This window comes from Eschrichtius robustus, chromosome 9 (assembly GCF_028021215.1).
Source record: "Eschrichtius robustus isolate mEscRob2 chromosome 9, mEscRob2.pri, whole genome shotgun sequence".
Lineage (NCBI taxonomy): Eukaryota > Metazoa > Chordata > Mammalia > Artiodactyla > Eschrichtiidae > Eschrichtius > Eschrichtius robustus.
Genome location: NC_090832.1, coordinates 5,106,197 through 5,394,554, shown reverse-complemented (window position 1 = coordinate 5,394,554; position 288,358 = coordinate 5,106,197). Strand labels below are relative to the sequence as shown.

General features: G+C 40.3%; 2 protein-coding genes and 1 long non-coding RNA gene across 10 annotated transcripts in view; 2 read left to right on the top strand and 1 right to left on the bottom strand.

Moving 5' to 3' along the window:
* PACRG (parkin coregulated) overlaps positions 1 to 20,549 on the top strand; it is a 514,981-nt gene extending 494,432 nt beyond the window's left edge. Inside the window, exon 5 of the mRNA XM_068551104.1 lies at positions 20,096 to 20,549. Coding sequence (XP_068407205.1) covers positions 20,096 to 20,256 — 161 coding nt within the window. The 3' untranslated portion in view covers positions 20,257 to 20,549. The remainder of the gene's footprint in view (positions 1 to 20,095) is intronic.
* Positions 20,550 to 91,149: 70,600 nt separating this feature from the next.
* On the bottom strand, positions 91,150 to 118,571 carry LOC137769412 (uncharacterized). The gene is made up of 2 exons (XR_011074968.1): positions 118,470 to 118,571; positions 91,150 to 91,663 (listed from the first exon to the last, which is right to left on the bottom strand). It is a non-coding gene; the product is annotated as an uncharacterized lncRNA (long non-coding RNA).
* On the top strand, positions 117,953 to 258,023 carry QKI (QKI, KH domain containing RNA binding). 8 transcript variants are annotated; one of them, XM_068551262.1, is made up of 8 exons: positions 117,954 to 118,560; positions 152,227 to 152,369; positions 168,079 to 168,195; positions 216,850 to 216,993; positions 243,483 to 243,570; positions 244,931 to 245,230; positions 248,007 to 248,081; positions 252,033 to 258,023. In XM_068551262.1, exons 1-8 carry the CDS (start codon positions 118,419 to 118,421, stop codon positions 252,047 to 252,049), a joined length of 1,026 nt encoding a protein of 341 aa, XP_068407363.1. In that variant the 5' UTR covers positions 117,954 to 118,418; the 3' UTR covers positions 252,050 to 258,023. The 8 variants fall into 8 exon arrangements, 7 of the variants coding, with proteins under 7 accessions (XP_068407366.1, XP_068407363.1, XP_068407367.1 ...); XR_011074967.1 differs by having other exon boundaries at positions 118,302 to 118,560; positions 247,222 to 248,081; XM_068551260.1 differs by having other exon boundaries at positions 118,302 to 118,560; positions 244,955 to 245,230.
* The last annotated feature ends 30,335 nt before the right edge of the window (positions 258,024 to 288,358 follow it).

The window sequence follows — 288,358 nt, the reverse complement described above, 5'->3', positions numbered from 1 at the left end:
ATTGGGCCAGTGTTTGTTTTAAATAGTGCATAATTCAGATGACGTGTCTACTCCCTAGTTGGCTCTCTTAATGTTCTTGAATAGTATTGAACAATCTCAACCAGATTAATTCAAAGTTCTGTTTCTTCCGATTCCTTTAAAAAGTTTTCATTCCTTTTGAGTTCACTGTTATAGAAGATGAATATTACCTTCTGACCAGGGCTCATTGAAATGAGTAAGCAATCACATTCTTGCAAGGATTTTTTCAAGGATAGAAAGAGATATAGATTGATCCTGAATGTCAAATCAAACATAATGCTAATATTTAGACATCTTCCTGGTGTATCAGTGAATTACTCAGGTTACTGGAAAAGATTTTGCATGACTTCCATTTGTGCTTGATGTGAAAGGCTTAACAGCAAGTGAAGTTCCTAGGAAACCCTTTACAGCATGCTGCTCTTTGGGGAGTTTAATGACACTGAGGTCATGAACAAGAGTCAACAGTGAACTACTGATTTCAGCTTCAATGATAGAATGGAAGTGCCTTAAATCCTTCCTACCGGGGATCACTGTACACTTAAGTGTACCTGTGTGTAGGCACACCATGCAAGCGCCAGCCACTGTGTGGGCACCAAAGTTACCTCTGTGGTTTGGAACATCTAGGGGCCCAAACCCAGACCTTGTCTCCCTCCTAGTAATCAAACAGGCTTTACAAGAGGCAACAATTACATACAACAATGAAATTAAATATTTTATGCTCATTTCTGGGTGATCCGAATCAATGCGGCCTTCTCAGCCAGATTGCTGTGTAGTTGACTGTTACACCAGGAATTACAGAAATAGAATGTTTTGAAATTTCAGTGGTTCCATATATACATGGTCAATTGAGATCAAAAATATAAAATATTTGTAACTAAAGTGTTTATCATCCACAACACGGGAATTAAGAAGGCGATATAATAAGACAAACACACATAATGACAGTCCGCACGACTTGGAGAAAGTCAACACAAATACTCAAAAGTGTGACACGTTAATGTATGTTTGCTCTAAATACATAAAGAATATAGGCTTACCGTGTTGTGAGATTTTTAATGGACGTTTTAATCATTTTTGAAAGTTAATAAGGATCTAGAAAATCAGCTTTTTCAACATCAATGAAGAATATAAAAGAGATAACCATGAAAAGAAAGCAATAGTACTAACCACATTTTGATATATCCTCATAAGGTCTAGTAATAATATCTTCTTGTACTTTCCTATTTTCCAATTCCAACCTAGATTCTATTTTTGCCAAAACACTATCTAGCCTGATAACAATAACCTCCAATAGCAATTACAATTGCTATGACCCAATTATTTCTTTAAGAAAAAAAAAGTGAACTTTACTTTGGTTAGGAAACAACTTTTTTAATGAAAATGATCTAAAACAAAAAAACCCTGCAACTGTAGTAAAATAGATGAGGAAATTGTACTTCTTTGTATTAAAATATTTTTCATAAAACATTAGAATATATTAATGAGAATTTAATCTCATATAAGAAAGTTAATCTGCTATAATACTGCTTTATGTATGTTTATATGAAATTGCATGGGAGTAAAACAAATTATGTCATCATAATATTGTTTTGCATCCCCTACAGAAATATTTTTATAAAACAGTTTAAAAACCATACTACAGAGGGAAAAAAATCTTAAACTTAGTGAGGATGGTAACTTTAAACAAGTTATTTTCATGGAGAATCAAGGAAAATTGCCAAAAACAAAATTTACATTTAAAATTAGTCAATAAAAGTCAGGTTGTCAGTGTTGATCTCAGTTTTCCCAAATGTAAAATGGCAGCTCAAGGAAAAGAAAACACTGGAGAAAACTTGGAAAGAAAAGAAATATTTTTAAGGATCAGATATAATCTTTTTATTTTACAGTAAATTTTCTGACAACCATATCTATCCTTGCATTTAATTTTGGCCAATCACAGTGGTGCAAAATTATTATTAACTTTACATTATTAATTTCACAGATAATTCCAAAGCTATGAAGCTATATAGAGGGAAAACAGTTTTCATTTAGTTGAATAATATGTCCATTGTTAAAGAAATTACTTCATATGACATTTTTTATTTCATCTTGTTTTCATATGTATCAGAATCGAATTTCTTGGTCAAAATATTCGTAAAGACATTTGGTTATTTTTCATATCGTGGTTAAATTTTATACTTGGAAGTCAGATCTAACCTTTCTGTACTGCAGGCTCCTCACCTGTAAAACTGTGGGTAATAGCATTACCAACTTCACAAGGTTGTTGAGAATTAAAGTTAAATAAGCTAAATATACAAAAGATGCTTTCACATCTAGTGCCTACAGTAAGAATTACATGGTAATTCTTTTTACGTAGTGAGAATTAAAATATGAGATACAATCTTCCAGTTATAAAATAAGTCATGGAGAGGTAAGGTACAGCATGGTGACTACAGTTAATAATATTGTATTGAGTAAGAGTAGGTCTTAAAAGTTCTCATCACAAGAAAAATAATTTGTAACTGTAAATGGTAATGGACGTTAACTAGACTTATTGTGGTGATCACTTCACAATATATACAAACATTGAATCATTATGCTGTACACCTGAAACTAATATAATGTTTTAGGTCAATTATGCCTCAATTAAAAAAATTAAAATTTAGATTAAACCATGAAACTGACATTTTTGTAAGTCAGAAATGGTTGAACATTGGTAATGTCATGTGGTTAAATATAAAACAATGTTTTATTATTATTGTAGGCACATGCACATTTTAAAATCTTAAATGCATTCCAGTTTCATCCAAAACCTTTTTTTCTCTGATATTTTAATTCTTCTGGATACAGAGACAAGAATGACATAAACCAAAATATATTTAACACCCAATAATCCACAGAGATTAGGAGGTACACTCTTTCTAAAGTTATTACAGGGTCAACCATCAGAAATTTCTGAGTCAACTAGATTTGACTATACTGCCCTGAGCTCCCTGAGAGAGGAAGCAAGTTGTAATGGAAATAACTGAGACTTTGGCTTTATATAGATCTGAGATCAAATCCCATCTCTGACAATTTACTCATGTGTACAATGGGTAGATTTGGGATGTTAATGAACACGTCACGAGCTCCTTGAATCGACCCTATTAAGGAAGTGAAAGAAACAAACTCTCGTCTAGTGCCCAATAACTGTCAAGCTTTGGGCCAGGTGCTTTACATAGGTTAGTTCGTTTAATTCTCACCACCTCCCTCTGACGAGGCATTGACACTGATATTATAATGATGATTATACTAATAAAGAATATTAGAAACACTGGTATCATGCTTACGCGTATGGAACAGGAATTTTACTTACGTAACCTTACTTAATCCTCACGGTAAAGCTCACCCAGGTACCTGGGAAGAGTAATCGTTATGTGTCTTTGCTATCATCTTCATCATCATCACCAACCTCACAGAATTCTTTAAGGATTAAGTGAAGGAACATAAATAAGGCTCCGGGCCTGATGCTGACACCTTGCTCTCCCCAGAGGGTCAGTTCAGGGCCCTGCTGTGCCCAGAGGCCCCAAACGTGTTTCCAGGACCATGTAGCGCTTTCCCTGTGCTCAGTCAGAAGTTTGCTTAACAAGCCACAGGCAGGACATGGTCGTCTGCTACCTCCGAGCAGCAGGAGGCCCCTCTGGGAGTCTGAGCCTCGCAGCCAAGGCCGTTTTCTCTGGAACACCTTCCTTTAACACCACCGTCCCTTGGGTTATTGGTAGACTTTTGAGAGCTCATTTTTGGTAGAATTTCAACTTCATTCTGCAGGAAATAGAGACCCCCAAAGTCTATTCCTTTTCCCAAATTCTGATTTGTCATATTAGAGCCGCAAGGTTTTTTTTTAAGGGAAATAGCAGAATAAATAAAAAGTGAGTCAGTTTAGTTCCTTCAAGCTAAAAACAATTTTAACAGAACTTAAAGGAATTTAGAATTTTGAGTAGTTTTATTTATCACCTGGCTTTTTAGATTGGTAATGTTTGGGGTCCTAGTTACGTAGTTTTTTATAGGATTAATCATTGGTTTCCGGACAGACTCAACAGTGAGTAAGGACTGTAGCAGCGTGCTAACACGTGCAGCCCTGCAATGTTTTTCTTGTGTTTTATTTTACCTTGGTCTTTGAGAGAGGGCAATGATTAGACCTGCCAGGGTCTGGTCAATATGAGAAAAACAACTTTAAATGCTTCACACTGATCTCTGTAAACAGCTTGCTTTTTCTTAATCTATAACATTATAACAGGCTGTAACTACATAACAGGAGGTGAAAAAAGTAAAAGAAATACCCAGATAATTCAGAACTAAAGGTCATATGTACTGAAATATCTATCCAAATAATTATATTTACCTTAATTAATTGAATGGCATGTCAGTTATTAATCTGACCTTGCAATAGCTCAGTGCCAATCAGGTTCAAAGTCCTTTTGTAATGTTTATTTTTACCTTAAAATCTGCTCTCGATGTAATATGCAACTTTCTTCCCACTAGAAAGCTTTGTTTTGTTTGTTAAGCTGAAATAAGATGTAAAGACATTTTTTTCCCTATTATTCACTAAAAAGGGCCCTCAGGTTAATCATCTGACCTCAAAACAAAATTGACACAACTGTGCTTATTTGTGCCTAAAAGAGATATCAGTGCACCCACTGAAATGCGTCTCCAGCCGGAGGTCACGGTTAAGGTTATTGGCATGGCTTTATGAGGAGGCTCGCCTTGCAGCTGTCTGCACTGTCCCTAGCCTGAAGATAAATAGCAGACTTCAGTTTCCACTGCTACTGGTCTTTTAACCTTCAGTAAGAACAAATGCTCTGGCTTAGCTCCGTCTGCATCCTCCAAGTCTGCCTCCCGAGACCTACCCAGCCTCCAGCTTGGGCTTCCTGGTGCCACTTTCATCCTTTGGGGGCTCCCCATATAGTAAAAAATGTAGAAATGCCAACACAAGTTTAAATCAATTGTAGTATATCACAAATTTAACATTTAACAAATTAACACTTTTCACACACAAACCAAAATAACAATGATTTTCTCATTTGTAAATAATCCAATTTGAAGTTAACCCCCAAAGCCTTGATTTAAGGCACATTGTCAGTGAGGGCTGACCAAACGGCCCTCGAGGTCGTGTCTGTGACTAGCCTGGTGGGTAACTGAGCCTGGTCCTTCATAGGATGACCTAGGAAGCAAGCCCTGGGTGGGTGGGCAGATGGATGGGCGATCACAAGGAAAGGGTGCAAAGAAGCTCTTCAGAAATCTAATCTTTATAAATGTCCCTCCTTCTGGAGGTGGCAATCAATTAAATCACTCAAAGTAATTTGTTGATGATGCGATTTCCCCTACATTTCTTAACACAATCCCTCAGATTCTTTCAATTCCCAGGGTACTACCGCCCTTGGACACCTCTAGAAGTTACAGTAACTCTTTTCAGGCCACCCTTTGCCCTCTGAAATAGTGCTGACTGAGTCAGGCAAAAGGAAATGAATGCCCGAGATTGAACTCCAGAGATCTGTCCACCCCCTAGCTTCCCAGGATGTTAGGAGACTTTGTCTTGTAAAAACTACCCGAAAAATAAATAGGCTAAAGAGAAGAACAAATCACTCTCATAAGGGGAAAAAAAACAATGTAGCAAAAAAAAAAAAAAAAAAAAAAAATGCATTGGAAAATATTAGCACTCCTTGGTAATTAGAAAAATACTAACGAAAGTAATCTTAAAGTAACATTTTATAGGTACTGAATTAACAAACAAAATTTAATTACATCCAGTGCTGTGATAAACAGGTAAGCTCCTGTGTTGCTGGTAACATTATAAGTTGGCATAACCTTTCTGAAAATCAATATGGAGATATATATATACACCAGTATATACCAATGACTACAAAACGTTCATATTCTTTGAAGCAGTAACCTCACTTCTGAGAACTGTTTCAGGGAAATAATAGAACTAAAAAAAAAAAAAAAAAGACTGAACGCACAAAGATGTTTATTGCATTGCTGTCTAAAGTTGTGAAAATCTGGAAGGAGACAATGTCCCTAACTAGAGGAGGATGGCTGCATACTTTACACTCCTTCAACCCCAGAGCTGTCGAGCAGTCATTAGAAATTACAGTTACGTGTAGTATCATCAGTGTTGAAAAGAATGACCGCGATAACCGGGTGAAACTGTGCTCTCTGATGACAACTTGTTCCAACCTCAAGGCCTTTCTTGCATTTTCTGTTCAGTGCGGCACGTCCTCCCCAGGCTGCTTGTTGCAAAGCTGCCGCCTTCTCAGCCTTTGGGGCTCAGTTTAGTTTTAATTTTCTCATCGAGACTGTCCTGTTCACCTGCCCAGGTGGTCCCTCCCAGCCCCTCTCTGCCACATCTCTTATTTTCGCTCCTTGCTAGAACCTCTCACTCTCTCAAGCACTCTTATTCCGTCGTTGGCTCATTGGGGTGTTAATATCTGCCTCTTCCTCCAGAACGTGAACACCCCGTTTACCCCTCTAGTTCTCCACTCTCTACCCTCAGCTACCAGAGCCCCACCCGGCTGATCTTCCTGAAATCATAGAACTTGGACAACTACATCCGAGTTCAAATTAGAACCCCGTTCCCGATTTCCTCCTTGGATTTACATTCCTCTTATCCTCAAGCTGGGAAGCAGTTTACAAACAACCGCTGCTCTGGGCCCATGGAAGTGGTGTGTGAGCCCCCGGCGGGCGGGCGGCCGTGGGGGGCAAGGAGCCTCTGCTCTGCCTCTGGTCCACCAGCTGCCCTCTCCCTTGCTGAGGGGCCCCGTCCACAGCCCGCACCCACGGACATACCCTGACCCGCAGCTGCGGCCGGCCCACAAGGAGGGAGAGAAGAGGACAGATTTGCTGTCATCCCAGGGCCCAGGAAGTTTGTCTGTCCACAAGCACCTTGAAGCCACACTCCCTTGGCTCCTGAAATCCCCACCATTAGAGCTGCTTCTGTGAGCCAAAGGTCTCTGTAAAAATATGAACAGCCAAGACACACGGAAGACCTTCAAATGCAAGAATGTAGGTCTTGTCCATAGAGGCATGTGGAGGGGCAGTGTTCCTCAGCGGATGGCATTCCCCGAGGCTGGAGCTAAAGGGGGTGATTTGTGTCGAGGCCGTGGCTGGTTGAAAGATGAGAACTCCCTAGGCCAGGTCTCTCCATCCACCTAGAGGTTTTTCCAGACTTAATACATCAGGTGCCAGGCTGACAGAAGGCAGCGAGTGTGCCTGCTTGCCAGGACATTTGTCCAGTTCACTCAGAGCTCTGAGTCTACTGTGCAAATGTCAGATTTGGGAGCCTGGCTAGGGGCAGGAGCTGAGGTCCACCAGCATCCCAAGGGGCCGAGGGTCATGATTTAAAGAGTCTAGGAGAGAGCTTGGGGGGGAGCTCAGAGGCCAAAGTAGCAACCTATGTGGTGAAGGAGGTGGATGGGGTGATTTTAGCTGCAATAGAAGAAGCAGGAGAACAAGGTTTCTAAACGTCCCCACCTCAGTTCTCTTCCTACAGGGACCAGACACGAGCTGGAACACTGCTCCCATTCTTCCTTCTGTTCTACTGTCACTTCTCCAGCTCAGCTCTTACCTTGTGATCAGAAATAGGCAAGGACACCTCCTCTCTCTTTCTCTCCTTCTCAATTCAGCTACTTGCTCAATATAAAATGGGAATTATAGGAATTATATGAATTACCTGAAGCAAAAGAGAGAGAAACAGGGCCGCCAGGGCTCAGATAGCCAAGGCTGAGTGCCATTTGCAGGAAGACAAGAACTGGTCTTTCCCCCGTTCATTTAGGCACCAATATATTAAACTCTACCCGGGGAGAAAGGGGACTGAGGGCAACTAGTGAGTGTAAGCTTATGCCATAAATCATTTGCTTCTAAAGCCCTGCAACCAAGAACCTTGATCATGTTGCAGACAGGGTCCAAGGAACCCATCTAGACCGGAGCAAACTACGCCCGTGTAACAAGTATCCCCAACAGGGCAGCTCTGTGTTCATGGTGAGTCCAGACAACTGACAGTAAACTCACTCTCCTGCAGGACTTGAAGCTAAAGCAGTTCCCCGCTGCTCCTTTTCTGGGGCTGTAGAGTGAACCCATTTTATAAAAGCAAAACCCTTACTCCATGGTATTCTGTGGGCTAGTCTTCCTGTCCTACCCAGAGGAGAGTTAAATCATAGGCAATCCACTGTTACCTGGAAGATGGGATACTGACATCACAGAAACTACAGTAATACTAATTGCTTGTTACATTCCTAAAGACATAACATATATTCTTTTATTTTATCCTTGCACCTCTCCTTCCAGGAAGGTATTATTACACCTGTTTCAGCCAGAGATTCAGTAAGAGGCTGAGGGCATATCCTTGTGCACATGGCCTCAACCCCTTGGGGAGGCTCTTGTTTGTTTCCAGTTGGCTTTGTTTGGACTCACCTACTCCCAAAAGCCTGATTAAGAGGAAAGTAATTGTGTGCACTAAACTGAGGAATTTTAAGAGATAAAAATGTAACACAGGCAAATAAACAGTCTTTATTCAAAAGTATCAAAAGTCAGCATATTTCACCTATCAGCATTTCCGACAAGCTTTAGTTTCAATTCATGTGCAAACCCGATTTTGCTGACGTGGCAAATTAAATGGCCACATTTTCATTGTGTCCCCATGATTTAGATACCTCTCTTTTTCTTAACACACAGCCAAAACTCTGATTGGACTTTAACAAAGCCCTGAACATTTGGAAAAATGGAGTCAGGCAAGCTCAGTATTTGCAGGTTGTGCTCTGCATTAACGTGCCTGGTGGCAGAGTGGATGTCTCCTGCCACATTGAACTAACCAACGTAGACACTGATGAAAGTTGGTAGTCAGAGCTTTGACAGATACTGCGAGGTTCTTTTAAACTGAGACAATTGTAAAAGGCTTTAACTCTGTCACTTATACAGCCGTTAACTCAGTTCAGCCCAGCAGATTGCTTTGATTTGTTCATTAAATATACTATTTTTGCGTTAATTGAGCTCATTTGATGAGAAAGATTTTCACTCGGTAAAATTTACAGCTAATGGCTTGGAAATCTATTAGATTTTGCACCCAATAATTCATCTTAGAATTTTCAAAGAGTAGCTAGTTTAAGCAAGCTGAGATAAATCGTAGATAATCGAGGAATCATCTGATATGCAGAAACGGGGTGATGTGTTTTTTCATTGTGAGCACCGTTAGTGACTTTATTTAATTATTTTCTGCAGTAGAACAAAGGGTACATCAAGGCCATGAAGGTCTTTTGTTTTGTGGCTCTGTGCCCCGCTGTGCAGGTTTTCATCTAAAATGATTTAACCAAACTTTGCTGTGATGGCGATCACCAGTGTGGACACACACAGGCTTCTGAGTTCTGAGTTCACTATAAAGATGAAAGTTCTAACAGAGATAATTTGAGAAGTACATCTCCCCATAGTTTACTGCATTTGCTGATAAAACTTGCTAGAAATCTGAGATTTCTTTTTTCGTTTTTGTACCTCAAATACAAAAAAGAATTTAGAATTTAAAATGGGTTGTATCATTAATATTTCTTGGAAATGAAAAGCCATGATAACAGCTGTCATTCTGGTCCATTTCTGAAAGTTTCCAGCATCAGTCTAAAAGCAGTAAAAGTATCTCCGATAGGTTTGCATCACCCCTGAAAGCAGCCATCAGTATTTCCTTTCCAACTGAAAACATTTCTTTGCCTGACTGAAAATTATCATGTAGCTGGGAAAGAAACGATATTAAGCAAAATTTAGATATTCAATGAAATAGGATAATCTGATTTTTTTTCATTCTGGAGAAGGAAAGCTTTCTCTTCTCAAATTTAAGGGTGATCCAAGTAAACTCCACTTTAAATCAAGGAGGATTTTGGAAAAGAGATGAGGCTATCTAACTACACCAACCCTCTATGTACGTATACTCAGCCTTTCTGAATCCACATAAATACTATCTACATGGATAAGAACTCACAAGTTTGTAAATAGTAAATAAAGAATAAGAATTGGGCAGACTGTGGGCACTACTTTTAACATACAATTTACTTAGAACTGAATTTGCTTATAACATATCTGGATTCAGCAAACACACAAAGCAGTAATTTATTCTTTCATTCATCCCTTTCACAAAGATTCGATTTGTATTTGATGCCAATGAACAAAGTTTATAGCATAAACCTATCCTTCAAGAGGTGGTAAAATGTAGGAAAACTAAGCAACATAAAGCACTTCTAAGGGTTCTAGAGTGACACGTACTTAAGGGAGGTGGAGATATTACTGACCATAGCTCTAGGAATTCAAAAGAAAGAAAGAAGATTGTGGAGTCAACTTCACAGAGGAAGTAAATCCCAAACTGGCCTTGAAAAGAAGTAAGGTGGGACTTATCAGAAGGGAGAGGGGAGCATAGTCCTATGGGGGTGTTTAAAGACATGAATGAAAATCGCACACATTGGGGCTAGGAAGAAATCCACGTCTGATTGGAGCAGAATGTCTCGTTGGGAAGGAGCAAAATATAAGATTGACTTCATAAGGGAGAGCAGAGAGAGAGGGTCCGGGTGTCAGGAACTTGAATTTGATCCATCATACAACGTGGAAATGTTGGTTATTAATCAGGAGAGAAGGTGACTAGGAAAATTAATCTGCAGGGTGAACCAGCAGGAGGAGAGTTTGAAAGACCAAACAGACTCTTAGCTACCACCCAGGGTGGGCCAGAGTAGCTCAGGAACTGGGTGTATTAAGCAGACCCACCGTGCACTGCATAACAGCAAGCTGGATACAGGGAAGGAGGAGCCGAAGATGGCGCTGATCTTCTGAGTCCAGACGCAGGGCTCCCGCTACCAGTAGAGTCAGCGCTTACCTCCGGGCGGGGGCGGGGCTGGGGCGGGGCGGGGGGGGGCGGCGCGGAGGAGTCACCTGAAGGCCTCCACACAGGCATTTGATTCCACTAAGTACTACTCAAGAATCCCAAGATACAGTTCCCTAAAGGAACACTAGAGACTTCCCTAGTCCTCATGGACCATGGGAACCTTGAACTTTGATTCATAAACTCCCCCGACATCTGTAGCTGGAATCTGGCTTTTTTCAAAGGATATAGAAAGACCATCCAGATACTTACAAGGTTCCTCCTTTTTACCTTCTCACCTTCTTCCTACTAGTCTGTAGTTACAGGTTTTCCCAACACCTCTGGTCTGACTCTACCAGGCATCCTTCTGCAAGTAACATAGGCATCCCTCAGGCTGCTTTTCTGTCTCGAGCACATAAAGCCTTATGATTTCCTCCTCTAGTAAGACTATATAACTAACACCTACAGATCTAGAAATAAGTCGTAAGTGCTCATAAAGAGTGGGAGGGATGGAATGTGAAGTTAATCCTAGAATTTCCCCATAGTCCTCCTGTATCATACGGCACTGAAAAAAAAGTCCTTGAAAGCAGCCAGCCTTGAGTTTGTCTTCCTGAACATATTTTGGTAAAGGATGTCATTATTTCAAGGACTTATAAAGAAGGAAAGATAGCATAATAGTCTGTATCATAAAAATGAAGCCAAGATGAACAGTTTGCTGCCCTGTGAAACACAAATTGATTGCTTGCAGTGAGTAGAATATCTCCCCCGACATTTATTCACCTAGACCCTCTCTCCTGATGCCATTCCTTCTCTACAGGGTTAAAGTTCTTCTAGAGTTAGAAAGGCCAAGTTCCTGCTCCCTGCGCACTGCCCATGTTGGCATAGGACGCTTAGACCTCTCTTCTGGATCTTCCTATCACCCTCCTCATTGTACTCCAGCATATGCCACCCACCATTTCTTTCTCAGCATCCCAGAATCATGTAGTGCTTGTGTCACTTTACTAAGTGATTCCACCTCCTAAACCTCAGTGTGCTCCCTGTGCTGAGACGGTAATAGTATCTAGCTCATAGGGCTATTCTTAGCTTTAAATGGCATTATGCTAGTATTATTGTTGTTATTATTACTCCACCATGAGATAAGCCAGCAGGAAATAGATTTAGGACAAGAGCTGGACTTAGAACTCTCTGCTCCTTTTCTGCTGAATGTTCACTGAATGTGCATTGAATCACGTGGACCAACAAGAAAAGAGATACACTTCTACTTCACAACACGGAATACAGTTTAATTCAATGGCAACTGAATCTATAGTTGTAATTATCCTGTAGAGGGATAAATTGGTGAACCCACCTATTTTTCTCAGTATAACTTCCAAGTCAAATTGTCAATAATCAGAGATGAACCTAACTTGCTTTTTTGTAGTCTTGACCAAATCACTGTCAACTGAATATATTTAGAAAACCAACCCATACATTTGGTCTTTATTCTAGTAAATCAAAATCTACATAGACTTATTGAAGTAGCAGAATGGAATAAATTTTGGTAGTGTGTCAACAAATAATTTGAGTTTTTGACAGTGTTCTCTTTCTAAACTAGAACTAACTATATAAACCTTGGTCCTTTGGGTTTTTTTAGAACTTGATTTGAAAGCTGAATTTGATGCTTATGAGATCTGTGACTTACTTTGAAGAATTACACAGATGCTTTGTGATTATCTTTTCAGTTGAAATACTGTGCATCCATCCTTTCCAAAAGCTTATTCCAAAGTTGTGTTGTGATATTATATAATGTAATGTTAGGATGAGCAGAGATCACCCAAAGTTCAGTCCCTTCTTTCTACAGGGAAGGTAACTGAGATTCAGAGAAATTAAGTAACCTGTCCATAGTTAACCATCTAGTAAGTTACGGAACATTGCAGCTACTAAGGTTTGAAAAATTATATGGCAAGTTATTTGCCTTTAAAGTTCAATGTTACTTCCACTATATCACTACACCCCGCTGTTATCCTTGTTCATTTCCTACAGAACAAGTCTACTTTGGCATTGCAAAACGGCAGTTGTTTGTTTAGAAATCTTCATTGTCTGTCTCAAGGAACATTTAAATATCTAATTGACAATTGGGCCAAGATCCATGATATCTTTAGTTTCACAAGTGATCAGCGCCCCCATTCAGAGATGAAAACCTTTCCTTGAGCTTTCTAAACTATGATGGCTTAGGAACCTCTTGCTTTAGTCACCCAGCTCCAGCGTCAAAAGGTGAGGGAGAGAGACAGACATCCAGCTGGGAATCGAGGTCTTGCTGCAAAGCTTTTATCTTCAGAGGAAAGAAATCTTATGAATTTCATTAATGTCAACAAGATCTGAGGAGATTTGGAGTGTTTAAGCCTTTGGGCATCTCTAGCATGACATATGCTCTGGTTATTATAAGTTTTTGGTTGCAAAACCATTGCAACTTTGATTCACACCCGCCATGAACCAACAACACTCTAGAAATATCCATTGTACAGTCAGACTTAAGGGTATGTTGAAAACAATCACTTTCCAAGAGAATATGAAGTTAGCCAAGGAAGCCGTGGCTAAGCTTGGGCCAAACAGGGAAACACCCAGAATTCTGAATAGGGTGACACATGTTATCACTAAGGAAAAAAAAAAAAAAGATGAGTGTCTTCAAAGTAACATAGCAAAGCTAAAAAAAGAAAGTGAAAGAAACATTTCTTTAGGATTCTAAAAGCAGATAACCTCAAAACATCTTCCCAAAAGGCTTCTTCTCTTATTCAGTGTAGAAAAATGAAATTTCTCCTAGTTTGTCTTCCCCTCTTCCCTTCCTCTTCCATTCCCTCATCTCCAGAAAGGATCAGACTGGAATTTACAATTGTTTCCACTGTAATTTTCCAAACTTTATGGGAGAAAGCCCTTTTATTCCAAAACAGGTAACACTATTTCTATAAATTGGGTTCAAGCTAACCCCAAATAAACAAGATATTTCTGGCAAAACAAATGTTGACAATATAATCTAGGTCTTGAAATGAAAAACTCCTTAAAAGACAAAATAGATGTCTCTTCTCTCCCTTTCTTAATTCAAATTAAAAAGCAAAAACCTCAAAACAACCATTTATAAACTCATATGAGTTATCTTTTTAATGAAATCTTTTTCGATGATAAGAGTCATCTTTTTAATAAATATCTGTTGGAAAATATTAGTTTTATTCCACTACAACTAACGTTTCTGCTTAAATACCAATTAGTGCGAACAGGGAATTACTGTTTGAGGTCATCTCCAGCTTGTAACTGTTAAATCCACTGAGCCCAAAATTGAAATTTTGTTCAGAATCATCCAACAGAACATCTGTGCTGGTTTAATGTCATCAAGAAACATCTTATCACAATAATATTTGCAGTAGGTTCCACACACACACCCTGCTGAGACCTGAGCCCAGGCCCCAAGGGCTCACTCTCTCTCCAGAGCAGATGACGTCATTGAGACCCAGGCAGAAGGAAAGCAGCTTTAGCTGTGGCTGAAGCCGGCACTGGTTACAGGTCTTGACAGGTAAAATTCCTTTCAGTTGAGCTTTAAAGCTTTTGAAATGTTTTAGTTGAACATTTGAGCAACCAAAAAAAAAAAAAGTCTTCTCTGATCCAGAAGGAATTGGTTTAGTTTCTTCTGTTAGTACTTTTTAAAATTCCACTCAGCATTGCTTCAGGGAGGTTGTCCAGCCCCCCACCCCCCACCCCGGGCACACAAGGAAGGGCCAGAGTTCTTGCCTTGTGCTGAGCTCGCCAGCATCTCACCTGGGGAAATGGTAGACAGGCGTGTTGTCTGCAAGTCGCGTTATATCCGTGGATGCTTTCATACTGAGAAAAGCTTCAGGCTGGACTTGGCCTGGATTCACGTTCACATACCGTGTATGCAAAGTGGCCACGCACACATGGCCAGAGAAGGAAGCGGTAGACCAAAGGAGGGCGCAGCCAAACCACGGCCAGTCGGCAGCCATTTATTTCAAAGCCTTGTTTTACGACTGTAATTTAGCCTTTGGTGCGCTGAGAGAATCACTCTGCCCGGCTCACTGTCTGGTGCTGTCAAAGGCTGAGGTGAATGTTGTTCCATCGTTTTAATCATCTTTTTATTTGTCTGAGGTCTTTGCTACTTTCCACAGTTATTTCAAGTGCTCTTGTACACTTAAGAGGTGACACAAACCGTTGCTGTCACTGAGCGTGGCAAGTTACATCATAAATTAGAGCTTCCAAAAGTTAGTAGTGTGAAGAAAGATTGGTAATGGTAGTCTGGACATCATTTGAGTCATTGCTTATCATTTCCTGATTCACTCTGGTGGTTTTTAATTGAGTTTCCCAAGCTAGTGTTTTCTTTAGGAGTGTTTGGTTCATGGCTCTGCAAAGCAGCCAAGTCATGAGCAATTTCAGGATGACAGGTGGCAGTGGGCACGATGCCTTCCTTCCTGCCGACCCACTGCCTCTCCATCGTGTGGTCGTGCTTAGCCTGTCCTGCTGCTGCTTCAGCCAGGAGCCTGCAAAACTAATGGAAGTTTTCCCCAAGTTGTGCCTGCTGCTTTTCTTAGTCATGACCAGAAAGCATAGGTAGAGTCTATAAATTATTTCATTCATCGGTACCAAATGAGTAATACTTCAGGTATGTTGAATAAGCAACCCGAGGTAAGCATTTATGTGTTTTCTATTTCCGATGCCTTAAATAATGCTTTCATTTCCCAATAACTTCTTTGTGTATTACTGTTCATATAACAATATCTATACACTTAACATTGAAGAGTATTGACCAAAAAAACACTAGAGTCAGAAAAATCCAAATGTGAATGTAACTCTCCTTGAGCCTCTTATGGCCGTCCATACATCCTTTCACTGCTCTTCCTGTTTTCAGATAAGGGGACTCAAGTGTCTGACTAAAACACACAGATAAGCCTTCTCTCAGGACACAGTTTCCAGTGGGAACCCAAGGAACAGGAGAGAGGCCTATGGCGCCGGGGCTCTGCAGTCAGGGTGCGCGGCCCACACTGACTCTCATAGGGCGTGCACGGGACCTACAGGGACTGTGGCCAGCTAGGCTCCCCCAGGTAGATGAGAAGCTCCCCAAAGGCAAGAGCTTTTTTTTTTTCCATCTTGCATCACCCTGCAGGGCCTAGTCTTCCGCTGTCTACAGAGAGAACATCACTCTTTGGTATGGCCAAAGGTGCCATTGACACCGACCTCAGCACTAACTTGGGAAGACCTTGCTCTGGCCACCAAAAGTTTCCTTTTCCCCACTTTGCTTTTTTTTTTTTTCATTTTTTCCTGTAATAGTGGTAACTGAAGAAAGGAAAAGAATAAAGCTTCTACACAGTCTAGAAACTGTAAAAATGCTAAGAGACTCTTCCATCGAAATCCCACAAGACACGTGTCTGCAGCTGGTCCATGTCCGCTGCCTCGTAGATACGTATCTGTGTGAAATGTCAGTGCATCTGATGCAGCCTCCCTTTGGATGGCCTTGGTGGTGAGGTGTCACGATCGTCACTTCCCAGTCACGAGCTGAGTTCATTCACTGAGAGCACGCCATTGACCGACGCCAAGACTGGGATACGCACGTCCCAATTCTGACCAAAGCGGCATCTAGAAAGAGAAAGCAACCAGGTTAGGACTGTCTAAAGGGGGCTAGATAGAAAAGGAGGCTGTGTGTGCTTAAACGTATTACCTACATAATCAAAAACAACTTCAACATTCAGAATAACAAGTATACTTAAAATAATCCCTAACCAAGAAGGACTTTCAAACAGTAGTTGCCCACCTCCTGCACACAAGGACCTCTAAGAAGAGAAACCAGATCCCTTGTTCTAGTCTATTTGCGTGTTATCCCTTTAGAAATGCAAAGTCTGGTTTAAACCGTTGTTATACTCCTATTTGTTTGGTTATAAATAAAACATATCTTTTCCATCCTCAATGTATCTTTCCAGCTGCTGGACATAAAATAGACTCCTAGCTTCCTGAATTGAAATGTCATCTTCCTAATCAGAATTGACAATTGTACATAACCATCTGGGTTTTTTTTTTTTTTTTTAAAGCATCCTATTCTCACAAGTTTGTTTTCCAACCGTGTCATATGTATCTTAAATGGTGAGCTCAAGCTAATCACCTCAAGCTCAGATTCTAAAAAAACCTGACAATATAGCAGTTTTGAAATGGAGACCACACCGCTCACCTGCCCCCCAACATGGCTTGACACTAAACTGTGCCCGGTCATCGTTTCAGCACCCAAAAGAAGGGATGTGCGCCTTTGTTGGGCTTTTTTTCTACCCCAGTGATACACATTCTGCAACCACAAAATATTCCAACTCCAACTCCCTTTTTGAATAAGCAACTGTTATTCTGTTCTGTTCTTTTTATCATTTGCTTTATACACTGTTGGGAAACAAAAAAGCTACATAGTTTACTTACTCCTACAGTTAAATACTTTTAAAAAGTAAGAATAGGTTATTATTGAAATAAAGTGTTGCTTGTCATTATAGCATTCTGGAAGGCAGTGGGGAAAACAGGGTGTGTTAAGCTTTCCATTGTGTGCAGACTTTCCACCCCCCTCTGCCCCCATCAGGAAAATATGTCTGTCCCGTGATCTATTCAGTTCTTGACCTTTTGACTAGTATGCCAACAAAAGGCACCATTTATTAGTGATTAATTTACGTATCTTTGTCCATCAGTAACTGGATCAAGGCTGTCACAACTGGGCACCATCACCAATTACATTTTCCACGTGCCCCCAGGGTGTTTGCGCCATGGGCTCGGCTGGCCATGCAAACCTGGGTCCTGCCGGCTCCTCCCTAAGTGCACCTCTTTCTTGAGCAGGAGGAATTTATCAGGAATGTCCTCTGGAGGGAAGAAGCCCTCAAAGGCCCGCCAGACCCTCTCACTGGACCTCCTTCACGGTTCCGATCGGAATCCTGGGATGTTGTTCCTCACATGTACCTTCCTTACGGGTCTCCCTTGTCACACGCGCTATCTGTCTCTGTCCCTGCTGCACCTGTTTTGGACTGTGTTGCTTTGGCCCTCCCCTCTTTGGGACCTTCTTCCTTAGCATCTTTTCTTTACACCTGTAACACGCCTGACCGACCCTCCCCCCCCCCCCACACACACGTATACACACACACACACACGTATATACACACACACACACACACACACACACACAAGCTTCCTCCCCCTTCTCTCTTAATTTGACCCAAGACCTTCTCCTGTTGGAAAGCCCTCCACGTGGATGGATGCTACGTTGTCCTCCCTGGTGGGTGACCCCAACTGCACTGACTCTCTTCTCAGACCACCCTGTAAATCTTTAAAAAAAAAAAACAAAACAACCTATTTCATTTGTGTGTATTTGTCTCTCTCTCTATATTTTTAAGTTTACCTTTAGCTCAAAAACAACAGGGCAAGAACCCTTTTGGTCAAATGTCTTATCTCTTATTTGTCCTGTACAAGTATCATGTATGAATATTTTAGATGATCAGCTACTCTGTAAATCAAGCTTTGACTTCAATCCAGCTTTCCCCATCATAGCAGAAAGGCTTCCACCATGAGAAAGGAAAAGTCCACCTAATTGCAATGGCTTTGCATTGTAAGTTCATTGGTTATGAAAAACTGATACGCACTGTGGCTGTGTGACTCATAGTCTTTCTCTTTCTGAAAATTAGTAATATTTCTGCCTGCCTTCACCCCCCACCAGAAGAAACCAGTCAGGAGAGCCATGTCTTTTCTCTGTGCTACAGAAGACAGTGATATTTCTTTAACAAGCCTCTGGGAAAATCAAGCAAAAAACCTGCTTATCTATGCTGTGTGCGATTGTAATTGTTACCTTTATTACTGGTCTGAACCATTACTCCATCTTTTTTAAAATGTTCAAAACAACTGGGGAAAAAAACTTTGAAATACCGTTTTTCCCTCTATTATTTTCACATTCAAGCAAGATAAGCATATGGAGCTATATTGAAATCTGAATAAAGTAAACACTTTGATCTGGTAAAGTGCGCATTTTCAAGCTGCAGCTGCTCGCCCTGTAGCATCGCATGGCCTGAGCCTTCAGGCCGTTTATCCTGAGGCCTCCCGGGCCTCTCAGCCCACCCTGTGGCCCTTTCCTTTCATCGCAGGTCAGGTGGGGTAACGTCAGCAGAGGCACAGACGTGACTCGCTTACTGGGAGAATAAACGGTGTTGAAACCCTTAGAAGTCTGGGCGGGAAATGCAACTTACATGCATGTAATGACTATTATTCGAGAAAATTGTGGAATTTTTATATTCTGGATTGAAGTAGAGGGTCTCCCATTTTGGGCTGACCCCACGCACTTGGGTAACCTCACAGGTGGAGTGGAATCAGATACTTCTTATCCAAATGGTTTGAGACCGGGCTGTGTACGGTGAAGCACGTCAGACCCAGGTTCCCCCAACCAGGCCGTCGAAGGCCAAGCCTAGGAACCCCTCCCCTCAGAGTCTGAGAGGCAGCTGAGGGGTCACTCAAGGCTCTGGGAGACGAGGCCTCGGGAGAGGCTCTGGGAGAGGTGCCCCCCTGGGTGGACCGCCTGCCTGGACTTAGACTCTAAAACTATCAGTGGCACCAACCTCTATGAAGCCGTAACGATGACTGTCATCCAAGCATTCAGGGACGGGTCAGCAGCAGCCACGGCAGGAAAGGCTGTTTCCTCCTCCCCACCTGCATCCGGAGTGATGGGGGTGCCGTCAGAGGGCTGCACACCTGGGCTAGTGATACCTGGAGGAGAAGGAGCTCATCCCACGTACAGAAGCCACGGACATGGGCAGGGGCTAAGCCCCTCACTCCAAAGTATGTCCATTTGAAGTCACACAGAGCCAGCACCCTAACCTGATGATGGACGGTTCCCTCTAAATATGCCATCTTGGGATTCTGAAGAAGTCAAGGTCCAAGAGAACACTCTCGATGTAATTGCCAGATTTAAGAAAGAGATTCCCTGACTTGTGGACTGTTGTGTAACCATGATCACCTCACTTTCATTTACTCTCTGATTTCTTTAGTTTAGATGAATTTTCATCAGCTCCATTCTAGGACTTTGTATTTTTGTATATCTGTCACCAGTCCTAAAACTCTACAGGATCGTGTAAAAATGTTAATTGCTTGCGTCTCATGACAAGCATTCAGAGAAAAATGCCTAGACACGTGTGTAGGACTTTTTGGGGAAATGCAGTGAAATAACGGGCCTCTTTGTGTGTTTGCATGACCCAGTAAACTCCGGGGACGGCATCGACTACAGCCAGCAGAAGCGGGAGAACATCGGTGACCTGATCCAGGAGACGCTGGAGGCCTTCGAGCGCTCCGGAGGAGAAGATGCCTTCATCAACATCAAGTACATGGTCCCTACCTATGAGTCGTGCTTGCTAAATTAGCAGTGGGAACAGCTGGGATTCGAGGAAGGCTTCTCCTAGCCTTCTGATCATCTGTCTCTGCTGCTGTTAGTATCTCATTATCTGTGACTTCTACGGCTTACTTTTCTACAGCTGCTAAAATAGTGGCTCATGGGCCATTGGACTTGTAGCCCTATTGAGAGCAAGGCTTTCCAATACACAAATAGTGCCTGTTTCTTAGATTACAATAGTGTACTGTGCTTATTTGTTCTAGGAGAAGAATTGCTTCTTTATACAGTTAGGAAAGAAGCAGGAGTCCGAGTTAAACCTTCAGCTGTATAGACAATAAAACTGCAATTTTCATACGCAATTCAGCAGTTGTGTCTGCCTGCCCTGAGGGTGGTGTCAAAGGTTGGAAGGGAAGCGTTGGTGCTGACTGCTTAACAGGTGTTGGTCGTGGACGACAAGCACCCGTTCAGCAGCAGCTGTGCAGAACAGTGTGCTTTGACAGCCAACTAAACTGTGGAATCGATATTCCCATTACAGCAGGACAGTTTTGCCACCCGTTATGAACCTCAGCTGTAAAAATAATTGATGCTTCTAGCCCACTGGTGATCTGGGTTTGCAGGGGCTTTCCAGTTTATATTGGGAGGGGACAGGGAGGGAGGGAGGGGGAAGGTTAGGTGTGAAATGCAACATGGCAAACGTGATTGTTTTTAAAAAAGCTAGTTTGCATCTTTGTCCCTCTGTATTATGACATCCTGCATCTCAGGACCCCGGTGTTACTGACAAAATGCTACCCAGCAGTTTGTTGAGGGCTTTCAATCATTTTTGAAAATGACTTATAAGCACCTTAATGATCGCCCCTTGAAACAAATCATATTCTTTTCTTGGCAATTCTCCTCTCCTTGGCCCCCTCCCACGGGCGTGCTGGATGGGTTCTCATTGCACCTCTGGGTGGGTCTGATGGCACTGTTTTGGAATTTTATTGAAACCAAAAGAAAAAAGACAAAAGACATGCACTTTTTCATTCAACTGGGAAAGAAAAAAGGTGTCCGAAGAGAAGAGCAAGTGTAAGGTGCCAGCCCTGACAAGGGCCCTGCAGGCGTGTGGGGCGGTGAGCTCGGGGCATTTGAAAATCAGCCCCGAAATCTTCAGAACGATGGACCCCTGGCTCTGCACACCTGAGAAATGCTGTAACTGCCCAGAAATGCATAGCCTCAAGTGTCTCATTCTGTAGCAAAGTGCAGCTTCTGCACAAAAGTGAAGAAATGAAATGTGTTCCCCTGGGAAACGGACCCTTTGCCTCGAGATTGTTGTCACTAATTATTTAAGACACAAGTTTCCAAAGGCAAACACCGAGTTTGAAAACTGGTTCATTATTCATCTTCCCTGATGACGGGCTCAGCATATGAAACCTAGCAACCAGGAGCTACCTCCTAGTTTCCGGAAGCAGTTTTTAGGATAAACGGAGATGCGTAACCGGGTAAGAAAAATTGGCTTTCGTGTATAATACTTTGAAAAGACAGAGCTAGAAGCAGACATGGACAGGTTAAGACAGGTTTTTTTCTCCAAACTCTGATGTTCAATTGTACCCATCAGCTGCCGTCCTGGCATCAGTGATGTGTTCGAAGTGACCCCGAAGTCCATGATACTATTTGTTAGAAAGACACTGGCTGTTAGTGCCTTTGAATGTTCCTACCAGAATTTCCTCCACTGCTCTGTTGGGACTCAGAAGCAAGCCTGGCCTCTTACTTTCTGTCCTGCTTGTGAAAATCATCTGGTGTAGTAACAAGGAGACCCACCTGCCACTGAGCCAAGAGCCCTAACTCTGGCGTGGAATTAAAACATTGGGGTTCCTTTCCCGGCCCTGTCACTTATCAGCTGTCCTGCCTTTGGGCAAGTTATTTAACCTCTCTGAGCCTCTGGTTTCCTCAGCTGTAAAGTGGAGATTCTAACCTGTAGGAATATTCTAAGGACTAGAGGTGATTTTTGTGAAGTACCTAGCATAGTTTCTTATATCTGTTGGCCTTTTATTTCAAAGAAACAACGTTTGAATAATGACTAACTTCTACCCCAGCAAAGCAATATATATGTGGAAGGTCCTCAGACAATATGGGGCTTCCTACCTGGCAATGGTGAGTTCTTCGTAATAAGAAAATAATTTTGCCGAAAACCGAAATAACTATAAAGATCGCACAATGTTCTCTGGAGATTTTTTTTTAATGCATTGTCTTTTTAGTATAGAAATGGGAGTGACTGCTTTTTCTGACTGTCACCTCTGCCCCATGTTTAACCAAAGGAGGTGATTTCCCTGTTCCTAGGGACACACAGAAAACAGAGAAAAAGTCACCCGGGAGCAGGAGAGTGGATGGTGGTGAAGGGGTAGAGGGTCCCAGCTACCCCGGGAAGTGTTCCCTCCCCTCCGTGGCCGGCACAGGTCAGCGGGTGGGCGAAGGCATCTCATACAACGCGAGCTGGTGGCAGAGCTCAGAGCTCGGGAAATCCCTGAGCAAATGCCCTCGATGGTGGAAAGTCATCACCAGACTGCAAAACAGAGGGATCACGGAAAAAGCCAATCAGGAAAAGGAAATCAAACACAGCCGAAGAAGAAGTGTTCATGAATGAAGAGATTGAGGAGGCGTATAATGGGAACTTCAGAAGTGTGCAAAAATGTAAAAGGCTGTGAAAAGTAGGAAGCTGAAAGCCCCCAGCAGCTTCTCAAGGGGGGAGACAGTCTATCTGTTGAAGAAAAACAATTGCCTAGAACACTGTGCCTCCTGAGGATTCAGGAGACGGTGAGCTGAACGAGGAAGCTGAAGGTGAAATGTGCGAGGTAGGATGCGCCTCTCGGAAGAAGTTAGTCCACGGGGCCCGCTGACACCTTCCAAAGGGAGGTTTTCTCGAGAGGCTGGCAGGATAATCAGGCTGCCCCCTGAGAGCTCTCGCCCTCCCCAGCTTATTGTCTGGCCCATCGGAAATAAGCACAAGTTAAAGCATGGTGAACATGAGAGCGTCCCTTTGGTTTACAATGTAGAGGGCAGATGGCTCTGAGGTCACTTACGGCAGGTCCCGAGGGTAACCTGGCCAAGCAGGAGGGACTAGCGTCCAAGAGAGCCTCTCACGAACATTGGAATGTGACTGTGGGAGATCGAAAACCAAGGTACCTTACAAAGTAACAGGTAAACACAGATTTGAGCAGATGCTGCAAAGTTTAGGTAATACCCAGCAGATGTAGAGGAAACAAAGTATTGAGTTCCAGCTACAAATAAGAGCTAAATATTGCATCGTCATGATAGGTGAGAACATGTGATCTCTCTCTTGATTTGAACTAATAAAGCTATTATGCCAACAAACAGGTTAAGAAAATGTGACATAGTAAAGACTTTGGAATTGTAAGTTGTAAGACAGTAAATAAACTGAATTGCATTTTTAAAAAGGTCTTCTCCTTTCCCAGTTTAACCAAGGAGGTGAAATACTTGTATACTGAAAACTACAAGACATTAATAAAAGACATTGAGGAAGACACAAAAATATTGGGAAAGATATTTCATGTTCATGGATTGGAAGAACCAATATTGTTAAAATACCCACACTACTCAAAGCAATCGACAGATTCAGTGCAATCCCTATCAAAATTCCAGTGGCATTTTTCATAGAAATAGGACAAATAATCCTAAAATTTGTATGGAACCGCAAACGACCCCAAATAGCCAAAGCAATCTTGAGAAAGAAGAACAAAGCTGGAGGCATCATGCTCCCTGATTTCAGACTATATTGCAAAGCTATAGTAATTAAAATAGTTGCTTGGCAGAAAAAACAGACACAGAGATCAGCGGAAGAGAATAGAGAGCCCAGAAATAAACCCACACATAAGTTATATATATATATATATATATATATATATATATATATATATATATATATATATATATACTCGTACATATACACAAATATAAATGTGTGTGTGTGTATATATATATATATATATATATACACACACACACACACACACACACAAAATTCAGCCGTAAGAAATAATGAAATCCTGCCATTTGTGACAACATGCATGGACCTCAGGGACACTGTGCTCAGTGAAATAAGTCAGACAGAGAAAGACAAATACCACATGATCTCTCTTGCACGTGGAATCTAAAAACCAAAAAAACAAACAAACAACAAAAAAACCAAGCTCATAGATACAAAGAGCCAGAGTTGGGGGGTGGGGTGGGAGAAATGGGTAAAGGGGGTCAAAAGGTAAAAAGAAAAAGAAAAGGTCAACTATCACTACTATCACCACACTGCTACACCACCACCATCACTAAACCCTGCCAGCACCACTACGGAGGCTTTTGGGGCTGGTTTAATATCTACAATAACAATTACGAGATTTTTAAAACTACATTGTTTTACTAGCATGAAAATAGGAATGGCCTGCTTTTTCTAACTGTCATCTCTACCCTGGGTTTGTCTTTACTTCTCCCAAATAATTTCTGATTAACTAAAAGAGAAAGGAGAATCTTCCCAGGTTTCGGAACTCTGAGTGAGACATTGGCTTCTTTCACCTGCTACATTTTTACCTTGAAACTCCCTTCCTAAGGTATCCAAGGGAACGCAACGATGCCAAGTGGGAAACATCAAGCACTGGTGTAGGAAGCAAGGGTTTTTGTCTGTCTGTCTGTCTGTTTATGACTGCGTTCAATTTCTTGAAGACACCGTCCAGGGGGCGAGTTAGCCCAGGGAAGAAATAGAGGGGCTCTGGATGTGAGGGTGGATCCCAGGAGGGTCTGGGTCGGAGCACTGAACCTGTTACTCAAGAGCTTTAGGGTCCAGAGCCGGTCACGTAAACTCAGCTTCCTCCCTGGAACAGTCCCTGCTTCCCAGGGTGGCTGCAAGGACCGCGTGACGGATGTTGGGGGACACAGCAGCTGGAGCGCAGGAGTGGGAAGCTGGCAGAACTGGGGCGAAGTCTCCTTCCACTGAGCGGCGGCCTTGTGACCTCGGGCAAGTTATCAAAACTCTCTCGGCCTCAAATCCCGCATCGCAAAACGGTCTCAGGAATGTCGGCCTTGCAGGTTTGCTGCAAGCATCACAGGACAAATGCCTGTGAGGAGAGGGCTCAGCAGGGAGCCTCGCGGGACAAATGGGAGCCTGGGAGGAGTCCCCTGGGAGAACAGCTAGCCTGGCGCCTGGAGCGGGGCAAGTGCTTGATCCACGCGGGCTGCAGGGGAGGCCCAGTCCTGTGGGTCTTGCTTATCCCACTGGACCTGATGAGAAAGATAGCAGAGTTCTCACAAGCCCAACTGCCCCCCTGGAAGTCGCCTGGGTGGGCACACCCTCATCTTCGAGAGAGGCCTCTCCCCCCAGCCCCCCGGTACTGCAAGAGCAGCACATAATTTTTATGGCCGAACTACATCTGGAAACATCAGACAGAATACAAAGTTCGAAAGTTCTGTGAAAAGGTTGCATGCTTGGAGAATATGATCTTCCAACCTGAAGCTTTTTTACACAAACAAAACTTAAGTCCTTTCAGGGTTTACTTACATGCGATCTAGAAGCGAGAGACGTTTGGTACAGGTGGGGGGACATCTAGAACAGTCATTTAGAGAGGCTGAAACGAAGTAATTATTTTTCAAGACACACCGCGTCTCTTACTTGTTTGGGCTCTTCTGAGATGTTCATGACTAGCCGTTTGTAAGCAGAGGCTGGGAAGCTTGAAGACTGATTTTAAAGAAGTAATATACCTGGGAAAATATTCCGTGAACATTTTTCTAATCATAGATTTCTACTCTCTGATGGGATTTTAAATGGAGTCAGAAAACCTCAAATGCTTTTTAAACAATTCTACCCACGAAGGCTTCCCTTTTCTAGAAATGTACCAGTTGACCAAAATATTTCCGAAGTGGGACCCTTCCAGATCTAAACTAAAAATGACCAAGCTCCCAGTCACACCAGGACAATCCGTGTCTCCGATTTGAATATTCAGGGCCCGGAAGGCTGTCGGCCCTCACACGGCCTGCAGGCCAGCAGTGCCCCAGCCGGGCAGAGCCACTCAGGCGGTGACCGACCCCGGGCCACTCCTTCCCCGCTTGGTCTCCTTCGGGCCCTGCGGGAAACTCACACACCACCGTCCTCTTTATAAGACCCAGGAAGAAGGGCTTTCCCAAGCTCCACCAACCTCATTTCCTTTAAAATAAGATATTGGAAGTGAATTAAACGTTCTGGTTACTCTGTGCACTGGACTTAGCATCTCTGCTCTGATAATGAGCGGAGAGGGAAAGGCCATTTTGAAATGGGCACTGCCACCCACTCTACTAGGATTATTTGTAATCAGGGCGTTTTAGTGCCAAAGAAACTCTGTGTCCTCTCTGCTCTGCAGTGAGAAAAAAGAAAATAACAGCACTTAGCTTAATCAAGAACACTTTCCAGCAGGAAAATATGTATTGGTGTTGAATCTGATTCTAAAAATATCTCCAATCGTCTTTGTCTCTTTTGCCATCTTCAGAGTGTGAGTGCGTCGAAGCTGGATGGAGATCCAAAACACAAGTGGGCCTTTGTTTCTGGGAAACCCTAACTAGCAATACTTTGCGCTGACGACAACATTAAAGGGGAACGTAGGAGCCGTAAGGGCCATAGCACGGCTCGGCGTGGTCTCCTCAGGAAGGAATGAGTCTATTACTTTTGCTCACACAGTGCTGTCCAAGTTTAGATCTCACCACTGGTGTAGTTTGCTTCTTCCGACGCATTCTTTGGCAATTAGCCGATTCTCCCGTCACTGGTTACGGATGTAGACAGACGTGTGGTGGAAGGGGCGCTTTGCCCATTGGTTCACTAGCATTTCTCTGTTTCAGGAGTTGATCTTTGCCTCCCCCGGTGGGAATATTTTTAAGGTCCTTGGATACTTTATTTGTTTTTACTTTGCCAAATTTCTGTAAGTTTCAATCTGGGTAAAAGGATGTGTTCTCTTCCTGTGCTTGATAAGCCTAAAAATTTATTACTTCAGTTTCTTTTTTATTTAGAAAGTATTGAGAACTATCCCCTAGTCTTGCCTTCAGAACCTGTTGCAAGCTCTGCGCCCTCCACTCAGGTAAACGTGTGCTGCCCACAGCGTTTTGACGGCTATTTCAGGGCAACTTCAGATGTTCTGATCCCCATCGATGCACCAGGGACACTGGCTTAGGCACTGCTACGTTCGAAGGTAAACCCAGCTCCACCCACTAAGAAATGGCAGCGCCCCCATTAAGAGAAGGAGAAGAGGGTGTGTGCTCTGTGCCCGCCGAGCGACAGTGGCCCTGGGGAGACTGGGGCTAGTTCCTGTCAAGGGTGGGAGGCCTGTAGATGCCAGACCCTCGCTCCTCGTCATCTCCTTCCTCTCTTCCTAACCTGTGACCATAGGAGGGCCCCGGGCTCGGGCCTCCGTCTTCTCCAGCCCCAGGGCTTCGGCTGCCATCTGTACACCCCGATTCTCCAATTTAGTCTCTACTTCCCTAAATTCCCTCGGAGCATTCCACTCGGATGTCTAGAGGCTTCTGAAACCAAACGTGTGAAAGCAACCCCGGATTCCCTGCCCTCTCCAGTCTGCCTCTTCCCGGCCCCGCTGCGTGCTCCAGCTCAGCTGGCAGGAACTCACTTCACCCCTTCCTCAGCTCGAACCCCAGAGTCGTTCCTGACTGCTCGACCCCACGTCCCAGCCCTTACAAATCCTGTCTGCGAGAGAGCCCCCGAGTCTGACCACGGCCTGACCCCTCCTCCCGCCCCAGTCCAAGCTGCCCTCATGCCCGGCTGAGACCCCTCCCCAGGGGACATGCTGCCTGGAGCCAGCGCCCTTCAGGCACAAATGCCGTCAGACCACTGAGCTGCTCCCAACCCTACGACTTCCTGCCTCCCCTGCTGAGGGCAATTTAGTGCCAAATCCCACTGTGGCCGTGTGCTGCGAGCACCTCATGGCCTCTGGCTCCCCTGACTTGTCTCCTCCACTCCCTCCCTTCCTCCCCACGTTCCAGAACCCCTGCATCAGCCCTACTGACCTCAACCATGGCTCACAAATGGTCAAGAACATTCTGGCCCCAGAGCTTGGCAGGCACGTCCCCTCAGCCTGACATGCCTTCCCAAGTACCCACTTCCCAGGTACTAAACACCTTCCTGACTCCATCCCAGTCCCTGCCAACACTGCTTCCTCAGAAAGCCCAGATCAACCCTGTCTCATGCTCTCTAGCCCCTCCTTTTCTTTACTTGCCTCCAAACACTCCGAGTATCTGACACCATGGTACATGTCTGCTTGCCTGCCTGTGCAACGTGGTCTCCGTGAGAAGAGGGCGTTTGCTCTGTCACCCCCGTGTCCCCCGTGCCGGGGGGCCTGCCTGGTGCAGGGGCAGCACCCAGTGACCGCTGGTGGGATCAGTGAGCCGAGTGGCCTTCTAAAGCTGGCCGCTCCACGGTCCTGCCAGCCCATCGGAGACGTGGGCCTCCTCCCACCCCACCCCCCTCCGCCCCCCGGCAGACAGGACACTGAACTCCTCAGGTGTCAGCCACGCTGCACCTGGGGAAGAAGAATCTTAGCAATCCAGTGTAAGACCCACTGCAGACGCTCGGACTCTGGAAAATGCAAGAAGACTCTGCTGTCGTGGGGAGAGGCATTCATTCTTCTGTTTAAACCAAGTCAGAGGAAAGTATTTTAAATATCCTCCAAAGCTCCCGGAAACACAGGGCCCATCCGGCTGTTCGAAGACAGACAAATGGCCTCAGTGTGGGCTGTGGCGTCAGCACCGCTCGGGCTCCACGGCGGCCTCGTCGAGGGCTCCCCGGCTCCTCCTCCCTCGCCTCCCACTGGGTCCCCCCAGGGGAGCCATGCGGGTCACTGCCAAACGCCCCAGTCACACGGATGTTCCCTCCAGGGGGCACTGAGCACAGACAGACCCAGACGTCTGTCTAAATCTATGTCCGCCACGAGGCTAAATAGAAGCAGCCCAGGTGTCCCGAGCCCGCTGACCCCAGAGTCACCCACCACAGCCTAGCACGGCGGATCTCAAAGCGGGGCCCCCGGCCCAGCTTCAGCGGCTTCACCTGGGGGCTGGAGAGGAATTCACATCCTCAGGCCCCTGCGCAGACCTGCTGAACCGAAGCTCCAGGGTGGCGCCCAGCTTGTGTGTTTGAACAAGTCCTGCAGGGGACCCGAGGTTTGGGAACCAGTGTTCCAAACCGAGGTTTCTGCTGGAACTTTGATTCCCGCCCTTCCGAAGGCTAAGCTGAAAGTCTGGTCCATGAACGGGGTTTCCATGGCCCTGCTTTCAAGCCCGGCCACTCTTGCTATTTTACACGGAGCAATAGGGCTCTTCAGGGAAATTAACTTAATGTAACCTTTAAGAGTAATAGGAAAGCTTCGACTTCCCTAGTCAGGAAGATAACTAAATCGTCCTCAGTCTAGAGAATGAGTAATAGGTGTACCTTAGAAAAATATGGCTTAAATCAATCAGTAAAAAGCCCATAGCAAAAACCTATCATTTTGCTTCAAGTATCATCAGGCAAAAAAATAAAAAATAAAAGCTTACAAGTCTCACTGTTCAAAAAAGCATTTCCAAATATTCAATGTAGTGTCATCTCTATACTTGAAACTTTAAAAAATGGAATCATTTATACTAATACAGAAAAGGAGCCTTCTAATGAACTGCTCAAAATTCAAAGAATTAGGATCAGCTGTTATAAAACAGCACACGTATAACTTTCTTTACCAGGCGCCCTTACTGAAGTAAGATATCTGAATTAACATTGTCTCCATTGCCCCAGGTTTAAGTCTCTGTGGGCTGGTGACAGCCACCTACAACTAAAACTATGTCCACATACAGTATGGCCCACGTGTGTCACTTGATTCAATTAACTGCACACTAGGAGCATTCTAGAACCAGAGCTTTAAATGGCCTTTTTGTCTCCTCCCTCATCCATCTGGGCAGTGAACTTTACATTAAAATGCAGCAAGAAAAATGTCCCTTAAAGAACTTTATTGACAAAAAGGTAAATTTTTAATAACTCTTCAGTAGACTCCACTCAAGACGGGGAAACATGTCATGTGAGTAGGATTTTTTACAGTCCTCATAGGAATTCTCCATATTAAAAGAATGTTTTCAGTTTAGAAAGAACCCGACTGCAAAACATTCCTGAACGGTGACAATCTCTGCCTTAACTGTATTATATTTGGTGGATCTTTGTTTGCTGAGCGGGGAGTAAACCACATCCTGCTGAAGCGATTTTCCCCTTCATTCAGAGCACAACAAAAATGACCCAAACACTGAAATTGATCAAGAGGTTTTATTGGGAGGGCACAGAGTCTCGTGGGCTGGCTGGAATAGCTAATAACGTCACCACCAAGCAAAGGCCACATAGCTGACAAATACCACAGCGTCTCACAAGAGGTCAGAGTCCCAGCTGAATAAAACCTTTCTCTGGGAAATCTATCAGAATCTACAAAGCGGTTACAAGGCAGAGAGGGCCTCCATCTCAGCAGCGAGAGGGGCCCCCGTAAGGCTCTCCCTACCTCGAGGGGGTGTCGTGGGCCTGTGAAAACGGGGGAATTACACGCCCCGCTCTCACGAAAGATCAAATATTGCACTTTTTCCAAAAAGGAGGTAAAATCTGAATCCCAACAAGCAGGACAGGATCTCAGGGGTTCTGCGATACCTCTAGGCTATGGTTAAAAAAGGAAGGTGTCATGTGCGGATGTACAATCATTCTAGACTGGCTTGAAAAGAAAGAGATCTAATTCCAACCTAACAGGTAAAACTAAGTCCAGGGAGGGGGTGTGGGGTGGGAGAGGGTGAGACATGGTGAGTTTGGATTCGACTGGGATTCAGGTCAAGGCCAAGGTTTAATTTGCAGGTCCACCACCTCCCTCTAGATGGTGTTGACCTTCCAATACAATCTTCTGAGCCTCAGTTTCCCCACTTGAAAGACTGCTTCAGAGGGCGCTAGGAGGATTAAATGAGGTATCTTGTGACAGTCCCTTAAAACTGTGCCTGAGACTTAATCTTTCAACAGAAGACTTCCAGAACATATGAGGATAAATATATAAATATAGAACAAATAATGTGAGTACAAATCTATGCACTGAAATCCCAGACACACTCATCTCAGAGTAAGTGTCCTCTCAGAGCATGACGATCAGCCGTGTGTTCCTGGGACATCGTGTCGTTTTCGACGTTTTTTTGGGAATCACATCCCTGACCACAGAGGACGCCACTCAGGGAGAAGCCAGTTTGCTTCTGGCTGAAAAGACGGAGGCGTAAAACTCATTTCCCCCCATGTTTCACACCTGTGAAGTGATTTTTGGTGTTACTGCAGGATTCCAGGAAGCATTTATCTCCAGCCACAGTGAACGTGGACTCTAGGGCACTAAAGCATTTCCTCGGCATCTTATTAGTGAAAATGTCAGCTCTGCTCGGCTCACCCCGCAAAGACGCGTGGCCTCCTTTTCCGCACGCACACGCACGCCTCCCCACCCTCCCCCCTGCCACGTCACGTCGGTGTCTCCACGTCCTGAAGTCACACGCTTCTCCAGGGAACTTCCAGCCCCTCTGGTCTTCGAGACCCGATGGACAGTCAGTGGCCGGCCCAGCGCTTTGCAATTTCCCGAGGACCACAGACGTCAGGCAGGGCCGGGGGTGGCTGGACTTCATCACAGAGGAGATTGACTCTGTGTGTTTGGAGCTCCGTGTGAGAGCTGTAACCTTCCTTCAGAGCCACACGCTTGATGCTCCTGCCTTACTCAAGCGTTCCGGGAGCGTCGTCTGTCCTTGGATGAAGGCGCCGGGAGGTTCCTTCACTTTCCTCCCGCCAGACGCAGGACGGGGCCCACAGCCCAGCCTGACGTCCCCGCCCCCTCCTCCGGAAGGGAGAGTTCCAGGTGTGGTGGACTCCCCCGCACACGCGCGCGCACACACACACACACACACACACACACACACACACCTGGCCCCTTCGCGGGGAGAGGCACTGGCGGCCGGGCTTCCACGTGGCCACGGCCATGACGGCTCTCCATCCCTCCCGGCTCCCTGCACCTCGGCGCCCTCCCGTGTCCGCTGTGGCTGGGTTTGTGCCCCTGCTGCTCCCGGCGCCTCGCCCGGTTCAGGGGGGAGGGGGAGGAGCCATGGGTGACGTCAGATGTGGGGCGGGGCAAGGCGACTGGAGGACCAGGCGAGGCGGGGTCACCGAGCAGCGCATGGCCTGCAGAGGTTGCAGCTAAGCCACGGCCAGCCTGTCCTGGGTGCTGCCTCTTCTCACAGATGAGAAAACGCATTCGGAGAAGTTAGTTGGTCCAAGTCACGCAGCCGCTAACTGCGAAGCCCAGAGAGGGGCCCCAGGCTGTGTGACCCCAGTGGCCCGTTCCTTCCCCAAACACGCCACCTGAGCACAGCTGAGGGGAGCGTGTGGGGAGGCCAGGCCTGCTCTGCACAGCTGGTGCCAGAGAACAAGATCCGGCCCTCCAGCCGAAGGTTTGGGTCAACACCCATGGTCCCTGTGTATTTAAACCTGACTCAGAGCTGACTCTGCCTCAGGAGCTAGGAACTTCCTTCCTCTTTGGAACCTTTGAGAATAGCCAAGATTTGGAAGCAACCTAAGTGTCCATGGATCAATGAATGGATAAAGAAGATGTGGTTTATACACACAATGGAATATTACTCAGCTATCAAAAAGAATGAAACCTTATCATTTGTGGCAACGTGGATGGACCTTGAGGGTATTACACTAAGTGAAAAAAAAATCAGACAGAGAAAAACAAGTACCACATGATTTCACGTATATGTGGAATCTAAAAAAGAAAACAAACAAACAAAACAAAACAGAAAGACTCGCAGATACAGAGTACAACCAGGTGGTCGCCAGAGGGAGGAGGTGAGGGGACAGACAAAATAGGTGACGGCGATTTAGATGTACAAACTTCCAGCTATAAAATAAATGTCACCCAGATGTAAAGTACGGCATAGGGAATAGAGTCAATAATATTGTAACAACTTGGTATGGTGATGGATGGTAAGTGGTCTTATTGTGGTGACCATTTCACAATGTATAAGAATATCAAATCACTATGTCGTATGCCTGAAGCTAATATACTGTTGTGTGCTGATTACAACGCAATTAAAGTGAAAAAAAGGAAGGGTCAGTGACTATAAGGGCCGGTCCAGAGGGGGTTCCCACACTGGGCCGGAAGTTGGCCCACAGAAACCCCCAAGTCCCTGGCAACCCTAGCATTCTATGAGTCCATACAATACAATCACATCCTTCGAGAAGCTGGGAAAACTGTAAAGAGCGGTTTATCCGAAGGTCAAAGCACAGAGGTGGAAGGACGTCTCCACGGCCCCGATGCTGGCATTTTGCATCAGGTCCTAGCACCGTCCCCCCCTGTTCCCAGATGCCAGTCTCTCCAGGACCCCCTGTGGGGCTCAGGCCAGGACCCACCCCTAACTGGTTCAGAAACTTCCCTCTGTTCCCATCTCTGTGTCTTTCCCCTTCCAGGTGGCACACGGGCCTGCTCTGAGCCCGGATCCAGGAGGCCAGAGTTTCAGATTGGTCTCCGCCACGACAGCCGAGAACTCTCAGCCACGAAACTGAAGCCCCCTGCACCCCAGTTTCCTCTTCTGTGAAGTGAGGTCATAGGGCTTGATATTGACCTTAAAGTTCCTTCCAGGGCTTCCCTGGTGGCGCAGTGGTTGAGAGTCTGCCTGCCAATGCAGGGGACACGGGTTCGAGCCCTGGTCTGGGAAGATCCCACATGCCGCGGAGCAACTAGGCCCGTGAGCCACAACTGCTGAGCCTGCGCGTCTGGAGCCTGTGCTCCGCAACAAGAGAGGCCGCGACAGAGAGAGGCCCGCGCACCGCGATGAAGAGTGGCCCCCGCTCGCCGCAACTGGAGAAAGCCCTCGCACAGAAACGAAGACCCAACACAGCCAAAAATAATAAATAAATAAATAAATAAATTTATTAAAAAAAAAAAAAAAAAAAGTTCCTTCCAAATGCCAGACTCTGGGATTTTAACCCCTGATAACGGGCTAGTGAATAACGTGCCACAAGCATCTCCCCACGGCCCAGTGCGCCCCATCTGGGCCACTCTACAAGGGTGGGGGGGGAGCTTGTCCCCCAGTGATGCCGCGGTCCCTGCCCCCCTCCCTCAAGCTCTGCTCGGGGAGGAAATGGGACTCGGCCCAAGGTTGTGTGCCGGGGCCTGGGAACGCACCGCCGCACAGCGCGCCGAGGCCGACGCATCCCTGCCAGCCCCCGGCCTCTCAGCCCTGGCAGCGCTGCCAAGGCTGCTTTCACTGCGGCCGAAAGGGGCCAGGGCTCCGACACTTTCTCACAGTGTCTCTCTGCTGGAGGGGAGCTTGCCATGGCAGGAGCGCAAAGGGGCTTTGTCTCTGCCGGAGCCCCGCTTTCTTATCCCTCAGCCTTCCTCCTCGCCCCTCTAATCCTTTTTGGCCCGAGGCGGGCATACCCCAGGGCAGTACCCATCCTCAGCCATCTCTCGGGGTGGACCCCCGCCAGGCCTGTCCACCCAGTGGCCTTCCATCCTCCTCGTTGTGGTCCCTGGATTTTCTGACCTATTTTCTCTCATAAATCTTAGAAGATTGGAACTCCTGCTTTTGGGGGGCAGTTTCTAGCTCAGGTGAGTTGGGATGACAGCACCTTGTTCTAAGGGACAAGGAGAACAGCCTGATCCCATCACGGGAAAGGGGAGCATATTTTTATAATGTGGATCCCCACCATTTAAGACAAGGCTTTGTTGCAGGAGAAATCTGTGGATTATAAATTCTTATTTTCATGGTATCCGTCCATTCATTGATCATTTGCTTTTCACCAGATGTGTTTTAAACCTGAACTTAGAGGTAAAGTGGAGTCTCCAGAGGATGGAGGGTCTTTGGTCTCCCTTTTCTCACGACCCTCAAGGAGCTTCTCTCTGGAGGCAAGAGCAGACAGCTCAGGGCTGCAGCAACTGTCAGTTCCTTCCCCTCCCTTCCCCCGACCCCTTTCCCATCCCAGCTTCTTTTTCTCTTTTTTTTCCCTCCTTTTCCTTCCCTGTGGCCTAGTCTAAGGTCTTCCAGTGACATTCCTGGGTGGCTCAGTAAAGTCCTCCCACAATGAGTCACTGTAAATGAAGGGGCAGTGGCAGCACCTGCAGAAGGATGAGAATGAGATTGGTTTGCGTCTCCATCACCAGCTGGGCAGGGAGGACACGGGCCCTGCTATGCTGGACCAGGGCACGAGCTCCTGGTGGTTCCCCGGGGGCTCTGAGCAGTTCTCTGGCTCCAAGGAACCTCTGCCGAGGAGGGTAACAAATGGTGCTCTCCACTTAAAGAACAAGATTCTACCTGAAACTCAAAGAAAGCTCTTTGGCACCATGATCCTCCGATGGGCAAAAATCCAAGCCTAGAGGCTGCATGTCATTTCCTTCCTCTTCTCAGCTGCAATCTCTGTACTTTCATTCCCTTCGTCAACACACCCCATAAGGTGAACCCTTTAGGGCAAAGGGGTCTTCTCTGTCCTTTTCTCATCTCCAACCCTGCCTCCCCGGATGTGTCAGAAGCCTCTTCAAGAACACCATACACACAGCGCTGGTCAGCCAGCCAACCTCCAATACCTGCTAATGACGGACTCACCAGAGACCCAGAGAATGGGAGTTAGGAGTAATCAGCTAAAAGCACATGACTTTGCTTCTTCTCAAAGATCACTTCCCATCCACCTTTCTTTGACAATCTCCACTGAAGGATGAGCAAGAAATTCAATTCAGGCAGTGAATGCCTGTTTGAATAAGTGTAACAAGTTATAGTGCTTATTAAGGAAGAGAAATAAATATTAATGTTTAAAAGACTTACAGTCAAAAAAGAGTACATACGAACGGCCGATAAGCAGGCAAAAAAAAAGTTCTCATTATCATAAATCACTGAGGAGACACAAATTAGATCCACATCGAGATACCACCACATAGCCACCAGAATGGCAAAAAATAAAGAGGCAGCTGATGACCCCAGAATGCCCTTCCACTACCGAGATGGGGGTAAATGCTACAACCACTTGAACTATGACCCATTGATTTCACTCCTGGATATTTACCCAAGAGAAATGAAAACACATGTGCACACAATTACTTGTACATGAATGTTCATGGAGCTTTATTTATAATAACAGAGAACTGGAAACATCCACAGGAGAACGAATGAACACACTGCAGCATGTGCAACACAGCACTGCTCAGGAGGAGGGAGGGGAGGGCTGACACCTGCACCGCTGCGGATGAAGCCAACGCCGTGCTGACCAGAACACGCTGTCAATTCCATGTACATGAAGGTCTAGAACAGGCAAAATAATCTACAGTGGGAAAAGCTGAAACAGTGGTTACCTGTGCCTGGGCCAGGATTAACTGGGAAGGGGCACACGGGAACTTTATGGGCGATGGGAATGCTCTATATCTCGACAGAGGTTTGGGTTACACAAGTGTACGAGATTTGTCAAAAGATGAGCAAATACACACATAAAATCTGTGTTTCACTGTAAATTGCTTCTCTTTAAAAAACAAAAATAAAAACACTGTAAAATGCTGGAGAGAAAGGGCTAAGGTCCTTCCTGGAAACGGTCTCGGGGGGGGAGACGGGGATCCAGCCAGGCCCCACCTCACCACGGTGTGGGGTGCGGACCATCACGAGGTCCAGGTCTGGTGGGGAAGCACACCCCCATCACCCCACGTTAGTGGGCTCAGTGTCGGAATCCAAGGGCAGGACTTCTTAGAACTGGAAGTCTTGAGACTGGTGAGGTTCCCCAAAGGGCAGCGATGAGGGTGGCTCAGCGGGCCCTGCCACACTTCCTCTCCCAGTGCCAGCTGCCACCAGAAAGGGAGGGCTCCTGTCTCAACGATCAGAAACTTTCAAGTTGCAAAAACCTCACTGTTGCAAGGAGCACTCAAGGTCATAAGGTGTCACCTCCCACCCAAGGCAGGAACCCCCAGGCACCATCCCCATGCCTGGCAAGGCCTGACCTGGGTCGGCCATACGTTCTGCGTCTTCTGATGGAAGGCACTTAGAAGTGCCTGTAATGCTTTCCATCCAAACATGCTTGGCTTGAGTCCATCAGAGGTCTAACAGCCCCAGTTTATAAGCAACAGGAGACAGAGGAACGAGCTAAGCAACGTCACAAGGAAGCAACCGAACAAATCCAGGAGGCGAGGTATTATGCAGCATAATTGGCCCCAAATAAGTTGACGTCATAAAAAAGGGACAGTTATGGATTAAAGAGACTTAAGGAACATAACAACCAGTGAAAACAAACTGCAATGGATTGGTTATTGGTTTGAACAAAATTACTGTTCACAATTTGAACACAGACTAGGTATTAGATGAGAAGAAATTCAGTGAACTAGAAAGGAAGAGATCATTGACTAAAGATACAGAACAGTATATTCATTTTGTCTAACTTTAAGATTTTTTTTCAGAAGGATATACTCTAAGATATTCACAGCAGTGATCTCTGAGTGGTTGAAATGTGACGGTTTTACTTCTTTCTTTTTATCTCTATTTTCTAAATTTCCACAATGCGTATGTACCACATCAGTTGTAGGTTGAATTGTGTTCCCCCCAAAATTCATAAGCTGAAGTCCTGGCCTTCGGTATCTCAGAACGTGACCTTACTGGGAAATAGGGTAGCTGCCGATGTAATCAGTTAAGTTAGGATGAGGTTATGCTGGAGCAGGAAATCACAGGTGTCCTCATAAAAGTGGGAAACTTGGACGCAGAGACACACACACACACACACACACAGGGAGAATGCCATGTGAAGATGCAGGCAGAAATCGGAGTCGTGCTCCCACAAGCCAAGGGAGGCCATAGATCGCCAGCGAACCACGGAAGACGGAGGAGCGGCCTCAGCAGGAACCAGCCCTGCCCACACCTGGATCTCAGCCTGCTGGCCCCCAGCCCCCGGAGAAAGTAAATTGTGTTGTTTAAGCCCCGGTTTGTGGCATGTGCTTTGGTGCTGCAGCCAGTGGTGCAACCTCTGAAATAAGAAGAAATTGCTGAAAATCAAAGTTAAAATAGAAAACCCAGGGCCCGCGGGGGGGGTCGCCGGCCCTCACCGTGTCAGGCGCTTCTGTTTCGAGGGCAACAGGTTCCATTTTATAAATGATGAGAACATTCTTCCTTACATTGAGCTGAAAGCTGCCTGCCGGGCTCTGCCGCCCATGGAGCTCATGAGTCAGTCTCCCCGCGCGTGAGTCACTTCTGCTCCCCAGGGCAGCGCAGAGGAGGAGGCTGCGCTCGCGGGGGCCTCCCGAGGCCGCCCAGCTCTGCGCTCTCCCCGCCCGCCCGCCGCCCGCGCCCCCGCGCCCCCGCGCGCCCGGGCCCGGCGCCGCCCCGAGGGCACCGGGAGGGATGCTGAGCCAGCGCGGTCCGTGCCCTCAAAGAGCCGCCCGCCTGGTGAGCGCGGAGTCTATTATTATAAGGAACTGCCTCATGCCCCCGTCACGTGGCCCTGAGGCCCGGCCAGAAACCTGAGCCGACGGCCCAGCCGCTCGAAATAACTCCCGAGAATAACCGGCCTGCGCTGCTCCCCGCGCGCCCCGCTTCCTCCCCGGGCTCCCCAGGAATGAGGCTATCATGGCTCACACACTGAAATACAATAAACTGGAACAATCGGAGGAAGCGTGGCGCTTTCTCCACATTCGGAGCGAAAGGGGACCCTGCTTATCAAAGTGACAAGATTGATGCAGTTGCTACAGACTTCCAAAGACTTCCTTTCCCAAAAGAAAGGCCGGGAGGAAGGTCATGTCCTTCGGCCACCTCCACCGAGCCAGGAGCGCCATCTGCTTCACGTCGGGCAGGTCCGTCAGCTCGTCCATCCGGGCCCTGGAGACTGCGACACAGCACCCGAGGGGGCGGGCGGAGGGAGGCGCAGGTCCCCTAACGCCAGCACGTCCCTGTCATCTACCCCCCAGGAAAGGGCAGGGGAGGAAGGGCCGGGGAGGGAGGAAAGGAAGGGGGAGGGGAGGAGAAGAGGGGGAGGGGAGAAGGGGGAGGGGAGGAGAAGGGGGGGAGGGGAGAAAGGGGAGGAGAGGAGAAAAGGGGGAGGGGAGGAGAAGGGGGGGAGGGGAGGAGGAGAGGGGGGAGGGGCAAGGGCTCGCACCAGCGCCGGGGGCACCACCTCTGCAGGGACCGGCCCTCCAGCCCAAGCCCCACACTTTCCGATGGCTCCCCTCCCCACCCTCCCGGCCCTCAGCGGCCAGAGAGGTCTCCCACAGCCTTGCTTCCGTCATGTCCTTTCCCTACTCTAAAGCCTTCCCTTTCGCTCCCCTGCCCGGAGTGTAGAGCACATCCTGAGCTGGGTGGCGAGGCTCTTGGTCCCCTGGACCAAGCAGGCCCCACGTCCTGTCCGGGTCCTTGTCCGGGCTGCCCCCGCGTGGAGCGCCCTGTCCTGTCCTTCCCCAGGTTGGCCGGGCGGAGCCTCCCAGCGACCCCGCTGAGCCCAGGCTGAGCCCCCCAGACCCTGCGCCCCTCCCCTTGGATGCGGCCACAGCTCGCGTCCCAGGCGCTTCCGACGGCGCCCTGGTGAGCAAAGGGCGCGCCCCAGCGGGCTGGGCCGGAGGGGGCCGCAGCCCAAGCAGAACCACGGATTGTGACAACATTAGAGCAGGCGTCCCTTCATCCTGCGACAGGGCGACAGGGCCCCGCTGGAGACTTACCAGGGGCCCCAGACAGCCGGGCGCCGTCGGGATGAAAGCCGGGCTCTCCCCGCACCAGTCTGAGCAAAGGCATATGAGCCGGGGGTCTCTCTCGTCTCCACGGGCTCTGAAAAGAGGGGACCCGTCTGAGTTTGACGCCACCATCTGCGGAGGTGGCTGCTCCAGGGACGGAGGGACGTACGGAAACCGGAGGCCAGTTTACTGGTTTCGCCTGGAGGTGGCTTACGACAGCACCTCCGGCTGCTGTTTGCAGAGCACGGGGCCTCAGAGTCCAGTTTTTGAACAAAGAAATATATCAGAGGGACGAGGGCCTTTGTCAGGAGCTCTGCGAACCCACTCTTGAGAGCCCTGCTCTGGGGGAACTCCCTGAGTTTCCTGATCCAAAAAGCCAAGAACCAGGCCGCAGACAGGGAAGATTAACTGCAGGAAGGCACTGACTGCCTACGTTTATGTCCTTGGGAGACTTAAGGGACAATCAACGCTAAATTTAGACACAGCTTCGGAATCCTTCTCAACACTACCCATCAACCAGGCTTGTAAGTTGAAACCGATTTGCCCTACACGCTTAGTGAGGAGGGCCCTATGGTGTCCACCTCCCAGTGACGCAGTGCCCGAGCCAGCGGCCGGCTGGGTCCTCCCTGGGCGTTTCTCAGGGCCACATCCCAGGCCCCTAGCTTGCCTCCACACTAGGGCCTCCCACAGTCTCTCTACATGGCCTGGAGGCGCTGAGCCGCGGGCTTGCCCATGGGAACTGCACACTCCAGTTATTAATGCAACTTCCTACAGACTGGCCCTGGAGAATTTCCATGGCACCGGGGCTACTCAGAGGAATTTCAGTCTGTCAGCCAATGAATCAGTCAACACCTACTGAACACCTTCTACAGAGACCCTGGACCTTGGGAGAGGAAGGGACGTGGATCCTTTTCTTCATCTAATGAAAACTGCTGCATCCTGGCAGGTGTATCAGCTACAAAAATAGAGGAGATTCAGTTAAAAGTGCCTCAAGAAACAGGACATGTATTGTATCACATAACAAGTTCAGAGTCAACTACTCAGGGCTGGGGAAGGCTGTGCGCGCGGTCACACCTGAGGGCGCCAGGCACCCCCGACTCCCTGCTCTGCCTCTGTCACGTCAGCGGCCTGTGGTCCCCGAAGGACTGGATCCGCTCCGGACACCGTGTGGGTCCCAGGACTGCATGAAGAGGCAGTGCGGCCGCCTCTTGCCTCCCCGCACGAGAGGGAAAGCTCTTTCCCAGACATCCCCTGCCAGCTTCCCCTCGGACCCCATCGGTCTGAGAGGTCACCTGCTGGAGCCTAAACCAATGGCCATCAAGGGGAAAGGGCCTCCAGGACTGGCTCAAACCCCAGGGGCCTTAAAAGGACAAAAAGCGAGGGACCCCTGTTGCGAGGCTTCCACCTGTCTGCCCCTGACATGCACACAGGCTGCCCACGATTTCAGGGACCTCCTAGATGCCCCCAAGTCTCTCCGTAGACCACACATTAAGATTCCCCGAGGGCCTGTGGGCCAGACACCATGTCACCGTGAGGAAGACACAGTTCTCCACTGGAGAAGCACAAATTCAGTTAAGAGGGGGCACACAGGACCTGGCCACACGAAGATCACCATAGTAAGTGTAAAAACAGCTGCAGCGGAGGCCACAGGGAGGGGGGTGGTCAGGGACCATGCGGGGAACGAAGAGGATGGTAAGAATGGACCAGATTCCAGGGGCAGGACAGGCAGGCAGAAGGCGTGGCCAACAGGCGTTCCAGACCCAGAAAAAGCCCGGAGTTTTCACATGACGAAGAGTTTGCAGCTGTGGTTACAGCTTAGCCACTGCGGACCTACTGCTGTATTTGTATTGAGTCCTTTTGATGACAGCATGAGTTCTGAGAACAAAGCTTCCAGCTAGGCCTGTGTAACTGGAGCCCAGAGCCAAAAATAGCTGCTCTTCGCATGCACACATAGGGCCTGATCTGAAGCTTTGACAGCGTGTTGTTGTCATTTGTAAAACTCAGAGGGGTCCTCCAAAACCACAGAACAGGTGAATGACCAAACATTTCTATTTGGCTAGTTCCGTCATGTATAATAGTCTTTTAGTTATTTGCTACTTTCCTAAGTGACTTTTCCAGTGACTTTTGAAGCTGTTTTGAGGTATAAGTATAATAGAGAGTGATTTAGCAGTTTAAGAGGTTGGAGTTCTTATAATAACATGAAAGAGAGTGTCAGGAAACCACGTGCCAATCTTGAGTAAAGTTTTCTTTAGAGAGACATATACATGTGCTCAGCCGATAGTTCTCAACTGAGTCAGGAGATGCCCCAGAGAGCACATAGCTTGCTTGTGTCTTAACTGAATCCCTGAATTGGATTTTTATACCCTAATATTGGTCAATACAAAATGAATCATGAGGAGTTAATAGGTAACATGGAGAAATTAAGACAGTTATATATATTTCACTATATATTTATTAATAAAACAATACACAGATAATTATATCCAAATCCCTTTACCAGTATAAAATGAACTGCATTTCTTTATAGCTACCTTTCATCTGTATCCATATATATTTATGTTATTTTTAAAATATTTTCAGTTACTTCAATATATTGCATCCTACTTGACATAATTTTATATGCACTCTATTTTGTAGACCCTCTGTCGTTTTTTAATCACCACATAATATGTTATGAAGTTACTATTCTATGACAAAGTAACCTTTGCTGTATTATTGGATTTTTTAATTTTTATAATCTTACCTACATGTCTCATTATAAGTATAACTTTCTCTTAATTTGAATAATTTCATTCTCAGGAACAGAATTATGGGATCAAACTGTAGAATATTATGGCTCTTGATAACAATTACTAAATTGCCTTCCTAAATAATAAACAAATTTGTACTTAGAAATTTCTGGATATTCTTAGTTAACGGTAGTTTCACCAGCATCTCTGTTATAATGGTATTTGATGTTTGCATTACTTTCTTATTTACTAGTGAGTTTAATGTGTAAAGTTTCGTTTGTTTTTTTTTTAAATCTCTAGTATTCATTGAATTCATTCATTAACTTTTATTTCCACTTCCGTAAACTGTGAACTCTTTCGACCATTTTTTAAGGATCCTTATGTGCTTGGAGATTTAAGGGCCCTTTATGTATCTGTCACCTTGAATCTCTGTATTTGTTACAAGTAGACTTACTGTGACCACATTATTATTAGTCACCATCATTGTTATTACTATGTGCCGAGCTCCATGCTGAATGACTTCATTACCACAACCTTATAAGGTAGCATTACCCCCATTTTATAGTTGGGAAAATAGTGCCTCTAACACGCACGTATTTTAGCCAACCTCACAAAGCTAGAAAATGCCAGCCCTGACTCCAGACAGTCCCCACTGCCCCGCCATCCTCCCGATATTGTTTGTACAACTTCTTTCCATCTTGTGTATTCTGGTTACTTGGGTTTTATAACATTGTGGTTTTTAATTCCGTATAATCATATACGTCCATATCGTCTTAAAAGTTTTGTTTCCCTGTTGTCATAATTACCACTAAGTACACATGTCTTGATTTTACTTGATACAGGGATTTAATAAACCCCGGTGAAAAGTTCTCATTCTTATTTTATAGCGGGATTTTGACATCCCAGGAATCACTTGAAATAGACCTTTTTGTTACATGGAAAGTTTTGATGTAGAAGGATTTTTTCCGTAACTCAAATTTATCCATCTTCATTTTAAATTAATATGCAGTAATACCACTTTCCAAATGAGAGAAGGAAAATGAAGCCTTCAGCAGTTGTACTTTGGTCAAAGGGTGGAAGTGAGATACATTTGAAGAGTCGGGGGTGCTTCTCCCTTTGTATCCTGCTAAGTCGCCGCCGTTGCCAAAGCCAGACTTAGAAAGCCGTGCCCCTGAGATGGCGGTGAGTCTCTGCTCCCAGGGCGGACCCTCCGGTCGCTGGAGTTCAGAGGACCCTCCTGGGCTGCTGAGTGTCGTCTGCTGTTTAACCTTTCATCAGGTTCTGACACAAACCCTGAGGCCTGGGAACGGTCCCATCTGCTCCTCTCGGGCCACGGGCTCCATGCGGCCACGTGAACCGTCCTGGTGTGCTGCCCCCACGTCAGCCGCCAGCCTAGCTCTCCTTTCAGCTCTCCTGCAGCCCCAGAGCCGGCAGCTCACACCAACCCCAAGTTATGAGAACCACGGCTCCACTGCCATGTCTCCGAGGTGACAGAGGGATTCCTGAGCCACACATACTGTTGCTTTGGGATACAGACCCTTTGATTTCCAGATTTCCTGCTGCTGCTGTTGCTGTCATTCTGAGCAATTCTAAAGAATCAGTTCCTACAATTGTCCTCAACCCAGACGCCGAATTCCTGACAGGTGGTTCATTCTGTCCCTGCTGCTGGAGCACGCGACAGGGGACCCCGACATTTCCCTCAGGTCTGCCCGGTCCCACAGCTCTTCCTCTGCCATGTGTGGTCAAGCTTTGATTTCAGCTGTAACTTCTTGGAACACAAACTGGAGCCTGCTTTTTATTTCCGCCTTGCCCGCTTTTCCAGAGCTCTCGCATCTGCTGAGTTACAGGCCTCACACACGCGTCTCTTTTCTTTTATTGCTGCTGCGTCTCCCTGGCCATCCAGGTCGGTCGTTTCCACACAAGTTTGGTCCTTTCTCGGTGGTGCTGGCCTCCAGGCAGCTCGGCTCTGTCCCCCACCTGGTCCCGCAGGACCTGCGCGCACAGCTAGCCCCTGCTGCGGACGGACCACAGGCCAACGTTCTTTTTTTCTGGCCCATAGTTTATTCTGTGGCTAAGATACCCATACCTCCCATATATGATCATGGTAATCTCTGGGATTTATCATAATGATGAACCAGTTTTTAGGAATGGGTGAAACAGGCTGTATCAACTCCCTAGGGCCACGGTTACAAAGTACCCTAAACTGGGGGTCTGAAACCAACAGAAATCTATTCTCCCACAGTTCTGGAGGCCACAAGTCTGAAGTCAAGGTATTGACAGGGCCATGCTCTGTCCGAAGCCTCTGGGGAGGATCGTTCCTTGACTCTTCCAGTTTCTGGTGGCCCCAGGTGTCCCTTGGCTTGTGGCAGCACCACTGCAGCTTCTGCCTCTGTGGTCACACTGCATTCTGTGTGTTTCTGTCTTCTCTTCTTATAAGGACCCCACTCATATTGGGTTAGGGCCACCCTAATGACCTCATCTTAACTTGATGACATCTGCAAAGACCCTATTCTGAAATAAAGTCACATTCACAATACTGGTGGTTAGGACTTCAACCTAACTTTTGGGGATACAACTGAACCCCTAACGAGCAAAGTTTGCCTTTGGCCCCTTCCCCATCATCCCCTTCTGCATTTCCATCCCCAGCCTCACCGGAACCCTCCTTTCCCTATCTCCATTCCCTGCTCCCCAGCCCCGTTCAAAATCGACACCAGCATGAGGTAGGAGGGAAGATCAGTCCGTGTTGGGGTGGGATTAGGGTTAGGTCTTATGACAAAAAAATGACACACTCATGATGGAGCTTTCTGCATCCGTGAAGGAAGATTGGGGGGTGGGGTGGATGCTTGGGGCCCTCGAAATCGTTTCAGAAGCCGTTCACCTGCTTTGCTGACACTGAAGCCACCACTTGCACTTGGACCCCGATGTCCCCCGGGGGTCTGAGCAAGTCCGCCTCTCCCCACCCAGTTCAGCACTTCACGGTGGGATGAATCATCTGGAATTGCAGATCTGTGGACACAAAATGCACAAGCTCGTGAAGACAGAGAGGGTGACTGTAAGGAAACAGGGTGAGTCCCAAGGGGATCGCTCGACTTTCCCACTTGAGTGGAGGAACTTCTGTGCAGATAGGAAACCAGTGATGCCTGCCAGGAAGACAGATACAAGAGACACATGTTCTTGGACTGCTTTCCCTCACCCGCAGCTGGCACGCTCAATCAGTTAGAGGGGGCTGGTCCCTACGGGCCTGGAGGTGTCCTTGAAATCCCCTCCGTCAGCGCCGCAGGCAGCACCTGGGGTCATCAGGGGTTGACACAGAAATGAAACCTGTCTGCCATGCTTGGTCTGGATCTGGAAGGTTAAGCATCCTTCACGTTCTGAACGGAGCTGCCTTTGACCACTGCTGCCCGTCTGCCCATTTGCCCATCTGACTGACAGATCTGCCCTCCTCCCCAGCTTCTAGTGAGTAGGGCAGGGAATGAGGAGGAGAGAGGAGCCCACGGAGAGCCTGGAGGCCACACTCCTTAAGGGAATAGGGACCTCTTCCCTGTGCCCACCTGTAGACGGTGACACTGAAGGCAGGGCCAGGCCACCTGAACTGCATTGTTCCTTAACCTTTGTCGCCTGCTCGGGGTTCAAGTCAAACCTGCTAGTTCTAGCTCTTGGCTTGAAAGGCTGGTGGTTCATGGGGAAGCTGGGCTCGCTCACAAATACACTATTTGGAAAGTATTTACAGTTGGAGGATGTAACATCTGGGATATTTCAGAGTCGGCCATCTCTTCTAAAATTACGTCTCTGCTGTTCTTATCAACAGAAATATGCTGCATCCAAATTTAAATTCAAACAATAGATAAAGCAGCTATTCACTTAACCGGTAGGTTTTTGGTGCCTGTTTCAGAAGTTTCCTTTCTAAAACGATCCATCGTATACCTTTTATTTATTTAAAAAAATTTTTTATTGGGATATGATTGATTTACAATGTTGTGTTAATTTCAGGTGTACAGCAAAGTGAATCTGTTATACAAATACATATATACACTCTTTTTTAGATTATTTTCCCATGTAGGCCATTACAGAGTATTGAGTAGAGTTCCCTGTGCTATATAGTAGGTCCTTATAAGTAATCTCTCTTATACATAGCAGTGTGTATATGTCAATCCCAGTCTCCCCACCCTGCTTTGGTTTTGTAGATAAGTTCATTTGTAGCCTTTTTTAAGATTCCACATATAAGTGATATCATATGATTTTGTCTTTCTCTGTCTGACTTACTTCACTCAGTATGAGAATCTCTAGGTCCATCCATCATATATTCTTTAAGTCCCAACTCTTCTGGCGTATCTTTAAAGCTATTTTATTCATAACAACTCACAATGACACAAGCTACACAGAGTAAGTGACACCCATACATGAGGCTCTCAGGTATAAACTGAAATACACTGGTTTGCCATGTAGAAGAAATTCTCCACTTTATTAATCACCCACCGTCTATCGGATGTAGAAAGAAACATCAGATTCCTAAAAGCACATCTGTCCCCTGTCATTAAACTCTCTGTGCGACCTCCTGGTCCTGCCACCAACCAGCCCCACCCACTTGGGAGAGCGGGGCCCATCCTCCAGGGCCGAGCTCCCAGCAAACTCCCCAGCTGCAGATGCCAACCAACTTCCCCAGACCAATCGGGAAGCTCCCCAGTGTGTGTTCAGATCCCGACCCGAGCACTGCAGGATGGAAACAGGAGGAGAGGGGCTCCTCACAGGCCCGAGCTCACACTCAGCCGTTCCTTCCAGGCTCACTCACCCGTCCGAGCCCGGTCTCCTCCTCCGTGACCTCAGGTGCTCCTCTGCAGGCCTGTCTCTTCTGCATCCCCACCCCGTCCTTTTAGTCTTCGCAGCCCACCTCCCACCCCAAGGCCATGCTTGGGGTCCCGTAAAGAATTCAGATAACTTCTCAATCTGCAGTACATCGGGGGCTGGGAATAACTTTGGTCAGTTCCGACTTCCAAACCCATTCCCATCTGGGCTCCTGGCCAGGGGGATCCTTTAGCCTCCCAGAGAAGGGGAGCAAGAGATTTACTGGGGGAAAGGCTTGTAAGAGAGGAGAGGGAAGGAAGCGGGGCTGGGCCAGGAGAGCTCAGACTGCAGATCTGGCAAAGTCTCAGGCAGCCCCAGGGCAGCACCACCCGTCAGAGGGTGTGGAGCTGAGCTGAAGCGCCCAGGCCCTCAGACCTCCTACCGGCACCGCGTCGGTCACTGATCGGGGCGCTCAGGAGGAACAGCGTGGCCTTGACTTGAAAGCTGAGTCCAGTCATGAAGGAGCTAGGAGCTTCCCGAAGGAAAAAGAGGAGATCCCAGGGGTACGCCTCACCGTGCTTGCCTCAGCCGAGATGTGTCCTAGTGTGTGTGTGTGTGTGTGTGTGTGTGTGGTGTGTTTGCTGCTTTGTTGAGGTTCTTCCTAAAAAAGAACCATTTCTTCTCTCTCCTGCCCTTGACCATTAAAAGGGGCCACCAGCAGCCAAGGTCACTCTGCTCCTTGGTGCCCATTTATAGGGTATGCGTGACATCACTGCAGGTAAGATCCAGGCAGCGCCACTTCCGACTCACGAGTACAGAGGCTGTCACAACCTTGAGTACTAAGCTCGAGGTACCGCAAACGTGCCTTTCGAACCTTTCCTCGGACTGTTTTTAAAGTGCAGTTGTGGCCAGCAGCGCGCTGGGCCCCTCCACGTGATGCAGGCGTGCAGGGCCCTGGGGGGCCAGCAAAGCCTTGGCCGACGGGGGACCCGAGAGGCCTGGCCCCTGCAGGCGGGGCCGGGGGAGGGGGCACTGAATCGGCCTCAGGCCCACCCCGCCCCCTCCCCATCCTCCAGGAGTCCAGCAGCCGCGGCCCAGGCCTCCCTCTGTCCCGCCCCAAGGAGAGGCGGAGAGGACGGTGAGTCAGCCCGAGCTCCCCGCAGGCGGGCTGTCCCAACGCCTGCGTCTCAGCCGCGTGCTGCACATGTCACATCAAAACCTCCCTACAAATAAGAGCTGATGTCGTGAAGCTGGCGGATGGAAAGCTCGAGGTGGAAGGGCAGAAAGAAAGAGCAAAGCCCTGCGAGTGGTTTTCACCCCTAACCACTCGGGGGGGGACACGGAAGAACCAAGTCCACGGCAACAGTGCCTTCAACTTTAGAGATACCCTGAAATGCCTACTTTCCAGTGACAATTATCCAGCAGGAGACTTGTTCAGAATACGTTTCTTCCGGCTTGAAGTCCAGCATAAGCAGGTCCCTTCTCCCGGCCACACACCTTCCCTCCTCCTGCTGGGGCTCCCCCCTCCCCCGCGCCCAGGGCTTTGGACTTTGGGACAGTCGGACAGTCAGTCCCCAGAGCTGCTCCCGAACCCCCTTCCTCCTGGCGAGCCAGCTGGGCTGTCACCATCCACACGGTTCTCACAGACGCTGCCCAGTGAGTACAGAGGAAAGGGCCCCAGGTGACGGTGACGGAGGCCTGTCCCCCAGCGGGACGCGCACCCAGGGAGAAGCTTCTGGTGGGCAAAGGCCTGGAACGCCAGCACTCGGAATATTTTCATTTTCCGAAAGTTAACACGCTGGCAGCTCGTAACACGGCCAAGTGGTTATGAGCTCAAAAGCTTTGCGAGAGCTTTCTGCTGAGGGCTTGTTAATGTGGTCTTTTAGCGGCGCACTCCCGAAGCTGAATCCCTAACCGGAGCTATAAATGGGCCTGATAAGTACCTGACAGGAAAGCAGCTCCAGCAAAAGGGCCCTCCTTGCCCAGGGGCTCTGCCTGCAAAGCCCATCGAAGGGGATGGGGCAGGGGAGGAGGGTGACAATAGAACAGGTTTGGGAAATGCGTTGCTCGGCATTAGAAGCGCAGGGGCGCAGGGCAGGGATGGCACCATATCCCGAGGGAGCTCCGTGGGGTGGTTCCGGGCTCATGCCGATGAACAGGCACCACGGAGCTGCCTCCCTGGCCACCCTTAACTTGCAAAAATCCCATAAATTAACCCAACCGGGGAGAGAAGTGCCTCTCACACCACCGCCACCCAAACCCAAGGCCCGAGGCTCTCAGGCACGCTTGCCTGGTGACTCACAGTGGCCTCCCTGGCCTCCGCCCTCCTGCCTATAGCCCTGCTTTGGGCGGCCTTCCTGAATGATATATATATAGTTGAGGCAACTTGTAGGGATATTTTGGGGAGACAGCTGCTGGCGATTCTGGCTGAGAGTTATGGGTGGCACTGGCGGAGAGGGCTGGGCCGGGGAGCTGGAGCTAGGGAATGTGGGCCGGGGAGCGGGAGATGTGGCGTCCCCAGCAGGACGCTGCCTAGCAACCACTGAGTGGAGGGATGCGTGAGCGAGTGAAGGATGGAGTCTCTACTGCCTTGGAGGGTGGGGCTGAGGTCAAGCGGATCCTAGTCAGATATTTCCTGGAGGAAATTTCAGATGCTAAACGAGGGATTCCTCTTCCCAGTGTTCAGTTATTCGCACAGCAGCACGCGGGAGCTGCAGAGAGGTTGCCCAATGCAGGAACCACTGTTCTCATCTGTAAGATCTTGAAGCATCACCTGGAACCTTTGTCAGACGTGAACCTTCTTCCCAGTTTGGCTAAAGCATGTTTCCCACTTTATCCTGAAATGTTAATCAGTTTTACACACACACACACACACACACACACACACACACACACACAAACCCCAATGGGTAGGATCTTTGGTCAAACAAGATTGGGAAATACTATGTACTAAATTTCTCTCTTGGGCTCTATAATGTACGTTAGGACATTAAACACTCCAAAAATCCTGCAATAAAGAAACTTATTTAACTTTATTTAACCCAACATTTCCTAAATTTATTTGTTAAGAAAGAACATTTTTCATAGTGTGGACAGAACAATACCCTCTCAAGGATGTCCACATCCTAATTCCCAGAACCTGTGAAAATATGTGACCTCACGTGGAAAAAGGGATTTTGCTGATACGATAAAGTTAAGGGTCTTGAGATGGGAAGATTTTCCTGGACTATCCTGGTGGGCCTAATCTGATCACAAGGGTTTTTATGAGAGAGAGGAAGAAGGTCAAAGCCAAAAGGAGAAGGACCCTGGAAGCAGAAGCTGGGGTGATGCATTTGGAGATGAAGGAAGGGTACAAGTCAAGGAGTGTGGGCACCTCTGGAGGCTGGAAAAATCAGGCAAATGAATCTCCCCAGAACCTCCAGAGAGGACACAGCCCTGCCCATACTTTGATTTTAGGACCCACATTAGGGTTCTGACCTCCAGAACTGTAGGCAAATAAATTTGTGTTAAGCCACTGATTCTGTGGCAACTTGTTACAGCAGCAATAGGAAACTGATACACAGAGTATTAATATCTCACAGTCGACTCTCAGAATTCGGGAAGCTGAGGACATCAGCTTGATTGTCAAGCACATCAGACCTCCCACCACATGCCCCCCAGGCCCTCCCTCTGGCACTAAGCTTCGGGTCCTCCTCAGTCTTGGTCTTGCAGATGTAGTAGCAGCTGTTGAAGGATCACATCCTCTGGTAAATCAGTACCTGGGATTATCCACTTTTTCCAAACAGTGACGATAGAACAGGTCCGAAGGGGTTGAGGTCTTGTTTCAGGGACTGGTCCAACACCGAGCTGCGAGAGGTCTGTCCGCCGGGAGCACATGCGAATGTCCTGCACACGGGCGATGACTATTCACAGCCAAGGGTGCTGACATCCTTGCACTTCTTTCTGTTTCTCCAGCAGATCTCATTAAAGAGACCCTGTTAAACTTCTCAGGCTCCTCCATGAATACACTGGGAAAGGGCCCGGCAAAGAAACCTTCAAGGTTTCCTTCCAGAACCAGTTCTAAGTCAGTGTTTGTTTGGGGCTAAGAGTCCAAGCGCCTGAGATGCTGTGTAACGCGGCGCTACCGGATGTTTCGGTGTAAAGACAGGTCAGAGGGCTGGAAACAAAGTAAAAAAGCGTAAAACCGCCCTGCTGAAAGTTTTGCAAAGGAGAACCGGATCAAAAATGAAACTACTGAAATAGAAGAATGCCTCCAATGCTTTGGTTTTCACACGGTGGGGCTTCAGGGCAGGAATTCAGTAGCGTGGCGGAAGCCTGGAGTTCATTCACCGCCCATCCCATCACAATGCGTCGCTGTTCCCGGGGCGACCCGCCCGGCAGCCACGGGAAAGCGTCTGCAGTCCGCCGGGGCCCCAGGTGCGCCCGCCGCCATCCAGGCCCCCGCACTCCCGGTGCCTCTGGAAGGCTCTCCCCGGATCCGTGCAACCAAGTCCTAGTCTTCAAGGCGCCTCCAACCGGCCTTCCCAACCCACCAGCCAGAAACAACCTTTCAGTCCCTGGGACAAGCAGTGTCACTGCCTACCTGCAGCTTTCTGATGGCCCTTCACCTCGTCCCGTGCCAGAAGCTCATGCACGTCTCCTTCGTGGGACCATAAGTTAGTTCATTGAGGGTCTGTCCTCGCCAGGGCTCTTTGCATGGAGGATGTCAGACACCGCCCCCCCCCCCTCCCCGCCATGGCTCAGTCAGAAAAGGAAATGAATTATGAGAATGTTGCTGCATCTCGTGGAATGAGTCATCTGCCCCGTGTCCCTCGGCCTTATCTTGCTGGGGGATTAGTGCCCTAGGGCTGCTGTAGCAACGTGCACAGACGGGGCGAGGGGGGAGGTCGAGGCGTCGGCAGGGCTGCTTCCCGCTGAGAGGGGGGCGGAGCATGTGTTCCAGGCCCTCACCGGCTCCAGTGGTGTGCCGGCCGTCTTTGTGCTGGCGCATAGCAGCGTCACCGGGGTCCCTGCCTCTGTCCTCACGTGGCTTCTCCCCCAGCGTATCTGTGTCCAAACACCTTTTTTGTTTTTTTTTTTTTTTAAGATTTTTATGATGTGGACCATTTTTAAAGTCTTTATTGAATTTGTTACAATATTGCTTCCGTTTTATGTTTTGGTTTTTTGGCCACGAGGCATGTGGGATCTTAGCTCCCCGACCAGGGATCGAACCCACACCCCCTGCATTGGAAGGCGAAGTCTTAACCACTGGACCACCAGGGAAGTCCCCAAACGTTCTTTTTTATAAGGACACTGGCTATATCACATTAAGGGCCCACCCAAGGACCTCATTTTAGCTGAGTACACCTGCAACGGCTCTATTTCCAATAAGGTCACATTGGGAGGTGCTAGGGGTTAGGGCTTAACATATGAACTGGGACTGGGGCGACTCAACTCAACCCCTAACCCTTAGCGGCAGAATCCTTGTTTTGACTGACATGGCAACGTGGCCAGTGAAAAATACTTCTCTCTCCACAAGTCCCTTTATCTGGAGGTGGCCACGACACCCAGCTCTGGCAAATGTCATGCAAATACAATTCTTTGGGGAGGGCTTCCGGAAAAGCCAGAGTGGTTCTTCACCCTGTCCCCTCCTTCCTTCCTGAGCACGAGGTGACACAGCCATCCTGCTGCAGCCACGATAAAAGCCACGTACGGAAACTGTGTCCCAGGGCGGAGATTTGAGAAAGCCGATTCAAGTCACCTGGCAGGTTTTTGTTAGGCCTCGTTTAGGACACGGTAGGAGAGACAGGAAGAAGTTTCCCTAAAAAAACACAAAAAACGGGGCCACTAATTGGGAAGACTCATCGGGTGTCCCCTTGGAAGGGGCGACACATTTTTCTCAGTTTTGCGTCTTTCCTACCACCCAGCACAGTGTCTTGCTTGCAGAAGATGCTCGATGGTCACATAAGGAACGCTTACCATTACCCAGAAACAGCAAGGTGCTCTGTGACTAAGCACCCTTGTCACTATACTGTGTGTTTAGGAGTCTCAGCGCGCAGCTGGGTGTTTAGGAAAGAACCTCTTCCCATCGATACACAAAAGATTAAAAGTAAGCGCCCTCCATCCACACTACCCCAGATATATTTACTAAACTTTGTTTTTCCGGGTTTCCAGAATCCTTTGACACCGGTAGTATGTATATTGTACTTTTTTTCAGGTTAACATTTGGACCCATCGCTTTAAATTTAAAGGTTCTTCACCTGGAGAAGTATCGAGGTTTGAATAACAATATAGTGAGCATATCATTTGAAAACAACCAATATACCGTTTAAAAATAAATGCGTCCTAACTAAGCCTCACAACCATTTGGACGCTTCGTAATGCGTTCTTTAGGCCCCTCCCCCAGCCGCCGTCTTCCAACTCAGCTCCTTTCTTCCTTCCCTTACCCTGAACCGTTGGCTCAGCTGTCCCCCTCCAGGGTCAGGACTCTTCCCTGCTCATTAACTGACTGGTTAACCTAATGATCTCAGTTCAAACAAAGGTGTTTCCAGCTGCGAATGGGCTCCCTTCCCAGCCCCCTCTCCCCAGCCCCTGGAGTACGGTTTGTGTTTAAACAGGAGCCTTCAAAGGACACAATCTCTCCCCGCAGTGGTGGCAGGAGTTTCATTCAGTGACACAGGTCAGTGAGGAAGATAATTTTGATTGAGGGGCCTTTTCCAGGACCCACCAAACCTTAACGACATCCCCACGTGTTGAGCACCTCAAAGTGCCAGACCCCAGGCCAGGCATTTCCGTGTAATATCGCATCCTCACAAAGACCAGGAAGGGAGGACGTGCGTGTCTGCATTTTGCAAATTTGGGGAAGAAGGTCACAGGGATTAACCCATTTTCTTTCCCAACAAACTCAGGTCTGTCTTTTACCCCGTGTGACCCCTCCACCCTGCCCTGTGTACAGTTGGCTTCTTGGTGGGTTCTACAACAGCCCCTTTGGAAGTAAATAGGTATGTCCACATCCAGCCATCCAGCTGTCCAGCCATCCAGCCCAGGCGGGGGTCACAGCATCTACTTCCAAGTTACAGAGGAGGCCTTGCTCAGTGGTGAGCCTTCTGTAGCGTCTCCCTGCTTGTGCCCCTCTGACCTGACCTCCGCTGCCGTCCTTCCCAGCTCTGCAGCTACTAAGTGAAGACTTGTCAGATATTCAGGGGAGAAAGGAACAGATTCACCAGGGCCACGTCTCTTCTCCTAGGTCTACATCCTCATGTCCAAATATGAACCTGCTTCTGAGCTCTGCAGCCCAGAAAATACTCCACAAAGCCGGGGGCCACTGGGCCTGCAGGTTCCTGTTCTGTCACCACCACTCAGCCCTTCTAAGGAATTCCACACCGAGGGCATCCTCCAGCGTTTGCATCAGCTAGCCTTGCCCCCAGGGGGACCATCAGAATCAAAACCCATGGTCAGGCTGAAATCCTGCACTTCACTTTCTCCAGAAATACCTACCTTGAAAGAATTTTTATGAATCAAATCATAAGCGCATTAGAGTTAATTATATACTATTAAATTCACTGCTGTGGCAAAGCCTTGGAAAATGAAGACTCCTTTTCCAATTAAACAAATTTCAGTTCACCTCTTTGCTTTACTTTTCTGTAACACGCTCTGAGTGAAAATGAGGCATATTCACATACCAAAACATGTTGCCAAAACAAAAGTAATAAATCTAAGAAACATTTGGAAAGCCAGAATTCCTGACCCCTTCTAAACATCTTCAATAATGAATTTCAGCCTGTACTTTTCTTGTGGAAGAGCACAGGGTTTGGGGAGCAGGGAGCGGGGAGGACACAGAAAAGAGCTAACAACACACTCTCAGTCCTGGGGTTGGAGCCATGGCAATAGTCAGAATATCTGAAGCGAGAATGAACCAAAGTCTTCACTGAGTCCAGTGGTGACAAGCTTGATAATAAAGCCTGCACATTCAATTCTGCAACCGCGCAAGCTTTTTACGTAATTTGCATAGGAATTTCGAGAATGTGAGAGTGTGAACTATTAGCAACTCTATATAATTATTGAGGGATTTTTTTTTTTCCAGAGTAAAAAATTGTTATGGAGCTTAAATACAAGCTGAGAGGAACATTTCATTAGCTTTTCTTTAAGTTTCTTTCAGACCAGTGGGAATCAAAATTTATAATGATGGAGCTCTCTTTGGTAAAGAATGATAAGGCTGAGGTTTCTGATTATAGCTGCAAATGCTTTAAATAGCTATCAAAATTAATTATTAAGAGAAGTAACCCTCTTTTACTCGTAGAAGACTAAACCTGTGAGAAAGGGGAAACTAGAAGATGTCAGTACAGGATCTTTTAGGGCAGCAGGAGCTTTAAACGGGATTCACATCGGTCAGCATTTCAGGACTGGAGATGTTACTTATGAGGAAGTGTCTCCAGGAGACATTTTTGGCCTCAAAAAGTCGTGAGAGAGAAAATGCTGTTCTTTCTTTCAACTGGGGCTGTTCAGCTCTGGAGGACAGGAGGGAAATCAGACCCTCGCTCTTGTGTTTCCTCCCTGTGGTTCTGAGACAACGATCTGCCTTACAGAAAACACATGCCAGACGCAGGACCACTTGTCTCTCAGCCGCATGGAAGGGTCTAGACGGTGCCCGGGGAAGGGGGTGGCACTCCAATGTGTGAAGGGGAGAAGAAAGCAACACAGCTAGCTAGATTCATTTCCTTTTTTGATTCTTGGAGGCCAGCTTTCAATTCCCCAAAGTACATGCCGAGTTGGCATGAAGCTCCCAGCCTGGCCACCCCTGGCAGAAGCTGTGGACAAACCCCCAAGATTTGGGACTAAGCCTTCAGAAGCACAAAATTCTGCAAACTCCTGCAGACATGATGGCATTGCTGCCTTGTGGCCACACTTCCGGAAACGTGGCCGGACAGCGGATTGTGGGTGGGGCAGAGCTAGGGAAGCAGGTGTCCCAGGGCTTGGGTGTGTGCACGCACGTGTGCTGCTCTGCACTTCCGTGTGTGGCACATGTGGTCTGGGCTTTGTTAGCAACAATAAAAATCATGAAGGTATTCAGGGGCCCTTAGGCTTGAAGTGCAGCTCTTTTTTTTTTTTTTCCTGCTTGGCTACAGATGTGCAGAGGAAGTGAATCTCCACTACCAATGACCTCATTTCCACTGTTTCTCAACGAGGCGCTGGGCTGTCAGGAGGATGCTTGCTCAGCCGGTCACTGGGCCGAGGGGAGCGGAGGGGCCGCAGGCACAGACGGTGGTGACGCCGCCCCCGCGGGCCCTCCCCCCATGAGGGCAGTTGGCGGTCACTCCTGAGATGAAGAGTTGAGGGCCTAGCCACTGCCAAATATAAAGAGCCCAGGTGGACGGGACCCAGCGGCCGGGGAGGGAGCATTAGTTCTATGCAGAGAGACCAGAGCTGTGACAGTAACAGAGGTTTCCTGTGATTACGCCATGGAAATTAATCACCCAACAGAATCAGCAAAACATCCATTATTGATGACGTTGGCCAAACTGGAAATACATTGAGTGCTTTATCCCGACCCAGTGACGATGATAAATGACTTTTATTAAATCAATAGATCAATTCAAAGCCAATAAATCAAGACATCCAGAGGTCGATCAAAGCAAGGTTCTAGCACAGGGAGCCCAGAGGTCAGCTCTGCACGAAACTGGAACTTTCCAACACACCAGGACAGCCTACAGGCGAGCAGAAAGTTAAAAACAACACGCTTTTAAATCAACTATATTCCAATAAAGATTTTTTAAATCAACTATATTTCAATAAAAACTTTTTTTAAAAAAGCACTTTTTGCTTCTCTGCTTATTTCTTCAATTTTGAAGAAAAATAGAAACAGGCACTATTTTGCAGTTATAGACGTTGTATACACGATGCAAAGAGGTGATATACACCGCAGAGTCCCAGGGAGAGAAATTCCCCATGATATTAAAGTGCTTTTCACCAGCAAAGCCCCTTCCCTCACACTCTGCATCTCATCCATCCAGTCCTCACGTAGCTTGTGCTCAGTTTGCAGTTGGTATTGTTGCCATTTCACATGTGAGAAAGTCAAGGCTCCTGGTGGGCTTAGGAGGCCCTGCCAGAAACAGGAGGGAGGGGGCGAGGCTCAGAATGTGGATGTGGAGGCCAGATTCCCAGGCCGGAGGCCTCCGAGTGCAGAGCTGCCCCTGCTGCGGCCCAAGTGGGAGGAGGTCTGGACTCAGGACGGCTCCCCCTGCCTCGCCACCTCCCTGCCACGTGCCTCTGGTCCCAGTGCGCTGGGCGCGGGGCCGCCACAAAGCCGGTGGATGAGTCTCTACACACACACACACACGGTCTCACACACCTATACACACACACAGCCTCACAGACATATACACACACCCACGGACAGGCACACACACCCACACGGCCTCACACACATACACACACACACACTCACACGGCCTCACACACATATACACACACGGACAGGCGCGCACACACTCACATGGTCTCACACACATATATACACCCAGACAGGCACACAGACACACACACACTCACACAGCCTCACACACATATACACACACACGGACAGGCATGCACACACTCACACGGTCTCACACACATATACACACACATGGACAGGCACGCACACACTCACACGGTCTCACACACCTATACACACACACACACAGCCTCACAGACATATACACACACCCACAGACAGGCACACACACCCACACGGCCTCACACACATATATACACCCAGACAGGCACGCAGACACACACACACTCACACAGCCTCACACACATATACACACACACGGACAGGTGTGCACACACTCACACGGTCTCACACACATATACACACACATGGACAGGCACGCACACACTCACATGGTCTCACACACATACACACACACACTCACACGGCCTCACACACATATACACACACGGACAGGTGTGCACACACTCACACGGTCTCACACACATATACACGGACAGGCACACACACACTCACATGGCCTCACAAACATACACACACACACACTCACTCAAACACATATACACGCACACACACACAGCCTCACAGACATATACACACACACATGGACAGGTACACACACCCACACGGCCTCACACACATACACACACACATACACGCACACACTCACACGGCCTCACACACATATACACACACGGACAGGCGTGCACACACTCACACGGTCTCACACACATATATACACCCAGACAGGCACACAGACACACACACACTCACACAGCCTCACACACATATACACACACATGGACAGGCACACAGACACACACACACACTCACACGGTCTCATACACATACACACACACACTCACTCACACACATATACACACACACGGACAGGCACACAGACACACACACACTCACAGGGCCTCACACACATACACACACACTCACTCACACACATATACACACACACGGACAGGTACACACACCCACACGGCCTCACACACATACACACACACACTCACATGGTCTCACACACATATATACACCCAGACAGGCACACAGACACACACACACTCACACGGTCTCATACACATACACACACACACTCACTCACACACATATACACACACACGGACAGGTACACACATGGTCTCACACACATATACACACACATGGACAGGCACACAGACACACACTCACACGGCCTCACACACATATACACACACAGGGACAGGCACACAGATGCACACACACTCACACGGTCTCACACACATACACACACACTCACACACATATACACACACACACACGGACAGGTACACACACACATGGTCTCACACACATATACACACACATGGACAGGCGTGCACACACTCACACGGCCTCACACACATATATACACCCAGACAGGCACATATACACACACACACTCACTCACTCACACACATATACACACACACACGGACAGGTACACACACATATACACACACACTCACACGGCCTTACACACATATACACACAGACAGGCACACACACACACTCACACGGTCTCACACACATGCTCACATACTTACAAATGTGGACACACACACAAGCACATATACACCATTAAAACACACACTGTCACACCCCACACACACAAACACGTCCACACTCTCTCACACAAACCAGGACACCAGGGCCATCCAGGGAGGCCGGGAGGTGCTTTCCTCCTTTCTTCCCTCTCCCCCAACCCTGACCTGCATTGTAGGCTCAGATGACAGGCAGAAGATTGAGAAATACCATTACTTTCTCACACAAACACTCAGAAAGAAAGAGATAATGCTGGCAGAGGCTCTACAGGGGCAATATTGAAATAAGAAGAAGGGACCGGATCCTGAGAACGGCCCTTCGGTAAATTAAAGGGAGACAGATGTGTGTTGCAGATTGGTGGAGCTTGGTGGGCATGGTGACGGGCTGATCAAGAAAATACTATGACAATTTCCTTTAAAGCTTCCATCTGAGAAGAGCAGGCTTTTGAAGCAGGGGTTGGGTTTTCCAAGTACAAACTGTGCTCGGGAAACTTCAAAGCTTTTCTGAGAACGGTAAAGAGCTCCCAGATCAGGCAGCAGTGTCTGTGCGATGCTGTATTTTATATAGCAAAGCCTCTCATGAGGGGCTTTATGGATCTCTATTTGCACACTTGATTCAAACCCTCCTGGGTAAGCCTCAGGCTGATGGATTAGGCCTTGGACGAGGCAGTGAGACGGAAGCCACGCGGTAAAGGAGAAGCCTCAATGAAGATTAGAGCAAAGGGGTCCTGTTGCAGGGAAAGGGCGGCGGGGGAGGCTTGAAACTGTTACCCATGTAAAGACAAACTGAAGAAACTAACGTTGTTCTTTATTGAACACTCATATGTTCAATCAATACTTCACCAAGCTACACATACAGGGAAAAAGTTGCCCAAATAACACTTTACCAAACCCTTGTATGTAAGTAAAATAAGAAGTCCTTAAAGGACACAGAGCCTGAACCCAAAAAGCTTACATTCAAATAAAGTCCAGAAAACAAGAATTACAGAAACAGAAGAATACATATGTTCTTTATAGCTGTTCATAAATGTCAAGGACTTGTTGAAATAGCTGGAGTGTCTTGGAGTCCTGAGTCCCCTGAAGGGAATTTGGTTCCAAAGCTTCTCCAGGGAGTGTGATGAGATGTGAGATGAATGCGGGTTGGTGTCAGGGCGATGGGGAGGGGCAGGCACGCCCAGGAGAGCACGCGGCACGGCATGAGGCAAGCCGGGAGGGAAGAGCGGCTGAATCCCAGGGATGGGCGAACCTGGGGAGGATGTAGAAGAGCTGGGTGGAGCCTCCTGTGTATCTCAGGTAGAAGGGAACACCTGTGAAGATCATAATTAAGGAAAGAATAATGGCTGGTCTTGGTCTGGATAAACACAGTGGAATGCAACAACCTTGGAAGTATAAGGTCCTGGAACTAGATACACCCAAAAACTGTGGGGAAAAAGACCCAGCTTCAGTGACTGAAGGAAGTCCAGTTGGGCAACCATCAAACCCACGAGGAGGGAGATTTGTGGCCATCCTGATGCAGTAGAAGAATGCTGATTACCAAACCGATACCAACCAGCAAGAGGTCACTGATAGAATATCACAGATTCCTTGTTCTTCCTATTGAACATCATTTCAAAGTTCTGTATTTTCCTTTATTTTTATTTTTAATAATTTGGAGGAGAAACCTTTTTAGATACAGAAACGTTGCATAGACGGTACATTTTGTTGTTGTGTTTCCTTAGCCTCCTCTGCTCCGTGACAGTTTCCCAGTCTTTCCTTGTTTTTGATGGCCTGACAATTTTGAAGTCATCTATTTTGTAGACTGTCCCTCAAGTTTGTTTTTTTCTGATGTTTTCCTCATGGATAGACTGCAGTTAATGGATCTGGGGGGGAAGACCGCAGAGGTGAAGTGCCATTCTCATCACATCATGTCAAGAGTGCCCGCTTCCTACCTCACGCATAAATGATGACAGTAACGCGGCCACCTAACCACAGGAGCGTTTGTCAGGCCTGTCCAGTGGGGAGTGACTTCGCCCCCTCTTCCAGACTCTGCTCTTTGGAAGTCCTGCCATATTCAGGGGCAGAGGGCTGGGGAAGGGAAGCATCTGCGTAAATTATTTGGAGTTCTTCTGAAAGGATATTTGTCCCTTCCCTCCCATTTGCATATTTATTCAGTCATTTATTTATGTCAGCACAGACTCGTGTAGATTTCTTTTGGACTTGGAGTTATAATACAGTACTGTGTTATTTACTTTTGCACCAATCATGACAGCTTTGGCCCTTCAAATCTCTTCAGGTTGGCGCTTGTATCCCTCTGACATGCCCCAATCCTGGGGTTATTTGAGCACTTCCTCACTTTTTTGCTACGACAGGATGCTCAGGCTCGTCTTATATTTTCCCTGACCCAGTCTTGGAATGTGCCATGTCTCCAAGAAGCCCTGGTGCCTTTTATTGGAGAACTGAGTTTAGAAACCAAGACACGGACTCTGCAATTGCTTCACGCTCCTGGAATGTTCCTGCTTCTAGGCCCCCTCAGCTGACAGAGCTAGGAAATGTGTGTATGGATGTTAATTCGCGTGTACACACAAATCTGTCATTCCTCTGGTATCCATCCATCGGCATCTATACGAAGCTAAACCTGAGTTCCCCCGGACGTCTCTGACCCTAGTCTAGCCTATCCCCTCGTGTATCCAATAACCTCCCCCTCCAGCAGGGGAAACACGCCTCCCATCATCCCCCACCCATTACTTACTTACTTGATACAAGTGCACATGTGAAACTGCTTCAGAGCTGTGAACGTGTGCCCCTACTGAACACTTTCATCTATGCTTTTGAAGCAAAGAATATTCACATTTTAAACTCGCGCACAATGAAAGCTTGGAAATGTAAAAGCACATGAAAGAATCAGGATTCAAAAAGATATCAGGCGGCTAGAATAAGGAATCCAAGTAAAATATGAATTCACAGAATGCACAAGGGTTTGAAAATAGATAAGTGAGGTAAGTAGAGAATAACAGGGACCAAGCTTACTGGCAATTCGGATGAGACGGGAAGGGGTGGAAGTATTTGGTTGACTGCAAGCTCAGGGTGTGACGGTGCAGCTAAACAAAAGTCATGGCAAGAGTCGGCACTGGATGAAAACAGCCTGTTCCAGCCAAGGCAGGAAAGCGCCCCTGGTCTCAGCTCAGGTCAGACGCCATCTCTACACATGCAGGCGTTTATATCCACCCTTTAAAGAGTGCACAGGAGAGCGAGCAGAGCCACGCAAGGGGGGATGGGATCACGCTCCTAAAATACTAGCAGGGATTAGATGTACCCGGTGCCACTCCAGAGGACAGAACTGAGACCCGCGGGCCTGAGGATCGCTCCCAAACCAATGGCGCCCAGCAGTGGTGGGGGGAGCCGTCCACCGCATGCGCTCCTGACCTGGAGGGCAGCAAACTCAGCACCCTCGAGATCCAGGAGGCTGGAGGGCAAGGCTAGAGGACATGTCCTAGAGAAAGGGTCAAGAAAAAGCTAGAAGGACAGTCCAACTGGGTTGTTGGCGACAAAGCTTCAGTGAAAAATGAAAATGGAACGAGGAATCAAAAGGAGGGAGGTCGGGGGACGGGACAGCCAAGATCAAGGGGCAGGAGGAAGAGGGGCTGGGAAAGACCCCCAGGGGTCAAATCCCACCTTCGATTCAGTCCCAGCCTACTGCCAGCTAGCAAAGTCTGCTCGGAGGGTGCGGAGCAAGATGGACCCAGTGAGGACGGCAGGAGGAAGACAGAGCGTGTGTGATTACAAAGACACCTTTCTAACAATTAGAGCTGTCCAAAAATAAAACATAATCCCCATCAAGAGAGCAATTCAAACAGACTCAAGTCAGGCAACATTAGCGAGCACGGCTGCCGACGACAAACCACTGCAGACGCTCCGTGATCGCGAGAGCTTAACAGATGCTGGGAAGAGAGACCCGGGTTCTATGGGGCTTGGAGGGCAACTGAACCAGGGTGAGCTGGTGGGATCCCCAGGAATCAAGCAATGCTCCTCAGAGGTCCAAGGTGCCTGGGATGGATAGCACATTAGGGGGCCGCAGGGCACTGGAAATGCGTTTGATTGGTGTGGTCTTGTGGGTGGCTTCTGTTCCTTCTTTTACATATATATCTTTGATTTTAAAAAGACAGTATTTAAAAAGGAACCCCGCACACCCTGAAATGAGTCAGGAGGCCAGGACTCTAATCCTGACTCAGCACACACACCCCCTAAGGGTGCTTGGGGTTGCAGGAGATTTCTCAGACCTCACCCAGCTCTGAATTTTTTACAAAAGAGATTCTGTCATTTAAGACAAGACTATCTAAATTGTTACTTCCCTAGAATGTAATTGAGCCTCTTTTCCAAGCCTGGGTATTGTTTCTTTAACATCTTTGTTAGCAGAAGGAAAATGGATTGAAAAACAAGCATCTGACTTCCTACCAGGGAAAAAATTCAAATCGTGGTGAGGAGAAAACATGTGAATGGATTCAAAGCTTACAAATAAAGAAGCCAAAAAAATCAAACTTAGATCTATAACAGGACCTCACGATGTGTGCCAGAAAGTGACCAAAATGTGCAAGAGGTGAGACCAGACAGTATGTCAGGACAAGTTTAGAAAGGAATACAGCCACACAAAAGCCAGTGCTATTTTGGTTTGCATATGGAAAGACATCCTGTCATGGGGTATTATATTCTCTGTGGGCACCTCAGAGCGCAGTAGCAAGAAGGACTCCTGAGAGATGAAAAGGAAGCCGGAAAGCTGAGAATTAGCACACGCACTAAGAGGCCTGTGGGGTTTAGCCCAGAGCCTGGCGCCTTGGAGGAGCTCAGCAAATGTTAGTTGAATGAATAACTCAAAACTAATGGTAGAATGGAGGGGTGGGCACGGGAGGAGATATTTACTTTGTAAAATGTGAATAAATAAGCACATGTCCAGGGTGAGACTAACCCAGTCTGATATTGATATTTACATCCGTATGTGTTTGCAAGTCATTTGGGCAAAGGTCAGCACCTGAACCATGATTCTAAGCAAAAAAATGTGGATAAAAGTAAGTGTAGGCAGAATCACAAACAGGAAATACACACTGGTTCCCAGAGAACAGAGAAGCTATTTCCCAAAAGGATTAGGGGCAGCCCAGAGCACAACGGAAAACCATCCTGGGGAAATCAGCAGATCCACATGGTGGGCATCTGTCCTCACAGGAGGGTGCCCACGAGTCAGGCAGAGCGACTTCCTGGGTCATGTCTGCATCTCCATCCGTCAACATTTTTCTCTAGCCTTGATCATCCCTGTGGCCCTCCCAGACCTCGGAGGTCTCACCTGACCCTGCAGTTCTGGGGTTTGGGGAAGACAGCGTGAGTAATTTAAGATGAAAGCGAAAGCTAGGACTTGGGACGTTATGATCATTCTGTTAGTCTGTCAGCAAGCTTCCTGAGCTTTTAAGGTGGATGAAATACGGAACTGATAAGAGAGCTTGAAAAAGAAATACATGTCCTTTGGAAACTCAAATCACAATATAAGTGGAAAAAAAACAGTACAAGCAGAAAATTGATTATAAAAATTGGCAGCTTTAATAATTGTTTAAATAACAAGACAAAACAATAAAATGTTAAAAGAAAACAATAGAGAGATACACAAAATGCTTTGTGAATAAGATAAATGATTATTGGGCATTTGGGGATGACCAAGATGAGATCAAACACAACTTGGGAGGAAGTTTGGAAGGCTGAGGGTGGAGGTGGCCTTGGGTGAACACCTCCCAGGACCCAACGCTCTGTGCTCGATCACCTGTAACCCCAGTCTCCTGGGATCTGAGGCGGGGAGGCCACCTCTAGGGTGCCCCTGAGGAAACTGAGCCTCACAGATATGAGGTCACTTGCCCAAGTTGCCATGGTTACTAAGTGGAGGAGAGAGATTCAGCCCTAGGTTGCCTTCACAATGCACACCCTTCCCTCTCATCTCCAGGGTCGTGTGATGGGCAAAATGATGGGGTAGAACAGAAATCGTTTTTAACAAGTGTCAGCTTTGGTAACAACAAACGAGAGTGTGGGAGAGCCAGCCTTGGAGAGCACTCTAGGGGAGATTACAAAGGCCATGCTTCCTCCGGGAATTCTGTTGATAGAGCCTGGATCCCTGTCAGTTCAGGGCCGATTTTTATTTTTATTTTTTATTTATTTATTTTTGAAGTAGTTAGTTTACAATGTTGTGTTAGCTTCTGGTGTAGTGATTCAGTTATACATACATACATACATATTCTTTTTCATATTCTTTTCCATTAGGGTTTATTACAAGACGTTGAATATAGTTCCCCATGCTATACAGTAGGTCCTTGTTTTTTATCTATTTTATGTCAGGGTGTGTATCTGTTAATCCCCAACCCCTCTTTTATTCCCCCACCCCCTTCCACCTTTGGTAACCATAAATTTGTTTTCTATGCCTACGTGTCTGTTTCTGTTTTGTAAATAAGTTCATTTGTATCATTTTTTTAGATTCCACATATAAGTGATATCATATGATATTTGTCTTTGACTTACTTCACTTAGTATAATCTCTAGGTCCATCCATATTGCTGCAAATGGCATCATGTCTTCCTTCTTTATGGCTGAGTAATGTTCCACTGTATATATGTACCACATCTTCTTTATCCATTCATCTGAGGATGGACATTTAGGTTGCTTCCGTGTCTTGGGCATCGTAAATAGTGCTACTATGAACACTGGGGAGCATGTATCTTTTTTTTTTAATTTTCAATAATTTTATTTTTTGTTTTTTCTCTTAAGTTTTTATTTACAAATGTTAACATTTTACCATGTGTGTTTTATCATATTCTGTTTGAGAGCAAGTTTTACACAAGATGTCCCTTTGTCCCTAAATTCTTTAGTGCATATTTTCTAAGAAACAAGGGCATTCTCTTACATAATCACAGAATATCAAAACTCAGGCATTAGGTTTTTAAAAAATATTTATTTTGGCTGCTCCGGGTCTTAGTTGCGGCATGCAGACTCTTAGTTGTGGCATGCATGTGGGATCTAGTTCCCTGATCAGGGATGGAACCCATTTCCCCTGCATTGGGAGCTTGGAGTCTTACCTGCTGGACCACCAGGGAAGTCCTGAGGCATTAGTATTGATACAACACTGTTATCTAATTCACAGACCTTAGATAATTTTGCCAATTTTTTTTTTTTTTCTTTTTTGGCCACACTGCGGGGCATGCAGGAACTTAGTTCCCTGACCAGAGATCGAACCCAGGGCCCCTGCAGTGGAAGCGTGGAGTCTTAACCACTGGACTGCCAGGGAAGTCCCACATGTATCATTTTGAATTAGATTTTTCTGCAGATATATGTCAAGGCTAATTTTTAAAGAGCTTGCCTCTATCTTTCACACACTTCTCTTTCACTATAACATCATGCTTAAGCAAGATCAGCCTTAGGATTCAGGGAAAGTCTAGTGTGAAATACCATAGGTGCTTCTGTCAGGCCGTGAATCAGTACATGGCGGAGAGCATGCCTGTCACCCTAGATTCTACCTGCTGTGCTTTCCAAAGATTTGGCCTATAAATCAGAGACTGGGAGCCCACGAGTAAAAATTTAAGAAAGGATTGTTTTTGTAAATTGTATGTAAATTGCTTTTTCTTTGTTGATTTGGGATGAAAAAAGTCATCAGACCCCATGGACTACTTGAGCAGTATTCCCACTCACAGAGAGAGAAAAAACGAGGCTGCTGGTAGGAGCTGTTTCCTCTCTCCGACTCCGTTGCCTTTTCTCTGTTCCCCATGGAGAACAGGGCCGCAGGGATGATTAATCCTAAAGATGGAAGTTTTATCTTCTCCAAGTGGGAATTTGCTGCACGCCTAGGGTTGAGCTGAAGTCAGTTCTGAATGGGAATATCATGTTGAAGAGCCTCTCTGGTTCTGATAATATTATATACAATTTCTCCCTTGAAATACCAAGTTCTGGAAGTCAGAAGTAGGTCAAAATGCAGGTCTTCGTTACCAGGGTTCCCAGGGTGATTCTACACTTTAGGCCCTCAAACCTTCCAGACTCACTGGTCAGAGGCCTGGCCTAGGAGTCAGATCCTATTTCCAGTCTTGACCACAGGAGGCAGTGTCCCAGGGGACAAGTCACAGCTTCCCTCTGTCTCAGTTTCAGCTCTAAAACCTAGAAATTCCGTGACTCAACCTCCAGAGGACTGACTACAGTACTCTAAATATTGCCCTTCTGCAGGAAACTTGGACACCAGCAATTAACTATCTCCTGAAATATCTGTCAAATGAATGAATGATTGGACAAAACGAGTGCCACTCAGGGCTCTGAAACCATTTTCTTGAAAACTTTGAAGGAACAATCAAAGGCAAAGTTCAGCAACCAAAAACTGGAGACTTTGATTTATTGTCACCAAACAAGTTGAAAAATCTTAGTAAGAGACACTTGAACCTTTTAAGTATCATCTTATGGTAATAATGACCTCTCATGCATATTTATGCACTTAGCTCTATAATAACCACTTCAAAGTCTAGGTTATTTTTCCCCTGGGGAATGAAGCTATGTGAAACGTGACAAAATATTCCAAGTTCAAAGGTCCAAATATGTAACATACAAAAATGTTGGAATTTCTCCCACAGGTAGAAAACACCTGAGTGTTTATTGACTCAGGGAGCATTTGAACACTCAGCCCATCCTTGAAAATCCTCAGAAGCTTGCCTCTCCCTGCTCGGCATTCTTCCTGAGGAACACAGGCTGGCATCACTGAAGTGTAGGTAGGTTAGTCTGGGTCGAGACAGGTAAAGTTTGGAGATGGAGAAAACTGGTCAGCTGTCAGGTATTTAACAAAAATTCCAAAAGATCTCCGCAGCCAGAGTTGCTTTGCAAAGCCTTGTTACCGTTACTCAATGTCATTCATTACCCTCGGAAAGTAAAATCATATGACTCCGTTTCCTCAGTAAGTTAATTATTCTATTTCTTTGTACGAGGCAAAACACTACTTTTATTGTTAATTAATATGCTAAAATTAGGTTATACCATTCTGGACATGTGAAATTGAATTTAGTACTTTCAAATATGTTTTTTAAAAGCCGGTCAAAAATAAATGCCTTCAACGTCTTTTCTTTTTCCAACTGAGCATAAATTTCCTTCTTATGAAATTTCATTTCTTCCTGCTATTCTAAGTGACATAATGCCACTTATTTTCCAAAGGGAGGGAAAAAGAATAATAATGAGACATTCAGTTAGCATTTCGAAATTCAGATATTTAATAATAGAGCAAAAAAAAAAAACGAAAGAAAGAGAAGAAAAGCAAAAATACAACAAAAGAGATACAGTCATCCATGAGTTTCAGGACCAAAATAATTAAATGGAAAAATGAGAAGAATTATTTATTTTTGGACTAATTTTGGGCACTTAAGATTTTTCTTTTCCCCATTGATTAAAGTGAAGGTAGGAAATTCAGAAATTTCTTTTCTTGCAGAGGAGCAGAAGTAACACGTCCACCCCAGAGAAAGGCAGCATGAAAGCTCCACCGGATGCTGGGACACAAAGTGACTTCTTGGTTACCTTCGTTCTTCTGCTTTAATGAAATTGCCTCTGATATATCTGCCATCATGCACTGTTCATTACTTTTCTATTTATTTAGTAGACTTACAAGTGGAAAGCAATCTATTGCCAGGGAATTGCTTGACTCCTATTCTAAGTAGACAGCATTCCGATCCAGTGAGGTTGACAGCAGCCAGAGCAGACTTTTATCTCATCGCCATGTTAAATGAGCACCCAGCAGGCCCTAGATACAAGAAGAGGTTTTTTGTTTTTTTTTTTCTTTCTCTGCAAAAGGTTAATAGTTCTTAGAAGTCAATACACGGATCCTGGGCATTCTCTGTGGTCAGACCCTGCTTCCTTTTCCCTGGAAATGATAGAATGGATTAAACAGAGAGTTTACATGGCTGGGGGTGGGGTGTTCACGTGAAGGGTCTAACTGAGCACGTAGCCCGTTACACCCATCAGCTGAAATGACTCCGAGAGATGAACGGAAGAGCGAGTTCACGTCTAAAGAACAACAATGCTTACAAGTCCACGATGTGGCTTTGTTCCTTTGCACCAGGTTTCACCAAGCAGATGTGTGAATTATGGCCGCATTAATACGGGCCTGACCTTCCTTCTTCACACCATGGTCATCTGGCGGTCCGTTAAGGGGAAACAAGAGGCAGAGATAAGACTAAGAGAGGAGCACAAACCCCATGAACAAATGGTCCCTCCCGACTTCTCTCAAACAGCCGAGAGAGGTCCTCTCCATCCGCGAGCAGGAAATAAAGCCTCTCTCCAATTCAGTCTCCTCTCACTGTGTTCTCTGCTTGGCTTGTTTTGCTTTGTTTTGTTCGGTCTCAGTAAGACTGCAAGGGGCCTGGCCTCCGTCTGGAACATTAAAATAGCCAAGGAAGAGGCACAGTGGGAGAGAGAAGCAGGAGGATGAGCTAGCAGTTAGAGTTCCACTTCCTGTTGCCATCTTTGAGCGAGACTTCCTTCCTTCACTCAAGTCACCACTAAGTAGCTGACTGTTCTATTCCAATGACCGCCTAGGCTTGAGGGACTGCATCACTTGGAGTCTAGACCTTGGAGTGTGTGACCTGAGAGGCTGACCCCATCCTGGCTGCCCCCAGGCTGCCTGGTCCAGGCACATCTCCTTCCAGGCAGGCGCGTCAGCTCTCCAGCCCCTGAGGCTGGCTCCAGCCTCCCCTCCGTGTCACGGCAGCTTCCTCCCCAGTCGCTCACCCAAGGCCTTCGTTTCCTTCGACCTTCAACTCCAAGAAGCACTTCCTGACTCTGCGGGGCCCACACTGGTGACATCCTGGCTCTGAGACTTGGGAAGACTTGCCTTGCCATCCTCACCAACTTGTATTTGCCTTGAAAGCAGGATCCCCGTGTCCTACAGGAAGGGTCCTTCTACAGGTCCTGGGACCCCAGAAAGGAGCAAGGAGCTGCAGGCATCCTTCTCCCTTAGGGCTCCACTGGCACCAGACTGGAAGCCCCAGGCGGTCCCCTGTGGATAGACCGCCCTTTCCTTCCACGGCCTTCCTTGTTGGGACCCATCCTCCTTGTTGCCGCTTCCCAGCCCAGGCTGGGCCCCCTGCTGCAGCGCTGGCTCCGTTCCATGGGCTCTGCGATGAAGTCTATTTTCCACGATGTCCAGCCAAGCCTCTGTGAATGGGGAGCACCTGTGGACTCTCCCAGACCACCCTCCCCAGAGCAACCCCTCCCTCTGGCATCCTTCCCCACCCCGGCCATCGTGGGTACAGACACTACCTCCTGATGGGAGGGCTACTTTCGTGAGGGTAGGATTAGATGCTCTCTCTTTTCGTCTCTGGTGGGAAAGTCAGTTATGCCTCAGAGTCTATTAATCTTATAAAGAGTTATGGAGCTGAAGAGGCTGAATCGAACAGCTGAGGTTTTCAAGAAGTTGGAGCACCGTAGCCATTATTATAATGAAGTTCTGTGATGTATAATCATGTCTCTGGGTGACCAGGCACGATTCTGTAAGTCTGAGAAATTGTAAATGATGTGTAAGGGGTTTTTTATGTATACCAAGCTGCCTCCCCAAAGCTTGTGCTCACAACCAACCGTCCTCAGGTCTCCTGTCTGGGGGGGACACCTACTCTTAGCCCGATCATCGGGTCTTCAGCACCTCCTTCTCAAAGCTGGCAAACCCCACAGGCAAGAAGGGACCTTCTCCTCCCCCTGTCCTCTGTGCACAGGGCCCAGGGAAGTGGACAGCTGGAAAGAAGAAGAGGGATGTGCAGCTGTCCCCTTCTATCGAGACCTGTTTGTCTGTCTGTCTCTTAAATTTGGTTCAGTGGCATTAAAAAAAAAAAGGAATTTATCTTTCTCCCCAGATGCAACAAACAGATGCTGGGGACCAGAGACCTTGCAGAGTCAATAAAAGATAAGTTATAAAATCCATAAAAGTGCTAAAAGAAACCAGAATTTCAGCAAATTCCAGGGTTTTTTTCAGACTGCTCCCTTTGATCAACTATGGGGAGGGCGGGGGAAAGCCAGCCGTGCATAAATTCCATCTGTTATTTCGCATGGGGTGCATGTGGCTGGAAGAGGAGCAGGGGACAGAGTGATACTGGAGCTGTGAAACTGACAAAGTGGGAATGGAGAATGGTGCCAGTGATAAAGACAAAGCTGTCATAATCAATTAGCATTTAACTTCTGTAAAGATCTTGGAGGAGATGGATTCTTTAGATTTTAATGTGCGTCTTCAAAGTAATTTTGTAAGCTATTTAAATGATGCTCCCTTTTTACAGCTCTACATAATTTGATTAAACAAACCATCCTCCAATCCTTGGATGTGCAAATGCAGCATCAAAATGATTTTTTCCATATTTTGATAGAATTTGATGTTGGTTGCAGTGATAAGAAGTGACAGAGACTGCAGCAGGGCGTGGGTAATCTGCTCATCTGGCACACTGAGGCCATTCAGATTTTAAGCAACCACTTCTTGAGAAGCAGCCTTAAGAATAAAACTTTGAAAACCAAACACAGGACAGTGATTGGGGTTTGGAGTCAAACTGCCTTATATCTAATCCCAGAGCCACCAGGATGCTGAATTTGTGAATTCAACTCTCAGGGCCTCAGTTTTCCCACCTATAACTTGGGAATAATAAGATGTAGCTCACAGAAGTGTTATAAGGATGAGCAATTAGAGTGAAAACACCTAGCAGAACACAGAGAAGACACTCATGACACAGCTGCTGTCATTACTCTATTATTACTATGACTAGGAATATGGGTTATTCCTTCAGCAAAGTTATTTTTCAAGCAGGCATCAAGTGGCATAGTGCTGCTGAGATTACGTCCATGGCTGAGCTACGCAGTGATCCTAGAGGAGAGGATAATTGTGATGCTTCTTGGAGGGGTCCTCACCAAGAAGCACTAGCCTAGAATGGCAGATCACCCATTCTCTCAGCATTTCTTCAATTCCTTCTGTGGATCAGATTTTGTGCTAAGTGCTGAGGATGGAAGAATATAGATTTGGAGCCATAATCCTCGAGCTTTAGGAGTTCATAATCATTGTGCGGGTTAGAGGAGGATAAACAAACAATTACACTGTGATGGAATCAGCACCCAGAGGGGGTGCCGATCTATCAATATAAGGCTGAGTAATCAGCAGAGAGAGGACGTCTAGCCCTGCTCCTCCAGCAGGTAGAGGCCAGCTAGGTATGCTGCTGCGCTGTAGGGACAGCCCCCTGCAGCAAAGAATCATCTAGCCCCAAACATCAAGAGTGCCCGGGGTGAGGCACCCGGAGCTGAGGGCACCACGTGAGCACGCATTCGGGGCTGCAAGAGACACAGAGCATCTGGGGAGGCCAAGCGATTCAGCGTAGCCGCCCGTGGGGTGGAGGAGAGCAGTCGGGATGTGCAGGCCGGGCTCCAGTCAGGAAGGACCTTGCAGCCATCGTGAGCTAAGGTTTGCTCCTGTTTTTGCGCTCCTTGAACTTCCCCTGAAGTAGCTCCCGCATTAGAGGAAAGTAAACTCAGTCCATCATGTTGGAAAGCAATGGCCCAAAAGAGCCAGAGTTCCTGTATTATCCTGCAAAGTCGAGGAGAGTTTGCTTCTTTTCACAATTAACATAAAAATGAATGACATGGTCTTTTTCTCTTACAAGTTTAAAATCAGTGCTTCAGGAAGCCCAGCGCTGATGTGTAATCCAGGATGAGAAGTTTGAATGGGCAGGGCAGGCCCTGGAGAATTTTGAACAAGGGAGTGACATGAGCAGATGTGTGGGTTTGGGTCCTTCCCTCACACAGGGCTGCACCAGAGCAGGCCAATTCAGCAGTGCTGACAAAACCCACCTCCCCAAAGGACCGATTCATGATCGGATGCCACTGAGATCCGAGGTCACAGCTTGTTTTGAGCTATCTGCCAGCAGCAGTGGGCTCAGAGTCACAGGGTCCATTAGTAGAAAGAACACTGGGCTGAGACCCTAGGAGCTCTGGCTCTGCCACTCATTAGCTGTGTGACCTGAAGAAAACCACTTCCCCTCTCTGGCCACAGGTGACAAGAGGTGAGAAGAGCTTGCAGGCTCCCAGCCCTCACATTCTGGGCCTCTTGGCTGTGAGATGCGCCTTTCTGCCAGGTGCCCCCAGCATGGTGCAGTCTGGGAGGTCGGCTGAGACCTGGCTGACCCTTGCACGCCACCAGCACCATTACAGGCTTGGGGAAGGCCCCGTGGCATTTAGCAGCAGAGAGTTTAATTTTCCACTTTCATAACTTCATTCCTTTGAGTCTTGAGAACTCTTTGGCCTTCAAGAGTCCCTTATTATTATACAAATCTCCCGAATCCCTTATCAGCTGACTTCTTAGGCTGCAGAGAACCCTTCAGCAAGTATTAACAGGAACGAAACTTAGGAGAACGAGAGGGAGAAGCCAGCTTGCGTTACAAGAGTATAAATACCGTTAATGTTTTTTCAAACGCATTTCCTTCCCTGTTCATTTAGGTAAGGGTCTTTCTCTCTGGAGTCGCGAAGCATTTCACAAAACCAGAGATGGATGCTTTCCACCTGCCCAGCGGGCCATATTTGGACCGAAGGCACGTGGAGAGAGAGAGGAGAGTCGTGGAACCGGGGACCTTTGTCCTCACGTCCAGGCAGGTGGTCACGGGCTCGGAAATACATCCTTAACTCCTCCGATTCATCGCCTCATCTGTAAAATGAGTCAAAAGAGATGGTCTCTGCAACTCTGTCGGCTCTGCACTCTTACGGCCGTGAGTGGGAAGCCCGTGGCTCGGAGCTGGTTCTATGGGGAAAACTGGAAATGTAACCCTGCTGACAGAGGACAGCCCGGAGAGGCAGGGACGTGAAAGCGGGGCCGCTCCGTGGGCATCTCTGGGCTGAAGTCACTGCTTCTGCTCAATAAATATCGATAAGGAAGAAGAATGGCCCCCAATTAAAAGTTTCCCCATTGAAGGGAGGAAACCAGAGAGCGGGAGTGGGCATGACGGGGTCCCAGGAAGGGAGGAGGGGAGGAGGGGGCTGAAATGGGGGGTGGGGGGGTGTCACTGGGACCCCAGGCAGTGCATCCCCGTGTGGTCTGGGAAAACAAACTAATAACGGAGGGACTGCCCCTGGCCTCACACGCACGAGTGAAACGCATGCGTCCCTCTCATCCTCACTCGCACTCTAAAAGCAAAGATCACACAGTCACAGCGCCGGGCAGTTTTCAAGGACAGTCCAGGAGCCTGAGCCAGCAGCTTTCGTGCCATTTGTGTGCGCGTCTCCTCCCGGCATCACCTCCTAGCCCCCTTCTTCCATGGGATCCGTCCCCTGGTTTGTCCTGCATCCCCCTCTCAGAGTCGCCCTCGCTGGATGATCCAGGAGCCTGGCTCTCGCTGGAAAGAAGCTGGAGTCCTGTATCCGGGGTGAGCAGGTCTGGAGGTGATGCAGGCACAGCCCATGGCAGAAGCTGCCTCCAAGGCTGGGCTCCAGCTGAGCTGACGCCCTGAGAAGGACTCGGGAGGTTGGAGGCGTGTTGACAGACTTCTTATCATTTTGAGGATTAAAAACCTAGATTTGTTATATACAAAATATTCATAAATGGGCCCAATTTCGCATTTTATTGATTGACGCAGAGAAATGCGTGTCTCAGCAACACAAGTCATGGGAACCATAAGAAAGATATTTTTTGAGAATTGCCTTTGCTGGGGTATCAGGGCACACCCAGCCAGGGCTGAGCCTCCTCCCGGGGTGGGAGCCTGGCACCAGAACCCCTCACAAAGCAGTCGCCCCAAGGCCAGTCCTCAGACCTGGGATCTGCTGCCCCATCAGAGCCGCTGGCTGAGCCCACGTGCTGGCGCTGTGGATGCCCCCGAGAGCCCTGGGCGGGAGGCCCTGTGGTTCCCCAGCTTCAGAAGCGGACCTGGAGCCCTGAGTGGGTGAGAAACTTGCCGAATCAGCCACGGCAGAGCCAAGATCCAAACTCGGGCAGCCTTGCTCTGGGACCCACGTTCTGAACCCCTAGGCCAGCCGTTCCCCAAGCGCGGAGGGGACTGAGCAGACTCCGGGGCCCTTTCAGAGCATCCCTGAGGTCAGAGCTAATTTCATAATAACACTAGGATGTCACTGACCGTCTCCCCTCTTACTCTCAGGAGCAGATGCTCAAGCCTTCCAGAGGCTGCCTGAGACGTGGTGATACCATCGCTCTGACAAGTAACGTCCCGCGAGCTTTTGTCCTTGTGTCTGAAAAACGTTTAATTTCTAATAAGGTCAATGTTGATAGATATTATAGCCCCACTACGTCCCTTTGGGATTCTCAATAATTTGTAAGAGTGTAAAAGGGTCCTGAGACAGAACGGTTTGAGATCCGCTGCTCCTAAAGGGCACCCCCCCGGCTCCTTCACTCCTGCCCCGGGCCCCGCCCAGCCCACCCAGGCCCTGCACCCTTCGGCCATCGGCTGCCCACCTGTCCCAGACCCCAGCTGCGGTGACCTCCCCAGCTCACAGCCACCGTGCTTACACCACGGCTGGTTGTTCTCACGCTTCATTGGGGCCACATTGTCCTTGGCGAAACTGAAACTTGAAAGTGGAGCAATCCTGGACGTTATCAGAGCAGCGGCAATGACAGGTTCAAGAAAACGGCAGCTTGGTGATACCACCTGTGCTGGATTCTGTGTAGGTTCCTGAAGGGGATTGCTGGGCTGCTGTGTTCATTCTCCAAGCTACCCCAGGAGCTGTCAAATATCTTTTTCTCGCTTAAGATTGCTTGAAAAGAACAGAAGCTTAACTAATAGGAAAAATTTACTACACCCTTCCTGGACTCCCCAGCCCCCCTGATTATTATAATCTACTAGTTTACCTTTGGGCTCAGTCAACTGGCAGGTCACTCATCTCCTGCCTGAAACTGCAGTGGGCTTTCCTCGCTGCGGACCACCCCCGGCCAGCCTCAGCACCACGCTCCTTGTCTGCCTCACAGCCCCTTGAAGGAAACATCATGCCTCCAGCTTCTGTGCTCAGATGGGACAAATGAGACCTGGGGTCTGACTGGCCTAGGCACGCTTTACGAGAATAAGACAATAAGACCGTATCTTATTCTCTGGGCTCAAAGCCCCACTGAGAAACTGGGTACCTTTTTCCCCTGAGCAACCCAATTGATGGGCGTAAAATCTTCCCCTAAATATAAACTGGCCACTAGGTAGCAAGAGAAAATTTAACTAAAAGAAAATGAACAAACATTAACTATGATCTAACAGGAAAGATCTGTGAATTCCCTGTTCCACAGTGAGTTTTCCCTCTCTGCTCTTCACCATCGGTGGTTTGTTGAATAGCTCCCCCACAAAAGACACGTCCACGCCCTAATCCCAGGAACCTGTGCGTGTGACCTTATTGGGAAAAAGGGTCTTTCCAGATGCAATTAAATTAGGGATCTTGAGATGAGAGCATCCTGGAATACCCAGGTGGGTCCTAAATCCAATGACAAGTGTTCTTATAAGAGACACACAGAGGAGAGACAGAGAGAAGAGGGAAAGGCCATGTAAAGACGGAGGCAGAGATTGGAGTGATGTGGCCATAAGCCAAGGACTGCCTGCAGCCCCCAGAAGCTGGAAGAGGCAAAGGACAGAATCTCTTTAGAGCCTCTGGAGGGAGTGCAGCCCCGTCGATGCCTTGACTTTGGACTTCTGCCCTCCAGATCTGTGAGAGACTAGATTCCTGTTGTTTTAAGCCACCAAGATGTGGTAATTTGTTACAGCAGCCCCAGAAAACGAATCCATCACCTTAGATGAACAGCCTCATGGTTTCAGGGACTCCCACCTCTGATTCTAGGAGGTGCCCCCAAGTGCTCCTGGCAGCCCTGGCTGTCCCATCCTTGTACTCGTTCTCACCCTGTTCCCTACCTTCCCCCCAGCTTCTAGGTGGAGAAATGTCCTATGTGGTAGAGTCATCTTGTGCTGATGAACTTACATTCTGGAGTTGCCAGTGATGTCCACAGCTCTCCTTGGTCATTATGACTAGTTAACGTGTTTTATTGGTACATAGATCTTGACCCATATGAGTTTCAGCATAAAACAAAGAGGAGTTTCTTCTTTAGATAAACAGTGCCCAAGGGCCAGAAGCACAGTCAAGCCTTGCAAAGACCAAGAGCAGATGCTGATAAGCCTTGAGACCCCAGGCAGTCACTGGACCACTTAAGTTTTTCCATCCTCTTCATTTTTCTCCCAGCAACCCAGCTCTCCTTGCCTTGGTCAGCTAACGATGGCTACCCACCCGAGTAACATCCATTCCAACTTCCTGATTTCCCTCACCTGAGTCCAAGTAAGCAGCAGAGAGATGACTCCACTAAATGCCAATTCCAAATGCTTGGGAGAAAGAAGCTGAATGGGAGAGACCCTTGGCTGAGACCAAGTGGGCAGAATCACGTAGTATAAGCATGGCTACTGGGGCCCATTGCGGGGAGAGAGGGGTTCTCGGAGAAGGGGCCCATAGGTTTGTTCAACATAGCAAAGAAGCCCGAGAGGGACTGGCCAGCGATGGCCCCTCCTGGCAGAAGGCGTAGCCCTTGAAACAAGGGGCCACCTCAAGGGGGCAGCCTTGCCCGGCCCCTCTGCCCACACAGAAGGTTACCGTGCAGCTCTTCAACTTTCTTCCTACTTGTCCCCTAAATGGATTTATACGTTAGAAGGTACTGTTAAAGGAACGACCTTGGCTTACTCGGCTCCCTCTGTCCCTGTGTGCTTCCAGCACCCCCGGTTGGATGGAGCACCTTTTAGGAAAAGCGTCCACTTGGTATTTGCCACACACCCTCCCTCCTGCCCCCCTGCCTTCTTCCCCACTTTGTCCCATCAGACACAGGGACAAATGGGGACAATGCCAGTTGCTGAGCCTACCCCCGCACGCCTCTCTCACTGGGGTGCGGGGGTCATTCTAGGGTGACGTCCCGGTATACATGCTTGGACGCTCACTTTCATATTTCCTCCATGTGCCACGAAGGAGGTCAGAACTCAGGTCTGTGCCCTAGCTGACCAGACGGGACATTCCATGATGCCTGGGGACCCTTAAGAGAAACCATATCCGGTTTTGTGTATGGGCACATGTGTGGGGCTAAACGTGCAGCACGAAAATGAAATTCCAAGTTTCCAAGGAAGTGAGAGAAGCAAAAATAGTAAACGGGGAAAATGGGAAATATTGCACCCGTGGCAGCTCAGGTGGGCCTTTGATTTCCTCTCTGCCCTCGCTGGCTTCATGGTCGGTTGCCCCTGGATAATAGAATTTGAAAGTGCCTACCAAGCAAAGGGCAGAGGACCCTGTTAGGTCTGAAAATGAATAATGATGAACCCCAGGCTTAGTCCTGGTTGGATAAGGATAAATAAAATTTAAAATCGGAAATTTGTCTTAAATGGGTTGTTAATTGCCATTGAGCTTCAAATATTTGAGTTTATTAATTTCTCCCTCACCCCCTGAATTGTATTTCAGCAACATTCTCCTGTTATTAGGGTATTAAATCAGACATATCAAAAAGGAAGCATTTATTTATATCTTCAGAGACATGTACATCTAATAGTGTTACTGTGCATATTTTATATTAGGCAAATGCCGCCTGTGATTTGTCTCATCAGCTCTGAAGGGCCTTATTTTAATAAGTGTTTGGAAGATTTGACTTGAGCCAAAGGAGATAGATGCCCTATATCTGTTTGAGCAGCGATTTCTTAAGAACCTTCACCCTGAAAGAACTAGCTGTTCCTAGACGTTGTAAAAGCCCTTCTTAAAGAACCCAAACTGGATAAATTAGGAGCTTGGAATTAACATATACACGGACCTACTGTACAGCACAGGGAACTATACTCAATGTCTTGTAATAACCTATAATGGAAAAGAATCTGGAAAAGAATATATATATGTATATATATACATATATACATAACTGAATCACTTTGCTGTACACTTGAAGCTTACACAACATTGTAAATTAACTAAACTTCAATTTTTAAAAAATGGTTATTGAAAAAAAAAAAGAATCCAAAATGGTAACCTCTAGAGAACAAGAGATTTGAAAATTGGCTGCAATGCCAAAATATCTCCACGTTAATAAATGTAATAAAACCAGTCAACAGCCCACCTCCTTGCCCAGAACAGAGCCCACGTTTCCACAGAGCTGGAACTCCCGGCTCGGGGTCTCTTCCCTCCGCTGTCACTGAAGTGCCTTGGAGCCCGAGGGGAGGGCGGCCTCACTGAGGCTGCCGGCTCTGGAGGGGCCCCAGCGGCCGAAGCCGCGACAGTCCTGGGGACCGCGGGCCAGTTGGTTCAGCAAGTAACTTAAAGACAAAATGGAAAAACAAGGAGGTTTGTGCCTGGGATCATGTTGATGTGAAACCAGGGATGGCCACCTTGTGCCAGTGAGCTGTGTGGGATGTCGTGGGAGTTGCCTCTAACCAGGACCAGATACCCAATGCCCTGACGACGCTGCCTTGTCAAAGCTTGAACTGCGGCTCTTCACTTGGCTCCACAGGCCCAGGGCAACTTGAACACCTGGCAAGACAATACATTAGAAATACATCTACACGTGGAACTGCTCCTACAGAACACCCACTGAACGCTGGCAGAAGATGTCAGACCTCCCAAAAGATGCCCTCAGGCGACCTACACGCAGAGGCGGGTCCAAATCCAAGGCTGAAACCCGGGAGCTGTGCGAACAAAGAAGAGAAAGGGAAATTTCTCCCAGCAGCCTCAAACAACTTGAGCTTTATTTTATTTTATTTTATCCTCTTGCTTTCTTTCTTTCTATTTTTTCTCCCTTTTATTCTGAGCCGAGTGGATGAAAGGCTCTTGGTGCTCCAGCCAGGCATCAGGGCTGTACTTCTGAGGTGGCAGAGCCAACTTCAAGACACTGGTCCACAAGAGACCTCCCAGCTCCACGTAATACCAAACGGTGAAAATCTCTCAGAGATCTCCATCTCACCATCAAGACCCAGCTTCACTCAATGACCAGCCAGCTACAGTGCTGGACACCCTATGCCAAACAACTAGCAAGACAGGAACACAGCCCCATCCATTAGCAGAGAGGCTGCCTAAAATCATAATAAGGCCACAGACACCCCAAAACACACCACCAGACATGGACGTGCCCACCAGAAGGACAAGATCCAGCCTCATCCACCAGAACACAGGCACTAGTCCCCTCCACCAGGAAGCCTACACAACCCACTGAACCAACCTTAGCCACTGGGGACAGATACCAAAAACAACAGGAACTATGAACCTGCAGCCTGTGAAAAGGAGACCCCAAACACAGTAAGATAAGCAAAATGAGAAGACAGAAAAACACACAGCAGATGAAGGAACAGGGTCAAAACACACCAGGCCTAACAAATGAAGAGGTAATAGGCAGTCTACCTGAAAAAGAATTCAGAATAATGATAGAAAAGATGATCAAAAATCTTGGAAATAGAATAGACAAAATGCAAGAAACATTTAACAAGGATGTAGAAGAACTAAAGAGGAACCAAGCAATGATGAAAAACACAATAAATGAAATTAAAAATACTCTAGAAGGGATCAATAGCAGAATAACTGAGGCAGAAGAACGGGTAAGTGACCTGGAAGATAAAATAGTGGAAATAACTACTGCAGAGCAGAATAAAGAAAAAAGAATGAAAAGAACTGAGGACAGTCTCAGAGACTTCTGGGACAACATTAAACGCACCAACATTCGAATTATAGGGGTCCCAGAAGAAGAAGAGAAAAAGAAAGGGACTGAGAAAATATTTGAAGAGATTATAGTTGAAAACTTCCCTAATATGGGAAAGGAAATAGTCAATGAAGTTCAGGAAGCGCAGAGAGTCCCACACAGGATAAATCCAAGGAGAAACACGCCAAGACACGTATTAATCAAACTATCAAAAATTAAATATAAAGAAAACATATTAAAAGCAGCAAGGGAAAAACAACAAATAACACACAAGGGAATCCCCATAAGGTTAACAGCTGATCTTTCAGCAGAAACTCTGCAAGCCAGAAGCAAGTGGCAGGATATACTTAAAGTGATGAAGGAGAAAAACCTACAACCAAGATTACTCTACCCAGCAAGGACCTCATTCAGATTTGATGGAGAAATTAAAACCTTTACAGACAAGCAAAAGCTGAGAGAGTTCAGCACCACCAAACCAGCTTTACAACAAATACTAAAGGAACTTCTCTAGGCAAGAAACACAAGAGAAGGAAAACACCTACAATAACAAACTCAAAACATTTAAGAAAATGGGAATAGGAACATACATATCAATAATTACCTTAAATGTAAATGGATTAAATGCTCCTACCAAAAGACACAGACTGGCTGAATGGATACAAAAACAAGACCCATATATATGCTGTCTACAAGAGACCCACTTCAGACCTAGGGACACATACAGACTGAAAGTGAGGGGATGGAAAAAGATATTCCATGCAAATGGAAATCAAAAGAAAGCTGGAGTAGCAATTCTCATATCAGACAAAATAGACTTTAAAATAAAGACTATTACAAGAGACAAAGAAGGACACTACATAATGATCAAGGGATCGATCCAAGAGGAAGGTATAACAATTGTAAATATTTATGCACCCAACATAGGAGCACCTCAATACATAAGGCAAATACTAACAGCCATAAAAGGGGAAATCGACAGTAACACAATCATAGTAGGGGACTTTAACACCCCACTTTCACCAATGGATAGATCATCCAAAATGAAAATAAATAAGGAAACACAAGCTTTAAATGATACATTAAACAAAATGGACTTAACTGATATTTATAGGACATTCCACCCAAAAACAACAGAATACACATTTTTCTCAAGTGCTGATGGAACATTCTCCAGGATAGATCATATCTTGGGTCACAAATCAAGCCTTGGTAAATTTAAGAAAATTGAAATCGTATCAAGTATCTTTTCTGACCACAACACTATGAGACTAGATATCAATTACAGGAAAAGATCTGTAAAAAATACAAACACATGGAGGCTACACAATACACTACTTAATAACGAAGTGATCACTGAAGAAATCAAAGGGGAAATCAAAAAATACCTAGAAACAAATGACAATGGAGACACGATGACCCAAAACCTATGGGATGCAGCAAAAGCAGTTCTAAGAGGGAAGTTTATAGCAATACAAGCCTACCTCAAGAAACAGGAAACATCTCGAATAAACAACCTAACCTTGCACCTAAAGCAATTAGAGAAAGAAGAACAAAAAAATCCCAAAGCTAGCAGAAGGAAAGAAATCATAAAGATCAGATCAGAAATAAATGAAAAAGAAATGAAGGAGACAATAGCAAAGATCAATAAAACTAAAAGCTGGTTCTTTGAGAAGATAAACAAAATTGATAAACCATTAGCCAGACTCATCAAGAGAAAAAGGGAGAAGACTCAAATCAATAGAATTAGAAATGAAAAAGGAGAAGTAACCACTGACACTGCAGAAATACAAACGATCGTGAGAGATTACTACAAGCAACTCTATGCCAATAAAATGGACAACCTGGAAGAAATGGACAAATTCTTAGAAATGCACAACCTGCCGAGACTGAACCAGGAAGAAATAGAAAATATGAACAGACCAGTCACAAGCACTGAAATTGAAACTGTGATTAAAAATCTTCCAACAAACAAAAGCCCAGGACCAGATGGCTTCACAGGCGAATTCTATCAAACATTTAGAGAAGAGCTAACACCTATTCTTCTCAAACTCTTCCAAAATATTGCAGAGGGAGGAACACTCCCAAACTCATTCTATGAGGCCACCATCACCCTGATACCAAAACCAGATAAAGATGTCACAAAGAAAGAAAACTACAGGCCAATATCACTGATGAACATAGATGCAAAAATCCTCAACAAAATACTAGCAAACAGAATCCAACAGCACATTAAAAGGATCATACACCATGATCAAGTGGGGTTTATCCCAGGAAGGCAAGGATTCTTCAACATACGCAAATCAATCAACGTGATACACCATATTAACAAATTGAAGGAGAAAAACCATATGATCATCTCAACAGATGCAGAGAAAGCTTTCGACAAAATTCAACACCCATTTATGATCAAAGCCCTGCAGAAAGTAGGCATAGAGGGAACTTTCCTCAACATAATAAAGGCCATATATGACAAACCCACAGCCAACGTTGTCCTCAATGGTGAAAAACTGAAACCATTTCCACTAAGATCAGGAACAAGACAAGGTTGCCCACTCTCACCACTATTATTCAACATAGTTTTGGAAGTGTTAGCCACAGCAATCAGAGAAGAAAAAGAAATAAAAGGAATCTAAATCGGAAAAGAAGAAGTAAAGCTGTCACTGTTTGCAGATGACATGATACTATACATAGAGAATCCTAAAGATGCTACCAGAAAACTACTAGAGCTAATCAATGAATTTGGTAAAGTAGCAGGATACAAAATTAATGCACAGAAATCTATTGCATTCCTATACACTAATGATGAAAAATCTGAAAGTGAAATTAAGAAAACACTCCCGTTTACCATTGCAACAAAAAGAATAAAACATCTAGGAATAAACCTACCTAAGGAGACAAAAGACCTGTATGCAGAAAATTATAAGACACTGATGAAAGAAATTAAGGATGATACAAATAGATGGAGAGATATACCATGTTCTTGGATTGGAAGAATCAACATTGTGAAAATGACTCTACTACCCAAAGCAATCTACAGATTCAATGCAATCCCTATCAAACTACCACTGGCATTTTTCACAGAACTAGAACAAAAAATTTCACAATTTGTATGGAAACACAAAAGACCCCGAATAGCCAAAGCAATCTTGAGAACGAAAAGTGGAGCTGGAGGAATCAGGCTCCCTGACTTCAGACTATATTACAAAGCTACAGTAATCAAGACAGTTTGGTACTGGCACAAAAACAGAAACATAGATCAATGGAACAGGATAGAAAGCCCAGAGATAAACCCACGCACATATGGTCACATTATCTTTGATAAAGGAGGCAAGCATATACAGTGGAGAAAAGACAGCCTCTTCAATAAGTGGTGCTGGGAAAACTGGACAGGTACATGTAAAAGCATGAAATTAGAACACTCCCTAACACCATACAAAAAAATAAACTCAAAATGGAACAAAGACCTAAATGTAAGGCCAGACACTATCAAAGTCTTAGAGGAAAACATAGGCAGAACACTCTATGACATAAATCACAGCAAGATCCTTTTTGACCCAACTCCTAGAGGAATGAAAATAAAAACACAAATAAACAAATGGGACCTAATGAAACTTAAAAGCTTTTGCACAGCAAAGGAAACCATAAACAAGACCAAAAGACAACCCTCAGAATGGGAGAAAATATTTGCAAATGAAGCAACTGACAAAGGATTAATCTCCAAAATTTACAACCAGCTCATGCAGCTCAATAACAAAATAACAAACAACCCAATCCAAAAATGGGCAGAAGACCTAAATAGACATTTCTCCAAAGAAGATATACAGATTGCCAACAGAGACATGAAGGAATGCTCAACGTCATTAATCATTAGAGAAATGCAAATCAAAACTACAATGAGATATCATCTCACACCAGTCAGAATGGCCATCATCAAAAAATCTAGAAACAATAAATGCTGGAGAGGGTGTGGAGAAAAGGGAACACTCTTGCACTGTTGGTGGGAGTGTAAATTGATACAGCCACTATGGAGAACAGTATGGAGGTTCCTGAAAAAACTACAAATAGAACTACCATACGACCCAGCAATCCCACTACTGGGCATATATCCTGAGAAAACCATAATTCAAAAAGAGTCATGTACCACAATGTTCATTGCAGTTCTATGTACAATAGCCAGGACATGGAAGCAACCGAAGTGTCCATCATCGGATGAAGGGATAAAGAAGATGTGGCACATATATACAATGGAATATTACTCAGCCATAAAAAGAAACGAAATGGAGGTATCTGTAGTGAGGTGGATGGAGTTAGAGTCTATCATACAGAGTGAAGTAAGGCAGAAAGAGAAAAACAAATACAGTATGCTAACACATATATATGGAATCTAAGGAAAAAAAAAAAAAAAGTTCATGAAGAACCTAGTGGCAAGACGGGAATAAAGACACAGACTTACTGGAGAATGGAGTTGAGGATATGGGGAGGGGGAGGGGTAAGATGTGACAGGGTGAGAGAGTGGCATGGACATATATACACTACCAAATGTAAAATAGATAGCTAGTGGGAAGCAGCCGCATAGCACAGGGAGACCAGCTTGGTGCTTTATGACCACCTAGAGGGGTGGGATAGGCAGGGTGGGAGGGAGGGTGACGCAAGAGGGAAGAGATATGGGAACATATGTATATGTATAACTGATTCACTTTGTTATAAAGCAGAAACTAACACACCATTGTAAAGCAATTATACTCCAATAAAGATGGTAAAAAAAAAAAAAAAACAGTCAGCATCTGGAGAGCATCTAGTGCATGCCATAAGCTCTTTCTGAATGCTTATCACCTCGTGAAACCCTCACAACAACCCGAAGGGATGGAATATTTTTATCCCCATTTTACAGATGAGCAAAACAGAGGCTTAATGAGATGAAGTAATTTGCCCGAGAGGCAGAGCCAGGTCTAAAACTAAAGCCGACCTGACTGGAGCCCATTCCTCTTCCACTTCGCCTCTCTTTGTTGCCAAGAAGAGTTAGTCCACTCTAGAACACCCTCAACCAAGGTGATATCACCTCTTCCCCCTACAAGAGGATGGAAATTGACTCTTGGGGTGCAAGAAATCACATTCTTTTTACAGAAAAGCACAGATGTCCATACAGCACATCATCAGGTAAACAGTACACCTGTGGTACTAAAACTTCACAGGAGAGGGCAAATAGGAAAAGATATCTGAAAAAGCACCTTGGAGAGATGAAGATGGAAAAGGTAGAGAAAAGGCTATTTTCAAGCATCTGCAGTAATTCACTGCCCCACGCAAATCACCCACTTGTCCCTGTGCACAGCGATGGCTTGTCACTGCCCTGCATTCTGATTACTCCTGCTGTTTTGTTTTTACAGCTCAGATAAACCGGACATAAGCTAACTGTTAGCTCACTGTAATAGGAGGGCCCAAGCACCAGTGTTGCACTGCAAATTCCCTTTGGCTCTGATAACCTTCTTACCTGATGAACTTTTGTTAAAAGACCACGGATTCCGATTTCTAAAGGAGGATCGTGTTTTCATGTGAAGTCCTCCCAAATCGCAGGAACGATACTTTGATGTTCCCATTTGTTTATGTTTTGGGGCTTCTTTAGCCCACGACTTCTGATTCTTTTTTCTATAATGTACAGGAAGGTGGTGGAGAAAATATGAGTTTGGACTATATCAGAAAAACTCAGAATTGAATCATGGTCTACTCCTTCCAATTCCTGAGTCCTTGGGCAAGATATGTAATCTCAAAGAGTCTCCCTTTTCTCATTAGTCGTGTGTGGTTATTTAAAATTAAATTCATTAAAATTAAATAAAATTTAATATTTGGCTCTTCAGTCACACTGGCCACATTTCAAGGGCTCAATAGCCACAGGTGGTTACCAACTGGACAATGCAGATAAAGAACATTTCTATCCAACAGAAGGTTCTACGGGACAGCCTTGCCCTAAAGACAGGAAACAGGTCGTTTCAGGCAACAAATTTTCATTGAGAACCAACTTTGTGCTGGCCCTGTTCTAATCACAAGAGATGATCAACCCAAAGTTCCTACACTTAAGGAAGTGCTGCTATTATTCTTATTACAGGTTTCTGTGGTTTCCTAAGGAGTGGGCAGTGGAGGTGTTTAAGAATACTAGTATATCAGGGCAACATGGCCTTGAGTCTGAGCCGAGTGATATGGATAAATTTACTAATTCTCTCAGTTTCATCATCCATAAAATGGGTCTACTAGTAACTCAAAGGATTGCTGCGAAGATTAAATGAGGAAATGGATGTCTGGCACAGCCGATGCTCACTACGTTACTGCTCCCCTAATTAAGATAAAAATCAGTCGGTTCCCCTAATGGCTAATTGGTTCATATAACAGGATATTTCTCCTGCTGTCTGGGATTTATTGGTTTGTTATTAAGGCCCTATCTCAGTATATTCCTAGAGGTTACTTGATAAAATAATACTACAGTCATGCTTAAGTTGCCATAGGAATCCATCCTTTGATTCACATTCGAGAATTCATTACTTACATAATAATCTTAACAACGTTCTTGCTGGTATTGGTTGCTGTAATTACAGAAGGTTGGAACTTGAAGAGATAGCAGAAAAAATAGCACTGAATTCACCTGTTGTAAAGGCAAGTGAAACCCAGGGGAAGGAGTGAGGTGCCCAAAGTCACAGCTATTTAGTGGCAAAACAAGGATAAGAAGGTGGGCGTCTTATCTTCCAAGACAGTGTGCTTAGCATTTCAACACATTCCTTCGCTCCCTATCGTTTTGGTAGGGCTCCACTCCTCAAAGAAAATTACAATAACCTCTTGATCATCTGTCAGGTGAATAAGTCCTCCTCAGCTCCGGACACAGAAGTGGGTGTCCTTTCAAAATAACGCGGCCTTCGAAGCTGAGAGTACCGGGGTGTCCGTGGTGATCGGGGTAGCACGGCCCACGACAGCCAGGGTGGCCGGTGGCCGAGGGACCGTTTACCTCCCCTGTCTTAGGCGCTGCTGTGTGCATTTTGTCACCTCTGCACCACCTCACGATTCTCTCCCGCTGACGACCAGCCTGGGAGGGGCGTTGTTTTTCCCCCTTGACGATTATTTTGTTCAGAGAGCGCTAGTTATCACCTAAAAGAAGACGTGCCAGCGTCACTCCTCTTTGCTGGTCACTGGATAGAAAAGAATCATTTTTTGTGACACACTCAAATTTTGATAGAAAGAGAATTAAATGTTAAGAGAAACTGCACATATAAATCCGTGGGCACAAAGAAGGGGCTATAATCCTCAGCCAGGTTTGAACTTTCCTACCAGAAAATGAAATGTTTTACAAAAGTGATCAGTTTCACTCCATGGGCAGTGAGGTTGTGAATAAAGAAGGCTTTTTTTTTTTTTTTTTTAATAAAAACAGCGTTTTCTTGTTTTCTTGTCCTCCAGAGTCGAGAACGTTTTTATATTCCCATCAGAAAACCCCGAGAATGAACACTACAGTCGACTCTGGATTATTCATGGGCCACCTGGATTGTTTCCATCTCCTACCGCCGAGGTGGGTCTCCATCCAATTACACAGTCCGGGCAGTGAGGGAGGTGGGCTCCCCCTTCTCTTTCCTTCCTTCCCCTCCGGCAGTGAGAGGAAAGGAGGAAGAAAGAGCAGAGCAGAGAGGGACACATTTTCCCCTCAACTGGTGAAGAAGGGGATGCATCAGCATTTCAAAGCAGAATAACATAGGAAGAATAATTCAATCACCAAACAATTGGAATTGCTAATGCCTGCAAACTTCAGATAGCTATATATATTGTTTGCTTTTTTTTGTTGTTGTTGTCAGAAATGTTTTTTAAAGAATTAAGCAATTTAATGTCTAAATAATAGGGACCAACATAATTTTGCCTTTGTATGAGAAAAGTATGTAGTTATAACTCAATGGCAATGTAGAAGCAATTAGATTAGTCTTGGGGTTTGAAAAGCTTTCTTTTTTTAAGGCCTGTGGTTAGTTTTTATGATATGATTGAATTTGTAACAGAAAGCCTGGCCTTGCCATTGGACTCTGATTTAGACTATCATAAAGTGCTTGTTTTTCCTTTGGAATCTTATGGCATTGGGCATGTATGAACATGTCCCAACAGGAAGAGGAGGGAAGGGGAGGAAGTGTATGGATAGTTAGATAAAGCGTGGAAACTGTCACAAAACAGCATCCGTCCTGTCCCCTCCATACAGGCATGGAGCAAGCAAGCAATCACAGACTCAGCTGTACCATGAGGTATTGGCTGTAGAGCTGCCCGAGCTCCTTTGCACTAAAGGCCCCAGCATTCTGGATGTTCTGCAGGGCTACACAACAATGGGGATTGATTTCTATTTGGATAAAGGTAACACGATTAAACCTGAAATTGGCTCTGCGTGTATCATGGCTTGTTTGGGATTAGAATAACGGGAGAGTAGAATTTCCCACCCATCTGTGAAGAGCTTTAAATTAGAGATCAGAATTAACTTGGGGTCCCCGGGAGCACACGGAATGATCCAGTAACTGAGTAAGCAGGCCCTTGCTTACCATGTCTGGGGGCCTGGAACCCTCCTGGACCCAGTGGGCCAGGGCAGAGACCCCTAACTGACCTTCCCCAGCGGGGCATGTCACCTTCTTCCCTCTCTTCATTCCTGGCTGCTCTGTGGCTCCGCACGACTCATTTTGGCTCCGTTAATTCAGCCCCAGTTTTCCAACAGTTACTTTAATTTATGATATGGTTTGGACATACTCGCTGGTCATGACCTTGGCCCTCACCCCAGAATATTATTTTCAGCATTTGCCCTCTGGCTCTCCCACGGCAACCACGGGCAGGAGGTGCTCCATCCTGTCTGGTCCCACATCCCAGGCCCAGAGGGACAAAGGCCCAGGCAAAGGAGTCCAGTTCCCACCCTCAGCTCCCAGTCAGGTGGGGGGCCCACGCGGGGATGGGGCAGAGAGATGAAGTTGGCTACGCTTGTCTGCTGTGCTCCCACTTTGAGGACGACATGCAGAACGCTTTTTTTCTGGCAGCACCAACGGTCGTTGCACTTCTCCTGCGAACCTGGCATTCACTCGGGTCTCACCTTTGGAGGGACAAAACCCGCACACGTAGCCACTTGAGAAGATGCACGAAGCTCTGCCTGAGAAGTCCCGATGGATATGCTCAGATCACACATTCACCCAAAGTAAAGCAGAGCTCGTAAAGAGAGAGGGTCAACGGAACAGGTGTCCACCCTGGAGCATGAAGTTTGCCCCAATCTTAAAGGATATGGTGGACATAGCCCATGACGGGCAGTGGGAAATAAACAGATGCACAACCCAGGTAGACAGCACCTACATGAGCCAACGCAGAGAAGCTGGGTCCAGCTGACACACCAAGTAACTGAGTATGGGATGGAAGTCCCCCGTGACAGGGCCACAAATAACTTCATACAATGGGCACAGCTATTGCCAATCAGAACGGATTCCAGGGAATTCCCTGGTGGTACAGTGGTTAGGGCTCTGCGCTTCCACTGCAGGGGGCTCGGGTTTGATTCCTGGTTGGGGAACTATTGATAAAATCCCTCATGCCATGCATCGCGGCCAAAAAAAAAAAAAAGAGAGAGAACAGGTTCCACGGTAGACCAGAGTCACCAGAGAAAAACTGCTCAGGAATGGAAAAGCTCTACCGATAGATCTAAAAGGAACAGGTAGATCATTTAAACCAGTGTGATATCAAAGAATCTATATTTGTGTTGTCATCCTACTGTTGTTTTCTCAGGTGATTCTCTAAAACATAGTCAACTACGTATAACATCATAAATAATGTATTTGTAATTTACATTTTTCTAATTGAAAAAATTTCAGCCATAGCCCCAAGTTACATGCATGATTTAACAGATGATGAATAACATTTTAACTGTGAAGAAAACCTCTGAAATAGTGCTGTTTCCTAACAAAATAGTGGTTTTAATCCTTGGTCTTGTACTTTCACATGATTACAAACTGGCATGGTTTCGGTTACAGGCACCAGAATAAGTTAGTTTACCTTTTATTGCTATAGCACTTTCAACTTGGAAGGCACCTTTCAGTCTATTCTGGAATTTGTTCCTCGCGTCAGCCACAGAAGGCAGGCGTGGGTTTGACCGAGAGTTTCATCCTTTAGCCTAAGGTCCCCCTCACTGGGGAGTTGAGAAAGAAGGCTGACCCTCCGTGCTTTGGTGTGAGCACTTATTGCTTTGACTGCCTCTGGCCCTCCCTCATTTCCGGGGACACCCCTCTCTTCTTGGAGAAAACTGCTTCTCTCTCACTGCAACCATCTGCTTCCAGTAGGGACGAGACAATCAAGGACTTGCCCCCATCCAGGGCCCCTCACCCAACCTGAGCGCATGAGAGGCTTTTCCTGGGACTTTTCAACTGGCATCAGGCTTGGGGTGAGGAGGTGGGCAACTTTAGTCACGTTTTGTTTTTCTTCTTGTAGCAAAATTGTGAGATGTGGGATGCAGGAGTTGCTGGTGGCAGTGTGTCCAACCACGTGTAGGAAGTCTGTCTGAGAAAAGAAAAACAATATTCAGTGAGAAAAGAGAGAGTCTTGTTAGCATTCAGATTTCTGGTTCCAGTGGTTTTTGAGGCTCAGTGGCTTCTTTTCCATGGTTACTTGAGACTGTCAATAAACACTTTTTTTTTTTTCTTAAACTATTTCCAGTTGAATTTATGTTCCTTAAAAGACCAAAGGAGTCATAACTAATGTATCTGTCCACAGCATTACACTGCATGAGTTTGTTATAATCCACTCTCATATCTGAAGGAATAAGACTCAGTGAAGTTAAATAACTTATCCCAAATCTTACATTGAGGTGTTGACATAATTATGTCACTCCCCAGTATATGCTGTTAGGACCCTATACGTGTAATTAATAAAGTTTCACGTCCACCATCGCCTTTGTCTTCTATAACAAGCCCTTGAAATGGGTTGGACTTGGATAAGCATGGTGAGCCTTAATTGTGGATGAGAAAACTGAGGCTCGGAGACAGCAGGTGATTTCTCTCCTGTCAAGCGATCAGCAAGTGGTGGACCCGCGTCTTCTGACCTGACGTCCAGTGTTCCCTCCGACCACACCTCACGGCACATCCGCACATACATACAAACACACATGGACATGCATGCACACCCAGGCTCATTTCAATCAAAAATGAAAATCGAATTCAGCAAAATAACTGTTCTTCTTAGGAATATTTTTAAGTGTTTTAAGATATTGCTGCTCATAATTATTTGTACTTTTATTTCCTGCCAAAACGTTGGTTTAGGAACCACCTAACTCTTCTGCACATCTAACTGTGATAAAATATTTTCCATTATCTTGAGACTTGATAACATATAAATAGCTTGTACTTTGTCTCTTTTGGTTTTGATACCTAATGAAATGTGAAAAAGCAAGATGGCACATAACAGAAAAGCAGGGACTTCCCTGGTGGCGCAGTGGTTAAGAATCCGCCTGCCAAGGCAGGGGACACGGGTTTGATCCCTGGTCCAGGAGGATCCCACGTGCCGCGGAGCAACTAAGCCCGTGCGCCACAACTTCTGAGCCTGTGCTCTAGAGCTCGCGAGCCACAACTACGGAAGCCCGTGCACCACAACTACTGAAGCCTTTGTGCCTAGAGCTGGTGCTCCGCAACAAGAGAAGCCACTGCAGTGAGAAGCCCACGGACCGCAACGAAGAGTGGCTCCTGCTCGCCACAACTAGAGAAAGCCTGCACGCAGCAACAAAGACCCATCGCAGCCAAAAAATAAATAAATAAAAATAAATAAATTTATAAAAAAAAAAGAAAAGAAAAGCAAAAGATAACTAATTCAGAGATTAACTTTGGAAAAGCTCCAAAATTAGATCATGTAATTAGTTCACAGTTTAGAAGCCTTTGGTGGAATTAGATTTATTCAAAGAAATTCCATTCACATAGTTTAGGAAGACTGAATGATTTGGTAGGTGAATTCTGCTTAAAATTAAGGATTCATACGTCTTATTCCTCATTTTCTCTATATATCAACTGGTTTTAACAATCAAGAAAACCCAAGAACTGGCACTAAATTTTTCACTGGAAAAACTGATGGTGGACACAAAAACGGTAGAAAAAAGGCCACAACAAAGCTAAATCACAGCCACTCTTCAAAAGACATGAACATTCCATGAAGGCAAGTAGCCAAGGTTGGTAGGCTCCAAACTTGATCGCTTTGGTTGTCACATCTTTGTGCAACACTGTACAGGGGTGAAATGAGCAAAAGGCTAGATAGGACCACTGGTTTTTACGTTGTAGTTTTTTGTTGTTGCAGGAAATCTAACATACAGAACCGTCGAAGGTGAGATTGCCGTCATTGTAGGGGCCAGGGAAGGAGACACAGACGCCCAGGGCTCTGTCAGCCATTGGGCAAGACAAACTCTATGGGGCTTTCCCACTTGACGCATTTATTACTCAATATTAGCTGCATTTAACCATATGTTTAAATGTTGATTACAGTAATTTGATCATATCTTAAGACATTACTCAATGGAAATTCTTCCTTATATGATGAAAATTCAGACCTAAGATTCAACAATGTAGATAACAACTAATCAATATAAACAAACCATCCAATTGGGTAAGTCACCTAACCAAATGTTAAAAAGAAAATGTTTGGGTTTGTTTTTTTTTTCCCACTGAATTGACTGGTGTCTGTCTATATGGACAAAATAAAATGATTGTTTCATTGTGCAAATATTTCTCGGACAGTTTCCCCCCTGTTTACAAACCAGCTATTTTCAGACTAGTCAGTACATGTACACACTTTCAGAGAACAGAGGAAGACAGGTCAGGGAAGTTTTGAATTTGGCATTTAGCCAGAACACTTTTAAATTCAATTTGGATTTAGGCTCAGCTGTGAAGTGTGTGCCTCGGTGTAGGGCAGTAACAGTTTTAGATTGGAAAAATATCATGATGTGTAACAGCTGCCACTCCCAGCGCTTCCATGAAAACAGACTGGGCTGGTCTGCCAGTTCACATAATGTTTGAGAACTGTGTGCAAACATTCTGAAACGGGCAGTGTCTTTAAACTTTGCAATGAGTTGGGTGAAGGTTTCAAGGATCAAATATTTGAGAAACAAAAATCATATCATGAGATAAACCCTTGTGAAAAATGAGACTGAATGCAAAATTGTTGTTTTTAATATTTCAGCTCTGAGTTAAGACTTCATAGAGATATTTTCATTTATTCCTTGCTGTTTTAATACAAATTCAGATCAGTTCTGGTTTGAGAAAAGATGATGTTCTGCTATGCTTTTCTATTTGCATGAAACTCCATGGTAATGAAGTTGAACTAGAGAAAAACAGAGGTTGGATGAAAGAGGAGGTCTCCAAGGTTTTGAGAGTGTAAATGCTGAGTTGCCTATATTTTGTGCGTATTTAGTTGTGCTTTAAAAAAACAAATTAAAAATTATAAACTGTTTTCAAAATATATATATGTATATATGTGAATTAATAAAAAATTCAAATTTTGTCTATATTTCTCCAAACATGACCATTTCTCTGACATTTTGCATGTTTTACTCTGATGTCAGGAGAGGTAGTGTCTCAAGACTATTTGCACACAGGTTTTCCATCCTTCCTTGGGCCTGAGCATTTCTGTGACCTTGGAGTAGTTTCCATGAAGTTCCTGTCAATCAACAGACACCAAAGGACCTCCCTGACCAGGGACAAACTATTTTTCTTAACAGATTTTATTGCTGATTTCTTATTACATAATTCATTAATTTTATCATAGAAAATATAGCTCAGCAAAAATAATAAAGAAATTAATAATAACAAAATAAAAATTCTTTCTTCTTAATCTTCCACACTAGAAATAATATTACTTTATCTTTGCCCATTTACGATTATTTATACAAAATAAATTCCCAGAAATTATAGCCCAAAGGCAAACAAAATTCTAAATCTCTCGAATATCTATTATTAAATGGCCTTGCAGAAATCTTCTATCAATTTATAGTATTATCATTAGATTATGAGACTGTTTCCTCACTTTGATAACAGTGGCTTATATCATTAAGACATAGTTTTCAATTTTATAGCCAAAAAATAGTTTTTCTTTTCCTGGACAAACTTCTACACAGTACAGAGTTTGTCTTTGGCTTCCTCTACCCTGTTAGATGTTTCCTTTATGTGTTAGTGTCTCTGCCACTGCAAAAATGTATCTCTGTTTCCCAGGGAACCCTGTTCTAGAACATTCTAGTGTATTCTAGTGTGTTCCTCTACAGGACACTGTTGCAAGGGCCTGAACAATAATTTCAGTCAGGACTTAACAACTGATAGCATCCTGCCATAATACATACGTGTTTTTTAAAGGCTATAACCAATAGGAATTTTAAGAAGTAAAGTAGACTTGTGAGGAATGTATTTTTAGTCAAGGGAATCTTTCTTGGAGACCCTCAACTTACTGCAAGCAGCACATGGCCTTCTATGGTGGTTATATAAATGGCTGGCTCTCCTGTTTCCTGTCAAAGTGTTACTTAGATGCCAGTCTCAGCCTAGACCAGGTGCTGAGTGCCGGCGGGCTCCTTACACGAGGCCTCCCCAGAGCCTCCAGCAGCTTGAAGTATGGGCATTAGTTGGGCTTGAGCCACATACCATCAATAGGGGTAATAGTTCTGTATTTATTTATGCATAAATTGATGATGAAATTGATGTGTATGTTTAACTTTTTTGATCAAAGCCATGCAGCATTCATTTTAAAGCACTTACTGAATACTTACACTGCTTTCCTGAGCTTTATACAAAATGTCCTTCTGAAATACTTTCCAAGCAATGCTTTTTTTCCCCCAGGGGGAATTTGGAACAATTTTGTGAACTTTTCACTAAATTTTTCTTTAAAACCTAGATACAGTTTCTTTAAACTTAGATATTGCCAAGTGCCTATTCATTCAGACAAGTAAGTAATAAATGACTATGAAATAATGCTGAGCTAATGCAATTCCCTGTCTTTGCATCAGGTGAAAGACAGTTAACAATTTCTGTGTGAACATTTTGTCTTCGTTTATATGGATGAAACTGATTTAAAGACACTCTGGTTGTAAGTTAAGAATATGTAATGCTTAGATCATAACAATAGTTACATAAATAGACTACAGTCAATTATTATCTCGGCTTCTAATAACTAAGAATCAAGTAACTGGAGTTTTTTTTTTTTTTTTTTTTTTTGTATGGGAAATAGGAGACTATGTTCTGTAATTTACTCTAATGTGAAATAAACAGATAAATATTAACAATGAACAACTTATGTTCAGTGTCACAGAAAGGTGTAGGGAAGTCTCCTCTGTGTCGAAAGGGAAGTTGGAGATTCACGCTCCGCTCTCTGTCCCTTCGGCTAGAGCCGCAGTGAGGGCTGTGAGGGGCCTGAGGTGGGATTTCTCAACCTTTTTTATACCCTATGAACATAGGTGACAAGAGCCAGGCCAAGTATTTCTTGAATTTATCAAGAATTTTCAAAAATAGCAAACATGATCTGAATCTTTATGTATATTATGACTTACAAAGGAAAATAAATACCAGGTGAGGGGTAATATTCTTTAAAAAAGAAAAAAGTACACTTTTAAGCCTAATACCCTGATGTCGTGAGCAGGGCTTTGACCCACTGCTCTGGCATCCTGTGTTCACAGGAGAACAGAAAAGAAGAGGAGTAAAGGTTGGAAAGATGACCGTTTCTGGCAGTGTGATATTAAGGCCATTAATATGTCTGCATTTCAGTTCCAGTGTGCCCATATATTATCCTATCTATTAAAATATCATAAAGATTACCTATAATTAAAGATGATTTAGAGTCTAAGCCATAACTAGATATAATTTCATGCAAACACATTTAAGGTGAATTCCCTTTAAAGCGGACTTTAGCTAGCCTAATGAAAACATTATCTACCAGGCACTGAAAAGAGAAAAAAAAAAAAAAAAAGACACTATATATGGGCAATACAATAAAAACCGTGACAATCTTCTCATGGATTCATACCCAAATAATCTGTATTGAAGGAATAGGTATAGAGTACTGCCTAAAAGAAAATGTTGGCCAGTTCTTTGTTTTCTAATAAACGGTTTATTTCCAATATTGAAACTCTGTCCTTAATTTTCTTCATCGCTGGGAAGAGCCGGGCGAGCCCGTTCTCATTTTTCAATCATGTTTTATTTCACATTTGTACCGACTTGACACACGGTTACATTTGCAACTCCAGACAGCAAAGATGAAACTTTGTTCCTGCTTTTGTGTTGAGCTGTACAATTTATTTCTCTGGCAACAGATCTTAAATCTCTCTTCCTCCCCCTCTCTCTTTTTTTCCTTTTCATGGGAACTGTTTGGTGAGCGCCGACAAAGCGCTGTGTGTGTTTTTTTCCCCTTTGCCTGGTTTCTGTGTCGGTGTGTGCAGGCACGCATTCATTAACGTAATGCCTCAACATCCAACAAGAGCGCATCATAAACCCGGGAGAAAAAGCCTCATAAATATTTAGATGCTCCTTCTACCTTCCAAACGAGAGTGAAAAAGCGTATTTCGTGAGGAGTTGGTCTGGGTTAATCTGCATGTGAATCAAGAAGAGGGACAAAAGGATGAAAAGGTGATGGAAACTCGAATACAAACCCTCTGGTCTCCAGGGGGTCATTCATCTTGTTCGTGTCAATACCACGGCTGGGCTTGGCTTTTTTCTGCGCATGAGCAAACAGAGCAGTTTCCAAAGATCGCTGGCAACGGCTGTGTGTGCTTTGTTCTACCTTGTAGTTTTCTAAGGAACGACGTTGCTTTACGCTTTATATTTGACTGATTTCTTCATTCTTCTTAGTTGCTGCTATACATAGGAACGATGCATCTCTATTTAGTGATGTATACAAATATACAAGACAGGAAGTATGGACAAGATTTTTTTGTGTGGCGAAATATACATAAAGCTTACCATTGTAACCATTTTTAAGTGTACAAGCCAATGGCATTAACCACAATCACAGTGTTGTGTAACCGCCACCACTGTCTATTTCTAGAACTTTTTCAACACCCCAAACAGAAGTTCTGTACACATTAAACAACTCCAGACTCTCCCCTCCCCCAACATGCACAAGATTTTTTTTTTTTTTTTTAAACTCCATCCCTAAAGTCCCACCGTGGAGTTAGAACTCCTGGCACTTGATTTTGGAAGGACTGGGGTGTGCACAGCAAGGGAGAGTGAAGGAAGGTAGAGATAAAGAAGTGAGATAAAGCTGGAAAAGTCTTTTCTCTTAAGTGTGATTTCACTGAGCCACTGAACTGAAAGCCTGGGAAAGTCTATGGGGAAAGAAAACTTGGATGCCAAATGGCTAGTCTGGTTTTCACCAGAATGAAAGAAAATGATAGGGAAAAGTTTAGCAGCTTTTGAAAACTCTCCATTTTTATAAGGAATTGGTTTAAGTAAATTTTTCAAAATAAAATTCAAAGATAAAACCTCATACTACCTGATACTATTCAAGACAAAAAAGTGGATTTTATATTTTATGGAACTATTCCACCAAATATTGGGGAATGTGCTATACATGACCAGAATACTGAAGTGAAGGCTGGGAGGACAACCAAGTGTAAAAATTAATTTATATCGTTATTTCTCATTTTGCAAATCTCTGGGGTTGCAACTATGTTTCTTTAAATGAAAAACATATTTAGGTATTATTGGTCAAATTCCACTACAAGGCAACATATCATGCAGGAAATTTGCAATCCCAACCCCCAAATTCTCCACTTACTTTAAGAAATTTTTAATATAACTTCAGTGCAATTTAAAAAATACAGTATCTTGTAATAACATATAATGGAAAAGAATCTGAAAAAGAATATATGTGTGTGTGTGTGTGTGTGTGCGTGTGTGTATAAACTGAATCACTTTGCTGTACACCTGAAACTAACACACTGTAAATCAACTATACTTCACTTAAAAAAAAAACGTGCGCAGTCCTGTTGAGACCACATGTGAGTGACTAATCTTCTTTCCTCAGTGATGTCATGCCTGCTACTGTCACTGATTATTTAAGGAATTTTAATATTTGATATAATGTGAAGATAGGGTTATCAAGAGGACTTCAAGGCAGGTGTTGGGGGGCGGGGAGAGAGCATGTAGAGCCAGAGGCCCGAGGGAACTGGGGGAAGGGGCAAAGCTGGTAAATTGGGAACTCTCAGTCATTCTTACTATTTAATGGGAAAACGGTTTCTAATTAGCCTAACCAAAAAGGAGGTTCACTGACCAAGGTGATTGGGAAATATAAATCAGACATTAATGAATGCAGGAGCTCAAAGGATGTAGTAAGGAAGTATGCTGCCATCTTGGCTCTGCTCTCCTCTGTGCTGGCATCTTTGTTCTGTGAGCTCGTTCCGTGTAGCAATTACCACCCATGACCACTGCATCCCTAAAATATCTTCACCAACAACCCACCAAGGCTTCCCTGGTGGCGCAGTGGTTGTGAATCTGCCTGCCAATGCAGGGGACACGGGTTCGAGCCCTGGTCTGGGAAGATCCCACATGCCGCGGAACAACTAGGCCCGTGAGCCACAACTACTGAGCCTGCGCATCTGGAGCTTGTGCTCCGCAACAAGAGAGGCCGTGACAGTGAGAGGCCCGCGCACCGCGATGAAGAGTGGTCCCCGCTCGCCGCAACTAGAGAAAGCCCTCGCATAGAAACGAAGACTCAACACAGCCAAAATAAATAAATAAATAAATAGCGTTCCCTTTAAAAAAAATAATGAACTCAATTCCCTAGGAAAAAGACTGCACAGTGCCATTTCCGGAATAAATACATGCGATGATCTCTTTAAAAAAAAAAAAACAAAACAACCCACCAAGAAGACAGATCCTGTTTTCCTGAAGTTTCGGTGGTGGCAATGATTGATTAGCCTGCCTAGGGTCAGGTGGGTCTGTGGGAAGGGCGGGGAGTCCGGTGTGCCCTGCCCATGATGGCGGAGGTATTAAGCCACACCAAAATCACACTACATTTCCCACACAGTGAGAGGTTCTTTAGGGAAAGGAGGAGGGGGAAGGGGAAATATGCTGAGTAGACAACTATAGCTCCAACTGTTCACTACAAAATCGATCCTTCACTGAGCTCAGTGTATCTGAGTTGTACTGGTAAGGACTAGTTAGGCTGCTAGCCAAATGCATATTAATTTAAATACAATAAAACTGTTTCTTTTTTAGGTAACAGAATTGTGCAGGTGAAGAGGACTGTGGCACGGCCTTTCTCCAGGCAGTGCTTTTGGGACCCACATCCTCAAGTCTCCATTCCTGCGGCCCCAATGGGACAGGTGATGGTGCAGGACATCCCTCAGCTCACATTCCAGCCACCAGAACTCAGTCGTGTGGCCACACCTAACTTCAACAGTGGTGGGAAGTGTCGATTATCTGTGTGCCCAGGAAGAAGAGGAAATCATTTTGACGAACCGCTACTGATCTTTGCCTCATCAGTCACCAGCATCCTGCAAATGGGGTGCAAACCAGAGGCACTTGTAGGGGCCTCATAATAGCAGTTATTTCGTTCTTACTACGTGCTCGGGGTTGTTTCAAGGGCTTTGCATGTATCAACTCACACAGTCCCTCTCATCAACCTGAGAGTTGGGATGGATGAGAATCCTGTTTGGAAGATGAAGAAGCAGAGGCACAGAGAGCCTGCAAAACTAGAAACTGCTGGAGCCAAGATTTGATACAAACAGGTTAACGACCCAGGGGTGTTGGGGAGACTAACTGAGATGATGTTTGTAAAAGTCATGCCCCGCACACAGGAATCAATCAGTGGAAGTTGTGAGGCTCCAGAAGGCTCTTTCCTACTGAGTCCACAGGACCGCTGCGGGGGCCTGGATCCCTTCATTAAATCAGAGCAATTGTTGAACCAACCGAGCTCATGCCAGGGTGGGACCAGCCATCAAGGCTGCCTGCACACATCATCTTCCCAGCAGGACAGCCTTTCCCCAGGATCTGCACACCCTTCCCCTGTCCTTGGCCTCAGGCTGAGTTAGTAGCTCCCGGCTCGACATCCTGAAGGACTTCAAGCATAATCCCACTAAAAGCCCGTTACTTTGTAATTTTTAGTTTACCTAATCACTTTGCTACCGTGCAAACTTCTTGAATGCAGAGACAATCACTCACTTTGTCTCAGAGACAATGCCTCACATCAATGCATAGAACAGAGTAAGGTGCCTAAAAGTGGTAACTGGATATTGACAGTAATTCTAACGGCCAATGAGTATTGAGAAACTGCTATCTTCCGAGCATATTTTAAGGGCTTTATAATCATTGCCTCATTTTATCCTCACAGTAACACTCTAAAGTGGGTATTGTCAGTATCCCCATTATTCAGCAGAGGAGACTAAGCATTGCTGAGATCATGGTGTCTGCCCAGCATCACAGCAGAGTTGGAGCGTTCTATCACTGTATCACCTCACTGGGCCAGCTTTAATTTGGTGACGAAGAGACCCACAGCCTGCTCTATGCCAGAGTCATGGAGACACCTGGGAGAAGCAGAGAAGCAATTGAAGAAGGTCCGGCAGGGAGTCCGAGGTGTGAGGGACAGTAAGGACAGACGGCCAGGGCCTCAACCACAAGACGCTCCATTAGGGACCGTGGTGGCAAGTTGAAGGTCAGAACGAGCAGCCTCAAGCCCAGGAGAGAAGCCTTGCAGGGGAAGGAAGACAGGGCGCCTTTGTCAGGGGGTCAGCGATCAGGCCTGGCCTCCCCAAGCGCTAGGGCAGCACCTCCACAACACAGAAGGTGTCCGAAGGACCTGCACTTACCGGAGAGATTGATAAGAATATTCGGGAAATATTCCAAATGGCTGACCCAGGTCTCCGGTGAAATGTAAATGAGGTCAGGCTCTGAACCCCTGCTGGATTTTTCTGAGATTCTCTGGCAACCGGGTAATTTTCCCAATGTTTGTAATTTTTAAAAATGACCTTTTGATAACGAAAACTCCTTTGTCCTTTTCCTAATTTGTGTTTGTTTTGGACGCAGCGGGTTTGAGGAGAGGTTGAGGGCTGTGCTGTGCCGTGTGGCCCACGGGGGACAGAGCTGGTGGAGAACCACGGGAGGAGCTGGAAAGGAGAAGTGAGCGGCCTCAGCTCAGGGGCTTCCTCAGCTCAGAGGCGCAAGGGAGGGGGCTGGGGCTGAGGGGCTGGGGCCGGGCCGCTGGCTTGGGATGCAGGGGGACGGAGGGAGCTGACAGTTCTTTGGCTACTTCTAGAACTTAACTCTCAGACCCAAGAAGCATCTGTGTGTCACACCGAACTTCACGTTGGCATTAGGGGAAACCAGTGCACACAACCTCTTTAGTATAAGTGCAGTTTACATTAAATTAGGAAGGAAAGACTATAAGCTTTGCAAATCTCCTTTGTAAGGATTTCGGGATCAGAGACACCCAACAGCTGAAATCACCTGAGGCTTAGCATCGCAAAGGGGGAGCGCAGGCCCCTGAACTATTTGGTAGGAACTGTTGGGCCTTGGAAGCTTCTGGTTGCTGTGCAGATGAGGCACAGGTAGAACAAGGTGTGAGGTTTAATTAGCACGAAGATCTTCTCCCCAGATCCGAGGCTTCCTTTTGACTCTTAGGAGGGAAAACAGATAGTGAATGACAGACTGTTTTAGTCTTGTGAGGTTGGCCACGAATTTAATTAGATTCCAATAAGAAATGACAGGTCTGAGGACCCTTTCATTTTTTCTTCTCTGAAATGTTTTCTAGTATTTTCCTATGGTTAACATTACACGGAAACCAGGACCTTTCTTCAACAATGTAGATCTTGCCAACAATCTCAATAATAGCACAGAATCTGAAAGCCCTCTTGAGCCACCTCCAACCAGCCTGAACTTGAGGGTACAGGGGAAGAGCAGAGCCACGTACGCACTCTGGGGTTGAGAGACAGATGAGCTAAAGGTTGAGCTAGCAGGCGAGGAGTGGTACTTTTGTGTTTAGAACTTGAAAAATAAAACTTGAAAGACAGTAAGCTATTCAACTCACTTCCTAGCAAATTTGCCTTTTGGAAATTGTTTCCTTGTACTCTTTTCTTTCTTGTGCAATTCCCCTTTACTGCTTATCGAATGACATCGTTAATGAATGCTGTACAAGCAAAGCTGAGACTACTGAAGACTGTCAAATGAAGGATAAATGACAATGACAAGTCTTATGTTAAGTATTTTTTAAAAAAGCTATATTTGCTGGAAACCCAGCAAAGTTTCCCATCCAGAAAGTGCAATGATAGACATTAAGGACAAAGTTATGGGATATATGCATCATGGTGCTAATATGCATACATTATGTTATGATTAAAAAATTCCGTCACTTCGAACAAGCAAGTTTCAAGATTAAAGTAACTCATGGCACCTCCTAGACTTTGTGTGGAGAGGCTGTTGGGGTGATAGGAAGTGACCCTCTGACCAAGATGACAGAGAAAATGGGAGAAGGCAGAGGCAGAGAGGCAAGCTATTGAACTGGAGACTGAATGGGGGAGGGGAAACACCAGAGAGAGTGCCAAGACCTGAGCTCAGATTTGTGTCATTTGCACGACAGCTCAATGATATGGCCAAGATTTTGCTTTGGGAGAATCTGTCCTGAATATAGGTGACTTAAGTTTTTTGCTGTGGTCTACAGCATTACCCTCACTTAGTGCATAATTGTTGTATACAAGTTACAATAAGCCAGTTTTGTAAAAATAGATATCCAGAGGAAAATGCTTATCAAGCCCTTATAACGTCAGGGATCCAATTATAGTTCAGGTTGAATCACACCCCCTAGGAATCTACTGATAACTCTGGCCCTCTTGGTAACAAGAAAACATATGATGCAAATGTAAATTGTGTTCAACATTAGTATTACAATGGGTATGTGATTCACTGTGAAGCTAGACTCATAAAACTGTTTATTTGAAAGATTCTTTTTTCCTTTCAGCTGCCTTGATTTAATTGTGTGTCCTGGCCTTCACTCTGAAATGATGCGCTGAAAACCATTTGGCTACCTTGAAAACCTCTAAGAGAAAGCGTTGGTTCCATTGGTAAATTTTCTGGAGGCTATAAACACAGCCTGGGGCTGGGTGGTGGTGACAGATCCCAGGGCAGTGGTCTCAGAGATCTAGGCTTGCTGAAGCTGAGGCTTCTGGGGGTTCCCTTGGCGAGATCAAGTTCACCTCAAGGAAGGCCCTGGGAACCCAGAGTTGTCACTGTCTTCTAGTTGCTTCATATGTGATCTAATAAGCTGACTTGCAGGAGCCACTTGTGAGTATCCGAACACTGGACTCCTCCCACCCCACTTGGTGATTTTAAGTTCCTCAAAACATGAGCTATTTTTTCCCATGGTATCTGATTTAAAAAAAAAAAAAAAAGGTGGGGGGATGTTCATTGCTTTTCTTACCAATGTCTGCTGGGACATAAGAAAGCATGGTTTTAGAAGAAGATATAACAATTATAAATATATATGCACCCAGCATAGGAGCACCTCAATACATAAGGCAAATGCTAACAGCTCTAAAAGAGGAAATCGACAGTAACACAATAATAGTGGGGGACTTTCACACCTCACACCAATGGACAGATCATCCAAAATGAAAATAAATAAGGAAACAGAGGCTTTAAATGACACAACAGACCAGATAGATTTAATTGATATTTATAGGACATTCCATCCAAAAACAGCAGATTACACTTTCTTCTCAAGTGCACATGGAACATTCTCCAGGATAGATCACATCTTGGGTCACAAATCAAGCCTCAGTAAATTTAAGAAAATTGAAATCATATCAAGCATCTTTTCTGACCACAACACTATGAGATTAGAAATGAATTACATGGAAAAAAATATAAAAAACACAAACACATGGAGGCTAAACAATATGTTACTAAATAACCAAGAGATCACTGAAGAAATCAAAGAGGAAATCAAAAAATAGCTAGAGACAAATGACAATGAAAACATGATGATCCAAAACCTATGGGATGCAGCAAAAGCAGTTCTAACAGGGAAGTTTATAGCTATACAAGCCTACCTCAAGAAACAAGAAAAATCTCAAATAAACAATCTAACCTTACAACTAAAGGAACTAGAGAAAGAAGAATTAACAAAACCCAAAGTTAGCAGAAGGAAAGAAATCATAAAGATCAGAGCAGAAATAAATGAAATAGAAACAAAGAGAACAATAGCAAAGATCAATAAAACTAAAAGCTGGTTCTTTGAGAAGATAAACAAAATTGATAAACCATTAGCCACACTCATCAAGAAAAAGAGGGAGAGGACACAAATCAATAAAATTAGAAATGAAAAAGAGAAGTTACAACAGACACCACAGAAATACAAAGCATCATAAGACTCTACTACAAGCAACTCTATGCCAATAAAATGGACAACCTGGAAGAAATGGACAAATTCTTAGAAAGGTATAACCTTCCAAGACTGAACCAGGAAGAAATAGAAAATATGAACAGACCAATCACAAGTAATGAAATTGAAACTGTGACGAAAAATCTTCCAACAAACAAAAGTCCAGGACCAGATGGCTTCACAGGTGAATTCTATGAAACATTTAGAGAAGAGCTAACACCCATCCTTCTCAAACTCTTCCTTCTCAAAAAATGACAGAGGAAGGAACACTCCCAAACTCATTCTATGAGGCCACCATCACCCTGATACCGAAACCAGACAAAGATACGACAAAAAAAGAAAATTACAGACCAATATCACTGATGAATATAGATGAAAAATCCTCAACAAAATCCTAGCAAACAGAATCCAACAACACGTTAAAAGGATCATACACCACGATCAAGTGGGATTTATCCCAGGGATGCAAGGATTCTTCAATATACGCAAATCAATCAATGTGATACACCATATTAACAAATTGAAGAATAAAAACCATATGATCATCTCAATAGATGCAGAAAAAGCTTTTGACAAAATTCAACACCCATTTATGATAAAAACTCTCCAGAAAGTGGGCATAGAGGGAACCTACCTCAACATAATAAAGGCCATATACGACAAACCCACAGCAAACATCATTCTCAACGGTGAAAAACTGGAAGCATTTCCTCTAAGATCAGGAACGAGACAAGGATGTCCACTCTCACCACTATTATTCAACATAGTTTTGGAAGTCCTAGCCATGGCAATCAGAGAAGAAAAAGAAATAAAAGGAATACAAATTGGAAAAGAAGAAGTAAAACTGTCACTGTTTGCAGATGACATGATACTGTACATAGAGAATCCTAAAACTGACACCAGAAAACTACTAGAGCTAATTAATGAATTTGGTAAAGTTGCAGGATACAAAATTAATGCACAGAAATCTTTTGCATTCCTATACACTAATGATGAACAATCTGAAAGAGAAATTAAGGAAACACTCCCATTTACCATTGCAACAAAAAGAATAAAATACCTAGGAATAAACCTACCTAAGGAGACAAAAGACCTGTATGCAGAAAACTATAAGACACTGATGAAAGAAATTAAAGATGATACCAACAAATGGAGAGATATACCATGTTCTTGGATTAGAAGAATCAATATTGTGAAAATGACTATACTACCCAAAGCAATCTACAGATTCAATGCAATCCCTATCAAATTACCAATGGCATTTTTTACGGAACTAGAACAAAAAAATCTTAAAATTTGTATGGAGACACAAAAGACCCCGAATAGCCAAAGCAGTCTTGAGGGCAAAAAAACGGAGCTGGAGGAATCAGACTCCTTGACTTCAGCCTATACTACAAAGCTACAGTAATCAAGACAATATGGTGCTGGCACAAAAACAGAAATATAGATCAATGGAACAAGATAGAAAGCCCAGAGATAAACCCACGCACCTATGGTCAACTAATCTATGACAAAGGAGGCAAAGATATACAATGGAGAAAAGACAGTCTCTTCAATAAGTGGTGCTGGGTAAACTGGACAGCTACATGTAAAAGAATGAAATTAGAATACTCCCTAGCACCATACACAAAAATAAACTCAAAATGGATTAGAGACCTAAATGTAAGACCAGACACTATAAAACTCTTAGAGGAAAACATAGGAAGAACACTCTTTGACATAAATCACAGCAAGATCTTTTTTGACCCACCTCCTAGAGTAATGGAAATAAAAACAAAAATGAACATATGGGACCTAATGAAACTTCAAAGCTTTTGCACAGCAAAGGAAACCATAAACAAGACGAAAAGACAACCCTCAGAATGGGAGAAAATATTTGCAAACAAATCAACGGACAAAGGGTTAATCTCCAAAATATATAAACAGCTCATGCAGCTCAATATTAAAGAAGCAAACAACCCAATCCAAAAATGGGCAGAAGACCTAAATAGACATTTCTCCAAAGAAGACATACAGACGGCCCAGAAGCACATGAAAAGCTGCTCAACATCACTAATTATTAGAGAAATGCAAATCAAAACTACAATGAGGTATCACCTCACACCAGTTAGAATGGGCATCATCAGAAAATCTACAAACAACAAATGCTGGAGAGGGTGTGGAGAAAAGGGAAACCTCTTGCACTGTTTTTGGGAATGTAAATTGATACAGCCACTATGGAGAACAGTATGGAGGTTCCTTAAAAAACTAAAAATAGAATTACCATATGACCCAACAATCCCACTACTGGGCATATACCCAGAGAAAACCGTAATTCAAAAAGACACATGCACCCGAATGTTCATTGCAGCACTATTTACAATAGCCAGGTCATACAAGCAACCTAAATGCCCGTCGACAGACGAATGGATAAAGAAGTTGTGGTACATGTATACAATGGACTATTACTCAGTCATAGAAAGGAACGAAATTGAGTCATTTGTTGAGACGTGGATGGATCTAGAGACTGTCATACAGAGTGAAGTAAGTCAGAAAGAGAAAAACAAATATCCTATATTAACGCATGTATGTGGAACCTAGAAAAATGGTACAGATGAACCGGTTTGCAGGGCAGAAGTTGAGACACAGATGTAGAGAACACACGTATGGACACCAAGGGGGGAAAGCCACGGTGGGGCAGGGATGGTGGTGTGCTGAATTGGGCGATTGGGATCGACATGTATACACTGACGTGTATAAAACTGATGACTAATAAGAACCTGCTGTATAAAAAAATAAATACAATAAAATTCAAAAATTAAAAAAAAATTAATAAACTGCCAAAAATAAAAAGCATGGTTTTGCTGAGCAGGCAGGTGGGGCAGAGGCCCCTACTCCTTCACTCAGGTGTGCCTGCTGGTTGAACCGCCCATACCAGGGGTTGGAGAAAGCCCCTGACCTGGCATAACCCAGCCCAACAGTTGCCCAGACCTCACGCGTTAAACCCTGGGTCAGCCCTTAACTGTCAGTGTGAGAACGACGCAGGGAACCGTGGGAGCTCCTGCAGGTCTGGGAAGGCGGTGCCCGTCTGCCCCAGGCCTGGCCCCTCCAGAAGGCAGGATCTTCTCAGCTCCCTCCACTAACTGCCAGCTCAGGTGCTTATGAGACAGGGATGGGAGGGAGGCCGCCTCTCCTTTTCCGTGTTTGCCTCACTACTACAGAGCTGTTTCTACCGTCCGGCCGCTGAAAACTGGGTCTTGGAGAGCATGGAGGCCCCGCGCCAGCTTTGGATCAGCCGTTGCAGCTGACACCCCAGCCAGCCCGGGATCAAGGCTCCTTTTCATCAAGTTATTTGTCCTTTTACTTCCTTGTGTCAGCAGTCCTGGGAACAGGAAATGGTTTTGTGCAATAGGAAGTGGCAGGAAACTGATGACTAACTACTTTTGAGCTTTGTGGATACAATTTCAACGTAAAGAGAGATATTTACACACATTCCAAGACACACGTGCATTGATAAATGAGAGCTATATCCAGGCCTTACTCTTTTCAGTTTTTAAAATGATACTGTTTACTGACAGCTTACTGCGCTCCAGGGATTTTGCTAGGCACTTCATATTCATTCAGTCACATAATCGTGACCACACCCTTAGGTTGCATTGTCCCATTTTACAGCGGAGAAGAGAGAGTCAGAGGTAGTTTAAGTAGTTTCTGGTAACTGCCAGGTCTAGACTCTTGTGCTCAGCTGCCTCCTCTAAGGACCAGCAAACTCTTCAGGGTGAATGTTTTAGGGCTTGTTTCATTGCTTGGGGTTTAAAGATAATTCATCTACGTCACCTGTGAGAAAAGCATTCCTATGGCTTGGCAGGTCGTAACGTAGCTGGGCAAGGTACTATGATTTCATATCTTCACTGTGCGGAGGGAAATACTTCTCAGACCCCGTTGTCTGAGCCTAGAGATGAAAGGCCTCCTTCCCCCACTAGGCTCGGCGCTAGCAGCCCCGACAGCGAGATGGCCAGCCCCTCCCATCCCACTTGGTATCTGCTCTGTGCTCCAGACTGGTTGATTAAGTGAAAGTGTGCCTGCATGAAATCAGGCACCGGACCAACTGAAATGCTGAAACCTGAGGGAGAGGAGAAAGTCAGGTCTGGCTATTAGTCCCTAGAGGTAAAGGAACCTGGCGCAGAGAAGGGCCTGTTGCTTCTGCCCACCAGCAGCCAGGCCGCTGGAGAGGAGGTTGGTACTGGAGGGGGAGGCGGATTATTGCTGGCATGTCAGCTGATGGGACAGCTTACAAGACCGCCTCTGAACTCCGTGAGCCCAAAGCCTTTCTTCTCTTTCCTCATTTCACAAGTTACAGTTTAGTGTTCTTGATTCCCTCCTTATACTCTTCCTGCTCTTTTAATAGCTTTACCTGGACAGAGAGATGGCACTAGCAGGAGGAAAGCCCCATCCCACTGTCTGCCACAGTGCCAGCATGCAATTTCCCACTACTACTTAATTCCAGGCTCACACTATAAATGCAGGGCACCCGTTTTAGAACCACTGAACAAAAAGTGTTACTCATTTCACTATGCTACATTTTATTTCCACCTAAAAATGACGCTTACTGCCAACAGATATGGAGAAAATTTCAGTGTAATTAATGCCAGTTAATCAAGTTGGTGGCCCTTGAAGATCTATAAAAGGTAACTGTAACACATTTTTACAGATGGGCTTGGACAGAGTATTTAGGAAATAGTAAATGCTGGCATCATCAGTATGACCTGGACAGTTCAGCCAGGGAACGTGAATGGCTATATAGGACTGGGGAGAAAGCTGAGCAGGGGTACTTCTTCGGTGTGAAATATAAAGAGTTTACCATAGAGAGGATGATTAATTATTTTTCAGTTCTGGCAACAACCTGTTTATTAAAACATTATTTGGTGGAAAATAGAAAGTAAAACTGAAGACTTTAGTATTTCATTGTAACCTGGTAAACATGATTTTCATAAAGCTTCTTTCTAAATTTGGATATGTGCTCAAAGAACTTATACATATTTTAGACAAAAAATTATCCACTTTAGTTGCAGTTAGTAAAAACTAGTAAACTCAAGTTTAATGGACATGAAGATATGAAATAAACAACCTCCTAATATATAACTAAGCTGACACAAATAGAGGTTAATATTGAAAATGTTAACAACTGGTATGGCAGGTGCACAAATGACCCGAGAGCCTGCTGGCCGGGTGGGAGCAGGATGCCAGGTGCCATGCCTTTGGTTGCTGGGTCAGGGGATTCTTGGGGGCTCTGGAGAAAGGGCTGGGAGGTGTGGCTAAGAGCTAAGAGCTGTAACTATGCCCTAAGGGGTGTTGAGTAACAGTGCTGAGAATAATTGATTCTTTTTTTAGTGTATTTAAAAAAATTTGTTTTACTAATAATTGCTTTTACTCTTATATCTAAATAAATAATAAAGTTAAAGTGATTCTCATAAAATATCATTGCTATACAAGCCCCTTCAATATTAAATTAAGAGGTACTCATTTTCTGACCTGTTATAGATGCAGGGGACTATGGATGCTCTGGACCCAGTGCCCCAAATAGTGTGTTTGCTGCAGAGTGAGACCTGTCTCACACTCTAGGAACCACTGCGTCACACTGCAAAAGCTCTTCACACAGTGATAGACACTGAGGCCCCTCCCTCCACTCCTGTTTTCCCGGTCACTGAGGGCAAGGATTTTCAGATGCTACTATTTACTCAGGTAAGTATTCCAGGCTGTGAGGAGCTTACACAGCTGCTTGCCATCTCTAGAACCCAAATATGTCTGTGTTTCTTTCTTGTTTCTTTCATTCATTCAAACAAGTAATTATTGAAAGTAGATCACTTGTAAAGCATTTAAAGAGCAGAAAGAACAACAGGCCTGGATTCTACCCTCCAGGGATTTTTATGTTCTCCTAGTATAAGTTTTTCCACTAGGAACTCTAGATGCAATTTTTTAGTGCTCCAGTTTTATTGTGGTAATATGTTTTAAAAAAGGGAGATTTGGTTTTAACCCTTTAGAAATTTTAAAAATAAGATTTTCAGTCAAATGTATTATATTGTCTAAGGGAAACAAAAATTCATACATACAATTTTTTTAAATTAATTAATTAATTTATTTATGGCTGTGTTGGGTCTTCATTTCTGTGCGAGGGCTTTCTCTAGTTGCGGCAAGTGGGGGCCACTCTTCATCGCGGTGTGCGGGCTTCTCACTGTCGCGGCCTCTCCTGTTGCGGAGCACAGGCTCCAGACGTGCAGGCTCAGTAGTTGTGGCTCACGGGCTTAGTTGCTCCACGGCATGTGGGATCTTCCCAGACCAGGGCTCGAACCCGTGTCCCCTGCATTGGCAGGCAGATTCTCAACCACTGCGCCACCAGGGAAGCCCTACAATTTTTTTTATTTTAATAAGGAGTGCAAAATTGGACACCTACGATTTTAGAATACATTTCTTATTGCCATTGCATGACCACCCATCTGTACACAGGGTTATCCTAAGCACAGAAATTAAATTACAACCAAGTATTTGCGGATGTGGATGAAAACATTTTATTCAGAGTCACGGAATTTTAGAACTTCTAAAGACTTCCAAGATCACTCGATTCAAATCTCAGAGACTGAGCTCCTTACTCAGTGTCACACAGCTCCTTAGGCTACAACTAATAAAGCTTTTCTATACCCAGCACAGCATTCTTTTCTCTACATGACACCAGCAGTGTTTCAATTAGATATGAGAACTTAATGTTTGAAAAGATTCAACAACATCATTGGTTAGAATACTGAAAAAAGACAGACTCATAGATGACAGTATTTTAGCCATGAAAGGACACAGATCTCAGGGCACCCAAATTTAACTTACAGAGGGGCCAGCAGGGCTCCGTAAGTCATCCAGGACTTGGAAGGTCTGGTTTGAACGTTGTCCCCAGCATTTACTAGCTGTGTGACGAGTCATGTCATTCTGTTAACTCTCTGAGCCTTAGGTTCTTCGCTGTGAAATGGGAATAAAAATGAACTCAGAGCTGCAGTGTACTCAGTGAGATAGTAAATGAAGTGCTTGACAGTTCCTAGGGACTCGGTAAGCGTCAGTCCTCTGTCCCCCTGGTCCCACTGGGAACTTGGTTTAGAAAGCATGAATAGAGAGAAAATGCTGGAAAAACAGAACATTTAGGCTATCAGTTGAATTTCAGTAAAGGATAATGGCATTTGACTAAATGGCTGGGACATGGGTAGGCACTTCTCTTGCTCATAAATTGTTCACTCACATTAGTTATTTAAAACTAACGCATAGATTATGAATCAAACAGTATCTGTTTAATACGTCAAAAAAATCTAATCACAGATTCATCCTGAAGGAACCAGATCCTAAAGGAAAACAAACAACAAATGAACCCAATCCAGGGAAACACTATGGAAACTGTTTTGCAATCCTAAAACCATGAATGTCTGAAAGGTGATCAAAACAAAATGCATATTTACTTCAGTCTCATATTCCTATAATTAACGGACAATTTTTTTTAGTTAAAGTTTCTGTTTAAATAAGGAATGAAGATTGGATTACATGGCACAGGGGCCTGCATCCTGGCTGAGAATGTTTTTGCCTGTAAAGGTTCATTTAGGGTCAAATGAGTAGAAACCTGACCCCCTCGGTTAACATTTCACCCCAAGCAGTGGTTTAAACTCAATGTTAGTATTACATCTGCAACCATCATGTTAGTGGTTTAAAAAGGCAGCACAGTTACCATTAGATGCGAGCAGTGCCTTTCATTTTACAAATGCTGTATTTACACTGAGAGACATAGCCTCACGGAGGGGAATCCATGGTACTATTTTATTGATTCATTTCTTTGTATTAAAAACAATTCCCAAGGCTCTTCTCTATGAACACGTTAGCTTGACATTCAAGGCCAACCACAATCTGGCACCTCCTACTCTTTATGGAAACTCCTACCCTAAAGCTTATACTTTCCCACTTTCCAAGTTTCCCTTGGTGTCCTCCCTCAGCTCTGTTGCTCTTCCTCAAGCAGGAGAGCCGACCCAGCTCTCTGTGCAGCCTTGCTTTGCTTTCCAGGCCTGGAAGCTAGTGCTCATTTCCATTCTTAAGGTCTTTTGTCTTAAGCATCTACTTTTATTAGTTAACTTTTCATATGTATGTGATATTAACACCCAGCTTAGTCTGTACGTGCGTTAGGGTTAATGACAGGTATTTAGATATAACAGGGACTCAAATATTTGTTGATTAAAATAGTCACACTTAAAATGTGTCATTTTCAACCTTTTAACCAGTACCTGATAAGCCATCTCACCAACTGAAAAGGGTACTCAAGAAATCTTTTCAGACGATAAACAAACATTTACTTTACAAGGATAATGGGAAAGGCCCGTTCCCTTTCAGGAAAATCTAAGGATTAAGACTTTTAAAAAGAACATTTGGGACAAAAAGTCACCAAAGACTGATGCTTAAGTCCAAGAAATATTTCAGTTCCTGTAAGAACTCCATGGTGCTGAAAAAAAAAATGTTTGGAATACTGTAATTTTCTATTTTTAAATGTCAAGAATGGCAATAAACAAATGAAGCCAATCAAATTTAAGAGAACAAAGTGTATTTCCACTCGTGGTTAATTACTGATATTCGACGTGGGACCATTTTTAGTGTCAATATATTAGATGACAATTTCTCACAGTGAAAAAAGTTCTAAGGATCTTCAAATGGGAGCTAACCCATACATATATTGTAAGTTACTATGTAACTTACGAATACACTGTAACTTATGAATATCATAAAAATGACTTTTTTGTAATAATGTAAAGTCTTTCCACATTAATTTTTAGCTTTTTAAGCTCCTGGAAGGCAAGTGATGTATCCCAAGAATTTCTGTGTTCCTCACTGCACTTGTCCCTTGTTGGGTAATTAACGGTGTAATATATGCCTAAAATGCCCGAGGTAGGAGTTTGAGAGAGAAAAGGGAGAGATATTGTGGATACCTGCAGACAGGCGAGAAGCCTCGCCCTGTGCGGATCCAGTTCTGCCCTGTATGGGACCAGCTACTTACTATTCTTAAGCATCAGCCATCTCTCTTCTGAAATCTGGCTATTCATGCCCACCTCAAATGTTTGCTGTACGGATTAGAAGAAATAATGTAGGTAAGGGTTTTGCACAGTTCAAGTACTTAATGCTTTTTTTGGAACATAATTTTAACGTTCCTATATGTACCACGCACTCTTCTAGGTGTTGGGAATTCTAGATAGAACAAAATAAAGTCTTTGCTCTCATGGAGCTTACAGTGTAGGGGGAGGGGACAGACAAATTTACCCACAGGTAGAACATGTCAGGTGGAAATACAAGCTATGAAAAAAATTAAAAGGGGGGTGGGTAAGCAGATAGAATATGGAAGGTGTGTGTCTACGTACATGCTATTTTATACAGGGTGGTTAGGGAAGCCTTCTCTGATTAAGACCTGAGAAAGAGTGGGAGGGGGCTTGCAGATGTGTGGGAAAAACTCAGCAAGGAGAGGAAACACCAAGGCAAAGTCCTGGAATAGAAGGCCTGCTTGGCCTGTCTAAGGGAAGGGAACGGGGTGGGACGGGGGTGGGGTGGGGGGCAGGGTGGGAAGAGCCCAGGCTAAGGTCATTCAGGCAGCGTGGGCCAGAGCACCTGGGACCCACAGGCCTCTGTAAGATCTTTGGGTTTTTCATCTGTAGGGGCAAACCACTGAAGAACTGTGAGCAGAGAAGTAATCTATGTATATTTGAAAAGGCAAAAGATAGTAGCTATTATCAAATGCTGTAACCGTAAGGGATTTAATACATGGGAAATGAATAGTGTCTATCACTGTTCTTTAACTCTGACTTGGTTCACCTAGATTTTCAGAACCGGTGAGCCACATGAAACTGCAGTTTCTATGGGTCAAAAATGGTGGAACATCATAAGTTCCAACCTTACAGGATACGGTTAGTAAAGGGGCATAGAACACGGATTTTAGAATAAAATATAAGTGGATTTGAATCCCAGATCCAGGCCTCATGAGCTACAGTCTTGACAAGTTACTTAACCTCCTTCTCCTTGGGTTTCCCCTTATGTAAAATGGGGATAAAAGCATAAGGTTAAAGCCACAAGGTTGAACTAAAAATTAAATGAGATATACATGTAAAGCATTTAGCACAGGGCCTAGAAGCTTAATAAACAAGTGAACAGATTAAGAAGGGAAACTGAACATTTTACACTAGAGTCAAAATAATCACTTAGTACCAAACCCCTTTACAACTACCTATCATTTAGCCAGGTAGGGAGATAGCATACCTTACACTAGTTTTCGAAATGACAACAGCTTTTTGTTCAAATTACTATTCCCTGCATTTACAAAATTCACCCTTTAATAGATAATTAGGTGAATATTCTATAGCTCTGCTAACAGTGATGGATGTTGGTGAACTTAAAATATTTGAGTTAAATGTTTTTAACTTTGTCTAACAAAGCAATTCCATTTCCTCTATCAAAGCAGCTTAATTTTAAAAGCAAACTCACTTTCTGCTTTTTAAACGGATAGGCCAGTAGCTACTTGCCACTCAAAGGTTTTGTGTGAAATTCATTTCATAGTTTCAATACAAGTCAAACTTAGAAGTGTTCTTCAGAATTTGTTTGAAGCAAAATTTCCCCCCCCCCCCCGGCAAAAAACCCACTAAGTTCTCACTTAAGTTAAAACAGTTGACATGATTAAAGACATGAAATAGATATTTCAGTCACGTGTCACGCTTACAAGGGTCAGTTTGATGTTAAATAATTTTGTCTACATTATTCATTGAACATGTCATAAAGGGATTGCAATAAAATGCAGATACAGATTTGGTGGCTGACAACATTACATAAACAAAATTTTCTGAACTGCAACTGCATTGTTGCAGTTCAGAAAATTTTCCCAAACAAACCTAAATATTTGAAATCGATTGTATTGCATGAAAAACCTCGTGCCCAAGGTATGATTACTTCTGCAAGTTTGCAAATATGAGTGTTGACTTTCGCTTTTCCAACTAGGTGGATGCTCCTTGTTTCGTCTCTTTATCGCGGCTTCATTTTATTACTGGATACTGATGCCATCACGAAGCGCTACATCGCAAACAGCGTGCACGTTCCGCTCCCGACTTCGCCAGTGCTCACTCTTCACCGCAGCCTGGAAGAGCTGGATGCCGCAACGGAGCGGACCCGGGCCCGGAGCGCGCCCCCCAGCCCGGACCCACGACGCACGGCAACCGCCACAGCCACGCCGTCGGGGCGGCAAGGGGCGCCCACGCGAACCCGCTGCTCCTCTGGCTCCTTCCCGCCGCGTGGCTCTCGAGGCAGGAGGAGACCGCTGGGACAGCGGGGGTCGTCGTGCGGGCCCACCAACGACACAGCGGCAGTCGGAGCCCATCGTGAACACGTCCTGGGCAGGAGGACCCGGGGCCGCAGAAACGTTACAGCGCAGGGCCGAGAGCCAAGACCCCGCTACTTCCCGTCCCCCGGGGTCCGACGGCCCAGCCACCGCGCGCGGGGGTCCCCGCACCAGGACCCCTGCGCTCGGCCCGCCCCTCCCCCTCCCGGGGCCGCGCCCCCTCCCCGGCCCCGCCCCACGCAGGCGCGCGCAGGCCCCGCACCTCCCCGTCTGCTCCCGGAGCCCCGGCGGAGGCGGAGCGACCCTCGGAAGGGGCGTGGCCGCCGGCCTGCACGCACGCACGCGCTCTCGGGCCTTACGGCTACGTGTCGGCCACGTGACGCCCACCCCGAAAGTCCCCCGTGAAGCAACAGGACGTTAAAAAAATTTGTTTGGGTGGGGGCGGCGGGGAGAGTGGTGGAGAGGCTTTTAAAGAACTATAGTAACGGGGGAGAGCATAGGGCTGTGCGGCGGCGAGCGCAGCCCTGGCGCGCAGTAGCTCGTCCCGCTAGGAATCCCTCTCCCGTAACGCCACAGCCAGACCGCGCCCGCCACACGAGGCAGCCCGGCGGCGGGGAGCGAGAGGCGGCGCACCCCGCGCCCCCGCCCCAGTGGAAAGCACAGCCACCCGGCCCCCTCCCTCGTCCGTCGGCCCCGCACCGGCCCCTCCCTCCGCTCTCGCTCGCCCGGGGCGGCGACCCCGGCCCGGCGCCCAGGCCGGGCTCGCCGTGCGCCGCCTCCTTCACGCCGTCCGCCGCCGGCCCTTCAGGCCGCCCACCCCGCCGGAGGGAGACGGCGCGGCGGCGGCGGCTCCTGGGCCGGGGGGCTGCGCGGGGCGGCGGCGGCGGCGGCGGCGGCGGCGGGAGGAGGAGGAGCGCGCCGGCCGGGCTCAGCTAACGGCCGCCCTGCGTGGCCCCGCCTGCCGCCCGCCCCCCGCCCCCGGCCCTCCCCGCGCCACCGCCCCTCCCCCCGCGCCGCCGCCGCCGCTGGCAGCGCCGCCTGAACTGAGGCGAACTCCGCCGCCGAGTGAGTGAGGAGGAGGAGGAGGAGGAGGCGAGGAGGAGGAGGAGGAAGAGGAGGAGCGGAGTCAGAGCGCGGCGGCAGCGGCAGAGGCGGCCGCGGCGGAGACCAGCCCAGAGAGACCCCGAGCCCGCGGCAGAGGCGGCGGCTGAACGGGCGCGACCAGCTGAGCGAGAGGCGGCGGCCCGGCTCCTCTTCGTCCGGCGCCGAGCGGCCCGCGCCCGCACTCGGCCCGCGAAGACCCGCCTCCCGCCCGCCGGCCTCGTAAGGGACGCGCCGAGCCGGCGGCCGAGGAGCGGCGGCGGGTCGGGAGCGCGTCGGGCCGCGGGCGGAAAGTGCCTGCGGGGGCGGGGAGAGCGCGGCGAGCGCGCGGTCCGGCCGCCCCGGCGCCCGGCGCGGGAGCGGAGCGGAGCGGGACGCCGAGTCCGGAGCGGCCGGCGGCCGGGGCTCCCCGCCCCTCCCTCCTCTCCGGCGGCGGCGGCGGGCGGAGTGAGCTGCGGAGCCTGGAATATGGTCGGGGAAATGGAAACGAAGGAGAAGCCGAAGCCCACCCCAGATTACCTGATGCAGCTGATGAACGACAAGAAGCTCATGAGCAGCCTGCCCAACTTCTGCGGGATCTTCAACCACCTCGAGCGGCTGCTGGACGAAGGTGAGTCGCCCTGCCGGCCCCTCGCGGCCCGCGCCGGGGCGGCGGCCCCTCTTCCCGGGACCCGACGCCCGCCGGAGTGTGGGGAGGGCGGGAAGGTCGCGGCCGGCGGGGACCGTGCGCCTGGGGACGGCGAGGCCCGGGCGGGGCGCGAGGAGGCGGCGCCGAGGCTGGGCTCGCGGGGTGCGGCGGGCGGGCCCCGCCGGCGGGACGCCCCCCCCGGACGCGGGGCTCCGGCTCCGGGACCCCTCGCCCCGGCCGGGCCCCGCGCCGCCGGCGCCCAAGCGGGTGCGTTGGGGGAGGCTGCAGGGCCCCCGGCTCCTGGCCCGGCCTCTAGCACCGCGACGGCCCCGAGCTTCGCGGGCCTCCCGGGGAGCAGCCCGGCCTCGCCCGCCCCGCGCCCCGCGGGCGCCTGAAGGACACCGGCCTCGGGGCCGCTCCCGGAGGGGGTCCTCCCAGAGGTCGCCGGCGGCTCCCGGAGTGGGAAGTCCAGTGTGGCTTCTGTTTTTTTGAAGTTTGTGTAGCTTGGAAGTACTCGAGGGGAGTAGTGTGGGGCTGGTTAATTTAAAGGAATTCCAGAGCCGACCGAAAGTACTGCTGATGCAGCCGAAGGCGAGGACAAAATGACAGCGGAAAGCACTTTTTGTCCTTTTGTTTGGGGAAGCGAGAAGTGTTCGGGAGTTGAACTTCACTTTTGGGGGTGGGGGTGTGGACGCGAAATACCGCGAGGACACATGTAAACGTAATCCCGCGTCCGAAAGAACTTCGGCGGAGAGCCTTCTCCCGAGGGCGCCGCCGCCTCGGCCGCTAGGACGGGAAGCCAAGACGTTGAAAGGGCCAAGATGAAAACGAGTAGAAGTTCGCAGCAAAGCTTTGTTGGCGGAGAGCTGTGGCGAGCGAAGAATGACGAGAAGATTAATTTTGGCCAACTCTGGGATTACTTTAACAAGGTCTTCAGCAGTGGCCGGGACGATTCGCGTCCGGTGGCTGTGCGTTTCTGGGGACGCCTAGGGAAAAACATGACCAACAAAAATGTTTATTTTGAAAATCGAGTAGCGAGGAGTTTCTTCTGCTTAGAAGCACCACCGGAGGACTGCTTAAAGAAAACGGAAAACTGTCCTTTATAGCGATGAGCAGGGGATTTTAGATTTTTTCGCAAGAATTTTGAGAGATTTTTTACAATAGAGCTGGGGAAAAGGAATCTGAAGGTTAGAGTTGGAATGTCAGGAAAGAACAAAAGACCGGAAATGTCTCCGTGTTAAAAGGTGGTTCAAGAAGAATCCCAGAAGCTTTTGTTGTCAAGAAAGTCATAGAAACAACTTTAAAAGTACAAAACTGTCAGCTATTACTGCGTACTTATTTTTTTGTCTACATATGTTACAACATACAGCAGTAAGCCCATATTGAAATGGGCTTTTTCCGTAGTTGAAACAGCAAATCTGCTAACACGAAATTGTTCTGGAGAAAACCTGAGCTGTCCCTTTAAGGGGTTCTGCTCTTCCTATTTGTGTTGGCATTTGAAAGATTGTGGAGGCAGAAAACTTTCTGGAATGTCAAAAAAAAAAAAATTGCTGGAACTCTTAAATTGAGTATTTCCAAATGTGGGCGCTAAGGGGCGCCAGTTATTTTTTTTAAACATGAGAAATGTTTGGAGCAAAATATGTAACATACTCAGTTACCTGACCTATATTAAATTTAGTTGAAACTTAAATCATAGGTCATTTCATCTGTCGTTTTGTGTCCATATATGTATTTGAAAACTTTGAAAACACTTTCTTTCAAATTATTGGAACAATTTTATCACATTGCAGAAGTAATACGCTATTTTCTTCTTGGCATATTTTGGTGCAGTTAAAGTTTTGGTAGTATTAGCAAAAATTTTTGTTTTTTCTTGAAGCACAGTTGTACAGAAGGAGTCCTTTATAATCATTAAAATGAAAATAGGATTTGACAATATTAGGGTTAAAGTTAAATTGCATTCTTTGAATTAAAATGTTGAATTCAGTCAAACAGCATAGGAGATTATTAAAAAGTTTGGAAATATTTTCTCATTTGCACTATTTGAAGTAAATAATTTGAGTTTCTCTGATTAGTTCTGAAAGGGTTCTCGTTTGTACTTTTATGTTGGTCTGAAATCTCTCAATGATAATTTGGAGTTGGTTCTGTTAAAAAGTTTCTAACCTTTGGTTTGGTAATTTTTAATCTTCTGAATCTAGAATTCCAGTTATGTCATTATTTCTAACAAAGGTTTGTTCGTTTCTCTTCGCCTGAAAATAGTAACCCATTTGAGTTTTAAATGTTGGAGACCACTGGTTGAGGATGGTATATTCTAAATAACATATATATTTTTTCCCTTTCATTTTGGTTTACTCCATTTCTTGTCTCAGTTCTATCTTGAGTTTTAGCCTTTTCAACTCCCCAGCGTAAAGATTGCTTCTGTATAATAGCTAGGATGTTTAAAAAGGGGCAGCATAATGACTAGGAAGTTTGATTGTTTTTTATCAGACCAGTACAAACACACCGGAAAAGGGGTTATTCCTCAGTGTGGAATAAGCTGCTTCCTGTAATTGTTAGCCTTATTATAAACGTATTTTGACTTAAGAAAAATATTGGTTTCTGAAGTGCATCACGTTTTATCCGTGCTGGGTGACTTAATTCTGAAATTTGGCAAGTTGTGCTTTACCTCTTTGTGGCCTGTCATTGTCCCAAATAAATTAATCATGACTTCTGTTTGTGGTTAGGAATTCTGATTTCCTTTGTCCATATGATTGGCTGAAAAATTGTTTTTAAATTTAGTTAAAACTGTATATTTTACTTTAGTGATTAGTTTAATCAAGTTAAGATACTGTACTTGGTTACAGTAAATGCATCTTCTGATAATTAGAAGTTTTGAATGAGTAGCAATTTTGAAATATTTTTCAAAAGTAAGGTTTTGAAAAATTTCCTTGTCAGTTTGAGAGTTTTTATTTGGCTGGTTACACATTTGGGATTTCTGTGTTCTAGATTTTTTTGGTTGATTAAAACTTGAATGCTTTAGACTGAACATTTTAATTTTATGCCAAGTTAACCTTTAGCCTATATTTTGATTGTGGCCGGTGAACAGTCTTTTTTTGTTTCTTGTTTTTTGTGGGGTGGGGGAGGAGCTGTCAGCTTTTTCTCTCAAGTATCGTCAACCTGGTTGCTTTTTTAGGTTGTGAATGCATTCTAGGTTGGGCCAGTCGTATGAATGACATAACTTCAGTTGATAATTCCGATACTTAATCCTTCATTGACAATAGAGACGATTACAGATAAAACCAAGGTTTAAGTGTTAAACTGCTCTGCCTTTAAAGAGAAGTTTTCCACTGAACCCTGGGACCATCCATCCATGGGAAAGAATAGCTATTACTAGGGTTTTTTTTTTTTTTTTTGGAAACCTTTCTTTGTCGTGAAAATGAAACTTAAGCAGAAACACAGGAACAGTATTTGAATGCAAATTGTTTTAGTAAAGTATTGCAGTTTAGAATTGAGACGGTGTAAAAGTAAAAATAAAATCAGTTTGACTTAAAAATCCCAAATAGGGGGAAATGGAGATCTAGGGATATTAAAATTAGATTCTGATTTTTCATTCTTCGGCAGATACGAAAATTAATGAATATATAGTGTGGTTTATGAGGAAGGCTAGCCTAAATCTTTTTATTGTGAATAACTGAAAAATCAGTGCATGGCTCAGAAAAAGTGAGCAAACGTGTTAGATTAGAGTCTGCATTACTGATTTGAAAAATTCACTTTTTCATGGTCTTTTTTGGGGTGAGGGGGGATGTAAGTTTTCTTTTTGACCTCAATTTATTTTCTCTCCCTGTTCCCTCTCCCTTGGAAATGAGGGCAAAAAGTATTTTAAATTAAAATTTGCTTTACTAGTGAACATTTTTTCCATGTTAATTTCCATTTGTTATGCATTTATTATTGAATGTATCATTCGCAGTTTTCCTGCACTTCAATTTTCTTCCTTTCTTTTCTTTAGAAATCTTGATAAGTTTAAAAATTATATGGTTGTTTCTTGGTATTGAGAGGAATTTTGCTATATAAGTTTACTATAGTTCTCGGTCCCCCACCCCCCCCCCCCCCGAAGAAGCCTTGTTGACAGTAACCAATATCTGTGACAAACAGATTTTATTTAAGTTGAAGTAATTAATCTGTTGTTTAGGAGCAAAGGTAGTGTTTTTGTACGCACAATCCTTTGAATTATTAGTAACAAGAAGGAAGCCAGTATTTATAATTAGTTGTTCTTTCCATTTTCTTTTTTTCTCCTCACCCAGGAGGTGTCAGCAGCTATAGTAAGGTAATAATGGAAATGATAATTTGTATCACGGGTCATTTATTCAACATTTATTCTGTATTTTCGAAACTCTACTCCTGTAGGCCGGCTGTGTACTCAAAACGCATGTACATACTATGATGCAGGTGACTTCTCTTTCTTAACTTTATCCAGTTTACATGCTTTGTAGTAAATCTGTACTACCAAGGGTATAACGTAATTGAGTTAATGGAAATAGGTCTCTGCTAATCACATTTGCTACTGTGTTTGGTATGAGCACCTTTTCTGAAATGGTTTTGAGAATATCAAATGAAAACAGGTTAATTGGACCTTTTCAATGCTGTGTGCGCGTCTTATTCCCGTTGTTATCCCCCCCAGTAGTCCCAGTCCTGAAGCTGATTGAAGTGCATCCGTTTTCCATGAGAACAAATGGTTTTTGGTTTACTTATTAAGAGAAATAGATTCCTGCAACAAAAGACATGAAGTGGACCCCTCCTTGCCTTTTCTGAGCATGATTCAGATGCTCGTTTTTTGAGGCCAGTGTAAGGTTTTTGATTTGTTTTGTTTTTTGAGTTTTTTGGTATTAAGAGAATTACACCAGTGTGATTATAAGGGCAGCTTTTTATAATCTGACTGGAACTACATTTTAATTTACTTGAGAATTCAATGCTGTTAATACACTGTTTGATTTATAGTGGTGCAATTATAAGTAAGACTTGCCTTATTCAGTTGGAGATGTTGGAAGCGCTATGCCATTGTTAGGATTTATTTTTTGATTAAGGAGCCTACTGAGCGATTTTCTGTTACTTATATGTCAGCTGCTGTGAAGATATGCAAGGATCTATTTTAGGGTCAAGGGAAGGGGATAGTGCATGGGCCCATGCCAAGAAGTCATACTTAGAATTAGGTACCAATTTTTTATTTACATGATTGACAGGACTTAGTCATTTTCTCCGACCCCTCCTTTTTTGACATTAAGACAGTTCAGTGTGAATTTTAAGTGCAATAATGTATTTTTTTCTTAATGAGAACTTTTAGGAAACGCTTATATCCCTTTTTTTTGAATTAGCATTTCAGTTTGGGGACTCAAAATAGCTAGATTGTTTGATGTCCAAGTAAGATTTTTACAGCTTTGTTTTCATTTAACAGAAAACAAAAATAGCATTAAACTTTTGCAAAAATAGCATTAAACTTTTCATAGTGAGTACAGTTTGTTTTGTTAGTGTGACTGTGTTACGAAATTTGACTATAAATATAACCCCAGCCTGTGTTAGGTACTACTCTCTATGTAGTTACCATCATACTTAACACTGTAATATTATTATTTCTTTTTGTGTCTGTCTTCCCTGTTGGAATTAGTTCCTTGAAGGTGGCCACCTTATAGCCTGGCACGTGTATGATCTCAGATGTTTGTTGAATTAATAAATAGGTTCACGCTTTAAATCCTTTTCTCATTTCTAATTTCTCTAAAACGTGGGATTAAGCAGATAGTTTTGGCAATTAGAAAAAAGGTACGTGTATTTTTTTCTTAAAGATGGTATTTTTTAGAAATCTTACAATATTTTTTGCAGTACTTGTCCTCAAGGAGCCTAATCTTAATTTTACCTGACTACCATTGATATGACTGAGAATTAGAAAGATAAAATTGCTTTACTTAAGCGGTAGTTTCTAGCCAGTCCTTATACAAAGTATATCAGTTCATAAGTATACCAGTGCTTGTCTCAGCTCTTGAAAGTTTTGGCATCTATGGAATTATATAGGTGAACCTTCCCCTAGTCAATTACCTATAAAAGTCAACATTCAGTGGATATGTAGTTCTTGTACTCTGTGCAAAGCACAATAAATATGAAAGATTCCTTGTCCCTAAGTGCTGCTTTGATGTGCTCAGGATAAATAAGGATTGTTTGAATTGTTTTAGTTTAGAGGAAAGCTGAGTATAAACATAGGTGGCTGTTACAGTAATTTAACACAAATAGCAATTTTTAAACACAGGTGTTTCTTAAAGCTAATTTGAAACTGTGCCGTTACTTAGAAGACTGATAAATTGACATTTTCAGTTAACTGAAATTTAACCCTCTTAAAAGGAGTTTACTTTTCTGTTTTAGCCTTAACAGTGTTTTAAAATAACTCTGTCAAGAGTTTTTAACAAATATATAGCTTGTCGAAGTTAAGTGATTTATCCAGAATTCTTGTAATTAATGAGGCAGTGACTGTATTTAATGTTTTCAACATTTCCTCAGTTTTCTAAAGCAGAAACTCTTAGTTTGAAAACCCAGCAATCCTATCAGGTCTAATAAAATAAACAAAATTGTGTTTATGTTCATAATGTTGCTTTATGTATTGATTCTAACCTACATATTTTATTTAAATTTTGAGGCTGGTGAAATGAATCAGTTTACTGTAACATTTCTATCACATTACTTATAAAACAGAATTTGTCAATTTGGATGCTTTTCAAGGGTGTTGAAGTCTCAGAAAAACATCAAAATGCCATTAAACCCATGAAGTGGTCCTATGCTGTATGGCCATGGTAATGAGGGAAGAGTGTGTGTGATCGCATGTGTGCAAGCATGCATGTGTATAAAGGGAGCCATGCAGTGAATGTGAGCTGGCCTTGAAATCCTTGGGGGTTGGGTGCTAGGGATGGTGAAGTTCAGAGCAAGGAAGGTTTTCAAAGTAACATCTGCCTGGCCTCAGGATTGAAATGATTATATATCAACAGTGGAAAATGCAGTGGGTCTTAATTAAACACCTGGCTTTTGGCTTTTGTGCAGAATGAGTTGTAAAGATTGGGCATGATCACCTGGTCAGTTGCAGATCATTGGAGGAACCCGTGGCTTTTAAGCTCATTTAATAGTTTAAAATATATATAGGAAAAATTAAAAATATATAACATACATGTATTTATTACATTAAAGAGAAAGGAAAGCACTGGTAAAAAGCAAACTTTTAGGCAGATTTTATTTGGAACCTTGTTTTCGTTACTTCAGTGTCATACTATTTTACAGGGTCTCAAAATTCTTTTACAAAGAGTGTTTGAAGAGATGTGTATGTGAAAAGAACTAGAAGAAATACAAAACATTTCTTCTTAGATGCAGTTGAGTATAAGGCATATTAAAGTAATACCAGAAGTTCATGGAATTTCAGAGCTACCAGGGACCTGAGAGTTTGGGGGATGAGGTCTTCATTTCATAGGTGCAGAGACCGAGGTATGGAGAGGTGGTGACTTGTCCAAATCACAAAGCAAGGTGATCTGTTTGGTGAATGAGCCACTCCCTGAGCGGTACTAGAGAAGAAAAATGCAGCCAAGTACTAGAAAACTGCTGCTGTTGCCTCAGGTCGTGAACATGAAGGAAAAAAAAAAGCAAATGGTGGGGGTTTTGCTAATTCTGTGATATGTTCAAGTTGAGCAAAATGCTGGTCAAATTTTCGGAGCTAATATAAATATATATATACACACACATTTTTTTACTGGTAAATCTGTATGATAGTTAAAGGGCTAAAAAATAAGAAAGTAAAGGCGTTTTAAGAGGCTTTCAGCTCATTCACTTAAACTTCTTAGTAACCAAAGGATAGAGCTTTATCTCTTAAAATAACATGGTACAGATAAATCTAGTGAATATTTAGTATTGTTGGTGTTCTTTTTATTACTATTTTTAGTAACTACTCAAGAGGAAAAAACATTTCTGACGGGAAGGTTTTTATTTAGAAGTTTAATATTGCTAGGTGATTCGAGTCAGGAATATATACACTTGTATCAGTTTTAGATTAGCATAGGGTGGTTAAAAGCATAGGTAGGCAACTAAAGAAAGCCAGCCAAGAGGTGGATGATGCTGAATCGAATGGAAACAATGCTGCACTGGGTGCTCCTGCATCCTATTCCCGATGCCCACATCTGGAGCATCTGCTGTTCCTTTCAAGTATATGCAAAAGAATTAAGTATAAATCACACTTACTTGTTTGCTGTGTTATAGTAATTGTATCACTCTGATAGAACTGATTAGAAGAAATAAAAAATTTCAAACCAAGGCCAATTATAAATTACTCTGAAATTAACTGTCCCTAATCCTTTATTAGTGTTGCTGCTGTCACCATTGTTGCAGTGATGCTTCCATTGTTATGACGTATTCAAGTGTTGACTCTGTGTGTGCGTGCGTGTGTACACAAGTGAGCCAGCATAAAGACGAAAATGAATTCCAGTTTCAGTCCTTATGCTAATGAGACTGTCTTGCAAAGTAGTAACAGTTCTTTGACAAATAGACCTGGGATTTAATCATGACTTGCAGTTAACTGATTAGTTTGCTGGTCTTGGAAATATAGGTAACCTTTCTGAACCTCAGCTTTTTCATCTATAAATTGTGTTATCAACTGCCCTGCCAAACTTCAAATCAAAATATTCAGAGGCTGGAGAATATTATATGCAAAAGAGCTTCGTAGACTATAAGGCTGCATCATCTAACTTCTGTCAACATTTTAAGGTTGTTTTTGATAGGATGGACAAGCAGATAAGCAAAGCAGTTTGTAGAGAATGAGAGAAGAGAAAAACGGAGAAAGGTAATTTATCCATATGCGCATCACCTACTTTTTGTGTGCAGGAGAATTATTCACTACTAACATTCTGAAAGTTCAGAAGAAGTCACTTTGAGCTGAAGTGTCTAGTAAGGTTGTTTTGAGAAGTGGAACCTGGGTTGGTATTCATAGGTGAATGGTATTATTAATCGGTATTTAATGAGGTGAATGGGGGGGGGTGAAGGATGTTCCAGCAGAAGAGAAAAGTGCAGTGGTGCCAGAACAGTAGTGATGGGAGATTGAAAGACTTTCACAAAGTGTGTTTAGATGAAGTTACTTGGAATGGCAAATGCATATAGAGAAGTAGTGAGAATTAGAAGAGCAGAGCCAGAAGACTAATTCAGGGCTATATTGTGATGGGCCTTGAATGCCAGGGTGAATAGTTCAGCTTTTATTCTGAGTTTTGTAAGGAACCATTGATGTCTTGGGTTAGATCAGGATGCCATAATGAAACCTTTGGGGGTAAACTAAGAAGAGTGTATAGAATATATGGATTTAAGGAAGTAGAATTTGGATACAATGTGGAGAGTTAAGAGATTAGGGAATTTTAAGAAATTGTTATATTTTCTCAAAATATTTAACAAAAATATATTTTGATCTTTCTGCATTTTAGATTTAAACTCTAGAGTTTTTTTTAAAAAATGGTGTTTATCTAAAAATAAACATGCATACAAATTATTTTTTCTTTACCCGTAAGTCCCTAGGTATCTCTTTAAAAACTAGCAGTATTCACATAGTGACTTCACACTGAACAAAATGGATTAATCCTACAACTAATATAATAACCAGTCCACATTCAGAGCTCTGTAGTTGTCCCCAAAATATTCTTTGTAACCGAACTGGCTTGTGCAAATCAGAATCTGACTCAGGACCATTCATTGAATCTGGTTGTTAGGACTTGAAGTCTCTTAAATCTAGAACCATCCCTTTTTTTTTATGACATTAATGTAACTTTCTTGTCACTGGGCTTGTTCCTTTATGTCATCTGTATCTATTACTTTGGCAGTTAGATCTAAAGAATTGGACAGGTTCCAGTATAATGTCATAGGGGATACTGTGCACTTAATGTTGCATCGCTCTGGGGGCACAGTTCTGGCTCTACTGTTAGTGAACCTAAAATTGATAATCTGGGTTAGAGTGGAGATAGACTGATCCTTCCACTGTAAAGTTAGGTGTTCTTTAAAAGGTAAAGCTTTCTTTCATCAGCAAGGAATATTACTATTATAAAATAAGTTCCTAATGGAAAAGTCAGATCGGTGCTTATTCTTATTAATTATTGGTTGGTTGTCAAAGTAAAGTGTTGGTTTCCTAGCTGGCTCAAATGGTGACTAATGAATTTTTTCTGTGTTTCATGATAATCATTATGGGCTCATGGATCTTCATAGACTCACTGCAATTAATATTCTTTCTGATATTCAGGTTTTCACAATTTTGGCCTGTGATAATCTAACTGGCTCTTGTGTCTTTTGAAATCTTCCTTGCTTTTTGGGACCGTTTGATGCCCCAAGCTCACCTGCCCCACAGCTAGAATTAACCCTTTCTCCAAGGTTCTTTTTAATGGAAATGGTATTAGAGATGTGAATTTAGGCACTAAACATGTTGATTGCTGTCAGGATAAGGTTACTTCCAGGTCATTGGCCATTTTCTGAGCTAGACAGTATTGATTTTAAATTAATGAATTCATGTTTGTATTTTCAATTCAATTTTAACATTATATTTAATTTTATAATCATATCTTTCTTTTTTTGCCAACACCAAAATATCATGGTTTCTGACAATAACAGAATTACTTATTTACTTTATCCTACAATGTAGAGAACATACTTTCAAAATAATATTACTAATAATAGTAAAACTACTGAATATGTTTAAATGTTTTTTATACATTTTAGACACGTTACAGATTATAGGTAGAACCAGTGACCTCTTGTTCTTCTAACTGATTGTGATTTTCTTCCTTCTTTCTTTGGCTTTATTCTATCTAAAGGTTTTTATCTAAGGGGTTTTTTTTTTTTTTCTGCCAAATCTTGTTTTTGACCTTTTGATGATGTCATTTATTAGCTAAGTTCTTTTGTTGTTATACTGACTGTTTCTGTTAGCTTTTACCCCATGTCTAGCAGAAATTAGAGGAGAATATATTTTATAATCAGGGGTTAGTGAGTGTGTATATTTATGGAGGTAAGATCCAGAGAGATAGTTAACTTAAAAGGAGAAGGTTGTGCTGTTCAGGCTAGTGATTTGTATCTTAAGCCTGAAGGGCAGGAAGAGAAGAGAACATAGCAGGCAAAGTGTTTTAATTTAGTAAATTTTTCTGAATAATATCCGGAAAAGAATAAGGATAGCTCTTTAGGCTTTAAAGGTCCTGTGAGTTAGAGAAAATCCCTAGGTAGAAATTAAGTATTAAAGTTTTATTTCTAAGTAGTTGCAAAATCTCTACTGTAAAGTTTTTGTCCTTAAGAACTTTTGGTAGTAAGGAAGTTATGTTCCAGCAGATGGAGATATTAGTACACAAAAGACAGTGTTTAGTGATTAAAATGTGTTGAGAAATAACCCTCTTGCCAGAATAGGAAATTTTTCTCCTCTAAATTGTAAGAGAAGAGTTGCTGAGGAATGTAACAAATATTGGTTATTGACTTTAATATTTGGGGTGGTATGTAAATCAGTTGTGGTATTTCTTTAAAGAATTTGTCTTTTTAAGAGACCATGTGTTAGCTATAGAAAATATATAAAATATGACTGGTTTAGGACATTGGATTGATTACAGCAATTTTCTGAAATACAGTTTCTACCTTTACAGCTTCGTTGTTTGAAGAGTTTTTGTTTGTTTTGGAAAGGGACTAAGTCTGTTTAAAGGTATTCTGTTTGTATACTATCTTTGCAATTCTAAAATCTTTAACCAGGTAATTGATTTCTGTTTATTAATCTAAGTAAGAAAAAAAAAAGTGTGCCATAGTTTACCATTGCATGATAAAGTTCTTTTGGAGATTATAGTTTTACTATAGTAATAAAAAATTATCAGCAGTAAAAAGGTAATCTTATCTCAGTTTATTATAGTTTATAGCATTCCTTGTCAGGTTTTTTTTTTTTTTTTTTTTGGTTAGGTAAATATTATATATTTTGCTTTAAAAATGCCTTGCAATTGTTAAAGAAATATTGCTTATTTAAGTTCCTTCTTAGGAACTTTTTGATTTGTGGAAGTATGTGTTTCGTTAATAATTAATGCATTTAAATTATATTTTTCTAGTTGTTTTACTGAGGTTTTTTTAAATTGCCAAGTCAATCGTAAAATACCATTTTTCCTTCCATCACTTGAAGTTGAAGTCAGACATGAGAGAAGAAAGATATATTATCTTTGTTTATATGTAGAGGACCAGGAAAGAAGAGATCTACTGTGGTACCTTTGTAGAACTGATAATAACTTGCATTTTACTTTTTCCCCAGACTGTTCTTTCTCTCCATTTTGTTATTCTTGAAATGTAGAGAATTGAAGATGCAAACTTTTTTTTTTTGGCCACGCTGCACGGCTTGCAGGATCTTAGTTCCCCCACCAGGGATTGAACCCGGCAGTGAAAGCGCCGAGTCCTAACCCCTGGACGCCCAGGGATTTCTCCAAGAGGCCAACATTCTAAATTTACCTTTCACTACAGGGTGGTTTGTGGTCTCTGAATCCTGGGAAAGGTGGTGGTGTGAGGGCAGAGAGTTATCATAGCATACTGTCTTTGAACCTTAATGTGAATTTTTATTTTTCAGGGGAAAATTTTGTGTATACATTTTTAAGACAGTTTCTTATAGTCATTTGAGAGTTTATGAGAATCTTAAATATCTTCCTCCTAGTAATCATTAAAAATGTATTGTTATAAGGAATTAGACGCATGTATTCTTATCATAACAAGTACTCTTCATCTCATGGAAAAAAAACTAAAATGTATCAGTTAAAAAATGAAAATCACCCATAAATCAGTGATAGTGACTCTTAACATTTTTGGTGAATTTCCTTCCATTCTTTTATCCTCTCCCTCTATTTATGGATATGATAACATTGGAATCCTATTTTAATAGTATCACTGAGTGTGTTTTTTTAAAATAAATTGCATCATGAGCATTTATTTCCCCCTGCCATTTTATATCCTTTAACAATATAATTTTTATGGTAACATCGTTCGTCTTATGGAGGTCTGTTAAATTTATTAACTCTTCTCTGTTGGACGTATCATTTTGCTTTCAGGAAGTTGTGTGGTGATAATATCAGTGGTTTCAGAAGTTTATTACTGTTTAAAAAGCCTTAAGTTACTGAGTGTTGTAACTGGGCCCTGTGAATACCGAGCTCTCTTATTTCTGTAATGTGGTCATTGGAAATCAGCATTTTATGCTGCATTCCAGTAAAGTGATTGCTATTATGTGACACGCAATTTTTGAGTAATGTCAGAGTTGCATATTTCACATATTAGCTTTTAATGACTTAACATTTATTTGAAATTTTTTATTCTATTTGCAAATATTTGAATGCATACTATGTGTGGGATGTTAGGAGGAATACAACAAGGCTTCAGATTCATTCCATACCTTCAAGTCGTCTGAGTAGTAGGGTAGATAGCATGAAATAAAAGTAATATAAAATAATATAAACTAGAGGGGACTAAAGACTTGCTAAAAGGTCACTTTAGGATGGGGAGATTATGGAATGTTGCAGGAAAAGAGGTAAAAAGCTTCACCTGGCTCTTGAAAGAGAGATAAGATTGAAGCGGTGAAAAGGTAAGGGAGTAGTGCTGTAGACAAAGGGAACGCTATCCTTGAATGTGAGAACATTTCGTGGGAGAAAGAAAGTAATTCTCTACTGTAGAAAAGCTTAAATGCCTGGATTTTAGATTCTGTCCTTTTGATAATGGGAGACCCATTTATGGTTTTTCCTTTTATATCTTTCTCTTAGTTGATTTTCTCATTTATCTGCCTCCATATTTATGTTTAGTGTATATTAATGTGATGGATTGCTATGCTTGCTACAGATTTTCAGATTTTCTTGACTTATTACCCGCCCCGGGCCCCCCCCCCCCCCCCCGCCCCAGTATTTTGCCACTTCACTACTACTTCTTCTTCTAATCTACACATACCTACTTTGGCTGGCTTTCTGTTCTGTTTTACTGGTACATTTGGATTTACTTAGCTCTTTATTACGATGCCTTTTGTTTTATTTTTTTTTCTGTATGTGTCTGTTGGTGACTGTGTTGGGTTTAGGTGCATGGGGGAAGAGGTACATCTGGATTAGTGAGTGTGATTTCTAGAATGGTGAGTCTAAGCTGTGTACTAAAGGTGAGTTGCTGGCATATCTTGGTCTGTATGTGTGGTATGGGTCTTTGTCTTATGCTTGCCTTTCATCATCCTCTCCATTTGCTTTTGCTCTAATGGCTTGAAAGACTGCGCTCTTAGGTTGGAGGGGAGAGATTGAAGATCTGCTAATTTAACTGTGGTTTGAGGGAGGCTTTAGGGAAGTATTTTTGAAACCCGTTCCATGTGATACTGGCTTCTTGAAGTGGTCTGAGAACAGAAGGGTTCTGTAGTCAAAGAAGTGCTGCGTATTCTTTTGTGTTGATACGTTAAATATCCAGGACCTTCAGTCAAGAATTTTCTGAGATTGCTTGGTAAAGGAATGCCTTTTTTTTTTTTTCTTCTTGGAACTAGTGGTGTGAGGATATATTATGGGACATTTTAGAGAGGTGATTGTAAAGACCTGTGGATCTAGAGAGAGGAAGGTTTAAATAATAATTGGGAATCTTAATTTTGAATGAGAATGCTGGTTCAAGTCAGTTCAAAGTACACTTTGAAAAGATAGTTAAATTTCTTTTAGTTTGGGACTATTTCAAATTCCATCTTGAAGGAAGCAAGAAAAGTGTCCTTTCTGGCTTTATATTTAAACAATTGAGGCAAAGGGTTTCAATAGTGAATTTTATTTCAATTAGTGTATGTTGTTTAAATAAAAATGTAGATGTGCTATTTTAAAAAGTATAATTCTCTAAGTAAAAACAGAATCTTGACGATTTAAACGTTAGAGTGAAACATGCTTTGAAATAGATAAGCACATAGAAATATGTTGATGTTCTAATATATGCCTGGTTTAAGTGTAAAATTTTTAAATTTGGGAACTGATGAATTGTAAGGCGAAGAGGAATTGTTAAATTTTGAAAAGAAAAATACTTGTCTTTGTTAGAGTGTTTAATAAACATTGAGGTGCAGTGATGTAGTTTTGTGAGGTCTGTAAATCAGTAACCAGTTGAGTGTTTTCTGTGAACTTCTGTTTTAGTCTATGCATATAAGATGTTAGCTCTCTTTGTTGTTACAGCAGTTATGCAGTCTTAATCATAAAATGAAATTTTGATGACATTTATAATTTGCAGCAGCCTTTCAAAAGGGGGGAGTACAAGGGTTGGATGGTAGAGTAGCATTTCACTTGGAAGGCCCAAAGGATTTTTATTAAAAATTTTGTCCTTGTTCAAAGAAAAACCCTGTAATTCAGATTTTAAAGCTGGAATGGATCTTAGAGATCACAGTTCCATCCTTTAATTGAATAGTATGTAAATGCAGTTCATTTACATGAAGTTTCATTTTCATGAAGTTTTACAGATTAGAAACTGCTGATTTCAGTAGCTCATTTGGCTCTTGTGGCAGAAGTATATCTGTAAGTTATATTATTGGCCAGAGGGTACCTTTGGGCCTGATCCCCTCTATGGAGAATTATGTCATGACTGATAATTTGCATAATGTGACTACCTTCTGATATGAGTGGTCTTAATTATTTTCAATTTTATTTCATTGCTTGAAATATCTACCTAGGGTATTTTAACTTTTCCTCTAAATAAGAATAAAATTCAGCATTTAATGCACACAGTGATATTGTCATTAAACTGATGTTTCAGGTCAAAGACAGAGAAGGTTCTCCTAGGTTCTTGGTGGTCTCCATTAGCATTTTCCTGCAGGCTGAATCTAGGTCTAGGAACAATTTAGTGTATATTTGGATAAGAACTTTCACTGCCCATGTTTTATACAAATATTTTAAAGTCATTTGTTAGAGTAAACTATTCCTCTCCCCCTCCCCCCATCAACCTTTCCTTATAGATCTAGGTCATGTGTCCTAGAACAGTGTGATAAAAGTCCAAGATGAAGATAAGGGAAAGCGAGAAAGCCACTTGGTATCTTTTGAATAGTCAGTTCAGATTCTCTGTTGTTGCTAGACTAATATTTAGACATGTTTGTGTTGATGTTTTGTACAGGTTTTAGTTTCATAGGCCAGGTAGGGTAGACTTATCTAAAATTTGAAGGGTGATTAATTTAGGAGAGGTGTCTTTAAAAAACACTATGTTGTTCTTTTTAAAGTCTTGAGTAAAAGAAAATACGAAAAGGGGAAGAGAGTAGAGGGATGGATAAATGGATCAGTTAGAGAAGGACAGTAATGAGGGAAGGTGAAAGTAAGATCTGAGTTAGAAAAATCCTAGGTTTGTTTTTAGGTTATAGGAAAATGTACAATTGACCCTTGAGCAACACGGGTCCACATATATGTGGACATTTTTCTTTTTTCTTTTTTTTTTATAAATTTATTTTTTGGCTGCGTTGGGTCTTCGTTGCTGCGCACGGGCTTTCTCTAGTTGCGGCGAGAAGGGGCTACTCTTGGTTGCGGCGCGCGGGCTTCTCATTGCGGTGGCTTCTCTTGTTGCGGAGCACGGGCTCTAGGCACGCGGGCTTCTTCAGTAGTTGTGGCTCGCGGGCTCTAGAGCGCAGGCTCAGTAGTTGGTGGCGCACGGGCTTAGTTGCTCTGCGGCATGTGGGATCTTCCCAGACCAGTGCTCGAACCCGTGTCCCCTGCATTGGCAGGTGGATTCTTAACCACTGTGCCACCAGGGAAGTCCCATACGTGGACATTTTTCAACAGTAATAAAACATGGACTACAAGGTCCATGTTTGGCTGGATCCATGGTTGCAGAGGAACTGTGGATGCGGAGGACTGACATAAGTTATACCCGGATTATACACCTCTTTGTTCAAGGGTCAATTTTGTTTATTTTACATGGCAGCAAGGGATGTGAGAAGTGGAAGTCTTTCATTTTGTAAGTCAAGAGTCTCCTTGATTGTTAACATTGTTTATTGAATAACAAATATATATTGGGTTGGCCAAAAAGTTTGAACTTTTTGGCCAACCCATATATCTTGACAGTATAAAAGTGAACCAGAAAAATGGTATAAACATGAACCAGAAAGGTATATATCTTAAATTTTTAAATGCTACCTAAAAAGAGAAATACTTTGTTATGTACACATACATATATACTTATATAACAGTTGAAATGAAAGTTTCATGAAATAATAATTTGTATTACCTCTGATGTAATATAGTATTTTTCTGTTCTATTCCATTTAAAAAATACTGGTTGTGACTAATACTATAGATTGAAAGGATTGTGACCTGTGTGGTTTTAGGAAAACTGATGTTGACTCCTGCTATAATTTAGTTTTCAATAAAATTTAAAAAAAAAATCCAGCACTTTGCTGGGTGCTGGAGTTACAAAGATGAATAAGGCATAGTCCAATTTTTAAGGAGACATACAATGGAGTGGAGATAGAAATGAAATAAAAAACGCAGTACAGTGCTTATATTGCTGTGACAGAGTCATGCACAGGTTAAGATGGAAAGGGATCACATCATTTGCTAGCAGGAAAATGAAAATTTATTCCAGATTCACGTTGTGTGATCTGATAATTCATCTTAATGTGAAATTCAAGTTCTCTTTTTTCCCCTGTAAATTTTAAAATGAATACAATGAAGTTTACTTGAAAATAAGAGATTTCTGAATTTTTGGTCTACAGACCAAGTTTGTGAAAGTAAATGTTAATTTTATAGATAATCTTTAAAAAAATCTAAATCTCACAAGTGAGTAGTATTGTCCTAAATACGACATGGTGACTAGCTTTAATGCCATTATTTGGGAAATATTTTTATTTCTTTTCTGACTTTTTTTCCTTTGAAGTTTATATTGTGACTTACTAAGAAGGTAAAGTTAGATAGAAGTGTTATATAAACACATATATCTTTTAAAATTATCTTTGACCATGGGCTGTTTGCCCAGATAGTAAAAGTTAAGATACAATACAAACTGTGAACTTTTGAATGATAGGATAAAGGTGGATACTTAATTATCCAACACTGAAAAATTATGTCTCTGTATTGGAATTTGGAAATATACTGTATATTGACTTTTGTGGTTTACTGATTTGCTTGCAGTAACACTGAATGTGAAAATTAGGAAATTGGTTGCGTTTTATCTTCAAAAGCTTAAAGCATGGCATTTCTAATAGAATCTAATTTCGTTTCTGTGGGTTACACAATTGTTACAGGTTTTTCCTGTGAGTGATAGGCTACTGCATCAGGTTGAGGAAGCTAATGTCTGAGTGGATGTGGTGGTTGCCTTAGAATGATTTTGCCGTTAGCAGTGAAAAATGTTTTCCTTATAGTTCTTGTGCAGCAGGCCATGGAGTAAAGCACATTTTTATAATAAAGGTGATGAATTTAATCGCAAACTGGCAGCCAAATGGAAATTGCAGACCTTGATACTGGGAGAAAATTGCCAGTAAAGCAACTCTTGAGAGAACAAGCTTTAAATTTACCCACCCATTTCGACATTGAGGAGAACTTGGGGATCACAGGATATTTTGCTTGGTCTGTTTAGTTCAGATGAATGACACCTGAGTGTTCTATTTAAGAGAGATAGTTGGTTTAAAGTTGCTTCTGCTTTGTACATAAAGCGTTTAACACATACATTTTTGTATTTTATTAAAATTCTAAAATACTGCTGCCTTTTTGTATTTCAGCACATTGGTATGCCTAATGAATTGAAATCCATTTACCACACTTAACGTTCATCTGCTGTGTAATTCATGTTTCTGCCATTTATATGATGGACTACAATCTTAAAGGATGAAGAATAATCTGGGTTTATAAGCAACATTGAATTGATAGAATGTCATGTAAACTATCAGTTTTTGCTGTTTTATATTTAAACAGTTTATGTTATAAAATTTAAACACAGAATAGTAGAATTTCTATTATGGGAAATCTGGACTTTGTCACTTTTTACTCTGTAAGTAACTAATGCTTGTTGTTTTTTATGAATAACTTAACCCTTGATCCAACATGCGGCATTTAGGGTGTTTAACCCTGAATCTTGGTTATATTGTTGCATGTATTTTGAGGTGTACTTTCCCCCCATGATACACATATTTGTTAACAGGTATGTGTCCAAGTTTAGAGAATTATTTGTGACTATTGGAAAGTGAGGCCTTTCGGAGGATGGTAAATGTTTAGAATGTAAAAAGACCAATGAGAGAGAGAAAAATATTTCTTAGTATACTTACTGAAACTACTGAGTTCCAAAAGGAAATAAGGATTTCTTCTAGGAGGTTATCAGATTTTGTTTGGATACACACCCCTGATCTGATAGATTTTATTTTCTGGACAGTATGGTACATTTTTAGAGTAGAGCTGTGACAAGTGTGTGTTCTCTTTAAGTATAGGATTATAGAAGTGTTTAGTTTTAAAATATGGGAATTTAAATTTGATGGTTGAGAAAGCAAGAATAGAAGGAAGAAAAAAGGCTTACAAATTCTCTGTTTTTAGGAAACAGTTTATTGAGGTTGTGCACGTGAGAGTGAAGGTAAGAAATTAAGAAATAGGAGTATTAGTTTTTCTTATTAAAACAAGTACCAGCAATTGTATCTTTGCCATTGAAAGTGGTTTCATTTAAATTACTTTTAAGTGCCAGATTGTAATAACACCCATATGAGAAGTAAGCGTCTATGTAATGTTGGAGATAAATTAGAATGTTTAGCCATCTCTGAAATTTGCAAAGTTTAAAATAAATCAACTCCTTTATTCTTTTATCAGTGATACGTGTTTGGTCATTTGGTTTATTTGGCTTAAGTAAGCTGTGGCAAGTTTAGAATTCAGAGATAGACCCTAAAGATAATATTCTTTACACTAGACCTTTGTGAGAGAAGTGAAGTATAATTATTTTAACTCTGATGCTCCTGATCCAGTAAATTAGTATGTTGAAAGCTTTATTTCCAATTTCAGAAAAAAACTAAAATTTCATGCACTTAACATACAAGATGAAGTTAGAATAAGGTATATGGAATCTATATAAATTGTATACATACATAATATGTATGTTAATATATTCCAACAATATTTAATATATTTTATATGATATGTGTAGTATTTGTGTATGCACACATATAATGTATGTATATAACTTATATATAACTTTAATGGTATATAAGTATTGTGCGTGTATGTGTTTGCACGCATGTGTATATATGTGTACACATCTGTATACATATAGTACTTCATTAAAACTGTACTGCTTTTCTTTAATAGGCTGAATATAATTAGTTGTTTATAGGCTGATACTGAATTCAGTTTCCATAGACATTAGTGGTGGTTTACTTTTTAAAAAGGTTTTTTTGGTTTGTTTTAGTGATATGCTTCCATTCACATCCAAATCTATTATTGTGATAAAGATGGCCACAATTTAGTTCAAGATTGTTTGTGTCGGAGTCCGAAACACCTGAAGCACCTAAGATTCTGAGTTCTGAAAGGGTTTTAGAATTACGTGTTTGAAAAGTCACATCACTGAATTAGCTCAAAATTACAGGATTGTCAGTGGAGTGAAGTAAGGGGAGTGTTCACAGTAATATTGCAGTTTCAAGGTGACAGTGTAAGATGTGATACTTTTGTGGTTTTTTGTTTTTGTTTTTGTTTAGATAACGATTTTAAGGTATTAAGTTGTAGTTTACGTAAAGATATATTACAAGCCAGAATGTCTTCTCAACTTTCCTTCCCCCAAATTACTCATTTGAGGTTAAAATAATCTTAAAACTCCTGAAAAGTGGTTAAACCAGAACAAGTCAGATCCTGGAGCAAACACTTTTTAAAGAAGGTGTTGTGGGAAAGGTACCATAGAGAGCATTTGCTCCAAGTATTTAAGAGTCATTTTTAATATGCTGAGTGTACGGTTTCTATTTGAGTAATTTGTAAGGTTTTCTGGATTATATGTTTGAATATTTGAGGAAGAGCGTAGTAAAAATGAGTTGGAAAAATTAAGCTGTATCTTTGTTACTTTCTGCCTCCTTTTGTCATTTATGGTGAATTTGTGTGTAAGAAGTGAGTCGCAAACAGTATTTGGTAGGTGCCTTTTCTGAGTATCTTTAATGTCTGTAGATTCTGCAAAAAGACTGATTACAGATTTTATGTAACAGATATTCATCCGATCAGCAAATATTATCTTTCAGACCCACCTTTCAGTATACATAATTTTACAGAGTATATAATTTTACATCACAGTCATTGTTAGTGATGATGATATGGACATAACTTATGTTATCAGGCACACTCTCGCTCTCTCCATTATCTCGTTTAATCTTTCCATCAGTCCCGTGAGCTGGAAATAACTCCATTTTATAGATGAAGAAATGGAGGCTGACTGAGACACTATAATGGGTTTTTTTCAAAGATTGCACTTTCAACAGTTTATTCTTTATCACAGATTATTATTTACAGTTTTTCAGTCACCTGTTATGTAAATTTCTTAAAAAGTAAAATTTTACCTAACTTGTGAACTGATAGTTTACGTTAGTTCTGGACAAAGACCTGGAGAGGCAAAGTTTTTCTTTAAAGTTGTCTTCCTTTATATGCACAGTACATTAAATTATCTTTAGCTACTGTAACTACCACTCTAAGGAAGGTGGTGGTGTGTTGACTGTGTAAATAGCTTGCTTGACTTGAAAGTGTCATTCTTTTCATAAGAGAAAAGATAGCACAGCATGTTCAGAATGTAGGAAGTATATTAAGTTTCATTCAAAACTTGTTCCATTTAATATTGACCTTCTGAAAGTGGGTTCACTTTTTCTTAAGTCTTGATACTCTGATGTTTTTCTGAAGGTTCCTGCTAATGCCCCCAGCCACCTATGAATTGGCCTGGCGTTGAGTACTTTTATGGCCTTTTCCACTTAGCTACTTTAAAAAAAGTATACTGGGGGGTTCTAATGTACATCTTGTCCTTTTCTTGCCTATGAAATTATCTGACTAAAGATGGCAGATCTTGCTATACTTAGTCTTCCTAGGGGTTTGGTTTCAAACTACTATTTAGGGAGGGCCTCTAATGACTGGATGTCACTCATATTTCAGTGTGGTATGGGTGGTACAGTGTTGTTTGAAATAAGGTTGTTTTTTAGACTTTGGTGTTTATATCAGTAGTTTTCTACTTGTCTCTATCAAGGCAGGCTTTGGTGAAGACAGAACTTTGTGCTTAGAAATTCTGTTTGTTACGAACTTTCCACTGGGAAAAATACTTACCGTTTTCAAGGAACAAATACCCAGTTTGAATGGTAACCTGAATGTCTTCAAACCTTAGCATGGCTGCTTTAAAATATTTGAGAAGTTTTTGAGTAAATGAAGAAATACCTTGAGCAAGAAAACCAGAACCACTTGCCTGGATAATCATAGACATTACTAAAAATAGATGGGATTAGAAGTCAGAAAACTAAGGTCTGGAAAAAAATCCTTGAGTGGGACAGAAGAATATATTTTAAGCTTTTTTTTCCCATGTATCAGATCTATCAGCATAATTATGTATCATAAGAGTGATAAATATAAGTCCATGTTTTTCCATTTTTATTCTCCTTTTCTTCATCATAATTAAAGTGAGGGTTTATGTATCTAGAATCCAATTTTTCCCTAGCTTGGTCTTTTCCCACTATAGAACCAAATGAAACCATAGAACTCTGGCTTACTCTTTAAAAATTGCTTTGTCTAGTGTTCAGGCCCAGGTATTTATATCCCAGGATGCTCAGTCTTATCTATCAATCACTTCTAGCACTCTGATCTATTTACATAGAAACCAGTTCTTACTGCTAGAAGAATTGTGATGGCAAGAACCATGTAGCTTACCAGTGTGTCCCTAGCATAGTGCCTGATACTGTAGAAAGATGGGTCGTTTTCAGTCAATAATAGGAGCTTTTTGAGCATCTGTTATGTGCCAGACACTCTACAGATATTTGTTAAGTGAAATAATTTTTTCTGTCTAACTCAGAAGCTTATTAGGTCTTGAGTTATCTTAGATGTGCTTGCAAATGGGAGTAGTCATAGACCAGCAGTCCCCAACCTTTTCTGGCACCAGGGACCGGTTTCATGGAAGACGATTTTTCCACGGATGGGGCAGTGGTTCAGGTGGTAATGTGAGTGATGGGTAGCAATGGGGAGTGACAGATGAAGCTTCGCTTGCTTCCTTGCCCGCCGCTCACCTCCTGCTGTGCGGCTGGGTTCCTAACAGGCTGCAGACTGGTACCGGGGGTTGGGGACCCCTGTCATACACCTTAAACGGTTTGTTGAAGGATATGCAGCTAGTCCCTGACAGAGCTTAAATGAGAATCTGAGTGGGCACAGAATGGGATTCTCTGAAGAAACAGGAGGGTGCACTCCTAATTGATAAAATTTTAGAGCTGCAAGAAACTATGCATGTGATCTGGTCTAGCCTCATTTCACAGAGGAGGAAACAGACCCATAGGGTTAAGTTCAAAGCCGCACAGCTAAATCTTGTAGAGAATCAGAAGTAAAATCCAGATTGTATAAACTCAAGGCCAGTGCTTTTTTCCCTAGTGCATGTAGTTCTTAGAAAGATTCCCTTTCTACACAGAAAGGTCATTGTTTATGGATTGTAGTGTTTTTCCTTGTTCTTAAGGAAGGTTTAAAGTGCATGTGTTTTTTAAGCAGTACCTGATAAAGAAAATTAAAGAGATTGTTGAAAATTTTTTTTTATTATTTTGAATGATTTTGACATCCTCAGTTTAATTGCTAAGCAGGCATTTTCTTTTTATTTTTTTTAAACACTAGAAAAGTAAGACATTTGCATGGCTTTCATTCTCTCCCACAACTATCCCCCTACTCCATTAGAATAAGTAACTCTGAAGGCTAAAGCAAACACTTTGTTTTGTTTTTTTTTTAAATGAATTTAGACTTATAGAGAAATCGAAAAAATAGTGCAGAGGTTAATGTTAACAATTCATATGACTAGGAAATTAACATTGATTCAGTATTATTTACTCACTTGCGCATATCTATTCAGATTTCACTAGTGTTTCTACAAACATAGTTTTCCTGGTTCAGGATCCAATCCAAAATCCCACATTGCGTTTAGTGGTGATGTCTCTTTAGTTTCCTCCAATCTGTGGCAGTGTCGCATTCTTTCATTATACTTTTCTTGACACTTCTGAAGATAACTGGTAGTTGTTGTAGGGTGTAGAACATTCTCCAATTTGGGTTTGTCTGATGTTTTCTCAGTATTAGATTGAGGTTAGGCGTTTTGGCAAGAAAAACCACAGAAATGCTGTTGGACCCTTCTCAGCGCATCATACCAGAGTACATGTCTTATTATTCTTAATATTAACTATCATGTGGTTAAGGTGGTGTCTGCCAGGTTTTCTACTGTACAGTATTTTTTTCCTTTGTAATTAATAAATATCTTATGGGAAGATACTCTGAAACTGTACAGATATTCTGTTTCTCTTCATACTTTCTAATGGTTCTTGCTTGCAGTAATTATTACTCTGGTGTTTTCTAATGATGATTTTCTTTATCCATTTTTCCTTCTATATTTATTTATTGGAATTCTACAAGGAAGATCTGTCTTTTCTCTCATATGTATTTATTCAGTTATATCATTATAGTCTCATGGATTATAATCCATTACTATCATCGTATTGTAAATAAAAGCTTCTTAAAAATGTATTTTTGAAAAGTTAATACACTGAGATGATTAAAAATTCAAAGGCCTGTTAGGAGCCTATATGGTGAAAAATCTCTCTTCCACTCCTATAACCTGGTTACCCATTTCGATTGCTATGAGTTTATTTTTATTCTTCCAGAGATATTAAAAGGGTTGGGAAAAGAGTTGTTAGTAAAAATTGCTAGATTCTCAAGTATTACTTTTTAGCTGGATTCTGGTGATATCTACCATTTTACCGTTACATATTCTTCAGATATTCATTGACAGATATGTCTTAACCAGATTTCCTAACCTTCAGATTTAAATTTTAATACAACAGGTATTATATAGAGATAAGGACTGGTTTCCCCTGAGTATTCTAAAAAATTAAATAACCAGAAGGCAACATTTTATTAAATAACACTTGATACATAATATGTAAAACTAACCAGGTTTAAAAGTAACTAACTTCCAAACAAAATCCAACTTAAATGAGAAAGGATGCTTATTTCAATTAAATAATTAATTTTTATTCACCTAAAAAAATGCTTTCCTCCACTCTGTTCTGTTTTTTCTAGTAGCCTATTTTGCCGTCTTTAGGAACCAAGGCCTAGATTTCATCCCCAAAACTGCTTTCTGTTAGCATGGAGTGAAAGAGGAGGGCTGCAAAGACTTTTTTGGTAGTCACTAGTAAAACAGTGAACATACTGGACTGTACTTGTTACAGCATAACTAGCAATAAACCAAAAGTTGGATTGTTCCACTTTTTTTTAAAATTAATTTTTATTGGAGTATAGTTGCTTTACAATGTTGTGTTAGTTTCTGCTGTACAGCAAAATGAATCAGTTACTTATATACATATATCCCCTCTTTTTTGGATTTCCTTACCATTTAGGTCACCACAGTGTATTAAGTAGAGTTCTCTGTGCTATACAGCATGTTCTCATTAGTTATCTATTTTATACATAGTATCAATAGTGTATATGTGTCAATCCCAATCCCCAATCCCCCATCCCCCCCCACCCCCTGTTGGTATCCGTACATTTGTTCTCTACCTCTGTGTCTCTGTTTCTGCTTTGCAAATAAGATCATCTATACCATTTTTCTAGATTCCACATGTATGTGTTAACATACGATACTTGTTTTTCTCTTTCTGACTCTTCACTCTGTATGACACTCTCTAGGTCCATCCACATATCTACAAATGACCCAGTTTCGTTCCTCTCTATGGCTGAGTAATATTCCATTGTATATATGTACCACATCTTCTTTATCCATTCCTCTGTTGATGGACATTTAGGTTGCTTCCATGTCCTGGCTATTGTAAATAGTGCTGCGATGAACGTTGGGGTGCATGTGTGTTTTTGAATTATGGTTTTCTCTGGGTATATGCCCAGTAGTGGGGTTGCTGGGTCATATTGTTCCACTTTCTTATTTAACATCTCTAATTACCATCTCTTAAAGTGAGTTTCAAGGACTTCTTATTCCAGAATTCCTTTATGAAACCCTAAATGAAAGCTGGTTGCATTAGCTATGACCTTGGACAAATTCTTTACTCTCTGAACATTTTCTTCCTTCCTGCCTTCCTTTTTTTGTAAAATGGGTATTATATACTACCTCAGATTCTGTGAGGATCGCGTGAAAATTCATATACAGTATTTTTAGCATGGTGAAGGTCCTCATTTTAAAAAAATAATTAGGTCTTTGTGGTTTATTTTTAGACTTGAGAGTGAGTGATTTAACCTTTATTATAATTTTATATGGGGAATCCAATATTATATTCTGCATTTTGACTTAGAATTCTTTCTACCATCCTAATGAAGATAACTTAATTAATTTTCTGTGTTATTATTGTAAAAAAAAAATTTATATAGTAATGTGAAAGCTAAACTGTCCTCGTAAATCCATCTCCCAGAGATGATTACTCTTAATAGTTGTTACATCCTTTTTTTGACTTCTCTGTGTCTATCTAAAAATTCACATACTTAGTATAAGTTGGATCATGTAATAGACATTCTTTTCTGTAACCTTTGAAAGAGCCTTTCCAGGGAAGTGCAGCTACTATTAAATACCTTTCATGATACAAAACTGCTGCTGAGAACAATCTTGGAACTAGGATGGACTGTATCATATTTTTTATGTGAAATTTATCAACAACTTTGAACAACTGTTCATTTTGGCCGTTTCAAGGAGGGCTGTTGAATTTAATTTTGTAGTTTTTCTTTTTGTGCTTATAGTCCTGAAATACAAACCGCAGTTTAACTGAAAAAAAAAAAAAAAAAGTTAAGTCCCGTGTAGAGAGTTGGCAGTAGCTTGATTTTCTTTTTTCTTGCCAGTTTCAGTGTAGTTGCCTCAAAATTAAATCAGACTTATTTGGTCAAGTAAGCAAAATATATTCCGTTAAATAGTGCATATTCTCTAGTAATCTCCTTTTTAATTCATTTGTTTTCTGTACCTTGTGGATGTGGCTTTTTAAAATGAGCACAATGAAGTTATATTATTCTGTGGGTTTTGCTCTGCTCAAAATATCTTTAAAACTTTCCCTGTATTTAGTAAGCCCTGAGTTAGAGGTTCTTTTTTCAGAAGAGATCTTTGTTGCCCCTAAGTACATAAGGGCACATAACAGCCACCTCTTTGTGTAGTAGCGGTTGTCCTTCAGTTATAAGTAGACTTTTAATATTATTGCTATAAGAGTTAATGAATTTCATGTAAATAGAGACTGGTGATTTGTTAATTAAGACCTAAAACAACTAAAATCTTAACTTTGCTTCTTGTGTTAGTTTACCAGGTTAGCGTTTAGTAAGAGATGGATTGCAGATAGTGAGGAAATAATAGATCCCACTGAAATTCATTTGGAATGATGAAAGCTGTCATTTTAATTTTGTTTATAAAATGTATACTGTGTACATCAAAGCGTATGTACATATTTATAAAGAGTTGGCTCTTTACTGAACAAATGAATGGAAAATGTTAAATTAAAAAAATGAGGCATTTATGGTCAAATGACACTGTAACCTTTTCATTTCTTCCTGTATCTTAACTCCAGCTGTATTACAATGATAAGGTAATTTTTTGGATGAATTTAAATGTAAGGCTCGAAGAAAAGCAGATAGATGCCCAAATAAAATGTATATGTCTATCATATCAGCATAGCTGGTTGAGCAGTTGGAATTAGCTACCACAACACTGAGTGTAAGGTGTGGTTTGCATGAAATTTTTTTCAGTGTTTTGAAAAGCCATCTTTTAATTTGCATTGTTACAAATTCTGAAAATAATTCTTTCATGCATTTTTTTAATATTACTTGTGTATCATTAGGTTTTTTTTTTGTTTACTACTGAGCTGGTAAACATTTTTTGTATTTTATTTCCTAATTTTTATTTTCTTGGTTTTAATTTGTTGAAAAATTCTAAACCAGAAAGTAAAATAGGGCTATATTTTATTCTTTATCTGGTCTTCCAACTTTGCAGCATTAAATTTATACACAGCCATTATCTTATCTGTCTTCTGAAATGACTACTTAGTTTTGTAAGTTAGATTTCTCAGCCTGTATTTTTCTGTTCTCCAGTATTTCCTCATGTTGTCCTAATTCTGACATTGTAGTCTTCCACAGAGTGGTTGATCTATTTAGTTAATCTAATAGTTCAGATTTTAAAAGAATGTGCAAAATTTTAAGGTGGCCGAGGATGGGATGCACATACAATATAGTTCAGATACAGTGAAAGTGGTGGTAATGAAAAAGCTAAAAATCAAAGTGAGTTAAAGCTTATGAAACAATGAATTTAAAACAAATTTTTAGTTACATCCATAGTTAGGTGAATTAAGGGAAAGGGAAAAGACTTAAGGCTGATGATGTTATATTAATAGGTTAGGTAAAACAGAACTGTGCAATGATTGTTTTTCCCTCTTAGGAGCAGAATTCACTGACTGATAATTGAGCTTTAGTTTGGAAAAGGAAAAAAAAATCAAGATAATTAAAGCAGAGAAGTGTGAGGAGACAAAGTAGTATAACCAAAGCAAATTTTCAGGCCCAGACAAAAATGGTTTTCAGGGTATTGAAATTTGAAAAAATGTGATCACTGAATATCAATTCAAGAAAACATGGAAAATGAGAGGAGCTTGAATGCTGGAAAGGTTAATACTAATACTCCCAGAAGCTGAAAAACTTACATTCTCAACTTGATGGCACAACCTGTAGATTCCAAAAGTGATTATTTCCTGTTTAACTCTGGTGGATCCAGAGGAAGGTTCCAGTTCTAGAGTAGCTTGAGATGTCATCAGATAGTTGATACGGTATGCCTGAATTTTAATATCCAGGTTAGAGAAATGTGTGTGCTATGAAATTGCAGTTAGTTGGATCCTTGACTCACAGAATAGTCATCCCTAAAGAATGTCAGCTGATAGATTCACATCAGTCTGAAGGTATTAGTCTAGTGGAAAACAACCACGAAAAGAATTTTAATTTTCCACTGGAAGTATGGAATGGTGGAAGGTTGGCCTACTACCTCTACCATGTCAGCAGTGCACTGTGCTCGTCAGAGAAGTAAGGGGGTGTTCTTAAACGCGCAGTGGAAGTGGAGTGTTGGGGACCGGAGGTCGGCAGCCTCAGTCTGCATACTCATAGGTGGTCAGGGAAGGATGTGTGTGCTACAGGGTTTTCCATTTTCAGAGAGACGTAGACAAATGGATTATGTCTAAGTGAGTGGGAGGGTATAAAACTATGTCATATAGTTTAGAAAAGAGGACACTTAGATTACAGAACTTTTCAAGTATTTGTAGGACTGTCATATGAAAGAGGCGTTTAACCTCTTTGACGAGCTTTGGAGTGTTGAGAGGGGTTGAGTAGGAGAAATTTCAGGGAAGATAAAATTCAGTAAAATTTGTAACATTTGAGAACAGTTCAGAGATGTCTAAAACAAATTGTGCTGATATTGGGGATATTTTGGGGTTATTGTAATAGGAATTTGTACACTAGGTGATTAAGCAAACGGTTCTGAACTTGTAGTTAGTTCTCTGAACCACTGCTGTAGTTTGATGAAGGTAGTGTGGAGATGGGGACGTTAGAGCATTATCATGTATGTTTGATGCAACAAAAGAATATGTAAAACATACTAGTTTTGAAGTGCTCCTATGTTTCATAAACACACACCTGTGAGTCCCCACTCATGAAGGAATTTAGAGCATTGCGCATGCCCATGACTGTGACAGGTTTCTGTAATATTTTGGCTAGGATAACGTTAACAAAAGCTCTGATTGCCAGGCCTTAAAGAATGAAAAGCTTTGGAGACAAAACTTTTAAAAAACATTGGAGTTATGGGGAAAACAGTAAATGAGTCTTTGCCTCCTAAGGTTGGAAATCAGTGGATTCAGTGAAGTCATTCAGTAAGCAGCCTTCAGTCATATGAGGTACAGGCACAAGGAGGGTAAATAGGAGACTTGTCTGAAATCGCACAGTTACTATTAGAACTGGAATCAGAACTTGTTCTGACTTAGTGTCGTAAGTAACGTGCCAGGAAGTGCTAATGATTTGTTGGCTAGAAAGATGCTGTTGATAAAGGTAGTACTCAGCTGGTTAGAGTTTACAGTGAAAATTGTAAATTCCTTGAGAACTCAAACTGTCTTAGTCACCTTTTCATTCCCATCAGTACTGTCTTGTATGTAATTTGTTTTCTATTATTAAATGGAGTGATATCTTAGAGACTGAAAGAAACACGGTAGAAGGATTTTTTAATTTTAAGTAGAATATATAATTACATTGTAATTTTACTTCACATACTCCTGTCATTAGAAAACAGGTCAGAGTTCCTGTCCTCTTGACTTTAATACCCTCTCTGTGGCAGAGTTGATGATGCCTGCTTTCACATCTCTAATCCATACCTCTTACTGTTCTTCTACCTTAGAGTATCTGTTTGTTTATATACCTCCCATGTTAGACTAACTTCTCTGAGAGCTGGGGCCATGACTTGTTTAATGCCCTAGAACCTAGCTCATTCCTCTCTTCATTCACCCATCCATCTGTCCAATTTACTGAGTATTAATTGAGGACCCACTGTATTCCAGGCACTATTGTAAGAGCTGGGGATACAGCAGGTAACAGAATTTCATGGAACTCTAAGCTATTAAATAATCACAAAAATGTTTAGAGAAATACAACTTAAGTGGTAAATGTATCTTTTCTTACATTACATCATCTAATTGGTTATATGAAGTTGTTGGTTTTGGTATATTATTTTTAAATCTAGTCATCTTACCTGAATTTTCTTATTTATAAATGGATTTTCTTGGTTTTTCTAAGTTTGATAAATTTGTTTACCTGAAAATCATTTTTTCCTCTTCAACCTACTGTATTACTATGTTTAAAGATTTTTTTAAAATATTGAATTATTCTTGCATTCGTGCTGTAAATTCCACTTTGTCTTGGTGCATTATTCTTTTAATGTGCTGCTGGTGGAGCTTGTTCACTTAGGATATTTGCTTCTCTATCTACAAGCAAATTTTATCTGTGGTTTTCTTTTATGCTATTGTCAGGTTTTTATATGAGTGTTATTAACTTCATAATAAGAATTGGGCAGTTTTTGAGGAGGAAATTTTAATGTAATAAACTAATGTTGAAAGTGCCTTTACATAGAGACCTTGACTAAAGGATATATGTGCAATTTTAATTAGATTAAATTTTTCTAATGCCCTCTGGTTAATTACTTGCTGTAATTACATAATTATGTAAACAACCATTTATATTTAAATTGTAGGTCATTGGAAATTTGATTTGAGAATTGCTGTCATATGCTAATTTAAGATAAACACTAATTTGATACTGGACATCTTTGAGAAAGATTTCATTATGAGAGTAGAAGTATAAAAACAAACTTAAAGAATCAACTCTTGTCCTTATAATGTAGTTAAACACAAGGTAGCTTCTTTTGCTTTTTAAAAAAAAGAGTTCATTTGTTATACAGAGATAAACATTTGGTAAGCTTTGACAAGCAAATTGTTAGTTAAGAGATAAGATTCATTATAAAATGGGTATTGCCATCACTGAAGCAGAAAATGTATTGTAGTGTAGTATTTTCATTGACAGTCTTTATAACTGGGTGAGAACACCTTTGATCATGCCTTTTTACTGCAGTGGATTTTATTTAACTGAAAGTGATTTAAATAACTAGTTAAGAAAATTAAAGTGTGAAATTTGATAGTACCTTAACAGCAATAAATTGAAATTCTGTGTTTGGAAGGCATACAAATACAACTTAAGTGATAAATGTATCTTTTCTTCCATATGACGTTACTGTTTTTTGTGTATTTATATATTCTTTAACCTAGTCATCTTACCTGAATTTTCTTAGTTATAATTAATTCTTTTGGAATTTTATTATTTATTTTTAAAATTAATTAATTAATTCATTTTTGGGCTGCATTGGGTCTTCGTTGCTGCACGCAGGCTTTTCTCTAATCGTGGCCAGCGGGGGCTACTCTTCGTTGTGGTTTGCGGACTTCTCATTGCGGTGGCTTCTCTTGTTGTGGAGCACAGGCTCTAGGCGCACAGGCTTCAGTAGTTGTGGCATGCGGGCTCAGTAGTTGTGGCTCGTGGGCTCTAGAGCGCAGGCTCAGTAGTTGTGGCACACAGGCTTAGTTGCTTCACGGCATGTGGGATCTTCCTGGACCAGGGATCAAATCAGTGTCTCCTGCATTGGCAGGCGGATTCTTAGCCACTGCACCACCAGGGAAACCCGGAATTTTGTTTTTAAATACTAATGGATACAAGCTTTTTCCCCAAGGAGGACATAATCCATAACATGGAGAGACGGTTACAGATGCATTCAGCTAAATTAATAATGACAACCCTTATTAGACAGTGTATTCCAGTGGGCAAGGGCCTATCTTCTAGCACATTGTGGAAGCTTAATAAAGAACTCTTGAAGAATTAATTGATATCTTTGTATAGGACTTGATCCATTAAGATAGATTTCTCATAATTTTTTTTTTTTAGAAGTGATATTCATACCTGGGAACTGTCATAATAATTGTTTTAAAAGGTCATTGACTTTAGGTATCTCTGCTTTCTTTCATTTCATTCATTAACTCATAGTTTGATCTCCATACCATCTTTTCCTCAAAACTTCCAGATCACCAATGGCTTAGTGGTCACATCCAAGGTCCCCTCTTTTGCTCTTTACCTTGTGGTATTTTTGTGGTATTTGACACTGTTGATCACCCTGTCCTTGAATCTGTTGTTTTTAGCTTCTTTGAAGCTTCTCTTCCCTGGTTCTCCTGTCTACCTCCATTTCTTCTTGGTTTGGATCTTCTTTTCCTCATCCCTTAAATGGTGCTTTTCCTAGGGTCATTCAGTTCTTCCTTCTCCCTGTACCCCCTCTAAGACATCTCTTCTGTTCCTGTAGCTTTAACCAATACATTTGGGTATCAGACTCAGACTTCTGCTGAACTTAAATTTTGTATATCTGTTGGACATCTCTGTTTGGATATTCCAAAGATACCTAAAATATCTAAGGAAGTGGTCCGGTTTAAATCTCATTCAGATAGGTTAGTTCTGAAGTATAAAGGAAGCTTTGGTATTAGCTTTGTCTTATAGGCATTCTTAGGATAGTTATTTGGCTGCAGCTATCATTTGGAATGACTGGGGTTTTTTAGGCATGGAGAAATTAGGTAAAATAACTGGTCTGTATCATAGTGAATAAAAGCTTGGGCTCTGAAGTTATTTTTGGGACTTCCCTGGCGGTCCAGTGGTTAAGACTCCGTGCTTCCAATGAAGTTATTTTTAATAAAATATATTATTTGGTATAAATTTGATTTCTGGTAGAAATTAATTAAGACTGTAGTTCTGTGAAATGTAGACTTAATCCAGAGAATGACAGACTAGGTCAACAGCTCTTCTTTGAGTTTTAACACTTTATCAATGAAATCCTCCCCTACCCTCTTATTTTTTTTTTTTCCTGGGCTAGTAAGAATATTTTTTTGTCTAACACATTTAAAATTTTTACTTTTAACAGAAATTAGCAGAGTACGGAAAGACATGTACAATGACACATTAAATGGCAGTACAGAGAAAAGGAGTGCAGAATTGCCTGATGCTGTGGGACCTATTGTTCAGTTACAAGAGAAACTTTATGTGCCTGTAAAAGAATACCCAGATGTAAGTATATTTTGTTTATATTCAATGTTTTTTTCCTGCTTCACATACTTTGGGAAGAGATATATCTGATGGTAAATACTTAAGCATTGTCAGCTGCTTTTAAAAAAAATTTCATGTGAGGGACTAGAGGCGTCAATACTTTGGTGTGGATAATTTAATAAAAACATTTTTTTAAAAATATGTTTTCATTTGAATGCTGCTGTGTCACTTTGGAAGTCTAGAACTAAGTAAAGACTTGGTTCTAGATTTCAAATTGAGGCAAGAATTATGGAAAGAGCTTTGGCCTGAATGTCAGCACCAAGTACAACTTTGTGCTTGTCTTTGATCTGACCTCAGCGAAGCTGTGTCATCCTTTCAGTAAAATGAGAGGTTAGACTGTATGACAGCTAAGATTCCTTGCAGCGCTAAAATTTTTATCATAACCACTACTTATAATATTTTTCTCGTCTTAGTTCCTTGTTCAGCTATTCTCCGCGTATCTTGTTGTGGATAGCCTCCTTACACTATACAGTTAATTTATAAAAGGCTCCAACTCTTTGCCTTTTGTTACAGAGCCCTACATGATATGGTCCTTTTTATTTCTGACCTCATCTTAAATGATTTTCCCTCTTCCTCAACATACTGCAGTTACATTGGCTGTTAAGAATAAGTTAAGTCTGTTCCCAGCCCAGGTACCTTTATGTTTGCTGTGCATTTATCTTAACCAGCTGGCTTCTTCTTGTCATTAAGTTTTTAGCTTAAGTGTCACTTCAGAGAGGACTCCTCTGACCATTTTATCTAAAAGCAATCTGGTTACTCATTATTTCACTTAAGTCTCTTTATTTCTCTGCAATAGCACTTATTATCTGGTATTTTTCTTTTTTATTTGTTTATTTTCTTATCTCTCCGCAGCACAATATAAGGTACTTAAAACAAGAACTTGTTTTTGTTATTTACTGCTATATTCCCAGTGCACATAATATTGGCACATAATAGGTATCCAGTACCTACTGAATATATAAAGGCAAATTGATGGCTTTTTGCTGTGTTTCAGAGGACTTTTCTGAAAGGAAATACAAGAAGGAGTTGGTATTGTAAGGTGAAAAATGTGAAGTGTACTCTTAAGTTGCATTGATTGTATGGATAGTATTGTAGTTTGGAGATGGGAAGTAAATGTCATAAGTTGAGTTAATGGGGAAAAAGTGTTGCTATTTCATAAGATGCGTTTCTAATATAGTTTTCTTACAAGCTAATACATTTACTCTTTTTTTTAGTAAGTAGTTTTGGTTGCAAATATGTAAACAGTTCTGGATAACATAGGCAAAGAAAGGATTTGTTGGAAGATAATTGGGTGTGGTACAGAGGGTTAAAGGAATAGCTGGAGAACAAAGCTTCATATAAGACAGGAACCAGGGCAGTTCTGAGAATCTCAGCAGTGGGAGTTTAGACCTTCCCTGTTGAGAGCCTTGCTCTTAACATAATTTGGCATCAGTGCCTCTCAGATTTTATCTTCAAACTTCAGATTCTTAGGAGAGAGAATGTATTTTGGACCAGTCTGCCATGAGTAAGGCCTGGGGTTAACTGACATAACCTAGACATGCCCACCCTGGACCTACTCTGGGTATTGGATGATTCCTTGGGGTGGTAAATTGTGATTTGGGCAGCTGTCCCAATTGGAGTCTACTACTTTTGGGTGTTTCAGTATCTCCTAAAAGATACCAGCCTTCTCATCTGCTTGTTTGAACTCTAAAGGATAAGGATTCAGCAGAAGCCATTAACATAGAATAGGTAAGAGCATGTGACTGTGTTAGAGAATATAACCTTAATCTGCCTGGTTCCCATTCTTTAAAAAAAATGCTATTCAGGGAATGATGTTTATATTGCATTACTTAAAAGACACATGTTCTGTATAATCCTCTAAGTCAGAAGAGATGTATTTTATATTGTGGGTGCAAGGGGAGGCACCTTTTTACTCTATTCCTGTCCTTTTTCCACCAGTTGAGATTCACTGTCATGGTCAACTACAGTTGTTGACATGTGTGTTGGAGCGAAACATTGTCTAGTTCAGTGGTTGTCAAAATGTGGTCCCAGGACTATAGTATCCACACCTCCTAGGAACTTGTAAATGTTCACGCCCCACCCCAGACTAGATGAGTCAGCATCTCTGGGGCTAAAGCCCAGCAGTCTGCCTTCCAAGCCCTGTAGATGATATTGATGCATGCTAAAGCGTGAGAAGCACTGCTCTCATTTGTTTACATTGTCATCATAAGCTGGGCTAACAGGTAATCACGTAGGGTGCTTTTACCAGGCATTGTTTCAGAAGGCAGGTAGGGGTGGTGAACTGAATGTCTCTGCTCCTGTGGAGCAGGCATTGCAGTAGCAGAAACAGACAATAACCAAATGAATATTTTCTTTAGGTTCAGTCAACGCTTTGGAAAAAAAAGTGGAGTAAGCAGATAAACAGTAGCTATGTGTTTATAGTCAAGGAATCTCTTATAAGATGAAGGGAATGCAGAGACATGAATGGAGTGATGGGGAGGAAGGCATGAAATCGTCTGGGGGAAGCACATTCCAGGCAGAGTGATCAGCAGTGCAGTGGTTCTGAGGCATGAGCATGCTTGGGGAGTGTAGTAAGATGCGAGGCTAGAAAGTTAGCAGAGGGGCCCTGTCCTCAAGGGGCTGTGGGTCCCGGTAGGGATTTCTGATACTACTGAGTGAAATGGAAAGCCAGGGAGTGCTGTGGGCTCAGTTGGGTTTTAATAGATTTGTTCTGGCTTCTGTGTGGAGAAAGGCTGTGGGTGATGGTGACAGCAGGGAGACCAGCTAGGGGGCAGAGGAGGAACTTGAACAAGAGGACTTAGAAATGCTTGGATCCTTCATAATTGATGACTTGGAGCCAACAGAATTTGCTGGTAGATTGGATATGGGGTGTGAGGGAAAATTAGGAATAGCTCAGAGGTTTCGATTGATTGGAGTAACAGAATCACCAGTTCTTGAGCTATGAAAGACTGAGGGAAGAGCAGGTTTGGGGACGGGGCTTAGGTTCTGATTTAGAGGTGTTGAGTTTGAAGTCAGACATCCAGATGTGGGCAGTGGGCATGTCAAATAGGCAGGTGGGTGGGTATATGAGTTGTGGATGATTCTTGGCGCCCAAAAGTGTCTATTTTATCAAAGCTTTTTAAATGAGAAATTTAGTTATTCATAGGCGAGAAACAGGTATAAAGCCATTTTGGTCCTCCAGATCATTTTTTTAATACCTTGATTTTAAATTTCTGTTAAAAGAATTTGGCAAAATTGGGATCCACATATAGTTTTTCTTTGAGGTTATCAATACATACCAAATGAATAGTAACTGTTTTGTAGTCTGTACTAGGAACTGTATCTCATCTTAAAAAAAAAATTGAATAATGTTAAACAAAATAAAACAAGGGCATGTGTTGTGTGTCAGATTTTGGTAGTCTGGAAAATATTTTATTTCAGAATTATGAATTAGATATTGGCCACGATGAAACAAATACGCATTCTTCTTACTCCTGTTTTTCTTAATATGTCTTAGAGATCATTATGTATGCTTCTCTCTCACCTCCCCCTTTTGTATGTAGGCTCGATTTTGTGAGTGAATTCATCCTGTTTGACTCAAAAATGCTTTATTAAAGCTTCAAAGGGGCAGTGTAGCACAGTGGTCAAACGTAGGGACTCAGACTCCTGGCTGGCTCTGCTGCTTGTATTGTGACTTTGGGCAAGTCCGGTCCTTAGTTTCCTCATCTCTGTAATGGAGATAGTCTCTCACAGGCTTATGAGGGGTTGTAAGTGAGTTAATACATGTAAAGCACTTGGAAAATGCCATTATGCTGTGTAAGTGTTACCAGAATGTAAGCTCCATGACGGTGGGGATTTTTCCCTTTTTTGTATTCTCACTGCCTAGGATAACGTCTAGTAAATGGTAGATGTATAATAAATATTTGTTGTGTGTATCTGTATGAAAGCCTCACTCTTTCAAATATTGCTGAAATTTTAAAAAAATATGTTGCCTTTTGAGTTTGCACATAGCAACTTATTTATAAAAGTAAGTGTTAATTTGGAGGTATTGTTTTGGAGTTGGCTGTGTATAGCTCTGGGACTGATAAGAAAGTCTTAGATCACATGTTTGAGAAATTAGATAGTGCCGTATAGTGTCCTTCGCAATGTTTTTGAATCAGTGGCTTAATGGTATGGGAATGAGAAGGTAATATGAGTAGCTTGTTGAAGATGTATTAAAAATTTTACACATTTATTAATATTTATACTTAGTAATAAAGCAGACTTCTATTGCATCTCTACTGTGTACTAAGCACGTCCTGGAGGTGGGGATATTAATTTAGTAGAGAAAACTCTTTGACATAGTTGAGGTATAGTGGGTTTTTGAGCCATTCAGGCCTAGGTTTTGAATCCTGGCTTAGTGCCTTCCTGGCTGTATTTGTCAGCGGTCGCCTCAGCAGTGCTCCATGTAAGCTATCCTAAAACTCAGTGGCATAAAATAACAAGCATTGATTTCTGTGCTCTTTATTTAGTCTACACTGTATGTTGGCTGCAGTTCTGCTGATTGGGCTTAGCCGAGGTTGGACTAGGCCGGCTCTGGGTGGGTTTAGATTACCTTTATGTTCCTGCTGGGCTCAGCCCAAAGGGGCAGCAGCTACTTGGAGCAAGCTCTTTTCATGGCAGGTCACTGGAGTGTCAGAGCCAAGCCAAGCCAAATTGCTTAAACACGTGTAAGACCTCTACCCTTCTTCCGTCCCCTAACATTCCATTAGCTCAGTGATTGTCAACTGGATGATTTTGCCCATCTGGGGCATTTGGCAATTTCTAGAGCTATTTTTGGTTGTCAAAACTTGGCGGGAGTACTAGTGGCCTCTAGTGGGTAGATGCCAGGGCTGCTTCTAAACATCCTACAATGCACGGGACAGCCCCGGCAACCAGGAATTATCCTGCTCCAAATGTCAGTAGTGCTGAGGTTGATAAACTGCATTATCAAGTCACTCTGTCTACATGAGAAGGGGACTAGAATAAATATTAGCAAAAAATAATTGAGACTATCACATTGGCTTTGAGCACATGTAAACTTTAGAATCTGTTTCCTTGCCTATAAGATCATAAGGTCTACCTCATAGAATTATTTAGAGGAATGAAGATAACAAATATATGGTATCTGGATAGAGCACTCAGTACGGTTCTTATGATCATGACTAAGGAAAAAATTCCTATCCTTGAAGGAGCCCACAGTGTTATATGAAAGAGAAAAGCTATTGGCATTATCATTTAAGACTATTTAAGTTTATCATATATTCAGAAAATGACCGACATGGATGAAGACTAAAGTTAATGCACAGGCCATCAAAGTGTTGATTTGGCCGGTTATTAAGGGCTTGTTTGAATCCATGAAGATCTTATAAACAGTATATGAATGGAGTTAACTCTGATTGATATAAGTAAAAGATGTTATGTTTTAATGAGTCAATAATAATTCTGTCATTAAATTTGCCTGGTTATTGTTTTTGGGTTCTGAGAAATTGTTTTATAGGATCTGCCAGAGTGGTAGAATAAGTTTCAAATATTGGCAGGGTCTAGCTGTTAGGGATATTAGTTAGCCTGTATATACATGAACAGATTAGATTGCGAAGCCGTTAGCTTGGGATATGTTATGATTAAATTGTAGTGAGACTTTCCCCAGAAATGTTGTATGAAGATAACTTTGATTTTCTGATGTTTTTAAAATGGGTTTTAATTTTGAATGATTATAGCGTTAAAAGGTTTGTCTTGGGTCTAGGCTATTCGTGGTGACACATATTGTCAAAGGGTTGTACGATGGGTAAATGCCCTTTCAAATATTTTTTCCAGCTTGTAGGATTTCAGCACGGCAACTATAAATAATAATGTAGATTTATAATGTTTTTCACAGTACACACTATAGCTCACAGTAATAGTCTGTGTCAGTGGTGGAGCATGAGTTTTAAAGTCACCTTTCAATTTATTTCTCTTGGGCTTGCAGATAAAATTTGGCTAGTCATAGCTTCAGAGTTAGTATGGAGTTATTTGTAAGTTTCACTTTCTCAAGATTGTCATCTGCAAATTGCCTGTTGAGCTGGCATTTGTTTTGGAGGAGTTATGAAAAGAGAAAAGGGGTCATTGCAGTTGGTTATCTTTACTTAAGCCTTTGTTCCTTTGACTCTTGTGGCTTTCTTATTGTGTTGAAAGACTCCATATAAACTACTTTCATCTTTGTTCTTCTGAGAAACAAATGGATGTTAAGTCAAAATTTAATGATCTACTAAGTCTCTCTTTTCAATACCAAGGTTAAGCCTTGATTTTTGGCAGGATATGATCTTAATTATAAGTGAAAATATTTTAAAACATCTGCACATCTCTTTTCTTTGATAGTTTATACAGGAAACTCTTAAAGATAGATTGTTGATTTGAAGAAGGTTAGATACATATTTTTATTGAATGGCGTTATGAAGTATTTCAGAATACATATTAACCTATTGGAGTTTTTAACTTAGCAGTACAATTTGATAATATAGAGCATGTCTAAGTTTTAGGTAGAGAAACTGTTATTGTTGACTTGTAACTTTAAACAGATCAATTTAGTGAAGGTCAATTTCATGACATTTGGTTTTGAAGTTTCATTTTTATTTCATTCTGCAAGGATATATTGAGGGCCTACTGTGTACCAAATATTTAATAGGCTCTTTGTGGTCTGAGATATACTAAATTTCTTAGGATGTTAATAGAAATTATTCCAAAAAGGATTTCAAGACAGTCTGAAAACAAATTTTGTTTAGCTCAGGTTTTTTCAAAATTTAACAGTTTTTAAAATAAGCCTTCTCAGAGTCTTAAAATGTGAATGCTTTCTTTTGTAAGTAATATATTTTGATATTAAAAAGGACTAGTGTCTAGAAGAACAAGTTAAAAGATGGAGTTTGTTTTTAGGGAAGAATTATTGCTTGTAAGCAAATGTTTTCCAGGCTCAGTTGAGATAGAAAGTTTTGTCTGTGATTTATCTTATCCAAAAAGAGTTTGTTAGGATCTGCTCTGTTAAAATTATTGTTACAAAGGACTTATGGAATTAGATGGAAACCTAATTACAGGCATCAACCTCCATATCTCTAAGATTCTCACTGAAATAATCAAAGGAAGAGAATACAAAGATTGGAGAGAAACCTGCCTCTCAGGGCTATTGTGTGTTTCTGTTAGATATTAAAGGAAAGCTCAAGGTGCTGATCTTCTCTTGGCCCATTTTGGGAGAGCAGTGTCTCCTGGAAGTGAGTGAAGCAGTCAGTAACAGAATCTTCCTAATCCTAACCCTCTGCCCTCCAAAGTTGGCAAATGAAATGGGGTGTGGAGTAGTCCAAGGTTATACCACTTGAGCTTGGCCACCCATTTTTGTGCCTGCTTATCATAGGTGACCTAAATTTATTTTGTGAGTAAATGAACTCATCATATATGCCTTCTTTTTGGTTTCAATTTGAGCAGAAAACTACTATAGTTTTTGATAGAACCTGCCTTAACTTTACCCCATGGACATTGAAATAGAACTTTTCATTGACTAGCCTTGGAACTAAATTTAACTATTTCATTGGGAAAGCATATTATATGTCTTAATAAACCCAGCCCTTTAGAACAAAATAGTTCATAATAAATTAGGGACTTCCTGAAATCTAATTTTTGACTTCAATAGAACACTGCTTTTCCTAAGTTCAAAAACAGTATCAGTAAGTAGCCTACCTAGCATGAACTTGGCCATCTCCATGTTTCATATTGGTATGACAATTTTTTCTTTATTACTTAGTAAGGAATTGATTGAGTTTTAAAAAATGTATCTATGTTGTATTGTTTGGGGTTATAGAACAATGATTGATTACTTTCTTGCCTTTTTATTTGTAAGATTGTATAAAAGCAGTATAAATTTGCAGTTTTAAGGACAGACTAAAAAAAAAGAAAAACAAAATTTGAGAAGTAATTAGAAACATGAAGGCCAAAGAGGAGATCTGAGTATAAACCAGTAAAATTTTGGTATCATTCAGTAGCAAGAGCCTGAACGAAGGCAATGGCAGTTGAAATGAACACAAGGCGACAGATTAAACAATGAAAATCTTAAGATTTCTTAGTCTGTTACGTGTGGAAGATAATATCGTAGAGGAACCAAGAGTAAGAGATGATAAAAGTACTATATTAATAGAATATAATAATTAAAAATCACTGTAAACTGAGTTGTACTTAACAATTTAGGAACATTGAAGCAGGGTAATATAAAAGAAGTTACCAGTAAGTCAAATGGAACTAGAATCTGTGCCAGAAAAGAGCAGGTCTCTTTAAGAGCTGAATTAGTACTTTTGGAACAGTGTATGAGGCTGCTATTTATGCAGCAAAACTTGAGAAAACAATTTCAAAGAGCCTTAGACTGTATTCATAATCTGTGGTCAGAATTTACTAAGTATTTGATCTCCTAGACTCATCTTCAGGGTCTGAGGTAGCACTTGTAAGCTCAGTCTTGACTCAAATAATTATACTCTTCTCTCTTGCTCTCGCTGTCTCTTTTTTGAAGTTATACGTATTTGTAGTTGAATTATGTGGATGAACTAATAATCACATAAGGGCTTTCATTCATGTAAAAGGTTCGATTAAGGTAAAAATGATATGTATGTTGATTATTTATTTCTTTTTAAGTATTTTATTTTATTTTATTTATTTATTTTTGGCTGTGTTGGGTCTTCGTTTCTGTGCGAGGGCTTTCTCTAGTTGCGGCGAGCGGGGGCCACTCTTCATCGCGGTGCGCGGGCCTCTCACTATCACGGCCTCTCTTGTTGCGGAGCACAGGCTCCAGACGCACAGGCTCAGTAGGTGTGGCTCACGGGCCCAGTTGCTCCGTGGCATGTGGGATCTTCCCGGTCCAGGGCTCGAACCCGTGTCCCCTGCATTGGCAGGCAGACTCTCAACCACTGTGCCACCAGGGAAGCCCTGTATGTTGATTATTAAAGCAGTGATCCTAATCAGTAAAAGACAGATGACAATGTTGAAAAGGCAAGACGTGGTTATGTAAAAGAGTATGGTAATGATATGCTTTGTGATGTAGGTGGAACTCATTCTGAAAGTAAATTTGAATCTGAAGAGGGTTTTTATAAACTTTGTACTAAACATTTTTTGAATGAGTAACAAGAATGAGAAAACTAAACATGAGTATCTGGTATGATCAGGGTGTATATGTTTAAGGTCTTTAGAAGAGAGGCATTATGCCCTACTGTGTCCGAAGTCTGTAGTCAATCTAGGTGTTCTAGGATTTGGACTACTTTTGTAACCTCTCATGTATTAAATGTAGATGATAATGGTAACTGTCTTCTAGTGTTGTTGTGAGGATTAAGTGACTTACTGCATGTAAAGTGCCAAGCATCGAAGTTGGCTTTTACTGGAACACTCATAGTAGAACATATTTCAGCGTACTCAGCACCTAAGAAATGTTGAGTGACATAATCCTAGCACTCATGATACTTCCGTATTGAAATGGAAAGTGGAAATAATAATAGTTGTTTTGTTTCTGTGACATCATTGACTCTGTCATTTGGAATTTATCCTTAGATCAGTCAGGCTTACCATTTAAGAAGTTTCTGAAATGTGTAAGAGTTCCTGTGCTGCTTATAACTTACTTAGTGATTTTACTGAGAGTGAAAAATCACTATGTGATTTCTGTGAACCCTTTTAAATTGTATTATCCAACAATCTGAACAAATACTAGTTTCTTCTGAGTGCTATATGTTGTGTGAGGCACTGTGGGTTAAAACATACACACACACACCCACACACACACACACACGCACACGCACACACACACACACACACACACCCCGTTGCTGGTTTCTGACTTCAGGGGATGCCCTGCGAAAGACATGCAGATCATTGCATACTGTGTGACAGAAGGGCTGTAAGAGGTGGGTACAAAGTGTTCTGAGATCCTCACTTAGGAGGAGAAAACATCTGTCTCTAGGAGTCAAAGAACACACAAGGAAATCACAGAAGGAACACTTGAGCTCAATACTATGTGATGAGGATTTGACATGTTTGGTGGGAAGGAAGGAGGAAGAAAGGTGTTAACAGGGAACAAAAATTGAAAGTACCTGCTGTTTTAGAGAACAACATGTGTCTGAACAGAGGATAATAGCAAAAATAAAGGTTCAAAAAGTAGTTAGGGATCTTTTAAAGGGCCTTGTGTATGAGTTTCGACCTTACACGGTGAAAAATACTGTCATCTCTTAGTGTCGTAAAACCCTTGTTGGCTTTCATTGCCTTTATATTTTTATTTTAATTGGTTAAGTAATGTTTTGTTTTTCTAAGTACTTGTTATTTAGCTTCCACAACGATAATCATCATCTTATTCACCTGAGTTTGTTTTGTATGTTTCAGCCTCTTTCCCAATTATACCTATACTCAAAGAATAAAGATTCGACATAATTTAGGATATCCAAATTCATATGCTATAGATTTCATATTTTGGTATTATTGGTTACCGTTTTTCACTTTTACATCTGTTGGTGTAAATGCTTCTTCTTACATAGCCCTATGCCACCAACAGAAGATGTGTAGAAAGGCCTAATATATGAAATGTTTTGCAAAATGGTTCCTATAGTAATTATTATATAGCTTAAGAAGACATATTTGGCTGCTCATCTAGAATTAATATGAACATAGAGAAGGGATAAGACATCTGTCTCCCAAAAAAGTACGAGGCATTTTGATATAGTCATTGTTTTTTTGTTTTTTAAACAGAAGACTTTCCTTGATTTTCTTCCCCCCCCCCCACCCCCGAACTCTTGTATCCATGGCCAAACTGATTTCAGTTGATGAATGAATATAGTTCTGACATGAATATTGGTTGGTATTTTCATTTACATTAATGAGTAGATCAAAGTGAAAATCACGAAGACATAAGCTGAAACTTTATTTGTTCATAAATGACAAGAGCAGTTTATTTGCTGAATTGGATAATGGTTTCAGATATTGGAAGAACATTGTGCTATTCACAATGAGTGACTTTAGATGCAGCAAACTTTTAAATTTCGTCTGCATTGTTAACATATTCTCCTTTGCTGTCATAAGTTGAGTCAATAAAACAGTAAATCAAGTCAAACAAAATATTCTGGTACTTTTAATTAAAAACAGTTGTATTGCTAAGTAGTCACGACTTCTCTCATCTTACACATTTGCATAAGATGGCTTACTAGTGTTCACTACCACTTGAGGTGGTCCATTTTTGGTCATCTGCTAAGCAGAAGACTTCATCAATAAATATACATTTGTGTGTGTGTGTGTGTGTGTGTGTGTGTGTTTGATACCTACTAAATTGCTTATGTGATCTGATGTAAGGTTTGTAAGATATATAACTAAAATCACCTTAGAGATACTAGACAAAATACTTAAAAACAGATTATCAATTTATTGTATGAAAAGCAATCCAAAGAAATACATCTTCTTTTTAAAATTGTTTTTCCAAAATTTTAAGCAGAAATTACTGTTAAACACTTCTTAGACGTGTTTCACTGAAATGCTTTTGGAAATCCATTTTTTATTAGTTCTCTCTTTTGATAGTGTGCCACAGAAGGTTTTATCTTTTTTTTTTTTTTTTTAAATTAATAGCTACTCTATTTATTTATTTATTTATTTTTAGCTGTGTTGGGTCTTCGTTTCGTGCGAGGGCTTTCTCTAGTTGCGGCAAGCGGGGGCCACTCTTCATCGCGGTGCGCGGGCCTCTCACTATCGCGGCCCCTCCCATTGCGGGGCACAGGCTCCAGATGCGCAGGCTCAGCAGTTGTGGCTCACGGGCCCAGTTGCTCCGCGGCATGTGGGATCTTCCCAGACCAGGGCTCGAACCGTGTCCCCTGCATTGGCAGGCAGATTCTCAACCACTGCGCCACCAGGGAAGCCCGGTTTTATCTTTAATTGTACATTTTTTAAAAGGTTAATGGAAAGATTTGCTATAATACTTTATATTTTGTCATTGGGAGAACTCTGTCATGTCTATTTAAAATTAAGTCAGCAGCAACAAATAGCATTAGACATGACTGTTGTTAACCTCTTCTTTAGAAATTAACATGCCACTTGGCAGAGATATAATTGGTAAGCCACAGAGAAGGTCTGTACTTAAACAGTAGAGTTAATGAATGTCTCTCTTTTTTCTTCTTTCTTTCCCTTCTTTTGGCCTTTAAAGTTGTAGTTAGCTTAGGCTGTTTGAAATGATTTTCTTTGAATGTGTTGTGACATTGGTTTAATCGAATGAAGCTGCAAAACTAGCAAGATAAATCAACACAGAATGAATTTTAATGCAAGGCAAATGATATTAACTTGGAAATTGGTTGCAGTAGACAAAGCAGCTGCTATGATTATTTTTTCATTCTCTACTTACACCATTTTGAGAAGGATGACCTTGATGGTTTCAGCTGTATTAGAATCCCAGTGGTATGCACTTCAACACATTTGAGCTGTTTTTTGCTGGTTGTGGTACAGTATAGATTGGTTCATTTATAAGGTTAGGAAAATTTTGTTACAGATTTAATATGTTGGTTTTGACTGGCTTTAAAACATTTTTTATTTAGTAAATAATAATTGAGAGGATTACTTAGCTATGGTAGAAGTCTTTTTCTATGTAATCTTAATGCTGTGGTTTCAGCAAAAGAGATTTAATACGTGAAAAGAATAGAATGTGCCAAAGAGGGTCTTTGTTTTTTTTTCTTTTTTTAAAATAAATTTATTTTATTTATTTTTATTTTTGGCTGCGTTGGGCCTTCGTTGTTGTGCGCAGGATTTCTCTAGTTGTGGTGGGCGGGGCCTACTCTTCGTTATGGTGCATCGGCTTCTCACTGCGGTGGCTTCTCTTGTTGCGGAGCACGGGCTCTAGGCGCGCGGGCTTCAGCAGTTGTGGCACGCAGGCTCTAGAACGCAGGCTCAGTATTTGTGGCGCACGGGCTTAGTTGTTCCGCGGCATGTGGCATCTTCCCGGACCAGGGCTCGAACCCGTGTCCCCTGCATTGGCAGGTGGATTCTTAACCACTGCGCCACCAGGGAAGCCCCACAGAGGGTCTTCTAAGTGTTTGTATGTCATGAAGTGGAGGCCAACCACTTTGACAGAGGACACAAATAAAAAACAATTACATATTCGTTACTTGAAGTGCTGAAGTACCTCCATTCGTAATGCGTTTTTTCCAGACATTCTTTGCCATGTTTGAGATGTATAATGTATATCGACTATATGAGTTACTTTGGAAAAAGATCTGTATAGAGCACAACTATTATTGAGGAAGAGCTGGCAAAGACTACTTATTTTAAGAAGCAGTCAAGGTAGCAAATAGAGTGAAGGCATTTTCACAGATTTCTTGAGAGCAAGGAGAATTTCTCCTCTTCCTCTTCCTCCCCTTCCTCCTTTTAAAAAAAATTCCTAGCATCTGTTTCACTCTTTGCCACATAGGAAGCCTTGAACACATGTTTCATTAAGTTGAATTTGAAAATGAAAGGTTGTTTCCTATTCTTCTGAAAAATACTCAAACTAAACAAAATTACACATAATAAGCATAATGCTTATAAAGTCTGGGTCTAATAATTCTAATATCTAGAGTCCTGGTGGATTTGTTTCTTTTGTCTTGTCGTTTCTTCAGATTTTTGTCATTTTGTGTTCTTGTGTGTTTGGTTATTTTCTAGTGTGTGCCAGATAATGTATTTACTAAATAGCTTACAAAAATAATATAAGGCCTAAGATTATGTTATCTTCCTCCAGAGAGAATATATGCCAGCTTCTGACAGGTACCTACTGTTAACTAGCAACCCAAAATCACCTTGATACAATTTTGCTTATTGAGGTTGAGACAGTTTTGATGTTGATATGCAGAGTCTGTAAGGGCCTAGGAAATTAGGGTTCACTTTTACCCCCAGAATGCACACCTATCAGATCCCTACCCAAAGCAAAGACTGGGTGTGGGGAGGAGCTCACATAGGTAGGTTACACACTCCAACCCATGTCCCTTGAAGTTCAGGCTCTCAGCTGTCCTCTCCAGATTCAGCAGACATACCTAGAGGAAAAGGAGTTCCTCAAAGCCAGGCTTACATCCTCTTGATTCTCTGTCCTCCCTACGATCCTGAATTAGCAATTCTTCAGTCTTGCTGGGTCTCTGATGCATTCAAGCAGATGTTTTTTCCTTCTGTGTCCTATTTTACTGGAATTGCTCAGCTGGTCTGAATTACCCTTAGTACTTAACAGAGAAGTCCATGAAATTTTTTAAGAGGTTGCCTTTAAATCCAAGTAGATCTAGAATTGACTAACTTCAGGCAGTACAGGGTAAAAATATATTAGAACGAGGGTCTGAGAAAGAGAAAAAACACACGTATTACAGAAAATCTATCAACAGGCCTGGCTCTATGTTCATTTAGAGCAGACTCTTCCTACTTTTCTGCAACTTGCCAACCCCACCTTTATATATAGTCACAGATTCTATAAAACTTCATTCCCTCTCCTCAACTTGGGATGGAAAAACTTATATCGTAATCTCCGGAGGGAAGAGGGCTTTCTTCCATTCTTATACGTGTAGTACCCATCTTTCATTTGGGAATCACTTTTGTAAGATGCGGCAGTGCTGGTGAGCAGCTAAGGCAAAGTAAGAAGCCATTGGAGTACAGAAGATTGAAGAACTGCTCTGGCTTCTTAAGCCTTGAATTCTGGCATATTAGTGTTATTAACGATACACTAACAGTAGGATTAAAATGCAAGAAAAAAGTAGGAAGCGTGAGAATCAGTAACTTAATTGATTGAATAAGTTAATAGAAACCACCCATCGGTCTTTGTGGAACTGATAGTATAAACATTCATTTTTTTTTTGTCTTTTATGCAGATGACATGCGAATGAGGAAAATTTACTTTTCAGTATTCAGAGTCAATCTGTTCTTCCCATTGGACTTTTAAAAAAATTAACTTCTGTGAATGAATACTTGAAGTTTCTGTGGAGGGATGATAATTACTTATTTATATAATTATTTTTGTCACTGTCCTATTCGTGATAAGAGTTAAGGTTCTTTGTCAAAGTAGTAGTATAAGCTAAAGGTAGAAATGGAAAATAGAAAGGAAAATGAGGATGCAGAGATAAAATTGTGTAAAGAGTGTGGTGAAAAAATGTAGACTCTCATGACTTAAATATTTAGTACAGGGTGGAATCCAAATTTGGCCATCAGTGTTCTGGCAGCCAACCCCAGAATACAATTCTCTCTGAACAGTTGCTTTGGGGAAAGTATAACTTAGATAAATAAGACAGGAGTTCTCCCCCAAGGATTTCTGTAGAAAAGGCAACCATTATTTAACATAATGAACAGTTCCCTGAACCCTGTCATAAAGGATTTTGTAGAAGGGATTTGCATTCTTGGGTGGCACCTAAGATTTTGTCTAACTCTTTAATATACTCTGGTTTAGATTACATGTTGATGGGCAATTGAGTATAGTACCTGTTTTAGTTAGATACTGTTGTTCCTAATCCATAATTTGTATTAATACATACGAAAATTTCAAGCTAAACATGAGCTTCTGTAATTTCACCCCCAAACTTGTCAAGAAATTCATAAGATTTTATTTCAACTTAATATTTTTAAAAAATCTAACTGAAGAAAGTAAATTTATACTTTAAAATAACTTTAAGTGAATAATGTACGGTGATTTTTTTTTTCCCCCCAGTTTAATTTCGTTGGGAGAATCCTTGGACCTAGAGGACTTACTGCTAAACAGCTTGAAGCAGAAACAGGATGTAAGATAATGGTCCGAGGCAAAGGCTCAATGAGGGATAAAAAGAAGGTAAGTCCTTGAAAATGGGGCAGGTCTTTATGTGAATAATTTACTTATACTTCCGAATTTTAGTAACAGAATATCTAGACCCTAAAGCACTATACGTTATTTCATGTCAGAAACTTTTGAACTTTTTAAAGGTGTTGTCATGATTTTCCCTTTTTGATTATCATTTTTCATTTAGCCAGCTAATATCAGTCAGTCTATGATATTAACTTTGGTTTTTACACTTGAGAAGCACCATGGAAATTAGTAAATTCCATTAGCAAATGGAAATTAGTCAGACTATAATGTTGTATATATAAAAGATGTAACTAAAACTTTGAAAAATCTAAAATGTTTCTTTTGATGAGATTTAAATGAGAAGGATCAAATGAATAACTTTGGATGTATGTCATCTCATCAGGAGAGTTAGTAAACATAGGAATAAAAGGCTTATAACTAGCCATATGAGAGTCATTTTGGTTTTTACCAACATTTTGTGTTGATTTTAAGTTTTCTAGATAATTTAAAGTGTATTGTTCCTGCTTTCTGCTTTTTTCTTTTGCCACTCTTGTTTTTCTAGTATAATAAACACCTAACTACCTACTTTAAACATTGTTTTTAGGAAGGTTTTTTTTGCCTTGTTTCCTTTTATCCAGTGATACTGTGAGGCAGAATACTTTTGAAATTTTCTGTCTGTGTAAAAAATGTTTGACTGATTTTAAAAAATAACCTAGATTTTGATTGCCAAAGATTAGATTTATTGTTAGGAAGGGTTTGTTGTTTGTTTGTTTATTTTTTAAATACATTGCCTTGAAAGGGATATCAAATGATAGACCCGTTATGTTATGTTATTGTTATGTTAGAGCATGTGCATTGAATCACTTTGTGGAGCTTATGGAATGAACACCAGACCTATAAGGTATTGACTTCATTCTGATACGCATCTTTTTGAGCTTCTCACTTCATTTCATTTAAGCTCTCCCATAAGCTGACTGGATCTCAATCATTTTCTCTCCTTACAGACAAATAATGACTTAGTAGTTAAGTTGGAGGGAGAGGCCGTCAATGATATTGATTATCTTTAGATCTTATTATAAGCTGTTCTTGTCAGCTGAGTATAAAGATACTTTGAGGCAAGCATGTGAGTTCTCCCTAAGCATATTTAGCTGTTGTATTTAAAACAATTTTTTTATTAGAATCTTAAAAAAATTTAAGCATATTGTGAATCAGCTGAGTGGCCATCTCGTATCGCCATGCACTTTTGGTTCCCCTGTTTGCACTTATGGTTGCGTTGCATTAAGTAATGCTAATTTAATAGCCTAGGGACAATGAGATGAACTCTCAACAACTGAAGGACAAATAAATCTTCACCGAAAGATTAGTGTATCCATCAGCTAAACAAGTTATGAATATCAGTCAGTTAACAAAGCATGTTTTGTCCTCTCCTCAGCCTCTGTTAGTTCTGTAGTAATGGCTCTCCACTTACTCCACTCACACACTCACAGACACTGAGGATTAGAGCTTGGAACTGTAATGAGACATCGTGAGTTCTGTTTTCAGTCAAGTTGAACTTTGTAGCCTGAAGAACATTTTTCTGCTATCATTTTGACAGAAGATTAGAGTGGTTAAGAGAGTAAGCTCTATAACCATCTTGCTTTTGTTTGAATCTTGGTTCTATCACTTAGCAGCTTTGTGATTTTAACAAATTACTCCATCTCTTTGTGCCATATAATAATAGTGAGGGAGTAGTGTTGTCACTTCTCTCTTATGGTTGATGGTTCTCAACAACCATCGTTGTGAGGATTAAATCAGTTGTAAAGCACTTAGAATAGTGTTTTGACACATAGTAATCAATCAATTAATGTTAATGATTGTTCTTAATAAATTTTATATTAACATTATTAGTTAGTACATTTTATGTTTAAACTCATATTGTATCATAGGGGAATACTACAGTTTTTTAAGCTTTGGAAATGACAGTACTTTTGTTGTTGCTTTGTGACCTTTGAATATCCCATATTCTGATGGCTTTTCTGTTTTGTTTCTCTGGTGGTTGGTGTGTCCATATTCTGTCTTGTCCACTTTGTTCTTAAGCACAGATAGAAGCAGTTTGCACATTTTATTTTATTTTTTTTAATATGTACTGTTGTCTAATGAAATAAAAAATGTTTACAGATTAATGCATGCAAACAGTAATAAATTAAGACACCAACAAAATTTTGACTGCAGATTATATTTTTAGTTTTATTAAAGTTCTACAGATGAACCTACTTAGGGGATATCAAGTTAATTTGAATGGCTATCGTATGTTTGATATTATGGTGAAGAATTTATATGTAGATTTATAATGCCAAGAGTGTTTTCTGTAATCTTAATTTAAATCTGCCCATAATTGTCAACCAAGTCATTTTGGTTTATGCTGTAGTAACTCTGCCCGTTGAGTTCTTAAAAATGCTAGTAAAAGTTAGATCAAAATGGAAGGTACTATCATTCATTGCTTGGCTGTTATTTTTACAAAGAACATGACAAATAGATGGAGGCAAAAAGAAATATAATAATAAGGCCGATTGAGGTATATTTCATGTGTTTAAAGGAAAACTTTAAACTTTTCTGCAGAGTTGTCAGTTTATGTAAAAGCTGAGAAAGCTAGAAAATAAACCTTAATTTACTGACTGTCCAAGGTATTATGATGGAATACTGTTTGCTGATTTGTATCCTTCACTGCTAGTCTGATAAACTGAGGGCATACCATGTCTATTTTATGGAGTACTTCCCTGGTGTTTGATGAGTACCTGGCACAGAGCAGGAACTGGAAAAAATTATCTGGGGAAGGAATGAATGTTTAGGTAATAAATGAAAGGCATAGATGCTCCCCTATCCCCACCCCATAAAAGATTTTATAAATAGAGATAATTATAAATCCCATGTGCTTTTAATTCTTTTGGGAAGATAGGCAGTGCTGTATCATTCTAAGCTGTTGGTTTTAAGTAAGGGAGTGAATGTGGCACTTTAATTTTCATTCTCTTAGATTGGTATTACTTCAGCATTATTGATGGGCACAACAGTATTGTCATTGCATAAACATACCCAGGGGAATGGTACTGGGTAAACTCATGGAGCCTAAGAGCAAGTACTGCACTCAGACTTCCTAAGAGACTCAGGGGCCGTGCTTGTGTTCCTGCTCCCCACTCCCACCCAGAAATGGTGACCGCTGAAATGTCTGCAGTTGGTCAAAGCAGGGTTAGTCAACTGTTGTGTCTTCTGGAAATTTCCAATAAGACTCAGCAATTCTAGTTAGAGCTCTTTGCTTGAAATGAAGGGATGTACACTCAGGGAATCAGATGGCCTTCTAGGGCTGCAAATAGCAGTGGCCAGATGGTATTAACCACTTTCACGATCTGTGCAATGTCTTATTCAGACCGTTCAACAGTCTCAAAAGACAGTTTTTACTCTTCTAACAGGGATGGAGGCTTAAAGAGGTCAAATAACTTATCCAGTCCCTCATTTCTAACTAGTAACTACACTCAGTATAAACATATATCTTGCTGGACATTGAAATTCAGCTCTACAATTCATTCTCTTCAGAATATGGGCTTTGAATTTAAAATTAGATCAATCTGTAATAAAGTTTTAATTCAGTTTTTAACTTTGTTTCCCAAATATATTTGACCACAGTCTCTCCTTTCCAAGAGCTGTCCCTCTAACTTCTTGAGGAACTGCAGTGTTGTATGGACCATGATCTATGAAATGTTATTAGAGAGGCATATTGTGTAATTGCAAACATAGGTAGAATTTCATAACTTTTTTTACATGTCACTTTTCATATACGTTACAGATTTTTCTTAAATGTCTCTTATAGTCCTATTAATTTCTTATGGTGCATATATATTTTAACTAGTTAATATGTGATATTTTTAGAAAAGTTAGAAAATGTATATGGTCTGGGAAGAAGTATAGGCACCTGATTCTGTCACTCTGGAGACTACTCTTATTGACAATTTCGGTATGTTTTCTTGTAGATCGTTCTCTCTGCAGTTATATACACTTTTACATGTGTTATAGAAAGTGAATCTTTTACTGTTCATGATGCTTTATAATTGGCATTTTCTCCTGCAGCCTTGTACCCTGTCCTGTGTCAGTTTAATTGGCAAGTAACTGAGCTTTATAATGTCTAAGACTTTGTGCTGGGTGATAAGAAAGCACACTTAAAAGATGTTTCAAGGCAATATTGATAGTATATGCAAAAATTAATTTGCTTGATTTGTGGGGGCAGCTTAGACTTTTATTTTTATGAAAGATGCTGTTGCTCTCTCAACACTTGGAAAATAATCAAATTAATACAGTTTTTTGTTTGACATACTAAAGTGGCTGTGATAGCCAGTGATATAACATCATGTACAGACATGGTCCGAAGAGCCTGCTTTATTGATCTTGTTGCGTACTAAGCTTTCTGACAACCTCGAGCGTAGGTATAGTTTATTTAAAAAAAGAAAAAAACAACAACAACCAGAAAAACCACCTTTCATCGTGGCACATTTTGACCAGTGTTTATTCATCACCCAGTGTTAGCATTGTCCGTCTCCTTCCATGTGTGCCCACGTTCCCCCTTACCCTTCCTCCCCCTCCGCCTACCAGATGATTTGGGGAGCAAATTCCAGACATAATTTCAGCTGTAAACATTTTATTAGGTGTTTCTAAAATAGAAGGACTCTTTAATGCTATCATGTTTATGTTTTTTTTTAATCACCAAAACAATTTCTTTGTGTCGCTATTTAGTCAGTGTTCACAGTTCCCTTCTTGTTTCATAAATGTGCTTTGAAAAAAAGTTTGCATGGTATCCAAGTGAGGGCCGTATATCAATACCTTGCTTAAGAGATTGATAGATCTCTTAAGCCATTCTCACCCTTGCCCCCATTTCTCCTTGTAACTTATTTGTAAAAGGACTGAGTTATTTGTACCGAAGATTTCCCGTGGCTTGTGCTGATTGCACTTCCATGGTGGTGTTTAACACTTATCTCTGTCCCCTGTATTTTTGGTAAATTGGTGGTGAGAAAGATTTAATCAGATTTAGATCTCCTGCCCTCCCTTCCTCATTTCCTTTCTTCCTTTTGAAAGAAAATTTCACAAGCAGTGTTGTGGTTGTGGTACCTAAAATCTAGTTTCCTCCTGATTTCAGCAGTTACTGTTGATTGTTTTTTAGGCCCTTTATTACAGTAGGAACTGCAAAATAGTTATTATCCTGTTTCTTTGCTGTTATTAGCTAGGTTTACTTTTTATAGGAGAGGCTGGGTAAATGCTCAGTTCTTCACTTACTAGGTTTAAAATAGTGAGTTGGTTCCTAGGAATCCTCCAGAGGTGAAGAATGAGTTTTTTTGTTTCCATTTGAGTATCATTATGAATGCATTTAAACAGTTCTGATGCATTTCAGTTCATTGTACTTAAGTGTTTTTAACTGATGATCATGTGGTTTGACCAGTGGCGGGGGGGGGCTTTTCAAATTCACTTCCAAGTCCCTTTAACACAATCCCAGTAGTTTGGGGCTAGTAACTGTGTTTTCTGGTGTATTTAATAGTCCAGGCTCATCGTAAGATTTCCTCCCCAGACTTGAGATCAGCCACTTCTTTAAGGAACCCTGATTACTATTAGTGAAAAATAGTATTTGGAAACTGCAGTATGGGCCTTAGTGTTACTCATTATTTGTAGACCTTTTCAGGACAGAGCTAGGAGATACATAGGTACACGCACACACACACACACACTCAGGAATATAAGTATCTTTACAAAGTTCATTCTCATTTAAAATGAAAACTACAGTGTTTTATTTAATTGATCTTGTATCTATATTTTGTTTCCCACTGAAAATGCTGGTTCCTAATGACACAAAATGATTGATTTTCTTTATTCTAAGATATACAAAACAGTCTCAGAATAACAATACAAACACTACTACCAACAGGATAGTCAGTGAAAACAATTTTTCACCAGTTCTTACTGTTTTTAGGGTATGTTTCACTAGAGAAATTACTGTCTTTTAAAACAATAGTTTTTCAGTATATATCAGTTATGCTGCCATCATACGGATAAAACAGTTAAGCTCATTTGTTACACTTGGTTTTCTAGTTTTACGAATTTCTTATTTTTCTGTTACTTGTACAATATTTACATGGTTCCAAAATCAAATCTACAAAGTAGGAAATTTTCAGAGAAGTCCTGCTTTTATCCCTGTCTCTTTTATCTATCCCCCATCTTGCGGTTTGGGTAAATTTTTTATTTTGGTATTTGGCTTATCCTTCCATTTCTTTGTTTTACATGAATGGTTACATGAGCGTGTGTGTGTGTGAGTGTGTGTGTAATTTCTCACTCCCTTCATAGATAATTGTATACTCTACACTTTTCTATGCCTTGCCTTGGTTTTTTTGTTTGTTTTTTACTTAATAGTGTATCATTGAGGTCACTTACTGGCAGTATATAGAGACAGTCTTTATTCCTTTTAATAACTTCATCATATTCCATTGTGTCTGTGTACCATAAATTATTCCAGCATTCCCCTATTAATGGACATTTAGATTGCTTCTAGGCTTTTGCTGTAACACATAGGAAGACTGCTGTGTAGAATAGCTTTTATATACATCTTTACGTGTACTTGCTAGTTTATCTTTGGAATAGAATTCCAGAAGTGGCATCACAATATATAGTTTTGCTAGCTAGTGCTAAATTCTTCTCTTTAGGGATTATTGTTTTGCATTACTTCAGCAATGTATGTGAGAACCAGTTTCCCAACAGATTCATCAACAGAGTTAAACTTTCATGTAAGGCGCTGTTAAAGCAGCTGTTCCATAAGTATATATTTCTGTGTGTCTTTAAAAGGTCCTTGCTGTTATGAGCAATGCCGCCATCTCTGATTTCCCAGTTAGACAGTTGTTTGAAATATATTTCTTATTTTCTCATTGAACCCATTTATGAATAATGGTTAGACATAGTTGAAATGGTATTACCATAACTGGTCTTAAGGTACATTATATTGTAATAAACTTCTGGTTGGGCCCAAGCAACTAATTACTGTTTCAGATGTTTTCAAGAGGAAAAGTGCTGTAATTTTCTATTAGTTTACACAGCCCTTCTCAGCTAGGGCTCCTCATCTTAGAAGTTCTTCAGTTTCACTGAGAGTGGTTCATAACGAGTACCACTATAGATAGGAGAGGTTAATTATATATAATTTATGCCTTGGGCCAGGCATTAAGTACTTGTTTCCCTGTGGAATCAGTTGAGAAAGGCTGTACCCTGTGGGGAATGGGTTTTTTCTCTGTACTTTATATCCCTGCCTTAATACCCCCCGCCCTGACCCATGCCATGGTACCTTTGACTCAGTGCATCAGAGAGTAGGAATTTTTTACAGATTCTCTCTTAAAAATGTTAATTTTATAAATTACATGCTTAGAAAATTCCATGTATCTGATTTGAATAGTAGTATTTAGCTATAAAAACAGGTCAGTTGCTTTAGAAGAGTGATTATGAAAATTATAGTAATGTATAATCTGGTTTGGAAGGAACCTTATTAAAGCTATGAAATCTAACACTTGTTATATCTAATTCTATGATATTTTAGTTCCTATACCGCACATGGTTGTTACTCAATTTTCACCACCTCCTGTCATAGTTAATTTAATACCTTTTTAGGCAGCAAGTATTTTTTGAATGCCTATGATTTTTTGCCCTCAAGTATCTTTTACCCCCAAGAGACTGATAAATTGACAGTGGGCTAATGCACAGTGTGGTAAATACCACAACAGGTGTTATACATTGTGCTGTGGGAAGCCAAGGAAGTGATGAGTTCTTTTACAGGTTGAGGGTTTCAGGGAGAGCTAGAGAAGATTGGATTGGAGTAGGAACTTACAGGGCAAATGAGTGGAATGGTATTCTAGAAATCAGAGGTAGGATCAGCCAGTACGTGTCCTTATGCTAATGCTTGACATATTGCAGTGGAAGTTATAAGGTATAGTGGGAGAAGTGGTATTGGAGACAAGGTTGGGATCTGAGGATAATAGGACCTTGAATATGATATTAAAACTTTTTCTTCTAAAAGCAGTGCATTGGCACTCATGTTTTTAAAGTAAGGAGTTAATATGATATCCTGTTTTAAAAAGATAACTTGTCAGTGGAAGGGATAGATGGAAGGGAGAAGAGAGCAAAGGCCACAAACAAATAACCAAGTCTTAGGACACTTTACTTAGAAAGTTCTTCCCTGTGTTCAGAAAATCTGTCTTTGGAACTTAGATCCTCTGATCCTAATTCTACTTTGAATTCAAAACAAAATAATCTCTTAACCTTAGGGCCTTTGACATACTTAATGACAGTCCTTTGTCTCAAAGGTGTCCTACTCTAGCTATAAACTAATTCCCTAGTAACTGAAGTCCTCCTCCGCTTTTTTTCTTTCTTTCTTTCTTTTTTTTTTTTTAATGTCATGGGACGTAGCGTTGAATTCAGCCTCAAATGATCGATTGGTTTCTTTTTAAAGAGAAAGGAAGGCCTGCCTTTCTGGAAGAGTTTTAAATCAGTACTTCTCAAATTATCTGCCACAAAAGAACATTACAACAAAATTCTAATTCATCGTAGACCAATTCTTTTGTAAAATATAATGAAATTAATTATCAGAGAAAAAGAATTTTTAAAAGATAATTTTAATCCTATTTAAAACTTTTTATATCAACAGACAAAACTATCCAGTCAGAATGCTGTAAAAGTTCCAAAACACTTGATTTCTGTACTGGCAGGCTACCCTTGGCAGCAGCTCTGGCTTAAACCCCAGCTTGCTGTATGATCCGCTGGTTTTTTCAGGGCTGGAAACTAGCCCTGTGGTGTCCTCTCCTCCCCACTTTTCTTCTTTCTTCTCATACCCTCATTTTTGCTCTGAGTGTTTTCAAAATATTCACTTTTTTAGTTCTGTTTCTGGTTACATGTTCATTTTGGACTCAAGTGACTTAGCTTTGTTTTAAGATGGAAGAATATAAAGCAGTGCAATACAAATTAAATGTTTAATTCAGATTGGATAGTATTTCAGTACATTTTTATAGAATAGAGTCATTGCTTTGCCTGTATTAAGTGCTAAGAAAGATTGGGGAGATCTGAAATAAAAATTCTGCTACTATTTATTTAAAGTATAGTCTTTTTAAAATTTGTAAGACACTCTTCAAGGGATAAAAAGATGGATCCAATGAGAATAAACCTGTTTTCATTACTAAAGTAGCTCTTTGAGTAACCTGTAAAACTTAAGCTAATTACTCTGCCATAGATCTAATAATACCAAGATGAGTTAATTGTCCGTGTCTAATGAAATGAGACATGAGTTTCAGTGAAAAGGGAGAGTCCATTTTATCACTAGATGCTGTTAATGAGCCTTTTAAAATTCAGTCTTGATTGGATTGCAGTCAATTTAGTTAAGGAATCTTTGAGCACCTTATAATGTGTTTGTATATATAACAAATTTTCTTTCAGAAGGTTCAGTTCTCTGTGGACAGAATTAGTAGTGGAATGTTGCTTATGTGTTTATCATTATGCTGCATCAGTTGATTTTCTTTTTCAAAATCTTTTAACAAGAACTTCGATGGAAAATTTTTTTCCGTTAGTGACAAATTATTAGACAGTTTCATAAGCCTAGTGAGCCATCCTATTCTATCCTACTACTTTTATTTTTCTCCTTCAGTTATGAAAGATAACAATTTAAAGAAATTATATTGTTGCTCTTTGAATTTTAAAACATGCTATTTTATTTTAAATCATGTATAATTGTTAACTCTTTGACTTTTAAAGACATGTATAGTTGTTATTATTTTTTTAAATCAGGAATTGTCATAGGGCCAGGATGATATCACAGTCTTTGGGTCCAAAAAAGTCAAAACTGTGATTCTTCATTTTGTGAATTATATGTTACTTAGAAAAGAGCAAATAGAAATTATAGCATGTAGTTAGGACTGCTCCTAACAACTTGGCCAGTTGATTAATTAAGACCTTAAAAGGTCTTAATAAGTTTTCACCTTAAGCTTTTGCTGAATTCAGATACCTATAAAGTATTTTAAATATAGATTACTATATTCACTTCACGTAGAAAATACTATTATTTTTCATATTCTGGTGTGAAGGAAGTTCTGTATCATTTCACCTTTGTAACTAATAAGATTAATTTCTGACTAGTAACTTGTTTTCGTTCTTGCATTTTTGGAAAGGATTTTTTTGTTTTGTTTGTTTGGGGGGTTTTTTGTTTGTTTTTTTAAATGTTGTGTCCTCAGCACATAATATTAGTTTGCCCCATATTGATGATATTAAGTTTCATCCTTTGGTTAAAATGGCATCCATCATATTTTTTCATTGTAGAGATACTTTTCCCCCATTTAAATTAATAACTAATCTAAGGGGAATACTTTGCAACTTTGTAAATATCCTGTTCCCAACAAAATTTGCCCCCCCCCCCCCCCCCCCCCCGCCAAAATACTCTTCCCCCGACTCCCCGTGTGGAGTTAGGCTAAAATCTCCCCCTGAATTCCAGACTGCCTACTTACCATCTGGACTGGGTTGAATGGGGTGGGGTGGCTGGTGACAGCAGTGCCGAGTTGCTGGTGGTGGTGAGGGTGCAGCACGCTGAGCACGTGCTGTGACTTAGGGGCTGCTCTCTCCTCGCTCCCCGTGGATTCACTCATTGTTCCCAAACAGCCCTGTGAGGTAGCTACTGTTGTTTTTCTAATTTTATCCGTGAGGAAGTGGAGACGTGGAGGAGGTTCTCTTCACCTCACAAGTGAGTTGCTTACTCAGGATTTGAACCCAGGCTGAATGCAGGAGTTTCATTATTGCATTGTGGTTTTCCTCAGTAGTCTTTTGATCTCCTTATTTCCACTCTTCCTCTCTGTCTCCCTCTGGCAACCAGAGTGATTTTTAAAGAATAATCCTGCAACGTATTTTTATGTGTTCAGTAAGAGTCAGCTCTTTACTGTGGCTGACAAGGCCCTGCTTGGTCTTGTGTCTAGCTGCCTTCCAGGCTTCTCTTTGCCACCTCTGTGACTGAGGTCCCAGCTTTCCATTCCTTCAGCATACTGACGCTCTCCTTGTAGGGCTTTGGTCTTGCTGGTCCCTCACCTGGAATCCTCTTCCCCTGATATCTTTTTGTAACTCAGTCTCCACTTTTCAGATTTCTGTTCAATTTCACATTTTCAGAGAAACCTTCCATAGTCACTCTGCCCCAAAACAGCAAACCCTGATGCCTTGCCACACTGCTCTCTTACCCTTTTGCTCCTTGTATCCATTATCACTCCGGACATGCTTTACCTGTTTATTATTATTACTATTATTTTTTTTTTTTTTAAACTTTGGGTTTATTTATTTATTTATGGCTGTGTTGGGTCTTCGTTTCTGTGCGAGGGCTCTTTCTAGTTGCGGCAAGTGGGGGCCGCTCTTCATCGCGGTGCGCGGGCCTCATTATCGCGGCCTCTCTTGTTGCGGAGCACAGGCTCCAGACGCGCAGGCTCAGTAACTGTGGCTCACGGGCCTAGTTGCTCCGCGGCATGTGGGATCTTCCCAGACCAGGGCTCGAACCCGTGTCCCCTGCATTGGCAGGCAGATTCTCAACCACTGCGCCACCAGGGAAGCCCCCCTGTTTATTATTATTTATCTTCCCGCATTAAGGGTGTGTGTGTTTGATGATGAGAGCAGAGTGCTGTCTGTTTTGCTCGCTGCCCTGTCCTCAGTGGTAGAGCTGTAAGTGCCTGCCACGTCGTTGGTACCAAGAAAATACGTGTTGAAGGAAGGAATGGTTTGCCTTTTAATTTTGCTTATAATTATTTTACATAAAGAAATTATGACCTGAACAGTCAAACTATATTTTATTGTGTTTTTTTGGATTCTGTCTTTAGTATCAGAGGCTTTTACATTCCTCAGTAGTTTGTATAGATATTTGCTATTTTCTGTTATCATTATGGTTTTATTTATTCAGTTAAATCTTACATACTTTTATAGATTATTTCATTCTGTAGGGTAAGATTGCAAATTCTACATTTTCAGTTACTTTGCTCTTAAAATAATTTTAATGACTTAAATTTTAATCGCTTTTGACAGTTGTCTATTATTTTCAATATGTGAAAAATGTAAAATTAGAATTTTTGAAATTCTTAATTGAGTAGCAAATATTCTTTTTACCTTTTTGAGGAATTTTTTTGTCCAGTGGTTTAGTTTTTGGAAGAATTTGCTCTGATTGTATAGGTAAGAATTTGCCTAGGCAGTTAGTTCTAATTTGTCCAGATGTGCTATATTTGTTACCAAATGATCTAGGAAAAGTAAGAGTAAATAATGTTTGTTTTCCTAGAAAAAGGTATAGTGTTTCTAAACCATAATTACCTTCATATTTTGAAGTTTTTCTTCTCAGTATAGCTCTTCGGAAGGGCGGCACTAAGGTTTGGTTTGCCCAGTACAGTTTCAGCTGTACTTATTATCTAGGTGTAATGATTAGTATCTCCTTTCACTTTCAAAGTATCCTGATTTGGATGACAAATTACATAGTCCCCCTTAGATTTGGGGCATTGTTTTGGTGTTTGTTCAGCTTTCTTCCACAAAACATTAGCACTGTTCTTAAATCTCCTTGTATGCTGGCTGTCTGAGATTTGTTGTTATGGAATGATACTGTGGCCTTATGAAAGTTCTGATAGAAAATTAAAATGTTGCTTTTAATATGTCTGTTTCAAAGTGCTGCCCTTAGAGTGAGAAGTGATTTCTGTTTATTAGGAGAAAATAAATTGTGGAAGATGTGTACATCAGAGGATCATTCTGTCCTCTGGTACTTGATCCCTTGCTTATTTATAGGATTTGATTCTTGTTCTTTATTAGTTTACTCTTACCAGCAACTGTGGTTAAAAAAAAACAAAACAAAAACCACTTGGGAGATATCCTTGAGTCCTTTCTACCCTCAGTCAGTCATTTAACAGATTTGCACAGTTGTGCAGCTCAGTATCTTGTGAGTTCCCACAGGTGCCTCCCCACCACCATTGTCTAAATCTGTGCTCTCATTATTTTTTGCCTAGACCTCTGCAGTCATCTCTTAACTGTTCTTTTTCCCCTCAGGTAATGTGCATAATATCTACTAAAGTCAATTTTTTTGTTATTACTAATATCGTGTTAGTATGTTTATATATATGTGTGTGTCTCTCTGTCTAGGTATATGCAAGGTTGTAGTACTCTGTGTCATGAAATAAAATAAAGGTTCTTCTCACCCATTGCCAAGCAGTTAAATGTCCTGTTTCCATTACCTGATTTACCTTCAGTTACTATAAACTTTTTTATTTGATTATTTAAGCTGTGTAGATAATTTATACAAAAAAAATAATTTTACCTATTAACTTTTAGAATTCCCATTGTGTACCGGGCACTTTTCTTTTTACTTGTGGATATAAGAGAGCATAAGATTTTTGTGTCGAGGCTGTCTTAAGCATTTGTTCAGATTTTTCGTATATCTTAAAACCTCAGGAGGTAATCGTAGTTGTTTAGAAGCATCTCACATCACAAATGTGATGGTTTAGGACTTAAGGTTTTTAAAAATGTAGTTTTTATATCAAGTTATAATTATCACAAGAAAATAATGAAGTCACCATGGAAAACAGTACATGAATTTGTGTTTAGAACATGATACATGTGTAGAGCTAACTGGTAGAAGAGTTCTAAATTAAAAAAAAACCATACATGTGTAGAGCTAACGGGTAGAAGAGTTCTAAATTAAAAAGAAACCAAACACATTTTATATATTTGGCATGAGGGCAGAAATCATTTGGCAGGAAATAAATGTTATCCTGATCAGATCTCTCTGATAGAGGCTTTTTTCACGGTGGAGTGTTTCGTTGTAGTCAAGGCTGAGGTGCATGTAAATACCCCAAGATGATCTTCCATGTCCTCCGTCACCACCAGGTAGAGGATACCTTACGGGAGTTTCTGTGATTGAGTTCAGGATGCTTGCCATCCCTAATCTCCCTCGCTTGCCCCAGGCTTGTTTAATTAGAACTTGATTTAAGGTTTACCCGAAAGTGTATCGTCATTTCTCCCTAAGCTAGTCTTAGTCTGTACATTTCTTTTCAAGGGAAATGCCTAGACCTGTGCTCTGTCCAGTAGGGTAGCCATTGGCTGTAGTATATGGAGATTGAAATGAAAACTGAACGAGAGAACAGTTGAGCTGCTCAGTCACGCAGTCACGTTGAAGTGCTCAGGAGCGCCTGTGACAAGTGGCCGCCCTTTTGGACAGTGGATGCAAGCCACTGTCATTGTTACTCAAAGTTCTGTCGGGTGATGCTACCTTAGGCAGAGCAAACTTATGTAGAAAATGTGGAGAAATAAGAGTTAGGAACAAATTATTCCTGTTTCTAGCTTTGTATTTTGAAGCAACTGTAAATTTACAGAAGAACTGCAAAAAGAATATAAAGAACCCTCCCCACACCCCATATGCCTTTCACCTCATTCGCCAATTTTGACATTTACCACTTTAGTGCTCTCGGTCTTCTTTGTTCCTGTCCCTCACTTCCCTTCCCTCTCTTCCCCTTTTAATTTGGAATACTTCTTCTTTTTTTGTTTTTTCCTGTCATTGATTATTTTGGGGAAATAAATTTCTGTTGTTAAAAGTACTTAAGAGATGATTGTGAATGTTTGGCAGGTTTTGTACATTTATCTCTTGGAACATAAACCAGATTCTAAGGGTGCTCATTTTGTTTTTTTAGGTCTTTCCTTCCATTGCCATTGATACAGTATGTATTTAGTTATACTCATTCACTCAGGAGTCACTGATTTCAGTGCTTTTCCCCTTTCTGAAAAACTCTTTAAACTCATTATAGGAAGAATTAAAAATAATCTAGAAATGTGCTAGTGACCGAGCTCTTAACTTTTATCCATGATACCTAGATATATGATTTATTTTGGACCAATTTGCAGTATATGAATAGGCTAATGATAAGTAAAAACCTAATCTGGACCTAGAAAGTGAGTTTTATTGGCAGTGAAGATATGAATACTGTCAGTGACCATTTTTGAGCAATTCTCCTTTGATGGAGTGATTAGAGAAAAACAGTTCATCAAGCTGTCAAGGAAGACCAGGACCCATTGTGACATAAGTGCCAGGCTTGATGAAAAGTCTGAGAAGCAGTGGTAGTGGCATCACCAAGCTCAAACATATGGTCTTGTTTCATTACCATCACCAGCAGTGTACATTTAATTTAACCTTAAATGGCAGTGTAATACAACCAAGTCCATTATCTCCTTCACACAGTGTTATTTTCCAGTCTCGTCTATGTTTTCAGTTCCACCCCCTAACCTTCTGAAACAACCAGACCATTCCTAATTGCCCCTACGTACATTTATTCACATGTTTTTTTCTGTCTAGAAAATTATTTCTTCTACCTTTCAAAATTTATTAAATAACTTAATAAGTATTTTTTGATTCCCTACTCTGGGCCACACACAAAGCTGGGAGGTTGTTCCCGTGGAGCACAACTAGAGAGGAAGACAGAAAATAAACAGGTAAGTAAATGAACGCTACAGTATGAGATGGTGATAAGTGCCATGAAGAGAATAGCATCAAATGGTGTAATAAGTATGATCAGTGTGGAATGCTTCTAACTAGGGCGTCCAAGTCAGGGCTGTGGGCAGAGGTGACATCTGTCGTGTGACAAGAGGGTAAAATGAGCGTAAGTGTAAAGCACTCAGAGAGGAATGACGTTAGATTGTCTGAGGAATAGCAAGGTCAGCGTGGGTGGAAAAGAGTGGGAGATGAGGTGGGAGAGATCTTTCCATGCAAGCAGGGGAAGGAGTCTGGATCTTATTGCAAGAGCAGTTGGAAGGCAATGGAGGGTTTTAAGCAGAGTGGCATGACCTCAAGCCGTTACAGAGTGGGTTGTAAAGGGATGTGTATACGGACGGTGATAAGAGTTTGAAGCAAGGGACTCGAAGGTGGGCCACTGCAGTTATATTTCTGATTTCCTCAGTGGAGTGTGGACATAATTAATGCCCATTAAAAAATTGTGTTGTTCTTACCACAGAATTTTAGTCAGCCAGTTTCTTGAAATTTCCGAAGTGCAGGAGCATCGAATAGAAAATGCAGAAGACACACTTAAAAAATTTACTTAAATATATACAACTGACACATGACTTAAATGACAAAATAGAGAAAAAAAGAGAAAGACAGCCAACAAGCACTTTATAAGTTAGTTGAATAGGACTTAAGGTTAAGAAGCAAAGTTGTAATTTAAAATCTGTAAGTAAAATTAATTGCCTGGGTAGAGAGAATATGTGAGTATATTTTGCAAGAACATCAGTGGCCATTTTACTTTTTCAAGTCACACCGAGACATAGGTAACAATTTTTGATCTTCTTGAAGTGTAAATGTTTCCCCTCTCCCCAATATACATGATTCTTCTCCATACTAACACTTTTGCATATAGCTTGTAATGTAAACCTACTAAGTAAGATGAAAATAGATTCTCAGTCAAGTGGTTGGAATATTTAGGAATAATAGGTGTCATTTAACAGAAAGTTTTAAATTGTATATTTAAAATTTTGTCTTGACAAGTCGTGAAGTAACTCTAAACAGACCATGTGAATTAGGGTATGTTCTTTCCTTTGGTCACTTACCGTGCTTTCCCACCCAGCTCTGGCATATATACACATGAACTAGGTTGCGGAGAGAGATTTATTCCAAGGATATGTTTTGAATGATTTTAACATTAAAAAAAAAACCCCAAGGCATTTGAGGCAGAGATGTTTTTTTTAGACAATAGTTGTTTAATGAGCTGCTTGTATATACAAGGGAAGAGAATAGGCCTGATTGCTCACAATCTGATGTTTGAAAAAGTATTTTCCTGGATCTTATGTATTTGCATATCTAATTGCTATGTAATCAAAACCAAGTGAACTGTAGCTACTTGAAACTCTAAAATGAAAGGCAATCATCTGTATGGGGAGTGGGGGGGGAACCCCTAACATGCAGGCTAGCCTGAATATTAGCATTATAGGCTTCTTGTGTTTAATTATAGGTGTCTCACTGAGCAGTAAATGTATGCTTGTGTAATAAAAAAGCAAGTATGACCCTGAAACACCAGCTCTGCTTTTTGGTAACAGAGCATTGACTTTGAGAGAACTTAGCATCCTTTGTGTATTTTGGTGATAAGGGATTGTGCCAGAATGGCTGTTAATTACTTGCTTTGTTTGATATGGAAAGCACTGGTTCCACACTTTTCTTCCTACCAGTGACAGCACTCAATTAAAATGTGTATTAAAGCAGCTATAATGCCCTCGGTTATCTGTAGGGAAGACATGATAAAGAAAAATTAATTTGACTTTTTCCAGCTACTTCTTGGCAGCTTTGTGTTTGGTAAATGGAAAATAAATAGAATAAAAAACTATTTACTCCAAGATGTACTGTATATCCTTTTATAGACTTTAACATCTTATTTTATGATTTCTTGCTGCCTCATAAATGGATTATTAAATTAAGAGAGATATTATTAATATTCTTAATTTGGAAGTTTAGTAGCCACTGATTATCAATTAAAGCTCTCTGTATATTTTAACTTGTTTGAACTTCTAAATCTAACACAAGTTTAAAGCTCTGGGGTTTTTTTTGGTTTCCTTATTGTCAGATCAGTAAATTACCTGTTAGTTTGTTTCGTATCAATTCACGTTCCTAACTTGGGTCTTTGATCAGTGTAATTTGGATAATTAATAACTACTAAGGGCCGCTGTAGGGAGATTACAGGTAATGCATGTAAAGGATGTGCAAGCCTATGTACATCCTGTGTATGCTGTTTGATGCTGCTCTACTCAGTGTCATTTCTTTTAATGTTGTTCGTCTCTGAAATATTTTTCTTTTAAAAAATGATTTATAAATATATTACAGTAAACTTCCAGTTTGTTATGTTTTTCTGTGCTCTGCCTGCTGTCATGTACTCTCAGCCAATGAATGCTAGTATAGTGGAACACACGCTTACCTATGCGTTTCTCAATGATCATAACACTGTTATCAAAGTACTCTCAGCCAGTTGAGTGTTCTACATTATATGTGGTTTACTCTTCTTTGAGAAGGAATCCCGAATTCTAGCTGACCCCTGAAACACACATGTGCAAAACAGACTTAAAGGATCTCAGCTAAAGATCTGAACTGGGACCAGACTTGGCACCTAAGAAAGTTTGCAGTTCTGAATTATCAGCCACCTTGGCCTCATTGGTGTTTATAAAACACTACCCGTGACAACTGAAGAATTCACATTTTGTTTTTCAAGTGCACATGTGCATTCACCAGGATAAAACATTATGGTAAGCCATAAGGTGGAAAAGATTGAAATTATATAGGGGATGAGCTCTGACCAAAATGGAATTAAATCCCAAATATTTGGATATTGAACGCATGTCTGTGTAATCCATTGGTCAAGAGATGTCACAAGAGAAACTAGAAAAATTTTTCAACTAACTGATAATGAAAATACAACATAAAATTTGTGATATAAAGCTAAAGCAGTGTTTACAGGGAATTTATAAAAGTTTGTATTTTAAAAACTTCAGTTATCTCATTTTCTGCCTCATTAAAATTTAAAAAATACAACAAACTAAACCCAAGGTAGGTAGAAAGAAGACAATAAAAGTAAGAAGGTAAATTACTGAAATAGAAAATGGGCAATAGAAAACAAACTAAAACATGTTTTTTAAACATAAAATAAAGATTAATAAAATAGATAAAACTATAGCTAGACTGATCCAGAACAAAAGAGAAGGCACTAACTACCAGTATCTGTAATAAAACAGGGGATATCACTAAAGATCCTACAAATATTAAGAGACTTTTAAGGGAATATTATGAGCAACTTTCAGCCAATAAATTTGACAACTTAAATGAAGAGTCTTTGAAAAACACAAATTATTACCAAGAAGTGACAGAAATTTGGGTAGCCCTATACTGATTAAAGAGGCTGAATTTATAATTTAAAATTTCCCCACAAAGAAAATGTAAAGCCTAGGTACTCACACTAATGAATTTTATCAAACTTTAAGAAAGAAATAGTATTAATCCTATGTGAAGTCTTTTCATAAAAGATATGAGAAGGGAATACTTCATTTTAACTTTACCATAAATTGGTAATTATTAGCATACCATGATACCACCACAAAAAGAAAACAAAGATCAATATTCCTCATAGATGCAGAAATTCTAAATAAAATTTTAGCATGTTGAATTCAGTGATATATGGGGTATATCTTGGCAATGCAAGATTAGTTTTAACATCTGTGAATTGATCAGTGTAATTCATCATATCAATAAATATAGTAAAAAGCTATATGATTATTTCAAGAGATGCATTAAAAATATTGAACAAAAGTCAATACACTTTCATGATAAAACCACGTAGCAACTAAAAATACAAGGGAACTTCCTCAATTTGATAAAGACCAAATGTGAAAATACTTAGAGCAACATCATACTCAACACAAAGACTCAATGCATTTCTCCTAAGATCCTAGACAAGGCAAAGATGTTTGCTTTCATTACTTCTATTCCAGGTTGTACTGAAGGATGGTCTTAGCAAGTGCAGAAAGACAAGAAAAAGAAATTAAAAGGCATACAGACTGGAAAGAAAGATGTGAAACTCTGTTTCCATACTTTCTGATTGCTTATATAGAAAATTTTAAGTTATATGAAAGGTGAGTCTAACAAGAAGAGATCGTGATCTTAAATTTGCATATACCAAGTAGCATAGCTTGAAAATATATAAAGTAAAAATGACCAGAACTGAAAGGAAAACACAAACCCACAATCATAATTTTAGCATAACTCTAAATAACTGATAGAATAAGTAAACTCAATTAAGAATATAGAGGATCTGAACAACACAGCTAGCAGACTTGACCTAATTAACAAAAAAAGAACATTGCGCCCAACAGTGCCGTAATTCATTCCTTTAAAGTGCGTGTGGAACATTTTGCCGAATAACTGTGTGTTGGGCCAATAAAGAAAGCCTCAGCAAAGTTTGGAAGTCTGAAGTTATTCACAGTATGTTCTTTAATCACAATGGAATTGAGCCCTGGGAATCAGCCGGAAGTTAAAACTAAGGGTTGGCCGTAAATACGAGGTACATTTAGACTTAAGGGTCTAGAAATAACAGTGAAGTGGATCAAAGCCATATTTAATAAATAGAAAACGTACTGAATATTACTTTGATGATTAACTAAAATAAAAGACGTTTCTTTGAAAATTCATGGGAGATTGGCTCAAGATGGCGGAGTAGAAGGATGTGCGCTCACTCCCTCTTGCGAGAGCACCGAATCACAACTAACTGCTGAACGATCATTGACAGGAAGACACTGGAACTCACCAAAAACTCACTGGCACATCCAGAGACAAAGGAGAAGCCACAGTGAGATGGTAGGAGGGGCGCAATCACAGTAAAAATCAAATCCCATAACTGCTGGGTGGGTAACTCACAAACTGGGGAACACTTATACCACAGAAGTCCACCCACTGGAGTGAAGGTTCTGAGCCCCACGTCAGGCTTCCCAACCTGGGGGTCCGGCAACGGGAGGAGGAATTCCTAGAGAATCAGACTTTGAAGGCTAGCGGGATTTGATTGCAGGACTTTCACAGGACTGGGGGAAGCAGAGACTCCACTCTTGGAGGGTACACACAAAGTAGTGTGCACATCGGGACCCAGGGGAAGGAGCAGTGACCCCATGGGAGACTGAACCAGACCTACCTGCTGGTGTTGGAGGGTCTCCTGCAGAGGCGCAGGGTGGCTGTGTGTCACTGTGAGGACAAGGACACTGGCAGCAGTTGGCATGAGCCCTCCCAGACTCTGCCATTAGCCCCACCAAAGAGCCCGGGTAGGCTCCAGTGTTGGGTCGCCTCAGGCCAAACAACCAACAGGGAGGGAACCCAGCCCCACGCATCAGCAGACAAGGGGATTAAAGTTTTACTGAGCTCTGCCCACCAGGGGAACACCCAGCTCTACCCACCACCAGTCCCTCCCATCAGGAAGCTTGCACAAGCCTCTTAGATAGCCTCATCCACCAGAGGGCAGATAGCAGAAGCCAGAAGAACTACAGTCTTGTACCGTGTGGAAGGAAAACCACATTCACAGAAAGACAGACAAAATGAAAAGGCAGAGGACTATGTACCAGATGAAGGAACAAGATAAAACCCCAGAAAAACAACTAAATGAAGCGGAGCTAGGCAACCTTCCAGAGAAAGAACTCAGAATAATGATACTGAAGATGATCCAGGACCTCGGAAAAAGGATGGAGGCAAAGATTGAGAAGATGCAAGAAATGTTTAACAAAGACCTAGAAGAACTAAAGAACAAACACCTAGATGAATTCAAGAACAAAGAAACAGAGATGAACAATACAATAACTGAAATGAAAAATACACTAGAAGGAATCAATAGCAGAATAACTGAGGCAGAAGAACGGATAAGTGACCTGGAAGACAGAATGGTGGAATTCACTGCCGTGGAACAGAATAAAGAAAAAAGAATTAAAAGAAATGAAGACAGCCTAAGATACCGCTGGGACAACATTAAATGCAACAACTTTAGCATTATAGGGCTCCCAGAAGGAAAAGAGAGAGAGAAAGGACCCAAGAAAATATTTGAAGAGATTAGAGTCGAAATTTCCCTAACATGGGAAAGGAAATAGCCACCCAAGTCCAGGAAGCACAGAGAGTCCCAGGCAGGAGAAACCCAAGGGGAAACATGCTGGGACACATACCAATCAAAATAACAAAAATTAAAGACAAAGAAAAATTATTGAAAGCAAAGAGGGAAAAACGACAAATAACATACAAGGGAACTCCCATAAGGTTCACAGCTGATTTCTCAGCAGAAACTCTATAAGCCAGAAGGGAGTGGTATGATATATTTAAAGTGATGAAAGGGAAGAACCTACAACCAAGATTACTCTACCCGACAAGGACCTCATTCAGATTTGATGGAGAAATCAAAAGCTTTACAGACAAGCAAAAGCTAAGAGAATTCAGCACCACCAAACCAGCTCTACAACAAACGCTAAAGGAACTTCTCTAAGTGGGAAACACAAGAGAAGAAAAGGACCTACAAAAACAAACCCAAAACAATTAAGAAAATGGACATAGGAACATACATATCGATAATTACCTTAAATGTGAATGGGTTAAATGCTCCAACCAAAAGACACAGGCTCACTGAATGGATACAAAAACAAGACCCATATATATGCTGTCTACAAGAGACCCACTTCAGAGCTAGAGACACATACAGACTGAAAGTGAGGGGATGGAAAAAGGTATTCCATGCAAATGGAAATCAAAAGGAAGCTGGAGTAGCAATACTCATATCAGGTAAAATAGACTTTAAAATAAAGAATGTTAAAAGAGACAAGGAAGGATACTACATAATGATCAAGGGATCAATCCAAGAAGAAGATATAACAATTATAAATATATATGCACCCAACATAGGAGCACCTCAATACATAAGGCAACTGCTAACAGCTCTGAGAGAGGAAATCAACAGTAACACAGTAATAGTGGGGGACTTTAACACCTCACTTACACCAATGGACAGATCATCCAAACAGAAAATTAATAAGGAAACAGAAGCTTTAAATGACACAATAGACCAGATAGATTTAATTGATATTTATAGGACATTCCATCCAAAAACAGCAGATTACACTTTCTTCTCAAGTGCGCACGGAACATTCTCCAGGATAGATCACATCTTGGGTCACAAATCAAGCCTCAGTAAATTTAAGAAAATTGAAATCATATCAAGCATCTTTTCTGACCACAACGCTATGAGATTAGAAATGAATTACAGGGAAAAAAACCGTAAAAAACACAAACACATGGAGGCTAAACAATACGTTACTAAATAACCAAGAGATCACTGAAGAAATCAAAGAGGAAATCAAACAATACCTAGAGACAAATGACAATGAGAAAACGACAATCCAAAGCCTATGGGATGCAGCAAAAGCAGTTCTAAGAGGGAAGTTTATAGCTCTACAAGCCTACCTCAAGAAACAAGAAAAATCTCAAATAAACAATCTAACCTTACACCTAAAGGAACTAGAGAAAGAAGAACTAACAAAACCCAAAGTTAGCAGAAGGAAAGAAATCATAAAGATCAGAGCAGAAATAAATGAAATAGAAACAAAGAGAACAATAGCAAAGATCAATAAAACTAAAAGCTGGTTCTCTGAGAAGATAAACAAAATTGATAAACCTTTAGCCAGACTCATCAAGAAGAAGAGGGAGAGGACTTAAATCAATAAAATCAGAAATGAAAAAGGAGAAGTTACAATGGACACTGCAGAAATACAAAGTATCCTTAGAGACTACTACAAGCAACTCTATGCCAATAAAATGGACAACCTGGAAGCAATGGACAGATTCTTAGAATGTTATAACCTTCCAAGACTGAACCAGGAAAAACGGAAAATATGAACAGACCAATCACAAGTCATGAAATTGAAACTGTGTTGAAAAATCTTCCAACAAACAAAAGTCCAGGACCAGATGGCTTCACAGGTGAATTCTATGAAGCATTTAGAGAAGAGCTAACACCCATCCTTCTCAAACTCTTCCAGAAAATTACAGAGGAAGGAACACTCCCAAACTCATTCTACGAGGCCACCATCACCCTGATACCAAAACCAGACAAATATACTACAAAAAAAGAAAACTACAGACCAGTATCAATGATGAATATAGATGCAGAAATCCTCAACAGAATACTAGCAAACAGAATCCAACAACACATTAAAAGGATGATACATCATGATCAAGTGGGATTTATCCCAGGGATGCAAGGATTCTTCAGTATACGCAAATCAGTGTGATACACCACATTAACAAAGTGAAGAATAAAAACCATATGATCATCTCCATAGACGCAGAAAAAGCTTTTGACAAAATTCAACACCCATTTATGATAAAAACTCCAGAAAGTTGGCATAGTGGCAGCCTGCCTCAACATGATAAAGGCCACATACAACAAACCCACAGCAAACATTATTCTCAATGTTGAAAAACTGAAAGCATTTCTGCTAAGGTCAGGAACAAGACAAGGATGTCCACTCTTGCCACTGTTACTCGACATAGTTTTGGAAGTCCTAGCCACAGCAATCAGAAGAAAAAGAAATAAAAGGAATACAAATTGGAAAAAGTAAAACTGTTAGTTTGCCCATGACATGATACTATACATAGAGAATCCTAAAGATGCCACCAGAAAACTACTAGAGCTCATCAACAAATTTGGTAAAGTTGCAGGATACAAAATTAATGCACAGAAATCTCTTGCATTCCTATACACTAACAACGAAAGATCAGAAAGAGAAATTAAGGAAACAATCCCATTCACTATTGCAACAAAAAGAATAAAATACCTAGGAATAAACCTACCTAAGGAGGTAAAAGAGTTGTACTCAGAAAACTGTAAGATGCTGTTGAAAGAAATCAAAGATGACACAAACCGATGGAGAGGTATACCATGTTCTTGGATTGGAAGAATCAATATTGTGAAAATGACTGTACTACCCAACGCAATGTACAGATTCAGTGCAATCCCTATCAAATTACCAGTGGCATTTTTTACAGAACTAGAATAAAAAATCTTAAAAACTTGTATGGAAACACAGAAGACCCCGAATAGCCAAAGCAGTCTTGAGGGGAAAAAACTGAGCTGGAGGAATCAGACTCCCTGACTTCAGACTATACTACAAAGCTACAGTAATCAAGACAATATGGTACTGGCACAAAAACAGAAATATAGGTCAATGGAACAGGATAGAAAGCCCAGAGATAAACCCACACACCTATGGTCAACTAATCTATGACAAAGGAGGCGAGGATATACAATGGAAAAAAGACAGTCTGGTGCTGGGGAAACTGGACAGTTACATTTAAAAGAATGAAATTAGAACACTCCCTAACACCATACACAAAAATAAACTCAAAATGGATTAGAGACCTAAATGTAAGGCCAGCCACCATAAAACTCTTAGAGGAAAACATAGGCAGAACACTCTGACATAAATCACAGCAAGATCCTTTTTGACCCACCTCCTAGAGAAATGGAAATAAAACCAAAAATAAACAAATGGGACCTAATGAAACTTCAAAGCTTTTGCACAGCAAAGGAAACCATAAATAAGACGAAAAGACAGCCCTCAGAATGGGAGAAAATATTTGCAAACACAGCAACCGACAAAGGATTAGTCTCCAAAATATACAAGCAGCTCACACAGTTCAATATGAAAAAAACAACCCAATCCAGAAATGGGCAGAAGACCTGAATAGACATTTCTCCAAGGAAGATATACAGATTGCCAACAAACACATGAAAGGATGCTCAACATCACTAATCATTAGAGAAATGCAAATCAAAACTACAGTGAGGTATCACCTCACACCGGTCAGAATGGCCATCATGAAAAAATCTACAAACAGTAAATGTTGGAGAAGGTGTGGAGAAAAGGGAACCCTCTTGCACTGTTGGTGGGAATGTAAATTGATACAGCCACTATGGAGAACAGTATGGAGGTTCCTTGAAAAACTAAGAATAGAAATACCATATGACCCAGCAATCCCACTACTGGGCATATACCCTGAGAAAACCATAATTCAAAGAGTCATGTATCACAGTGTTCACTGCAGCTCTATTTACAATAGCCTGGACATGGAAGCAACCATGTTGATGTCCATCAACAGATGAATGGATAAAGAAAATGTGGCACATGTATACAATGGAATATTACTCAACCATAAAAACTAATAAGAGGCTGCTGTATGAGAAATAAATACAGTAAAATTCAAAAATTAAAAAAAAATTCACAAAGTAGATAAACTTGTATAAAACCGATTAAAAAAAAAGCAGAACTACATTTGATGTCATTAACTGTAGCACTGTTATTTTCTGTACCAGCAAGGGAAAAAAGGCAACCAAATAACCTGAGAGAAAGCTTGTTGTTCATGTAGAAGTTGTTTTGTATAGACTTACTTAGTCCTGTCTTTTAAATTATATTCGTTTGTATATCTTAAAAGGGAAGTATAAGTGAAATTATTTAATACGTTTCTACGACTATCTCAGAGAGTTCTATCTCACCTTTTTACTCAGTCATACTATATAGCAGTCTAGTCCAGGAATGTTGATGATGCAGCCTTTTTAAAGGAGTGCTTCGTTTTTCTTCCGTATAGTTTTTCCCAAACTATTGCAAGTTTTAATACACATTCTTGTCAAGAGAAGTAAAGGGTCTGAGATTTTTATCCTACTTGTAAGCTAATAAGTTAACTTGCTACCGTGTTTTTGAGGATTCTGGCAGAAGAACCAAGACTCCTGAATCAGAGACCAGACTTTATTACTCACAGCAAAAGCAGTAACAGGCTATCAGCTTATTTGCACTGATTCCCTGAGCCTCAGTTCCCAGCCTGACATCTGTACACTTAGTGTGCTGCATTGCTGAAGAGAAACCAGGGCCAAGATCCCAGCACTTGTGAACAAGCAGCAGACCATAGTCTCCTATGCCAGGATTCTCAAGGTGGGGTCTCCTTGTTTTGCTTAGTTACCTGTGTGACTGACTACAGAAATTGCTCAGTTTGAGGAGATAGTTAAGCTTTGCACCCTTGCACACCCTGTGAGAACATACAGGGATGCTCCAGGCTTGTAGGAAACTGCCTCTCCCATGAGTGGTCAGGCAGGGACAGATGTGTCCTACTGCTGACTAGCTTACGGTATTAGTAAGACACTACAGGTTTCAAAGATGTTAAACTATTTTTAAAAGAAATTTCTTAGAATGGGTGACATGCTGTAAATAAATATTAATAATAGAAATGAGGGCCAAATTGGAAATACTGGAGATATTGTTTAAATCATGGAAAATCCAGTGAAAAACTTTAGAGTTATAAATTTGAAAACTCATTAACTGGAATTCTATATTTTATAGATTTGTTTCTGAATCAATTTTAGTAGTAAAATCTAATAAATTCTTTTTGCTTATTAGAAAATAATGTAACATTTTGTGTTGTGTGGGACTGAATTGAGTGGTTTCAAAGTTCTGAAGGTATAGTCAAGCTGACCGTTGGTAATTGGGATAATTCTAAAAGTAAAAGAAAATGGAGGAGTGCGTTGAGTGCATCCTCATCATTTTATTAATTGTGTATGTTACTGAGGGACAGTGGGTAGGCCAGTGGAATTGTAATAAGAACTATTTTAGTGTAATATATAATGTGTATATTGTGGAAAGAAGGGGTAGATGCAGAGGAATGGCAATTGAGAAGTGGAGGCGTGGTTATTCCACAAATGATGTTAGGGGAGTTGGGTTTGCATAGGCAAAAAGAAGTTCCAGATGAATGAAGCACAAAGTTTAAGAGCAAAATGGTTAACTCTTGGAAGAAACTGTAGGAGAATGTATTTGTGACTTCAAGGTATGGAAGGATTACTGAGAAGAAAACTCATAAAGGAAGATGGATAGATATGACTACATTGGAAAAAAAAAAAAAACCTTGGTATGCAAAAGACACAACGAACCATTAAAGGACAGCCACAAAGTATTTGTATTCAGAGTATATGAAGAATTCATTCAAAAACAAAAATAAGACCACAAATCCAGTAGAAAACTGGGCAGAGTATGTGAAAGGACAACGCAAAGAACAGGAAACTAGAATAAACAATGAACACATGGAAAGATGCTTTACTTTATTAATACTCAGAGGAATGCACACTTTAACGAGAGTGATATACCATTTGATACCCACTGAGCTGTCAAAAATAAAAATACTATCTGGGTCTGGAATGTGGAGAAACATAAACTCGCATGCAGTGGGGTGTGGGGAGTGTATATTGATACTGCCACCTTGGAAAGCAATTTGGCAGTGTCGGTTAATAGTAGGTGTTTGTTTATTTTTAAGACCTTGTCTGTGGAAATTCCACTATTTATCAGTTCCTTAAGAAAATCCGGCACATGTATTCTGGAAAGTGGATATGAGGGTGTTTACTGCAGCACTTTTTATAATAATAAAAAATTGGAAACAGCATAAATGGCCGTTAATGGGGAGATGGAAATACTGGTCTCTTCATGTAATAGAATATTACATGGTAATGAAAAGGATCAAATACACTTGATTTGACATATACTCAGTCTTGAAATTGTGATGTTTAAGAAAAGGGCAGAGTTTAAAATTTTTATTCTAGGTACTTTTCTGTTTAGTGTTAGAAGTATATATCGATGTGTTCTTTATGCATTGAACAATTTGGAAAGGGAACCATATCACATGGTGATATGATAACATGTTATTCCATATGTGAGATGGAATTGCAAGAGAGTTTATGTCTCATTTGTTAAACTCTTAAGAGACACTTTAACTATTGAATACTTGACATTTTTTTGCGGGCGGGGGCGGATAGGTAAGTAGCTACTGTTTCTATTTAAGATACAAAATTAGTCTAGCAATTGATGGTTAATAAGTGACCAAAGCTTCTCACTTTTCTTTTTAATCTCTCTCAAATCTGTCACCTCATTGCAACATAATCTGTGCATTTATGTAGGAAATTATTTTCAAAGACTATCTTCTCATGATTAAATACCAACAAACTAAATTCAGTCATATTCAGGGATGTTATGGTAAAAATGAGATTAATATCTCTCTGTGGGTTATTAATGTCTTGAGTGCAGGCTCTTTGTAGAAAGTTAAAAATATGTATGCATACACACAATACACACACAGTCTACTCTTTCTGTTGCTTGAAGGTCTTTTTTGGGTAAAGTGGAGAATTTCTAAAAATTCATCTTAAATTATTTGTTATATTTAGTTAAAAGGGAGAGGAGGTTGTGGCCTTTTCAATATGCCTTTAATGCCTTGATGACTTACTTCAAGAAGTCTTTTCATTTTCCCTGTCTTAACTCCTTTCTATCATGTTGATTGAGTAAAGATTAATCCAACATGTTTAGTAAAGAAATTATTTTTTCACACCAAAAATAATACTTTTTTTCTTAGCAGTGTGGGTTACCGAACACAAGTTCGTGTGCCTGTTGCATGTTGCACATGGAGGCCAGATAAACTGAAATGTCAGAGTTTGGAGCAGAGAAAGGTTTATTGCAGGGCCAAACAAGGAGAACGGGTGGGTCATGCTCAAGAACCCCGAACTCCCTGACGGTTTTGGGGGGAGAAGTTTTATAGGCAAAATTTGGGGTTGTGTGACTTTCTTCTGGTTGGTTGGTGGTGAGGCAACAGGGCGGGGCTCCAGCAGTCTTGTGCTCAGCCTGGAGTTGGCATCCCCCACCTGGATGGGGGCCTTAGTTCCTGAAGGAGGACCTCAAAGATATTGTTGTGTATTCTCCTTAAGGAGGCATCAGGACCCTGCCCCAAGGCTGCACTGTTGTTCCTTGACTGCTCCTCCCTTGTCTCTGCATCACCTCTGCTCCCTGATTAACAACTGTTTGAACCTGCCATTTGGAACGCTTGGAAAGTCAAGGAGGCTGATTGAAGCCTGTTTCCTACGAGCAAGAAACAGGGGACATGGAAAGGCTTTTGTGCCCAGGAGGGACCCCTCAGGGTCCTGCTAGGTTTCAGGTTTGGTCCAGATTCTGGAATAGACTTCAATTTTTCCAGCTTAAAAATACTCCTTAAACATATTTTGACTGCTTTGAAACACATGTTGACAAATGGTTAGCCTCTTTACATTCATGCCATAATTAAGGCTTTGGTCGCTTAATGGGGTACTTTAAATTTTATTGTATAATTTTTATGAAGGTGAAACTTTAATGATAAGAGTATAATTTAGGGGTTAACCAGAGAAGCAGCAGGACGGACGGACGGACACACACACACACACACGCACGGATGTATTATGAGGAGTTGGCATATACACTTGTGTTGGTTCCTAGTCGAGGGTCCAGAGCAGGCAGTCAGGAAGGACGATCCAAGGGGAAGGGAGAGCAATTGTAGACCCATTTGGTGTTTGGAGTAGCTTGAGTTTAGAAAAGGCCTAATCCCACAAAGTTTCCAACTGAATACCGTAGGCCCACCCAGGATAATCTCCCTTTTGAATAAAGTCAACTGGCTAGTGACTTAAATTACATGTACAAAATTCTTTCACAGCAGCACAGATTAATGCTTGGTTGAATAGCTGAGAGAAGGTGTATATATTCTACAAAATGGCCATTGCCTCCCTTTTGTCCTCCAAGCTCTTGGGAAGGAATACACTTTATTGCTCACCCTAACTGGAAACACACTAGAGTGGAATTCTGGCAACTGTAGTTGACACATCCAGATAACTTAACTATTCTTAAATAGTAGCTTTCTTTATTTAGTTATTGATATTAAAGATTAGTTTCATAAATGAGCAAGGGATATAAATTTAGATGTTATTATAAGATATGTAGAAGATACACAGCTATTTCTAGGAAGCTAATATCAATCAGGAGTCACCGGGTCCATTTTTGGCCTGTATTTAGGTTATACTTAATAGACGGGTTTACCGGCCCCTGCTAACTTTTTTCCTCCCTGGCATTGATTTTATATGTTCAGTGTACAGGCTCCTTTTAATATTTAATGTGAAGGAAAGTGGTAATTCAGAAGGTTTTTATCTAAGCAAGATTTCAGTGTATTAGAATTCAAGTAATCTAGAAAGATGTCTGATTCTTACCTTAAATTGAAAAAGGACTATAGAAGCTGACTAGGAAAATCCCATTTCCAGGAAAACAGGTCGCATCAACTGAAAATTAATTAATTCATTTCTTGATTCCTTTATTTAACAGACTTAGTGATTTTGTGTGTGTGTTTGTGGTAGGCTGTATGCTAAGTGCCGAAGATACACGAGATACAGTGCCTGTCCTTTTATAGGCAGGGTGGCCAGGTATAGCTTTTAATTAGAAGGGGCTCAGAGAATCATAGTTGGAAAATAATATGTTTTACATAGAAATAATTTTCCATTGGTTGTACTTTTTTAGTTTTATTCCAGTAGTGGGCATAACTGAGGGGAGCTACAGACTTAGGAAGTCTTGGGGTTTCCTGGGTATATTTTTCAAAATGGTTTCAAACTACTTGAATATGTTAAGGAAGAGAGTATTTTATACTTTATTGGGAGGAAGGCCTTTGTTATTGTTGTTGGCATTAAAGCATATGAGCAAGGGATGTAAATTTAGGTTGTTAACTGTTAACATTAAGGTTAAATTTGTACATGTAGATAAATTGTTTGCAATTTATGAGCTGCAGACTTTGAAGGTTAGGGTTCCATTTGTTGTGTAATATTTTCTATTATCTGCTGAAAATAAAATCAATTGTTCTTGTAACATGGAACAATTAGGAAAAAACACTCGGTTTTTCAAGGAAAATTGAGTTAAATCGATTTGTGAATTCATTTTGTTTTCATAGAATGTTAATTTTGTATTTTGGCAAGAACACCCAATGAGCTAAGCCTGGGGAGGCCACAACAATTCAGCCATTTCCAACTCTCCAAAATACAATAGGTGTTTACAGAGGCTTGCATTTTCAGTGGCTGTGTAGATTTATTTATTTATTTAGTATTTAGTCTTTCTTTTTAGAGTAGCATGAAAGTAGTCATCGGACTGTCTGTTCAGTGTGAAGATCTATTGGTACATGTTCTGCTCTGTAGATAAACTTAGCTGAGCGAGCATTGTTATATAGAGTTGGCGTTTACTGAACTTTGTATGTTCTCTTCCATTTCCCACCAGATTCATTTTTATTTCACTAACTAAACATTTGAGTGTGAAGAATATTCTTAAGACGTGTCAGGCAGGAATCCTAATCCTAAGTAGAATCCTCACCCATAGTAGAAATAAAAAGATGAGATACATAGAGATATGGAGTTGCCTTATCAAAATGTGTCAGTAATAAGAATCAGATGACTAGGACAGCTAGAGGACTGCTAGAGAAGTTCAGATGAAAGAGCTCTTGAGACAGCTTGACAAAAAGGGGGCCTTGGAGATAATGTCACATTTCATGTGGACCTAAGAAGAGAATGGGTTCAGTGATGATGCTTCCAGTATGGCACAGTGGAGAGGGGACATGAGAGAAAGAGTCAGATTTGCGTTCAGTTCTGCGTCTTTTACTGACTTCTGTGGTCATTTTCAAAAAGATGTTTTCTCTGGTGGTAATGATTACTATTACATTATTTAAGTTGAACTTTGTTCTCAAACTTAACCACAGTGATTGTTAATGGTAAGCTTAATTCATAAGCTTTACAGTGATTCATACGGTTGTTACAAAGTTTGTCTTAGACCTGAGAAAGTGTTTTCCATTGCATTCATATTTCACTTAAATGGTGAATAACATTTGTTACATTTGTTCCTTAATTAAGAGGAACTGGAGCCAAGGATATTCTGAAAGAGAGTGGACTTGGGTGTCCTGTGCAAGCACATCGTATTGTCTTTAATCACTAGTGGATAAGTAATGTACTCTTCCTTGGTCACTGAAAAATACTTCCTTGGTCACTGATGAAACACACACACACACACACACACACACACATATATTCTTTTCAATTGAAGTATAGTTGATTTACAATGTTGTGTTAGTTTCAGATATACAGCAAAGTGACTCAGTTATAATTATTCTTTTTCAGATTCTTTTCCATTATAGTTTATTACAAGATATTGAATATAGTTCCCTGTGCTATACAGTCAGTCCTTGTTGTTTATTTTATATATAGTAATGTGTATCTGTTTATCCCTCCCCACCCCTTTCCCCTTTGGTAACCATGAGTTTGTTTTCTGTGTCTGTGAGTCTGTTTCTGTTTTGTAAATAAGCTCATTTGTATCTTTTTCTAGATTTCACAAGTGATACCATACTATATCTTTCTCTGACTTACTTCATTTAGTATGATAATCTCTACGTCCATCCATGTTGCTTCAAATGGCAATATATCATTCTTTTTTATGGCTGAGTAATATTCCATTGTGTGTGTGTGTGTGTGTGTGTGTGTCCCATATCATCTTTATCCATTCATCTGTCGATGGACACTTAGGTTGCGTCCATGTCTTGGCTATTGTAAATAGTGCTGCTATGAACATTGGGGTGCATGTATCTTTTCAAATTAGAGTTTTCATCTTTTCCAGATATATGCCCAGGAGTGGGGTTGCTCGATATATATTGATAGTAACTCTGTTTTTAGTTTTAAAGGAACCTCTGTACTGTCCTCCATAGTGGCTGCTCCAATTTACATGCCCACCAACAGTATAGGAGGGTTCCCTTTTCTCCACACCCTCTCTAGTATTTATTATATGTATTCTTTTTGATAATGCCCATTCTGACCGGTGTGAGGTGATACCTCCTTGTGGTTTTTGATTTGTATTTCTCTAATAATTAGTAATGTTGAGCATCTTTTCACGTGCCTGTTGGCCATCTGGATGTCTTTTTTGGAGAAATGTCTATTTTGGTCTTCTGCCCATCTTTTGATTGGGTTTTTTTTTTTTTTTTTTTTTTGATTTTTGAGCTATATGAGCTGTTTGTATGTTTTGGAAATTAAGCTCTTGTTGGTTGCATCATTTGCAAATATTTTCTCCCATTCCGTAGGTTATCTTTTCATTTTGTTTATGGTTTCCTTTGCTGAGCAAAAGCTTATAGGTTTGGTTAGGTCCCATTTGTTTATTTTTGCTTTTATTCCAGTGGAACATTTTTAAGCTGTTATTAAGACTTTGAAGCAAATAGTATCTGATTATACACTTATGGATGTCAGTTGATAACAGGGAGAGGAATTTAAGAATTTCACTTTAGTTCCATATCTCTGAAACTTGAGCATGCTTGAAATGATTTCTAATAAAGAAAACAAAACTTGAGCATGCCTGAAATGATTTCTAATAAGAAAATAAAACATCTGAAGTTTTATTTTTTATTCTGTTGAGAGATTATTCCTTTCTTGGCTGATATAGTTGAATTTTCAGGTAATTAGCTCAAATTGTAAAAATAGCAATAAAATCATTAACCTTTAACTTGAGCATTAATTATTATAACATTGGGTAATGTATAAAATATATAAAAAGTGACAGTTTGTAACAATAAAAAGTCTTAAGTGTAACAGGCCAGGTTTTAGTTTGCAAAAGTTCAGGATTTTTTTAAAAACAGATTTTAGGGAAATTATAAATGTTGGATGCATAACTGTAATTCACGAAGGAAAGCATTCATATAGTTATTTTTGCCTATTAAAATCCCTGTAGAGTGGGGGAAAAAAAGGTAAGAGACAATTCTAAAAACTACCCTCTTTTAGCTTGACCACCAGCTATTAGATGCAAGTGTTTGAAGTGGTACTCTTGGTTGTGTTCATACTTACTTGTATTCAGACTCTGTTGAAACCCATTCAAGTCATGCTAACAACATCACTGAAGAGTAATTTTGATGTTTTCAATTTATTAACATCTTTGACATGTCAGAGTCTTACTCTGGATTGGTTATATTTCAGAAGTACCCACAGGAAGTGAAAGTATTTGGTATCTTTAAAAGGAAAATTGCATTACGTAACGTACTGTTCTGCATTAATTAACCATATGACTTTTATGCTTATGTCTTGCTAATAGAATTATACCGAAGGGTTATAAGAAAGATATCACTTCTTATATCTTGGTAGCCAAATTTTAATAAAAGAAGAAAAGTCTTGGATTTTTAATAGGTTTTGGATGATAGGCAGTATGATATAGGAAAAACATGAAACCCTGGATTCACCTAGTTCTTACAATTAAGTAAAGTTATCTTTGCTTTTTATCCACTGAGAAGTATGGATATGTGAAATATGTATTAACACTTTGGAATATTAGGAGAAGAAAGAACTCTGCTCATAATACATTAACCATTTGGATAATTCAGAATTGAATTTTTGATCACCGTCAGACATTGTATCATCCAAATTACTATCCAAGAAGTGTAGAGGTATGCTAGTCACAGTAATTATACCTACTACTATCTGGCGGTGTATTAGAACTCTTTGTAGAGCTTTTTAAAAATGCGGATGTTTCCGACACATCCCTCCTATAATTTCTGGGGTGTGCGGTGGGTTCCCATCTACATTTATTTTAGTTGAAATAGGATAATCTTAAGATACTTAAATATGCCAGATAATTTTAAATGTTACAGATATTTTAGATAAACACACAAAGACTGTTAACCATGGGTTTTATTTACTTTTATCATTCTAATCTTAATTCTAAAACTTCTCAAGGTTGATGGTCACTACCAAGAAAAGAATTATGACATTCCAGGTATTTGGGGGTGGGTACCTGTATTTTTTAATCTAGAGGAATTGTTGATTAATTCCTAATTTATTTTATTTTATTATTATTATAATTTTTTCTTTTTTTTACTGTGGCTTTAATTTTGAGGCTTTGTAATTGAGGAACTGTGACTTTCCTGATGGGTATCTATGTTAACATAATATCAGGAAGGAAGTCCTGCAGTGGATTTAAGGGAAATCCCTGTTAGCTGGAAAGCCATCTTTCAAGAAGACTTAGGAAAGGAGTAAGGGTAGTAGGAGTTACACAGCTTACACAGCAGAAGTATTAGGTATTGTGAGATAGTCACTGTCTTAAACACCCTTTCATTCATTTAATCCTTGCAACCCTGTAACCTTTACAAATGAGGAAATAAAATTTCATGAGATATCGTACTAAGCCTTATCAGTCAGGCTTAGTATGCTGTTTTATAGCACAGTGAACTTTGATGTCTGTCACTCATCTCAAGTGTAAGTAGTTACTCTGTTATTACTTATTTTATGTTTGTCTTCCTTCCTAGTCTCTAAGCTCTTCAAGGGCTTTCATGTTTGTCCAGTTACCTGTCATAAACCTTGTTCACTAGGAAAGTATCTTCTGTATAGTAGAAAAACTTAATAAATATTTATTGAATAAATCAATGAATATATGAATGAGTTACTCAAGGTTATTACTGAGATAACTGAAATATGGCACTGAAATAAGGCTGGCATTCAAGTTTGTGTTCTTTCCTCACTATATTATGTACCTTGTTCACTTTTGGGGGGTAGGGAATATTTAATTCCATATATTTCTGTGGTGCTTACTATATACAAAACATTTTGCCAGATAAGTTAGGGAAATGGTTTCTAACATATAAGGACAGTAGTTTAGCATGTGTTGAGTAAAGAAAATGCATAATGATGTTAAAAAAAGCCTACTATGGGGACTTCCCTGGTGGCGCAGTGGTTAAGAATCTGCCTGCCAGTGCAGGGGACATGGGTTCGAGCCCTGGTCTGGGAAGATCCCACCGGAGCAACTAAGCCCGTGCGCCACAACTACTGAGCCTGCGCTCTAGAGCCCGTGAGCCACAACTACTGAGCCCGAGTGTCACAAATACTGAAGCCCGCACGCCTGGAGCCCGTGCTCTGCAACAAGAGAAGCCACTGCAATGAGAAGCGTGCGCACTGCAACGAAGAGTAGAACCCTGCTGGCCGCAGCTAGAGAAAGCCTGCGCACAGCAATGAAGACCCAACACAGCCAAAAACGAACAAATAAATAAATAATTTTATTTTTTTAAAAAAGCCTACTGTGAATTTAATAATGCATTTTAAATGACTTTGTAGTGTGTTTATTATGGTAGCATGCATATATGTTGAGAAACTAGTAGTATGTTTGTATATGACACAGCATTTAGTTTATAGAATATATACATATAAAATAAGACAAACACACAGATAAATATTTGAGAGAAACTGATAAAAATATCATAAAAGAAGTGCAAGCCCGGATCTGTGTAGGGTGGAAGAACAGAAGAATATTAAGCTACTGTTTAGGTACCGAACTCTTACTTAGGCATTTTTAAATGCATTGTGAGTAATTCAAAAAAGAAGAAGAACTGTCTTGCTCTCTTGAGGCTTATTATTCTATATCAGATGCAGAAGACTATATTATAGTATTAAGTATATTATAAAGCCATAAAATTCTATGGAAGGGAGCAAAGTGGGAGAGAGATGAATTCTCATAGAGGGGGTGACTTGGGAAAATATTATGGAAGAAGTAGTATTTGAACTTTTCAATTTCATTAAATTTTTATAAATTCTTTTTACTGCCCTGAGTCTGTTTTCTGCAGAGCTCATGGAATAATCATGGTTTATTCCTCTTTCTGGGAAGCTGTGGTCATCCTCCTTTACATGTTGTTTCAATTCCAAACGCTATATAGGAGGCAGTCCAGTGCTTTGATCAGCTGAGTTCTTCATTCTGAAACCTCAGAGATTACAGGTGGATCTTTATTAAGCTTCTGTATCCTAAAAGTTATATTTTGAAATAATTTTGTTTTAGTATGTTTAATATATTTTTATTGACTGTTAATTTAAAAAATAGATTTCTTAAGCTAGTACTCTTTATCCCCAAAGTACTTTTCCAATTTTTTTTCTAAATTACAACCTCTAGTCATGTTATTTTATTTGCTATTGTTCAATCTTCCTTTCCCCATATTCCTACTTATGTCATTTCCTGTAATCTTCTATTACTCTTTGATTTTAGATAGCAGCCTGTTCAAACCATGCTGACATCAATTATGAGATGGTAGCTACTCTTCTATGTGCTATACAAACATATAACACATTTAGAACTTACCTCTGTTTTACAGATGAGGAGACCAAGGTTCAGATACTTTGCCCGAGATTAAACAGCTAGTAAGTGGCTAGTAAGTGTAATATCATAAATTCCTTAGAACATCATCAAATGGATGTTAAAAATCATATTTAAAAATGGTATTCTAGGGCTTCCCTGGTGGCGCAGTGGTTAAGAATCCGCCTGCCAAAGCAAGGGACACGGGTTTGAGCCCTGGTCCGGGAAGATCCCACATGCCGCGGAGCAACTAAGCCTGTGCGCCACAACTACTGAGCCTGCGCTCTAGAGCCCGGGAGCCACAACTAGTGAAGCCCGTGCGCCTAGAGCCTGCGCTCCGCAACGAGAGAAGCCACCGCAATGAGAAGCCTGCGCAGTGGAATGAAGAGCAGCGCCCGCTCACCGCAACTAGAGAAAGCCCGCGTGCAGCAACAAAGACCCAACGCAGCCAAAAATAAATAAATAAAATAAATAAAATAAATAAATAAATAAAATAAATAAATAAAAAGATATTCTAAAACAAATAATTGTTTTGTTTTGGATATCTATAGATTTTACTTTCTGAATAAATTCCCTCAGGAAACGTTTGTGACAGTGAACTACGTGCTGCCATTCACTTACTGTCTCCTTAAAGCTATCATACATAGACCTGGTAATGATTTTTGCTCGAGGCAGCAAGTTACCCTGTAGGTAGATTTGTCAAAATGTTCATCTTGTTTCTTGTTACAGTTTTGAGTGAAATAATTGTAATCTTTTTGGGTTTTTTGTTTTTTAAATATTATATTTAACCTTTCTTGTCTGTTTAACATACTGTTAGTTGTAAAGTCTTTAAGGCAGAAGTGTATAATTTGAAGTCAGTATATATAGCTGAGTGACATTGAGTAAGTCAGGTTTCTGCCCGTTAGTTTGTCATTTTCGAATGAGAAATAGGTATTATAATAATATCTACCTCTAAGGTTTAAAAAGGATTAACTTTATGGATATAAAATGCTGAGTACAAAGCCCTATATACATTATTTTTTGTTAATATTAGCTGTGACTTCATTTTTGTATCTCATGCTGTGCTCTATCTAGTAAATATTGAATAGTTATGGGGCACTTAGTGTGGTCAGTGCGAAGAGATGGGAGTTGAGTGATTCCAGACTTCTTGGAGCTTTTTAGATAGTAATATACATAAGACTTAAGTTAAAAGAACAAATGATAGAATGGGAATCTAGGAAACATCCTGTCTGAGAGAACCTGGAGAAATTTTCGTTGAGGTGATTTCTGAAATTGGATTTTTGATGATTTGGGAAAGAAAATGGGCATGAGTAGAAATGGTAGTCCTTTTTATTTTTAATATTCTTTCCTTAGTGTGCTGTCAACAAGTAAATATTTCAATTTAATATTTTAAAACATCACATTTTAAAACAAATGGTTGTTTTTCTATGCCTTTAATAATCTTTGTGTCTGCTAGACGGGGGAATGAATAAGATCCAGTACAAGGTTTCGCATGTGAATAGTGTGAAATGACTCTATTAATGCTGAGTGGGAGCATTGCACGCTTCCGTGGGCAGTAACCACTTCTGTGTGAGTGATTGTTAGCGACACGAACGTAGCCGAGTGTCCAGAAGGATTTCAGGCCAGTTCTTTGTATGCTCTCTCTTTTTCTTTTTAAGCATTAGGCAGCCATTGATATTTAAACTTGCTGGGAAATGCAATTAGAAATCACTTGATCATTTTTGTCCTTTTACGGGAAACTGTTTGCATATATTTAGTTCAGTCTTTCCAGCCTTAACTATGGCATTATCAAGATCATATTTAGCTTCCCAAATGGTCATGGGTACTGTAAGTGGCTCTGCTCTAGTGAAATTTTACTAATTTTGGTCATGATCGGGACAGACCACTATTATTTGGCCATAGTTTGGCCATAACTGGTGATACATAAGTTTAGTTTCAAAATACAGTAATTACAGTTAAATTAGTGGAATTAATATATGAAAATTGGAATGAGGACTTAACGTGACAGTTTTTCAATATTTGTAGGAGTTAGGTGTTTCTTATGAAGGAAGAATATTGAGAATAGTCCTTTTGTTATTAACTTGGAAAATATTTGACATAAAACATTAAAAGTTCTTTGAATTTAGCAAATATTTCATTGTTCTCATAAGCATTTGTTGAATGCTTGCTGCCTATAAAGACATTCCTAGATGATGATTTCCACAAACTGAATGTAAAAGTATTCTAATTTTTATATATTATTAGAAAATAACTTGCTCTGAAAACATGATTGTTGATGGACTCAAGTTCAAGTTGAAATTTTTTTTGAAGTCAACTTTATAACTAGAGTCAGTGAGCAATTTAATTATGTATAATCTCCTTTAAGAAATGTTCCTCATTGTACGTTTCTTAAACTAATGTAAGATTGTATCTATAACTGGGGATAGTTATATGTTAGGCTTTATCACTTGGCTTAAGATGTATATATTCATAAGTGTGTTATTGGAACCTTGATTTGCTTAAATATGTGACACTTTAGAATTCCTTTCTAGGCGGTTCTGGAGTATGAACTTTCACATTAAGGGCACAGTAGGGGAAGAAGTCTTGTGCTCATTTGCCTGACTACAAATGTATAATTAAAAGAGTCTGTCAGCAGGGGTTGGGGCAATCAGTGTGTTCTGATGCTTCATGTTATAATTACTTTGTTGTTCAAACAGATATTGTAATTAGAGCATAATTTTAAATGTCAGAGGTCAGTGACTCATCGAGGTTTTTTTGTTTTGGTTTGGTTTTAATCAAAAACAAAGGTAGTTTCTCAAATTTTGAGAGTTTTTTTTACTTAATATTTGTATATCACTGTATACAGCAAATGAAATGGATGATTTTTTAAGGTTTATTATTATTATTTTTTTGGCTGCATTGGGTTTGCGTTGCTGCACGCGGGCTTTCTCTAGTTGCGGCGAGCGGGGGCTACTCTTTGTTGCGGTGCACGGGCTTCTCATTGTGGTGGCTTCTCGTTGCAGAGCACGGGCTCTAGGTGCACGGGCTTCAGTAGTTGTGGCATGTGGGCTCAGTAGTTGTGGTGCATGGGCTTAGTTGCTCTGCGACATGTGGGATCTTCCCAGACCAGGGCTCGAACCTGTGTCCCCTGCATTGGCAGGCCGATTCTTAACCACTGCGCCACCAGCGAAGTCCCCTGAAATGGATGATGTTTTATTGAAAAGTAATGGTTAGAACTTATTTCAGGACAGTGATTTTAATTAGCCCTAATTTAGGAATGTGTTGGATATACGTATGCATTGTGTATTAAGACAAGATTTTCATTTTCCCCTATTGAAAATTTTAGTGAGTGGAGGAATTGTGTGTTAAGTGGCCACAGGTTTATCATTTTTGTATATTTGTGTCATTGAAATTTGATAGGCATTTCTCTCATCTAGGAAAAAAGTGTATTTGTAGGTGTGAGAAATCTGTTTTACCAGGTACTTCTCTGCCAATTGTTGATACTGTTCTTCATGTGACTTAATCAGGAATTCATTGACAGAGAAAGAGAACATGACGTGGAATTAGGGGGAAAAACCACTAAATAAATTTACCAGATAATTAATCTGTTTCTTTATCTGCATCCAAATTCCCTACCAGCTCTAAAATTCTATGAGAACAAGATGTGCTTAAAATTCCACGTAAAAAAATGTTTAAAGGTAAAATGGTAAAGTAGAAAAAATTCTAGAGAGTCAAGACTTCAGTGTTCTGTTTCTGGCTCTTTCACTAATTTATGATGCTATTTTAAGGCAATTTACTTAATTTTAGGGCTCTCATGTAGGTGATGTCATGTTTTAGGAATTGGTTGTTGAGAGTTGCAGGCTCTAAAGTTCTCCCTGGTAGAACACTTACTGTCTGTTTGACTTGGGCAAACCTTATGGGCCTTAACCTCCTCATTAACATGTTAGTGAGAATAATAGGACCTCAGTCTTAGGGCTGTTAGGATGACTGAGTGAGGTGATGTGTTTATATTGCTTAGTGTGGTACTCGGCAAACAGTAAGTGTTTAATAAAAGCTTAGGTAGTATCAGCATCATTTTCATTTCTGAATTTCTTTATCATCACGCGAGAGACTAAGAGCTACTTGACATTTATTTCTCTATAGTACATTTGCCAAGAATATAGACCATAATAAAGTATTATTGGTAAATGTGTCTATCTGTTTCATAATCAGTTATGACTGGTATTATAGAGCTGTTTTATATGCTACTAAACTTTATTATATAAATAAAGATACATTCCATTTCCTTGAATGCTGTCCTGTCATTTCAGACTCCCTTAAATTAAAAAAAAAACCAAGGTCGTCAGTTGTTTTTGTTTTTTTTTTTTTTTTATAAATTTTCATGAGTTTTTTTTTTTTAATTTATTTATTATTTATTTATTATTTATTTTTGGCTGTGTTGGGTCCTCGCCTCTGTGCCAGGGCTTTCTCCAGTTGCGGCAAGTGGGGGCCACTCTTCATCGCGGTGCGCGGGCCTCTCACTGTCGCGGCCTCTCTTGTTGTGGAGCACGGGCTCCAGACGCGCAGGCTCAGTAGTTGTGGCTCACGGGCCTAGTTGCTCCGCGGCATGTGGGATCTTCCCAGACCAGGGCTCAAACCCGTGTCCCCTGCATTGGCAGGCAGATTCTCAACCACTGCGCCACCAGGGAAGCCCAGGTCGTCAGTTTTGAGCTTTGAACTTTTTTTGAACACAGTAATTATTTATGAATAACTTGTCTTTGCTATCATTTTGCTTTGTTATATTAAGATACAACTTTAGTCTTGCAGTTTTAAAAAGATTGACCCTTATTTACTCCGTTCTTCTGGTATATTGAAACAAGGTAATATTGAGCTGATAGAATAAAGGAACAGCACTGTCTTTTGTGGGATATGAAAATCAGCGCTCATGAGCATTCTGCTAGAGAATCTGAGTGAGTTGACTAGAAGAGAAGTAAGAGAACAAGAATAAAAGATAACGCGTAAAGATTTTCAAATGTAACTGGCAACTTAAATAGGAGGTCAAAAAGAAGCAGGCCCAGAAACAAAGATAAATGATCAAGGTAGACTGTCTGGAGGCTTATATAGGCAGACACAGTAATAATGAATACAGAAGAGCACTGTGGGGATACAATTTGGTATTTGATTTTAGTGATGCTCCCCAATAGTAAAAGCTCAGTCATTCAATTCAGTAAATCTAATAGCTAAAGACAATGCACAGATAGCTATAAGTTATAGTATGACACACTTAGAGCAAAAGATAAAAGTAAATATTAAAGAAAGCATTCTGGACGTAAGTGATAAATTGCATAAAGTTGTGGGTGTCAGAATCCATGTTTGTGAATAGGCCAATTTATTGACAGCGTGGAGTGAATGTAAGCGAGAAATGGCACCTGAAGTTAGTGTGGATTGAAATGAATGGGTGAATGTATAGCAGCCTCTCTGTCAAGGCAAAAGAAAGCTGATAACTGCATTTCAGACTTTCTTCAAAACCAATTGGTCTTTGTCCTCAAGTATTAAAAATTCACACTGACTCAGAAAACTCATTCAGGGTCAATAATAGCTGAGACATAATTGGGGACTAGTTTGCAGAAGGGAGGTAATGAGCTGAACATGGTGAGTTAGAGAGTGCTTTAGAGACAGGGACACACACATGTCAAGTTGGCAGTTGAACTTGGAGATCCAGGAATAAGGACTGTGCTGGAAATGTAAATTTGCGAATATGTGGATACAAAAAAACCCATATTATATATTGCTGAAGATTTGGTGGCACATTATATGAAATGCTTTTGGTGACTGTAAAACAGAAATTAAAATAATTTGTAATGAGCTGTTTTTTCCACATCAGTTTCTCAGCTGTTTATTCCTGAAATACTATTTGAAATGTGACAGTAAAAAGAAATTAATGCCTCAACCACAGTTTCTAGGAGATAGACCATATTTGATGTATCTCCATTTTGCCGTCAGTCCTCTCTGCTTCATTTCATCCTTTTCTTTGTCCCAAATTGTTTATTAAAGTGAGAAATTTGGGGAGTAGATTCTTACTGCAGGTATTCTGGGATATAGAAGTAGACAGACACCCTGTAATCTTACTCTATCTCTTGTTTGTTTACAGCTGAAAGAGAACCTTTATGGATATGTTTTATTGACTTCCGTAGTGTTTGCCAATTTCAGATTGCCTTTACTATCTGTTTAAGAAACAGAAAGAAAATACAGGGAGAACTTATATTTGTAGTGAATAATTACTAGGCTCAAACTCACTGTTAAAGGCATTAACTCTTCCTGAGTTAGAATGGACCACAGTTGTATAAAAGTGGCTTCTGAGTGGAGTGATCTTAAAACCGTTTTTAAAATGAAGTTTAATATGCTCATAGATTAAAAATATGTAATTCTGTAGAGCCTGATGTAGAAAACATCCTCTTCCCTGCTAACAAACAGCCAGCACCACCCACAGTCACTTCTTACTCTTGAAGAGATGCTTTAGGTATTTATTCTCTATTGCTGCATTTTGTGCTTACCTTGCTACTAGTTGACTTTTTTAGTTTTCATCTCACTCTTTCATTGTGTGAGAACTCATTGGGCCCTTTCCATTTGGAAGCTCTTATCATTCAGTTTTGTTTTAAAAGTATGTAACATGTTGATGATTTTTCTCCCGTCTGCTTCCTTTTTCTTGGTGAGACATCAGTAATTCAGTTTTTGGACCTCTTGGACTAGTTCTGTAATTTTTATACTCTTTCTCCGCCGTTTTCCATCTCTGTCTTTGCTGCTACTTGGAGGGAGAATTCAGTTTTTATCTTCAAACCCCTCTATCATGTTTTTTATTTTTACTATCATATTTAAGTTTCAAGAGTTCCTTTTTATGTTTTGAATTCTTTTCATAGCATTTTTTACTTGTTTCAAGGATGCAGTGTCTTCTCTTAACTCTCTGAGTCTTTTTGAGTTTTTCTTCTCACTGCCCAGTGATTGCTTTCTTCAGGTGGTTTCCTGTTGTTGGGTTGGCCAGACCTTCCAGAGAAAGGTCTTCCAGTTTCTTGCCCCCAGTATGTGGGCTGCCTGTCCTCGTTCTGGGTGTGGAGTGGGGGAAAAGACTGGATACCTCAGCCTTCACTGTGTAAATGATCCTGTCAGCTGCCCATCAAAACCCATTTCTAGAAAGTGGAACTCTTTAGGAATACATTTCTAGTCTTTTGCTAGAAATTAGGGAGTGCTAGATAGCCAGCTATTTAAGGATAGGGGATGCGGAGATTCAGCTCTCCCTTCAGTTTTCCAGTCTTAGCCCCACCCTTACCCCCGACTTTTACTGCTGCCAATTTCCTAAGCCTTTATGGAGGCTCTAAGTATAAGTTGGTTTCTTCTTGCCTGGGTTAGTTAAGTCCCTGACTACTTAGCCATCTGCTTTCTAGTTTCCAAATTGTTTCCTTTCCCATTTTCTTCTTCCTTATGAGTTTGTGCATTTTAAACTGTACAGTGTTTTAGAAGAATTTTAGGAAGGAGTGAAAGTACATGACTACATTAGTTTTACCTTTTTTGTCTAGAAGTGTTTTTGAAACCATAAGCAAAACTATTTGTTTTGAAGCAAACATTAGGGTAGGTATAATTTTCTTTTGTTTTTGTATTTTTAACAGGCACCTAAGTTGATGAATTTATTAAGAGTATCATTTACCAAGGTGTTGTACAACTCAAAAATTTATTCCTCCAATAAAGCACAATTCAAATTATACTGCAGCTTTATTCTTTGTTCCTGTCATGCAAATAATATCCCTTCCTTTTTAAATCCTCTGACTTTTGTCTTCCCCACTTATAAAAATTTCTGTGGCAAGTCACTTAGGATTTTAATTTTCATTCTTAGGCCTTTCTAAAATATTTTGGATTATAAATGTTCCTCAGTTGTCCTTGTTTTAGTATCTGTATGCATTAATAATATCACAAACACATGCTTTTTAGTGTCTTTATCTACTAATTATAACATCTGTGTCAGTTCTAGGTTGGTTTCGATTGATTGATTTTTCTTCTTATATATGTTTCATTTTTCTCCTCCTTTGCCTGTTAATTTTTTTTTTAAGATTTTTTTTTTTTTTTTTTGATGAGGACCATTTTTAAAGTCTTATTGAATTTGTTACAATATTGCTTCTGTTTTATGTTTTGTTTTTTTGGCCCCGAGGAATGTGGGATCTTAGCTCCCCAACCAGGGATTGAACCCTCACCCCCGGCACTGGAAGGCAAAGTCTTAACCACTGTACTGCCAGGGAAGTCCCTGCCTGTTAATTTCTGATTAGATGCCAGATAGTGTGAATTTTACCTTGTTGGGGGGACATTCCTGTAGTTATTCTTGGGCTTTGTTCTGGGACACAGTTAAATTGGAAACAGTTTGATCCTTTTAGATCTTGCTTTTAAGATTTATTTAGGCAGTATTTGGAACAGTGTTCAGACTACTGACTAATTATTTTCCACTACTGAGGCAAGACCTCTGTGCACTTTACCCAGCGTCTGTATATCATGAAGTCTTTCCCATCTGGCTCTGTGTGAGAACCTGGCACTTTTACCTTGAATCCTTTGGCTAGTTCTTTCTTTGGCCTCTGGTATTTCTTCCCACATACGTGCTGATCAGTGTTCAGTTGAATACTTGAGTCAACTTTGTGCAGATCTCCAGAGTTCTCTTTCTGTGCAGCTCTTTCCAGTATTCTTTTTGGTGAGCTCTAGCTGCTTTGGTCTCCCGAGACGCTAAGCTTAGTCGTCTCAACTCAGAGAGGCAGCCTGGCACCGTTCCCAGGGCTGCAGCCTAGAGATTCCCAAGCCAGGGTGCTGGGACAGTAATGGGTCTTACTTCATTGATTTCCCATCTCTCAGCCTCACTGTCCTGTTGCCTGAGGTCCAGAGGCTTGAGGACTGATGTTTCTTTTGTTTTGCCTTTTTTTTTTTTTTTTTTTTTTTTTGGTTGTTTCAGGCAAGAGAGTCTTGTTCATGTTACTTTATCTTGGCCTGAAGCAGAAGTCCCTTATTTGTACGGATGTAGAGACACTTATAGGTTCATTAAAATATAAACATACACACACACACACGGAACTTTATTAAATTTATCTATAAAAATTGATAAAATACAAATTTTAATGAGAAAATATCGTCAGCAGTTTTCAACATAAAAATTAAAATCTGGATTTTAAAATTAGTTTTTATTTGCACAGTAGAGGTATATCTACACATTTTATATTCGGCACACAGATAACCCTGACATTTCCAGTTTCTTGACTCATTGACTCCTCGGGTCTGTCAGTTTTTCATGGTGTCCCCTAGGTGAAAAGAAATACTTCATAGTTTTTCTTCTTATTATTAAATAGTTACTTCCAAACAACTTAGTTTATCAAAACAACTTAAACTGAAAAAATTTTTATTTTATTTTATTTATAAATAGCCACATTATTTATTAATGGGATTTGTTTTTCTCTTGGGCACTGTTCACATTCTCAAACCTGGGAATCAGATTGGACACTACCACCCTGTTTTCCTGTTCCACATTGATTTTTGCATGGACTTGGCTTTTTGTTACAGCACCACTGAAAACCTAGCATTGCAAAGATAAGACATTATCACAAGGAATGTAGCGTGATCTAATATTGATAAAGTCCAGTATTTTGAGCTAGAAGTTTGCATGGTATCTGACAGACATCAGCTATTGCTGTTTCCCTTGAAATTTCAAGTACCCCATGGTACCCCTGTGAGCATACTGTGGTATCTCTGAGTTTACTCCTTGGGAACACATAGATGGCCTACCATAGGTTGGTGTGCTTTGTTTTGTTTCTCGTTTCCCCTCACAACATTTGGGTGCATTTTCATACTAATGATATTAACAGAAAATAGAGGCAGAAGCATATACTTTAAGAACTTATTTCTGTCCCTATTGGCTGAGTTCCATAGATTTTTTTCCTAGCATGGCCTCTGCAAACATGTGAGTTGTAGTAGAAAGCTGTTTTTTTATACCAGTTTTATTTTCTTTGATGGAATCTCACAGTTCAGTAAATAGTAATCTTTAAAGATGAAAGTTCAACAACAGGTATTGTTTATTGTTTATGTATGGTACCTGGCACTGAGCCAAATGCATTTATTTATACCATTCTTATATTTATTTATAAATTTATATTCGTGTTTTTAATTTTTAAAGAATCATATTTATGAAATATTTATAAATATATTTGTGTATTATCTCTAAAGCTTAAAGCAAGAAATGGTTCTGAAATTATTATATCTTACGTGAAAGGGAAGTATGGCCAACTCTACTGCTAAACCTCCCTATAGCTTGGCAGTGTTTTCAGCCTGGGGCTCACTAAGTCATTTGAAGACACCAAGGAAATGAAACGTAGATGTTCTCCACTAAAACTAGTATTTAAGATGGTATGGTTAAAGAGTAACTGTACAGTTCACTGTTTTCAAAGTAAGGTCTGATAGAAATACAGTTAAGACTATTCTCACATTTATTCCTTGCTGTGATTATTTTTATAATGAAATGGTTCTATAATTACTACTTGAAATGCTTAAAACAAATGGCATTTGTCTTATACAGTAATGTCTGTTGGCAAAATACTTTTCCTAATCTTGAATTCAGCCGATGTTATTAAAAGTAGTTGTAACGAAATGGAAAAATCGGTGAATTTTAGAATGAAAATATTGGTTCAGTTCCTAAATTGGCAAGGTGTTCGTCAGTTGACCTTGACAGGTGACTTGCTTAAATTAACCTCGATGACCTTGTAGTTACTCATAAGTAAAATATAGGAATAATAACACGCTTTTCATGATAACCTGAGGATGACACTATACATAAGTTTCTTAGTACATAAGAGCACTACAGGGGTTGTGATTGCCTTGTTCACTCTTAGTATCTGGCTCCATGCTTGGTACATAGTAGGTGCTCAACAAATATTTGTTGTACTAGCTATCAATACCCAGTAGTCTCACACTCGGGCTTTTTGCCAAGAAAAGTATTTAAAAGGTTTATAATGTCATAGCAAAACAATGCAAGCATAGCTTAATAATTGCAACAGGTTATTACTATGAAAGATGTGCTCTCTCTTTGAAAAGAAAAATCTGTAATAGTATGCTTTGTAAATTTTTTAGGAGGAGCAAAATCGAGGCAAGCCTAATTGGGAGCATCTCAATGAAGATTTACATGTACTGATCACTGTGGAAGATGCTCAAAACAGAGCAGAGATCAAACTGAAGAGAGCCGTTGAGGAGGTGAAGAAATTACTGGTACCTGCAGTAAGTGATAATTTCCAAATCATTTACTATAGAACAATAGACAAACATAGACGTTGCTCCAATCCTTAAATGGGAAAATCTGTTCCCTGTTTATTTTTTGTGAAGGGAACGTTGTGAGGGGAGCAAACTCAATTAGTGGCCTGTTTTTTCAAAAGTATTATGACCTTTGCATCACTCTATTACAGGGTAGGAATGGAGGTGCACATCAGTAAGTAGGGTGATGAAAGCTTTCTCTCTTTTTTTGGATCAGTTTCGCATTGCAAGCAAGCAATGGGTGTACAGAAGTCTGTACAAATTAATACTTATGTTGGGTGAGCTGTGTTAGGGGGAGCACATTATTTGAGTTGTCTGTGGGTTCCACGTACTCTCCTGGCATATATCATTGTTTACCACAGAAAGGTTAATGTTTCCTAGTGAAATTTTCCCATAATGCGGTAAGATCTTCTTTTAGGAAAATAAGAGCTAACTTTTACTAATGTACCAAGCACCATTCTGAGCACTTTTCACACTTTTAACTCACTTAATATTTCTAAGATAATAAAAACTATTGAAGTTCATACTTAGGGATTGTAGATAAGACACCAAAAGGAATTTTGGAGGGTGACTTGAAAAGACCCCAGGGAGAGGAGTCACTGAGGCTGGAGAAAAACCAGGAGTGTGGAGTCCTGGAAGCCAAGAGAAGTTTGTTGCTGAAGATTGTTCAGTGAAGATAAGAATGGGGAGTTAACCATTGGATTTAGCAAGTAGTAGTCATTGGTGACCTTGCCAAACAGATTTTTGGATGGTGGATTTAAAAGCCTGATTAGCTCAAGTTCAAGAAAGAATGGGACAACAGAAAAAGGAGTTGAAATTTTTTCCCCTAAGATTTCATGATTTATGTAAACGATCCTTTCAGTACTCTTGGCCTCTCAGTTCTTTTATATTGCTTCATCTTCAGTGATCTTATCCTCCACTCCATATAAAGTGCATTTTAAATTTTAGTACTTATATTAAAATTTCTAAGTTGCCTCCCAGAAAATTTGTACCAATTTGTAGTCCTGCCAGTGTTATCTGAAAATACCTGTTTCTCAACAGAGTCTCAAACCCTGAGACCCTGGGTATTACTAAAGTTTTTAATCTTTAATCACAAAAATGTGAATACAATAATTCTCATGGTTCTTAAAAATATTTATATTAGATGAGTTTTTATATTAGCTTTTCGTAACAAAAATTCTAAATCTTTATGGTCACATTTTGAACAGGTACACAATCCCTAGTTCATATTGTTTCTGTGGGGAATATGATTCCGTTTACATATCATTTACAGAATGAATTTATAGCTCAAGTATGGGATTACCTTTGTATTATTTCAGTATAAATGTTTCTTACCTACCCATGTAGAATAAGTTCTTCTTTGGAAAGAGGTAGAAAGAGAGTTGTGTGTAGTTTAATGTTTTTGTGCCAATTATGTTTAATGTTACATAGCAAAAGATCTAATCCTGGCTTAAGGGACCTGGGGGTGTGGAGGGGAGAGTTGGTATACTTTGTGCTTGATTTAAAATTTTATAATTAAATGTAATAAATATTCCATTTTGTATTTTACATCTGGAGATAAGGCTAATAAATCTCAGTAAAGGTTGTACCTGTACTCCTTGTGACATGATTCTAATTTTTCTAATAATTTTGATGATTTGAATGTGTCTCCATCAGTTTACATAACACCACACATAACTTAATGTTTAGAGTTCACACTTTTTAAATTCAAATTGGGGTTTCAAAACAACCTTACAAAGTAAGTTCTTTTCCCCCCATTTTTCCAGCAAGCACAGGAACTCAGAGAAACCTTAGCATTTTCTAATTTCACTGCAAAAGTAATAGGGATTTTGAGATGATCACACTTCATTCATTTGCAGAGTCGTAAAGTTTTACCTAACGAACTTGTTTACCCTGGATAATACCATTTTTATTTCAGATGTTTCTTTGATTTCAGTAATCCGTTTATTTTAATCTCTTTTGTTTCTTAAATGACAGAATAAACCATGCATAACCAGAGAAGAGTCATTTCTTTAGTTACATATAGTATAACTCGTCTGGCACATCTAAATCTGTTACCATCAAGTATCTACTAAAAATATCCTTTTCATTGTAGGTACAGTTAATCAGTTGTTTAATCTCATTTCCATAAATCTGAACCATACCTCCTCACATTCTTGAGATCTTCAATATACTCTCATAAGTACAGTGAAACATTTTGTGAAAATCAAATCGTACTCACTGATAGAAAAGGACTATTGAGCAGTGCCCTGATTTTGCTCATCTTTGGAGACTTAGGTCATCCTTGACAGAAACCAACTGCTGAGGTAATTAAATTGATAAGTCCATCTCCAAAGTGTTTCTTGAAGACATGTATTCTTGCCAACCCAGTTAAAATAACCTGTCTTTTCACTTTTAGTCTTAACCCATTCAGTTCATTCTCTCATAAGTTAGTACGAGTGATTTTTTTTTTTCTTTAAATAAATCATATAAAGATTATCAGTGACTTGCCATTTCACTCCTCTGGAAGTGGGGTAACAAGTGAGTTATCTGCTCTGAAATTCCTTATTGTATACTGAAGAAATGGCTCTTAATTGTAAACAAAGTACGGGTAGTTGTAAAAATTTTAAAGTCAGAGAAGGAAAATGTTTATGAAATAATTAATTTTAGGACTTTTGATGGCTTCATATAAGTATAAAGTAAAATTTCACATGTATTATATGTATTGGTTCTCTCCAAGTTAGCTTATAAATGGGAGAAAGACTTTTGAAGTACTAGGATGCAATATAAGGAAATGAGTGAAAAAACATGATTCCTCCTAAAAAGATTATGGGGAAATCTTCAAACTGGTAGAATTTTACTGAGTATATAGGTAGAACATTAAGCAAAGGTTATATAGGAAGAAACAATCATGTCAAGATATGATACGGTAATAGCCTCCTTATTTTAAGTGAACCCTATAAGGAAATTAGTGTTACTTGGAATTATTAGGGATTTGTGATTCTGCATTTGTGATTTCTGGTTTTATGTAGCTGCTTTGTTCTAAAAGTTAATTGGGTGGAAAAGCTATAACTTTTATGATTCTTATGGAGTTTTACAATATAGACTATTTCCTAATTTTAGCTAAATATTTAAGACAGGATATGTTGATCATTTTTGTTTGTTATTAGGCCGAATTGCAATGTGCTGCTATATGCTTTTCTATAAATTTTTGTTTCTTTAATTAAACTTCTGTGATGCAGTTACTAATTTAATATAACCCTATGATGAATTATTTCATAATTAGACAAATGGTATTTTTTAGTAGATTATTTAATTACTAATTTTATATATCTAAACCTTTGGCTTTTAGACATGTGTGTTGAACTGGTTTATTATAATTAGAAAACTTTCTTCAGATGACATTTTAATGCTTGTTCTTATTCACATCATAATTCTCACACTTTTCCTGTGAGCCCTTCAAAATAAACTGGGCTGTTAAATTTCTTGGCTGAACTTCTTACGGTCTTTGCTTAGCTTTTACCTAATGTGCTTACAAATATATAGAATTTTGGGAAATGATGACTTCTTATCTTTGTATATTCTAATCACTTTAACATAGATTTGATCCGTACAGAGAGCTTGTATATTAATTTACTCATTTGCCAATTCTGTCATCAGATGTTTTCGTTTCCTTTATTCTTGCTACACTGATACTATAATATGCTCTAAATTCCCATTTCTTTTGCCTTTTGTAACAGAGTATCTACACCTGCTTTTAATTAATCTGGTCTTAATACTCTCATGTACATATTAGGACAATTGATTAGTTATTGTGCAGGCCCTTGTTAACCATTTTAAGGACTTCAGTTTTTAGTCTAGAATGGGTGAAACCATTGGAGTGCTTAAGGAGAGGGGAATGACATGATCTGATTAATATTCTGTAAGGATTGCTGGCCTGCTCTGTTTAAAACAGAATAAAGAACACAAGGTGAAAGAAAGGAAGCTCTTGTAGGAGTCCGCAAATAATGGCCCATGGGCCAAATCCAGCCTCCCACCTGTGTTTGAATAGCCCATGAGCTAAGAATGGTTTTTACATTTTTTAATGGCTGGGGGAAAAAATCAGAAGAATAATATTTGGAGAAGAAGAATACATCATGAAATGTGAAAATTATATGAAATTCAAATTGCATTGTCTGACAAGTTTTATTGAAACACAGCCATGCTTACGCTTATTCATTTACGTGTTGTCTGTGGCTGCTTCTGCGCTCCAGTGGTGAGTTGAGTAACTGCCACAGAGACCATATGCCCAGAAAAGCCATTTACTGTCTGGCTCATTACAGAAAAAGTTTACCAATTCCTGGACTATTGCATTAATTCAGATGAGAGGTGATGATGGGTTGGGCCAGTGTAGCCATAGCGGTGAGTCGTGGTCTGATTGTGAGCATATTTTTAAAGTGAAACTGGCAGGTTTTGCTAATGGATTGTCTGTGGGATGTGAGAAAAGCAAGGCATCAAGGATGACACCAAGATTTTTAGCCTGAACAACTGGAAGGATATAATTGCTGTTACCTTGATGAAGGATATGTTAGGAACAGATTTTGAAGAGATTACTTGGAACTCAGTTTTGGATCTAGTAAATTTGAGATGCCTGTTGGCTATCCAAGTGTAGCTATTCTAGTATTCTGTTCAGATAAACAAATACTTATTCCAGGTTGGCTGTATTTTAGAACACTAGGGGTACAGAAAATTATTTATTTTAAGGCAAGATCTTTAATATTTAGGCAATGACATTTCCCTAACTGTATTTCATGAAATACTTTTCATAGGTATTTGGGGTAAAGGAAGCCTTTAATAGGCTAGTAATCATTGTGAACCTCTGGTAGAAACCATTTCCAAATTTAATTGACCATCAGAATTTTTTTTCTGAGAGTGTATTCACATCTAGCGTTATAGAGATAACTGTTTGAGAAATAATCTGGAAACTCATGATTTAAATACATATGAGCTGTCTTTTTAATGCTGAAGAATAGTCATTTTGAAGACATGAAGGAAGAAGAGGTGCTTCTTGAGGAATTTTTCCTTTTTTTTTAACACATAAAATAAAAACTCATTCATTTGAAATGTACAGTTTGGCCCTTGACAACTGTATACACTTACAGCCACTTCCACAGTCAAGATTTCCATCATGCCAAAAAGTTTTGTCTTACCCCTTTGCTATCAATTAACTACCCCCCCCCCACGCCCCCAGGCAACTACTGGGGTTAGTTTTGCCTTTTTTTCTATTATGATCTTAAAACTTTATTTTTTTCCCCCAGCTTTATTGGTATAAGATTGACAAATAAAAATTGTTTATATTTAGGATGTACAAGTGCTTTTTTTTTAAGGTGTACAATGTGATGATCTGATATACATATATACATTGTGAAATGATTATCACAATCAAGTTAACACATCCATCATCCCACATAGTTACTGTTTTTTTATTTGTACGATCTACTCTCTTAGTAAATTTCAAGTGTACAGTGTTCTTAACTGTAACCACCGTGCTGTACCTTAGACCCCCAGAACTTAACTCATCTCATAGCTGAGAGTTTGTACCCTTTTATGGACATCACCCCATTTTCCCTACCGCCCCTCCCTTCCCCCAGCACCTGGCAACCACCATTCTACTCTCTGGTTTTATGAATTTACCTATTTTAGATCAGTTTGCCTTTTCTAGATTTCATTTTTTGTGCCTGTCTTTCATGTGGCATGGCTTTTTTGAGGTTCATCCATGCTGTTACATGTGTCAGTGGGTTGTTCTTTTTTATTGATAATTAGTATTCCATTTGAATACATAAGCCACAGTTTGTTTATCCCTTCACCTGTTGAAGTTTTAATTTTTATTTCTCTGAATACAAATGATGTGGAGCATCTTTTCATGTGCTGCTTGAGAAATCATATATCTTCTTTGATGAAGTATCTTTAAATCTTTCTATCATTCTTTACTGGCTTTTCTTTTTTTTTTTCTTCCTGTTAAAACAGTTCTTCATATATATTGGGAATAAATCCTTTATTGGACAAATATTCTAATCTGTGCCTTTGTCTCGTGGTTTTTTGGGAAGGCTTTTAATTACAAATCCCATTTCATTTATAAATATAGAACTTAGATTTTTTTCTTTCTTTTTTTGTATATTTCAAGGAATTTGTCTTTGTCATCTAAGTTAAACTTTTTTATCATGAAGTTGATCATAATATTCCCTTTTTATCTTTTTAAGGTATGTAGGATCTGTAGTAGTGTCCTTGCTTTCATTCGTTAATTTTAATCATCTTTTACTGCTGCATACCAGTTTTTGGTTTTGTTGATTTTTCTCTATTTGTTCCTTTTCTGTTTCATTGATTTCTGCTTTTATATATTCTTTCTACTTTATTAGGGTTTAACTTTATTTTCGCAGCTTCTTAAAGGTGGAAGATTCGTGACTTAAGACCTTTCTTTCACACTTCTGAGACCTTTTGTTTATACTAAAAATTTTCTCTCTGAATAATGCTTTACCTTCATCTCAAATATAATATTATACTGTATTTTTATTACCATTCACTTCACAATATTTTCTAATTTTTTTCATGATTTCTTCTTTGACCTATGGGTTATTTCCAAATGTTTCCAAATATTTGGGACTTTTAAATTTATCTTATTGTGACTGATTTCTAACTTAATTCTGTTCTTCTCAGAAAATGTTTTCTATAAGATTTCATTCTCTTTGCATCTAATTAGGACTTTTTTATATTGCATCATATTGTCTGTTTTGGTGAATATCCCTTTTACACTTAAAAGCACATGTATTCTGCAGTAGTTGGGTATGTGTTTTATAAATGTCATTTAGATGAAGGTGGTTGAAAATGTTCAGGTCTTCTATCCTTACCCATTTTCCCCCTACTTTTGTTAATTACTAAAAGAGATGTGTAAAGATCTCCATTCATTCATTGTAATAATATTTATGCATACTAGCGTGTTCTCCCTGAAGGCACTGAAATGGCAGACTAATTTGATGTGTGCACATGTGTACATGTGTGTATGTATAGCTTACACAACCTATATGAACAGTTTGGCATCATTAAAAGATTTCACTCTTCATTTTATGTAATGGCAACTTTCCCCTTGTTTTAATTTTGAAGGCTCTGTCTCCCCCTCCCCCCCCCAAATGCCAATTATTAATGCCACACATTTTCTAAAGTGATAGTAACAAGCAGTATATAGGTGGCAATCAGTGTTAAAGAAGATGTTATAGAGGTTTACAGGAAGATGTCACGGTGGACTGGGGTATTTAGGGGAGAAGATTTCACATAGGTGGGTGAGACTTGAGCTGGAACTTCAAGATATAAAGTTCCTAGAGACAGAGGGGATTAGTGTATATGCATTTTAGAGGTGGAGAGTTGTGCATTTCAAGTCATTAAAGTGGGTAACAAATGCAGTAGGATTGCACAAATCATGCATGGTCAGGGACTGTCACTTAAACTCAGAACTTTTATTTCCTTATTTGTAAAATTGGGTTATTGTTGCTTACTTGCCTTAGAAGGACTTTGTAAAGGTAAAAGTTATTATTTTAGTTATGTGAAAGTGCAAGACACATGTTCCCTCATTTCTCCTCTTTTTCTTTATGTTATATGGATTGATTACCTCAGCTACATCATTGGCCATGCCAGTTACAAGCTCATTCCTGGTCACAGGAGACACCATGCCAAAAGAAAGTGATTCTGTCCCTAACTGCAAAAGGCACCCTAATTGCTAGTCCATGATCTCACCAATATACCTTTTTGCTTACAGCGGCATAATAAATAAGAAAATTGTAAACCACTTAATGTTACTTTAAAAAATAACAACGTGTATACACGTCTCTCCGGCCCCCCACCCCCCCTCACTCACTCACTGTGGGAGTCCATCTCCCGTCTCGGGGATCAGGTGCCATCCCTCTTTCAGTTAATTCTCATTCTGTTTTGTTGGAAAAGAATACTGTTTCATCATTAGCTAAGACATATGGATATATATCCTGTGATCTTTTCTAATCTTCTCTGAAGGGACATAAAAAACACTAGAACAGTAGAATTTGGGGAATATTACTGATATGAAGGCTGGGAAAGTAGAAGTGAGGGATATATGCTCAAATGTCTTCTTTCTCACTATAATTTTTCCTTTCTTTCAATAAGAATGGGGGTAAAAGATTTCTGTTGGGGAGATGGAATACTAAACTGAAAAGCCGAAATGAGTCACCATAGCCTGTATTAGAGAAATTAAGTGATTTCAGGCAGTTGAAGTTTACACTGTCTCATAATTTAAACCAGCTTTGGTACACAAGATGCCACTAGTCCCAGGCAGTTCATAAAGTGTTTGTTTCACTTTCTTACTTTATGGGGGGTATAAGCGTGTCCTTTTTTTTTTTTTTTGGCCTCTTTAAGTTTGTTTATAGGTATTTGAGGAGTTGAACATGAGTTGGTTTTGAATATATAGCTGATCTCTTTATGAAAGCATTTATAAACATAGAGCTCAGTAATATTAACCTAAGTAATTGATCTAGTAGATTCTGAGGAATTTCCAGCTGAGGATTTTGAAATTTAAAGTTGTTGCCAGTTATTTCAGGAATATTATGAAATTTGAAAAAGATTATTAAAAAAAAGTAACTTAAATTCACTTTTTAAAAAATCTATAGTCAATGTCATCATTATTTGGGAGAGTAGTGAAAAGTGAAGGGTCCTTCGCCAAAAAATTTTTTTATTAAGTTTGTTTTTCATGTTTCCCAGAGATTTGTTTCTTCTGGTGCTATCACCGTTTGACTCATAGGTAACTGTGTATTAATTATCACTAGAAAATAAATGAAAAGAATTAAAGAGTAAGATAGGAAGAGAGGTAATGACTCTGGAGACAGTGTAGTCTCATCTTGGAGTTCAAGTTTTAAACTGGATTGTTAATGAACTGATGGCCCTGCATTTAGTTCTTGACCAAGGGATCAGTAATTGAAATCTGTGGTATGATTTTCTTCCTTTTCATGTTATTGGGAAAGAAGGTAAGGTATTAAAAGATACATTAAAAGATGTCTAGCTGTAATGCACTTGCCCCTTGATAGAGCTGTAATGTGAGAGAGCATCTCTCTCATGTAAAGAGGATGTTGCTACCGTTTTCTGCCTTGCACAACTATTTTAATCTGAATGGGAGATCTGTCTAGGGACCCAGAGTACAGTAATTAGCAGTCTCTTCAGAGTGTCAGAGCAGAATTACCATTGTAATGGTTTAGCTACAGGATAAAAGGATTGAATTTGGGTCTTCCTGTCTGCCAAACTAAATGAGTTGCCAAGGGAATTTTTAAATGTGAGAGGCGTTTACGTTAAGCAATTTGGCGGGTTTGAATAAACTCATAAATTACAGGTTTGAAAGCAGCCTGTCCTTGCTTCCTCTCATATAGGCAGGACTGTATAGAAGGCTGATAGCTTCTTAAATTCTTTATGTGAATAAGCTGATCCATGCTTCCATGCAGATGATCCGATTACTATGGCTTGTCTTTTTCACTAAATATAGTACAGTAAGCACAGTTAAGAAAAGATATATTCTTCCAGATCTCTGGAGGAAAAAAAGTGCCAACTCTAGACATAAATTTGCCTTCCTAAATTAAGTGTATCTTCAAATAATGCTATTAAAGTGATTGTTTTAATAAACATTAACCTAAGATTAACTTTAATTTTGCTTAGTGCACATAATAAATATATATCTTACACTTGTCATATTTGTCTCACAGTGATGAACATTTAAAGCTTTTTGGAAAACAAGTAAGGTACTTGTACTCGTAAACTGGATTATTCAGGTTGCATGTAAATACTTGCAGAGAGAGCTTCGGCTTTCCCTGTCTCTCAAAAGAACTGGGTTTTAGTGGAATGACTTTTTAGTGAGAAAATGCTGCCGTAAATGCCTCCGGTGATGAACATCACTTATGCTTGTATAACCTCATTCGTCCTCAAGATATCAGTAATAATAATAGTTCTTGCATTGGTGGTTTATATGCGCCCTCCAGAAAAAACACTTAGTGAAATTTAAGTATTTAAAATTTTGAGACTGTAAACTATTCTCATGCAATGAATAAGTTCTTTGGGGGGAAGTCTGTTAACATTTTCAAGTCACTAGATTAAAGTTTTGTAAGGAAAGTGAAAAATTGGTTGTTGCTAACCTTAGTAGCCTGTAAATGTAGATGAATCTTTCAAAAATGTTTCACAAGGAGATGCAGGTATGCAGAATGATTGTTCAATTCCGATGAGAAAGTATAAAATAAATATTTTTAAAGTACAGTAAATAAATTTTTATGTATTAATCTTTACTGCTTAAGGTATAATTATCAAAGTAGTGGTCTGATTCGAATTCTGTATTTCTAAGATTATTGTTGAACCTTAATAAATCAATAAAACTAGACCCAATGACAGGGGAGACTTTCTAAAAATCACATTTAAATTTAGAATACAAAGACCATCATAGAAGTCCAGAACTCCTGGAATCAAAATGGCATTAGCATGTTATATGCTAAGTGTAAGGTACTCTGATGGGAGTGGGTGTGTACTGCTTGATAAACATGATGAGAGAGAAGAGTATTTGCAGAAATTGAAATGTGCTGATTAATTTTTTCTTCCAGAGTGGGACAGTTTAATTCGATTTTACATCAGTTTCTTTGTATACCCCACCAGAATTGTAGCTGTGTCGTTTATTCTGCATTAGGCCAGTCACAGGAACATTGTTCCAACTAGAATTTTCACAAATAATTAAAAGCATTGTATCTTTGGATAGATAGCAATCCATACAAACAGATTAAATTAAGAAAGTGTGACAAAGTGTAGATTTTAAGACTTCAATCACTATCAAACCAAAATTTTGTAAATCACTGAGCAGCTCTATGAGCTCTCTTTACTCCCGTTCAGCCATAATGTTGTCTGGAGGTGGGTCAGGCTTTTTAAAACGATCAGAGGGGCTTTTCCCCAAACTTGAAGCTTCAGTTGAATGAAGTTTCTTGGTGATAATAATAAAATATGTCTTATCTACAAGTTCTCATAAATAAAGGCTTTGAGAAACATCTTCCTTTTTGTTCGTATAAGGATTCATTGAGGGGGTAGCTTTTCTAAATATAAAATGTTGTGGGGGTCGGCAGTGTGGATGGCTTACAACTCGGAATGTGAGGTGTTGCAAACATAAAACAGGGGATCTGGGCTTAGAATAATAGGGCAACGTATGTTTATTCCTGAAGAAATAGTTTTGCTGTTTATATAGGAAGTCCTTCCATTTTAATCTTGTATTCCATGCATCCCTCAGAATTTGCATGTTGAATTTGTTACATAACATTTTATACTTGCTTGTACCTGTTTATTCTTAAATATTAATGTTTCTGCTCCATGATTAAATATGCTGCTCACTGGCTGGGATAATGCAGTTTAGTTTTTTCTCTATTTCCCTATTAAGTGTATGGTATTCTACACAAATCTCTAAAATTAGTTTAAAATATAAATATTTTTATTAAAGAATTCAAGTTATTTAATAGAAAAATAGGTGGGTGATTTCTCAGTGTGTCTTCTTCAGTTCAGTTATTTTCATGCGTCCCTTTAATTTGTTTGCATGCCCTTCTGATGGTTGGTAAGTAGCATCATTCATGTTCCTTCTATATAGGTGAAACATTTGTAATCCATTCACTTTGTATTAATGTACTTTGAAATTGGATTGACAAAAAAGTTAAGAAAACCAAATGCCCCTTATTTTGTTAACCTTGCTCTTATTTTTTGACCCTTATACTCAATTTTTCTTGACATTTCAAATGTTTTAGTGTTACATTTATAAGTAGAATTCAGATTAACTGCCACTATGAGATTTTAGCAGTACATTAATGACTCAGGTGAGCATTTTCGTACTAAGACTGCCTCAGGGAGACTTAACTTGGTAGCTCATCTCGTGGCTTGAATTTTCTTCTGTATTTTTGATAGCTGAATTTTGAACATTTAATTTCAGAAGTGATACTTACTAATAACAAGAGTTCTCCTTTATGGGAATTACTCTGAAGCCTATATTGCAGGATTATATAAGTAGATGTGTTTTGTTTTTTATTCTCTTAACCTTTAATGCCTTTGTGGAGAAAAAATAATCTTTAATGTATAAATTAAATATAAATTGATTTGTTTTTAAAGTTATGCCATTAAACTGTCATGGCATCAGTATTTTTGCTAAACTTCTTTGTAGATTATAATATCTCCGAGCAAGTTAGCAGATTCATGAATTCGCTTGCTTTGTGGTATTATTTTATGAATACTGTGAATGATGGCAATATGATCTGTTTAAATAAAATACCTTGATTACTGAATTTAGCACCTGTGGAATTATAACATACTTGTAGAAATTAAAAGATGCACTTAGTGACTGTCAGAAGCAGTTCACTTCACAAACTTCTACTGAGAAACTGCTATTTACCAGGCTAGAAACCAAGACTTCAATACACAGATTTAGATTTAGTAATATAAATGAGAATAGGACAAAACTAATGAGTTTCCCAATTACTTACTTGATCACTTGATGCTTGTTCTTCAGAAATGTCATGCTCTCACTAAAGGTGGATACTTCCCGGAGTGATCTCTCTAATTTTTTCTTCTTGGGCAGTCTCATCAGTAACCATACCTCCAAGGACCACTGCCATAGTGATCATTTTTTATTATGCTTTTAATCTTGAACTCCAGATCACCAGTCTTTTCACCACCTCCCCATGGATGACGTATAGGCATCTCAAACATAACATTTTCAAAACTAAAATCACATCCTTCCCTGTCTTCCTCATACAGTGATTTCTACATTGTGTTCTCTCTGTGGATGACATTAGTTGCCTGGAAGTCATATGTCCTTCATTCCACCTCTGCTTACTCCCAGGCCCCACTCCTTCCCACGTACTTTCTCATCAGGTTCGGCTTCTGCCTCTTAATAGCACGTGACTCTTATCTTTTCTGTTTTCACTATTGGGCTAGATCCACTGGTACTCCCTCCTAGTTGCAGCTAGAGCTCACTCTCTTTTTTTCTCCTGTCCTTTTCTTCTTTCAGTTTTGTTGAGATATAATTGACATACAGCACTGTAAGATGTACACATAATGATTTGACTTACATCATGAAATGATTATCATAATAAGTTTAGTGAACACCCATTGTCTCATACGGATACAGAATTAAATAAATAGGAAAATATATTTCCTTGTGATGAAGAACTTTTAGGATTTTCTCTTTTAAGAATTTTCATATATAACATACAGCAGTATTAATTATATTTTTCATGTTGTACATTACATCCCTAGTACTTATTTATCTTATAGCAGGAAGTTTGTACCTTTTGATTGCCTTCATCCAATTCCCCCTTCCCCTACACCCCACCTCTGATAACCACAAATCTGATCTCTTTTTCCATGAGTTTGTTTTTTGAAGTATAATTGACCTACCATCTTATATTAGTTCCTGTTACACAACATCATGATTTGATATTTCTACACATTTCGAAATATTCACCACGATAAGTCTAGTTACCTTCTGTCACCGCACAAAGACATTACATAGTTATTGACTGTATTCCCCATACTGTACATTTCATACCTGGGAGTCATTTATTTTGCAGCTCAAAGTTTGTACCTCTTTATCGCCCTCACCTCTTTCTTTCTGCCACTGCGTTACCTGTTTGTTCTCAGTATCTGTAACTCTCTTTCTGTTTTGTTATGCTTGTTCACTTGTTTTGTTTTTTCGATTCCACAGAGCTCTCTTTTTAATATATAGAAGCACCATCACACTCCCTGTTACATGTTTGCAGTGGCTTTCTGTCACCGCATGGTAAAAATGAAAACTGTTTAGCATGGCATTCATAGCTCATTCCAGCTGGTGTGTACATAACTTTGTTTCATGTTGTTTCTCCTTTACCCAGTTATAGTCCCCCCCATATTAAATAACTTAAAGGTCCCAGAACACTCTTTGTTTATTTGGTGTATTATAGTGACCTCTGGATTGGATGTGGAGGAAGTGGATAGTAGGTTTCATAGTAGAAACTAAGATGGGGAAAGGCTCAGGAAAAACCACAAGAAAGTTTTCTCTTAAATACTCCAGGGCTTTGAACGATTTAAAACTTCCAGTGAAAGACCAGCAAATAGGAAACTTTTTCCCTAAAAACACTACACAGTACTTGTCAGGTTTTTTAAACAAGTACATATTAATATGCAATAGTAGTAGTGTTTCGCTTTGTTATTCATAACCTCTTAAAGAAAAAGTTCTATTCTTTTTTAATCTCTAACACATTACTGTTTTGACAGGTGTGTTAAAGCATCTGCTTATGTTCATTGAACAAATATTTATTAGTATTATAGATACTAGGAACCTAATAATATAGTTGTTTTTTGAAATTAAGGTATGCAGTCTAGTCTGTTCTGCAGCAGACGAAGAGGTGTGCTCCAAATAATAAACAATCAAAACTTTGGTTATAAAAAAAACTTCTGATTTATAAAAGGTTTTTCATGGGAAATTAGGAGAATTTCAAACTTGCAATAACAAAGTTATTTTTCCCTGTGAGAATTTCAATAATCAAAAGATTTTTGAAAAAGCTATAAATCTGGTACTATAGACCCAAATTATAACAGGACCGATCCAGAGTTGATTTACTTCTAACTCTGGAACCAGAGCCATTGCCTTTTTACAATTAGCAAATTATTCCTTAAGTATTTATATCAAATATTTAAAGCATCAACCATCCCAACATAAAGCTCCTTGCCTATGGAACGTCAATCATTTTTACCAATAGCGGCTTGCCTGTATGTATATTATTCTCTAATTCATTGCTTTCTATTTTCATTTCTTACCATGAAAACTCATGTTAGAAAAAATACCATTTTCTGTCTGTATATTAATACCAGTGGTAAGAATTGTGCCATCCCTCAAAATAATCATACAAAACTGAAGCACTAGAGCTTGTTGAGAAGAAGAAATACTTCTGTAGTTTAAAAACCAAGTGAAGCAGTGCTTCTTAGATTTGATCATGACTATGGTTACAAGCCAATTAAAATGTATTTGAACCACTCAGTCCTTTTTGGGTATTCCTAAATTAAAGAAATGCATTACAGCAATTTCGTTATAAAGCATACATCTTTTACATGAACCCAGTTTTAGGTACTGATTTGTGTAAATTAGAAGTATTTGAAATATAAAATCTGCTAATGGAATCTAACATATTTAAGAGTATACTAATTTTATATATGTCTGGTATTTTCCATACTAAAAAGAAAAAAACTAAAAGTACAAGTAACTTTTAAGAACTATATATTGTACATACATGTGATACATACATATATATTTTACATGCGTGTGCATGCGCACGCACACAGACACACACATATACACACACAAAAGCAGTAAGGAAGTACTAAAAGCAGTAAGCAATCAAAACAAGCAACATTTGTACTCCCTAATCTTTCTTTGTTGTTACTGGGCTAGCTTGTCAGGTGAATGCTGCCAGGCACAGAAAAAGTGATCATCAGGTTTACCGTATACAACCTTTTTAGTGAACTACAATATTTTAGTAACAATCTTAGCAGATGGTCAGTTTTCATGGGAAAAAAAGTGGGGAAATCACAGCTCTCTAACGCCTGAGAAAAAGCCCAATTTGAAGGAACTGTTCAAGGAACTCAGTGGCATTATTCCCATTTGGGTAGCAATTGTTCTGTTTAGATTTTCTAAGAAATAAAACCAGGTTATTGAAGGTTCCATAAAATGAATACCCATCCATACCTTTGTGTAACCATGTACATTAGAAAAGCCTTTTTAGGACATAGTTTAACGTTGTGTGCATCTTCTGGAATGAAGTGGAGAGTAAATAAATGCAATTCATCTTCATGGTATTTATTCAAAAGGAGTAGTCCCCCATCAGGAGAGCAATTTATAACAGTTTTCTTTTTTTCTTTTTGAATTTTATTTTTTTTTATACAGCAGGTTCTTGTTAGTTATCTATTTTATTATAACAGAATTCTTTATAAAACAAAAGGTTAGTGTTGAGCGCTAGGGAACCATTAAACACCACCTGACACACATACAGTTGGTTTTACCCTCTAACCATCTCTCACTTCTTATCTCTCCATCCCCACTGGAATTACCTCAGTTCAGATATCATTATGTGTTGCCTGGATTAGGAACCTATAATTGCCTCTTAATCTTGATGATCTTGCTGTATTTTTCCAAATATTCTCCTTATTGAAGCTAGGGTGAGGCTTCTAAAATAGAAATCTAATCATGATTCTCCTTAGGTTAAAACACTTGAATGACTTCTGATTACTCCAAGAAGTACGTCCAGTTGCTTGAGCATGACTTGCAAACTATTATTACCTTAACAGCTTCATTATTTATTTCATACTCTCGATTCTAAATTTTTGAACATGTTCTTTTTTTCAGAACCAACTTCATTCTTTCTCCCCTCTTTAACTCTCATTCATCCTTTAGGTCTCAAATTGTTACATGATTGTGTAATGATACCCCAAAGCCTTCCCTCCCTGTTCATCACCAGCCCAAACTTCGTTCAGCACCGTTGCAGTGTGTTTCTGGAAGGTCCTTATTGTCAGTTTGTTCTCACTGCTTAATATTCTGCTTCCAGCTCCTTTCCCCAGTCCCCCCGCCCACCACCAGTTTCCAAGAGGGCAAACTATTCGTTAGTTAAAACCTGTCCAAGAGATAGTGTTTCAGTAAACATTTATATAATGAATATAATGTTTTAGAATTTCAAGGACTATAATATAAAAAATGTTGGTAGAATATTTCATAAACATAGTAAGATATAAAATTGAATAACAAATATTAAAGGAAAAATTCCATTCATAATAAAACCTACATGGAAATAAAAATGCTGTTTTCCTAGAGCGGTAGATTATGGGTAATTTTAAAATACAATTTTAAAGCAACACAGAAGCACCTAGATTTGAAAAGACAATACCTAAGTCAATTTGTAAGTCCCAGTGACTTCAGTGTTTTCTGCTTTCAGTTCCTGGGTATATCCTACTAAACAGACTAATGATCCTGTCCTTGGTAGCTTAAGATGGTACTGTTTTCTCACTCCTTGGTGGTATATCATTGGTACCTTTTACAAAATAGATCAGTTTAGTGTATTTGGAAAGAAATCTATTGAGGCAGGTGCCTCCCTTCCCTGTTTTTTTTTTTTTTTCCTCTTTTCTTTTCTTTGTTTTTTTTTTGGCCGCGCCGTGCCACGTATAGGATCTTAGTTCCCTGACCAGGGATGGAAACCATGCCCCCTGCATTGGAAGCACAGAGTCTTAACCACTGAACCGCCAGGGAAGTCAGTGCCTCCCTTCCTTGATGAACTCATCAGTTGTTATAGGGAATTCCTTGGCAGCCTGAACATACCTGTTCCCTTCCCAGCACATCTGTTGACATTATGTACGTTAAAACATTCAGCCAAGACTTGAGGTCGCAGCACACGACTGTCATCTATGACGTACAGTAAGTTCCATCTGCTCTTTGAAGAAAGAACTCTTGGGTTTCTTATAATGCTTTCCAGCATTTATGTTTTTTTTTACCACTTTTCAGTTTTGTTGCTATTGATAATTTTATGTTGCTAAACGTTTATGGGTTCATTATTGGATACGGTGTGATTTTTACTGTTCATAAAACGCCTCAAAATACAGGGTAAACGTAGCAGCCACAAAGAATACAGGAAGAGCCCAAACCCAAAATGACCATGCATAATCAGCTTGCTTAAGGAGAGTGGTGTTACTGGTTTACTGTAAAAGTTAATAAAGTTCAAATCTCTTAAGTAGAGGAACTTCCTAGATTGCTTTCCTCTAAGGTATGGTGTACTCCAGCACAACAGCTGTTCCACTCACAATTGGTCCTGCTATAGAAGAAAAGTTTTTCTAAGGCAAGTTCAGTCAACTGCTGTACTTAACTTTCCCTGATTTATTTTATGCCTACTTTAAAATGAGGTTTTTAGATTGCTATATAGATAGCTTCCCACTTAAGAAATAGGAGAGTATTTGCAATTTACTTCAGAGATAAAATATTTTTTATCCCTAAAGGAATGTGTTGTTTACATTCCAAATTTTATTTATTATTATTTGGTTCTTCAAGTGTGACTAAAGCGAACACGGCTTTCTCACTCTCACGGGGATGGCTGAGTATAAGAAGTATTCAAGTGCTTTATTCACATGGTGGCCAAATTCCTATCTTTTGTTTAATTTTACCCTAAAGTGCAGCCAGTGGAAGAGATAATACTTGTGTTATGTACCTTACAGAGTTATCAAGAGGATTAAATGAGATAAGAAAGGTTAAATTCTTTATAAACAGATAAAATAGAAACTGTTATTCAAATCCCAGGGGGGGAAAAAGTCTTTTAAAAAACGAAATACTTAATTAGCTTAATTATTTTTTTCCGACCAAGGAAAACTGATAAATGTCTCAACAATCTGCAACAAAAATTATAGTGCAAAAGACAATCTGATCTGCCTTCACTGCCTTTGCTGCTCTTGTGCGTCAGAGAGGTCAGATGCTGCCAGCTGGCATTTGAAGAAATTACCAACCTTTCTGCCTGCCCTGCTTTGTTTTTCCTTGGCCTTAATTTAGTTCAAAGTTTTAGTCAACTATTTATAATGAAGGTATACCTTTAGATAGCTTATGAAGCAACAAAGAAAAAAAGTTAAGGTGGGAGTCAACCAAAATTAAGGGCCTCAGGTGTGTCACCATTAATGATTATATCCAAAAATAGTTTGAATATAAGGAAAACTGGCAGTGGTGACTTAAGATTGCTCTAAGGACCAAGTAGCTTTCTGCCTCTGCTCTCCTTTGAGGTCATTAGACTGTGCTTGATGGCTCAGAAATATAATGAATATCTCCTAGTGAAAAATGGGTTACTTTAAAGAATCCCTGTAGAAGATTGACATTATACTGGAAGTCTTTCAAGACCATTTGGGGTGAATTAGTGATTTTATCACAGATACTCATGGGTGAGTTTAGTTCTCATGGTTAACCCCCTACAATTGTGCGCCACATTTTGTCTGTATACCATGGTGTGTATTCTAGACAGTCCGTGGTTATCATCAGATCCTTAAAGTGATTTGTGATCCTGTCCCCATACTTCTTCATCTGGTCTTCCACTACACCCTGTGTCAGCTTCTGTCATAGTATATTTTTGCCTACTCCTCTTGCATACCTCTCACAGCAAATAGATTTTTAGACCCTGTCTTCAGGTTCTCACTCTTCATCTTCTGCTATAGAATAAGACTCTCTTAAGCTCACAATTTGTAGTTATCCTTTCTTCTATTGCCCCAGCCATATAGTTTGATGAAGTCCACCTACAATACAGTCAACTTTAGAGGTCTTTTCTTTTTCCTATAAAATAATGATGTGGCTCTACTATCATTATTTATGTTTATTTTTATATCTGCTATCATTATTTATCTCTACTATCATTATTTATTTATTACTAATACTAGTATGTAGCCTGAGTTGTGGATCATAGAAATCTTTCAAAAGTTTGTCATTTCTATTAAGCTTACTAGAAAAAATAATATTCCAAATTGTATCATACTGTATTTCACATAGAAAGGAATAAATGCTTTCTAGTAGACATGGCTTTCCTTTTCCGAGATCATCACTGCTTTTAGATGAATCTGTTTATAGCTTGTCAAAAAAAGACAGAATGTATTACCCTAAGGTAAAAGTGTTTGTTAGCTTTATAAAATGTAGTTTATGTAGTGTATGGAGCTTTGTATATATGTGTTTGTCAGTGAGTGTGTGTGTTTGAGTGTTTTAAGCTTTTCTGATTAAATAAAATGCCTCATGCTTTTTCTCTGCCTTACCTTGCTTTATCTGTGTTAAGTTGTTGCTGCTGAACCAGGAATTGTGATTAAATCAGAGTATATTGCATAGTGTAATTAATGGGAAATAGAAAAATACATGACAAGATTTCTTTCCCCTTATTGTGTCTCTAACATTTTGACCCTCGGATTTTTCAGTGAAACGGCCTTTTTTGCATACTATTTGAACTAGGGGCTTACTTTGTAAAAGATAAGCAGGCTCTATTGCCCACGTGAAGTAATGGCGCTAATTTGACTTTGCCTCTCCACCTAAGTATAGCAGTTCTGATACATCTTTTCGATATTGAATTTCTGTAACGATTCTGGGAATTTCTCTAATGTACTTCGATCTGTGAATATCATTTTTTTGGTGTGTTGGACTCATTAGCAGAGTATCTACATCATAGCAGGTGCTCATTAGCCTCTGTTAACTGAACATTGAAGACTGGGAAAAGGAAGGAACATGGAATCAAGGAACCTTTAAATAATCTAAAGAAATAACAGATCATCATAGAGTGTACTTAGATTTTTGACACAGAATGAAGTTGGTGACATAAAAGGAGAGGAAGCTGATGTGGCCGTAAATGCCAGGCGGGGAAATTCAGATTCTGATGAAGTAGTGCTGGGGAGCCAATTCTTTATCAGGAAAACAGAAACCACACTAGGTATTTCAACAGAGAGAATTAATAAAGTTATTGGTTAAGTAGGTGTTGAGAACTAAAAAAGGAGAAAGGAGATAAGAGTATAATACAGATTTAGAAACTCCAGGAAGCAGCTATTATCCCAGGGCTGGGAGATAAGAGAGAGAATGGTACTGTTATTAGATCTTAGACATTTTGAGAAAGTTCTGTGCAGAGGGAGAACCTCTGACAAAGTGGTGCCACTTGGCTGGTGATAGAATCTCAGTAGCTCAGAAGAGTGGCTACACTGGTTGTGGCTGAGGGCTGGGGATGCTCGACGAAGCCGGTTCTAGAAGCGCTGGGAGAGGAGTGTGGGGCCTGCAAACAGCCGCCCCTGGCGAGGTGCAGAGCTGAGAACAGTTGGCGCCGGAGGGAGCGGCGTTCCTTCTCCCCGCAGCCAGCTCTTCAGTCTCACTTTAATGCCCCTCACTTGTTAGAGCCTAACAAACCAGCTGGCCTAGAAGATATAGAACTATATAGAGTTCTAGACCCAGCGTTTGAAAGCATATAGCAGGTCAGCTTGAAATTTAATAATTGCTGTATCATCTTGGAGAAAAATGTTCTGAAAATGGTGTGGGAGATAATTTTTCTACTCGCTTTTTATAGGCTAGGTTGAAAAGTAGACCTCAGATTCATATTCAGCTGTCTCCCTGACATCTCCACTGGGGTGTTTAAAATAAGCATTTCAAGCTTAATATTTTCAAACAGAACTTTTGGAAGTTCCCTTAGCCTTTGTCTTCTCATTAAATGGAGTCACTGTCTTCTTTATTGCTTGATCCCAAAACCTCAACATCATTCTTTAATGTCTCCTTTTCCCTCACCCCCTATATCTAGTCAGTCATCAGGTCCTGTCAGGTTAACTTACTTTTTCCGTCTATGTTGCTTCCACCCCAGTCCAGTTCTTCTTCTGTCACCTGGACTGGATTAAAGCTTGTGACTGGGTCTCTTTAATCATACTCGACCCCCAACAGTCCATTCACAAAATACCAGAATAAGCCTTTAAAGACATGCTGTTATGTCACTGCCCTGTATAAAACCCTCTATTTAAGTGTAAGTCCTTAAGTTCTTTGTCAGACTTTTCTTTAGTTGACAGGGCAGATGCAGGCGATGATTGGTATTAAAACTGTTTATAAACTGTGGTCACTCTTTGTTTTCTCGTTACTGTTTACTCAGCCCTGTTCTCCAAGTGAATTAAGTCATGTACTTTAATGCTTGGAAAACCTTTTCTACTCATGACTTCAAATTTATAGAAAAGTAAGAATCCATTTTTCTAAAATGTATTGAGCAAGTTCATGTTTGCAAGGTATTGGAGGCAAAAAGAAGACTGGTTTATTGGTTATTAGTTGATTCATGCCTACAGGTCACGTAACAAATTTCCTAAAAACCACATGAAAAAATAGAAAAGAAGAGATAACACATGGCTCTATATGATTGATTTCCCCAAAAGGGGCAGCATAAATTTAGGAAAGTGATACCATTATCTGTGGGAATGATTAGCAAAGGCTGTGTACTCTGGAGAGGCCAGTGATCTATCTGGGCTCTCAGAAGAGGCATACACAGCATGCTTCTAGAAAAGATCTTGTCTAACTTAGAGGCAGAAAAGCACAAAGTATATGTTCTAGGGGACAATGGACAGATGATTTTGACTAGTGCAAAACATTTGCAAATAGGGCTGCTCATAGACGTCGTTCAGCACCTTGAATGCTAAGCTGGAAAGTTTGGGCTTTTATTACAGGCAGTGGTTCAAATTATTGTGTTAGTTGACACTTTAATTATTTGGAAATAAACATTTGTTTTAGCTCTGTTGTAATTAATTACACTGTTGTAGTGGGGTTTTTTTTTTTAATGTGTACTTTATAGATTTTAAAATACCAAATAAACATAATTTTCTTCATTTCTTACATGAATTCTTTGATGAATTCAAAAAGTACTTACACTTTAAGTCACCGTGCATGACACTGGAGAAGGTATAATGAGGACTTTGGATCAGGTACTCTGGTTTGAAAGCCGTTTTTGCATTGTGACCTTGTGTAACCTTGGGTAAGCTACCTAATCTTTTTGCGCCTCCGGGATAATAAAGTACCAATGCCATAGATCTGTTATGCAGCATAAATGCTTAGATGATGAAGATCTAATATCTAATTCTAATAAGGTAGTAGAACAGTATATAAATTGTTCTACTTTAAAACATTAAAACCATGTTACTCTGATCTAATATTAACCATGATCTATTTCTATCACTTTTAACATAGCTGTTAAATATAGCTGATAACATAGCTGTATATTAAGTAATACATGCATAAATTATATATATTTATACAGATCCATAATTTGTCATCCATAATTGGAAACCCCAAAAAGTTCAGAAAAGTGTGTTTATAGTCTGTTTTTAATCCCACTTAGTTTAAGTATTTTTATGTTTGTTATAGTTTGGATTACTGAAGTATTCCACCAGACCCACTGGGGATGTTATGTAATCATTGGTATATTATTTTTCTACAAATCTGAAAAATTCTCAAAACACTTCTGATGTCACAGGTTTTAGATGCAGGGCAGCGGACCTGTGGAGAAGTTATCAATGTTTGTTATATTTTTAAACTTATATTTCAAAGATAAATGTGTTACAATGTTTTGATAATCTTCACATAATGTTTCCCATGCAAAACACATTTACCTCATGACCCAGCAGTTCCACCGCTAGGTAATTATCCAAGAGAAATAAAAACTTATGTTCACAAAAAAAGCCTTGTAGGAGAATTTTCATAGCAGCATTATTCACAATATCCCAGAACTAGAGTCACCCAAAAGTCCATAGTTGTCTCTTGAGACACATAACATCATGCCCTGTGAGTGCAGAGTGGGTACGAGTGGTGAGGATGCAAGAGAGAAGCTTGTTCTGGAGTGAGACCACCAGGTTCAAATTCCAGCTTTGCCGACTAAATTCTGTGTTCTGCTAGGAGATACTAGTATAGCCTGCCATAATGTGATATAATTCAGTGTACATACCGTAATTCGTAACTTGTAAGTCTTGGTGGCCTCCAGCAACTGTGTCATTATGACACACTTCACTGACACCACCTAGTGAAAGCTGTGCTGCTCTGGTTTTTATTCTCCTCTGTTGATGTCACTAGATCAGTTTTTCATTTCCTGTACCCTGCAAAAGGCACACACATGCATGCACAGGCCCTGCACATGCACACACGTATTTCTTCCATCATCTTTGCCTTCCTCCCAAGTTTTACACTGCATCACCAGCTAATGAGTGTGGTTATTTTGTTATCCGAAAGAAGCTGTTCAGTGAAAACATGTGTTCTAGCTCCTCTTCTTTGTACAGCACTGTGTATGAGGCATCGTGTCACCTCACTTCTTCTTTCGTCTTTATTTCTTCTTCTTACTTCTCTGACGTTTTCAAATGTGTACCACTTTCCACTTTCTTGTGGACGGTGACTGAAGGTATACCTATTGCTTTTCTTTCTGTTTATATAGAGTATAGTTTATATACTTATTTTGGTATTCTGTTATACATAGATTTGGGTTTGAAACGATGTGGCAGATTTTAATTTTTAGTATTACTAGTTTTCAGTGGACAAGTTTAAGCAGTTTTATCATAATAGATTTCTTTTTATAAATTTATTTTATTTATTTTTGGCTGCGTTGGGTCTTTGTTGTGCGCAGGCTTTCTCTAGTTGCAGCGAGCGGGGGCTGCTCTTTGTTGCGGTGCGCGGGCTTCTCATTGCGGTGGCTTCTCTTGTTGCAGAGCACGGGTTCTAGGCACATGGGCTTCAGTAGTTGCAGCATGCAGGCTCAGTAGTTGTGGCTCACGGGCTCTAGAGTGCAGACTCAGTAGTTGTGGCTCACGGGCTTAGTTGCTCCGCGGCATGTGGGATCTTCCCGGACCAGGGCTCGAACCCATGTTCCCTGCATTGGCAGGTGGATTCTTAACCACTGCACCACAAGGGAAGCCCCATAATAGATTTCTAATTCTTCTCTTCCAGTGACATTGCTTACTTATTTTTATCTTTAGCAAGTAATGTGTCTTTCAAATAAATCATATTACTTCTTTTTTTTTCATTCATCTGTACACGTTCATAGGGATCAAGGAATAGTAATTCCACAGAGTGCAAGTATCTTCTCCATTTTCTACTACTGCAAAGTATGTTTCTGAAAAGTCGGCAGTGGAACATGCCGACAGTGGCACATCAGTCTTCATGATGTTTTCACTTATCTTAAAAAAAATTCTTTGTGGTTTGTTAAAAGTCCACTTAGCAATTCTCTTTATTACAAACTATAGCACCCCATGTGCTGTTATAGTGCCAGGGACAGAGTTTTGTGTAATAGGAAAGGACTGAGAAGTTTGTCACCTGCTCCTTGCTTGAATCAAGAAGGACCAACGTTACATCAGAAAAATGTATCACTGGGTTACTTTCCTTTGAAATATTAAGTCCCGAGGCTTAGATAATGCATAAAATATGTGAGCAGCACATAGTTCCATTTCTGCCACCATCTTCAGGGATGAACCTCATCTTTCTGTTCCTGAAGTTTATCCTGCAGGATTTAGACGTTTGAGATTTGTAAATACAGTTAAAGATTTCTCATACCAGTCATTTAAAAACTGAATCCTAGCAAATGACTTGGGGAGATGGGATGAGTGGGAAGATAGGCAGTGATAAATAGGAAATAGGCTCTGTTCTCTAGGAGCTTGTTCTTTGCTCGGTAGTTGTGATATACAACAAACTAATTCAGGGCAGAAAAATACGATCTAGGGATAGCCCTTTGAGAAGGTAGCACTTAGGTTGAAGTCTGCAGGGATGAAGTAGGATTTGGAAAGAAGGATGAAGGGTAGAGTGGAGCGCAGAGAAGCATTCAAGATGGAGGAAATAGGAATATGCACAGAGATGAATAACGGAGTGATTTGACTTGATTTATAGCATAAGATATGTGTAAAGAACGTAGATTGATTTAACTTGAGAAGATAGTTTGGGGCCAGACCATAGGTAGTTTAAATGTATTATTTTTTTTTAGATGGCAAGAGACCATGAAGGGTTTTAAGACATGAGAATGTCAAGAAACATTAAGATGAAAGTTGTGTTTTGGGCAGTTAATCTGGCCATTGTGCATAGATTGATTGGAGAACAGATACTATTAACACATTATTGTAGTAGTTTTGGTAATATACCAATAATGACAAGAGCAAGGGTGACCACAGTAAATGGAGAGGGTGTGGGGCAAATCCAAGGTAAATGAAATGGCCAAACATTTTGATGATCAGAGACATCCCTGGGTTTTGCCTGTTGCATAATTACTAATAGTGCCCCATTTCACTATTAAGTTTTTCTTGGCTTGGACAGTGTATCAGCTGACCCTAAGGATGGATTTGCTTTAGAATTGATAGCATTTGCTAATGGAGGGGAGAGCGGGATGTTGGCATAAGAAACGAGAATATATACACAAATTTCAGAAATTCTTATGATTATGATTTTATTAAATTTTCCTTTTGGGAGAATTAAACAAATTTCCTTACCTGAATACCACAGTCAAATCTTACATGTTTAAAATCCCAGTTTGTTTTTGTTTTTTGTCTTTTAATGAATACATTTGAGTTTTAGACTCTTCAACAAAGTGATAGGTGCTGTACAGACTATACTATATTTAATTTACCTAACATTTCCATTGATTCCATTTAAAAGTAAAGCTTTTTAGAAGAACATTAATAAATCAGTGTAGCTTACGTTAGGAATGTAGCTGGTGGCAGTTGAGAGTATCCTGTGTATCAACATCCCATTACTGAGAATGGGCTTCAGCATGTAGCACCTTTTGGTTCCCTGATCTTTTCTCCCTGATTGAAACAGGTGGCTATAGTCACATGATACCTATTTTAAGGTTTGTGCGTAGATATGGCTGTGATGTGTATGGACCATTTCAAGTGCTTATTAGTGCTCTTGTATTTTCCACGTATAGGCGGAGGGAGAAGACAGCCTGAAGAAGATGCAACTGATGGAGCTTGCAATTCTCAATGGCACCTACAGAGATGCCAACATTAAATCACGTAAGAATGAGACTGAGGCTCAGAGCTACAGCTGTTTCAGCTGTTTTGTCCCCAGACCTCTCTCCTTTTGGCAGCACAATACATGAACAGTTAAACAAAGTGAAGAGTTGAAATAACTGTCACTTGATACGGGACTGACTGTCCCATTTTTACTGCTTTCAAGAATTGAGGGCACTCTCTTGATTTTATTTTATGCCAGCATGCCTAAGTTTTGAGTTTACAAACTTTTCTTTTATTCTTTTGATGAAATTTCAACTTCTAAATTCAAGAGTTTCAGGAAATTTTCTGTTAACTACAGACTTAAGACTTCTGGTTTGTTACATTTATGCAAAGGACAAAATTTTTAAAAAAAATAAAAGCTAATTTGGAATATATCTGAATGCAGTGATTCTTCTGTTGAATTCTAGTCTTTCCCCTTGCTTGCACATTTTTCCTCCAGTACTTTTTTCTCTGTTGATTTTATATGTGAGTTCACAGAGAGCAGTAGATGATACTATTTTTAATCCTATTTTCCCCTTTATATGTATTGTGCATGCTTTCATAAACTGTAAGAGGATTGCTTTTTTATATTTAAAAAATGAAATAATGTGAAATTTATATTTTGAGACAGTCTGTTTTACACATCATTCATATGAACATGATGTCATTTAAATTACTAATTTTTTTTAAAGAAATAGAATTTTAAAGACATAGCCAACTTTCCCAAATATAGACACCCTAGTGTGTTTAGAGTGGTTACTTTTACAAATGGTTGGCTTTAATTTACTTGTGAAATTGAGTATATCATTAATAGTCATGTGTTTAGGAATGAAACATTTTTTTGTATTGTTTTTTCTATAAAGAAGTTAATTCCTACAGATGCAGGAAATTAATAACTGTTGGTTATTTGACTAAGTTAATACAATGAAAATTATTCTTTCCTTCATTTGTAATTGAAGCTACTCTTTAGAAATATACCAAAACTGTATTTCTGTGGACTCCAATTACCAAGTATTTTTTAACATCTTTTAATGCAAGTGTTTTTTTGTGCTTCTGCATGCACCATTAGTCTCATGAAATCTTAAAAACATAGATATATCAAATATATGAAGTAAATATAACCTGTTTTAATGGTCTCATTCTTTTTTTCCCCAGTGGCTTTTTAATGTTTGCATATTTATTCTCAATCACGTTGGGGAAGGGGAAGCTGTTTTGCATTTGGTTGGTGTGCTTTGGCATTTCTGTGTGACCAGCGCATGTACTAACGATTTCCTTTTATTTTTCTTCTTCTCTGCTCTCTCCTTCCCTTCCCTCTCGTTTCCCACGTCTCGCCCTTGGCTGTCCCTGTGCCTCCTTCTCAATCTCTTCGCTTTCACTGTAGCAGCCCTTGCCTTTTCTCTTGCAGCCACAGCCCAGGCCGCTCCAAGGGTTATCACGGGGCCTGCGCCCGTTCTCCCGCCAGCTGCCCTGCGCACCCCTACGCCAGCTGGCCCTACCATAATGCCTTTGATCAGACAGATACAGACCGCTGTCATGCCAAACGGAACTCCTCACCCAGCTGCTGCGATAGTCCCTCCAGGGCCCGAAGCTGGTTTAATCTACACGCCCTATGAATACCCCTACACGTTGGCGCCAGCTACATCGATCCTTGAGTACCCTATTGAACCTAGCGGTGTATTAGGTAAGTTGTTCTCCCTGTATGGTTAATGACATTTTTCTTCATAACTTCTGCTGCCCCAGACTTTGAAATGATATATCCATTTTAGAGAGGCAAGACAAGTTTCCATTAGAAAGACTGAAAACTAAATTTTGTTCTATTTCAATCTCTTATAAGGGTTCCCCCTGTAAATAATTGTACCTTAAATTTATTCAGATTCACTTTGGTGACTGAAATTCACTTTGGTTGGGTAAATTTGAGATGAACGTTTTAAACAGAAAATACTTTTCACATTTTTGACATCATTGCGGTCATTCTGAGTTTTAGATCCCACCTATTGGCCTATCCTTTTCATGAGCTCCATCACCCAGTTTTTAGATTCCTTTTGTGTCAGAGATTTATTTGTCAGCTAAATTTTAAACTTCTGTGTGAAAGTCTTTTGAGATATTTTTAAAACTGATGTGTGTTTTCTAATATTTGTGATCACTTAAAATATGAAAGGGACCAGATAAATAGTTGCATTCTTCAGTTTTCTTCAGCTTTTCTCTTTTGAAGTCCTAGTTAATATTAAACATAAGAGATACTCTTAATTTCAGTAGTACAGTATGGAATGAAGTAGATACCAAGTCACTGAATTAGAATCACATTTGAGACAGAAATTAAGATCATGCTATAAACGCTCGGTTTTACATGAACAAGAAGTGGTGTGCTTGAAAAAGACATTACTGATGCCTTTTTTTTATAGAGTGGATTGAAATGCCAGTCATGCCTGATATTTCAGCCCATTGACTTGCTGGATGAAGGACTAGAGTACAGCAGCTGTTCTAACACGACCAGTCAATGTGGAACAAACTGTTTCCGGGCTGCCCCTTTGTTTTACCAGACAGAATTTGAATTCTTTTTTTTTTGAATTGTATATGACCTTGGTGCTGCGTGCATGCTGTTGACTTTTAGGACTTTGATCTTTTAAGTTCTTTTTTCCCAGCATTAATATTGATTTCTAAAAATATGAAAGTCTTTATTTAATGAACCTGGACACTAAGATTTAAACTTGAGAATTCATTGTTCAATTTAAAAAAGCCACGATGCTCTGTATGTTATCTGTGTGTGTGCATGCACTCAGGTGCCTTTTGTTTCATGAGCAGATACATTTTATTGTACATGTTTTCCATTTATCTCTAAATCATTGTAAAAAGTATTATAGGTCAGAATTATACAATAGAACTGTTTATGAGAGGCCTGTTTCTGTTGCATATTTCTCGAAGCATTTTTAAAATAACATGTAACCTATAACCCCTTTATGTTTTCCTTTCTGTTAACGCTCTGTCCTGTGGCCCCATGCCTGCTCCTTTCCCCCAGAGCTCCTCTCTGCTGCACGCACAGCGTCTGTTCGAGGAGTTTGACTGTTGCTTCCTGCAGGGCTGGCACTCTTAGCCACCAGCTGCTGTTCCAGCACTCTCAATGCAAGATCTCGCTGATTTTGCCTCGTGGAATTATACTTACATAAGATTAGTTTTTCTAAAATGAAAAAAGGGGTGATGGACCAGTTTACTGCTTAGAAACAGCAAGAGGCACTGCAGTAAAATTTTTCTCATTTTAAAGCAATGTGCTTTTGTTGTGTTGGAAAATTTTTATTTATAATACTTTAATTATTAGACTGACAAAATTGAAAGCAAAATATACAGATACCTAATTGACATTCATAAGATGAATAATAATGAGTACTAAATGACAAGATTCCATTATCAATTTTATTTCTCGCTTTGCCACCTAAGCAGTAAAACATGATATTGACCACTTGGAGAACTGAGAAAATATTTCAAATTGCTATGTTATAATAAATTTGCACACAGATAACATGCATGCTATATATCAAGTCTCATCATATTATTTTAAAATGAGCAGTGCCCTTCAAAACGGATGCAGACATGTGTGTTGGTGGTAGTGAGGAGATTGGTATTAGCATCAAATCTTCATTGATGACTAATTTTTAATTCCCTTCCTTTTATCTTTAGGTATGGCTTTCCCAACGAAAGGCTAAGAATTCAAGAACGGTCTTAACTGAACCCTCATCAGATCTGAATTTAACAAATGCTTAGTCTCAGCAGCCTCCAGGGGGTGGGAGGGACGCTTAGCCTAGCAGTCAGTGACTGACTTGCACTTTTGCACACTGATAGAAAGGAAAAGTATGTTATTAATTGGTTTAGGCTGTAATCTTACAAAGTAACGGTAATTTATAAAGGAGTGTATAGTAGTATACTGACTGCTAAGTGTACTATACTGTTTGCTTTACTAATCACCTAATTCATTGCAGTTCATACTTATTGACTCAAAGTTTAGAACCACAATCTGTAGGCTTTAAGAATTGCTTTTAAACCTTCTTAAGTGATAGACTCTGGAAGTGGTCTTAAGGTTAGCAAATAATTGTCAGTATTAAACATGGCATTATTTAAGTAGTCCTGCTGCAAGAAAGGCACTTCAGTGAATATGTGACTAGTAAAGCTTAACCATGTTTGGATCTAATAGAGTTCATGAAATCTGTAACTTGGGATTGTAAATGAATGGATAAAATAGGTTAAGGCCAAGATTATTGAAATGAATGCAATATTAATAGATGCATATAGACGCAACATATTATGGTTAATTTTAAGACTACTGTGCCTTAACATGTTTCCTAAAAGAAAACTTTTGCAGTAAACGAACATTTGAAATCCATTTTGATAAACCTGCTGTTAATGTTTGTTTTCTTTTCCCTTGTGAATGTTCTCTAACTTTGTCTTGGTAATTGCAATTTAACTAGGTGCGGTGGCTACTAAAGTTCGAAGGCACGATATGCGTGTCCATCCTTACCAAAGGATTGTGACCGCAGACCGAGGTTAGTTTAGTTCTGCAGTTCTTGTTTATGAGAAATGCGTTGGGTGTCCATAAGATTTGTAGCACCACACCTGATGGAAGAGATATCACTGCTTGCCTGCACATCGTTTCTTTTCTTTTTCTAAATTAATTTGTAATAATTGACAGGTTTAAGGGTTGGGTTTTTTTGGGTGTTTTTTTTTTTCCTCCCTTCATATTTTAACTTATTAAATTCTATATTAGTATGTACAATGATTTATTTCTACTAAAACGTAAATTAGTCCCCTTGGGGAGCTATTAAATTTTCATGTTGCCTTAGTTATTTTTCAGGAATAATTTTTGCTAAAATTTACCTTTTAATTGTTCTGAAATTTTGGGTTGGTTTTGCAAAATGAACTAAGCGGATGGTGCTTTAGCGAGAGAAGTAAAGGAATATATGCCTCCTGTGTCCTTTTGGAGAAAACTGAAGATTTAGTTTCCATTTTCCTTTTTAATAAGATACTTGAACCACTGTATACACAGGGGTATACATGTCAAGTACTTAGCTGAAATCAACAAAGTAAGGACTGTGAAGATAACTTTGATGAGGTTGGATTTTTTTTTATATATCAGAAAATCAGTTCCCTTTTATTCTTACATTCTCTTACCAAAATGGATCCTTTGATTTTTGTCATTTGCTGCTAAAATATATTATCTGAAGGTGAACTGTCTCTTGAAGCTCTGTGGTGACATGAATCCAGCTGTTTGAAAATCCTTTTCGACTAACCTGTGACTGGGAAATAAGTCTTCATTTTTCTCCTTTTCACCATTTGTAATTTGTGTCCTATATATGCCCTTGGACCCTTTTATAAAATTATTTATGTTTATTGAGGAGTGACAGTTTCGGTTTATTGACATTGTTTTCTAAGTTTGTCATTACAAGGTAGGAATCCAAAGCAAGATAAAAAAGGATTTTTTACAAGCTTCTATTATGGCACATCTATTACCTACTAATTAATTTGATCAAAGTATCTAATATTAGTGGCGGAAAGTGATGTATTTATTACCCCAATCCTACATTTTCTATGAACTTAAGAAAGACCTACCTGTTCTACATGGTTATCTTGAATACTGATGATAAATATTGGATACAGCTGTTGTCCACATGAGACTAAAATACCTTCCCAAAGACACTGATGATAGCATCATACATAGTTAGTTTGAAGACTTTTAACTAATACATATATTACTTGTAGAGATTATTCAATAAATAGACCCCCAAGCTCAATGATTATTTATGAAGATAATGTTAAGTGTCAGTGTGTCATGCACAAGCATGTAAACCACCCTTTGTGTATCAGAAAAAGTCTCCTAGTGGAGGAAATTTTAAAAAAATGTTTTAAGTAACTTTCTATTTAAGGAAACCAAATAATTCCGTGAATAATCAGAGCTTTTTTCCCCCACATTGTTAATGTCTAAAACAATTCTAACGAGTATTTAAAAGTAGTTTTTCTTCTGTTAACCTTTCCCTGCATGCCCCTTTTAGGAGATTTCTCATAATTTTGTTTTAACACAATAATTATTGGTCTACTCAATACTCCAGTGCCTTGAGATAGTTGAAAATATTAGGAAGATTTTACTGTATTTGGAAATGACAGCACATTCCATGTGAGGCTCTTTTGTAGTTATATGTGTTTGGATTAGTCCTGTCACTGTTTTTATTAAAAATGCAATGTCAGCAAACCGAAATGCTACTTTTTTTTTTTTAAATAACAAATACTCATATACTGCTGTTACTATCACTGTATGCACTCGTTGGGTCTGAGGGAGAGGTCTGAAATCCTTAAATTATTTTATGATACTACTGTTTTCTCTATTTTTGAGGTTTTTTTTTTTAATTATTATTTTTTAATCTTTTGAAGGGAAGATTAGTGTGAGTATTCATTTAATGCAAGGAAACTCAGCCCTTAGACATATAACCATGTAATTCTGTATGAGCATTTAGAGTACTACATGGTTGACAAATACCTAGTTCTTTACTAAAAGTAAACCCACCTCTACACATATTTGAAAACTGAATTTGAAGCCTATAAAAGACCAGCTGACTTTCTAGTTGTGATGAACCGTAAGTGCTTTGCACGGTTGATACACCTGTGTGTACTGTAGGAGGCCAGGCCTTGGCAGAGGATATAGTCTAGGTTTACTGGTATATATGTAAGTGGTAGTTTGCTTTGTTTATGTATTCCACACTCAAAAAAACGTAATCAGAATTTTTCTAAATAATTTTACAAAAACCATCATTTACATAATTTGTTATAAGAAACTTAATACAATTTTAATCAAAATTTTAAGTGATTTCAAAGATGCTTTAAGATTCTATATTTCTGGAGTACCTATGAAGTGGTATGACTACATCATGTTAAATATTTATTTTCTTCTGATTTTGGAATAGCAGTTTTTAAATAAAATTCCACTTATTTTTAAGAAATTCAGGGAAGATTTGGTCACACTGAAGATACAGTATTTTTGTATTTATAAGGTATCCTAAACGATAGACTATAGAAAGCATTTTTGTTATATGAAGGTAAACCAGTCCATTATATAGATCATTTAAACTCTTGCGAAATTACACCTGCTGGGTTTTGATTTATGAAGTGGCACAGAGTCTGCCTTTGCACTGAGTATCTTTTCATTTACATCTCCTCTGCCTTAGTCACAATGGCAACAGTACAGAAAATTCTCTCAAACCTCAGAATATAGTAGAAATAATTAAGCTATTGAATGAGTCTTAAAAATCATACTACTGTTAAGTGGACCAAGTTTGGTGAAGCAGAATGTGACAGAGGTTGATTAAGGAAGGAGCAACTCAAGGACATTGGGAATGATAACTTTTCCACTTGAGAACTACTTTTATGTTTTACTGTAATTTTTTTAATTTTTTTTGTTGTTTGTTACTTTGCAAAAGAAAATAGTATTTACAGGTGGCTTCTTTTAAAATATAAAATATAAAGCAGGAATGTATATGAAATGTCAGATTTTATTGTTATTTGCAGAGTATTAGCTTTGAAATTGAATAAAGAAAGCTGTTTGTAGTTTTAAAATGCCTTATTGGTATCAATTAGAAATTTCTTCTATTTTTTGATGTACTTAGAGCTTTTTGAGTATAGAATTTTAAATGGCAGGATTTTACAGTGTTTACATGCAAGTGCATTTTATAAGTGTTCTATATGTGTAAAATAGTATTTTCAACTGGAAAGTGTTGGCTAGTGCAGAAGGCCTGGCCTTTTTCTGGTTCCCATGTTGCCTACACTGCTAGACTACAGTTTAGTACTGCATTGTGTCATGAGGCCAAGAAATTCCATGTTGTTTGTAAATAGAATAATTGAAAAAGCAATAAACATTTATTGAACAAAAGAAACCTTGTTTGGCCCAGAGTTTATGTTGAACCAAATTATTCATAGAAATTTAAATTTCTTTAGATTCATTTCTGTTGATCATCAGTTATTAATAATCACATCCATCATTAATAGTTGCTTTAATGCTTGCATCCGAGAGAATACTAATGCTTAATAGCAGTCAGATACTGATAACTGCACTGACTGTTTCGGAATTCCGTATACCAAACCTATCCATTGTTGTTGTTTTCCAGTTTTCTTCATTGACTGCTACTAACTATTAGTTGTTAGTTGTATTTTATTTCTATTTTTTCCTGTTAACAGTTTTTGTTTTTTGTTCTTTGATTTTGTTTTTTTTTTGTGGGAGTGGGCTCTCCTTCATTTGTTCAAATCATGATATGAAATTGTCATGATTTTTATTGTATTCTGTAGATGGTGTCAATCAGTTTGTCAGAATTAAACATGCTTTTTTTTATTAGTTGTGATTAGTTTTTCATGTTGTCATTAAGCCGTCACTAGCTGAAACTAATCTCTTCTCTATCTTTTCTTTTCTTTTTTTTTTTTTTTTGTTTTTTGTTTTTTTGTTTCTAACCACCCAGCCGCCACCGGCAACTAACCTATGACCTTCTGACCTCTGAACTCTTCACCCAATGATGACCTGACCATGCCTGCCTGCTGATCAGTTAACTGGTAATCGCCTTTGCTTGCCTGTCGTCAGTGCAGCGAGCTGAGGCACTTGTCCGTTCGTCTTACCATCTAACCAAACAAAAGACAAAGAAATTGTCCTCCAACTCAGCTTTTGGTTTTTTTGTTTTTTTTTTGTTTTTTTTTCTTTTTTCTGTTTGGGTGAAAGTGGTTCTAGAACCTGCACTGAATAGTAGTAAAGCAATAAGGCCCAATTCATCCCACAGCACTGATCATCTTTTAATGTCCCGCCCTAAGCGAACGGTAAGAAGGCCTCACTTCAGAAGGGGAGACATGGCCCTTAACTACTCAGTGACAGAGGCAGTTACTGTGAGAGACTTCTAGGAATCTTTTCTTCTCATAGCGAGTCAAAGCTCTCTGAATGTACTGTGTGGTGATGCATCATGCATGAACCTTTGGTCAGGGATGTCATTGGTGAAGTGATTTCAAAAAGTATTCAAAATTTGATATGCTGTTTAGTCACTACAGTGCCCTCAGAGGGCAGAAGTTGCAGCCTTTTTTATATTGCCTGCCAAAATTTGAAGTATTAGAAGTGTGCCATGAGAGAAAAACTTAAGGAATTTTGAAAAGTAATGCAAAGAACAAAACTGCAACACTATTTTTAAAAAGATAAATATCTGAGTTAAAATTACTGAACCTTTATTTTACACCTCCTTTAAAAAATATACGAGAACAAGGTACATGCATTATGTGTCACATTACTGGGCAAACTGTTCAAATATTTTTTTTAAACCTCCCTGTATAGAAAAAAATCATTAAGGATGTAAAAGCCATGCTTGCCTATTTGCTGTATACATGTAATGAAATTGTAGATAAAGTGTAGTGCATTGAAACAAATGAACAAAAAGTAGATACTTTTACTATACAAGGGTGCTGGTGCAGAAAAAATATATATATTTTTGGAAATGTAGCATTTTATACTTTCAAGTGTTATAAAAAAAAAAATAGAACAAAGAAACCCTTTATTTCATGAAATGATTTTTTCTGGTGGTTGTCAAGAAACAAAAGACCAAAAGAGCCTTTTTGTCTTTTTTTTATTTTTTAAGTATTGGAATAAGTCTAAAGAAAAGAAAGTGCCTTATTTTCCTTCATGGTCATTTAGTCAACTGTCTTGTAAGATCAGCTCCTCCCTCAGAATACAAGTTAATGCATGTTACTCAGTCGCCCAGTATGTGAAAGAAGATGTGAGGGGAGACAAATGAGTTGATGGTTTGAATTATATGATTTTTGCCACTTTACCTTGATATAAATTTGCCAAATCTGATACTGTGAAAAAATTTGGTAACTTTTCTAATGCCTAGCAAGTAAGTTTTAAAACATTCTTTTAAAATCATAATTGAGTGCTTTTGGTTATTGCGATATTTAATGTTAGTCCAAAGGATTCTGAAATAAAAATTATGTGTGATCTGAACACCACTTTACAAAATTAGAGCTCTATTTTGCTGGGGGGGGGGAGGGGTATTGGATTTTGTATTATTAATTGGAGATAATAATAGTATATTAGCAACCTTTTTCACAAAAACGAATCTTTGTGCTTTTCATTCTGGAAAACAAGGTTTTTAAATGAACCACATTTAATCAGACTTGTTTCTACCATACCAGATCACTTGGGTAGTCCATCTCTGCTGGTTTTAGTAACCTAAGCCAACAACGCCCCTTTTTAACTTTAAAAGAATGTGAAAAACTAGCATCGTTGTGCATATAATACTCAACTACATGTGAGTTTAAACTTCCAATTTCTTATGAAGTTCAGTTTTGTAGTTGAAGCAATTTGTGCACAAAGCCTACATCTAAACTCTTAAGTAATCATTAACTGCTCAGTACCAGACGTGGCAAATATCAAGTGGCGGTGGCTCCCCAGGTCGTCAGCTCCTTCCCTCTTACATACCTTCACAGCTTCACAGTCAAAGGTCAGCAGTAAGCTCAGTAAGCACCTTGATGGTGACCTCCTCCATCATCTTGTCTCACTTGGAAGCCGTTTTCAGTTTATTTACTATGCAATAGACATTCATTGTTCTGTATTCAGCTAGCTTTAGTTTAACACGCCACTGCTTTGTCTTTCTGTTACACATAACAGTTGTTTTGATTTATTTACAATATATGCTGTGCCATTTTGATTTTTATTTTGTTTGGTTGGTTGAAATAAATTTGCGACACTCAAAACACTTGAGGTGATAGTTTAAAAACGATACCAGTATTTGATCTAGTTTCATCTCAACTATGTTATACCTGGACATTTTAGATGTTTATCAAAGGTCTTTTATGGGGAAGAAAGTAAATGTATGAGATAAATGTGTGACATTTATGAGTAATGTTGGCTCTGAACAAACGTTTGAAAACTTAGTTGACAAAATTTTGGATCAACTGAAAAAAAGCATGACTTTTGAAATCTCTGAATGCCTTGGTTCTCAGTATTATCATTCTTTATTGAATTTATTTCTTATTAAAATATGTAGTTTTTAAGACTTTTTTTTTCTGACAGTATTATGTAATTTTTTAGTGCGGGTAGATGGGAGTGTCGCTTGTATGTTACCGTACAGCTGACATGTATTTTTGTCTATTCTTTATTATCTCAGTAGTTTCACGCTATCTATGTATCATAACCAACCTATTGCCTATGAGAAACATGTAAGATAATGTATTTACAGCCATTGTTACAAGTTTATAATGTATTTTTCTATCTTGTTTTATATGTATGTTATATAACATTCAAAAAGAATTTTTTTCTTGATTGAGAAAAGGATACAAAATGCAAAATCCACAATTTTGATAACTGAAAATTGCCAATTGTTTTGCAGTACTTTATTATATTGGGTGTCTTGTCTTTCTTGGGCTTTTAGTTAGCTAATGAATGAATACATTAGACACTTTCGGGTTTTAGTTGGGATTTTACATAGCTTGCATTTTAATTCTTTGGTTCTTTGCTGTTTCTATTAACCCATAGCATTATTTTAATAAATGTTATAATACCAACCTACTAACTCTGGACTATGTCTGTTTATTAACCTTTACGTGTTTAATTAAAATAAACAAATAAAGACAAAGGAATGTAAAGTCTTGAATTCCTGGACTAACCCTGAAGAACGTGACCACAGATAACATAGCGTGACTTGTTTTTATGTTGTTTGTCAGCTGACTGACAGTTCCGCACACTACTGTTAAAATGGCTTTGGTTATCCTGGGCTTTTTACTTCGGGGTGGGAGGTGGGGTAGGTAGGTGCCAGTAGAGACGGGAACAAAGTAGTGTTGGTTTGAGGCGTTCTTCTAGTCTCGCCACTTGCCTTTCAGCCTCTGCATTACTAATTCCACCATTTCTTATTTTTCCTTCTCCAAAATAATCACTGTCTGCTCACAGCATAAAGAGTAAAGAGATTCGTCATAATGATTGATACACCCGAGAAACCAGTTTGATTCTTTGTTGAACCATTTTTTGAAATTTCTATAAGTAGATAATTTTATGGTCACATAAAGCAAAGAATCTGATGATGTCTTACCTTTATTCAGATTTGTGTTTTAATTGGACATTTTTCCTTTATAGAGAAGTTTTGAACTGTTTTAGCCAGCTGCTCCTGTTAGAGGGGCTAAACCCAGGTAAAGCCAAAGGCAGAGTGGCTCTGTGTCTCAGGACAGTCCAGAGTAAGCCGTTCACAACAACCACAAACCCACCTCTCCTCGTGGAACCCTCAGCAAGAGATCAAACAGCGTCACTTAGCTTTATGTCTCACCCTGTTACAAAATACAGTCAGAATACATTAATAGAAGAAGTTTAAGGGAGAAGAAGAATTAATAGCATTTGAAAAGTTATATATATCATGGTTTGCATGCAGGTCAATTTAAGAAGAGCTATTAAATATCTTCATGCTTTTCTTGGCTGCAGCCTAGGTAAAGTGACCTCTACTTACCAATTCTTTAGTTTAACTCTTGAGGTGCATTTTTATTTCACAGATACTGGTATTTCCTTTTCTGTGAAATAGTTCTCCTGGATAATAAAAATTCTCAGGATGAATTTTTGCATTTGTAAATAATGCTTATTTTTGTAAATTACATTTTATTTATTATAAAGTTCTAAAATTTGGGGCTAAAATCAGTCACATGTTACAGAAGACATAACACCAATATGCTATTAACCAATCAAAGTACTACCATAGTATATATACATACATGAAATATGTAGAATAGCGAGAGCATCTGATTTAATCATAATTGAGATGGTTCTTTGGATCAAACAAACATATTGTTTCTCCGGGGTGGGGGGGGGCAATGCATTATTATTAGGTAGAGCTTTACTATGCTACTCTCTGTAAAAGTTCACATTGCCATACAGCTAATATATATTCTGTAAAAATCTGAAGATGTCATTCAAGCTGCTAATATACAAGTCATCATGGCACCATGTCACTGAAATTGATGAAGAATTTCTATACAATTCCACATTTTCTGAAGCCTGTGAATGCAGTCTCATCTCATTTTCAGTTAAGAGTACTACTTTTATGTATAATCATATCGCCACCTTTTATGTTGTAAAAGTCCATTTTTAATAGACAAAAATAACATTACAAAACCCACTTTTATACAGGCTGTAATAGTATAAAACATGGAATCACCAAATTGTTAGAATGATAAAATGCCAGAGGCAGTTTATTGTTTTATGCTACTAGTACTTGACAAAGCAATTGAAAGTTAAGCTTTCAGTCGAGAAGTTGGTGAAATTAATGTACTTAGTAGTCAAGCATTTTTTTCTTAGGCAAAATGTCAGGAAAAATGTAGCATGAAAGTCGATATTCACATTACCCTTACCCCTCTGTAGGGCAGGGTCCACCTAGAAGGGTAGTTGAAGCACCCTGTCCGTAATGCCAAGGTGTGCATATGTTTACACAAGAGAGGAGGTGGTTACGTTTCTAAACTACTGGATAAATAATGATCTAAATTTTCTAGTACACCAAAAGCAGACAACAGGTTTAAATTGCTCATTACCAAATCAATCTTTTCCTTACCAGCTAAGTCTAACACGTTTATAAATGACAGTCTAAGGCTTCTCCAGTTTGGGAGGAGGGGTCTGTTTGCATGTTTGGAATAAGCTGTCTGTCATTCCTTGATAACAATTAGCAACTGTAGTATTTCCAGCAAGTGATTTTTAGTAGAAAGAAATGTATTGCTAAATTAGAATCCATTATTTAATAGCAAAAGTTACCCAGAAAACTTTTTGGACTCAAACTTTCTAAGTACATAAGGTAATTTTTAAACATCGTCACAAGTTTCTTACTACCTTTATTTAAAATGGAAAGATAATTCCTATTATAGACAATTTTACCTTTAGAAATATTCATTTGGTACACACATGTAATTTTATCTGTGGTTTCTTTTAACATAATATTATCTAAGTTGAACTGCCTTTGCTATGAAGAGATGTAACAGAATTATATGCCTACCTGGTACTCAATGCTGAATCAAACTGGTTCACCTAAGCGTAGTACTCTCCTTTCTGTGTCTCTGCTGCACTAATTGCAGGGGGTGGGAGAGAAGGAGGAAGAATGGATTCTCAGGAGAAGTAGTTGGTAGGTGCAGCAGATAGCAACACAACGTGGATTTCTCATTGCTTACAGTTTTGCCGTCCCTTCGTGGCAAAAGACACCACATTGTGGGAAAAAGCACAGCTCCCATGGTAAACAATTTATACCTTTTTTTAAAAATGCTATTATCGAGAAATTTTGATTACCAAATACATCTTTTGTGGTTTATATTGTAGTGGTGTGTATAAAACACTTAGAATTTTATTTGTGGAAATTGTACATAGAAAAGTTGAAATAGGTCTTCCCAAATCCTATGTGAATGGAGAACCACGTTAAGACTGTACATGACGTGCAATAAACCAACTGGAAAAAGTGCATGTGCTTCATCCTCTCAAGCCAGCTGCAGCTGAAAATGCTGCTTATGCCTCCCCCCCCCCAAAAAAAACAAACACCACACGTATAAATATCAGAATAAAGAATGCACATCTCACTTTCAATTTCTATCGGTGCTTTTAACACTATTTAAAAGAAAGCAGAAGAATGTGACATCCTGGAGCTCTAATTCACTTCACTAGAAGCTGATCATAACATTTTCCCTGATTTCCAGTGATTAGAAAAGGAAATCAGTAAAGAGACTTACTACAATGTTTCTCAGTTGGATGTGCATCCCAAATACTTGTTTCTAATTAAGAAACTCAGGTACAATTCGTATATAGTTTTTAGACGTAAGAAAAAAGAAAGGAGTGCTGACCAAATTTTGATCCTGTAGGCTACGTGAAAAGGGTTAGTGTCATCAATTTTTTGAACAAAGAAGAATTGGTAAAAATACCAGTGGTTTGAAACCTTTTCTCAAAGATTTTATCTTGACATCTAAGTTTTAGGACTCCCTTGCACCTGAAATTTCCCAGTCCTTACTTATTCATAAATCTATTCTCCAGGTTTCTTTTCCTCCTTTCTGATCACGCACTAGAACCTTTGTTTTCCTTGGCACTATTCTCCCCACGTGCTTCTAAAAGCCGACAGAAGCAGGGTCCAGAGCATGGGTACAAGCTAGCTGCCCACAGAGGGCGTTTGGTTTGGCCTCTACAGTGTTGCTGTTGCTTTAATTACCTGCCAGCATTTAAAGTCTTAGTAGACTTTTTAAAATCTATTCATAAAGTCTACACTTCTTCAAAGAGCAAATTATCTAGAAAACTGCAGCCTGCATGTGCCTGAGGTAGCCGTCAGCTGAAACTGATGAATTCCACTGTCCCTTTTAAACCAAGAGCTCCCAGTTACTAACTGCCCCACTACGCCTTACTGCCCCAGTATCACACCTGGACTGTTGATTTCCATTCTTCTAACTTGGTTTAGTTTTTTCGTCCCCTCCCTGGTTCCTGTAGACATCTGTGCTTGCCTCTTCAGATTCAGAATGGTAATTTTGACTCTTCAGACTCCAAACTAGCTTCTCAAAGGGTATAATGTAAAACAGGTTTTAATATTTCTCCTTCTGAAAAATCAGATGAGTATGGTTTCTATATAAAAATTAGTCTATGATAATTCATACATTTCTTAATATTTAACGAGGAATTTCTGTTGTGTGGAGGGGCTAGATGACATTTGGGTTTCCTTCCAAATGTCATTTTTTATAATTATCTGCTACCTCTTTGTAGGAGCTCTTTGTGGTCTTGTTAGAAAGCAGTTAAGCTAATTGAACATTTTAAAAATATCCTACATCTAAAAATATATATATATTAGTGATAGTAAGTTGGGAATCATGTTTTTCCAGAAAATGTACATTAAAATTAGATTCTCCAGTTAAGTACTGTTTTGTGAAGTATAGAGAGAGTGCTTATTTTTATGTGCTATACAGCAGTTCCAGTTTGAGAGAGCAATTTTGAGAGAGCATCTCAAAATTAGGATGAAAATTTAACTCCTGTGGTTCTGTTTTCTTTATGTATGCACTGGTTACTTAACCGAATCCTAAGAAAAACTAGGGGGAAGTGGTTAAAAGTAAAATATTAGAAGAAAACATTTGCGAATTAATCCACAAGTATTTTCTTACAGAACTATTTGAGTTGATACTAAAAATTCCATAAGCACTCATTTAACTTCAAACTTTATCACGGTCAGGAATGAATAAAGTACCTTGCCTAAGCTTGAAACCTGAATTTTAAAACCCCTTGTCACAGTGTTTTAAGTGATTTAGCCTATAAAATTAGAATAGACTAATACTGCAGGTGAGAAGCCGTCTTGAACACATTTTAATTGTTTATGTTAATGATGCTTTTGCCCATTGTTTTCTCACTGAGGTAAAAGAGCACTGAAAAACTGTCCAGAGGTTAAACTTATTCTAGATTTCTAGATGGTGGGAGAATGGAAAACTTAAAGTTAGTGGGTGGAGCATTGTACATATGAAAACACCAAAGCTAAGAATCTGAGAAGCTAAGATCTAAACTGGTATGCCAGGGAAGAAAACTAGGTCAACAAATCAAACGTACAAATGCCCCACCTTGAACTATTATTCGAGCATCAGTCTGTGGGGCTATTAGCAGAAAAATCGGTTTTGAAGTCAAAGGAAAAAAATTAAGAAAACAGGGAAAGTCTGATATCACATCTGAGAGTAGTCAGTCTGTCATCACTAAGGATCAGTGTTGGTTTTAAAATGAATTAAGTCTCTCTCATTGTTCTTGGAGCTTATAATAAAAGCAACCTGGCATGGTGGGACACAAAAGAAAAAATGCCATATAAGTTTTACTTCCATGTCTTCCAAAGGGCATTGCATTTTCACTGAATTCTACATGAGTCTATTTGACAAAGAAATTTTGTACTCTTCAAGGAAGACATCACAGATGTGAACTCAGTCAATTACCTGTACTAATAAATACCAAGAAAGCCTTGTAAATACCTTGACCCCTTCAAAGAGGTGTTAACCCAAATTTTTCTCTTTTTTTTAAAATAAATTAAATTAATTAATTAACTTATTTATTTTTGGCTGCGTTAGGTCTTCGTTGCTGCACACGGGCTTTCTCTAGTTGCGGCGAGCAGGGGCTGCTCTTCGTTGCGGTGCGCGGGCTTCTCATTGCGGTGGCTTCTCTTGTTGCGGAGCACAGGCTCTCGGCGCGTGGGCTTCAGTAGTTGTGGCTCGCGGGCTCTAGAGCGCAGGCTCAGTAGTTGTGGCGCACGGGCTTAGTTAGTTGCTCTGCAGCATGTGGGATCTTCCCAGACCAGGGCTTGAACCCGTGTCCCCTGCATTGGCATGCGGATTCTTAACCACTGTGCCACCAGGGAAGCCCCCAAATTTTTCTAAATTGCTTGTTATCCTCTACTAAAGATTCTCCACCTCCACCCTTAAACTCCATCCTAGAGAATTTATAGCAAAGAAAAGTTATTGAATCAAAGTATAGATTGTATCTGAACTAAAACTAATGAGAAGTCATAGCCAGGTGGTATAACTTGTTTTAGTTATTGAAATACACATCTAATATTTTTATGTACGGAACTCCACATTTGAGTAAATGTGCAACGAGTTGTGGCCAGAAAGAGTATTATTAAGGGCAATATTGGGAAGTTCATTCTTTCCTTACCACTGTATCCCCTAAATTCAAAGAGAAGTACTACTTTCTTCAAGACCCCATTGGACAGAGCTAATGGAAAGGAAAAATAGGAAAGAAAAATGTAAACTTAACTAAATAATACAAACTTGAAAAATGGAGTTGGTTACCACACCAACTCCCATTTCTTAAGTAATTTTTCATATGTGATCCTACTAGACCCAAAGGTGATGATGAGAACAATGCATGCTGTGAGATCTATATCCTTCTAGCAGGTTCCTAGCTGAGAATTTGGTAATAGTGTCAAAATGAGCCACCTGGCAGACAGTCTTCAGCAGGTGGTGAGGAACGCCTCAGGCTTTGATGCACGATAGGCTCTTCTGCCTCTCCTTTTCCATCTGAATTACCACCTACCCTCCCTATGAACATTTCTTAAGAGTAGGATCTCTTTGTAGAATTGCTGTAATGAAATTAAAATACAGAAGTAGCGGGGTGGGGTAAGCTGTCGGGCTACGTGTTAGAAAGGGGTTGTTGCAGTACCAAATCGTCTACCGATGGCTTTAAGCAGTAACTGTCAGATAAAAGACACTAGGAAGTATCCCATCAGGAATCAGTCATGTCAGTCTTGTACTTGATGTTACTCATATTGATGAATTATGAGCACCACAGTCAACTTCTGAGCACTTAACTGGATTGGACGCATGGTGTTAAATCCGATGCAACAATCAGTACATGATTCAAAAAACTCAGTAACATACAATGAATAAAAATAACCATTTCTCTGTATATCGAAATGCATTAAAACCAAATGGCTGTGTATCAAACTTATGTTGCCCAAATATGGTAAAGCCATGCAATAAGATAGATTAATGGTTTAAAGTCAAACCAAGAGGAACTCACCCACTTTGGTATCCATGTCCTTTCAAAAATGCTCCCTTGGTGACCAGTATGGGAGATTTTGCTGTTGGTATTCTTGTTACTCATAAGCCTCAAATATGTGGTCTGCGTAGACAACAAAGATAGGAAGTTTCAATAGAAGACATCATGTATTGCACAAGTAATTTTCAGCCTCTTTTTGAAACAAAAGTTATCAATTTTTTCTACCACCCTTAAGTTACACTCTTCAAGCAAAGCAGCTCTAAGAAATTTTTAAAATATTTGTGAAGCCACAAATTAAAAACCAGAGTATACACTGATGTGTATAAAATGGGTGACTCATAAGAAAATAAATAAATATTTTTTAAAGAGAGACAAATGTATAATGTGTATATTGTGCATTTACTTTTCGTTTTTCAGAGCAATATAAGCTTGCTTTCCACAGTTGCACTGTGGACTTACTTTGCCGAAAGCATCCAGATATCTAAAAACCTGGTGTACTGCAAAGCCAATTAGAAACATGTAACCTGCTCCTCAGGAGTCTGTGTGCTTTGTCAAAAGGAATATAAAAACTGCATGTCCATTATCCAAATAAAGATTTCAATTCTACATGTACATTATAATATGCCAAGTTAATTTGGAATATGTGTGTTTACAGAGATAATTAACTATCTTTATTGAGGCTGCTTGATCATAGTTATCTTTTCATGGTTTCTTCCATCACAGAAAATGTCACAACTAAACAGACGTCATTTTATTTTGTTAATTTAATGCCCTGGTGATTCTGGCAAAGGTTTTGTTTTTTAGAGCAGCTTTAGCTTCACAGCAAAATTGTGCAGACGGTTCAGAGGTTTCCCAAATCTCCCCTGCCCCTCACGTGCACAGCCTACCCCACTACCAACATCTTGCACCACAGGAAGCATTTGTTACAACCGGTGAACCTACAACGACACATCTTAATCACCCAAAGTCCATGGCTTACACTACAGTTTACTCTTGATGCTGTACATTCTGCGAGTTTGGACAAATGTTTCATGGCATGTATAAATCATTAAGGTATCACACAGAGTAGAGTAGTCTCACTGCCTTAAAAGTCTTCTGTGCTTCATCTATTCATCCCTCCCCCAACCCCTGGCAACCACTGATTTTTTCCTGTCTCTATAGTTTTCCCTTATCCATATAGTTGGAATCATACAGTGCGTAGCCTTTTCAGACTGGCTTCTTTCACTTAGTGATGTGCATTTAGTTCTTCCAGGTCTTTTCATGACTTGATAGCTCATTTCTTTTTAGCACTGAAGAACATTCCATTGTATGAATGGACCACAGTTTATTCATTAAGTTACTGAAGGACATCTCGGTTGCTTCCATGTTTTGGCAATTATGAATAAAACTGCTATCAACATGTGTGTGCAGGGTTCTGCGTGGACGTATTTTTCAATTCCGTTGGGTAAATACCAAACAGCACAATTACTGGGTCATACAGTAAGAGTATGTTTAGCTTTGTAATAAATTGCCAAACTGCCTTCCAAAGTAGCTGTATCATTTTGCATTCAGAATTTAACAGGAGGAGGATGATTAAGGAGGTAAATATATATATATACACATTTATATATGTATATATATGAATTTCAAGACTGAACTGGTCAGTTACATTGTTTCAATAGACAAATCCAATTTGGAATTCATGCAGATTTATTAAAACCACAAATATAAGTGAAAGAAAAACTCCCCAAGTTACTAAGCCATTTTATGCACACAAGAAACATTTGTGTGCTGAGGAAATTGTGCTGAACACTCTTCCTGCCCTCTGTGAGACAAGACTGAAGAAACAGCTCACAGCCTAGGACTGCGGAAGACAAATTCACGTAATATAAAAATAGTACGTTAATTATCCAGTCTACAGAACAATGGCCTTCTAAGCCCCGATACTCTGCAGAACATCTAGTAAATTCAAGATTCTCTTGTGAAGAGGGAAGCAAAGCATATGTTTATGGTAAAGATGGTTAGATTTTAATAGAAAGTCTTGCTTCTTGGTGTAGCCATATCTGAAGTAACCCCATTTCCTAAAAGCCCACCTTACTGAATTATTATTCAACAAAAATATCTCTATAAAGCGACTTTGGTTTGGCCGGTCAGTCTTAAGGGAAATCACCCATTTGTCCTCCTCCTTCTCTGGTTCCCTGTTGGGAAAGGCGTTTCTTAGGCCCAGGCCCCCGGCAGCTCAGGTCCTAACTCTCCACGTCCCTAGGGAACTAGGGGTCTCCTTTGGATCCAAAGCCAAGCCCTAGTGTGATGTAGCCCCACTCCCCCCACCTCCAGGGTAGGAAGGCTTATGGCCGTCTTCCTACTAGCCGTGTTACTGAGCTCAGAAATCTTTCTTACTCCCATGGGATACATTAATAATAGCATCAAAATTAAATAGCTCTCCCTGAATCCTTTTACTATGGTCCTTGTCTGAGAAGAGGAATTTTATCTAATGGCAGCGTGGCATTTAATCTTAGTAGTCTATATACTTTTAGAATAAGATTCTTCTTTTTTAAGATTGTGAGTCCTTTTGCTAGCTCTGTTCTGTGAAAGCAGCCTCAGATCTGAGTGAAAATACATCTAGTGTGGCCTTAGGGAAAGGGGCCCCAAGTAGGGTGTACCTTCAGTTTCATCTCTCTTTGCATTTAACTGTGATTGGAACCTAAGTGCTTAATAAATATTTGCTGAGTGAATAAATGCCACCATATGCCCCGTTTCCAAAGCTGTGCCCAGAGAACTGTAAATTCAAGGGATAGGCTTAGGCCTTGAAATTGGTGTGGAAACCAGTGGACCAGCTGGCTGGACCCACAGTGAAGGCCTTGAAGCAGGGAGAAGGAGGTGGGCGGTCACTGGGCTCTAGAATAGCCTGAGCCTACGTGTGTGTCTGATGGAGCCAGTGCCGAGGCCATCCTGCCCTGTCTCTTCCATCTACAAAACAGACTATGCTCCTCATTCACATTCCAATGTTCAGGACTCTCTCTGATCATCACTTTAAGCATACACTTAAGTTACTGAGGGACGAGCAGCATCCAGAGAGCAGTTTATCCAAGTTTCCATATCTCGGACATGGCCTAGCATCTTTCTATAAGCATCATAAATAAGAAGAATTAGAGGAAAAAAAAATCGATCAAAGCCCCTTAGAAGTAACTTTGTGATCATGCAGACTCACCCTACTGCTTACAGATGAGGAAGCAGATGCCCAGAGAGATACCCAGAAACGGTGTTCCTAAATTCATACACATGGGCGACAGAACTGGGAATGGCAATAGGCTGAGAAGCGGCATTTTCAGAGCAGAACAACCCAAATTTAAAGGCACAATTTTCTCACAGGGCTTCACTGACATACAGATCTGTACTGTAAGTGAACCCCACACTGCAGCCTATTTACCGTTTCAGGTGGCATTTGCTAAAAACAAAACTGAGAACCAAGAGTCACGTTTTCCAGATGTGTGTCTGATGGAATTGCATTGCGGCAGGCGACCTACAGCGTCTGTCTCAGTGCTGAGGCGTGAAGGGGGAAGGAGTCACGTATCTCGGCAATTCCAGCCACCAGCTCTTTCCCATTTCCCCAGCGGGCCTGGCGTGTGAGGAGCTTCGATCGTGGCAGCTGAATGAGCGGTCCTGCTCCTCAGAAGCCCCATGCCCCCGGGTTTGGAATCCTGAACTAGCGCCTTTCCCCACACCCCTACCTCCTGCTTATCCCCGAGTCCACCCAACTTTATGCTTCTGCCAAACTATTCCAAACTTCTCCTTCACTTCAGGGCCCAACCTAGATACCATACCCAGCTTTCTCCGCAAAGGTGAGGGAGAAGGAGGAGAAAGTGGTATGTCAGGAGGCCTGGCTTTTGCCCCAGAACCCTGGGGGTCAGGTTGGTTCCCCAGAACAGGGCTTCCCAAAGTTTTTCCAGTTGTGGTACATTTAGAAAATAATGGAATAGGTGACGGGGAGCAACGGATGAAGCTACTAATAGCCTGAACCAGAGACCCTGGTTCAGGAGTTACTAGCTGAGCGGATAATATTTTGGATGGACTTAAAATCCATTCCCTTTATATCAGGGGTGGGCTAAAGCAGAACCTGTCACTTTGGGGAAAGTCACAGTGTGATATCAAATGTGATAGCTCAAAGGTGAAAGAAGTTCAGAGTTAAATACAACAATCAGAAAACTAGGATTGTTCACTTACCTATTATCTCCTATTTAGAACATGGCAGGTGTCACGTTTCACTATTTGAAATTTATCTTGACTTTCTATTACCAAAAATTGTTATAATCTGTTTACTTTTCCTACCAAAACATAAGGTATTATCTACAAGACATGACTTTTGGTCCTCCTGGGATCCAGTACGTAAGTTCTATTCATAAATGATTGGTCTCTTACTTCTGAGCCAGAGCAGAACATTTTCCCAAGATTTGACCTCTGGGAAGTTATTTTACTCGACTGTACATGTTGATGAAAAAGCTATAGGGTACTAAAGACTCAGAAAATTCTGAGTGTAATAAAAACTAGCTTTATTCTCACCTTGACCTGCCGTGATAGTGTTCACTTTATCAGAATCAACTAACTGTTTGATCCCTAGTTGCTACAAATCTCCTTTTGAAGAGATGTGAATTGTTAATGGAAGATTTCCACTTGGTTTCAATGATTCTGAATCAACAAAGTTTTATTTTCCCTCTTTTTTCGCCCCGAGTAACCAGATTCAGATTCACTATTTAATTTTGTGGGATTTCAGTTTCCTTGAAGTTAGCATGATTTGATTCTTCTCCCACAGAATTTAGTTCTCTGTGGATCTTATGCTCTAGTATCATGACAGCAGGGTGGTTCTTAACTATAGTAAATGTTCAGTAGGCTGTAGCAGTTTATTTCTTAAGGAGATATTCACACTAATGTTTTCATCAGAAAGCTGTGTGCTGGTAGGGCCTGTGCACTTATAAAGCTCTTACATCTGAGGTGGGTTTTTCCAAACTGTACAGTTGGTCATTTAAGCAGAACTGAAATATCTACTATTAAAATACTACACCACATCTAAATTGAGCCCTAGTCTACAAACTGTTGTTTATTTAACCTAAAAGTCATTTTTACCAATAATTACCAGTGAGTACAAAGGCCTCATTCTCTATAACAAAATCTTAAAAAAATCACCTACTGCCAATATTTGAAATGATACACAGAAGACTAAAAAGCACTCGCCAAACACGTGTCTGACAATTGTTGCCTTAAAATGTGAGTGTTCGGGCTTCTAAAGGGAGTTCTGCATTGTTTTCACAACAGAAATCAATTGGTCTTGACTTACTTTCATTAATAAATCCTTGGAAATTTCAGACTTAGATTAGGACTCAGGGAAAGGAAATAACCTAATTTTAACCACTTTTCAGTAATCGAGGCGCACACAGCCTAGCTTGAAATGCACCGGCCAGCGCAGGGCGTCCAGTGAGAAGCAGCGAGGATGCCTGGGGCGGCTCTGCTGTCCGGCCGCGTGGCCGCACCATCGGGCACTCAGCAAACCCCGGGGAACAGCAGCTAGGACTGTGGAGAAAAGCTCGTTCTCATGCTTCCTTTTGGGAGGTGCGTAACAATTTGCAAACCTATTTCTCCACATGACGTTTGATTTCTCCTTTGGACCGAGGAGAGGGAAAAGCGCCCGAGGCTCTTCGAGTTCTCGATTCACAAGTTTCTTCACCTGGGATTCTGTCCTATATGGTGATGTGCTTTTTAGCAATTTGTATTTTCCCAAATATTAGCAGTAACGTGACTTTCCGCCCCCCCCTTTCAAGGAATGAGGCATTTGTTGCCCTTGTCATTATTGCCATAAACAGACTTTAGGTTAAATAATAGTTTGCCATCTATGATGACGGTGCCAACATCCTGCGTGTGTCACAGACCTGCCCCAAGGGCACCTGGGAACAGACCTTGGAAACCACTGCCTTGCAGACCTGAGGTATCACCCCAGTGTTCTCCCCAGTTTTGTACATAGTCACAGTAACGCCAAATAGTGATACGAACCACAGCCCAGGTAGAGAAAGGACCAGGGCTTTCTTCCGTGGCCCAGTAGCAGCCCGTTCTCCCATCCAGCAGAACAGGGCTGAGCTCTTAGTTACTCTCCCCAAAAAATCACATCTGTTTTTTTTTTAAAAGAGTTAAAAGTACTTGTCCATCACTCAGGGTTTCCAGCTAGAATTCTTCATCTCTAAGGTTTTATATTAATATCTTTCTCACAACACAGTATCTCCATTTATCAGCGTAACATAGGTTATCTGGGTTTATGGCGACTTTTTACATCTGGCGATTTTGGACAGGTTATTTAAACCTCAAATCTCAGATTTCTCAACTACAAAATGGGCAGAAAGGGCGCACCTCCTAGGGCCCTTCAGAGAAGTAAATGAGCTAATGAATGTAAGCTTCTTAGCACATTGACTGGGACTGGTATATTTTCAGCGAGTGTTTGCCATTATTGTCTTGTGTTTTTCCTGGTGCTGCATTTATTTAAATACAAATAAACACAGATTTAAACTATTTGGAGTCAATGGTCAGGGGGCATTTCCTACCTTATTAAAGTCCTGAAAGGACGTAACACGCCTTCCTAAGAAATGCATGCACTTAAAGTCAGGCACCCAGGCGCTCTTGGAAGTGTTAAGCAACATGTTTTGCACATTTTCTACATGATTAAAATAATTGACGCATTTTATAACAAACCGAAGTTTTCAGATAAAATCAAGCTAGACTCCTCCCCCAACTACAGTAGGCATATACGATTGTGATTGCTGGATGTGTCACTTTTAAGCAATGCTATTTAAACCCTATATATCCTTAGAATAAATTCTACTTTGTACATTAAAATTCAGTTCATGTGACTTGAAAATTTCAAAGATCCACAATACCTACACATACCCCCAACAATGACATTAGGATGTTTATTCCCCGCTGTTTTTCTATCGTATGAATATTCAGATGAGACACATGCGTGTAAACGATTCGGTTGGTGACCAAGAGAAGGCACACAGATGCCAGCCTAGTGCTGCCAGCCTCCAACCCTTCGCTGAGAAACCTTCCCAGAAATGACGTTTAAATTCTTGTCCTCTGCTCACTGATGTCAAGGCACCAGGGGCATGGCCTACAGTGACCAGACACCCTAATGTCCTTTATCATGGACCACAAAACTTGCTGAAAGGTTATTCTTTTAAACCCTAATGTTGAAGAAATACAACCAAAGAACTAAGAAGCAAATGAAGACGAAAAAGGCTCTGCTGGTCATCATTTTGTCTGTGTTCCTGCAAAGGAAGCCCCACTGTCACTTTACCAGTTCCTCCAAGACACGTCCGTGACTTTCTCAGGAAGTGACTGGCTTTGCTGTCATTGTCAGAGGAGTGAGCAGCGCAGAGAGAACCCTCTCCTGAGAGCAACGCGGGTGACTGGAGCGAGGTCTGCCAGGCCCACTGCCCTTTGTCGTCAAGGGAAGGTGTAGAATAAGCAACCCCATCTGTGCACTACCTACGTGCCTGCTGTTTCCTGACACGCTTCCTGTAGTACACATTTTGCTTCACTATTTCCACGGGGACCAGGCCAGGATGCAGACAGTAGAAGCCAGCTGCAGCCTTTGAAAGAGCCATCGACTTGGTTCCGAGGGGTGATCAGACACCGAGCACAATTACACTCTTGAATATCTTAGGCTCTTACGCTGCCTGTGTGAGGACAGCTTTGCTTTGCAAGAAACCTAGCCCCTCTGAAAGGTATGATAGAAAATGCAGTAATAACAAAATTACTCCTGGGAATGTGACACAGATCTGCTCTTAAAGAACTCAGAGAGGGAAAGCCAGAGTGAGGGGGAGGGGAGACCAGAACTGAGACTGGGCCCCTCAGGTGGTCAGAGGAGAACCCCGTGAGAACTGATGATGAGAAAGATCAAAGCACCCTCCTAACTGGGCAGCTGGCGAAAAATGGCAGGGGAAGGAGGGGGCAAGATTGCCAGTGTCAGTGTTGTTGTTTTTTAAACTTGTAAACTCTTACATTCTTGGGTTTTATCTACCACACTTCCACAGTAAAGCACATGCTAGAAATTTTGTTTTCTTGGAGCAGATTAGAATGCTTGTCAGAAAGCAAGAGCCTTGTAATTGGCGTTATAGCAGCTTTCCAAGCTCCAGATTGCAAAAGAAAGTCAGGATGGGAGCTGAGTTGTGGAGTAGAGGAGAAAGGTTTGTATAAAGATGGAACCACAGTAGCAGTTGTTCAAGTAAATGGATTTTTGAGGTTGGAAACCCCGTTTTTAAAATAACAGAGGTGTGAAAATGATGCCATTGGCCAACTGACTAGAATAGTGAAATTCAGTTGGTAATAAAGCTGGGAAAAATATAGACAGTCAGCAATGTAATCATGCTGGGAACCTCATCTTTCACTCAGAATCTTAAGGAAGTTTCATTTACATGCCATGTAGATTTAAAAGTACTGCATGTTACATGACAGCTTCCTCCATCGGGTCACGTAAGAAACCTCTGGGACGGGAACGAACTGAACTTAGTGGGCATGAACTTAAATTGTGGACACTGTTTACAATCATACGGCATTTTACCAAAGGCTGTTTCCATTTTAAGTTCTTCCCCACAATTTAGAATCAAATTCAATATATTTTCCCCCCTTATGGTGGAGGTACCTGCAAAGCTATAGAAAAGGATACTTGAAACCCAATAAATCCAACATGGAACCTACCATCCTCCTTTTCAGAGATTTCTGTCTCACCATCCACTTGTTGCCCATGAACCTGGAAGTCAGCCTTGGCTCCCTTCTCCCAGGACCTCCCGCTTCCGGTGACCACCCTGTTAGTTTCATTCTCCACCATCTTCCCTTTCAGAGATTTCTATCTCACCATCCACTTGTTGCCCACGGACCTGGAAGTCAACCTTGACTCCCTTCTCTCAGGACCTCCCGCTTCCGGTGACCACCCTGTTAGTTTCATTCTCCATCACTTTCCCTTTCAGAGATTTCTATCTCACCATCCACTTGTTGCCCATGGACCTGGAAGTCAGCCTTGACTCCCTTCTCCCAGGACCTCCTGCTTCCAGAGACCACCCTGTTAGTTTCATTCTCCATCACCTTCCTGTCCAGGCATGGCCGCCATGTAGATGCTGGACCCCTGCAGCCACCCCATCACCCTTGGACAGCACCTCTGCTTCTGACTTACTGTCTCTAGCTAATCCTCCGCCTGGCTCAGAAGCCCTTCCAAACTAGAGAACATGCCTGGGCTTTCCCACTCCCATCCCTCAGTTTTTTTGGAGTCTAGAGCCCAGAAAGATTCTGGTTTTTGTATTATCCTCCTTTCTGCAAGTCCCTGACATGCCAATTACAATTTAACCTTGTGGACAAGCTATTGTTACTGAGGTTGTGTTATGCTCAAAGCAGTGATTCCTGCAGACATCTCCTTTGAGATACTTGTCACTTTCACACAACATTCATATCCCTTTAACATCTGCTTTAATCCTCTTCATCCCCACTCTATGCCTCTGTCTCTATTACAGCCTCTCCAGTCACCAGAATCCAACACCCCCTCCCCAAAAACCCACTTTTGTAATACAGTCGTCTCCAAACCACCTCAGCACGCCTGCCTTCCTCAGCAAAACAAAAGCCCTCTAGTGAGACGAACCGTACCTACTGTTGTTCCCGAAACATGCTCTTGGAGAGCTTCAAGTCAACCAAACACACAGCTGATTATCTTACTCAAGAATCCTGGCAACACTCTCACATCCTTCATGCTCAGCTCCCCACCATCACCTCTCTCCGCCCTCTCTGCCCCTCACGCTCTGCATGCTAGTCCTGTTTGAATGATTGTTATTCCAACAGATGTGCTCTTTCACCTCTCCAAGCTTTAACCACGCCACTTGCTATTTCCTCTGAACACCATTATTTGCTTCCTACTTTTGCTGGCTAATTGATCCTTGTTTTTCAGCACTGAAGTCAGAAAGTGTCTGCTGAACTGCCAGATGGTTAGTCAACCCTTCCAAGTATCTGAGAACTCCCATAAAGCACTCTGGAAATGTCTGCAGTACTTCTCACACTCCTCTGTGTCTATCACCATCTCATGATGACCTTGAGATGGGAACCGTGTGTTATGCATCTAGCACCTAGAATCGGTTCTAACAGTTGAAAGATAACCAGTGAATGACTGTTCTAAACTGAATGATAGATTTCTGTGTCTGGTAATATGTCAGACTGAGTATTCAAATATGTGCTCCCACTGAAAACAGCAAAACATTGTATAAAATATATTATCAAAAACTTTTAAGCCAACAAAGTAGCAAGAAAGTCAGGAATTCTCTAGTCAAAATTTAGATGATGGCATGAACCTAGATAAGTAATTGGAGCATGGAGACTGGCTCTTGCTAAGGGGATATTTGCTAGCAGGAAACTTGTGTCTCAATTTCATTATTTTGTGAGGCATGGAGTACAGGATGCAAGACTTGGCGCCAGCCCAAGGTGGGGAGTCCAATAGGAGCCCGCACCCCAAACAGCTGGGACTCCTTAGTACAAGGGTATATTAGAAAGGACTTGCCCACACAGACATACAAAGGAACATAAGGAGAAGTGCCCACTTGCAGCTCGGAGTCTGCCTGGTGGAGGAAGAGAAAAGCAGGCTGACCCTGAGAAGTTTAACCACAAGGTGTCTTCACACCGACTTGCAGCCTGAATTCAAGCCTCCTTGATGGACTAAAAACCATCTCAAGCCAAAGATCTGGTTTAAACCTTCCAGAAACAAAGCATAAATCTTCTCTGGAAAAACATTCCTTCACCGCAGGCCTCAGACTTTTCCAACAAATACAATTCCAAGAAAAATGAATGAATAAACAAACAAGGAAATAAGGCACCAGCAGTGAAAACTCATATATGTGTGTTAAGGATATAAATACAGATACAGATACAGCAGAAATAGAGTCACAAAGACTTAAAGGTATGAGATGTACCAGGCACAGACTACAAAATTTCTATGTCTAATACATTGAAGGAAATAAAAGACAAACTTGGAAATATGTGTGAAAAATAAGAAACTTATTAGAACAACCAAGGACATATAAGAGACAAATAGAATGCCTATAAGTGAAAAATATAATAATTGAAAATGAAATCCTAATGCATAGGTTTGAAAGGAGGTTAGATACATCTGAAAAGAAAATTAAGAAAATAACCAGATGTAGCACAGACAGACAATGTGAATGAGATACTGAAAAATATGAAAGACAGAGTGATTTCCAATATACATGTACTCAGGGTTCTAGAAGGAAAGGGAGATCACTAGGCAAAGCCAATAAGTGAAGAAACTGAGAAGTTTCCAGATCTAATGAAAAACACCAAATCATAAATTCAATAAGATTAATGAATAAAAAGAAATCCACATCTAGACTTCCTTAATTTCATACTTAGTGAAAATATTTCAATAATAAGTGTAAAATATATTTTCAGATTAACTGAAAGTAAGAGTTCGCCAGCAGACCTATGCTAAAGGGAATTCTAAAAGACATATTTTAGGCAGAAGAAAAGTGATCCTTGATGAAATATCTGACATGCAAATAGAAGTAAAGATCACAAGTCATAAATATGTGCACAAGTCATAAATATGTGCATAAGTCTAAATAAACTTTGTATAAAATAATATTTTGAGGTTTATCAAAAACAAGATAAAATTAAATGTCCATCAATAGTATATACATTAGAAAGGGGTAAATGGAGTTAAAATATTGGATCATTCAGGGCAGGTGCAAGATGGTAAGGTAGAAAGCCCCTGAGCTCACCTCCTCTCACTAGCACACCAAAATCACAAATGTCTGCAGAATAACCATTGATGACAAAGACTGGAACCTACCAGAAAAAACTCTTCTACAACTAAAGATATAAAGAGGGAACCATGGTGAGATGGGTAGGAGGGGTGGGGTCACAATACACTCAAATCCCATATCCCCCAGGCCAGTGGGGCTTACTTTTGGGAGTCCCAGAGGGCTGGTGGAAATAGAGACTCCTCACTTAAAGGGCTCACACAAAATCTCACATGCTCTGAAACCTAGGGCAGATGCAGTAATTTGATAGGAGCTTGGGTTAGACCTACCTGCTGATCCTGAAGAGTTTCCTGGAGAGGCAGGAGGCAACTTCAGCTCACCCGGGGACTTAGACAACGGAAGCAACCATTTTTTGGAGCTCCTTCCACCACGTGGACACTGGTGGTGGCAAGTGCCATTTTGGAATCTTCCCTCTAGCTTTTTAGTCCCAGGACCCAACACTGCCCTTGCCCCAAAGCCTGCAGGCACCAGTGCTGGGACTCCTCATGCCAAGTAACTAACTGGGCATGGGCACAGCCCCACCCACCAGTGGACAGGTTGCCTTAAGACCCCCTGAGCCCACAGCTACCTGTGGGCATGGCCCGACCTGCCAGAGGACCCAGGACTTCGCCACACACACCATGCAGGCACTAGACCCAAGATACCCATGGCCCTCCAGCCAGAGAACCCAGGACCCAATTTCACCCACCAGTGGGCAGGTACCAGGCTCAGAATCCCTGGGTGCTCTGACACCTGCTCTGGGATCTCTGGGTCCTAAACCCAGATCCAAGGACCTCTCTTTACCCACCAGTGGGCAGGAAACAGCTCAGGGGTCTCTTGGACCCTGACTCTACCCACCAGTAACCCAGCACTAGCTCCAGGGCCCCCCAGGATTCTGCAGTCAGCTGCCTCATGATCTAGTCCCACCAACCAGCAGCCAACAGCCTCCACACTGGGCAGGACTTGGCAACCAAACAGACCAGAGGCCAATCAAGCCAACCAGACTGCCCACGTAGGCAGTCTGCAGCAACAGAAAGACTCACACAGCTGTCATAGGGGAAACCCCTAGAGCATAATAGCTCTGGTGATGAGAGGGGAGCACACTGCTGGTACACATAAGATGTCTCCTATAAAAGGCCACCTCTTCAAGTTTGGGAAACATAACCAACCTAGCAGATACATAAAACAGCAAGTTAGGCAAAATGAGATGACAGAGGAACATGTTCTAAATAAAGGAACAAGATAAAACCCCAGAAGAAGAACTAAGTGAAGTGGAGAGAGGCAATCTACCCAAGAAAGAGTCCAGGGTAGTGACCATAAAGATGATCGAAGAACTGAGGAAAAGAATGGATGCACAGAGTGAGAAGTTAGAATTTTCTAAATAAAGAGTTAAAAAATATAAAGGACAACCAAACAGAGATGAAGAATACAATAACTAAAATGAAAAATACACTGGGAGGGATCAACAGTAGACTAAATGATACAGAGGAATGGATCAGCAAGCTGGAAGACAGAGTAGAAGAAACCACTGATGCTGAACAGAAAAAAGAAAGAAAAAGAAATCAGGAAAGTTTAAGAGACCCCCCTGGGACTAAATCAAGAGCACCAATATTCACAGTATAGGGATCCCAGAAAGAGAAGAGAGAGAAATGCGCTGAGAACATAATTAAAGACATAACGGCTGAAAACTTCCCTAACCTCGGAAAGGAAACAGACATTCGAGTAAGGATAGGAAATGATCCACACACAAAGCTAATAGGAAGGTTAAGACAAAAGTAGTAAAATCAGCTATATCCAAAATAAGCAGTTAAGGACACATGATATCAAAAATAGTAATTGTGAGGGGAGGAGAGTACAAATGCAGGTTGTTAAAATGCATTTGAAATTAAGAAATCAACAACTTAAAGCTATCATGCATATATATAGTTTGTTGTATATAAACCTTACAGTAATGACAAACCAAAAATCTATAGAAGATACACACACAGAAAATAAAAAGGAATCCAAACAACACTAAAGATAATCATCAAATCCCAAAAGAAGAGAACAACAGAAGGGGAAAAAAAGACCTACAAAATAACCCCCAAACAATTCACAAAATGGCAGTAAGAACATACATATCAATAATCACTTTAAAGTAAATGGACTAAATACTCCACCTAAAAGACAGAGTAGCTGAATGGATACAAAAACAAGACCTAGGGGCTTCCCTGGTGGCGCAGTGGTTGAGAATCTGCCTGCCAATGCAGGGGACACGGGTTTGAGCCCTGGTCTGGGAAGATCCCACATGCCGTGGAGCAACTGGGCCCGTGTGCCACAGCTGCTGAGCCTGCGCATCTGGAGCCTGTGCCCTGCAACAAGAGAGGCCGCGACAGTGAGAGGCCCGCGCACCGCAATGAAGAGTGGCCCCCGCTTGCCCCAAGTAGAGAGAGCCCTCACGCAGAAACGAAGACCCAACACAGCCAAAAATAAATAATAAAAATAAATAAAAAAACAACAACAACAACAACAACAAGACCTATATATATGCTGACTACAAGAGACTCATTTAAGACACACACAGAATGAAAGTGAGAGCATGGAAAAAGGTATGTCATGCAAATGGAAATCAAAAGAAAGCCAGGGCAAAAATACTTATATCAGACAAAACAGACTAAAATAAAGACTGTAACATGAGACAAAGAAGGACATTACATAGTGAAAAAGGGATCAATCCAAGAAGATATAACAATTGTAAATATATATGCACCCAACATAGGAGTACCTAAATACATAAAGCAAATATTAACAGACATAAAGGGAGAAAATTAACAGTGACACAATAACAGTAGGGGACTTTAATGCCCCACTTACATCAATGGACAGATCATCCAGACAAAAAAAAAAAATCAATAAGGAAACACTGGCCTTAAATGACACATCAGATCAGATGGAGTCAACAGATATAATATATATATATATATATATATATATATATATATATATAAAATATATATATATTATATATAAATGTTATATATAACATATATAATATATAAATATATTGCATTTAGGTATAACATATATATACACACACACACATATATATATATATATAAATATACATTATATAGATATAATATATTCTGGTACCAGGTGGTGATCCCTGGGCATCCAGTGCCCTTCAGTGGCCTCATCTGGGTTGTGCTGGCCCCCAGTGGGCAGGATGGGCATGAGGTGGCCAAGGATGCTGTGTCTGCATGGCTGCTGGAGGCACTGCGTGAGTCTGGGGTCAGCCTCCTCCGGTCTGCTGGGGTTTGAGGCAGGAGGTACCATGGTTCAGCAGTGACCTAATCCTCTCCACAGGCAGCCTGAATGAGAAGGCGGAGCCTGTGTCAGTCCCTGGTCCAGCAGGCCTGGGCAGCTGCTATCTGATCCCAAGAAGGGGAGGAGCAATAATAATAATAATATATTTATATTATGTTTATATTTATTATATTTACATTTATCATTTTTGTTATATTTATACTTACATAAATATAATATATAAATATATATAATATAAATATACATATAAAACACTCCATCCAAAAGCAGCAGAATACACATTCAAGTTCACATAGAACATTCTCCAGGATCACATGCTAGGCCACAAAACAAGCCTCAGTAAATTTAGGAAAATTGAAATCATATCAAACATCTTTTCTGATCACAACACTATGAGATTAGGTATCAACTACCAAAAAAACCCGCAAAAAATACAAACATGTGGAGGCTAAACAATGTGCTACTAAACAATCAATAGATCACTGAAGAACTCGAAGAGGATATCAAAAAATACCTGGACACAAATGAAAACAGAAACACAATGATCCAAAATCTACCATGGGAACAGCAAAAGCAGTTCTAAGCAGGCAGTATATAGTGATACAAGCTTACCTCAGGAAACAAGAAAAATCTCAAATAAACAACCTAACCTTATACCTAAAAGGAGTTAGAGAAAGAATAAACAAAACCCAAACTTAGAACAGATATCAGAGATCAGAGCAGAAATAAATGATTAAAATAATAGAAAAGATCAATGAAACTAAGAACTGGCTCTTTGAAGAGATCAACAAAATTGATAAACATTTAGCCAGACTCATCAGGAAAAAAGAGAGGGCCCAAATCAATAAAATCAGAAATGAAAAAAGGGAAGTTACAGCTGACACCACAGAAATGCAAAGAATCCTAAGAGACTACTATGAACAACTATATGCCAGCCAATAAAATAGACAACCTAGAAGAAGGGACAAATTCCTAGAAATGTATACTCTCCCAATTCTGAACAAGGAATAAATAGAAAATATGAACAGATCAATTACCAGTAATGAAATTGAATCAGTAATAAAACAAACTCAAAACAAAAGTCCAGGAAGAGATGGCTTCACATTGAATTCTACCAAACATTTAGAGAAGACATAACACCTGTCTTTCTCAAACAATTTCAAAAAAAAATTGCAGGGGAAGGAACACTTCCAAACTCATTCTACAACACCAGCATCACCCTGATATTAAAACTAGACAAAGAAGTCACAAAAATGAAAACTACAGGCCAATATCACTGATGTACATAGATGCAAAAATCCTCAATAAAATATTAACAAACTGAATCCAACAATACATCAAAAGGATCATACACCATGATCAAGTGGGTTTGTCCCAGGGATGCAAGGATTTTTCAATATCTGCAGAAATCAATGTGATATACCACATTCACAAACTGAAGAATAAAAACCATATGATCATCTCAATAGATGCAGAAAAATCTTTTTCACAAAATTCAACATCTATTTAAGATCAAATCTTTCCAGAATGCGGACACAGAGGGAACATACATCAACATAATAAAGGTCATATATGACAAGCCCACAGCTATCATCATATTCAGTGGTGAAAAGCTGAAAGCTTTTCCTCTAAGATCAGGAACAACAAAAGGATGCCCACTCTCACCACTTTTATTCAACATGGTATTGAGGTCCCAGCCACAGCAATCAGACAAGGAAAAGAAAAAGAATCCAAATTGGTAAGGAAGAGGTAAAACTGTCATGCAGATTACATGGTACTATTCATAGGAAGTTCTGAAGATGTCACCAAAAAACTACAAGAACTCAATGAATTTGGTAAAGATGCAATATACAAAATTAATGTACAGAAATCTGTTGCATTTCTCTAGACTAACAAGCTATCAGAAAGATAAATTAAGGAAGCAATCCCACTTACAACTGCATCAAAAAGATTAAAATACCTAGGAATAAACCTTCCTAAGGAGGTAAAATACCTATACTTGGAAAATTATAAGACACTGATGAAAGAAATTAAAGATGACATAGAGAGATGGAAATATATATTGTGTTCATGGATTGGAAGAATTAATCTTGTTTAAATGACCATACTATCCAAGGCAATCTACAGATTCAAAGCAGTCCCTATCAAAATACCAAGGGTGTTTTTCCTAGAACTAGAACAGATAATACTAAAATTTATATGGAACCACAAAAGATCCTGAATTGCCAAAACAATCCTGAGAAAAAAGAACAAAGCTGGAGGTATAACCCTCCCAGACTTCAGGCTATACTACAAAGTGATAATAATTAAAACAGCATGGTATTGGCACCAAACCAGATACATAGATCGATGGAACAGAATGAGAGCCCAGAAATAAACTCATGCACTACAGTCAATTAATCTATGACAAAGGAGGCAAGAACATAGAATGGAGAAATGACAGTCTCTTCAATAAGTGGTGCTATGAACACTGGACAGCTACATGCAAAAGAATGAAATTAGAGCTCTACCCACCACCAGAGCCTCCCATCAAGCCTCTTAGATAGCCTCAACCACCAGAGGGCAGACAGCAGAAGCAAGAAAAACTACAATCCTGCAGCCTGTGGACCAAAAACCACAGTTACAGAAAGATAGACAAGATGAAAAGGCAGAGGGCTATGTACCAGATGAAGGAACAAGAAAAAACCCCAGAAAAACAACTAAATGAAGTGGAGATAGGCAACCTTCCAGAAAAAGAATTCAGAATATTGATAGTGAAGATGATCCAGGACCTCGGAATAAGAATGGAGGCAAAGATTGAGAAGATGCAAGAAGTGATTAACAAAGACCTAGAAGAATTAAAGAACAAACAAACAGAGATGAACAATACAATAACTGAAATGAAAACTACACTAGAAGGAATCAATAGCAGAATAACTGAGGCAGAAGAATGGATAAGTGACCTGGAAGACAGAGTGGTGGAATTCACTGCTGCGGAACAGAATAAAGAAAAAAGAATGAAAAGAAATGAAGACAGCCTAAGAGACCTCTGGGACAACATTAAACGCAACAACATTCGCATTATAGGGGTCCCAGAAGGAGAAGAGAGAGAGAAAGGACCAGAGAAAATATTTGAAGAGCTTATAGTCGAAAACTTCCCTAACATGGGAAAGGAAATAGCCACCCAAGTCCAGGAAGCGCAGAGAGTCCCATACAGGATAAACCCAAGGAGAAACACGCCGAGACACATAGTAATCAAAGTGGCAAAAATTAAAGACAAAGAAAAATTATTGAAAGCAGCAAGGGAAAAACGACAAATAACATACAAGGGAACTCCCATAAGGTTAACAGCTGATTTCTCAGCAGAAACTCTGCAAGCCAGAAGGGAGTGGCATGATATACTTAAAGTGATGAAAGGGAAGAACCTACAACCAAGATTACTCTACCCGGCAAGGATCTCATTTAGATTTGATGGAGAAATCAAAAGCTTTACAGACAAGCAAAAGCTAACAGAATTCAGCACCACCAAACCAGCTCTACAATAAATGCTAAAGGAACTTCTCTAAGTGGGAAACACAAGAGAAGAAAAGGACCTACAAAAACAAATCCAAAACAATTAAGTAAATGGTCATAGGAACATACATATCGATAATTACCTTAAACGTGAATGGATTAAATGCCCCAACCAAAAGACATAGACTGGCTGAATGGATACAAAAACAAGACCCATATATATGCTGTCTACAAGAGACCCACTTTAGACCTAGGGACACATACAGACTGAAAGTGAGGGGATGGAAAAAGATATTCCATGCAAATGGAAATCAAAAGAAAGCTGGAGTAGCTATACTCATATCGCATAAAATAGACTTTAAAATAAAGAATGTTACAAGAGACAAGGAAGGACACTACATAATGATCAAGGGATCAATCCAAGAAGAAGATATAACAACTATAAATATATATGCACCCAACATAGGAGCACCTCAATACATAAGGCAACTGCTAACAGCTATAAAAGAGGAAATCGACAGTAACACAATCATAGTGGGGGACTTTAACACCTCACTTACACCAATGGACAGATCATCCAAAATGAAAATAAATAAGGAAACAGAAGCTTTAAATGACACAATAGACCAGATAGATTTAATTGATATATATAGGACATTCCATCCAAAAACAGCAGATTACACGTTCTTCTCAAGTGCGCACGGAACATTCTCCAGGATAGATCACATCTTGGGTCACAAATCAAGCCTCAGTAAATTTAAGAAAATTGAAATCATATCAAGCATCTTTTCTGACCACAACGCTATGAGATTAGAAATGAATTACAGGGAAAAAAACGTAAAAAAGACAAACTCATGGAGGCTAAACAATACGTTACTAAATAACCAAGAGATCACTGAAGAAATCAAAGAGGAAATCAAAAAATACCTAGAGACAAATGACAATGAAAACACGACGACCCAAAACCTATGGGATGCAGCGAAAGCAGTTCTAAGAGGGAAGTTTATAGCTATACAAGCCTACCTAAAGAAACAAGAAAAATCTCAAGTAAGCAATCTAACCTTACACCTAAAGAAACTAGAGAAAGAAGAACTAACAAAACCCAAAGTTAGCAGAAGGAAAGAAATCATAAAGATCAGAGCAGAAATAAATGAAATAGAAACAAAGAGAACAATAGCAAAGATCAATAAAACTAAAAGTTGGTTCTTTGAGAAGATAAACAAAATTGATAAGCCATTAGCCAGACTCATCAAGAAAAAGAGGGAGAGGACTCAAATCAATAAAATCAGAAATGAAAAAGGAGAAGTTACAACAGACACCGCAGAAATACAAAGCATCCTAAGAGACTACTACAAGCAACTTTATGCCAATAAAATGGACAACCTGGAAGAAATGGACACATTTTTAGAAAGGTATAACCTTCCAAGACTAAACCAGGAAGAAACAGAAAATATGAACAGACCAATCACAAGTAATGAAATTTAAACTGTGATTAAAAATCTTCCAACAAACAAAAGTCCAGGACCAGATGGCTTCACAGGTGAATTCTATCAAACATTTAGAGAAGAGCTAACACCCATCCTTCTCAAACTCTTCCAAAAAATTGCAGAGGAAGGAACACTCCCAAACTCATTCTATGAGGCCACCATCACCCTGATACCGAAACCAGACAAAGACACTACAAAAAAAGAAAATTACAGACCAATATCACTGATGAATATAGATGCAAAAATCCTCAACAAAATACTAGCAAACAGAATCCAACAACACATGAAAAGGATCATACACCACGATCAAGTGGGATTTATCCCAGGGATGCAAGGATTCTTCAATATACGCAAATCAATCAATGTGTTACACCATATTAACAAATTGAAGAATAAAAACCCTATGATCATCTCAATAGATGCAGAAAAAGCTTTTGACAAAATTCAACACCCATTTATGATAAAAACTCTCCAGAAAGTGGGCATAGAGGGAACCTACCTCAACATAATAAAGGCCATATATGACAAACCCACAGCAAACATCATTCTCAATGGTGAAAAACTGAAAGCATTTCCACTAGGATCAGGAACAAGACAAGGATGTCCACTCTCACCACTATTATTTAACATAGTTTTGGAAGTCCTAGCCACGGCAATCAGAGAAGAAAAAGAAATAAGAGGAATACAAACTGGAAAAGAAGAAGTAAAACTGTCACTGTTTGCAGATGACATGATACTGTACATAGAGAATCCTAAAACTGACACCAGAAAACTACTAGAGGTGATCAACGAATTTGGTAAAGTTGCAGGATACAAAATTAATGCACAGAAATCTCTTGCATTCCTATACACTAATGATGAAAAATCTGAAAGTGAAATTAAGGAAACACTCCCATTTACCATTGCAACAAAAAGTATAAAATACCTAGGAATAAACCTACCTAGGGAGACAAAAGACCTGTATGCAGAAAACTATAAGACACTGATGAAAGAAATTAAAGATGATACCAACAGATGGAGAGATATACCATGTTCTTGGATTGGAAGAATCAACATTGTGAAAATGAGTATACTACCCAAAGCAATCTACAGATTCAATGCAATCCCTATCAAATTACCAATGGCATTTTTTACGGAACTAGAACAAATCATCTTAAAATTTGTATGGAGACACAAAAGACACCGAATAGCCAAAGCAGTCTTGAGGGAAAAAAATGGAGCTGGAGGAATCAGACTCCCTGACTTCAGACTATACTACAAAGCTACAGTAATCAAGACAATATGATACTGGCACAAAAACAGAAACATAGATCAATGGAACAAGATAGAAAGCCCAGAGATTAACCCACGCACCTATGGTCAACTAATCTATGACAAAGGAGGCAAAGATATACAATGGAGAAAAGACAGTCTCTTCAATAAGTGGTGCTGGGTAAACTGGACAGCTACATGTAAAAGAATGAAATTAGAATACTCCCTAGCACCATACACAAAAATAAACTCAAAATGGATTAGAGACCTAAATATAAGACTGGACACTATAAAACTCTTAGAGGAAAACACAGGAAGAACACTCTTTGACATAAATCACAGCAAGATCTTTTTTGATCCACCTCCTAGAGTAATGGAAATTAAAACAAAAATAAACAAATGGGACCTAATGAAACTTCAAAGCTTTTGCACAGCAAAGGAAACCATAAACAAGACGAAAAGACAACCCTCAGAATGGGAGAAAATATTTGCAAACGAATCAACGGAAAAAGGATTAATCTCCAAAATATATAAACAGCTCATTCAGCTCAATATTAAAGAAACAAACACCCCAATCCAAAAATGGGCAGAAGACCTAAATAGACATTTCTCCAAAGAAGACATACAGACGGCCACGAAGCACGTGAAAAGATGCTCAACATCACTAATTATTAGAGAAATGCAAATCAAAACTACAATGAGGTATCACCTCACTCCTGTTAGAATGGGCATCATCAGAAAATCTACAAACAACAAATGCTGGAGAGGGTGTGGAGAAAAGGGAACCCTCTTGCTCTGTTGGTGGGAATGTAAATTGATACAGCCACTATGGAGAACAATATGGAGGTTCCTTAAAAAACTAAAAATAGAATTACCATATGACCCAGCAATCCCACTACTGGGCATATACCCAGAGAAAACCTTAATTCAAAAAGACACATGCACCCGAATGTTCATTGCAGCACTATTTACAATAGCCAGGTCATGGAAGCAACCTAAATGCCCATCAACAGACGAATGGATAAAGAAGAGGTGGTACACATATACAATGGAATATTACTCAGCCATAAAAAGGAACGAAATTGAGTCATTTGTTGAGAAGTGGATGGATCTAGAGACTGTCATACAGAGTGAAGTAAGTCAGAAAAACAAATATCGTATATTAATGCATGTATGTGGAACCTAGAAAAATGGTACAGATGAGCCGGTTTGCAGGGCAGAAGTTGAGACACAGATGTAGAGAATGGACATATGGACACCAAGGGGGGAAAACTACGGTGGGTGGGGATGGTGGTGTGCTGAATTGGGCGATTGGGATTGACATGTATACACTGATGTGTATAAAATTGATGCCTAATAAGAACCTGCAGTATAAAAAAACAAACAAACAAAACAACAAATACTAAACTTTCATTGGGTTATTTGTATGGAAATATGTTAATATAAATGTTTCAGACATTACATGAAATTTCTAAAAATCTTATATTTGTATTTGTATGGAAATATGTATGGAAATATGTTAATATAAATGTTTCAGACATTACATGAAATTTCTAAAAATCTTAAAAAAAAAAAAGAATGAAATTAGAACATTCTCTAATACCATATACAAAAGTAAACTCAAAAATGGATTAAAGACCTAAATGTAAGACTGGACACCATAAAACTAGAAGAAAACAGAGGCAGAACACTTTTTGACACAAATCATAGCAATTTTTCTTTCTCCTAAAGCAAAGGAAATAAAAGCAAAAGTAAACAAATGGGACCTATTTAAACTTAAAAGTTTTGCCCAGCAAGGGAAACCACTGACAAAACAAAAAGACAACCTACTGAATGGGAGGAAATACTTGCAAATCATATGACTGGTAAGGGGTTATTATACAAAATATATATACAGCTTATTAAACTCAACAGTAAAAAACCAAACAACCCAACTAAAAAATGGGCAGAAGACCTGAGTAGAAATTTTTCCAAAGCAGACATACAGGTGGCCAACAGGAATATGAAAAGATGCTCATCATTGTTAATTAGAGAAATGCAAATTAAAACCACAATGAGATGTCACCTCACACCTGTTGGAATGGCTATCATCAAAAAGACCACAAATAACAAATGTTGGCAAGGGTGTGGAGAAAAGGAAACCCTCATACACTGTTGGTAGGAATGTAAATTGGTACAGCCACTATGGAAAACAGTATGGAGGTTTCTCAAAAACTTCTAACATATGACCCAGCAACTCCACTCCTGCGTATGTATATGAAAAAAACAAAAACACTAATTCAAAAAGATACATGCACCCCAACGTCGCAGCATTATTTACAATGGCTGAGATATGGAAGCAGCCTAAGTGTTTATCAGCAGATGAATGCATAGAGAAGATATGGTATGTGTATGTACACACACACACACACACACACACAGGAATACTATTCAGCCATAAAAAAGAATTAATTTTTGCCATTTGTAACAACATAGATGGACTTGGAGAGTATTATGCTAAGTGAATTAAGTCAGATAAAAAACGACAAATACTGTATGATATCCCTTATATGTGGAATCTAAAAAAATAAGACTAGTGAATATAACAAAAAAAGGGAAGGGGGAGGGGCAAGATAGAGATAGGGGATTAAGAGGTACATACTACCATGTTTAAAATAGATAAGCAACAAGGATATATAGTACAACACAGGGAATATAGCAAATATTTTATAGTAACTATAAATGGAATATAACCTTTAAAAATTGTGAATCACTATGTTATACACCTGTAACTTATGTAATATTATACATCAACTGGACCTCAATAAAAATGTTCAAAAAATATTGAATCATTCAGGTTAGGCTGGGTATTCCTACAGTAACAAGCAGTCCTCAAATGTCAGTGACAGAATACAATAAAGCTTTATTTTCCCTTACACCACTTAGCCACATGCAGGTCAGTACGTGCTCAATCACAAGCCCTCAAGGACCCAGGGGAAAAGAGTTTCCATGTTGACACATCTTTCCATATTCATGATGGCAGGGGGAAAAGAATAAAGGGAATCACTCATTGCTTCTTAACCACATATGACCTCCTTCACCTCTTCTTAGCCAAAGCAAGTCACGTGGCCACATCTCCATTCAAGGCATGGGGTGTGGGAGGGCAATCCTAGCATGAGATTAAAAGGAAGAGTGCTGGGCGCAGTCCTGTCTCTGTTAGAGCAGGAGAACAGGGTTTCTTCAGAAAAGATTGGTGTTTGTTTCTGCAGACATGATAGCACATGATGGGGCAACCACTAAGAAGAGTTACAAAGGATTTAACTTCTATTCTGTGGAGGAAAAACATGGGGAGAAAAATAATCCATCCAAATAAGACCAAAAAAAAAAGAGGAAAATAAAAAGTCAGGAAAAGTAAAAGCTACAAAATAAGGAAGAAGATATAAATGTAAACTTAACAGTTGCAACAAATTATAAATGAACTAAAAGCTCCAGTGGAAACACAAAAGATTATTATACTGGATTTAAAAACAAATCTAGCTACATGTTGTTTACAACAGACATATCTAAAGTACAGGAGACAAAGAGATTGAAAGTTAGAGGATGGAAAAAAAAGCATATGAGCAAAATTCCAGGCAAAAGAAAGCAGGTGTTCCTATATAAGACAAAATCAATCTAAGAAAAAAGATACATTAGAGATAATTATAAGACATTTGTCAATTTTTAATAATTAAATAATTTGAAGTAGATAAATTAAAAAATGATCAGAACTATAAAGAGAATTAAGCCAAGCCACATTCAGACTGGATTTTAGTGTAGTCTCATTAATCAGTAAAGCAGGTACACAAAAGGAGGGATACAGAAAGCAGATAGACTGTTTAAACAATTATGACTAAAAATATTGACCTATTGTTTTTACTTAGAACACTGTATCCAATAACTGCTAAATACACATCATTAACTGTGTATTGTATCAAAGCAAGTCTTCAAAAGATTAAATAGACTCTGCTCTCTGTCTACAGTACAATTAACCTAGAAATCAAGAACAAAAATATAACCAGAAATTCCTCATATGCTTGAAAACTCAGAAATACATGACCAACATCATGGGTCAAATAAGGTATCATAATGAAAGTTAGAACATATTCTGAAGTGAATGATAGCAGAAGTACCATATATCAAAATATGTATGATATAGCTAAAGCAGTAAATGGAGTGACACGTATAGCCTTGGAAGTTTATACTACAAAATATCAGTAAGAAAGGCCAAATGACTGCGTGGGTTCTAGTAGGAGTATGGAGGCAACCATATCTCCATATTCCTCCTCCTAAAACCACACAGGGCAACAAGGAAAATGTATGAAAACACTAATAATATACACCTTTCAGTAAAACTGTAAGATAGAGGAAACCTGTAAACTCCAAAACATCAGTAAGTTTTTGGGGAAAAAAACCCCCACAGAAATCAGTATAATCAATATAATCAATACAGTATAATCAATAGCCACTATGGGTGCCAAGAAAGAAGTGGGTGTTCCCAGAGGGTTAGTGGAAACACAAGAATGAACAGGGCAGAACTGAGTACCAAGGGAGAAAAATGGAAAAGTTCTGGAAAAATCCATGGAGAACAGAGGTCTCTGGATTAAAGAAACTGCCTGTCATTCTAGCAACAGACAAAATAGCCCTTTAACTGAGAAACCAAGGGAAGTAGCCCTTCAGCTGATTTGAGTTCTGTTAAGGGCTTGTTCAATAAAATTCAACGCACATGAAAATGAATTATAAAAGTAAAACTTCTACATTCCTAGAGAGATACTGTAAGAAAAAAAGAAAATGAAAGCTTCTCAGCAGAAGGACAAAATTAACAAAACAAAGAATCCACAAAGCAGAGGATAATTGGCATTCCATCTTTCAAAATGAATTTTAAGAGAAAAACATCCCTATAAAGCAATTGCAACTCTGAAAGAACGTCACATACT

Excerpts from the sequence above, each read along its gene's own strand:
- QKI (XM_068551262.1), top strand. The coding sequence starts at position 118,419 with ATGGTCGGGGAAATGGAAACGAAGGAGAAGCCGAAGCCCACCCCAGAT. Across the intron at positions 118,561-152,226 it reads CGAGCGGCTGCTGGACGAAG|AAATTAGCAGAGTACGGAAA; the intron begins GTGAGTCGCCCT and ends TACTTTTAACAG. Across the intron at positions 245,231-248,006 it reads TGAACCTAGCGGTGTATTAG|GTGCGGTGGCTACTAAAGTT; the intron begins GTAAGTTGTTCT and ends CAATTTAACTAG.